Genomic DNA, 283,392 nt, shown 5'->3' on the forward strand with positions numbered 1-283,392 from the left:
AGACGCATGCTAAATTAAGTGTTCTGCTTGCCCAATTATATGCCAATGCAATGTACGCTAAAAAATAAATATGTGAGATGATTTTTTTATAATTTTTATGCAAAAAATAGATTAGTCAAAATTTAGGCGTCAATGTTTGCCCCTCTTTGAGTGGAGGCTCGTAGAGGTTCCGCTCAAAGACAAAATTGAACCCTAAATTTTGACAGTGCAAATGATGAATGAACTTTTTGGCGGGAGTTTTAATCCCATTTTTTATGTAATGAAGTGATGCATGATATGCAAGACTGTAAATAACATGTGTCATAATTCCTCTTTTCCATGTTAGAGAAACACGCACATGGATCGCATACAAGAATACCTGTTTTACCAAATTTCTCGTAAGCTAATGGTTCTCTTAATTTCCAAGTTTCTTTTTGCGGATGCAAGGATTTTAAGGTATCGGTGCCTTATACGTTACCGCAGGCTTCTTTTCGGTGCGAGACAGCGCAAAATATGTGTGTCGTTTGAGATCACAAGAGCTACGTCGTTGTGAGTCGAAAGAAGTGGAATCAAGTTCACAAGAGCTACATCGTTGTGAGTTGATTAAATGTTGAAATCGCCAGTGCATATGTCTTCACGATTCGACAAAGGGGAAACAAAATCATAAGAGCTACGTCATTATGATTTGGTTTGGATCAAAACCATGGGTGCTTATGTCTTCATGATTTGATAAACGAGCCGAAAATCATAGGAGCTATGCCATTATGATTTGATAAGATGTCAAGATCGCCAGTGCATACGTCTTCACGACCTGATAGAAGAGGCATATTGCCCGAATTGAACAATATTTGATAGGAGCACCATCGAATAGAATTGATAAGTACAAAATGGACATATTGCTCGAATTGAATCATAACAACTATCATCAGAAGAGTTGTTAATTTGAAAAGGGGTTTAGAAAACTTACCCGGGTTCTCCAAACGATTAATCAAGGAACAAAACAGATTGCTCGTATCGCACCTGGTAGGCATTTGCCAGCAAAACTTACTCATTCAATAATCCTTGGATGAATTTCGAGACCTTGGGAGGGAACTCGAACATCGGGAATGTATTACCTATCATAGAATGTCAGAGGTAACACACACAAAAATGCAATCACTCATACTATGGTTCATGCATAACCATTACGTCAAGTTTGCATTACCAATTTTGTCCAGGGAGGTTCTCACATGACGAATACCTCGAATGTGAGCTGAATGGGGGACTTCGATCCGAAAGGGCTTTCACTCACTCTCGAGAAAAGCTTTTTATCCTGTTTGCGTGGATTCAAAAGAAATCACTCAATCTTTCCAGCTTCGCATTCGATAAGGATCCGAGTAATCTCGCAATTGATACAACCGAGCCGATCTGGAGGTCTTGATTAGGACCGTAATGAGAGCTAGGTCAAAGGTTTACAAAGGGGACTCTAGTTGAGTCAAGGCTGCTGAAATGAATTTCTTCATCATCTGCTCCGGATTTACAAGTCAAGAGCCCCGCAAAAATGAGAGAAATAATCTTGCTCGAACTTCTTCGAGTGATGCTTAAAATCATTTAACTCTACGTTAACTCAAATGCCCTAATTAGAAGAGACTTTGGAGGGTTATAACGTAGGCTAGGATTGGGGACCGAGGAACGAAAAGGCTCGTTTTGGCTCGGAAATTAAATGAGAAGGGGCTTGACGTTGGTGATCATCATCGACTAGTCACCGATCTTGGTCTTCTGGAAATGTCTTCAGAAAGAATACCATCATTGAATGAGGGATGGTGGTTTTCTACTGAAAATTGCACTTTGCAAACTGATTTCTTGGGGAGTCTTCTTCACAACAAGTGTCTGTCAAGGATTTGCAAGAGACACAATGCAAACATGTACATGGAATTTACAACTTAACGTGCAAAAATGTACATTCAAAATTCAGAAGTACTTTACAAATGAATGTGCATTGGCCTTACTTTTGGTAGGCACTTTGCTTTTCCTATGCTTGAAATTTTCATATGAGATCGATCTTTGCTTTTCTTACTCCCGACTCTCATTTTTCTTTTTTTCTTTTTTCTCTTTTTTTCGAGAAGAGATTTCTTTTCCTTTTTCTTTGAGAGCTCTTCGACATCTCTTTATTTTGCTTTTTTTTTTTTTTTTTTTTTCGAGAGCGGGCCCTTTTCCTTTAAGCTGAGTTTGCCTCTCCTTTTTTTTTTTTTTTTACAATCCCATGATTTTGAACCAGGAATTACAACAAACATAAACATTTACAAAGAAAAATTATGTAAACATAAAAAATCTAGCATACAAGAAATGAGTCCATTCGGGAATTCTCTGTTGACCCGACCATCTCCAATTCTAATCCTTGGGAAAATGCTATCTTCGTCTTTGGAATGAGCAAATGATCACCAACAGGGGTTTAAGAAATGAATTTGCAGGCCCAAGTGGGCTATGCAAAGAATGAAGTGTATAGGATAGAGAAATGAATGCTCTTTATCATCCTAAGGCACTTGAATTAAAATTCGAGTATAAATGCAAAGAAACACCCGAAGATTAATGTTAGTCCGAGCAAGAAAATTTCTAACCATTTACCTCGTGTTGCTGCTGGAATTAACTCTTCCGGACCCCGATGTGGGGTGGTTCTTGACAGGGGTAAAGAAATGAAACCACCGCTCAAAAGGGGTAATCAATGGATCACCCGTAGTGTTTGGGATAGAGAACTGAATGCCTCTGTCATTTCGGCTATCGTACCTTTTGCGAGAAAACCTTTTACCTTGTGAAATGCGGAACTTAGCCACCGTTCAACTCTCCTGAAAAAATGGGACGTGTTTGGAAAAAGATTGCCTTTCATCATCCTGTCCCGCCCCATTCCATACATTCGATGTATCTTATGTAGTTCATGTTCCTTATTCGGAGTTGGTAAATTAAACATGAGGAACAGTCATGCGCAAACTATGCAATATATGAGTGTTTTTGAGCATATAAAATGCAGCAACTTTTTATCTTGGTGGACAAAATTCGCAAGCACATAAGAAACTTCTTAGGGGCGTGGATCGGGAGTTGCCCCCGCTCATGCAAATGAGTTGCAAAACTTCATTATCCGGTTCGAGACATGAGATTGTCAAAGGCTCCAAGAATTTTTCATTTCATTAATTTTAGGGAGAAGGGATACTTCCCTATCCGGAAAGGCAGTGATCCCCGTAACAAATTAAAAGGGAAAGCATCAATGTACGTTCTCATGTTCTAAATGAGTTGAAACGATACCGCTTTACCCTTGTACAAATTTCTTGTGAACTTTGAATTGAAAAGATCAACTCATCCGGATCGAATTGTATGTCCGGGATGTTATCTCTCCAGGTCCTGTAACCATCCGGGGCCAAAACTTCAACCGGTGCTGGATCGCCAAGCAAAAAAAAATTTTATTAGTCTTTGTACATTGATGCCAAATCCCGGGATCGAACCCGGAATGCCTCGGACCACTGTCATTCCCCCAACCACTAGGCTGTGGTGATGTTGGCGTCCACGGTTGGTTCGCTTTTTGTTATATTGTTCTCAAAACAGTTGGCAATCCCCTGTCGAGAATAAAATAAGCATAATTTAGAGTTTGAAATGACTGAGAGCCAATTGGGACGATACGGAGTTACCCATTTTTGAGTCCGCTTGGCCTTTTACTCGTATTCTCCCAAGTAAGGCTATTCGGAATCTCACTTTACGGGCGTTCAGGGGCGTCGTCCACAAATTGATTTGCTACGGGCCTAGCTTAGTAAGGAACTTACGCATTTGACAAGAGAGGAGAAAATTCGTCCTTTAACTCTGGGCAAATTCTAGACAGTTAGAAAGTAAAAAAAAATATCCCACGTAGGGGAATTATACATGGAATTAAAGGAGTATTCATGCGAGATTGGTTCCACCTCTCTTTCTGGCCACTTCAACGATCAATCGATTCTGTCTTGGACTAAACACCAACAATCGTTGTTTGAAGACCCATAATAACTTGCTTCGAATCACAGCTCGGAGGTCCTTCATTTCCAAATAGGCTCATCAAGGTAGCAAGCTCATCATCAAAGTAATCTTCTGATTTTTCGAGCAATTGATATTCGAATTGGGCATTGTTACTTGCTAACAACGGTGACAGATTGCTATGAGCGATCTGACTCCTTAAGCTTGAGCCTCCGTCGTTGTTCGGGAACTTGTAGGGATGATCAACTCGTCTGCTACTAGAACCACCAGCGGAAGGTTGGTATGACCTGTATTCTTGATTGGGAAGTGGCCGGGTACCTTTTGCTCGGTAGGTTTTCCCGGAATTGATCTTCCAGCCAACTCTGGTCCGGTCGCCTTGGTCCCAAGCTGCATCGTGCTTCCTCGCCTTATCTCTAACCCTTTGAAGGTGATTTGTGACACTTTGCATGGTGAGTCTGTCTATATTCATCATTTTGTGTACAGCCGGTGGTCGTGCTAAATTGATTCCTAGCTGTCGAACCGCCTCAATGAATATAGAATGAAGCTTGGCGGACCAAAGGGGCCTTTTCTTTTGGACAAAATCGTCGTCGTCGCCTTGGTCGTGGTTTTTTTGTACGAGTAATTGCTTCCTTACAGCATGCTGCCAAATGTTTTGGAGCACTTGAACGCAGATCGGCTTCTGTAGGACGTCTCGAGCACCATGCGATATGGCCCTCGTTATGAACTGGTGATCATTACTTGTTGATACTACGATGACCTGTATGTCCAACTCGGAATCAATGATCTTTAAGAGACTGAAACCATCCATGTCGATCCCTACGACGGCCGTGACGACGATGTCAAAATCATATTTGTACTGCCTCAGCACTTCTAAGGCATCTGTTGCCTTCGCATAAGCAAAAACCCTATACATGCAACTTCTCAGCATAGCAACGAGGATTGAGAGGGAAACGGGGTTGCCATCAATGGCCATGACTCGCAGATCCTCGGGATAGGAAGGTTCCCATACTTCCGCTTGGAACGAACGTGTTTTTCTTTTAAAACCTTCCATATGTAGACCGAAAATGGCTGTTTCGACTAGAGAACGAGCTTTAGATGTTCTCGGACTTGCAAAACAATTTGCCCGAACATCACAAAGTGATGGTGGTCTTTCGTGACGAGTTCTGGTGATCATTAGGTGCATGGAGACTTTATAAACTTTTCTGATCTGTTAGTCTCGCATATAGGTTCACGTTTTTTCTACGAAAGATGACAGCTTTTTCTCTCCTTTCCGGTCTTAGTGCCTTGGATCCATTTCGTAATAACTCTTACCTCTCACTCAATCTGTCATCTTTTTCTTTTCTGATATGGAGGAGCCCTCAAATCTTTTCGCTTTCTCTACGAACGAGGCGGTTATTTCCCTCCTCAAATCTTTTCGCTCCCTCCTACGGAAGAGGCGGTTATTTCCCTCTTCAAATCTTTCCGCTTTTTCCTACGAACGAGGCGGCTATTTTTTCTCAAATCCTTTTGCATCTACCTGTGTGAAGGCTTTTAATGCTTCTCCTTTCGGCGTTCGATCAAATCTGACAAGGAATTCACGCATTTAAGCATGATAACATTCGCGAATAGTACTGTTCTTTGCCCCTTGATTAACTCTAGGCGTAAAAAGAAGAATATCTCACATGGGGACTTTGTAACAAACAGTACATTCATTCATGCATGTCTCTACTTTTCTTGAGGATTCGTAAGGGTTGGCTAGTAATGCTCAAAAGAGCGACATTTCGAGAGCCCCTAATAAAAAAACTCAAGCTTCATGTAGATTCAGAGTTTCATCGGTGTTGAATTGGCTGATTGTGACACTAGGGAAACTCCAATTGTAGTGATGCATGTCTCTTCCCTCGAAGGGCATCGGTTCTGTCTCCGCAAAACCGACTTTCTGGGATGCATCCCCAACGAAATTTAATTGTGTGAGAACTCGCTCTGGGGGATGAATTGACAAATGAGCATTTTCAATGCTCGGATGTGGCTCATCAAGGAACATGTCACCAAAGGTTATGGGGCTGCTACAAACATGGCAAACAGCGGTGTTAAGAGCATCCATATACCTCTTGTTCTCTGCTCGAAGCTTTTTGTTTTCATCCCTCAGAAACGCAAGTTCATGATTTTCACTTTGAACCTTCAATCGGGCTCGCTTGTTTTGAAACCAAAACTTGACCTTCAAGGGCTCCATTCCTAGCTTCCGGCTCAATTCATTTTTTCGTTTCCCGTTCACGTAAGGGCACTCCTTGAAGGCAGCTTCGAGCTCTCTGATTTGATGTTTTCTTTCCTGGGGTTGACTGCGGCTGCTGCTACCTTTGTTGCGGTCGAGATCTTGAATTTCACCGCCAAGGGAGTTGGGTTTTACCGCTTCAATACCGGATCCGGCCTCGAAATCCAGCAGTTCGCTCTCGGGGATGTCTAGGTTGGTTCCCCCGGTAAGTGCTGGTAGCCTCTAAACATGTTGGATTGAAATACCTCTTACTGCCTTTTGTTCACTCTACTCTCTGCTGTATGCTTACTCTCTCCAAATTCTTTTGAGTAAACATGTATGTTCCAGAGCATCCCTTTTAACGTGGATGAAAACCACTAAGCCAGTGCTTCTCCCAAGATTTTGTGTTTCCCGCTCTATCTTCTTCATTTCCTTCTGACATGGTGGGACCCTCAAATCTTTTCTGCAGTATGCTTGTCCATCTTTTAATATGGCGGAACCTTTAAGTCATTTCACAACTTTTTCGAATTCGTGAGCCTCGAGATGGTAGATCCGTGATTCACGGACGAAACGTCCGTAGTTTTACCTAGATAATTAACTTGGCCCCCACAATAATTATTGCTATGACTTTTTCTGCCCTTTAAATTAGGATTTAACGTCGAGATGATCATCGCTTTCATATCTTCATCTCCAACCTTCTAAGCACTCTTTCGCATCCATTCTTTTTCGGTTGCTTCAACAACAATGGCCTCCCTCCCCGCACACGTCTTCTCGGCTGAGGTTTTAGCCAAATGGGAGAAACTTTATAATCTCCTAGGCCAGGGTTACTCTTATATAGCCAATCATCCAGAGGTCGAAATTGAAATTCGTCTTATGTTTAGGGATATGGACACTACTTCTATTCAAGGTACCAAGTTAGAAGAGGAATATAGGATCTTCCCTACCCTCTTCACTAACTTCCTGGAGGCTTACAATCATGCTCATCAAGATATTACTTTGGCCTATCTTGTGAGGGCACGCTATCAGGATCGGACAGATAACTTGGTGTTGGCCGATCTTGTAGCCGACAATTATAAGAAGGCCCTTGACTTCAGTAATGATCAAGTCTCCTTGCTGGTTCGTGAGAGGAGAAACTTGGTGGAACGTTTGGCCATGTCTCGGACCATCTTTGAGCGTGATCCGCTCAATATTGTTTTGAAATTCCAATGCACATGGCTGGAAGAAAAGATGGACGATCTGACCCTGGATATAGCCCGCGGGAGAATGCTGATCCATGACTTGGAATCTGCTGTCGAGTATCACGAGGACAAGGTAGCCGAGCTTAAAGAGAAATATGAGCTCCTCCTCTTTAAGCTGGCGGATCTTGATTCTCGAAGCGATCGGTGTAGGCGGAGCATCAATTGTATGGAGGACCGGTTAAGCTCCTTTGTGATGCTCATTAGGGCTCAGTTTGGCTTTACGTTCCCACCCCGATGATCTATTTGTAAGGCTTTCTGATGGATGAAATGAATGCAAGTTTTTACTGATTTCATCTTGGTCGTCATATTTTTTCGCAAGATAACCCCTTTTACTCTGTGAATATGTAAATCTCACGCTAACGATGGCTGATTTAATTGGGCCGGAGAGACCCCCCATTCGAAACGATCTCTCAGCAAAAATTGGTAGCGATGAAACAAACGAATGCCCAAATGTGAACAACTTGTGAATCAGTATTAATATTATAACTCGATTATGAAAACATCGAGTAAATCAAGTATAATATTTCTTTACGTAGTCGAATTCACCGGGTTGGTAAATACACGACCATCCATCTCGGCCGTAATCAAAGCACCACCAGGGAGCACCTTCTTTACTATATATGGACCACCATAGTTTGGAGCAAACTTCCCTTCCGGGAGTGGGACTATTGGCAACAATTTTCGCAAGACCAGGTCATTGATCCGAAAATATCGAGGTCGAACTTTTTTGTTGAATGAATTAGCAACCCTCTGCTAATAACACCGGCCATGACATATAGCCTTAATTCTCTTTTCATCGATCAGATTCAATTGGCTTGCCCTCGCTGGATCCATTCGGCTTCTGTCAAGATAGCTTGAGACAATATACGTAAGGAAGGAATTTCCACTTCAACTGGTAGAACAGCCTCCATTCCATATACAAGAGAATACGGGGTTGCCCTAGTAGATGTTCGGATTGAGGTCCGATATGCCATAAGTGCAAATGGCAACCTCTCATGCCAATCGCGATAATTTTCAGCCGTCTTCGCCAAGATTTTCTTAATGTTCTTATTGGCGGCTTCTACCGCTCCATTCATCTGAGGACGATATGGGGAAGAGTTCGGATGCTTGATCTTGAATTCCTTAAACAATTCGTCCATTAGTTTGTTGTTTAAGTTCGAGCCATTGTCGGTGATTATGGCTTCGGGTGAACCGTATCGAGCAATGATGTCTCGACGGATAAATTTCACGATATTTCGTGCCGTGACCGCTAAATAGGATGCGGCTTCGATCCATTTGGAGAAATAGTCAATCGCCACCAAGATGAATCGATGTCCATTGGATGCTTTAGGGTTGATAGGGCCGATAACATCAATGCCCCACATAGAAAACGGCCATGGTTCGGATAATCGATGCAACTCATTTGGAGGGATATTAATTTTGTCACCATGAATCGACATTTGTGACTGCTCCGGACATCTTGAATACAATCTCTTTCGAGCGTGAGCCAATAATAACCCAATCTCATAATCTTCTTAGCTAACAAGTGGCCGTTCATGTGTGGACCACAGATCCCTTCATGTACTTCCATCATCAGACGAACTGCCTCGGTTGAGTCGACGCATCTTAGCGGGACAGAATCGAATGACCGTTTGTACAAATTTTCTCCATTCAAGAAGAACTTCGAGGCCATCTTCCTTATGTACTTTTGGTCGGATACGGTACTTTTTTTAGGGAACTCCCGCTTCTGAATATAAGTCTTGATGTCATGGTACCACGGCTTACCATCGGGTTCATCGATTACGGCCATACAATATGCTGGCTTTTTAAATACCTCGATCTTCGGTGGGTCAACCTCAAGTCCATTGGCGACTTGTAACATTGAAGACAAGGTAGCCAATGCATCGGCGAATCGATTATGAGTCCTGGACAGATACTCAAATGAGATATCCTCAAATTCCTCCACCAGTTCATCCAGATACTCATGGTAGGGCAGCAATTTAGCATCTCTTGTCTTCCACTTTCCAACAGTTTGAAGGATAATCAAAGCGGAATCTCCGAACACCTTGAGTCCGGCTATCCCCATTTCAATCGCAGCCCGCAAACCGAGGATGCATGCCTCATATTCTGCTGTGTTATTTGTGCAAGGGAATACCAATTTTGCTGCCACGGGATAATGTTGACCACTTGGAGATATCAGAACCGCGCCCGTGCCCGATCCCGATAAATTGACAGCTCCGTCAAAATACATAGTCCAGATGTAATCCTCCACCGACATGATTCGATCTTCAGAATGATAGGCATCATCATCTCGCCCCGGATTTTCAGCTAGGACATCTGCTATAGCTCGTCCCTTGATTGACTTTTGGGACAAATATTGAACATCAAACTCGGAGATGAGGTTTTGCCATTTGGCAAGTCTACCAATCAAGGCGGGTTGATTTAGCAAGTATTTGATAGGATCGCACTCTGTCACCAGAAGCACCTGGTAATGCAAGGTATATTGCCGAAGCCTGTGCAGTACCCGGACTAACGCCGCACATGTTTTTCCCGCTTCGGAGTATTTCATTTCCGAAGCTGTGAATTTCTTGCTCAGATAATAAATGGCTCGTTCTTTTCCATCCTCTTCCCTCTCTTGGGCTAACATAGCACCTAAGGACTCACTAAGGATTGTGAGGTAGAAGATTAGAGGTTGCCCCGGTGTTTGAGGAACAAGCACCGGTGGATTCATGAGATGCTGCGTCGGTTTCCCAAAAGCTTCTTCACATTCGCTATCCCATTGAACTAGCGCATTCTTCTTTAACAGCTTGAGGAATGGCTTAGCGGTTTCTGATAACCGAGAGATGAATCGAGCAATATAGTTTAGCCTACCCATCAAACTTCGAACTTCTTTAACCGTCGTCGGCGGCATAAGCTCACGAATAGCCTTGACTTTAGAAGGGTCGACTTCGATGCCCTTGCTGCTTACCACGAATCCGAGCAACTTGCCCGAGCTGGTCCCAAAGACACACTTAGCGGGGTTGAGGCGTAACTTGTACTTTCGGAGTCCGTCGAACAATTTCTTCAGCGTTTCGACGTGATCTTCTCCATGCCTTGTTTTTGCTATCATGTCATCGACGTAAACCTCAATCTCATTATGCATCATGTCGTGGAAAAGGGCAACCATGGCTCGTTGGTAAGTAGCTCCAGCGTTTCTGAGACCGAACGGCATCACCCGGTAATGGAACATTCCCTATGGTGTGGTGAAAGTGGTTTTCAACTTGTCATTGACATTCATCAAGATCTGATTGTACCCGGAGAAACCATCCATGAATGAAAACAATTTAAACCTCGCAAGATCGTCAACAAGTATGTCGATATGCGGGAGGGGAAAATCATCTTTAGGATCGGCCTTATTCAAATCTCGATAATCGACACGTGACCCGAATACGCCCATCCTTCTTCATGATTGGGACTATATTGGCAACCCAATCGAATATTCTCGTAGTCTCAAGGAATCCGACGTCAAGCGCCTTCATGACCTCCTCTTTGATCTTCTAGACCATTGCGGTCCGGCCCTCCTTGACTTTTGCACCACCGGCTTAGCCGAAGGATCTATCGGCAAACAATGTTCGACAATGGAACGGTCAAGACCGGGCATATCCGCATAGGACCAGCGAAAATATCCCTGGTAATCCTTCGAGAGCTTAGTCAAGCGCTCGATCATCTCTTTGGAAAGGTTTGCCCCGATCTTAACTTCTTTAGGGTTTTCTACATCGCCTAGGTTGACCGAGACAGTTTGTTCACCGGTCAAGGGCTTGATCTCCTCATGTCGTTTGAAATCCCGACGAATTTCCTCATAATCTGGATCGCACTCATCTAGGTCGTATACTTCTGAATCCACTAGATTTCCCTCCTCATGTATCCCCCCGAAACATAAAGTAACAAAATCAGAAAAACAAACAAGGTTTAATTGCGGTGTTTTTTTTTTTTTTTTTTTTTGAAGAACTTTATTTATTTATTTTTTATTTTTCAAAACCGTGGGACATGAATTCTTGAAGAAGCCCAACCCTCGGTTCTTACCATGATGACAAACTTGTTGGTCGTTGGTTATCGTCAACGGGTTAGTTTGGGATACTTCAACAAGATTCGAAAAATGGTGCAATTTTATTGATATGAAATTACATCTTCTAGGAAAGAAAATCCAAGAGTGCAAGACAGAATAGAAATCCAAATGCGATCCAAAACCTAAAGGAAACAGAAAATGTCCCACGTAGGGGATTGCATAAACATAAAGATGTTACTCTGAATCTAAACCCTCCAGTGGATCATCACACATGGCGTTAATGAATGATTTGGAAGGTTTAGGCGCCAAGTAAGGTTCCTCTTTATGCGCTCCGTCTTCGGATATAGCAGCAATGGTTACATCATCAAAACAACCGGCGATATCGAAGACTCCTTCATCCTTACTAGCACCAACCTGTCGATTCCCGGCCCGAATACAAGATTAACTTTACCGAATGATCCGGCAAAGGATTATTCTGGACATTTGGCTGTTTGTTGCCTTGGAATGAGAATGCCTTAGAATTAAGAAGATCTTGAATCCGATGCTTCAACACGAAACAGCTGTCGGTGTCATGTCCAGGCTCCCCACAGTGGTAATCACATTTCTTTGATGGATCATATTTTGGCGAGCTCGTGTTACCGGATCGTAGAGGCTCAGAAGTCAGTAAACCTCTCTTACGTAGAACCGCGAGTACTGGTGACGGGGTTCCCGGTAGAGGAGTAAACCGCCGAGGGGGCCGTTGATTCCCTCTTTGTCGTTGTGCGCCGAAATTAGCCTGTCGCTGATTAGGAATCTGCACAACCGGCATCCGGGTCATGGGTTTCGGGCTGTAGGTCATGTTAACCTGTGGAGCCGGTTCCTTATCTTTCCTTACCGCAAACCTCTTAGTCGTCGTGGTGACATCATCGTACCGACCTTTCTTCATACCGTTCTCGATTTCTTCAGCCATTGCGATGAGATGGCTGAATAACGTAGTGACGGATCCGCGAGTCGGGTTTTCATAATTCGCGCGCAGTGGAAACAAACAACTTCATGAGCTCCCTTTCCGGAGGGACGGTTTCAATTGAAATGCCACATTCCTCCACCTGGTGGCATACTTTTGATTGTTTCTCCTTTCTTCATCTCAAGCTGTTCAAGATCTTCTCTGGTGGTGAGCACGTCCAAGTTAAAGCTGAAATGTTTGATGAAAGCATTAGCTGCCTTCTCCCAATCATCCATCCGATAGATCTCGTAGTCCGTATACCACCTCATGGCAGCTTCTTTTAAACTAGCCTGGAAAGTCTGGACCATTAGGGGGCCGTTGGTCGCGTGCTTATTCATTCTTGCCTGGTACATCCGGACGTGCTGAACCGGGTTAGAAGTCCCATCATACTTCTCGAAGTCGGGCATTTTGAACTTCTCTCGCACTGTGACCTTTGAAAAGACAGACAAGTCAATCTGGGGTATGTTGTGAGTCCCCTCGACCTCTCGGATCCTCTGTTCCATTTGGGCCAACCGCTTGGCCGTATCACCATTCAACCCGGGGGCCACAGGGCTGGCTTGGGGGATTGGGACTACGGGCGGCGTGCTCGAGCTCACGCATGTGAAGATCACGTCTTCTAGCGGCATTGCTCGATAGGGAGCAGTTTCCGGGGCTTTACCGGAGTTGTCCATAGGAGGAATTGGAGCGGGAATGGTTAGCGGCGGGCTGGTGGTGGATGATTGAAGTTTGGCGGCGAAGGCAGCCATCATTTCTTCCATCTTTCGGGACATCATCCCTTCGAAGCGCTCGGTCAAGGAGCCAAGTTTCTCGTCTAGGGCAGCACCGACGGTGGCGTTGATGTCGGCCATCTTCCTTGCGATCGATCGAGTAATATGTGGAGGATCCGTGATAAATTACCTATACGTAGTAACAAACGCAAAATGAGTACAGAGAGCAAGAATATCGAGCCGGTCCATGGCATCCCTCTAGACTCAAACGAACAAAGTGATTATAGCCAAAGGATTGAAACATGTAATTTTCAGTTTATCCGCTTTTAAAAAAAATCCGTATTAATTCACACGTTGACTGAAATTCGTCCAAATTTTACGAGCTTGTAGTTGAGAAGATGGTGAACAACTTTCATGTTGGCCAATCGGACTAGAAATGAGCGGATCAAATCAGTTTAATGTGTCTTTCCGAAAAATCGCATTCAGAAAACTGTTATAACCGCAGGTAGTTGAAAAAACGAAAGGCCATCTTAAATTATGAATTTAATTCTGAAATTTTGTAGGATATTAGTTGAAACATAGGTCTACAACTTTCATGTTTGGCACTTACTCAAAACTCGATCGTAGAATTTAGTAAAAATCGCACAACAAGAACAAGCCAAATTAGAATGGAGGACAAGCGATGAAATTGTAAAAGCTACGGAAGCAAAGTGCGAAATTGGAAATAAGACAACGATACTCCTAAACCATGGACCAGCTCAAAATAAAAATGAGATAATAGGATAAAAGAGACAAGAAATTACCGTTCATATGAAGAAAATGTCAATCACAAAGACATGCGCATGAATTGTGAGTTTAAATCTTATTCTATCTATCCAAAAGGCTTTTGCAAAGTGAAATGATGAACGAGCGACATGTCGCAGCCTCGCGCGCAATCATCATGACTAGTCGCAGCCTCGCGTACAATAGTCATGACTAGTCGGGTTCAATCACTTCGGCTTTGTTCGGTCGACAAGGGCAATTCTCATGCATCGTAGCCTCACGTGCATAAGAACGACCCTTGAGCCATTTTTTGAAAAAATTTTCGGGATCCGGATGGGATAACCTTTAGCGAAGCCTTACCGCCAAGGTTAAAGGACCATCTAAATACCATCTTAAAACTATTAGTGTGACCCGGGTTCGGTCACGGGTTATGTGCAGTGTAGTGCAAAGACGATAAATCATGCACAACAATTAAAAGCAAACACCGCTTCAATGATTCAAAAGTTAAATCACAATTCCAATTCACCAAGCTCGCAAAACAAAGGGTTAGCCAATCACTCCTCCCCTTATAACTCCCAATCTGCAAAAACATTTAACACCTAAGAATGAGAATTCAACCAAAGTTTGCCAAATCAAGTGATTCCTTTTTCATGAAATTATCTGGCCTAAGTCCTCTTAAAGTCCCCAGCGGAGTCGCTAAGCTGTCGCGACCTAAAAAATAAACAAGTTAATTTTCGGGCTAATGGATTATCAGGTTAATTAATTAACTAACCTAACTCGGACTCTCCCAAGTCCATACCAAATCGCAACTTAAGGTTCAAATAATTAACATGCAATGTGTTTTGAATTTGGAGTCGCCACTAATCATTTTCGGTAGGTTGATTAGAAACCTAAATAAAATAGCGGGAGAAGACTATCTTATTTCCGCGAACCGGAGATTTTGAATTCGGGGATTTGGTTACGCTAGATTACTCTAACGCCCTTTCGGTACCATTTTCATGAAAAATATTTGATTTGGCAATTTTGATGGATTTTACTTGAAATTCAAAGATGCAATTTTTTGATTTTTTCTTCTTTTTTATGGGGATGTAAAACATTGAACTTTGTACGATATACACCATGGGTGATTTAGAAAGAAAGAAAATGCAGCCAATCACGAGTATTTACAAAAATAAATTAACATGTAAAAATGCTAAATTTTGGGACACGTGACATGTCTAAAATAAACAAACAAATGTTCACACCAAACGATTACATTTTTGTAGATCGAGATGGAAAGGGTTACCTTCTATTACACAAAATCTTACTCACGTACACGTTATGGCTTCCTTCAAGATCTCGGAGTTGGAAGAACGTGGCTATCGTCGAAAAAAGGCAAGCAGTGGCGTTGTTGGATGGCGAGAGGCGAAGTACGTGCCGGGACTCGTCGAAGATGATGCTCGACTAAAACTCTTTTCTTCACTCTCAAATTTTCTCTTACGATTTTTCTCAAGAACTCTCTTTTTTCCTCTCTAAAGAATTTCTCTCACAAATTCTCTCAATTCTCTTCCACTCTAAAACTCTCTCAATTCTCTTTCCCTCTCCCCCTAAAACTCTTCTCAAGAGCTCTCTTTTATAGGCAAAGTTCTCCATCCTTCATTCTTCATCTTCACTTCTTCACCTTCCATTTTCATCTTCTCTTCTTCATCTTCATTTCTTCACCTTCCATTTTCATCTTCCCTTCTTCATATTCATCTTCTCTTCTTCATCTTCCCTTCACCATCTTCCTTTCATTATCTTCTCTTCTTTATCTTCTCTTCACCATCTTCCTTTCATTATCTTCTCTTCACCATCTTCCTTTCTCCATCTTCTTTTGGTATTTGCAATGCAGTCCCTGAAGTTTCAAGTATTTGCAATACAGTCCCTGAAGTTTTAAGTATTTGCAATACAGTCCCTGAAGTTTCAAATCTTCTCGGTGTATTTTTCCATCCCGTGCCTAGTCTAGACGCATGCTAAATTAAGTGTTCTGCTTGCCCAATTATATGCCAATGCAATGTACGCTAAAAAATAAATATGTGAGATGATTTTTTTATAATTTTTATGCAAAAAATAGATTAGTCAAAATTTAGGCGTCAACACAAGGTAGACCGAGACTACCTTCCTAATGTAGTTTAGACAATCAACATTTTCTTGTGCTATAGACTAACAAAACACAAGCATCCGAACTTCAGAATTTCGCAGAGAACGGAATAAAAACGAATGGGTCCATCATACGGCGTGACCGTGCATTTGCGCATACAGTCATATGCTACAAAGGCATGTGATGAAAGTCCCATATTAAGTACTAATTGCAATGTTCGCAGAATTCACTACATTTTATTAGACTATCTATCGAGATAAACTGTCGAGAAGAACTACTCAACAAACTTCTACAGTAGTTTTGCAATGTCGAGGAATGTTCTAACATCGCGGCATCATGTACACCAACATGCGGTTGTTAGAGCGGAGATGAATTTCCATGTTTCAGAGTGAGTCTTTGGAGTGGGTGTTTGATTATTGCAGCAGACATTACGACCAACCCCGTGAACTGCAAATTAGATACGGAGGTCATTAGAATAAGAGCAATCTTGGCCACACCCGAAATGTTCGTGCTCACGTAGGATGTGCTGTTTTCCTATCATTTGATATAACTTTCATCCGAATATATATAGGGGGCGGCATGCGGGGGGTGGGCGGCGGGTGAGTGGTGGCTGGGGGCGGGCCACGATTCCGGCAGTCGGGTGCGGGCGTTGGCCGAACGGGCAGCGGCGGCGGGAGGGTGGCAAGTGAGCGGGCGGCGGTGGCGAACGAATGACAAAGGCCGGGGACGACCGCATGCGGGCAGTATGTTCCAAAAAAAAAAAAGGTTCATAATTGGAATATACAAATATATATATATATATATATATATATATATATTGTGTGTGTCCATAATTTATAATGAAAATTCTCACCAACGGTATGTTCCAAGAAATATCACGGGAATCCAAACATTTATATATCCATCCACAAGTTAAATCGGTTGCTACTCCTCCGAACAAAAAAAATAATTTGTGGTTGAAAGTGAAATAAGAGTAAAATCTAGCCGATTACCCGCTTGAGGAAAAACGATCTGCTCCACTCTTTGAAATGAAGCAGCGACTGAAGATGGAGTTGCCCAAAGGAGACAGGCAATCACTATTAACACAAGCCATGAACATCCAATCCCAAAGCTCTCTCTCTCTCTCTCTCTCTCTCTCTCTCTCTCTCTCTCTCTCTCTCTCTCTCTCTCTCTCTCTCTCTCTCTCTCTCTCTCTCTATGGGTTTCTATACTTAGAACCGAACCGCAACTTAGTACTTCAACTCTATATTACCGAGAATGCGTGAATAAATGGGTAATCTGAAATATCCAGTTGCTCATAAACTAAGTCTAGGTCATAAGAGCATTTTTAAAGACTATGTTGCGTCAACTATTGATCTCTGAAGAAAGAGATTATTTTGTTTTGACAGCTTTTAAAGTGCCAACTGTGCGTGCATTTGGAGTAAATTAGAGGGGACGAAATGTGAAGGCAGATTAATTATAAGGCAAGCCACACCGACCGAACGAACAAGTCGCATGACTCGGTCATTGAACATGCATTATTGTTTATTTCTTTGGTAATAAAGAGCTGCATTGATCGGACATTAATGGGTACAGATTAAGATTTGACAATAATGACTTACTGGAGATATAAAATTACTTTAGATTAATCCCTAGTTCAATCAACCAGTAATATTGATGGTCAGGTGGCTAAGTTATGGCTAACGAATTAGTTGATGTAGGTAACTTTTCCTTTTCCAAAAGAGGTATGTCTATAAACACTGCATTAATTGCGCAGCCAGCAAATTGCATCACTAATTGAACCGCTTGGATCGCATATAATGAATAATTGGATCTCATGTTTGATGCAGAGACAAAGATATTGTTGTCGTATGTACAAAGTAACGCAACTAGGGAGGCTTATTGATATTAGAAAATTGATTATATTACTGTATGTTTTGGTTCACAAAAAATAAATAACGATTAATTGAAAATTATTGTGAAGTCTACTCTTTTAAGAATTTGTGACTCACAACATGCTTACTCTCAAAATTACTAAAGGACTGTTATGCTAGCAAAGTCCTTGATATTATGCCAACTAAGGAAAGGAAAGAGTGCCGCGTCAGATTTTTTCAGTTGTATTCAGTTTTTTCATCTTCAAAATCGTTAATTAATCCTAACCTAATCACTCATAAATAATTGGCTCTCTTGAACAAAAAAAAAAAGTCTCTTTACTTTTAGGAGTAATAAAATTCCTTGAACAATTGAACTCTTTATTACATTGGAGGATGTAAAGACTATGTTTTCTTCCTTACCCAAAAAAAAAAAGACTATGTTTTGTTTTTTAAAGATACAATGTTTGAGTACCGTCATTTCATAATTAAGTTTCTCACGTACAATATCCCGCTGGATTTTCCTACAGAAAACATTAACAAGTATCCACCTATATTTATGCTTTCCAAAGAAGAGAGATTAGGATACCGCAACAATAATGTTGCGCTTAACTTAAAATTTGTTCATCCTAATGTCTGTGTCCACGCGGGAGAGAAATCTAATCCTTTGAATTTTTACCATTTCAAACCCCCACAAAAAGGAGTTACACACTCCATGATCAGCTCATGATTCAACTAAATCTATTGAGTCAATCATGAGGCGAGTAAGAAGTAAATTTCTCCGAGTGTGAACCTCCCGACCATGATGAAGTCAAGAACCATGTGAATACATACATTCCATTCCATGTTCATATTTGCGCAGAAGTCAACCCCATCTTGTCAAATTCACAAATTAATTAAGTTTTGATCGGGCAATTTAATCATTCACAGGCTCCGGCAATACACCATGCACTATTAGATACTTTTAGTGATGGAGTGTGATCCTATCAAATATTTGCTCAACCAACCTTCTTTGGTTGGAAAATTAGCGAAATGACAAATTCTTATTTCAGAATTTGATGTTCAATTTTCATCCCAAAAATCAGCCAAAGGATGAGCAATTGCCGATGTCCTGGCTGAGAGCCCCGGGGCAAATGAAGATATGGATTCACTAGAAGACCGGATCATGCCCATTGATGATTATGAATGGACCATGTATTTTGATGACGCTATAAACTTGTCAAGATCGGGCATTGGGGCGATCTTAATATCACCAAGTGGCCAACATTATCCTGTGGCTGTGAAATTGATATTCCCATGCACTAATGATATCGATGAGTATGAAGCGTGCATTCTCGGGTTGTAAGCCACAATCGAGATGGGAGTAACCTGGTTCAACATATTCAGAGATTGAGCTTTGATCATTCTTCCTACCGATGGCAAATCGGAGATGCCTATCACGCCTATTTGGAAGAGGTGGTGGAAGAGTTTGGGGACATTTCCTTTGAATACTTGTCAAGGACTCAATACCCATTCGTTGATGCATTAGCCACCCTCTCGGCAATGTTCCAAGTCACAAGTGGATTAGAGGTTGAGCATTTAATTTCAACTCTTGATAGGAGAGAAATCTGATCTTTTGACTTTTTACCGCTTGAAACCTCCGCAAAAAGGAGTTACACACTTCATGACCAACTCATGATTCGAGGACGAATTATGCCGAATCCATATTAACAATTTGCTATGAAAGTTCACGGGAAACGACATCATCGCATGTAAAGAACCTTCTAAAAAATTATTTCCTTGAAGTAGAAGCTAGGGCTGACGCATATCTTAAAGAGTAATTAAGATGCTCATACATTCACCAAAGAATCGTGAGCTATTAATTATCTAGATAGTTACGGAGTAATAAAGAAACTTTGCACATAGTTATTCTACCCGTAACTGTCGGTACAAGACAGTGACAGAAAGCAACACACAACATATCACTGAGAATGGTTTCAGTTTTGCTGCACAACGCTGATCAGCCTGGCATCCCGTAGCCCCGCATTCCTTCGTATTCCCTCGACGACCGTCGTCGCATCGATCGAGGCGGCAATCACCTCCAACACGCCGCCGCCGTCTCCAACAAACTGCACTGATCTTAACCCTGGTTCGATGTCAAATAAATATACAAGTGTGTGAATTCTATGTCCATGATAAGGGCAGATGATGTAGGAGATTAGGGTTTTCTTTGAAATATAGATACTGGAAGAAGAGATGGAGGATATTGAAGGTTAATGCGTGAAATCATTTCGAAAAAATTTGTGTATACAAAGATTCGGAAGATAATGGTAGGAACTGTTACCATTTGCTGCAGTCACTGCGATCGTACGAGCCGCGGTCCTGCGTCTCTGGTCGTTTGTCATAAGATCGATCTGAACCCTCACCTGGATGTGGCAGACGAACCGGCAGGAGATATTAGCGCGCGAAAGAGAAGACAAGTATAAAAAGAAGACAGACGAGGAGACGACTATCGATGTAGGAAATTAAACCAGACAAAACAAGGAAATCAACCACACAAGAAAATTCAGATGGGTGATAGTAGGTACAGACCGCCATTTTTGCCTCTGAGACCAATCTGTTCTCTCTAGTCAAGCTGAGCCCCCCTCTCTCTCTCTCTCTCTCTCTCTCTCTCGCTCTCTCTCTCTCTCTCTCTCTCTAGACACGAAGAGCTTAGTTTGATGGATGATGAAGAAGGTTAACCACGACTGGGGCTTTTATAGCGATGCTTTGAACATGACCAAGTCGTACCCAACCTTACGCAAATCACCCATGCATGATTGGCTCATTGTTGGAAACTTCGATCCAGTTGCCGGGAAACTGAGTCCCAAGCTAAACCGTGTTGTATTTTTAAGATGTGCTCATCTCTTCTTCGAAACCCCAATTGGGAAATTATGACCCATCTTCATGGAACTTTCTATATTTTGCTAGAGAGATCAAATGGATCTGAAATCCTTCCCTACAAGTGCCCTCAATCAACAAGTAAAATCCCGTGCCATATCGTATATTCACTGTCCTTTTTAGTTTTTTGGTCGAAATTGCATATTCATTGTCATTTGTCACAGTCATTTCATTTCTCGTATCACTCTTCTTATCCACCATATTATGTTATATTTGAGTTACCAATGCCATGTATTCTTCAGTTTCTCGTACTTTTTATTTTGAATATGCCGTGTCATATTACATTCAAATTTTCATGTCAAGTTTTTTATTTCGAATGTATCATGTCGTGTCGCATCCAAATTTTCTTATCCTACAGTTTTTATGCTTTGTTCGAATTGATTTTATCATGGCATGAACAAAGGTGATCGGTTCCAAGGTAAGACGGTTCCCAATTGAAAACTTAAAACCTAATCAATCAAGGTCTTGGATGCAATTTTTCAAATCAAGATCCGAATTGGGATACTTTCCAACCGGCCTGAAATCGAACTTCCCATGGGAATCGGTGCCTTTCTGTGAGCAATTACTACAATCTTGTGGGCTTTTTTCGAGATGGACTTAGGATTTGGGTAGCAAGTTTTTTTTATTTTTAAGAAATATTAAATTCTTTTTTGGCATAAGTAGAACAAAAGCTTGCAAAATGGTTTGAGCACTTCAAGGCATTTTTAGCCATCCAGGATCGAATTTCCTTCGTTGCAACTTTTATAAAGTAAGATCAAAACTAATTGAAATTCGGATCTTCCCTAAAACCCCGTTCGGATAGATCGGTTCTTCCTAGGAACGGAACCAACCACGGTCACTTCTCGGGAATTTTACCCATGAACCTACCCTACTCATTGAGAACCAGCCGATTCAAGCGTGTTCTCGAGGCTGGTTTGCGGCTGGTGCTCGGCCCTAGTCATGAACATGACCATGTTTGAGTTTGACCCAGCATTTCGATCCGCTTTGCATTTGAATTGAGATTTCATTTGCATATCATTTCTATAATCTAAATATCATCATTATTATTGGTCTTGGTAAGTCAACCCAAAATCTAGGTCATAGGAAAATCGAAACCGCGTCCAACACACGCGGTTGGGACATTGCAGCGATATTACCATGGCTGTTCCGATCACTTGCCACTTCATTTCATATCTTAACACTTGACATGCACACACGGTTCTCATAGTCCACACGACACGCCTTGTTTGGCGTGCACATTCATACATACATAATACATCGAGATGACTAGTTTGGGACTTTCGCCTTCGCACTTAAGAAATTTCACAAATCTATTTGAGTATTTATTAGCAAATTATATTGCCAAAAGTCAATCTTAGTTCGTGGTGAATTTCTTGGAAAGAACATCGAAGCGTAGGCTTCGTTTGTTTCGTGGAAAATATTTTTTGGGAAAACATTTTTATTATTTTCCAGCATTTAGTTCACTTAGAAAAATGAGTCAACGAGAATTGTTTTCCTAGTCAATAAGAAACCTATGCTTGAATTCAAGAAAATAATTTCCTCTATAAGAATCAAAAATCATTTTTCAAAATATGACTAGGTATTAACACTTGACCCGAAACTCTATACTTAAGCATAGAAACCCCAATTCTAGTTCCGGCATCCAAGACTAGGTCTCTAACGCCCGTGCCCTAGTCCATCGAGGTCGGGCCTAGAACCTTGAGGCCCATACCCAAGCCCCCGACTCACATGATCGGGTACATCGAGGCCGGGCTCGAAGCCGCCATGCCTTTGCCCAATGCCGTGGCACCCGGGCTCTAGTCCACAAAGGTCGTGCCCGGGCCCATCGAGGCTAGGCCAAGGAACCCATTGCCTGAGCTTGGGTTCATCAAGGCTAGGCCCGAGACCCATGTACATGTGCCTCGATCCTCGGTGCCTTGGTCAGAGACCATCGAGGTCAGACTCGGGACTCAAGTGCTCATACCATGTCCTCCGGCTGCCCATGCACAAGTTACTAACGCCATAATAGTGTATGTTTGTTTAGGAAAATCAAATTTTCCATACCAAACAATGGAATGTATTTTTCAGTTTATTTTCAGATTTAACCAAATATTGAAAAATATTGCCATTTTTCTAGAATGTGACATTTTTGGAAAGTAATATTTTCAAAAAATGTTACATTTTCCGCTGAACAACAGAGTTGTAATGTACATGACGAGGGTTTGTGCGTGCTAGAGAGCTAATAGGTTATGCGTCGGCACGGACCTTTTGAGCTTATGACCTTGTTCATAACTTACATCAAGGCTACACATCAGAAGCTCTTTGTGTTCGGAGAGGCCCAACGTGATCGGAGGGAAAAGAAAACATATCATTCTTAGAGAGGCAATATGTTGGTCCTAAAGTGCCGTGGAGAACCACAAAAGTCCACAAACTCCCTAATTGACACCGACGAGTAAAATTTCCTTGTGCTTTAGGACCCCATAGTAACAACAAAGAATGTGCTAAACTATTAGCAGGAGCTATGGGCCCCGATATTACTACCAGGATCTAGAACCCACATGCTAATGCTCACAATTTTCTTTTTTGGGCGAAACAAAGGATATCTCAATCAGGGGCTCAACGGGAAGAGGATTGTATCATGAGAGAAGGAAAAATGAATCACACTTTTACTACTAAACTATACCTGCTACAATTGGACATACCAATGATGAACTTGTTCATGCGTGGTTTACGCATCGAAAGCTGGTTCTCTTCTTCTTGCTTTGGATTTTTCCTCTTCCTTTTGCAAGCTAATATATGAATTTTCCGCGGCTTCGTCCCTGATTTTCCAGAAAAAAAAAATAAACAAAAAGGGTTTGTGATCAATACGTTGGTTAACTCAATATCAAAAGGTTCATATAACAGCCATGGCTTTCTTGTCTTTCCTTACCTTTTTAGCTCGCATATTGACATCGAAGGAGGAGGCAAAGTCCTCACCCATCCTTTTCGAGAACTACTAGTCTTTACTGATTGTTTGTGGAAGCTTTAATGGTAGATCCTTAGCATGAATTCTAGCCAAACACTCCTTGGGAAGGTCTTGGTCCTCTTTTCATAATCTAAGATAAGGTCTTTGTTCCGTTTGTAAACGGAGAATCTACCTAATTCGTTGTTGGGTCCATGTAATACAAAGATCTGCCAACAACTAAACATAGTAAAGAACGAGCTCGCGAACGTTCCAACAAGGGTACTTCCATATTCTTTACAATCGGATCAACCTTGAACATATACACTGCCTTTTTTAATGAATATTCCCAGGCATTAATGACATTTCTTGATAGCAAAATCGCCCTAGGATGACTATATTTCGATCCAAGCCCCAAGGCCATGAAATGCTCTAGTTATATGCCAGTTTGAAATAGGTGTCTTGAGATTTAAGTACATTACAAGTGCCAAAACTTGTGTACAGTACTCGCTTTAGTGCCAAAACTTTCAAAATGATAACTTAAGTGCCAATTTTTTTTAAAAAAAAAATGCTAACTTCAGTGCCAACTCCAATTTGAGCCGACGTAACTCGTTGAAATCCGATATGACTTATTTTCTATTAATATTTGAGCTAACGTGGCTCACCGGAGTTGGCATTGAAGTTAGCATTTTTTTTTAAAAAAAAAATTGGGACTTAAGTTATCATTTTGAAAGTTTTTGCACTGAAGTAATTGTTTTTCAGAAAATTTTATACTTAAGTGATCGTTTTGAAAACTTTTGCACTAAAGTGAGCGCCGTACACAAATTTTGACACTTGTAGTGTACTTAAACCGACGTCTTGGTAAAGAAATCAGATCCTGTCACCCCGTATTGTAAAGACTTGAGCAATAATTATTGTCCGAAAACTTCCCAAATGTAGCATCAGAACATTCTAAGAGATACGTGGTGTTTAGTGCGGATCCATTGATCATGTATTCAAATTGTTTAGAGCATCTTTCGTCTCAGAATCGAAACGGGATGGTTTGCATATTGCTGAACAAAAGGTTCGACACATGCCAGCCTTTAGGACAATTTGTTAGATAGACAAAATTATAAAGTCAAATTGGATTGTCAACCCACTAAAAAAAAAAATCGGGGTCGAAGTCAACCTTCGCTTGGACGGCCATTTTCTCTTGTTTATGTTTTTCCTATTATTATTTCTTCTCTTTTCAATTTTTCTCCTTTAAAGCATGTCGTAAAGAGTAATTAAGATGATAATATATGTCCACCAAAAAATTGTCAGCTTCTGAAAAATAGTGAAAAAAGTTGACAGGTACGTAGGAAAAGGATTTTCGCGGTTTTACACTTAATGAAAGTCAAACTTGGAACAAATTACAAGAAATAAAGAGCCGAAAACGAACGTCACGCTAAACAAACCCTAGTTATTATCCCTTACAATTAACCAAACATGACTCTTACAACTAACAGGTAGCCGACCACCTATCTTTTAAAGAACAAGTTGGGGAGAGTAGAAAGCATCGGACATTGTATAAACTTCTCAAGACAATTATAAGAAAGCAACGCATAAGAAATCAACTTTATTGACTCCAAATGCCCAACCACTAATACACGGAAGAAAAAAGAGCTCGAGTAACGCCCATGAACAAAACCTAGAGGAAAAACACACGTAAACCACACCAGCAACCGGTGCGCTCCAATATCATTAGGTCTTCAGTTTTGAATCTTAACGCCCTTCAACTCGGCAGCCGGCATCCCGGCCCTCCTTATCTTTAGGACAGCCGTCGTCTCGTCGATCTTCTCGGCGATCACCACCAACAAATCTCCGTGTTCTTTATTGTAGCCCGCGTATTTCAACCCTGTTTCAATCCCAAGAACATAAACAGGACAGGATGATAAGAAGAGCAGGGTTTTCTTCAAATAGCAAACTAAATCTAGCCATTATAGATGTGTATGAAACGTGTTCTAGGAATTTGTTACCAGTTGCTTCGTCGGTCGCGATCGTACGTGCCGTGGCCCTTTGTCTCTCGTCCCTGGACTTGATATCAATCAGTACCTTTTTCTGGAGATGATGGACAAACCGGCAAGAGATATTAGCGCCCGAAAGAAAAAGGGGAAGTGGAAGAAGAAGAAGAAGAAAAGGAAGGGGAGACAACTGCCGATGTACAAACATAAAGCAAATCAAAACGAGGAAAAGAAACAAACACAAGGAAATCAAAGATGAGTGATGGGTGTAAGAGCAGACCTCCATATTGCCTCTGAGACCGATATGCTCTCTCTCTCTCTCTCTCTCTCTCTCTCTCTCTCTCTCTCTCTCTCTCTCTAGATACGAAGTGCTTGGTTTGGTGAATTCTGAAGAGACTAAGCTCGATGGAGGCGGTATTTATAAACAAATCCTCACCAACTTGAGGCAATTTACCAGGAAAGATAGGCTTCGTTTGTTGGAAGCTTTGATCCAGCTGTCGGGAAATTGAGTCTCTAGCTAAACCGTGTTATATCTTCAAAATGTTATTATCTTTTCTTCGGAACCCCAATCCAGCTGTCGCAAAAATATGATACGTCTTCACGAAATTTTCTAGAAACCGGAGAGATTAGGCTTCGTATAGTAACGTTTCTGTTCTCGGAACAACTTTTACAATAGAAACATTTTTTTCTATTTCTATTCCCAGCAACAATTTTTGGGAACAAAAACGTGTTTGGTAACTGCAAAAAAAATATGTTCCCGGAATAAAAAAAGAACAGAAACACGTTTGGTAACTGCATAAAATTTATGTTCTGGAACAAAAAAGAAGAAGAAAAGAAATGCATTTGGTAACTGCAAAAAAATTGTCCCTAATTTTTTTCATTTAATTAAGGGGACTATATATATTAAAATTAAAATGTCTTTATCTTTTTAACTTACTAAATCAAATTAAATCGCATTTGTTCAATTTACTAAATCAAATTGGACCAATATATGTATAAGTAATTTATGCACGATTTATCAAATGATGATATGGACGAGATCAACTATAAAAAAAAAAAACTAAAAGAGAAGACGAATTGGAATTAGACAACGAGAACATCAAATATGTTTTCTATAGATAGGCAAAATTACAATTATGAGTTACACGTAAATGTTCCCAAGTAGTTAAAAATATGATTATCTTTAAACGGGAACCCTAGAAAAATATTAATTACACTTTAAGTGAAATCGGGGACTAAAATGAAAAAATTTGTGCATTTAGGTCCTTTTAGTCCAATTGTGCAATTTTTCCAAACATGAGGACTGAAATGAGATGCAAGGTATCAAAATCTCATGTCATAACTCTAAAAGTAAAAATTTTGGCTAAAATGATTTAAAATGAATTTTTTTAGTCAATTTAGGATTATGTTCAATGAAGACGCATGTGGTCCCAAACTGATTTTTTTTAAATTTAAGAGACCAAAATGAAAATGGAATTAAAATAAGAATATGGACTATTTTTGTACATTTTTTTGAACACAAATACTATTTTTCCTTATTTTTGGCTATTTTTATAATTAAAATAAATCGGCAAAATGTCAAATATTACCAAAAAAAAATTTCGAAATTGGTTGCTACGGCTAGGCGAAAGCTTCCAAGGTTAATTTTGTAATTTTATGAATTTTTTCATATTTTAATTTATTTTTTAAAATAAAATGATCAAAAATAAAGTGTTAACATCATGCATGAACAAAAGAGAAAAAAGTGTGTTCAAAAATAAAATTGTTCCCAATTGTTTCTAAAAAATGTTCCAAATGTGTTTCTAAAAAGTGTTCCACGAACACATAAACAAGTTTTTCTTGTTTCTTGTTTCTGTTACAAAAGTGTTTCTGTTTCTCAAAAGTGTTCTCGGAACACTTTGGGAACACTTTTTACCATACACATTTCTGTTCTCAAAATGTTCCGAAAATACTTTGGGAATAAAAACACTTTTTATGGAATGTTACCATACGGACCCAAAGTAGGATCCGAAATTCTTCTCTGCAATTACATTCAATCAACATATACAATCCAGTCTATCAAAAAAAAAAAAAAAACAAGTACAATCCAATGCCGTGTCGCATTCGAATTGTCACGTTATGTCGTATTCCATGTCGCGTTTTTCATTTTGAAGTCACCATATCATGTTACCTTTTGAACTGCCAATGCCATGTAATTTTCAGTTTGTCATAATTCTTCATTTTGAATTTACCATGTAGTATTGCATTCTAACTATCATGGCATTTTGCAAATATGACTTTATCTTGTAATGAATAGAGAGCGCTCGATTCCAGGATAAGTCAATATTGCATTGGAAACTTGAAATTATTCAATCAGGATCGGCTGTAGGTTTTTGGATTTGATAATTGAGCTGAGATCCTTCATAACAGACCTGGAACCGAGCATCCCATGGGAATTGGCGCCTTTCAGGGAGCAGCTACTACAATCTTGTGGGCCGACTTTAGGGTAGACTCGAGAATTGGGAAGTGAGTATTTTTTTTTTTTTTCCTCCTTAAGAAAAATTAAATTCATTTTTGGCATAAGTAGAACATTGGCTTTCCTTGGCAAAATGGTCGAAGGGCTTCAAAGATTTTTAAGCCATCTAGGATCCAATTTCCTTTTGTGCAACTTTCAAATTTTCTTGTGAAAATAAGATTCAAACCGGTTAAAAGTTGGTTCCACACCAAAACCGGCTTAGGTAGACCAGTGTTTCCCAGGAACCGAACTGACCTCTATCAATTCCCAGCAATTTTACTCATCAATTTGGGACCGTTGCTCACCCCTAGCCATGAACATGTTCATGATTGACACAGCTATCATTTGAATTAAGACTTCATTGTGCATGTCATTTTTCTATAATGATAGTTATTATTGTTCTTGGTCTTGGTCGTGGTCATACGAAAATTGAAACCGCGCCATATACACGGAGTCGATGCACGGGAATGACATTACCATGACTTTTCCGATCGCTTGCCACCTTCATTTCTCAGCAACTTTCACTTGAAATATTTGGCATGCTCACGGTTCTCGTCGTCCACACGACACGCCTTGTTTGGGGTGGAAAGTCATACATAAAACATATCTTAGCAATTTCACAAATCTGTTACGAATAATTTATCAGCAGATTATATTGCCAAAGTCAACCGTAGTTGGTGGCGAATCTCTTGGAAAGAACCTCGATGAGTTAGAAGGTTACGCGTCAGCGAGAAGGACCCTTCATATCTTGTCGCTTCTATTGCATGTACTCGTTAAAAGAAATGTTTTTGAAGGCTAAGTCAGGTCAAGTGTCGACCTCTGTTAAAATAGATTATATGTTTCGTTAACAGCTTTTAAAGACTACATTAGCTCAACTAATTACGCACTTATGCATTCATTTGCAGAAAATTTCGTGGGGACAACATGGGAACGAGTCTCGCATGACTAGTCATTGATCATGCATCATTTGTTATTTCTTATTGATTCGACATTTAATGACTTTTCATTTATTCAACGTTTACTTAAAGGATGACCTGATCTTACTTCACATAGGAGATACAAGATTTACCTAACATGAACTACTAGCTCAATCAACTAGTATTTAATAGTAAACCAGCTGAGCCGTGTCGAGTCGGATCATGTATCTAACTTTCCTTTTCAACAAAAAAAAAAAAAGAGAAAATTTATCAATTTTATCATAAACGTACTATACAGATATCTATTCAGTCTTATACTTTTTAATATTGCCAATGTAATACTAAACCTTTGCGCTAAATACTAATATTGTCCTTCTCACCAATTGCTACCGAAAATGGATGACATGACGTCCAATCATAGCCGACCAACCTACGTAGCACGCCGACGTGGCCAACTTGTGGATTGCCTCGTCAGCAATATCCGGTGATAAGTATATATAGGAATTTCGCGCAAAAAGTTAAAATTGCATTGGCACGGTTTAAGAATAAATTGAAAATCATACAATAGGTTTATGACTAAATGCATAATTTTTCCTCCGAAAAAGGATATGTCATATAATAAATCATCCAGTCTGAGCTATTGAACCAGTTGAACCACTTAAATCGTGTGATATTGAATAATACAGCTTCGTGTCCGATAAAGCAGTTGAGATATTATTGCAACTAGCCATTGCTTCATCAAGTGCTTTAGGGTAATTCGAGAAGTCTAGCTACCAAACTTTAACAAGTCCATCGTATGTCCACACATAAAGTTAGGTAAGTGGAGAGGCAAATTGAGATTATGCCAACAAAGTAAAGGAAAGAATGCAACATCAAAAATAAGGAGTGAAATGTAAAACTCCTACTCATTAAACACAACCCTAGTAATCTTCCTTTAACATTTAACCTATCTTCTTAAAAAAAAAAAACCAAGCTGGAGACGGAAGAAAGCCACGGATGTTGTTCAGGCTATCTTACATTAATGTTATATTGGGTCAAAGTCAAGGCTCTGACTCTATATCGCCTGTAAATCTCGGCACAAGACACTGACACGAAGCTCCGCAACAAACATCAATGGCGATTCGGTAACGCCCCTGAACAGAAGCAAGAAGAAAACCGGTCAAAAGTAATTTATACCCTGAAACTAGTTTAGGTAGAACAATTCTTCCTAGAAACAAAACCGACCTTGGTCAGTTCCCAGAAAATTTACTCATGAACCTACCGAGAAAATCACCAAAAAATTAATAAATCTATTACACTTATGTCAGTTCACTCATAAACATTTCAATTATGTCAATTCAGTTATGAAAATTTCGAAGATTGTCCAATTCAGTCTCAAGCCTTTCAATTGTGCGAATTTAGTCCGAAAACTTTTGACGATTTATCAATTTAGTCCTTCCGGCCAATTTTGGCCCATAATCGCCGATGTCACAATCTAGTCAAAACTAGCCGTCCTATGTGCCTCCGGTGCTAATGTTGACAAATTGGTAAATTGGCCTGGATGACTAAATTGGCTAATCATCAAAGGTTTAGGACTAAATTATCAAATCATTAAAACTTTTAGGACTAAATTAGCACAATTGAAAGGCGTAGGATTTGATTGGCAAAATCATCAAAAGATTTAGGACTAAATTGATCAAATTAAAACATTTAAGATCGCATTGGCACAAGAGTGCAATAAGTTTAGGAATTTTTTTTGTAATTTTCCCTGAACCTATCTAGTTCATTGAGGCTGGTTCAGGTAGGTTCTCGACGCCGGTGCTCACCCCTAGTCATGAACGTGATCACGTTCGACACAAAAAATCGATTTGGTATCATTTGGATTGAGATTTTATTTTGCGTGTCATTTCTATGTCATTATTGTTATTATTGTCCTATTGGTCTTGGTAAGACAACCCTAAACCTTGGTCATACAAAATCGAAGCCGCGCTATATACACACAATCGGTGCACTGGAATGACATTACCATGACTTTCCCAATCACTTGCCTTCGTGTCTCGAGAAGTTTCACTTGAAATACGTGACATGCACACGTTTCTCATACTCCATACGACATGCCTTGTTTGGACTAGAAAGTCATACATAGCACATTGAGATTGACTAGTGTAGGACTTTCGCCTCCGCACCTAAGCAATTTATAGGTTTTGCAACAAGAAGGACCCTTTGAGCTCATGATCTTCTTCATCAGCCACATAAACACCGTGTACCGAACGCTCTTCGTGTCTAGAGAGGTCCACCTGCTAGGAACACGAAATGTTAAAGAGAAGAAATGGAGAAAGAGAAGAAGCGTGAATTTTTACGTGAAAAACCATTTCGGAATCCAAAAAAGGGAAAAATGGCGGGGTCAGCACCAATCTCGGGTTCGAGTTATAATTACAAGAGAGATTGCCTCAATATATAGAGAAGTCTAAGGTATACAAAGCTATATAACCTTAGTAGCAGTACTTTCCTTTTCTCTGCTTTAGCGATACTTTTCTCTATCAAAGTCCTCAATTCCAGTAGTCTCCCAATTGGAGGCGGATCTTCAAAAAGTGGCAATAGTCTCACAACCTCCTTATCTCTAAAAGTAGTGGCCAACCAAGACAATGCACAGCTTCGGTTTCTCAATTATGACAACCTTGATTAACACATTTCGTGGATTCTTTGCATCGGGGGATCTTCTTCGTCCCATCATCTATCAGGTGACATGTATCATGATACGTCGATTCAATGTGTTTTGCCCTTAAGTGAAATACCAAATTCTTTGCAAGACAAACGAGACCGTGGCTATCACCGACAAAAACTAGGTTGACGATGATCGCCGATGGAGTCGATCCAGTGATGGTCGCCAACAAAACAACAAAGCTAGTCCGGGAGGCCAAGTTGTTCAGCGTTTAGGACCAAATTATCATAATGTTTTCGAAGTTTTTGTATAGATTCGACCACATTGCCTCTTGTATTTCTTTCTGTAGTCCACCGTGGATACTTCTTTCAACCGTATCCTATTCTTGTGCCCAAGAGATATCAACATCTTTTATTTCTACAACCATGAAACAGTCTTGAATAAAAGATAACACCGATTTTGATAAGATCAAAATCCAATCAAGATTTCCCTTGAGGATTTAATTATCTTTATAATGCTGATCACGTTTCAAATACCATTCAAACTAGAGACATAATATAACAGAATACTTGTCAAGGACTCAATACCAGTTTGTTGATGCATTAACCACCCTCTCAGCAATGTTACAAGTCACAAGTAGGTTAGAGGTTGAGCATTTATTTTTTTTTTTTTTTTTTTTTTTTTTTGATGACCCGGGGAACCCCCGCACGGCCGGCAGCCGGGGGGTAAACCCCGGGGGCAACACGTGCTAGCCACCACACACGTGCCACCGGGTAAGTCACCCCGCGACGCCTCCGGGTTTTGAACACTCGACCTTTTGCGAGAGGAAGAGTGCGCAAGCCTACTGCGCCACCCAGGTGGGTGGTGGTTGAGCATTTAATTTCAACTCTTGATGGGAGAGAAATCTAGTCCTTTCACTTTTTACTGCTTGAAACCTCCGCAAAAAGGAGTTACACACTCCATGACCACCTCATGATTCGAGGATGAATTATGCCGAATCCAGATTAACAATTTGCTATGAAAGTTCATGGGAAAGGACATCATCGCATGTAAAGAAGTTCTAAAAAATTATTTCCTTGAAGTAGAAGCTAGGGCTGACGCATATCTTAAAGAGTAATTGAGATGCTCATACATTCACCAAAGGATCATCAGCTATTAATTATCTAGATAGTTACAGAGTAATAAAGAAACTTTGCACATAGTTATTCTACCCGTAAATTTCGGTACAAGACAGTGACAGAAAGCAACACACAACATATCACTGAAAATGGTTTCAGTTTTGCTGCACAACGCTGATCAGCGTGGCATCCCGTAGCCCGGCATTCCTTCGTATTCCCTCAACGACCGTCGTCGCATCGATCGAGGCGGCAATCACCTCCAACACGCCACCGCCATCTCCAACAAACTGCACTGATCTTAACCCTGGTTCGATGTCAAATAAATATACAAGCGTGTGAATTCTATGTCCATGATAAGAGCAGATGATGTAGGAGATTAGGGTTTTCTTTGAAATATAGATACCGGAAGAAGAGATGGAGGATATTGAAGCTTAATGCGTGAAATCATTTCGAAAAAATTGTGTATACAAAGATTCGGAAGATAATGGTAGGAACTGTTACTATTTGCTGCGGTCACTGCGATCGTACGAGCCGTGGTCCTGCGTCTCTGGTCGTTCGTCTTGAGATCGATCTGTACCCGCACCTGGATGTGGCAGACGAACCGGCAAGAGATATTAGCACGCGAAAGAGAAGGCAAGTATAAGAAAAAGACAGACGAGGAGACGTCTATCGATGTAGGAAATTAAACCAGACCAAACAAGGAAATCAACCAAACACAAGAAAATTCAGATGAGTGATAGTAGGTACAGACCGCCGCCATTTTTGCCTCTGAGACCAATCTGTGCTCTCTAGTCGAGCTAAGCCCCCCCCCTCTCTCTCTCTCTCTCTCTCTCTAGACACGAAGAGCTTAGTTTGATGGATGATGAAGAAGGTTAACCACGACCGGGGATTTTATAGCGATGCTTTGAACATGACCAAGTCGTACCCAACCTTAGGCAAATCACCCATGCATGATAGGCTCCATGTTGGAAACTTCGACCCAGTTGCCGGGAGACTGAGTCCCAAGCTAAACCGTGTTGTATTTTTAAGATGTGCTCATCTCTTCTTCGAAACCCCAATTGGGAAATTATGACCCATCTTCATGGAACTTTCTATATTTTACTAGAGAGATCAAATGGATCTGAGATCCTTCCCTACAAGTGCCCTCAATCAACAAGTAAAATCCCGTGCCATATCGTATGTTCATTGTCCTTATTTTGTGTTTTGGTCGAAATTGCATATTCATCGTCATTTGTCACTGTCATTTCATTTCTTGTATCACTCTTCTAATCCACCATATTATGTTATAATTGAGTTACCAATGCCATATAATCTTCAGTGTCTCGTACTTTTTATTTTGAATATGTCGTGTCATATTGCATTCGAATTTTCATGTCAAGTTTTTTTTTTTTCGAATTTATCATGTCATGTCGCATCCAAATTTTCTTATCATACCGTATATATGCTTTGTTCAAATTGATCAATTTCAGGGTAAGACGGTTCCAAATTGAAAACTTAAAACCTAATCAATCGGGGTCTCGAATGCAATTTTTCGAATCAAGATCCGAATTGGGATACTTTCCAACCGGCCTGAAACCGAACTTCCCATGGGAATCGGTGCCTTTCTATGAGCAATTACTACAATCTTGTGGGCTTTTTTCGATATAGACTGGGGATTTGGGTAGCAAGTGTTTTTCATTGTTAAGAAATATCAAAAAAAAAATTGGCATAAGTAGAACATTAGCTTGCAAAATTGTTTGAGCACTTCAAGGCATTTCTAGCGATTCAGGATCGAATTTCCTTCGTTGCAACTTTTAAAAAGTAAGATCAAAACGAATTGAAATTCGGATCTACCCTAAAACCCTGCTTAGATAGATCGGTTCTTCCTAGGAACGGAACCAACCATGGTCACTTCTCGAGAATTTTACCCAGGAACCTACCCTACTTATCAAGAACCAGCCAATTCAAGCGTGTTCTCAAGGCTGGTTTGCAACCGGTGCTTGGCCCTAGTCATGAACATGACCATGTTTGAGTTTGACCCAGCATTTCAATTTGCTTTGCATTTGAATTGAGATTTCATTTTGCATATCATTTCTATAATCTAAATATCATCATTATTATGGGTCTTGGTAAGTCAACCCAAAATCTAGGTCATAGGAAAATCGAAACCGCGTCCAACACACGCGGTTGGGACATTGCAGCGATATAACCATGGCTGTTCCGATCACTTGCCACTTCATTTCATATCTCAACACTTGACATGCACACACGGTTCTCATAGTCCACACGACACGCCTTGTTTGGGGTGGAAAGTCATAAATAAAACATATCTCAGCAATTTCACAAATCTGTTCCGAGTAATTTATCAGCAGATTATACTGCCAAAGTCAACCGTAGTTGGTGGCGAATCTCTTGGAAAGAACCTCGATGAGTTAGAAGGTTACGCGTCAGCGAGAAGGACCCTTCATATCTTGTCGCTTCTATTGCATGTACTCGTTAAAAGAAATGTTTTTGAAGGCTAAGTCAGGTCAAGTGTCGACCTCTGTTAAAATAGATTATATGTTTCGTTAACAGCTTTTAAAGACTACATTAGCTCAACTAATTACGCACTTATGCATTCATTTGCAGAAAATTTCGTGGGGACAACATGGGAACGAGTCTCGCGTGACTAGTCATTGATCATGCATCATTTGTTATTTCTTATTGGTTCGACCTTTAAAGACTTTTTATTTATTCAACGTTTGCTTAAAGGATGACCTGGTCTTACTTCACATAGGAGATACAAGATTTATCTAACGTTAACTACTAGCTCAATCAACTAGTATTTAATAGTAAACCAGCTGAGCTGTGTCAAGCCAAATCATGTATCTTAACTTTCCTTTTCAAGAAAAAATAAAACAGATAAAATTTATCAATTTAGTCAAAAGCATACTATATAGATATCTATTCAATCTTATACTTTTCAATTTTTTCAATACAGTACTAAACCTTTGCACGAAATACTAATATAGTCATTCTCGCCAATTGCTGTCAGAAATGGCTGACATGACGTCCAATCATCGCCGGCCAACCTATGTGGCGCGCTAACATGAACAACTTGTGTATTGTCGCGTTAGCAATATCCGGTGATAAGTATATATAGGAATTTCACGCAAATATTTAGAATTGCATTAGCATAGTTTAAGAATAAATTGGAAACCATACAATAGGTTTATGACTGAATGCATAATTTTTCCTCTGAAAAAGATATGTCATATAATAAATCATCCATCTCGATCTTCTCAACCGGTTGATCTACTTAAATTGTGTGATATTGAATAATACAGCTTCGTGTCCGATACAGCGTTTGAGATACTGTTGCAACTAGCCATTGCTTCATCAAGTGCTTTGGGGTAATTTGAGAAGTCTAGCTACCAAACTTTAACAAGTCCATCGTATGTCCACACATAAAGTTAGGTAAGTGGAGAGGCAAATTGAGATTGTGCCAACAAAGCAAAGGAAAGAATGCAACATAAAAAATAAGGAGTGAAAAGTAGAACTCCTACTAATTAAACACAACCCTAGTAATCTTCCTTTAACATTTAACCTATCTTCTTAAAAAAAAAAAACCAAGCTGGAGACGGAAGAAAGCCACGGATGTTGTTCAGGCTATCTTACATTAATGTTATATTGGGTCAAAGTCAAGGCTCTGACTCTATATCGCCTGTAAATCTCGGCACAAGACACTGACACGAAGCTCCGCAACAAACATCAATGGCGATTCGGTAACGCCCCTGAACAGAAGCAAGAAGAAAACCGGTCAAAAGTAATTTATACCCTGAAACTAGTTTAGGTAGAACAATTCTTCCTAGAAACAAAACCGACCTTGGTCAGTTCCCAGAAAATTTACTCATGAACCTACCGAGAAAATCACCAAAAAATTAATAAATCTATTACACTTATGTCGGTTCACTCATAAACATTTCAATTATGTCAATTCAGTTATGAAAATTTCGAAGATTGTCCAATTCAGTCTCAAGCCTTTCAATTGTGCGAATTTAGTCCGAAAACTTTTGACGATTTATCAATTTAGTCCTTCCGGCCAATTTTGGCCCATAATCGCTGATGTCACAGTCTAGTCAAAACTAGCCATCCTACGTGCCTCCGGTGCTAATGTTGACAAATTGGTAAATTGGCCTGGATGACTAAATTGGCTAATCATCAAAGGTTTAGGACTAAATTATCAAATCATTAAAACTTTTAGGACTAAATTAGCACAATTGAAAGGCGTAGGATTTGATTGGCAAAATTATCAAAAGATTTAGGACTAAATTGATCAAATTGAAACATGTAGGATCGCATTGGCACAAGTGTGCAATAAGTTTAGGAATTTTTTTTGTAATTTTCCCCGAACCTATCTAGTTCATTGAGGTTGGTTCGGGTAGGTTCTCGACGCCGGTGCTCACCCCTAGTCATGAACGTGATCACGTTCGACACAAAAAATCGATTTTGATATCATTTGGATTGAGATTTTATTTTGCGTGTCATTTCTATGTCATTATTGTTATTATTATCCTATTGGTCTTGGTAAGACAACCCTAAATCTTGGTCATACGAAAATCGAAGCCGCGCTATATATACAGTCGGTGCACTGGAACGACAATACCATGACTTTCCCAATCGCTTGCCGCCTTCATTTCTCAACAAGTTTCACTTGAAATACGTGACATGCACACGTTTCTCGTACTCCACACGACACGCCTTGTTTAGACTAGAAAGTCATACATAGCACATTGAGATTGACTAGTGTAGGACTTTCGCCTCCACACCTAAGCAATTAATAGGTTATGCAACAAGAAGGACCCTTTGAGCTCATGATCTTCTTCATCAGCCACATAAACACCGTGTACCGGACGCTCTTCGTGTCTAGAGAGGTCCAACTGTTAGGAACGCGAAATGTTAAAGAGAAGAAACGGAGAAGAAGAAGCGTGAATTTTTACGTGAAAAATCATTTCGGAATCCAAAAAAGGGAAAAATGGTGGGGTCAGCATCAATCTCGGGTTCGAGTTATAATTACAAGAGAGATTGCCTCAATATATAGAGAAGTCTAAGGTATACAAAGCTATATAACCTTAGTAGCAGTACTTTCCTTTTCTCTGCTTTAGCGATACTTTCCTCTATCAAAGTCCTCAATTCCAGCAGTCTCCCACTTGGAGGCCGATCTTCAAAAAGCGGCAATAGTCTCACAACCTCCTTATCTCTAAATGTAAAGGCCAACCAAGGCAATGCATAGCTTCAATTTCTCAATGATGACAACCTTGATTAACACAATTGTTGGATTCTTTGCATCAAGGGATCTTCTTCGTCCCATCATCTATCAGCTGACATATATCATGATACATCGACTCAATGTGTTTTGCCCTTAAGTAAAATACCAAATTCTTTGCACGACAAATGAGACTCTGGCTATCACCGACAAAAGCAAGGTCGTCGATGATCGCTAATGGAGTCGATCAAGTGATGGTCGTCGACAAAATAAGACAGCTAGTCCGGGTGGCCAAGTTGATCGTTGTTTAGGACCAAATTATCATAACGTTTTCGAAGTTTTTGCATAGATTCAACCACATTGTCCTTTTAATTTTCGTGTGTCCTTTTCTACGGAAGCGGGTGGTGGTGGACTGTTGTGGGCAATATTGGGCGGCGACGGGCAGCAGCAGAATTCCAAAACAGATTTTACTTTTTTTAATTTTTTTCATTCTTTTACTTATATAATATAATTTAGGCCCATTTATAAGTTATGCTTGGGAAAATGAGGCCATGGGCCAAAAATAGGTTAATTTAAAACCCATATTTGAATAGGCTTTATAAACATAAACACATATTTAACCCGTTTTAAACTCATATGTGACCCAAGTGAATAAAAATGAATTAAAAAAGGGATCAAAGACTCATATTGACACCTCTATCTATATCACACATTCAATGACACCGACGTAAGAGGCAAAGTTCTCAACCATCCTATTCAAGAAATAATAGTCTTTGCTGATTCTTTGTGGAAGATTTGATGGCAATTCCTTAGAATGATTCACAGTTACAGGGTTCATTTACTACACGAAAATGGGACATTGTCAGAAAAATGTTTATCAAGGTAGACCGAGACTACCTTCCTAATGTAGTTTAGACAATCAGCATTTTCTTGTGCTATAGACTAACAAAACACAAGCATCCGAACTTCAGAATTTCGCAGAGAACAGAATAAAAACGAATGGGTCCATCATATGGTGTGACCGTGCATTTGCGCATACGGTCATATGCTACACCGGATGATAGGAGCATGTCGCTCTGTAAATCGATTTCATGATCGGACTGACAGCACGATAGACACAAGATACAGCGACCGCTAACTCAACCTCACAAAATGGATCTCCTAAATACAATCTTATGAATCCATTTCACATTCCAGCACTACCAAATGGTCAACTTTACAGAGAAAAGGTCATTGTCGATTAAGAAAGGAGTCGAATAACAAACAATAATCATAAAGAAACAAAGAATTCCTTGGCACGATCCTCAACTCAATGCAGATCCAAAACTCAGGTATCATCAACTTGGGAGTGAAACACAAAACTTGGGAATGTAGTTGTGATGTCTCTGCCCAATATAAAAAGCGTAACATTAATACCCCATGTTAAAAAACTGATTCTTGCACAAATGATAGAGAAGATCGGCATCATATTTTCACAAGTCCAACCAATTTCCCACCCCACTTGGGTCCCAGTGAGATTGCACAGGATCTATCAAGACTCAAGGACAGTGAGATCCGACTATGGAAGACCAATCTACTTGTGTCTTCACAACTCATTTGCACATTAATGTTAATCCAGCTTGTATCAGCCATAAAATTTCTTAGCATTTAGAAGTTACCTTGGTAGTCCAGGTGTCACGTAACTATGGCGGCATGCTACATTTACATACTATATCCAACCAGCAGAAGCTTATAATCAGCGGAGTGCATGAGGCTCATTTTAGATTATTGTCTTTCAGATAATTGACATTCCAATTTTTATCAAATCACAAGCTTAATTCAAGCTTCCAAAGAACTCCATGACATCTCGATGCAAAGCAAATGTTCCATGTGAAACCGTCCAGCTGATACAGTTTCAGAAGAAATTTTTGGCATCATTTACTTGAAAATTAAATAGAGTATATAGTGGCAACTTACTTTAGATATTGGAGTGTCATGTTTTTCAGAAGGGATGGATGTCTCAAAACAAGGCTCCGCCATTCTTCCTTGTCGATCTTGCCATCATGTTTAGTATCAGCTTCCTCAAAAGTCTAAGTTGAATAGGCAAAGTAACCATTTAGTGGAAGTTAATATCACATGAAAAACTATGTGTTTCAGTCATTTGGTCATGGAAGCACCTTGTCAATGATACTTTCTATGACATCATCCGAGAGATTCATACCAGATTCAGCAAGGGTAGCAACTACCATTTGCTTTACCTATCAATCGGAAAATTATGAGTCACAGTACTCTTCAAGATGACAATGTCACAAAAATATTAGCAGAGGTCAGCATATAAGCAAACTGAAACTGCATTTGTTATGATTCGTCTAAGAGGCGCATTAGGTAATTAAACATGACCAAATGGAAAAAGAATTCAATGGCCAAGAAACAATAATGCTTAAGTCTCTCAAACTTACATGTGGAAAAAAAAATAAAAAATAAAAAAACAGAAACATGCCAAGTTGGGTAGAGTCATGAACTCACTAGTCATCCCAGTCAAAGTACAGTGCAGATAAGAGAGGCCGATGAGCAACCAAAAGGACAAGGAGAGAATCAGCTGGTCTAGAGATGGTTTGGTCATAGGTTATTTGGGTAGCACAAAACTTGGATTGATCATCGAGTAAAGGCATATAGAGCTCATTGCAGCAATACACAAATCAATTAAAGCAGATTTAGAACTTAAAAAAATAGAAAGAACAGATGCATCAGATCTTTATATCTTTCAAACCGAGAATATTTACCTCCTGCCTCTCTATAAAACCTTGTTGTTTGAGGTCATAAAGTTGGAAGGAAACTGTGAAAGGAAATTTGAGCATAAGTTAGAGACCTTGATGATAGGTATGAATACCAAGTACTGACCACAGATATGCACATTTACCGAAAATCAAAATCTCCCCCTCTTTCCCATTCCCTCGAATGTACTCAAATAGATAGTGTCACCTCAAGTTGCAATCTTTTCACCATTATATGAACATAGAAATTCAAATTCAGTGGCCTAAACATACAGTTCAGAGAAACAGTGAATCTCAGTCAAGGAAAGCAATGGAGTCAATACATTTAAACAAACTGTAGCAGAATAAGCTACAGTTGGTGAAACTTTCGTCAAACAGACATGCTAAAACATCAAAAAAGGAGACACTATATAAACCCAACATTTGCAGCAAGACATTCAATTAGTTTTATCAATATCCAACAAGTATCAAAGAACATTCAGCTGAAGGCTGAGTAGACTTTCAATTTATTGCAAGCCTTTTAGTTCAGAGAAAATGTTAACATAAATCTATATGAAAAGAAAATGATGAGGAGATGTTTTTGCTATATAAAAGTTTCTATTCCATACAAAAGATTTACTTCAGAAGACCATTATAAACTTTCCAGTTTCCCTCCATCTCTTACCACAAAAAAGCAGCACTTACATTCAATCTTATCTTCAATCGGTGCATTGGGGTGAAAGACAGATAGAGCTCTAGCAAATTCCTCAAAATCTAGTATTCCGTTGTGCTTAGTGTCGAACAAGTCAAACACCTGCATCTTTCAAGAACAGACAATAATCAGTGACATTGAAACTTCAAACACCCTCCGAACGAAATGCACTTCATCAAAAAATTACCTTTTCAATAGTAGACCCAAATTAAACATCATTTGTTTTCCAAAATACCAAATTAGGTTGACCACCAATTGGTCCTTTTATAAATTGATCCCATCTACAAGGGAGTCTCAAAGGAATGCAGAAATAAGAGACAGATGGTACTCTTCCGCAAGATGGAGAAGATACTGTAAAGCAATGCTGAATGCACAGGGCAAACGCCAATAATAAGGATAAAGTTGACAAAGGAAGAAGAGCTATGCCACCAAGTCCCACATTAAGCCTTGAAGTACATATAGGTCATACATTTGCATCTGGCTTATTGTGCAAGATGTTTTTCCTCTATCGCAGTTTAAAATATACATTCAAGAATGTTCAAACATAATGCCCTTGTGATGAAGGAGGAAGAAAACCAAGGCAAGCAGGAAATTAAATCAAGAGAAGCTTAAACAAATAAAGTTACCCTATCAGCAAACAGGCTCTCCTTTTTATTTGTCTTAAAGAGTGCTAATTGAAATTCCTCCTGCAGAACAAATCAAAAGCAGAAGTTAGAGAGCATCAAATTGCAAACAAAGAAGCTCCCAACAAAATGTTCATATTATATGTACAGGCAGCTCGTCAGCAGTCTGATTGGATGAAATAAAAGTGCACATCCCCTTTAAAGTCGCCCATTATACAGTTAAAGCAACAAAGACCTGGACATGATTGGAGTCTTTCTGAAACAGGTCAGAAATAGATGCATCATTACCTTGTTGATCAGTCCGTCATCAACTACAGCACTGCTGATCTTCTTGAAAAGTTCATATAATGCTTCTATTTCACTCACGCTAACTGTAATTGAGAATGAAAGAACTCATTTCCAGGATCAACAATAAGATCTACTATTGAGCAGTTGATTGGGAAACAAGGCAAGCATTTGAATGGAGAGTAACCATTTTGATCCATCAGTGTTTATATTCTAGGTGAAAGACACACACATATCTGTTGGTATAGATATATATATATATATATATATATATAGAGAGAGAGAGAGAGAGAGAGAGAGAGAGAGAGAGCACAAGAAGAAACAAATATATAGGATGTGGATCTTATTAAAGCCGTAATTACATTGATTTCAAGGAGGGATTAGCATACTCCTCTATCAGTGTGAGAGAGAGATGGCACAAGAAGAAACATATTTCTAGGGTGTGGATCTTACTTAAGCTGCAATCACATTGATTCAAGGAGGGATTAGCATACTCCTCTACAAATTGCAGCATACATAAAAGTAGATCAATAAATCATGGATGAAAAATGGGTCATACGTGCATCTTCAATTTCAGAACATTCATAATTTTTCAATAATAATATGCTGAATGCATCTTCTTTCAAATGAACGACAAGAACCCAGCCAAATACAAAAAGGCACACAGAAACATGGGATAAGAGAGAGACAAAGAGGTAACTTTATCAAGACCACGCTCCCAAATTGCAAAAGCAAATGAATACAAAATCAAAGAACTGGCCCATTAATCAGCTTTTCAGAAAGATAGCTGCAATGATCCTTCGCAAGTTCACCTACGGAAACCTTGTTACCACTTCTCCTTCCTCTAAACCATAAGGTTCAATGGACTTCTCATGACGTTATCAGTGGACTAGGCCACAAGAAGTCCAGTGAACTATACAGACTAAATTCAAACAATTACGACTTGAATGCAGCACAACAAACAGAGCTTCCAGATGCAATCATTGAGGTATACAGAAGAAAAACTTGAAAGGAAGCATGAACACTACAGGAGGAGTAACCATTAGCTACTTCATCGTAACACAATGTACATACTGCCCAAGTTGCACTGTTATTTGATTCTCTCTAGATTATGGACATTGCTGAACAAAGCTAAAGAATTGTTAATTAATAACGATAGACCAGCTAGGAAGGGCATCATAATCTTAAGGAGAATTGATTCTGTAATTTATTAGCTTTCGAAGTCGAAGGACATACAGACTGTCTCCCTTGCCAGAGTTTCTGGATTTTCCAGACCTCTAGGTTGCTTTTCTGCATCACAACAAGTTGCAACAGCGACACAAAAATGCTTGATTCCGTCTAGGCACTGCACCATGATCTTGTACAGTCATCAAACCACCCCATACCTGCGAAAAGAGAAACCACCATTAATAGAATCGACATGTCCAGCTACCCCAGACTACCCATGAATGTAAAAGATGGTTAACCTAGACTAACCCCTTCAAGATGAACTTCTGAAAGGTTATCTTCCGAGCAGAGAAGACATGTTGTTCATTCGTATAATATATAAGAATGTATGTGCTGACATGGTAATGAATAGAAAGAAACAGGCAAATAAAACATAAGCGAAAACACTAAACCCTCAATATGCATCCATCAATATGGGTATGCTCCGGCATTGGCATCTACCAAGAGACCCCATCATCAAAGCTCAACCTAAATAAACAAATCCCGAAGCTTACGATATCCGCCAGAAATTAGCTTTGCAGACTCCTAAGTAGAAAAATTTCGACGACATATCAGCAGCTAAATGGTTCGCCACTACAACACGCGATCAATATTGTTGACATAACAACGTCAGCCGCCTTCATGGTATATGCACATAAATGACACAAATTGCAAATTAAGCTCACATCGCTACAACATACCCATCATATGACAACAATACCCAGGATGAAATTTATGGATTTAGCTTCTGAGACTCCCACACGTCGAAAACGTTCGATGGGGTGTCGCAGGAGATGCCGAACTACCAAACTAACACGTGCTCAGAATAGCGAGGTGGGAAATGCAAAACTGCGCAAGGGTGAGCAATAATGGGCAACAAATGTCGATCAAACCGGCATTTACAAATCGACCCACGAACAAAAAAAAAATTAGGGCTTCCGACAAAATCAATCCACCGGAACCGGGACGGGACAAAGTTCGAACCTTTAAGCACAAGGAGCGGGAAAGAAGAGGGAATTCTCTCGTCTCACCTCTTCAGAAGATCAGCAAGAGGAGAGAAGGCGAAGGCGAACGGTGAAGATTTGGGGACATTGTCTGTGACAGATACTGCTCCTGGAGATGGGGTTGGCTTTATTGTTCCTGTTGTTTTCTCTTCTTTTTTTATCTTTTTGGGTGGAAGCACGTCTATCTGATGATGGCGACTGAATAAATTATTGAAGTAAATCGACAAGGCATTTTTCTAAGGAGGGCTCTCTGCAAAGCAAGAACGCCAAGCCAAGCCCAGAGAGGCAGAGAGGAAAGGAAAGAAGCTGGAGGAAAAAAAAGGAAAACTTTGGGGGGGTTTTTCCTTCTTTTCAAATGAACCCAGAGAGAACAAAACAGATTGAATGGGATGGAAGGCTGGAAATGGAGAGAGAGAGAGAGAGAGAAACGCAGTGAAAGGGAATTGACAGACCAGAGCAGGTGATGATTGGCTGTTGCCATTTTAATTCTCTTGCTTCTATTCTTTTTTGTTTTTTTTTTAATTTATTTGTAAAAATTGCACTTTTAAGTGGGAAATTTTCAATTTTGATTAATTACATGTGCAGGTTTTACAGTTAAGGACCCTAGACATGGCTTCATTTTCACAGAATCCAGCCTTTAACTGTGAGAACTGTAGATTCCCGCTTTAGCAGGAGAGAGAGAGAGAGAGAGAGAGAGAATTGTAGTTTTCATTGTGTAATTTCTGTTCTTGCCTTGTGATGTCTTGGTTTGGACAGCTATGGTAAAAGGTTGTATCTGATGATGCTGTTTTCTTATCATCTGCAGAGGAGGCATGTTAAAGGAGCCTAGTCATCAAATCTAATTATGCCTTTGCTCTTCCATAATAGCTTAGCAACGAAAGATAAACCGTGATTTAATCCTCACAAGTACATGTAAATCATTCGGTCCCCGCACATTAAACAAGACTTCTATCGTAAGGGCATGTCTATAAATAAATAAAAAAAATTCACTTTTCAATAAAGAATTGGAACTTATGAAAGAAAAATTATATTGTGTATTTTAACTATTCTGAAATAATATCTGGAGTTTTCGCAAAAAATTCTAAGTAAAATTCGAATTAAGCATAAAACGAAGAGCAAAATATCATTCTAAACAATCTTAAAATAACTTAAGGCTCCATTTATTTCGCGAAAATGACTAATTTGGAAAACATTTCTCAGAAAATGCATCGCCTATATCGACGACAAAAATAAATAAACGGAAAAAAAATTCCATCTTTTACGCAATATTTAGACACAAATTATTGTTGATAATGGAAATATTTTTCATCAACTAATTATTTCAAGCGATATATATAATCATTTTTTCAAAAAAAAATCTAAATCACTCGTTTTACACAAAACAAACAAAACCTAAAAATAAGTGATTTGTAAAATATTTTTTAAAAAATGATCGAATTTATCGCTTTAAACAATCAATTAGGTTCTATTTTTGTCATGAAAATGATGTCATAGAATGATTATTGACACAGCTCAACGACAGGAGTGATTCCTTTTGACTTTGAGGAACTCGATTGATATGGCTCCTCTCTTTAGATTGGGGAGAGGGAGTCTGCTTGATCTCAATACTAGAATTTCGAACCCCAGAATAATTGAGAGAACTCATTTCCAGGCTCCATCTGCTTCTTGAAAAAAAAAAGTAATTTAAAAAATGCTTTTCAAAGATATGATCTACGCATATGTTTACACACAAATTGTTATCATATTCCTCCATTGTCAGCTCTCTTATAGATAGATTATCATGCACCACGATTCCGTCCTAAACTGTTCCCCATTTTCAGCAATTATATATTAGCTTTCTTCAATTACTCGCGGCTCCACGGGCAATTTCAGCATCTTCACTCTCAGAACACTATCCATGAAATTTGTCATGTCATTCGGAGCTCATCCTAGACAGTCATCCTTGCTTTGAGGTTCAAATTCTGTGACGGAAAGGAGTCCATGCTTTCCCTTTCGATCGAAATCAGGATTTTGCTATTTCACGATGAAAACAGGCATGCCCAAATAAGTTTTCCATGGCATCAAAAGAAGGAAAGAAATCCGCGCAACAAGCATCCCCTCTGTCTTTATCGGATCACATGTTTGATCCGAAATGTCATGAATGAGAAAACACGAAACATGGCGATTAAAAAGAAGGTAAGGGAAACGAATGCTTGTACCTGTCAGTTTAACATGTCCTAGAAGTATGATCTCAAATATCAAGAAGTTGTCAAAATATAGTACCACTGAAAGATTTTACCCCTTGGCGACATAGTTTGATGCACACTTCTCCTCGACATCTCAATGGGCTAGGAGATTTAGAAAACACAACGCATCACTATAGAGTACAACAAAATCCCTGGCCCATACCAGAAAAGAAATACCCCATGAAGTTAAACATGTTTTTTCTTCTTTCTTTTTTTTTTTTTTTTTCATGATGAAGCATTCGATGCACAAGAACTCATACCAGCCTGCATGCATGGCTTCTTCTCTGGTATTCCTATAAGCGCCAGATTAATTTCCTCCACATGGCTTAGAATAATTACTCACCAAATAAATCCTCGTCGTTCTCATCATCTACGTGGCTTGAATCGGATGATGCACTGACAGGCTTTTCCTGGTGATCCTTGGTTGTGGAAGCAGGGACACTACCACTTGAGGAAGAATTTGCCCAAGAAGACCCCACTTTACCAGAAAAAGATTCGCCGTAGAGGTCATCATACATCCCAACCTTCTGAGGCTTCCTAACCTTGTCCAAGGCTTGTTTAAGTCTGTCAGTCACACCTTTCTGGGCATTGTCTTCTTTTGTGGAAGACTGTTCCTTTCCTTTTGGAATTATGACTGTCTGTACAAGGGATTCATACTTCCCCACAAGACTTCCTTCTTTAACACCAATTGGACCCGGTTCAGTTTCCACATCAACACCATCGGATATCCCAACTACTTCGACCAGCTCTCCTCCAGCTTGATCCCTAAATGCCACTCGCATATTCCTACCTTTCTTAGCAGCTCTCTCTGATTGATCTCTGTCCTTTCCATCCGATGATAATCTGGAGGCACTAGATTGAGCTGCCCTGTTCGACTTACCAAGACCATAACGATTTATAAGGGTATTATAAGCCACAACAGCTTCTTCATCTGAAGGATCAGGAGGAGGTGGTAAATTTATCTCTGCGGGTAGTGGAGTTGGGGGGAAGAGAGCTGCATTGTTCTTTCTTAAAATGTAGCTCCTTGTTGATGCAGCGAACCTCAAAGACTGCCCCACTTCAAGCTCAACAGGGGTATCTTTGATCAGCCGCTCATTCGCAACGAAAGTTCCGTGTGCAGATCCCAGATCAATAACATATACGCTGTCAAACAACAAGAATTTCAGTCCTCATGGTTCAAAGTTGATAAAATCAAGAACCAGCCATCCGCAATTTCTATTTCTTTCTAGAGATACATATATAAGGCATGGCTTTAGCAAAATGACGTCAGCCATCCAGTCATGTCAAATGACATAGGATTACCGAGATAATGAAGGCAGACTAGTCAAAAACTCGGAGGTAAACCTCGAATTGCTAACACTTCAAGTGAATGAATTGATATAAAAAGAGCCCAGCCCCAGCTCTACATTTGAAAGCAATATGAACTAAGCATATATCACTATATCCAGATCTTTATCCCTCATTTACGTGTAATCTTCAAGCACTTCCTTCCACATACACTTTTCAGAGTTCTTCGCACATTATTTTACTCTCCTTCAAGCGCATTGGTTGATGTCAACTGTGTAGACATTGGAAACAGGAATTACCAAGCCTCCTTTTCTAAATGCAAGCCCAGACATTTCAAAACATTTCTCAAGGCTAATTTTCCATTACCAGTTTCCACAGCAAACCATAGGTATGAAATTTCAAACTCTTTAGTAGAAGAGCCCCAACAAAAGAAGATCAAACTACTTGATATCTTATCCCCTGCATTCTTGTGCAGTGTGCAAAATCAGATATTGTCAGATTTATGCGTCAAAAGAAAACGAACTACAAAAAAGGCATGCAAGGGTGACAAAAGATTGCCACCATACGTCACCACCATGTTCACATGACTTAGTGTACAGCAATCATTCTACCATATTACCAACACAATGCTCTCATCATAAAACAACGTTTAAACTGACATAGAAACTGCCGTACGGCTGCAAGGCCATATCTCCAGAGAGATTAAGAAGTCTACCTTCCATTTTTGTGAGGAACAACTGCAGCATGCTGGCGTGAAACAGACTGGTGGTCTAGCACGAAATCACAAGTCTGAAACTGCCTCCCAAAGATGTGCTTCCGCTTGTCCAAATTAATTCTATCAAGAACCTCACCATCCTTCAAAACCTCGAGATAGTGTACACCTGGTCGTGGCTCAATTGCCCAATCAGGTGGCTGCCAAGTTGACTGACCCCCTCCTACCTGAGTCACCTGCTGAGGCTGGCCCACCAATGGCGCAGCCTCCGGTGCAACAGCTCTTTGAGAGACATGGGATTGGCTCTGAAACTGGTTTAGTTTATTGGAGGCTTGAGATTGAGTGTATTGCACAGAAGAATGATTAGGCACTTTTGAGCTGGAATGGTTAGCGGTACTGGCAGCAGAATTAGCAGTGACCGAAAATGGTTCCAAGGACTGAGCTTTCTTAAATCGATCCAGACCCGATCTCCCATACATTATTCACTTCATACGATCAGCTCCCGCTCGGTATGAACTTCACTTACATAAGATGCACCAAATTGTACAACTGCACCTTATCAAATCTTCATCTCACCTAGCAAAACGCACCCAAGTTAAATCTACACAGCCACTCCCCTCAAAAACCCTACGCTTCCCGTGAACACAAGGGAATCCTCCACAAAAGCCTTGTCCAGCTGCAAAACAACAAACGGAAAAGCAACATGCGGAATGAATTAGTACGAAGGAACTCTTATTTTACCCCCCAAGAAACACAATAACGAGCCGACGCATTACGAATTTGCAGTAATCAACCATTTAAAACACATAGGCAACAATTCTTTCACCATTCAACTCATCAAATTCTTCACCCTTTTTTTCTTCAAATTTGCCACTATTTACACGCTTAAATCAACAAGCGCAGGCAGACCCATAGCTAATTCAGCTGCAATATTCACGGCGAGTGCTCCACAGACACTGGACCACGCACCCAGTCAAGGAAACGGAGGCGGGTCTCCGGAAAAGAAAAGAAAAAGAAAGAAACGAGCATCAATCCAGTTTCAGCGGATCCGATTCGGGACAGAGCGAAGCAGAATCATCCGGAGGAGAGCCGAATCGAAGTCGGCGACTTGGGGTCAAGAAGGAAGGAAGACGATGGAAGCAAAGGGAACTCGCGCTGACCTTTAGGGTTTCTCAACTGGCGCTGAGCTCGGAAGTGGCTTCTCCCGTTGGCGAGAGAACGGCGGATGCGTTGGTCGGCGTCTGCAATTCTGTGCTGACCTCACCGCAGGCAAAAAGCCATATAACCAAATACAGAAATGGAATATTTACGTTTTTATTCAATTTTCAGAATATCCCATAATTATTGAACTTATTCAGTTTTGCCAATCATAAATTAGAAAAAATTGTGCAGAAAAAAAAAATTATGTAACCAGAAGATTAGTCTAATGCCGTAGGGTTTACTCCCAAGTGATTCGAACTCCTCGTTCATCGGATCCGAATCCTCAATCGCTCTTGGGTATTGGGAAGCCTTGGTTTGTATGCGACGCAAGTTAGGCCACGCCATGACGTGTGATGATCCCGACTAGACATGGCCGGTTCCGTAGAACCACCGGTTCTAGTTCAAGAACCGGCGGTTCCGATTCCTAAAAAAGGTGAAACCGGAACCGGCCCTTGGAATTGCCGGTTCCGGGCCATTTCCGATTCGGAACCGCCGGTTTCTAGACCCAATGATTCTTTTTCTCCGGGCCTCCTCCCTTTTAAAAAAAAAAATCGGGTCAGAGCCGTAGACCCGGTCAATGGGCCGGTTTCGGGCCCCTGTTCATTTTGACCATGTCTAATCCCGACTTTGCTCCCATTGACATCGCAAAGCGAGCAGTAATTATAATTCTAAGTTGAATGTTATATAGCAAGTGTCCTATGACAGCGCTCAAGAGGTCACCATCGCCCCATCTCACTCTTTTCACTTGTAGAGTGAGAGAGAAAGGAGAAGAGAATGTGCTTATTTCGTCGAAAAATTCATGACAAAAGAAAATATTTTTTTATGAAAATCAATTTCAAAAAAATGATTATTTTTTATTTGTTTTGTTAAGGAAAGTGAATTCTTTCTTGCCAGGATAAGTAGTCATTTTCCTCAATCCGAACTTGATATTTTCCGTCAACAAAAATCCTTTTTTTTTGTAAAACGATTAGTCTTCTGTCATCAAAATATCAAAAGTGTGAAAAAAAAAAAAACAATCACCCAAAATGTGATGTCTTGTGTCAACTTCTCTCTCTCATAGGTGCAAAGATGAGACAACTCAGTACAAATGGGACATAAATATGTAAAAACACCCATGCTCAAAAGCAGAAAATTAGACAACTTCTAAGCTCATGTCCCTCACTTAATCAAACGGCAAGCAAAATTGAGCTAGACCTAGAGGGATTTGTGAGGAACAACTCTCCCTTCACACCTTAGCCTAAAGCTTTAGCAGCAAATCTCACAGACCACCATTAGTAATACAACCCAAAATGGCAAAATCATGATGCTAGAGACAGTGTATGATCTATGCCATGGTGGTTTAATTTGGAACTCATAATCACATTTCCACAAATGGAATTTATTTTTAACCCATCTTTGTTTTATACCATTTCCTACAAAAGTTACAAAAATACATAAATAAATCAATTGTTTGGGATGCACCTTTATCATTCACCATTCCCTTATACACAGAGCACAAACCAGTGTGAACAACCACAACTAGACTTGCAGTGGCATGGAAAGAAAGAACAAAAGATCAGCAACATGAACGCGCCAGCCAAGCCCAATCCTACTCGAAACGGTGGACGGCGATATGCATCCTTTTATGTGTTATCGAGCTCGAATCTGTAACAAGTGTCGTGTGAGATTGAGCAAGGAGTCTACCAACAAGAAAGCGACTACCAAGTCGATTGTAGTCACAAGTTCCAGATGGAAATTGTTCTGTTTTTTGCACACTATGCACAGGTTGACAGAGAACTCGACAGAATGTTGCTCCAATGCATAGAGAGAGATGCAAATCCTTTTGCTCTTACACTTCCGAACGTTTCAAACGTCTCCGATAAATGTTGACCCAATACCGCACTCCATATTGGCCATCGGCGAAGCCAACTGCCACACTGAAAGATTGCAACTACAAGTAACACCTTCCCACGATACAATCGGATTTTATATACAGTTCAATTTTCCTTCTTCTGCTCAAATAGGAAAATGAGGCAGCTTTCTCGGATTCCCCACAGTTTACAAACTCCTCAAGCAAATGAGTACAAAGCCAACACTACGTTTCAAGTGCATATCTAGGCATAGTCATTGCCATTCACAAAGAAGAATCCATCGGTCGTCAACTCGCACTTGGACGTCATGGATAATCCTAGATGAAAGTGAGTCTCAACTAGCTCATGAGTGTCCTTATCTGCCGCTTCTATCACGAATTATGGTCTACACAAGCATGTGGATGACTCAAAGAATGCTCACGCTAAATTTGTCGTCAAGAGGAGTGTCATAGACCCCTCAATGCTGTTTCCTTCACATCTCGGGAATACCTGATGCCTTGCCTAACAGGATAACAGAACCGAAGCAAACGAGGTGATTCACAGAGGAGTATCAGCCTCGTCTCAGTTGAGCTAGAGGTTATAACGCCACGATATTGCAAAGATCTCTATACTATCTCGAGGTGAATTCCTTCTCAATGGCCCCGAACATTACCTTCAGGCGATCTTGCAGATTCAAGAGAATGTTCTTCGTAATCCTCTTCTGATGCCTAGTACTTTTCAGCCACGCAACCCCAAAAGAAACCTTTATGTTGCACTCCTTAGGTCGTGAAGGCACATCTTCAATCTGGTACCTGAGGTGAAGCTGAAAGCACAGTAATACTTAGGAAGCTAGATAATTTACAGATTCAAAAGAAAACAAAAGGAAAATGGGAAAATATAGTGAAATATGAGGTAGAATTGATACATTGAAATAGTCACCAAGTGGGACCGCATGGAGAGTCATAACCTCTTCAACAAGCCAACCATCTCTATCCAGAAGAGCAGATTTTTGCTGAGTACTTGTGACCTCCCCTCTATAGCGAGAAATATGCTTATCGAATCTGTAATATATTTGTCTCTCATAGACATCTGGCTTCTCCGACTCCCATGGGGTATAAGAATAATTAAGACAACCAGTCTTCTCCATCACCTTTCGCTCCAAATCCTCACCGCCGAAAACTTCCATGAAGAAGGTGGTCTGACATGGTCAAAGGAGTTATGGGACAATTTTTCATTCTTTTATGATCAAAAAGCCCATCTTAATTAGTAAATCCAGGGCTAGTAATGCTATAACCATAACTGACAGCAAAAGAAGACTGTTTTAAAATCCATTTTCTAGCACACGTTTGAAAAGCTGATAAGGATTGGGTAACTTACGGGAACAGGGAGGACGGAAGAATAGACTTCAGACAAGCTAACATCCTCAAGGCCCAAGAAGGACCCGCTCTCTTCCGTTATGAGGCTTTTAGCTTCAGATTCTTCTTCGACGAGTTGAACCTTCTGCTCTGGACTCAAAGACCTAGCCTTCCAAAGAGCCATGATTGTCCTGGACATAGTACGCATGTTTTAGTCTTTCCATAAGCCTAATAATTTGATTGCTTCTCTGATTTTTTTTTTTTTTTTTTTGGGTTGGTCTGAATGCCTTCTCTGATTCTCCTATGCCATTTTCTGGCAATTAAGCAGAAACCCGCCGACAATCACGCCTAGGTCTTATGGTAAGAGATCACCACCAGACCAAAGAATGCTTAACAACTTCAAGCATTCACAGAAAGCTTCAAAAGGAATATTAAATCACTGATTACCTGTGTGCAACATTGAAAGAAACAAAAGACTGAAAGTGGAACTTCAGCCTGCCTTCCGCATCCTGCGTCTTTGCCCCATGTCTTGCTTCAATACCTTTGCCTTGCCGAAGAGTCATGACCACAATCGGACTGCCCATTGACGAAAGAGTAGGAGACAAGATTTGAATATCTTCTATGTCCTCCCAGAGGAAAAAGAATTTGGTCTTCTGCCCAAACAGATTTGCGTGGAACCCAATAATCCGTGCCGATAAAAAAAGGCGGCCCTGTGGAAGAGCAACCTCAAAGATGAGATGCAAGCACCAATATGACTAAAACCCTCAATAATGTTCTCAAGATAATAATTCATTCTTTACTTTTTGGCTATGTGAGCGAACAGCATTGAAATGGCTGAAACTGGACAGTATATAAAATACAGTCGGTGCGAATGTATTAACATCGAATGGTAAAATAGCTTAACAAGCACCTGGAGAGGCATTTTGCGTTTCAAGTGACAAGTGAAATCATTGATGAGAAATTCCTCAGGTGGAAGACCAAAAAGCTTCTGAAAAGCGGAATTTGTTTGCGGAGACCTTATATTTATCTGCATCACTCATAATCACAATAATTATGTTGTTAGTACGGACTATAGGATACAGAGACAAATAAGAACCATATAATGATTGTCCCAAGAGAAGTAGGAAAACTAGTGATTTACCTTCTTGCCAACCTCTTTCTCCATCTTAGATATATACTCTTTCGCCACATTGCTACCTCTTGTATTGTCTAAGAAGATCCTCAAGTGCAGCTTAGACTGGCATGCCTGAGCTAGCTTTCCTTGAAGAGGAACCCACACATCAGCTAGGTCTGATATGTTGTTCCTCACAAAATTGATCTCGGCATGTCCTAAAGAAGTAGCTTCATCAAAAGGTCCATCAAAATCGAAAACCTCCACATCTAGCACGGAAGGAGGATCGTCCATGGCATCAAATTCGAATATTTCTGCAATCACCAGAGGGCCAAAGCAAGATTAATGAAATTGAGATTGGTGTCAAGCAAAAAGTACGAAAATTAATCTGTAATTTAGCAAATATGCACAATGAAGCTAATAGCTCTACTGAAGATGCTCATTCAGTGAACGCAAGGGATTCCACGAAATTCACCATTCCACAGAGGATCAGTTTTCTGAAACTTTATTGAACTCGTTCTGGTCTTGCCATTACAGGTAAAGACCACATATGGGTCAGAGAAACCACTCGAGTCAACAGCCGCTATGCTACTTCCTTCAATCAAAGCAGCGGTTAACAACCATCCATCACCTTGAGCTTTGACTCCATGATCGGTACCTAGAGTTGAAAGGGTAACAGAGAATTTAGATTTCGTGCGGGAGTTCATTGATAGCAAGGAATACCAAGCATTCAGTTTCTAGAACAGAATACATAAGCAATCATCTCAACCATGTCTTTTTAAGAGTCAAACAAAAAGCTAGCATAGAGCGATACAGGAAGATCAACAAAGTAACAATATGAATCTTGGGGCACCATTTCAAATACTTGACTTGAGAATTCCATTAACCACAAACTAGAAGACCGCAGTTACATGGAAGGGGATGCTACATACACTTAGCTACAGGCACAAAGAGTAAATCACCTTTAACTATTACCTTTTTGCATTCTGGCCTGCATGAAGCGCGAAATCAACCCCAAGACTCTCTCAGCTTGGAGAACCAGTATACCGCACACAATGACTTCACCAAGAGAATCTGGCAGATCAAGCCCAACAAACTCCAGCCCGTGAATTGCACTTGGTGTGGCAAGACATAGGTGAACAAGCACATACAATCCCATGACAAAAGTTGATAGCACAGTTAAATTGGCAAAGTATTGCACAGCGAGCTTCCAATCTGATTGAGGCTCTACCTGCAAAGAGGCCAAAATCTGTTCCTTGTTGGACCCGATATCCTTTGAATCCACCGGCTTAACAGTCTGATTAAGCAGGCTAGCATACTGCTCGAAACTGTCCTTGAGACCCTGTCGAGCTCCATTTTCTATCATACCTCTCATCATCGTACTCTGCAGAAAATTCATCCGCCAGGATATCACCAATCGTGAGGATTGTTCTCCTGATGGTAGCTCAGGCCCAGGAGTAATGCAATAGAGCAACTCGGTTTTGAAGTTACTCCCATACGGGACATCCGGAGTGCTTACAATTGCCAGAACAGCATACACCTTTCCATCAGCCTTCAAGTAAATTTGCTCCTCAGTGCCTTTGACAGCCTTGATCAATTTCGTTGCTGCCTTAATGTAAGTAACTACCCTCTTCAAGGTCTCTCCACCATTCTCAAACTTCCACTGCCCAAGTTGCAGTTCTGTTGTTCCTTGAAGATCAGCCACATCTCTTGGAAAAGAGGAATCAGGTGAAAAAAGCGATTTATTCAGGTCAGATGGTGCAATGACGTATAGCTGGTCCAAAAGTACTCCTCCTGGTAAATTGCTCGGAGTTTCGCCTTCTTGCTCTCTAGACTCCATTGTTTTAATCACCTCTTCAAAAGAACCAGAAGAAAACAGGTCATCATCTTGGCTGTCAGAAGATTCAGGCCCAGAAGCTTCAGGTAGTTCCGACAAGTCAGTACTCCTGTTCGAGGCAGCTGACGATGTGTCTGCACTCTTGTTAAACATCTGCGCAAGACGACCGGCAAGAGTTTTCTGAGAACAGGACTTCTCTTCCTTCGAGGATGAAAACTCATCTCGCATGGGTGAGGCTGTTGGTGAGCCACCAAGGGATCCTGCAGGCGATTCAACCATTAAGTCTGCATGCTTTTTCAAGACAGGAACAACTTCTCCTTCATTGCCATTCACCTCTGAGAATGCACTGCTTTCTGAGAAATATATAGCTAGCTGTATTTCACCTGCCAGGGAAGAAAAGGAGGAGACACAAAGAGGTGAGCCCCAATTCTTTTTCTCAATATTCAGATGAATTTACAAATTTTGTCCAGTGAAACATGCAATAAATATCCCCACAAATGCTTCTATAACCATGGTTTCTAAATCACTTTTCTAAGTAAGATTTAAAATCAGATCGTCAAATTGGATCTTTAAATCGTAAGATGTCATAATCTTTGAAATGGTACTTAAAAAATAAAAGCTCTAACATCCTTACGTAACTTGTACAAGAACACAATGAACAAAAATTTCATAATACCATGATCGTCATTCAAGGTCCAGCAGAACAATTATAGGTATAGTGACCTTGCAAAGACATGTAATAATTCATATTAAGTTACCACTGAGACAAGCAAAAGCATCACACTCTAACACTAAAGAAAACAATCTGAAAATGAGCCCTCTAAAGTTTGATACAATTTGAAAATTGGTATGCAAAGTGCATGCCAAGTATCAGCCAACCAAACTGAAGAAAAAAAGAACAATGTGACATACTTGTTCAGCCAAGCTTGCAACTCTTTTCACATGAGAGGGAGAGAAAGGCATTCATTCCATGATTAAGTTGTGAAAGAACAGGTGTGCCACCTTGTAGATGCTAGTTAGAATTGTAACTGACACATCATATCATGATCTCATTGGGCTTGTAGAATGAGAAAATGGGCTAAAGCACCTGGACAAGATTTCATTGATAGTTGATACTCGGAATCTGTCAATATTGTGTTAGCATTACAATGGCTACTTTTATTCCACAAAAAATATCTTGCACTGTCGGCAACCTACAAACTAGAATCAGTTGAATTGTTCAAAAATTATGTCAAGTTCACGATCTGACAAGCAAGCCCACACAGATCCCAATGCAAATTTACGATTTTTAAGGGCTTTGTGCAGTTAGCATTGCAAACTGGCACAAGTTTATGCATATTTGATAACATTGTCTATAACCAAATACAAGGCATAACCAATATAGTCAAGAAACTAGACCAAGTTTGTCAGAAGCTCAAATACGAAGATGCATAACAGAGTGACAGCCAACCTTAGGCAGTAAACTATCTCTAAGGCTTGATAGGAACCGCACAACTTAAACTCTAATTAGAACCTGATAATGTTCACTCACCTAACCCATAGACAGCAACATATATTGAGCATATTCAAAAAGTGCCACGATTAACATCTGAACTGATGATCAAAGAGGTAGTGTCTCTTCACAAGAGGCCCAAAATGCCAAGCTCCGACCATTAACTATGGGGCAGATCCCATCAAATAAGCTACAATCAACATCAAACATTCTAGTGAAACTCAATGATACGTACCGCATTCCTTATTCTTGGACTTCTTATTCTTCGGCTGCAAATTATACCAAGCGGTGCCAAGAGAGCCATTATCAGCATCGAAAACACGTGAAACCGGGATCTTCAGTTGCCCGATGAAATCGTCATTGAAGTACTTGTCCTCATCCAGAACAGTGAGCACAAGCTCATCCTGCAAATCCTCAACCTTGAAGCTAAATTCCTCTCCCCAGCTTGGGTTCAAGCTCTTCTTCACTACTTTTGTCCTGAACCTGTGCCTTCCTAGCTGAAGCCGAACGTACGGATCACTGAACCCGTTCAGATCCATCGCCGGTATGTTCCTAGCTTCAATCACCCGCGCATAGAGCTTCATAGCTGATATCCAACACGAATTTTACTCGTGACCCCGAATTGTTCCGGACCCAAACCAGCAAGCTCCCTCGACACTCAGAAAGAACCAAGAAGGAAAAAAGGGAAACTTTTCTCTACCCAAATACTCGATACGAACGAGTGATCCACCAGAAATAATCAAGTCAACAAATGGCGAAGACCCACGTAAGTTACACGGGATTGAGTCATGGAAATGACAACAACTTTACATCACCGGAACGAGCTCAAGAAAGGGACAGCAACCTCAGAAGAAAACCGACCCAAAATGGACGCCGACGATTAACACGCAATGCTGCAGAACCGAGACATGGTCAGAGACGGCTCAATTCACCCACAAAAACCATCACACAGATTCACAGGGCGAGAAAAAGAGAGAAGACGCGGGAGAGATCACCAAGAAAATGGGAGATCACAGACAATTTGGCTGCAGCAAGAAACCCAAATGGAAATAAACAAATGAATTCAAGAATTCGAGTTGCGGGAGCAGACAAATCAAGGAGGAATTCAATAATGAGGATACCCAGAAACGGAAAAATGGGAGTTTGGACTCGGGAAGCAAAAGGAAGAGGGTTGTTTGGGGGGGGGAGAGGAGACTTTTCAATCCTCCTGCCCCACGTTTCGTTTTCAATTCGAAACTGCGCGTGATTTGGTGGACTTTTTGACTTTTGTTAAACTGGTTTTTTAAGACAGCTGAAGATAAAAATAACAGATAAAATAAGTAGCTCACCATTATTGGCCACGTTCATTCACACACACTGTAGGAAGACACCCTCCCCTTTCTGACGTTTGACCATCATCCACTTAATTTAAAATTTTGGAGCGTGATTCACACACCTCATTCATAAAAATGCATGGGGTTTCCATTTCTCGATTCGGGAGGCTACCCGACAGAGATTGCAAGGGTAGCGCCTCCAGACACAGGAGGGCATTTTTTATAGTTTTAACCGTATTTTATTGATAGTTTGGTTTAAATTAATGAAGAGTTACTGTTGCATATAATCTCTTTCTATTATAATTGGGAGCCGTAACAGAGAAGTGAGAAGTGATAATCATAGCGGAATCATTTACTGAATATAGCCATTTTCTCTTTCTCACATTTACTCTCTATTTCGTTTTGTTTGAGCGCCTATTCCTACCGTGAAAATGGAAGTGCACTTGGAGTGCCACTAATTTTTTTGAGTTTTAACGCATTTCAATTGTGAAAATTACCCCGAAAAAGTCATAAATTTATTGCAATTGTGTCAATTCAGTCATAAACCGTTTTTTATTGCTAGTTAATTCCTAAACTTTTTGGAGTCGTGCCAAATCAATCCAATTTGACTACCAACGCCGACGCGAACAATTTTTTTGATAATATTTTAATATTCTTTCTTTTACTTTTCCTTTTTCTCTCTCTTACTTTTCTTTTCTTTTTCCATTTTAGTGTAGCCAACAAGGGCTTCGCGGCCCCAGCGAGCCTCGCCAACCGCGAACGAAGGCGGCCTAGCCAACCGCGGGCAAGGCTATGGCCAACTTCGCCCTAAGCCGATGAGGCCCTAGCAAGGCCATGGCGAGGTTGCCCTCTCCCCGTGATCGGCAAGCTCGCCGACCTTCGTTGGCCACAAGTAGGAAGAGAAGAAAAAATATAAAAAATAATAAAATGAAAAATATTATTAAAAATTATCCACATCTGTCGAGGTTTAGGACTCGATTAGCAAAAATAACTTTAGGGCTGAATTAGTACAATTATAATAAGTTTAGGATTTTTTTGGTAATTTTTTTTTTATTTTGATTTGTGTTGATCAAGCATGAACCCAATGAACAAGGTAACTTTTCAAGAGTCATTCGCACTGGACACAACCCATTCAAGTCGTGATTGGATTTGGTTTTGTGGAGGTCAATTTAGAAAGATGCAAAGAATGCTATGCATATCTTTCTCGAAGATCCGTGAAGTGGGGATTGTGGCACCTGCCTAAAAACTGACTGGGAGGTGCTCTTGATAAGGTCATTGAAACTTTAGATCAAATACTATGCTCATATGGTAACTTGAGGTACTAGACATCCAAGCTAAACAAGAATTGCAATCAGTAAATAAGGGTAAGTGTGCGAGAACACTTAGGATTTGTTGCGAAAGTACGATTTTTAAGACTTTCAAAAGGTGTAATTAAGTCCTAAAAACTTATCACTAAAGTATAATCAAGTCTTAAAATTTTCAAAAAGTGCAATCAAGTCGTAAAACTTGTTAGCATTTTTTGTTTGTCAAGCTGGATGGAGTTGATAAAAGGACTTGATGTCTATCAAGTTAGACGGAATTAATGGAAATGGTTAATTGCACCAACTTGACAATTTTTAAAACTTGATTCAATTACACTTTTGTAATAAGTTTTAGGACTTGTTTACATTCTCTAAAAGTTTAAGAATTTAATTATACTTTCGTGACAGTTTTAGGACTTTCGGTGCACTTATCCTATAATAATGTGATTTGCTACTACGTGAAAGTTGCGATTAAAACCTTATGCAGCGACCCAAAATCATCACGTTTAGTTATGCGAATCACAATTCATAAAGTAGAAGAATTGATGCACCTTGTTTCGGATTCATCGTTTTTTATGCGAAATTTGCGATAATCCGATACTCAAGAGTTTCTCCTCTATGAACCCCTTTATGAGTGGCTTCAATTAGACGGCCCCACACGTATAGCTTCCGACGACTCTTTACGTGAGATATGTGGACATTAGGGTTTAAATGAGAGATTTGAGCTTTATTTAGAGATTTGAACCTATCTCCTTATGATAGATAAGGTTTATCTCGATCCACACTATCAAGCTTCATATTAGACTAAATAGGAAACTATATATCTTTTCTTTATTAGACCAATTAATAATTACAATAATAATTAATAAAGCCCATATAAATATATATTCTATTATTCTCCCACTTGGGCTATATTAGTTGAAATTGTACTATAAATACTCTTATTTATATTGGTCTAGAGATAATTGCTGATAGTTAATCCGAACCCATACAATTTTTAGCACCGAATCATAGTAGTAACAGCATCAAAAGACACAGAGTCATCCATGGTTACAAATACTCTTAACTTTACCGATATGGATTTAATATGATAGTGTGGCAAATGGATAACATCTCAAATAATAGAGAAACCTTATATGTTATCCTCGTTGTCAATCACAATTCTCTTACTTTAAGTGTTACGAAACCCGATGTGCCACAAGAGAATATCCTTATGGTTCCAATGAACCCACATATATCGTACATTTATAGTTAACTGTACTTTATGTGTAACAAAACATGTATATGGCTAAAAAAAAAATGCCCCAGCCATCACTCAAGGTTTACACTATACCTTGAGATTTTTAATAGATATGTATTCAGTATCAAAATAACACGTTCATAAACACTTCATTAAATGTAAAAGAGTCAATACATATCAAAACTGTTACTAAAAGTAATAAAATACATATGTAAACTTTATTAGAACAAAAACTAAAGAGCTCTCACTAAACAATGGCATCCCACGACGCTTCAAAGCCCATGTTAATGACATATCGTTCAAACACACAAGGAAATAGACCTTTAGTCAATGGATCAGCAATCATATCATTTGTAGAAATATGTTCTACTTCTGCGTCACCATTCTATACCGATTCCTTCATATGCTTAGACCCCTTGAAACCTCCGTTGTTGTTAATGAACAACACTGCAGAATTATTGTAACAATATAAACTATATGGACCTATCGACAAACTCAAATACGGTCAACTCCATAATGAGATTCCAAAACCAAATGGCTTGAGTAGCAGCCGAAAAACATGCTATCAACTCTGCTTGCATGGTAGATGATGATACCGTTTTCGGCAAAAGGACACTTGGAGTGTCAATATTTATATATGACGCTCACTTTAATAATAATTTTTTTTATCACTTTAGTGTCAATTTCTTTTTAAAAAGGTCATTTCGGCGCCAACTCTGGTGACCATCGCCGAAAAGCATACGTGGCATCTACTTGGCCTATCGGACGATCCTAGTCAACAAAAAAAATTAAAAGACAATAAAAAAAATCCACGTAATATTAAAAAAATTTAAAAATAAACTAAAAAACTAAAAATAAACAAAAAAAAAATTAAAGATGCAACCCACCATCGCCGGCCAGCCATGGGTGGAGGAGTTCCCACCCCCGCCGCGGCCTCGCGGACCCACGGTGAGGTCGAGCCTCATCGTAGCCGGGTGATGCCGAAATTGCCTAACCACAGGTTGGCATGGTCGTCGCCGGGTGATTCCAGGCTCGGCAACCCCCTTGGAAACTCTCCCACACATCGTTGGCGGGCAAAGTGATGGAGGCAAGGGCTCACGGCCCTCGCCATTGCAACCGCAGATGCTATTTTTTTATTTTTTAAGTTATTTTCTACTTAATTTTTACTTTAAAAGTTCACGTGGATTGACTTTTTAAAAAAAAATCCACATAGTATTAAGAAATTAATGAAAAATGCCATGTGTACTGCTTGGCCGGAATTGTCACTCAAATGATCATTTTTGTCGAAATTGGCACTCAAGTGATTTTTTTCTTCGATTTGACATTTAAGTGATCCAAAAAAATATTTGCATTAAAGTGAGCACCGTACACAAATATTGACATTCAGATGTCCTTTTGCCTACTGTTTTCTATTTCTCACTTTTCCATTATATTGCACAACCCGCCAACATGAAAATATATCATGTTGTTGATCGCTTGTCATCCCGACAACCAACATAATCTAAATCTGAATACCCTACTAACTATAGGTTTTGAACATATCTATAAATCAGCATACAGTCTTTAGTCCTTTTTAAGTACCTCAAAACCTTCTTAGTAGCAACCTAGTGATCGTGTCTTGAATTTGACTAATATCTGCCTAAAAGTCCTGTTGCAAAAGCAATGTTTGGCCTAGTATAAACTTGAGCATATATGATGTTATCAAGTGCGCTAGCATAAGGTACATTCTTTATTTATGCTTTCTCAATATCTGAATGAGAACATTGTGAAAGACTCTTTTATCACCTTTGCAAATAGGAGGAATTCCTGGTTTGCATTGTTGCATATTGAATTTCTCCAAAATATGATCAATATACACGTTTTGAGATAATCCCAATATGCGAGGAGAACAATCCTTATGAATCTCAATGCCAAGAACAAAAGATGCCTCACCTATAACCTTTATGTCAAAGTTCTATGACAACATTCGCTTTGTCTCATGCAGTAATTCAATATCATTTCTAAAAAAACATGATATCGTCAACATAAGGAACGAGAAAAATAAATTTCCTCCAACCGATCTTACAATATATATATATACCGATCTAGCTTGTTCTCAATACACCCAAAATAAATAACATCACTATGAAATTTTAAGTACCATTATCTAGAAACTTATTTCAAATCATAGATAGACTTTTTCAATCTACAAACCTGATCATTTGTATCATCTACTGCAAAACCTTCGGGTTGTGCCATATAAAACTGTTCATCAATATCTTCATTTAGAAAAGTGGTTTTAACATCTATCTAGTGAAGTTCCATATCAAAATGATCTACTAAAACCATGACTACTCTAAAAGAGACTTTAGAAGAAGCCGGAGAAAAAGTTCTTTCATAGTCTACTCCTTTCCTCTAAGTGAATCCTTGAGCTACCAGTCTAGCTTTAATTTCTCAATCTTTTCTTTAAAGTCCCTCTTGTTCTTAAACACTCATTTACAATCAACAAATTTATAACCTTTAGGCAATTCAACAAGCTCCCAAATATCATTATGTTTCATAGACAATATCTCATCTTTCATCGCATCTAACTGTAAATCAGATTGAGAATAAGAAACTGCTTCCGTATAAGTTAGCGGATCAACAACAAAGTCGATATTATAATCTTGCTCTCCTAGATAGACTATATAGTTTGGTGGTATAGCTGATTGTCTCTGCCTAACGGATCTCCTTAGAGAAGCATCTCCAACCTCATTCCGTTCTTGAGAAACTTCATTAGGAACTGCTTCAATAATCGGTTCCCGAACCTCAACGGGTTCGATCTGTAGTATAGGGACATCCACAATTGCCTGTATAGGTAGAGAAAACAATATAGAAGTACCCACCGCACTGTTATCCTCAATAGATCGTGACAATCACCTTTTTCAGCTACATCAAGCTCCAAAAACTTCACTATATGTGAATCCACAATTCTTATACCTCTGTTAGGATTATAAAATCGATATCCGTTTGAATAATCTCTATAAGACACGAAATAACATCGAGTGATTTTGGAATCCAACTTGCTCAAAGTTAGATTATATAATTTTACTTTTGCGGGGCATCCTTGAACCTTCGGATGATTTAAGCTAGGTCGTCCAGTCCATAATTCAAAAAAGTAAGTGGCGCAGATTTCGTAGGAACACGATTTAGAATATAAAGCATCGTTTTCAAAACTTCATCTCACAAAAAATCAAGTAAATTAATTCTGCTAACCATACTCTTCACCATATCCATAAGAGTACGATTACGCTAGGTGGCCAAATGGACCCATGGGCCCGGAACCGCTGGGTTCGGGCGGGTTCGAACCCGATTTTTTTTTTTTTTTTTTTAAAAAGGAAAGAGGCCGGGTGAAAAGAGCAATTGGGCCTTGGAACCGATGGTTCCAAACCGAAACCAGAACCGGCCCCGAACCGCCGGTTCCACCTTTTTTAGGAACCGGAACCGCCAATTTCTGAACCGGAACCGGCAGTTCCGTGGAACCGGCCACCTATAGATTACGCCTTTCGGCTACACCGTTCTGTTCGTAACTACCGAGCATAGTAAACCGACCTACAATCCCATAATTCTCTAAGTACTTGGCGAATGACCCTTTAAGCTATCCAATATCGCCATGTCAACCATAATACTCACCACCGCGGTCAAATCTAACAATTTTATAATTTTTCCTAGCTATTTCTCGACTTGAGTCCTGAAAATCTTGAACTTATTAAGAGATTCAGACTTTTCCTTAATCAAATACATATAATCATATCGAGAATAATCATCAATAATTGTAATGAAATAAAAAAAAAATCTACACAACGTAGCTGTATAAGGTCCACTTATATTTGTATGGATGATCTCTAACAAGTAAGAACTATGGACTGCAGTTTTCTTCTTCATTTTAGTCATCTTACCTCTATAGTAGTCTTCGCATGTATCTAGTTCACTTTTAAGAGTGGGTAGAATGTCTACCTTTATCAGTCATTCCACTCTTTTTTTAGAGATGTAACCAAGACACTTATGCCATAATGCGTAAGATTGTTCCTAAGATCGAGGTCTTTTTGGAAATAACTTTTTCAACTGTATAAGCGATATATATTTTGTTGGGAGATAAACATAATCTGTACAATCCATTGGACATAATGTAATACCCAACTTTATTTGAATTAAAAGTAATAGAAATTGCATTGTTTGAAATCTCAAAAGAGTATCCACATATATCCAAACTTGATATGGAAATTAAATTCCGTCTAAAACAAGGTACATAAAATGTATTTTCTTAACATCAAATTAAAACTGAAATCTAGAATTGTAATGACATTTCTCACAAACTAGACGTTAGCTTTATTGTTGTTCCTACGGTGAGTTTTGATTCTTCCTTATTTGGCTTCCTCTAATTTATGAATCCATGTATGGTAAACGCATATGATTAGTTGCACCGCTATCTAGCCATCACGAACAAGATGGAGCTTCTGATATATTAGATTCACAAACCAATGCCAAAGAATCATTACCTTTAGGCTCACGCTTAGACAATCAATTTTTATATTTAGCACAATCTTTCTTTATGTGTCCTCCCTTCTTATAGAAGAAATAGAGATCATCATTGCCTACGTTGCTGTCCTTTTTAAAGGTTGTTTCTTTGGACTCAAGTTGTTAGACGAACCAACGGATGAGTGAGTTACTTTATAAGTACGATTTTTGTGCGCCTTACCCTTCTTAACACCAGAACTAGAAGCAATACACATAGCAATATGCACTTTACCTTTCTTCGACTTCATCTCCTCTGACACCACCCTTGCAATCAAGTCATTGATGGTCAATGTCCGATCGTCGATATTATATTGTGTTTGGATAATTCCAAATTCAGGCGAAAGAGAGTTAAGTGTAAGATACACAATACAAGCATCAAGGATATTAACATCAAGCGCCATGAGCTTTGTTTGCAAGTTCATCATCCTTAGGACATAATCCCTAACTCCAGTAGAACCATCATACTTCAAGTTGAATAACCCCGACGGATGTGTCCCAACTTCAGTATTAGGAGAGTCATGATTCCTTGCCACCAAGGCCTCCATCATCCGCTTAGCGGTGATATCAGCTGCGAAATCACTTCTAAGATGTTCCTATATAGATCGCTTAATAGACAGTAAGCAAATCTTATTGCTCTGTTCCTAAACAGCATAGTGTGCTTTCTGGGCTTCTATACTAGCCTAAGTGAGAGCTGTCAATTTATCCTCATTAAGAGCAATATGAACATCCGCTAGTTCCATACCAAACAGAAAATCCTCCCTCTACTTCTTAAAATTAGAACCAGTAACAATCTCAATAGGTTTGGAGTTGTCGTTCATAGAAAAGGTGACTGAAAAATAATCAATGTTTATAATTAGCATAATGCGAAAATTTATCTTGAGAGTTACATACATCATCACATAATCACCTTTGAGCAAAAAATATAATATGTAGTTGTATACTCTCTACATTACAACGGCTATAAGAATTTATTTTAATCTTCGTTAATCACCACCTTTTGGTGTATGAAAACACTTGGACTAGTCAATTCTCATCCATATGTGCAACCCTCCATACAATGTTACGCAATTACGTCCTTTGAAAGTATAACATGCATTAAAACAGGAGACATTCCAATACTTTATAAACCGTTACCAAGTGTGCCACTTTGGCGGTCATAACCCAATTGAATTTTTCTGAAATTGAGATATAAACTTTATATTTCACATTTATCGTATGTATGTAATTTTAGAAATTATGGGCAGTTATCCACAAAAAATTACATGCTATGCTAATCCACATTAATACACTCAACAATACATGTTAAATCATATACATGTAATTAATAAATTATACTCCACATACTTGTATGTGGTACTTATATGTAAGCTTACACTTGTGTTTCATGAAACCATAGAGAAATATATATAAATACCCCCAAACAGTACACATATTTGGGGTTCCATATGTATTTTCATTCCATAAAAGCATCAAACATGTAAAATAAATATACCACCCGGTACAACATAAGCATACGACCACGCCAGTTCCTGAAATACCTCGAAAGGATCACTCATGCCCCCTCACGCATACCTCTCTCTGCGCGTGGCCCCCACACGTTGACACGTGCTGCACACATGTTCGGTCTCTGCTAGTGCTGAAAATCAATCGGACCGGTTTATCTTGGTCCAACCGCTCCCCTTGACCGAACCGGCGAACTAGGTCATGCGAACTCGATCAAACCAAGTCAACAGTCAACCAATTCGAGTCAAGGGTCACGGGTCGAGTCACTTGGGCTGATGTGACGTCATATGATGTTAGCCCTGGATGTGCCGCTCACGTGCGGGGTTGGGTCGAGCGCATGGGGGAGCTGCTGGAGCGTGGCCGCACGTGGCGGCATGTCCGGCCTCCTACGGCGTCGATCTTGACATGGTTTTGCTTATCTCGACGAGTACTTTCAGAATATATAATTATTTTTTACTTTTGTCGAAAATAAAATTTCAAAAAACACCAAGAACATGATTTGAGATGTAATACGCGTTGGCTTTGATACCACATCTAAGCTGCGATTAAAATCCTTATGTAACAACTCAAAATCATCATGTTTAGATATGCGAATCACGGTTTCATAAAGTAGAAAAATTGACGCACCTTATTTCGAATCCATCATTCTTGATGCGAAATTTGCAATGATTCGATGCTCAAGAGCTTCTCTTCTGTGAACCCCCTTTATGCACTGGCTTCAATGAGACAACCCTTCGGGCATCGCTTCCGACAACTCTTTAAGTGAGGTATGTGGACATTAAGGTTTAGATGAGGAATTTGAGCTCTATTTATAGATATTTGAACCTATCCCCTTATTATAGATGAGGCTTATCTCAGCCCACACTATCCAGCTCTATATTAGACTAAATAGGAAACTGTATATCTTTTCTTTATTAGACCAATTAATAATTACAATAACAACTAATAAAGCCCATACAAATATATATTCTAGCACTACGCTCTTGAGAATGATTTATGTAAAAAAAAAGACAAGCCATTAGTTCCACAACTCCATACACCACACAAGCTATCCGTGACCACGAAAGTCCTTATCTTAGTCACGAGACTCATGACACAAGGCAAAACGCGAATAATGCAGTGAAAAGGAAATTGGAATACGTACATGACATGAAATGCTTCATCCGGATAGCGAGTTTTCGCTGTCGTTCCGCATTTTGGCTTTTGCTTAGTACCAATTGCCCCGAGCCACAATGCCGATCGGCACGAACTACGGGAGCACGATTATGATATATACTCGATGCGAAAATGGCAAAATTTAGAGAGCTGCAAAGTGCTTTGGAAAATAAAATCAAAGAGTAGAAATCAAACCAACAGCGCATTGGCCAAGTCAACAGAACTCTGGAAATGGAATATGGGCTCTCAAGGGCTTCTTATCTTTTTGAGTCAAGTCAACAGAAGCATAACATACGCCACGGGATCCAACCACAGGACAGGACAGATGAGGACCACCGCCATCAAGTGGAGACATGATTCATAATGGAATGGAAGGCAACCCCACTTTGTGATAAAAAGTCATTACAACGGTTGTCCCAAGTTGCTCGGAACCTTCCCATCATCATCTGCCTCAGGCCCTTTTCTCGAGGAAGCTGATATGGCGAAAAGTCATTACAACGGTTCGTTAAATTCTAGCATCAAATTGTTAAATTGTATGATACGTGACAATTATAAGATGCATTAGTGTAAGATTTATACTCTCTATCTGTCACAAGTATAACAGTTTGAGAGATTTCGTGATATTAATCCAATTTAAGGAAAACTAACGGAGAGTATATTGATCACAAGTATACAAGTTTGTATAGTCAAAAAATTAATTTTTAAATAAATTTATCACATGTGTATCAATTTGGAATTTTTCATAATATTAATACTTTCTCAAAACTCAAAGCAATATGATATGACAATAAATTTGGATAAGCGTACTTTTGATAGAATGGAAATCGGATGCTTCCCTCTAATGTGGGTGACTATGAGATGATCACCAATCTTCAAGCTTAGGGACTCCGGAAAACATACCGTTGCGACCGTTACAAATGCACGGGGTCGGATCTACTCTAGCTTATAGAAATTGGCTAATCGGTAAAGATCCCATCCATCGAATTAACTTTTTCAAAGAGGACGAGACAGAGTAACCAATAATATCAAAGTATACCGTTGTCCTACTTAAGACCGATAAATCCAGGAGAAATTGCTAGTAATGATCAATGCACGTGGAAAGTTATGGCCTCATAACAAAACGACAGAAAGAAACGATAACCATTTTAAATGACGAGTTCGAGGTAGATGATCTATCATACGACGTTGCCGGGCCAGTCATGCTAATGCAAGTCGAGGTCGTTAGGCGTCACTGTCCGTGTAGAGTAATTAAGCGATGGAATAATTGAGTTCAAGCCTAAGACGTTGATGCAGATTGATGCTCACTTTTCCATTGGAAAGGCAGCACCTTTAGTAATTAAAAAAGTTGGGTTCCGCTTCTCTTTCCCCCTCTTTTCTTGCCTGTCGATTCGGAAAGTTAGTCGTTTGCTTTTCCCTTTGCCTGATCATCCAAAGCCAGACGAACAATCTGTCTTTTGGTTTCAACTTTTTGAAGCATGTTCGGCTGATTCATGCAATAAGAAAACCCTTTGCAAGATCCCGGAATGTCCGAAATTCGGTGCCGGAGAGGAGGGAAGATTTACCGAGTCGAGACTCCGAGCGTGCTGAAGGTTTCTGGTTTCGTTCGAGATCGACATCGCTGCCCTTGGCCTGCTCTTGGGTATGACAAAGGCCTATAAATGTACAGCTTTTTTGTACTTACGACTATGTCTTGGACTCTCAATATCTTCCTTTGTAACTGCCAAAGAGAGTCATAACATCCAAGGCTCAAATTCCATGTTCGCTTGCGAGCAACAATTACAATCAAAACTCAGGATTTTTATTTAAATGCCAAAGGTTCATCATCGTGAAAGTGTTACAAGAATGGGATACAGGAAGACGTGTCTTCTCACAATTACAATAACACAAACTAAAATTCCCAGTCGACTTGGAGTAGGAGAATGCTAGCAACGTCAGACTTATATTTGATAGCCTGAAAAGGATTTCTCTATTTCTGCCTCTTGTAGATTTTACCCAAGAAAGACTTGAGCACTGCTTGCACTGCTTTGCTCGGATGTGCTTCAATGGCGGTCGTCAGCTTTTCATAACTTTTGCTCTCATACTCCGCGAAGACCCCCTATTGAATTGGCATGGCAGGTAGGAGTAGAAAGAAATCAAAGAGAAGTTCCGAAAGAATTAAGAGAACAGGAAGGAGATCACACAGATACAGTAAGGCATATCTTTGCACAAATATCAGAGAAGCATAGGAAAGAGAAAAGGCTGACAGTTTCTCATATGACAGCAATGAGTTGGTCCATGCTTGTTATACCAATTAAAATGAAAAAAAGTAAATAAGAAGAAAACCTGAAGATTGATCTCGTGGTAGAGGGCTTTTACTTTCGCGACATTTGATGGATCTGGTTTCCCATAGTTCTCCTGTTCATCATCGAACAACAATAAGAGAAAAGTTTGCAGGCTGAAAAGAAAAAATCAAATAAGTTGGATCTCTGATCTTACTTCCAACACTTTCTTCTGCTCCCCGTTGCAGATTTCGAGCGCTTTAACAACCAGCCATGAGCACTTAAAATCTTCTATGTCCGTTCCGATCTGTAACCAGAGAAGTAAATGGTAAACCCATGAACAAAAGAATGAGAAACAACCTTAATCCATTTGCATCATGAGAGATCAGATACCCGTAACTATGGAACTCACCTTACCAATAGTCTCGGGATTACCGAAGCAATCCAAATAATCATCCTACAATAGCAAAAATAATAATCATCAATAAAGACACGATACTTTGAATAGAAAGAACATTTGTTAAAAGACTACCTAGCACCCCGTTGGAGAGGTAATTTAATCATACAAGAGTCAGAAAAACAGACTGCAATTGTAGAGTTCCGATCGTGGTTCCATCACATGTTTCACCGACAGAAGAAGCTAACTCAAGAACTTCCTCTAGATCCACATCACGGAGATTTTTTGAATCGAACAACAACCGTAACGGATGTCGGTCATTTCAGGGCAAGTGGATTATTTATCATGAAAAGGAGGAGCTTCAATGTTATACATACCACTTTTATAAGCAATCCCATTTAGATAAAGAAAAGTTTCCTAGAGAAAGCTGCAATCAATAGGATTTTCCTAATCTTCCCTTCCCGAAAGGAAGGAAGTAACCAATTAGGTTTATGACGAAACCTAGAAATCGATCACCGATCCAATTTGGATACCTCTACGGGATAGACTAGAAGGAATAAGCGGAGAAATTTTATGTTTTAAATGGTAATCTGCCGATGCTTATTCTCTAGATACCGTCATTGCTTCTTCTCCGTTTTAACTAGAAGGTCCACAATTCGAGTCCGTATAGCATAGATACAGAGCCAATTCCAACAGACTTATTGTAGGGTTCCAGTAAGCCCACCTCAAGATGAGTGCTCTCCTCTTCTGACTTGCCCTCACGATCTACCTTTACTGAGAAGGGTGAATGGAAATTTTTAAGCATATTAAAAAGAAATTACCTGGACTTGGAAGTAAGTCCCCATCTCAACAAGAACGTGCTTTACATCAACATGCTTCTCCAAGTCCTCACCAGCCATCAGCAATGCACAGGCAACCTAAGGAATTTGGCAGGAACAAAAGGTGATTTAACAAAGAAGACTCGAGAGACAAGATGTCCCCAAATAAGAAAAAACTCAAACAGGGCAGTTTAAGGAAAAGAAAAATCTGGCCATCAGGGCAACACATCAATGTTCAATGCTTGCTTAAAGTATCAGACAGAAAACATAGCCAAGGCCATAAGAAATCAACCGTAAGAAGGCTTTTTTACTCACTGGAAGATAGAATGAATAATAGGCAGTCTTGTACTGAACAATACGCCGATGGCTGCACAACACAAAAATATATACATCAGAAAAGAAACAACAAAGCAAAGACTGCACGGATGGTGAAGGGCTGCAGAGAAGAAATTAAAGAGAAAAAAGAGAGAAGAACATGCATTTTGTAATATTAGAGAGACATTCCCGAGTAAATATCATCTTAAACCGTGTGTATCAGAGAAGGATGAGCCTACAGCATGCAGTACATAGGTTTAGTCCACTAATTATAAATCCAAAGGCATCATTGGATGTTCATCCTATCCATGAGTTCTTGATTATAGGCCAGAAAAACAGAAGCATCTTGAACAGACCCTCTATTTATCTCCAGTCAAACAATTTAAATGCTATATTAATCTTGGAAAAGAAATGCCAAATTCCCTACATTATCAGATTTTTTTCTTCCGTGAAGAAAACAGCTCCATTATCTTCTCGATGTGTTTGAATTATTGAAAAATGGTTCACTCACAGTGATAATGTGTATTTAGATAAATCCTTTTCTCCCTGGAGAGTGGTAATCAGGTCTATCATTTGGCCTGATGCTGTCTGAAACTCCACCTGGTTATAAAAATAAAAATCACAGATGAGTTTACCAAATCTCTGCTATCCAAGTATCTCATCCAACGTAACTGAAGGAGTAAAATGGTACCTCATTGAACAAATCCAGCAGATCTACGTAGTAAGGCTTCCCACGGAAGTGATTCTTAAGGATTCGAGGAATATGATTGCGCAGTAGAACCCCGTCATTTACTGCGATCAATCCAACCTACAGTAAATTTCCTAACAAGTTAACTGCATTATCTACAGCGGTAACCATAATGTTCAGTCCAGGAAATCTGTTAAGACCAACCTTGGGCAATCTAAACCAGCAAGGTTGTCCACGTCGGGTATGAGAGCTGTCCATGATGTCATCAAGAACAAGAAAGTATGCCTGAAGCTGTACATGATAATCACAGAGATATCAAATTGGAGTTTTACTAGGCAGTCAATAGACCTTGTGGACAAATCATGAATATGGTGCCTGTGCTAGGTGCTGTGAAACTGGAACAACTTGGAAGGATGTATAGAATCGGAATGCAAAAAAAAAAAAAAAAATTACTATGGCCATACCCATTCAATACACCAACCCAGAGCACTTGCGAGAAAAATTTCTTCCTCAGTCAATTCCTTCCCTTCTTTTAACAATTTGTAGCTATCAATTACAGAGAGGCCCCTGTTCAATTTACCTGAAAGAAACCAGTTACATGTCAGAAAAAAATCCCCGTCAACAGGATATTCTGGACACCAACACAATCCATGAAGCCAGTACTAGAAAATATTTGACCGATGATAAATATCATTGCAGTCAAACAGTGAATGATATTTGCTCACCTCCAGGCACGTTGTAGTCCAGCATCTGAAATGACAAGCACAGAAAGAAAAACTTAAGTTGGGAAAAGAAAGGCAAATAACATGATCTCAATCCAATCTTATAGAGTGAAATAGAAAGAAAGAAATTATTTGCACAAATATTTGTGGTTGGACCTTTAGTCAGCACATTATTATGAGCTTCTTCTTTGAAATTAACAAGACATTCTAATAGCCCGAAAAAGGGAAAAAAAAAAATAGCTATCCAGGTTCCAGATCAGAAGATAATCATACACATCCGTTTGCTTAGTTCATGACAAGGTTTGAATAGGAGGGTGCCTGGGTTGTTGCAAACTGCCAGAGAAGCAACATGGCGATGCACCTGATTAAATTTTTAAAATTGGACACAATTTACCAGAATGCTTGTATCTGAATCTATTGCACCATGATGAGTGAGAAAATTCAAGTACATGAAGCTTCATCAAATACTTTCTATAAAAACCATACATGAGATTAGATCCTCTTAAATGGGTTTGAGTTGGGTGACAAAGCATGGTTACATTACCAATATGTTCCTAAGATCCCTGACTGAAAACCTATAGCAAGTTATTAGAAATGTACATATATTGCCTAATATAACACTTCATCGAGAGAGAGGAAGTTAGCAGTTTTGATTTTGGATAAGTAAAAGGTAGTGAATTAATCTACTCCACAAAATCAACAAACAACACATCCTTACATTTGCACTTGCAATGAGAACATCTGCGCACAAGAGACCTTTTTCTATCCTGATATCGACACATGATCAACACGATGGCTTGTAAAATTATCCTTGTAACTTTAGATTGAAGACACAAGGAAGAAGTCAGACATACTCTTGCAGAAATGAAACGATGCCAGAAACAGCACAGCTTTAAAAAAAGGGCATAGTTTCCGCTGATTAGTTCAGCCTTTAGCTCATTAAATCAGTTGAAGGACCCAATCTGTAAAACCACACAATCCTCCGCTTTCATATTGTCGAAAGTTATACATATAAACGTCATCTTTCTATCGATAAACCATTCATCTTTAGTTAACGTGGGGGTCACAGATCCAAGTCCCCCCATCCCCACCAACACAGCTCAAGATGCGAACACTAATTCAGCTCCTTGAGGCTCAGCTGAATCGGATTCATATCTAAATCCTTCTCACCACCGCTTTTTTAGTTCGGATGCTACCCATAATACACATCCAGGCGAAGAACAAGTCTCGTGTCTGACAAACTAGGATCGAGCATCGCAAAAGAGCACGGCATTACCACGGCAACCGATCCACACCAAAGTAACTGACGATCCGGTCACCATCAGCAACAACAAGAACTAAGCAAACACGGTTATAAGATTTACCAATTACGCACCCTCGACAAGCAACAGAAAGGAAACTCGGGCAAGTTGGGATTTTGAGACGCACCCGGTCGACCCACTGAAGCGAATCGTCGGCGAACTCGAACGCCGGATCCTCCAGCAGCTCCGATTTCAGGACCGCGTACACTTGCAAGAACTTGGCCTTCAGATCCGCCATTGACGCGAGGAACCGAGCTCTCTGCCTCTCGCTCTCGCTCTCCGGCACCGAAGAAGCCTCAAACAGAGCGAAGCAATCAGAGAGAGAGAGAGAGAGAGAGAGAGAGAGAGGGAACGAGCTCAAGTGTCGTCGCTTGCTCGGCCCGGGCTTTTGTACAGGAGAGAGCTCCTCCCCAAATGTCCAACAGTCCTCAAATCTATCCCGAGAAACAAGGCAGGGATTTCCGCTAAATTACGGGGCTGCCACTGGTTCTCTCTCTCTCTCTCTCCCCCTTCCACGTTCATAATATGCGGTTTTTTGTCCTGATTGCTTGTGCGTATTGGAGCGTGATTGGCCCCATGTGAGTGATTAATTTTTATCTCCCAAAATTGTCGATTTCTGCTGATTTTCCATGATTGAAATAAATATGATCAATATCACGAAAAATCTCAAACCGATATACTTATGATAAATTTATCCCGAACTGATTTTTTGACCGTAAAAAATCCCAAATCGGTACACATGTTAGAAATTTATCCTCTGTTAGATGTCGTTAAATTGAGTTAATTCTACAAAAAATTTCAAACCGGTACACCTTTGATAAACGGAGGATAAGACTCCAAACCGGTATATCCGTCAATTGTCACGTGTCATCAAACTTAGCAAATCGACGATAACATTTAACGGAAACTAACGGAGGATAAATTTGTCACAGGCATACCAATTTTTTTATTTATTGTAATTTTAGTTCAATTTATCACAAGTGTACCGATTTGGAGTTATTCGAGATATTTATCCAGACAAATATAATGTCAAGACATTAATAGTCAATTCTTAAAAAATATATTTTCGAGCATTTGAACGTTTGAACCTGATCCGTTTACTGAAATGCCCGTCACGGTTTGTCAGGCCGTTTAACAAATCAATCTCGTAACCAACTATAGAATATTTGTAATTGCACGCGAGATTAAACAATTGAAATAGATCTGAGATTTCCTTTTTTTTTTTTTTGAAGCACTTTCTCCATGCTCGACGGATTCCAATAAAGTAGATCTGACCTTTAATCAGCATATTAATATTTGTGTGTGTGTGTGTTGAGAGGCTGATTTGTATCATTCCGCTTAAAGTTCATCAAGAAGTGGCCGCTTTCCCCAAAAGTAACCGGACACTTCCAACATATAATATGATAGTGATGCCTAAAAATGAAAAAGGGCAGTATGATTTGAGATTAGTTGAGACTTGATCAACTTGCGTTGGTAGAGATCTCTTTTTTTTTTTTTAATTGCGGGCTAATTGTGGCTTGATTTAGAAAGGAGCTAGGTGAAAACATCGAAACGGCATATCCGCTGAACGGAACGGGAAAAAAGGCGATTTGCAATAGCTCGAACCTCGCTCAGAATTCTATTACATGAGAATCTAAACTTTAAGAGGACGGGACGTAACAACAGCTCAACTCTTTGGAGAATCGAATCAATGTACTCCGAGGAGGCTTAGGTCGGGTGAAGCTTTAGATGAGGCCACAATCTCGTTAACGGGTGCATTCGCAATAAATAGTTGTTGGGCTAGGAAAGAAAGTTGGCAAGTCACTTTTGTAACTTTAACCTACGTAATTACTAAATCAATATCAACTTAACTTAATGCGCGATTCCTTCCTAGGATCCTTCTTTTTCATTTGTAACGTCATAAATTTGGGTCAAAAGGAAGTTTAGACCACCAAGTTTTAAAACGGGACGCTGCTGTTTTGGAGGAGGTGTGTTGGTAGGCAACCTTTGACCAGTCTTTTTGTTGCTCATTGGCTTCTTGCATGGCAAATCTTGAATTGTCACTCTTTGACCTTTGAAATTGACTGAGTGGCATTTACAATGTGACTATGAAGATTGACCAGATTTTTTTTTAGGGTTAGTGAGAGGAGCTATCATCTGAGTTTGTGACCACCAAAAAAAAAAAAAAAAAAAGAGGAGTTATCTCAAGCGGGTGTGAGAGCATGAGTCAACATAAGTTTGCTGCTCAAATCATTCATAACAAAATGTCACGAATCAAATTAGGGAATTAAAAAGGGATAAAGACGTTTTTTAGCGAATTTTCTCTGCATTAGCCCAATTTTTCGAAGGAAAACAAATGATACAGTCTGTTGTTCTATGTTGCCCCATGTCCCTTGACCCTCGTTTATTAACATTGTATACAATCGTGAATCGGTTCGGTTTCATTGTATTTTAATGCAACGTTTTGTAAATTGCGAATGATCGACTCATTTGTCTATCTGTTTGCTTTATAGTAAATGAACGTGAATTGTCATAATCTATAATCCTTTTATATTGAACTATGTCAAGTAAATTGATTTACGATGGTTTACACTTTGATAGCATAGTAGATGTGATCAATTTTTGGGTGAGCAGGTTCCATATCAAGAAGCTAGAACTTACCTTGTCAGATTCTTCTTGATTTTTGGAATCGGGGAAAGAACCGGTTCCCTTCGGCATGGATTAAGGGTCAACTGAGGTTTGATTTGGTCAAGGTTGAATTTTCCATATTTTTACCCGGAAACCTACCCGATCCCCGTGTGAACCGACCAGTAACCGGTCGGGTAAAGCCGGTTTGAATCGGTTTCCGAATGGAATCGGTCCGATTGCTCACCCTCAAGGCATGGTATCTGCCCGCCACCATCGACGTGCCAAAATAAGCTTAGTAATTTAAAGTGATTGCGACGTTGGCCTTTAAAGAGTCGCCTTTTTGGCTTTCGTCTTTTGTGAAATGAGAACCGCCTTTTGCTCTTTGTTCCTCAAATGTCAAACAATGATTCTTCTCCCCCAAAAAAAAGAAAAAAAATTCCGATAAAAGCGAGGGGGGAATGCAAGGAATAATTCCACGAGAAAACATATTCTCCTCTCTTTGTGGAGAAGCATACATTTCGCATAACCCACACATAAAATCGAATATGTCGGCCCCAAAATTGTAAAAACATCGGATAACATACGTCGACAATTGTTTTTTTTTCAAGAGCAGTGGCAGTGTCGTAATTTCGAGGGGAAATCGGGGTCTATGAGTTTCCGGCTTCCGGCTCTTCAGGACCGGATCAGCGGGCGGGCTTCGTATTCGCGACACGTGGCTTTACGTGATTGCTCCCTGGACTAAGAATTTCTTTTTTCCTTTTTTTTTTGAATTTTTTTAAAAAATCTACCTGAGCTCAGAAATGGACCAACCTGCCTTCAAACGGAGAAATTATTGGATGCGGTTGGCGTACGAGTGTTACATCAATAAACCCTCCTACCGCAACTAAAAATTTAATTAAGCGATCAACATGTTGTCCTTTCCTTTAAAAGGGGGGAGATTAGTATAATTAGATCATCAGCATGACTAATAAAGATTGGTGGATAACAACTGTCGATGCAAACAGTTGTTTCCGGCTTTTTCTTTCGAAACGGACAGCAAGACAAGCTCCTGATAAATGTGGGGGCCTAATTCTCTAAAAATCTTTAACGTAACACTCAATGTCAATTCTACCCGAAATCTTTTTTTTGTCTCGTAAAATATCATCAATTTTCAATCTAGTCCCCAATCCACCCGTATGTCAAAAAAATCGTCATTGCTTTCTTAAAATCATCGATATCGGAACCGGTTGGGAGTTCGTTCTCAGAATCCACTTTTTCATCAACATCCTCACCCCGTAAGGAACGATAGCAACGTCCTTTTGTTGACGATACGAAAGAAATTAGTGGCGAGTTTCTGGACATATGATCGGATTTGGGGCTACATTGAAAGTTGTGGATTTTTTAGGAGATGAAAAAAAAAATTCATGATAGAATTGAAAGTTGGATCTAAAGTTGATGACTTTTTTTTGTAAGGAAATTAGCCCAATAATAGCGACATTCCACAATTTCTCGATCGGACTTCAATACACGAATGGCCGAACCACGTCTCTAGAAGCATATTGCAATATAGCCGCAAATAAAAAATATCGAACGAATCGATGGGGCTGATCATGCGATAGTCCTAAAACTCTCAAAGATCATATCCGTCGGATAATTTGGCTCCGACAAATCGTACCCGATGGATGCATATGCTTTTTTTTTTCCTAGACTGTGCTTGAATTAAGTAAGGGTAGCTTGAATTAGGGGCATGCCGTGAAAAAGAAAATCTGATGTCTCGATGTTTCGTAAAATTAGTCAAAATCCTAACGGATAATTTAGAGGCATTGATGAGCTCTCGGTAATAACTTTGATAACGTCGAAAATGATTTAGTATATAAAAAAAGAATGATATTAGGTATGTTAAAATCGGTCTAAATAAGTCATCCTGAGTAACAAAGCGGGTAGTGAGCTTGCATACATATTCAACATTCACGAAGAAAAATGGCGGACAAAACATATTTATTTGGGCAAATAGGCCTATTTAAAAAAAAAATTCCGTATAGTTCTCGAGTGCGAGGAAGTGGGGCTAAAAGTGACGTCATCATGTCATTTTCGGACCAAAGCTGCAAAAACCACGCTTCGCACGTGCGAAGTTCGGGGTTGACCGAAAAGACATCGCGGAATATCTTTTCCCTCCTTCATTCTCAATTTTTCCTCCCTTTTTTTCTGTTGGTGGGCCCCCTCCTTCCTCTTCTCGTGAAAATAAATGAAAACTAAATTCACCTGTCAAAAAACTGAGCCCCCCACGTCTTCAGTAGCGAATCTCGAGCGTCCGATCCTCCGAGCACCGAATCACGAGCCGTCCGATCTGGCGATCAGACTCCCAGGGTCAAGTTCCGACCCCGTAAATCCCACCAACTTTGGCGGGCTGCACCGATTTCGTAATTTAACAACTGTCGAGGGTAGGTGTGAGATTTACCAGATTTTAGCCTTTTTTTTCATATTTTTTAATGGAGTAATTCAGGCGGCCATCCATTCTTGAATTTGGAAAAAGGAAAAGACTATTTTAATAATATTTAAGGAATTATTTATTATAGTCAATTTTGGATGACTGAGGAGTGATGGGTAAGGGAGCACTACTAGCCGTCGGATGAGAACATACAAGTCCAGATGAGCAAATGCCTGATTGGTTTCACATCGTTTTCTTCGCCGTAGTTTGTTTGGCAGGATGTGATGTCTGCCTCGAGCTCTGACTTATTAGACTTATCGAGCGTTTCGAGCAAAGTCGGATTGAAATCCATGATACTTGACTTTTAGAGCATAGTAATTCCTACAACGATCCAACCTGATGTCGAGAGCGAGCCATTTCCCATCCTGAAATCAAGAATCGGACTAGACGGCACGATTTCCAATTTATAAAATCGAGAACCGGCCCATCTGGTCCCGAGGTCACTCTGGAACCGGACCGATAGGTTCGGTGCGGTTCCCGTGGTGGATTAAACACCGGATACGGCTTTGTTGCGTTGATTTACGCTTCTGTCTCGAGCCTATGTGTCGGGCTATCCTTGAACTCCACTGCGGCCTCGAGAATGTAGCGGCAATAAAATCAATGCGTCGGTCGAGACAACAGATTTCGTCCATGCATAAAATGTTGGTGGCGAGGTTTTAGATAAACCAACCAAGTGTGGAGCTTTGAAGCTATCGAGCTGCAAAGTACAAGACCGTGATCCCGAGCGAGAGGCAGCCGTGAACGTCATGAGCGAGGCCGCGAAAGGCACAACTAAGAATCCGAGAGTTAGCGTCATGAGGCTATAGAGAGAGTGTGTGCGCGCGCGCGTGAAGAAATAAGAAAGAGGCAATTGGGGTTTTCACTTTTGCAATTAGCAAATAGTATTTTTAGTGTTCTAATAATAAGAATATATTACAAATATCGATCCGGTCCAGGTGGTCCGGATGGATGGATGGATCCACACGTGAAATCGGGAACCAAACCGATGCTCCCCGGGCCCAATATTTAGGAATCAAGAACTAAACCGATTCTAGCAAGAACTACCTAGAATTGGCAGGTTCAATCTTGTTCTTTTGCTCGCCCCAAGTGCCGACAATGGACTACTAGGAAAAAAAAAACAGTGTTTGGAGCCCTATCCAACTCTTGCTTTTGTTGAATTGAGAAATAGATTAGATTGTTCATAGTGAAATTCCCTGTTGGGTAAGTTTTGGTCCGCATGTTCCGTACATTCACTCTTGTTACACTAGAATCAATGATTCGATAAGTAATTTGATTGAATTACCGATTTTATCAATATTTCTTCCCATCTTTTTATATTTCTCTAAGGAAAGAAAATATGAACGCGGTATGTCGTTACAATTTAACAAAGCTTTGAAAACTTGACTACGTAAATCTCTATCCACTCGATCCAGTTAAGTGGATTCCAGTTAAAGCCTTTCGGATGCTTTGATGATTCGAGCCTCGGTTTGATTTGGGCAACGACATATTCTCGAACGGTCGGAATTCGAACACCGGACCTTTGATCAATTAAGCTTCGAGTGCCTCGAGATAGCTCGATCGAGGGAACTTCTAACACGAAACAAATCCGCCATCGCTCGCTTGTGTTTCCTTCTTACGGATAACCTCTTCTAATTAGTTGGACATTTCGATTGTCAAAACGGTGCCGTTGGACATTTCAATTCTATATATACATGTTGTCTTCCGGTTCCGACACAAACCACGTGGGTTATAAGGCAAGTACAACTCATATATTTCCGGGTTGGTTTCACACTCTTCAATCCAAGCACGTGACTTCTGATCCGGAATGAAAAAATCCAGGCACGTGATTCTCTAGCTAAAAGGATTACGACACCAATTCAACATTGCCTTGCGGGGTTCGGAACGGGAATATAGATTCTCGTCGTCTCGTTTAAAACTCCACCTTAAAATTGAAATGATCTAAATGGGCGGGTCGGGCCCGAGGAGGAATTAAACTTGCCCACATCCAGTCGGGGCTGGGTCGGGTCGATTCGGCTCCGGCAAGCCTGGCCAGGATCACCTCTGCTCATCAGGAGCTCGCAAACGAAGAAGCCGTTGGATATTGGGGCCCGTAATAGGCCTCATAGCAAAGGGCCCTCGTGTTGGGCCTACTTTCGTGGGCCGTATCGTATGATACAGAACTAAGCTGGAGAAAGGATGAAAAGCTAATTTACTGTTTACGAAACTAAAGCATCTCGTCCGTTAATATTGTCGCGAATTTAAGTTTCGTTACGAGGGATGATTGGTTTTAAGACGGGTAGGTTTCGGATTCTCGATCTTTTAACTTCATCAGAGTCAGAATTTTCGAAACTTGGAACCGAACCGATTCTAGGGTCGGTCAAGAAATTGGGCGTATATTTCAATAAACATTATAATTTAGGGAAATAAACGATGTAAACAATTTGTAGCGTGGTGGTTAAGGTAGAAAATATTTGGTGGTTGCAAAGCGTCACGTCAATTGCACCACACGTTTTTTTTGTTTGCCATACTTGTGCCCAATGATAGATTGACACGTGTCGGCAGAGGTAGAATGAAACTACAACCGTCCAAAATTTATGGAACATAAAGAGGGTAAAAAAAGAGAGATGAATAACCAATGCAAATAGAAGTGTAGGTGCATTGTTTATGGTTTAATAATGCTTGGCCTTGTTAAGTGGGGATAATAGTCTTTTAATCTCCTTATTACTCATACTCTTAACACGACTACGGGACAGGACTCGAAAGCTTAAGTAGGAATGAACCTACTTAATCAAAGAGTCGAAACACGATTAGGTACCGACGTTGCGAAAGGCTCATCAATGCCTAACGCCCATTCCCCGTTTCACTTTGGTCCCTCTGTCCTATATACGCACTACACATGTCCAAAAGAAAAGAAAATATTTATTTATTTTTTATTCCACCTCAGAGATTGACGTGGCGCTTTGCAACCACTGAATATTTTCTCGTGGTTAAAGCATTTATTTACTCTTTAACTTTCCCAAGTTTGAAACTCGTTTCCAACACATAGTAACAGAGGAAAAAGAAGTTAAAAATCGACCTTGACGGGTCACGGTATAAAATTGGAAACCGAACCGTCAATGTTGGTGCCCCAAATAATTTACCGGGGAAACTATTTAGTCCTCGCACGAACCAATCCGTACCCCCATTAGGTAAAGATCGGTTAAGTTCTATAGTTGGATTGAACTGATTCGACTGCACATCGTATTCATAACTGATGATTTCCTACAGACAATAGGGACATCATACTACATGACTATATCTTTGAAATTGGTGACATGACATCAGTGATCGGTCAACTATGGCTATTGCGATTCTCAATTCAACTATGAATTTGGTCTAGGACTTTCGCATCTTTTGCACCGCCCGCGAGTCTGGAGATGCCTTTTAACGACGTTTGACTCTAACACACACAAAAACAAAAAAAAAAGAGTGCACGCTATTAAAAATGTCATACTAGTATCCTATGATTCATCTATCATTAAACTATTTTCCATTTTATGAAAAAAATATTCCTAAATTGGTATTTTTATTATACACTTTACCTCAAATTAATTTTTTCTCACGAGAAGCTCCAAATTGGTTCTCCTAACTAAAATGGAAAATTACTAAAAAAAGTTATAAACTTATTGTACGGATGTCAATTCGTCTTAAATATTTTTATTTGGCTAATTTAATCCTGAATACCTTTTAACAATTCATCAATTTAGTCCGTTCGGCCATTTTTGGCTCGAAATTGTTGATATGGAGTTAGCCATCATACGTAGCATGACCGTCGTTGACGTTGACAATTTTTATAAATTTTTTTTACCATTTTTTTCTTTGTTATTGTGTCTGTCGAGGGCCTACAATCCCTTGTTGACCGTTGGCGAGGGTCAAGGTCCTTGCTAGATCTAGGCGAGATAGGTGGCAAAGTCCTCATTAGGGCCTTCACGGCCTCATCGACCGTAGGCGAGGCGGTCGGCGAGGGCCTCGATTTTTCATCGGCCATAATGAAAAATAAAAAGGACAAAATATAAAAAAATAATTTCAGTAATTGTCCACGCTAATACCAATCGTACTTTCGCCATGTGTCCTATGTGGCACGACAGGCGTGCATGTCGATGATATCTGATAAAAATTGACAAATTGTTAAAATATTTATGATTAATTTGGCTAAACTAGGAGGATTAAGGCTGAATTGACATCCATACAATATGCTTAATGCTTCTTTTTTTAATTGTCTCTAACTAAAATCTATCCTCCTCGTTATATTCCAAAGCGCTAAGGAAGGGCATATTTGGATGAGGGCCACAGTTTCAGAATTTTTTTTTTGTGAGGTGAAAATTAATCATGGAAAATTGTCTCTATCAGTTTGAGAATTTTGTTTGACGGAAATTTTGTCAGTTGAAGGCTTCGTTTGTTTCTCGAAAAATGAACGATGTGGAAAATCTTTTTCTAAACACGATCTCTTTTATTATTTAAGAAAAATAAACGAACAAAAATATTTTCACCATGCACAAAAATATTTAAATGTAAATAATTATTTATAACGAACACATTTTCAATCATATAATAAAATATAATTTAAATAATTTATTTTCCTCAAAATAAACCTAAGTCTCGTCAAAACACCGAGAATATGCCCCTTGGTCTCACTCCACATATCGCGCACAAGCAGGGTATCGAATTTCGCCACGTGTCGTCGTTGTCGGACCCCTCCTGCTGATTCGGAGACTTCTCAGGCTCTCTGCGACTTCCGAACCTCGAGGGAGGAGAAAAGAGAAATGGAAGTCGAGAGCTCGACGGCCGGAGCGATGCAGCTGCTCTCTCCTCGCAACTTCCCCGGCGTCTTCGATTCCGTCGACGCCTTCCTCTTCGATTGCGACGGTCCGGCTCCAACGGTTCTCTCGAGTCCGCGTCCCATCTCGGTTCGTGATACCCTTTTGGTTCTTGAATTGGCTGACGGATTGTGTGGTCATCAGGTGTCATCTGGAAGGGGGACACTCTCATCGACGGCGTTTCTCGGACTCTGGACTTGCTCCGATCCAAAGTAACCGTCGTGTTTCGTCTGTTTCATGTCTCATTCCGTCATTAGGGTGTGCCGGTGTGCGTGTGTTGTTGTTGTCTGAATCCGAGATTGTTGACGACGTGTGGAATTCAGGGGAAGAAGCTGGTCTTCGTGACGAACAACTCGACGAAGTCGAGGAGGCAGAACGCCAAGAAATTCCATTCTCTCGGGATTTCTGTGAGCGAGGTTCGCTTTCGATTGCTGTCCTCTGCTTCTTGTTCATTTTACCGTTGGTTCTCGATCAAATGCGAGCGCAATCCGGAGTGGCTTTCTCGCAGGATGAGATCTTCTCGTCCTCGTTCGCGGCCGCGATGTATCTGAAGGTCAATGATTTTCCTCAGGACAAGAAGGTGAGTGGCGTCGTCGCGTGCTTATCCTCTCTGAAAGCACAATGCATTGTACTAAGGCGTATTAATCTCGAAGCGCTGGGCTCAATGTTTAGAAGGAAACAGTTGAAGCGACGTCGGGAAGAGAATTCGAAAACTTTTGATTGCACTCCTGATAGGATGCATGATACTGCTAGTAGTTAGATGATGCAGGAAATTTTGCAATCTTTAATCGAGCATGTTGGCCTAAATAGACCTAACATGAAGCATTCGGAATGCAGGTGCGGCATAAAGACATCTTAGAATGACAATGGTTAGTGAGAATAGTGAATTATAGGGCAATACCAAAAGAAGTAGTGAAGTACCAAAGACGTCGCACTTGATTCTTTAAGGTTCTTCGAAAGTAATGTGACTTAGTGGAAGCACTTTTCAAAGAAATGTGACTTTGTGGAAGTTGCTTGGAGCAAACAGACCGAAGCTTGGTCCTAGAAAAATACTGTTTTTTAGGAGAATATGGGGCATTAGGAGAGCTTGATCACATGAGAAGATCAATGTTATTGATCCCACGTCATGTCAAAGGGTTAACTATTCTGTTCATCAGTGTGTGTTGTGGAAAATGGAAGTTTTCAGTCAACACTATCTTGCCTTGCTCTTCTGTTTACTGACAAGAAAAGGAAGGAATTTCGCTCCGGTCCTCCTGATACAAGTCGTCCGTTGTGCTAACAGTTAATTTATAACATGCTGTTCAGGTTTATGTGATCGGTGGCGAAGGCATTATAGAGGAACTCCAGCTTGCTGGATATACTGGCCTTGGAGGTCCGGTGAGAACTTTTTTCAACTAGATGATGTTTTCAGTGAAAAGGAGACCATGTCATTACCTGAATGTGCTTCTGAACTATCCGTTATTGCTTTTATACATCAAGAAATCAAATAGCAAAGTAATGGGAAAAAAGGGCTCTCTCACAATACTAACTAGCGACGTTGACGACTTCATTTGCAGGAAGATGGCAAAAAGACAGCGGAGTGGACATCAAATTGCCTTTTTGAACATGATAAGAGTGTAATAGCTATTCAGGTTCTGTATGTTTTCTCTTTTGGGTTTGCTGCTCTAAGGAGCATGCAACTTCTTTTTTCAGGTTGGAGCAGTCGTGGTTGGGCTTGACCCCTTCATCAACTACTACAAGCTTCAGTGAGAAACTCTAAATCTTTTGTTCTTGTCACCTTTCACATTGTCTGCACTGGTCTTTCAAACTTCTCGAAAGTTTTCCAGGGTTTGTAGTACTAGCAACAGAAAATGCTGAAAAGTTCTTATTGTAATTTGTAATCAATACCAATGAAGCTATATGATGAATTGCTTCTGTCGTTTATGTTGACGTATGTATTGTGAAGACCTTATGTGGTGGAAAGTGGCTGTGTTCCAGAACTCTTTTTCAGTCCTGCTGAAAGTCATTTCGAAAGTTTGACTGTAAGTGTCCCAGGTTTTGTCGTACACCAGTTTTTGTCCATCTTGTAATCCTCGTAATTGGACGAGAAAGAGGCTGGGACAGCTTGTCCTGATTCACATGATGCAGTGAAATGTGATCTTTGAAACATATCATGATGCTCTGAGTTTCAAATTTGTACTTGGTTTTCCCTTTTGTTCTGAAGTAATAGATAATCATATGGTAGGTACGGAACTCTCTGCATCCGTGAGAATCCAGGATGCCTTTTTATTGCGACGAATCGAGATGCAGTAGGACACATGACTGACTTACAAGAATGGCCTGGTATTCATCTCTGTTTGCTATTGATAGATGGCGGGAAAGTATCCTGGACATTGAGAGCTAACTCATATTTGGCTTTCAGGTGCGGGTTGTATGGTTGCAGCCATCTGCGGTTCAACTCAGAAGGAGCCTATAGTGGTCGGGAAGCCATCAACCTTCATGATGGAGTTCTTACTAAAGAAGTAAGGAAAAATGCTCAGACAGAACTCTTTTCTTTCTTTCACATGATTGGATCCTTATCTCTTCTTGTTGTCCTATCCACATAATTTTAGATATGTGAAGCATGTTGTAACGGTACAAACTAAGGAGTCCGCTAATGCTAGGTTATGGAATGTCAAATTCAATTTTATCCATTGTATAGGAACTTTTGAAATGGTAGCGGAGCGTGAGTAATCGTTAAGACGTTGAATGCGAAGTCTTTCCTAGTGCAGGTTCCAAATTGATTGTTCCAGGATGTGCATGGTGGGTGATCGATTGGACACCGATATCTTATTCGGGCAGAATGCTGGCTGCAAGACTCTGCTTGTTCTTTCGGGTAAGGACATCATCTTTTGGAGGCGGGAAAGTCTTATTACCAGAACTCCCTTTTCTTGTCAAAGGCAGCACTAATCTCTTCTTCTTTTTTTGTGGTTTTCGGTCTTCAATGAACTTGCTAAACACACTCATGTTCAGTGCATATCCTGATTTCTCCTTCTGCTTCTGCAGGCGTGACAACTCTATCTGCTCTTCAAGACCCGACAAACAATATTCAGCCGGATTACTACTCAAACAAGGTGTCCGACTTTCTCGATCTATTAGAAGCGTGACCCTATAGGGCATGGCACGCCAGACTTTCTTTGCCTGATTTTTCAAGTCCTTCCTTTTCCAATGGGGAAACACAGAAGATTGGCATGAACAGCTTTCAGCTGTGGTTTTTTTTTTCTCCCCCTTTTCTTCAATCACTAAGTCGGAAACAAACCAGGTGAACTGAGATAAACCGGGTGTACATTGTGAAGCCCGATTCGTAAGGCGAACGGCTTCAATTCGTGCCTGTGAATTTGTTGCAAACTGCCTATTCTTTTGTTGACCGTATGTGGAAAAGGAGTTCCTTCTCCAAAAAGCATATTGCTTGACCCAAGCTATGAGAGCTTGTTCAGCTGAGGTTACATCATGAGTTTTGCCAGGTAATATTGTATGTCCTTTTGAAATAGGAAGATAAATTTATGACTGAGGAGCTAGTTAGACCAATCGCTTATGCACATTACTGCAGAACGCGCAACCAACCATAGCTACTAGAATCAATTCACCATTCCTACCTTACGATTTACTTCGATTCGAGATCAAGACGATATACATCGATTTGCAATTAATTCGCCATTGAATGTATCAACGGATTCAACCGAAAGTGATGGAGTTCTGTCGTACTTTACAATGTACGTTATAGTTTTAACAAAAAAACAAAACCTCATACTTTGCAATACGGCTGAACTTCGTATGTTTAAAACACGATCCTCGTGCTTAATAAAACATCGGGCCGCAATATCTTTCCATACATAGAAGTCTTGTCCTACACTTAGAAATATCCTTTTAACTTTCACGGGCGTGGCACAAAAATTGTACGTTTCGCCGAACTCCGTGATTCGATTCGATTCTCGGTTCAAGACTCACAAATTTAGCATTACGACTCCGGAGTTAGTCGCAGTAGCACTGTGTCAGGGTACTAGAATCAACAAAGTAATGTCAACGTTCAGGTAAAAGAATTTCAAACACCGCAAGATCTCTCGTGATCTCAGACTTCACACGAAAATCATTCTTTGCCGCGACTCTTCCGATGCTCCGTGCGGATGACTTGAAGAAGGTCCCAGAGGCTAAGATCGAGCTCAAACCAAGCCGGGTCCAATCTAACTGCAAAACCATCCTCGCTAGACCCATGGCCAGCGCGACCCCTCTCGCCATTGGGAGTGGCAGCTGGCACGGGAGCGTCGAGCGAGCTCGGCACCAGCGAAGCGAAGAATTCTTCGTCGGAGGGTAGATTGTACAGCTCTCGAGAAGGGCTAGAGCTGTTGGCCATTGGAATTGGAAGGGTGATTGTGGTTTGTGAACTCTTCTTATCTTCTATTTAAGCAGTCCCTCCGTTAATCCTAGCTTCACTAGGTTTCGAACAGATTAATGTTGTAAGAAGAGGAAAGCAAATATACGACTAGGATTAGGAGTAATACTAAGTAGATCCCTTTCTCAATTTAGATCTCTTCCCGGATTATTTCCTAAACTATAACTCTCACGATCACATCGTCCCTGAAAATTGCCCTATCATTCCGCTTTCTGATCCCAATTCCTGACATCAAATTATCACAAACAATCAAGTTGTTTGCAACAAAATTAAAAGAGGGTCCAGCATATGCATGCGTTGTTCAAGATTCATAAGAAAGAGGTTGAATTTCGAAATCGATCCAAGAGCCGAAGCAGAACCGAAAGGTCGAAAACGGAAACGAGGTACCGAGCAACACGACCGCGTTATTTCCCCGTTCTGGTATCTTTCACGGGGCGTTTACGAATCGTATGAAGGACTTTCCGTTCAAGCCATGCAATTATGTAAATTGGAACACACGTGGAAGCCTACTCCATCCGACTTTGCAATTAATATTTTTTCGGGTTAATACTACAAAAAATCTCAAACCGATACACTCATGACAAATTTACCCAAAGCTATTTTTTTGACCATTAAAAATCCTAAATCGGTACGTATGTAATGAATTTATCCTAAACTAATTTTTTTTTATCACGAAAAATCCTAAACTAGTACATCTGTGATAAATTTAACATTCCTTAAATTGGATTAATATCACGAAAAATCTCCAATTGATACACTTGTAACAAACAACGGATAAAATCCCTAAACCGGCATACTCGTCAACTGCTATGTGTCATCCAATTTAGGAATTTGACTACTGGATTAAACGAAAACTAATGGAGCATAATTTTGTTACTGATGTACTAGTTTGGGATAAATTTATCACAAATGTACCAATTTAAAATTTTTTGTGGTAAAAAAATAATTTGGGGTAAATTTATCACAAGTATACTAGTTTGGGGTTTTTCGTGGTATTAACTTTATTTTTTTTCTTATTGCTCACATCACAAAACAAAAACAAAAAAAAACCGCAAGCTGGTATACCCAACCCAAACAAGTTTTCAAAAATCCGCTAAAATTCCTAATTTTGCCCCAATTTGCTTTGAAATTTTGGTAAATTTGTCACGTGTATACTAGTTTGAATTTTTTTTTTTTGCGACACAAAAATTAATTTAGAGGAAATGGAAGACAAATGAGTCGGTTTACGATTTTTTATGATATTAACCCTTAGCTTTACGAGCGGCGTATATTTCAACATGTGGGTATGCTCATCTCTTTCGAGGTCCAAAAAACTTTTACCCAACACAATGATTTTAATTTCTTATACTTTTAGCCTTTTTGGGATTTTTATTCTCCCAAAATCTTTTGCGTTGTCTAAGGGCGTGTGATTCGGATCATTGTTCTTTGCTACGTCCCAATGAAAATTTTGAAAAACTTCAAACTCCTGCTTTCTTCCTCTCTTCTCTCATTTAAATTTAAGTCTGCTAATGGACATCAATGCTATGGTCACCCTATGAGCTCTTCCGTGGAAGGGGGATTCTATTATAATTAACATGTGATTTATTATTATAAAACGAAATGAAAGAAGGATCCCCACTAGCGTGAAATTTGATGCACTTTAAAATTGTGAAAAATTACTTTATCAGTCATAAACTTATTATACGGATGTTAATTTAGTCTTAAGCTTTTGCCCGAAATCCCGATGTAGGTTCTCAGTCGATTTTTGCTGGAAAACGAACGCTATCCTGGAGGGCCAACCATCATCGGCTGTCCTATGTGGCATGCCGCCACATGAGGGGTTTCTAGTAAAAGTTGATCGGAAACGACTACATTTGAATTGTGCGCAAGGTTTAGTGCGAAATCGATAAAATTGGAAAGTTTAAGATTAAATTGATATCTTTACAATATGGCTAAAATTGATCGGACAATTTTCCCTTTTAAAATTGACTTAAGATAAAAAAAAAAGAAGACAATTGTTATTAATTTATACTTGGACTAGATTGGTGATCATGCTTAGTGATCTTGACTCTTTGCCGGACGAGTCTTGCAACATGAGTGAGCATCCGAAGAGCATCTTCTGTCGTTATTATCCAAATCAAAGCTTTGATAAGAACATAATCGCACATGAATATATTGCGATTTCTCATGATCTATCCCCAGATCAGTAAGGACCACTCCTTGACCGCAGGCTCATAATTTTCTACGAAAAATCATGGAGATGCATGTGGAGCTCGCAACTCCATGCATAGAGTTATTACATAAAATAATACATATATCTGTTGTTTTTTGAAAAGAAAAATTAGAATGATAATTTCGTTTACTGTGCACTGCACATCATCGATTCTGAATTGACTTTGAAACTAGAGAAAAAGAACAAGAGTGCATGTGGAAGTATGCTCAAGAGCTTGCTTTTGATTGGTTTTGTCTGTAGACAAAGCACGCAGGAATTAATAAAGCCTGCAAGAGGAAGATAGATTAATGTTCATGTAATCCCTCTTACATCATGGTTAATATTAAGAGGGATTGCTTGTATTTTAGTGCAGAAGTGGGTGAAACTAGGGTTACCAAACACTGATCATTCCACCGGACCATTTATCACGGGTCCTGATTTCCGGCCGCCACGGCTTCTGAAGTCGAGCGAGCGAGCAAGCAAGCAACGGTTCATCCTGCAAATAAGCGAATGACCCGGATTGGATCTATACTAGAACGGAATCTGTAAATGGATATTTCGTCGTTAGGCATGCATCTTACATAATCCCTCTCATAATATGGTTTATTAAGAGGGTTTGCTTGTATTTTAGTGCAGAAGTGGGAGAAACTAGGGTTACCAAACATTGATCATTCCACCGTACCACTACCACCGGTCTTGATTTCCGACCGCCACGGCTTTTGAAGTTGAGCGAGCAACGGTTCATCCTACAAAGAGGGAGAACGACACCGGATTGGACCTATACTCGAATAGGATCTATAAAAGGATATTTTGTTGTCAAGCATGCGACAAAGCGACTGGAGGACATCTCGAACCAAGTTCGTTTGAACATTCGCTTCAGCCACAGCATGTTGCAGGACACGGTAAGGCAACAAAAATCCGACTCGGCGAGTTGGAAAAGCAATTCGATGTGTGTGGAGGATGTTGATCGCGTCCTAAACCTAGAGAAAAAGCAAATTTGATATACAGGAGAGCTTTATAAAAAGGATGTGTATAGACTACATCTTTTCTGTCCAGACAGCTATGAAGAAAGCAGTTCTTGTCGTTCTTGGCCGTGTTGGTCCGCTCATGTTGACGAGGGCGGCGTGCACGTTGAATTCTGCTCGTTGGAATTGTCATGACCAGAGAGAAACGAAAGGTAGCAAACAAAAGGAGGGTGGCTAGGTGAACCCCATGAAAAGAGAGTGGCATCTTTCAGGCCATTGCAGACACTTATCTTTTCTTCTCTTTTCGATTTATAGAAAGACCATGTCTCGCATGAATAGAACTTTACAATGCAGTTGACTCAACAAAACAAGCGAGAACGATTTTAAATCGGCCTAGTACCATAAAGAAACACTAATTCCATAATGGGTGCAACTGTACCATATTTATCTCGAATTAATATCCACGTCATAAAAAATACAAAACTAGCACAGCTGTGCTACATTTACCCAAAAAATCCCAAATTTACCCGAAATGTAGCACGAATATAAGGGTTTTGGGTAAACGTGACATTGGTATACCGGTTTGAGATTTTTTGTGATACAAAAAATGGGTTGAGATAAATGTGGCACGGAGTATATGTGGTTGAGAGTTTTTGTGACACAAAAATTTGTTTAGGGTAATCGTGGCACTAGTGTTTATGTTTGGATTTTTTCAAAAATGAAAGTTGAATATTAAGCCTTAATTGTTTTGGAATGATTGGATAAATAGTTTCCTAAAAATGACAACTTGTATTGCTTGATGTATTTAATAGATGAAAAACGTTTTCGTTATCAACAAGATTTTCGAGAACAATGAAAATATTTGTTGTTAATTTATTCTTGTAAACAAAACAGACCATCATTTTAGGAAAATATTTTTCGGATCATTTATTTTCTGTGAAAAAAAAAACACCCTAAGTGACATGAAACCGGGAGTCAAGAGTCAATCAAAGTTAATGAGATGGTGCATGCTCATAATTGTAACCAGAGCAAGAGAGCTATTGAATTCATGGATATAAAGAGGATGTAATTCCTTTCTAATTACTTAATGGGAGTTGCTATCCTGACAGTTTGATAGTATCGTCATTATTTTTGACCCCACAAATTTTCAATTAATGAGTGCTGTATAAAAAACACACAGTGATGGTGTGTGGATCTACGATCGGAAATAACTGAATCCCGCCCACATCAGGAATGAAAATTACCAAATTCTATCATTGTTGGTTAATATTCAAATTTCTTTGGCAGGTTTTACTGTTGTGGGCCATTATGTAAAATTCAGCTTTCACAGGCACTGTTGTATCCAAGGAACGCTTAAGCTTAGCAATGAAAGAAAGGTTTCGTCTTGCATTTAGATAAGAGATGTCAAGTATTCATTCTTCATCATAAACAGTTGCTTGTTGTCTTGATGACTTGATGTCATGCTGATAATTGGCCTAGATGGCAAAAGAATTCATTCCTTTCCTTGTGATCTTGGATTCGAGCCTTGTTGAGAGCACTTCGGACGTGAAATCTCGAATGCACTAGGCCACCGTAGGGGGGTGCGCCTCTAGAATCCCACGGGATGGGAACCGAATAACCGAATTTCTTTTTTGGGGGTTCTAAAACATACTTCTTTCAATGTGGGCCGATTCTTTTTGGTCATATCAGTAGTTAGCTCATACCATGTTGTGTGCATGGTGCTCTCTTGGGGTTTGAAACCCCAACCTCTCGGCCCCACCCCCTCAAGCCCTGGTCAGCCGGAGCGGGTGCCGGTTGGTGATGTGGATCGGTTAAGGCGGGCGAAAATTGGTTTGGACACTGCCTGACCCCGAAAAGAGAGAGAGAAATGAATAGTATGCCTTGTAGGCTCTACCTTATCCCGGATTCGATGGAACAAATACATGGATCCATAAAGTCCTAAAGGCTAAAACTAAGGATATATTTAGAAGTATACATGCACATCTCTCTCTCTCTCTCTCTCTCTCTCTCTCTCTCTCTCTAAAAGAGACAGAAGCATGTTGGGTGATGCAAGCGAGCTGCCTTGTCCAGTCAGAACGATACATAGCATTTAAATTTTGGGCCCTGCCTTGCCTTTAACATGCAGCTTCACATTAATATTCACGAAACTAAGATTAGCTTTCGTTAGGGCACAAAACAAAAAAAAGAAAGAAAAATCCTTTTACCATATAGTCCTTAAATGCATCAATCCCCCATCTCTCAATTAGAACATTGAATGCCAATTTGGTTTGTAAGATGGACCACTCACATAACGCGATTGGGACATATTATTACTCCTCATAACGCAACGTTTGTATTTAAATGACTTCGCACTTTTTCGTTCTGATTTCCCCCCTCCTAAACAAAACGACTTGTCGATTTAAAAGATCACACAGTTCTTTTTCATTTTGTTCGAATTCTAGTTCATGCGAGTTCTATATCAATGTTCTCCTAAGGACAAATCGGCAGAACTTTGATACCCATCACTTGCAATTAGGAAAAGTGATAAATGGTGGGACATTCTCATAACCACATCAACAAAGATGAAGCATGACCACCATGCTACTAAATATGATAGATTGAGAGAGAGATATTTTGATGATAGGGTATGAAAGGATTGGATAGGTTAAAATCGGAATGAGTTAGTTTTAATGATGTGGTTTCTCTTTTCATGATGTGCCACGTAGGACCGTTGGTATTCGCTTCGCCGATTTCCGGCAAAAATTAGCATGATGGACTGAGTTGACATAAATTCAAAAAATTTTGGACTAAATTGGCAAAAATAGTTTTGGACTGAATTGACATAATTGTAATAAGGTTTGGGCCATTTTTGATGATTATCCCCTAATTTGGGATGATGTGCTATTTCTAGCCCTTTAATAAATGACACAAAAATTGTATCTACACTTCCTATGTTGGGGGTAGTAAATTAGTAAAAATGTTTTTTTTTTCACTCCCTTGGAAAATCAAGTTTCCTCACCGTATTGTGAGCAAGTATCAGAATAAAAACCGAGATTAGTGTCGTAATTCTATGTCGATCCTTTGTTCCTTCTAACCAAAACTTGAAGTTGCTAATGTTGCGCGCCACTGATGATACGACACAAGCGTAAAACAAAGGCAGAGTTATACAGGGCAATGAGAAAATTTAAATATTGTATAATACAATTGTTTGTGAAATACAAAGACAAAAATGATAATGACATAAATAATTCCTGAATTTTGATCTAAGATATAACGCGGTCGCTAAATTTTTAATCTGCTCAATTTGGCCACCGAATTTTAGTCCATTGTGCAATGTATTCATTAAATTTTAGTATATGTTCAATATAATCCTTTGACTCTATGAAAATATTTAATATTGTTATACAACTCATTGATTATATGTACTCAACACTATCAAGATCGAACGACACTTGGAGACGAAGATGGTGGAAGTGGAACAACCAAAAGGGCGATGGAGGGAAAACACACAAGGGCATTCTGGTAATTTCGTGGAGGGGGGGAGGGGCCCCCACTCGTCAAAAGGGCCGCATGCATGACGGACAGGTGAGACACCGCAGACCCTGTTTGGTGATTTGGACCCCTTCAGTTTCGGGACACAACCCACCAATCCTGAATTATTGATCTTCGCACAGACATGAAAAGAAAGCGAAAATGCAATAGAAAAACCATGAAAAAAGCTTCTCACTTTAAGCTTCTTTCTTGCTTTGACCCCCCTCTCTCTCTCTCTCTCTTTGTGCTTGATAATCCACCTGAAGCGGAGGCCACCCCCTCCAGTTCTCCAGTTTTAATTCAGTGTCAAGCTGTATCTCTATTCTCTCGAAGCAAGCTGTTGGCAGCAACCGCTTGCTTCTCTTCATCTTCACTGCCGAAGGAAAAAGCCGAAGCCCCTGAAGTTTGTGATCCTTGAAGGAATTTGGTATTTCTTTTCTTGCCCATTACCTTCTCTGTTCTTACCCTTTTGTTCGCTTGGTCGTGGCTTTATTGGGTTGGCTTCTCTTTGATGCCAAGTCCAGCTTTTGGCATCTGGGTCTCTATCAGGCTTTGGATCTGAGCTTGGGTTTCGGATAAAGCTTTATGCTTGGGGTCGAGAGAGATCTGTGTTGTTCTAATCTTGCCCCCCCTTTTTTTTTTGCCTTTTTCAATTCAGTTGAAATTATTGATCTTTAATTATGTTTTGTGATGTTAGATATCTTTGTGATGACCAAAATTTATTTGGGGTTGATTTAATAGTATCCGACGGGGGGCATCTTCAGGAAGCAGCCGACTGTTTGCTGATACTTTCCTTTGTTGTGGTCCTTGAAGCCTTTCATACGTTTTCTGCTTCCTTGGATCCCCCCCTCCCTCCCCTTTTGTATCTGGAAGTATACCAAATAATTACAAGTTAGTTTCAAAACTCTCTATAGCTTCTAATCCGACTTTGCATGCAACTCTGTGAATGACAAGCCCTTTCTTACGACTTATGATTTTGGGCTGCAAATTGATCTTAGTGGTGAGCTCTTTCTGGTTGCTGAAAACTTTTTAATATGGCTCGTGTTAGCCGAAGTTGTTTGTCAGTGCTCAAGAAGTGTCTTTCGTCATTGTTCTGTGTTATATTCTGCAACTAGATTGCTTGCTGCTCTCTAGTGGTATAGGCATGGTATGTAGTATTCATCATGTTAAGGGTGGCTAGTTTTAGAACAAAGAATGTTTGCCTCTTTGATAAATTGATTGCTTGCTGTTTGAGTTGAAAAGTTTGGTTGTCATTGAGAGTCATGTATTTTCTCCATACATCTGGGGGGATGACGAGGCTTTGAAATCTGAATGCACCAAAACTGATTGGTATGCAGTTTGTCCAAGACTATATTGTGGACGGAATAGTCCTTGGGATTGCCAGAGTTGGATGAGAAATGATCTGGGTCTGCTTATGAAAGATATACTGCTTTGGAGAATGGGTTCTGGACTGTGGAAAGCTTCTGGCTGATCTTTTGAGAACTGTTTGGTTTGTATCATGGCCTCGAAAGCTGCCTCTAGAGCATCCTCTGAACCGCAGCAGAAAACAGCTGGTGCTCTTAAAGTAGAGAGAAGTGATCAGAGCCCTTTGTCTTTGCAAATTTCTAAGGAAAGCAAAACCCAGCTGGCTAATCCTGAACAGCATTCGAAATTTCCCCAGAACAACTCGAAGCAAGTTTTAGTTGAATCAACTGGTAATAAAAAATCGGCCAATCTTGCTCACGGGGGTTCTCTTGATTCTCTAGTCAACAAGACCTATCCACTTTCTACATCTTCTTCATCTGTTTCAGGAAAATCATCAGAGCTGGATTCTTCTGTTGTTGAAAGTAGAAGCTCCATAGAAGGTTCTGTTGATCAGGAAAAGAAGACATCAACATATGAAAGCGTCAAAAGCAGTTCAGTGTCTGGAAAGGTTAGTGACGGTACTGGAAGTATTGCCAAAACCAGCGGAAGTGCTAAAATTAGTGATCGCGTCGATTTTGTTGAGAGTGGGAAGAGTAGTATGTGTAGAGGGAGCACGAGTAGTGATGTGAGTGATGAGAGCAGTTGCAGTAGTTTTAGTACCAGTATAAGCAAGCCGCATAATGGAAATGACTCGAGATGGGAAGCCATCCAAGCGATTAGGGCAAAAGATGGCGTCTTGGGTTTGAGCCATTTCAGGCTACTGAAACGCTTGGGTTGTGGGGATATTGGAAGTGTATACTTATCAGAGCTTAGTGGAACAAAATGTTACTTTGCAATGAAGGTTATGGACAAGTCTTCTTTAGCGAGTCGAAAGAAGCTGCTCCGGGCTCAGACAGAGAGAGAGATTCTGCAATCTCTGGACCATCCCTTCCTTCCGACACTTTACACGCACTTTGAAACGGATAAATTCTCTTGTTTGGTGATGGAGTTCTGCCCTGGAGGAGACTTGCATACACTTAGGCAGAGACAACCAGGAAAACATTTCCCTGAGCAGGCTGTAAAGTACGATCACTAAACTTCTATGTGATATGTATAGTTTTCATGTACGCATGTTCTTACCAATCGATTTCAGATGCCCTCATTGATCATGTTTTAGTCACATGTCTAGCCTTTCCGAATTTATGCCCTTCTTATGCTGCTGGAATTTGTCGAATTTTTTGTTAGCACAGTGTATTTATCAAATGAACACTCATGACATGCATGCTGAACTAGAAAGATCGTTCTTTTACATCGTTGGCACATGCTTAAGATTCGACATACGCCATCATTTTAGTGCATGTTGTGCAAACTTTACTTTCTTTGACAAGAGAAAGTTGGCGTGTTGTGTTAAATTAAACATCATGGTTCTGAATTTCTTATCAATCTGCATGAAAGTCTGCTAGAACTGCAACAAAGTTTGCTGGTTCCAGCGGTTACAATATTTGATGCTTTACTTATTTTGAGGGATTAGGACAGTAGAGTTACTATTTCCTGGGGTTGTGTTTTTGATTTTTATTCATCTGTGCACCTCCTTGGATCATATATGTTCAAAAAGCGTCAAGAGTTACCCAGTTTGATGTATGCATCTTATCGTCAATTTCGTTTGTAGGGATAGGAACTCTTCCATCATTCCATTGCTGCCTTCATGGTCATTTGAGCTAATTATGCATGCATTCTGTCTTTCCTACCTCACTATCAGCTGTTTGGAAGGATAAATCGTCCTTGGTATACTCACATGGACAAATAAGTGTATGAAAGCTGTTGTTAATGTACTTGCTGGTAAACATATCATCAGGCTTGACTCATATGGCTTAAACTTCTTTGTACCTTTCTTTTCCTGGACAAAGTTAAGGTATTAAGCTATTGAGATAGGCTTGTACATTTGATCAAGTTTGGAACCGGACGCATTCTTCTCATGCACTCTTTTTGTGAACTTTTAATTTGTAAAAGATAGAAAAATAACCTTTTTCTAACCTGTGGTCTCATAGTTTAGTACATATGAGTGGAGGAATTAGTAAAAATTGTCTTTGTTTTAATTCACATGCTTTTTATTGCTCAAGGGATTGCTCCTCTGTTTTTACCTGAGTAGGTTTTTGTTTCATCCGATCCATAAAATTGGCATGCACACTTAAATGCCTTTTTCTTTTACTTTTCGAATGCCGAATTCTTCTTTTCATGACCCCGTCACAACAATCACTAGTAAGGGAATTGTATTGAGCGCCCGCTTAATAATAGTCCGCACTCTGAAATGAGTTGGTTTTACTTTCCATAACATTGGGTGTGATAGTAAATATAGTCAGCCCAAGCTCTGCAAAAGGAACATAATCTACTGATTTATAACTATCCACATTAGATGGCAAATTTGAATAGAGACATGGATACTTGCTATTCCTGCATCTCTGCTGTTATGTCTTACCTTCATTTTTTCTGCTTAAGCTGAAAGGTTACAATTAAGGGACTTACAAATTCAATGCTTTCTTGAATTGACCTTAGGATTGTAACCTGCAGGTTTTATGTGGCGGAGGTCCTCTTGGCTCTGGAGTACCTGCACATGCTCGGGATCATTTACCGCGATCTCAAGCCTGAAAATGTTCTAGTAAGGGCCGATGGACATATAATGCTATCTGATTTTGACCTCTCCCTCCGCTGCACTGTTAGTCCGACACTCGTGAAATGCTCATCCATGGATGCTGAGTCCCTCAAGAAGAACCCCGTTTACTGCGTTCAGCCAGCTTGCATTGAACCTTCATGCATCCAGCCTTCCTGTGTACTCCCAACAACATGCTTTTCGCCCCGCCTCTTTTCTAGCAGGTCTAAGAAGGAAAGGAAATCTAGGAACAATGAAATGGGAAACCAAGTGAGACCCTTGCCTGAGCTCGTCGCGGAGCCAACAGATGCTCGGTCTATGTCGTTTGTGGGAACCCACGAATATCTCGCACCCGAGATTATCAAGGGAGAAGGCCATGGAAGCGCTGTTGATTGGTGGACTTTTGGAATCTTCTTATATGAATTGTTGTTTGGGAGAACGCCTTTCAAGGGATCTGGAAACCGGGCCACGCTGTTCAATGTCGTGGGCCAGCCTCTACGGTTCCCCGAATCCCCCATCGTCAGCTTTGCTGCTAGAGATTTAATACGAGGGCTGCTTGTGAAAGAACCGCAGAACAGATTGGCATATAAACGAGGGGCGACGGAGATCAAACAACATCCGTTCTTCGATGGGGTGAACTGGGCATTGGTCCGGTGTGCGACTCCTCCAGAGATCCCTAAACCGGTTGAGATCGTGCGCGTACCTGCATCTACGATCAACGAAAAGGCCACTGCTGCAATGGCTGCTCCCAACCAGAAAGGTTCCGATAATTATCTAGAGTTTGATTTCTTTTAGTGACCGTTGATATCGGTTCCAAATTCTAGCGAGTAGAGAAATCTGTTCTTTGTGCTCCTGGGGTCGCCTAGCGATGACTGTGATGAAAAGGTCCTCGGTCGATATATTGACGAGGGAAGTGTATGTGCATGTTAACAATCTCTACTCATCTGTATTTGTTATTGCATGTGTTTCTGCTCTCGGATTAAAGGTTCAGAAGACACACTAGGGTCAGTCAGTTCCACTCAAAGAAATAACTCCAAAGGATCTCGTGCATGTGCAGAAAGTTTTGAAGATGAACCGTTGTATACAGTTTACTCCCAGCATCATATGACTGCGCACGTAGGGAGAAAATGGTCAAGACGACCATGAGTCCCATTTTACAATTAGGGGGCCTTCATGTCATGCGTGTATCATGAATGAGTACAACATGGCTGGAAATCAATGTACGTGCTGATTGCGCTCGATTCACAGACCCTTCGCAGCCGAACTCGATCTTCACCTCATCAAGCGGCCTTCCGTTTGAAACACATGCACGAGAAATAGTCCGCCCGCTGATTCCCTTCCTGCATCGGCTTGGGCAGGTCGGGATTCCCCCGTGAAGGGGTGGGTGGCTTGCTGTGCGAAGGCGGGGACTGCGACTCCATCGCGGTCTGCTCGAGTATCGCCTCCTTTCCTTCGCATATGACTTTGACCTCACATGTCTCAGGTGCTTTCTGAAGTATCTGATCAGCAATCCCGTTTCCCTTCCTTAATTTCAACCTCCTAACACCCAAAAAAAAAAAAAGAAGAAGAGCCATTTCAAAATTCAGAACTTTGCAACTGAAGCTGTGAACAGGTTCAGCAAAGAGGAAGAGGATACCTCGAATTGGATTTGGCTGTGCCGACCACCAACTTGGTCATGTTGAGGACAGGAATGAGCTCCAGGATGGCCTTGGCAACCATGTCGCTCTCAATGAGAATGGTGTCCACCTTAACCTGTTTCATCATCCTTTCCTTAATGCAAATCACAACAGGCTTAATAAAAAAAAAAAGCATATAACCTCGGATTTTTACATATGATGTTGTGAACTGTTGTACCTTTGAGGAAATGCAAGTGTTGAGGTACTTCTGCAGAAGTTGGCTCCTCTTGCCTCTTTCTTGCTCCTTGAACGTCTCTGCTTGCTCTTCACTCACCCCAGATATGGGTAGATTTCCTACTGATGACAAATATCAGCTCATCGACTGACGTCGAATCGAATTGTCGATGGCGGGAGAAGCAGAAGCATAAATAAGCATTTGGTCGTTTTTATCAGTCTTCTAACGGCTTTGAGCTTTTAGCGCGCCATGGATTCTTCGATTGTCTAATCTCGGTTTGGTACAAACCGTTTTTCCGCAAACGTCCTGCATTAGCCTACCGTTTATACTTTTTCTTTTAGACCATTGTGGGGATTTGTTGAGAGATCATATCCTACTGTTAAGATTGGTGCTCGTAGTAATTTTCTCGAATTTACATATTTCAAAGCAGTCGAAAGAATCAAGACGGCTAGACAGCCCCCTTGATCACATGCCAAGAACCGTAGATCCTACCAATGTATATTATGATTGATTGGTTCCAGTCATCACATAGAGATAAAAGACGGAATGTGATATTGTTTATATCTCATTTACTATTTTAACGGGAAAATTATCAAAAAAAAATTAAATTTATTGTTTTTGTATCAATTTCGTTTTGAACTTTTTGATTGTGTCAATTGAGTCCTAAATATTTTAATAATTTATCAATTTAATCTTTTAACCAATTTTGATCGAAAATTGCCGACTTGAATGCTAGCCGCCCTACTTGACACAGTCGATGCTTATATATATATTTTAATTTTTTTAATTTTTTATTTTTATGGGACGAGCAGAGGGCCGCCGTTAACATGACAATGCCTAGTGACCCCGTTGGCTACTGGACAAGGGCCATGAGTTGGGCTTCACGGCCCTTGTCGGCCACCAAGTGAGGGCTTTCGGTCCTCTCTCAAAGTTGGGCGAGCGAGCTTTATGACCCTCGCCCAATGGCTTTAAGGGGGGAGGGAGGGTCGCCGTCGGCCCCTAGTTAGCCCATAACAATATAAAAAAGAAAAGAACAAATAAAAGAAAAGAAAACAAGTGTAGGCCATGCCATGCAATTGAATGGACTACATCGATAAATCTTTATAAAATTAAAATAAGTTTAGAATTGAATTGATAAAAGTACTAAGATTTAGTTTATTTTTTTTTGGTTGTAATTTTGCCCTACTTTGACAAATGGAGTCACCAATTCAATTGCAGCCAAAGAAAAACAAGAGGGGATGAGAAAGGAAAAGAGTTAAAGACGGTTCTCCTCTCTTTGTCTCGGCTGCACATAACGACATTAATGGTGGTCAGGACCGGTTTCTTTTCCACGCAACCCAGCCCAGCTTCTCTCAAAATCAATCCACCGTCCTGACCGCAACCCACCCACCACCACCGCAACCACCACCGTGTGCGACCGAGAGAGAGAGAGAGAGAGAGAGAGAGAGAGAGAGAGGAGAGAGAGAGAGTTTTTCTTACATGGGCTCGGAATGAAGCGGGTCTCAGGGAAGACATGCACGAGGAATACGGTCGTGTGCGCCCGGTCGGCGACCGCGTTCTTCAGCGTCCACGTCAGCGCGCCCATGCTCGTCTCGCTCTTCGCTCCCACTGCCACGTACACACACTCCCCGCCGCCGCCTTCCCATGCGCTGCTGCTGCTGTCGCCGCCGCAGCCGTTGTGTATGTCGAACGAGAACAAGCTCATCCCTTCCGCCGTGTCCTCCCCGACCGCCGCCGTCCTCCCGCTGCCGATCTCGAAGAGCTCGCTCGAGTGCTCCTCCTCCTCGATCTCGCTCGTCCCTCCGGCGCCACTTCTGCAGTAGTAGTTCAGCATGTGGCTGTACTGATCATACTGATGATGACGACCGTGGCCTCCATCCGCTTCCGCAGCTTCTTGACTGCCATCCTGCAAATGCGCGGCTTCCGCCACCACCCGTGCCGACATCTTTATCGGCGCCGACGACGGCCACCGGATTCTCTTCAAGTGAACAGATTTTTTATAGGAAAACTTTTGACAATCTTCTTGAATTGTGTTTGCTTATGGGGGATGGTTTGTTCTTCAAGTGACTTTCACAGTTTGGCAAAGACCAAGTAGCGGGGAGAGAGAGAGAGAGAGAGAGAGAGATATTTCAAAGATGAACAACAATAATGTAGTGAGAGAAAAGGGGAGGTTGTTCTCTTGTACTTTGACTTTTCCTAAGGGGCAAGGCAAACCCCCACGAAACAACAAAAGGGACTCGGCTCTCAAAAGGTTCTCCTAGTTTGATGGTCACTCGACTCACTCCTCGTTTCTTATGCTAAGGATGTAATGACTTTGCCATCAAGCCCTTCCCTAGAGAATTAAGTAGTTGCAATCAAGCCCTTCAAGTCCCCCAGATTTGCACATCAAGTCCCCCCAGATTTGCACATTCATTGATCCTTTGGGAGTGGTTTTGTTGCCCTCTGTTAGAGATAATTATGACTTATTTTCTATGTTGGAGATATTTAATGGTTCTACTCATTTTATGTACCTCTCAAGAGATTACGTGTGTATCTTATTTTGATTGTGCGTATCTTGATTCACATATATCGCCTCAAATAATAATGTCATAAAGGGTATATATAAGCTGATGTAATCTTCATTATGATGCATCCGTATATATCGAAAACACGCAATTCCCATCTTTTGCATCATATTATCAAGTACCCTCGATTCTTACACAAGGTACCTTCTCGAGACCGAATCGGGGGTAAATGCATGACTAGTCCGTCACGTCAATAGTATAAGAGGCGTGGATTTAGTTTGGTCGCGAAACTAATCTTAGGATCCTCGGCCTTGACACGCGTAGAACGGACTCCCGAAAACTTAGATCGTTAGGCGATAACCCTAGCTTATGATAATTTTATACGTTAACCGTGGCTTTGGGCGTCGATTAACGAAACCATTAAAGCCTGACGCAGCGCCTGATTTTGAGCAAGCTGGTCCTAAAAACCCTAGCTAGCGTTGCTTTCGGGGGGAAAATATTGAAGGAGACCTTGGGGTTAAGCGTTGACGAAAGAAGGTTTATTGACATTTAGCCTCGCCCACTTTTAGTGACCAAACCTTCTAGACGTGGCCGATTTCTTTGAACGTTGGGTTTGTTTCACGAAAAATTTAAAATTCGGCTTTTCACAAAAAAAACGCGACCTCGAGTTTCCAAGAAATGTAATAAAAGCTTTAATTATTGGAGGTTAACGCTGTCACGATTCAAATTATGAAGTACCATGTCACGTACGTGCCGTATTGTTTATGCAGCACTTGTGGAATATCCGTATTCGTAGAGGGAATCACGGCCATTTTCAAAGTCAAATGTACATAAGATATGCCATGTAGGGCTTGACGAGTCACAAATTTAGGGTCAAATTATCAAGAATTTGTGAAACGTTCAAGATTTGGGCCTTCCTGTAGAAAGAGAAAAGGAAAGATGTAAACCTTCGTATATCTAGTTCAGGAACCGGAGGTCGCTCATGCCAATCCACGTCAAGGTGTATGCAGGCTGCTCGGGTACAAGAGTCTCGACTTACTCTGCTCATGAGACTTACAGGGTGTTCTATGTGTCTCTAGGTAGCCGGATCTTCACGTTCGCGCTCTTAAATTACTGGAAATTTATGAGTTGGAATGTAGTTAGAGCTTAGGAATTTGTGTAAAATGGAATGTGCAGTTGTTGATATCTATGAAGCTTCCTATGCATGAAGAGCTCCATATGGCAAGTGAAATGAAAGGGGAACACATGGGAGAGCTTGACAAATTCCTAAAGAGGGAGAGCTTCAAAAGTAGCTATAAAGTTTTAAGTAGCTGCAATTGATTGAAGGGAAAAAAGATAGTCTTCCAAGATCTGTATTGCTTGAGGCGGTGAATTGGAACAGTTACGGCATGATAAGTTTTGCGGCAAAGTACAACGGGAGTTCTAATATTTATACAAGGTGCTCACTTTAATGTCAATATTTTTGAAAACAGTTATTTCAGTGCCATTTCCGGTGAGTATCACTGGAAAGCATACGTGGCATCTACGTCGCTCGCCGGAGCATCCCAATCGGCCAAAAAAATAATTAAAAAAATCCACGTAATATTAAAAAAGTAAAAATTAACTAAAAAACTGAAAATAAACTTAAAAAAAATTAACGTTGCAGCGATGAGGGCTCGCAGCCCTCCTCACCGCCGCCACCGAGGCCTTGCTAGGACCCCATGAGGAGGCCCGGCCGTGGCTAGCCGAGGCCTCGCGGACCCCACGGGGAGGCCGACCTCGCCCATGTATGGCCAAGGTCGAGCCTTGTCAGCAAGGGGCAAGGTTGGAAAAGCCCGGCCTTAGGCGAGGTCGGCCTCATCTTGGGGTCCGCGAGGCCTCGGCCGCCCACGGCCGGGCCTTGCCAGGAATTGCTCCCCTCGAGCACTCCCCCACCTATCGCCGGCGATGGTGGCGAGCGGCGGCAAGGGCCGACGGCTAGCTCTTGCCGTTGCAAATGCGAGTTTTTTCTTAAAGTTTTTTTTTTGTTTACATTTGATTTTAAAAAAAAAACTCAAATTTTAGATTAAAAATCCATGTGGACTGAATTTCAAAAGAAAAATTGCCACGTGGACGAACTTTTTTAAAAAAAATTCTACATAATATTAAGAAATTAATTAAAAAAATACCACATGTACTATTTGGCCGGAATTGACATTTAAGTAATGTTTTTTCTCCAATTTGGCACTAAAGCGATAAAAAAAAAATTGAAACTAAAGTGAGTGCCGTACACAATAATTGGCACTCTTGCTGTACTTTTGCCTAAGTTTTGCATTATGGCATTGTCAAACACTTATGAGCTTGTTTGTTCTTTCAAGTGCTCCTCCATCCACCATCCATCACACGTTTTATGATACATCTTACTTTGGTACCAGGCATGCATTGGTACATGGTATTCCACGGCCGAGTTTTTAAGGTCGAAAATTGCCCGGCGAAACATATAAGTTGAAATCTGGCTTGAGTTGCTTTATGTGTAGCATCTCATAAGATTAGTAAGTTTACAGAACATCCAATGGCAAAAGCTGTTGCAGAAGTCACAATTTGCAGACTTTTCACAGATTCACATGACTTGATTCTGCATAGAATCCATTGGCTGATTTCGCTTTTGTTCAGGCTGTGTTTGGTCATCGTATCCATGTCATTGAGTCCTGAAAGAGTCATCAACAATTCACCGATTAACTTCAATATTAAGACTTTCATTTCCTCGAAGCTATGCGCGAGTTGAGTTGCTAGGCGTATGTGTTGGGGTATGCAAGTGGTTCCTCCTCTTTCTCTCAGCGCGGGTTGGCCATTTCCGGAGCATCTCATGGATAGCTGGAGCCTATCTTAAGTAGTTCACTTGTGTTTTCAGAGATGTTATAGCAGAAACTGATGAGAGCTGCTGAATCTTGCTCATGTCCATCTTTGCTTGCTTCTCTGCACTCAGTTGTGAAACAGAAGATAAAACATTTAACTGCAGCACATCGTAGCAAAACAAGTTCGGTCGAGTCGAGACCTGCTGCATTGCACCCGAAGATCATGTCGATAATACGAACTTTGGAGGACAATTTGGATGCATAATGAGGTCGGTCCACATTGTTTTAAATTGTTTCTTTTCTGCACCTAATCAATGTGAAAAGAATTATCAATTGTATTTGCACAAAATGAGTTTTCTTAAGACATATATGTTCATGGCTTCCTCCACATGACAGCTTATTGATCATTTGAACTCGAACTCGACCGTGGAATGCGCCTTTTTTTTTCTCCTCCTCTGTCTCAGGAACTTTTTCCAGCCTGTAACAGAAGCTTCATTAGTTGTCTTGTTCTTGTTGATGCCGCTTTGTAAGCTCACCCTCTATGGCCTTCTTTGCCGCCTCGGCCATCTCCGCTTGCTTTAGGGCGAACTCCGTGGCCTCCTTTATCTCCTCAATCTCCTTCAGGATCACCTCCTTCCGCTTCTCCGCCTCGCTTTTCTTGGTGTTCATTGCTTCCATCTGAAACGCCGCCGCTGCCAACTTCATCTCCGCCAAATTTGCCGACTCCTCGACCTTCCTGCTCAAGGACTCAAACTCCTGCACAGACATTCTGATCCAGCCGCTGGCATCGGGGTCTGATGCGCTCACCACGTCTGTCTTAGCACTCAGGATCTTGATCTGATCGAGCGCGCTCTTCTCTGCTGCTTTAGCCACCTCTGCCTCTTTTAGTGCTGCCTCTAGCATCTTCTCCGCCTCCCCTTCCCCAACACGGTTCGCTCCGGCTTCACGCTTGAGCTCTTCGGCCGCTCTCCTCATCTCTTCCGCTTCCTGCATAGTCTTTTGAATCGCTAACGATATTGTCTTTTCGTCGGCAGCATCATCTATCTCCTTCTCTTCCCGAGAAGCCACATGGAGTTCCTGCTTTTGTTCGTCCAATTCGGCTTGAAGGGTCTTCACGGTGCACTCCAATTCTGCTTCCCGTGCTTCCAAACCGATGCGCTCCGCCTTTATGTCCTCCAATTCCTGCCTCAGAGAATTCACACGCTCTCTACAAAAGCTCTCTTCTTCTGCGACTTTTTGTAACGCCTTCGTGGCATTGTTAAGCTCCGTTGTGATGACCTTGACAGAATCCATGTCGGAAGCGTGGACCTTCTTCATCTCGTTCTGTAGAACCTCAATCTCTTCAGTTGTTTCCACGAGCTTCAGCTCAAGATTCGTCATCTGCTCAGGATCGAATTCTGTCTTCAAAGAAAGGAGCTTCTCTTCCGCTTCTTCTTTGGCAATCTTGCAATCTTTTAGGCGAGCCTCTTTCTCTTCCACGAACTTGGCCTGCTCCTTTTCGGCTTGAAGAGATGTCGCCTTTAGGTGATCGAGGGATTGGCGCATCGCCTGGATTTCCTTAGACAGTTCACTGGCTTTCTCCGAATTAACTTTGGCCGAGCGTTGAGCTTCGGCTGCTTGTTGGAAAGCGGCCAATTTGGCTTCTAGAGTTGCATCAAAGTCCTGCCTGATCTTGGTGAGCTCTTGCTTAGCGGTATTCAATTCGGCGGCGGCTCTCCTGTACTCATCCCTCGTGGTGCCTAATTCCTTTTTCCATGAACTGGTCCGCTCAAGGTTTTGGGATTTCACTCGCTCAAGGTGCTTAGCCTTGTGCTTCACGGTCTCGGTGGCTTCGATGGCTGCTTGTTTGGACTCAATTGCAGAGTTGAGCTTGGTGGTCAATTCCTGAACTGTTCTGTTCGCCTTTCCCAGGTCGGAAAGTGCTCGTGCCTTCGTGGTTTCTGCATTTTCCAACTGCTGTTTGATCCGGTTTAGTTCTTTCTGGGCCAGAAGAAGCTGCGTCTCTTTGTCCAGTACATTCTGGAAAAACAACTCGTTGGACAGATAACATCAGCACATTGTTCAAGTGATGCATTTACTTGCCGAAATTACAGTTAACGGAGAACGATGCACGGTTCGGTTTCATGCATATGGTCATAATTCAAGTCTTGAAATTGTACAATCGTTGACGGTTTTCTTCTTTACTTACCTCAGAAGAAGTTTTCGACCTCTTGATGGTCGGTTTCTTCTTGCTTGCTACTTCGCCAAATAGGCTCACAGCAGCCTTAACAGATTGGAATGGAGCTCGGGTGTCGATCTCGCCGACCTCGGCTCTTGGGGACTCCGCTGAGTTTTGGTTATCTTTGATGCGGATATTTACCATTTTTCGCCTTTGAAATCCTAATCTGACCTGCAAAATCAAGCAACATCACCGGCACGCATTGTGCACAACAAAAAGAACCAAACCATCTAATAGACCGGAACGTGCTATGCGCAGCATCCTCAGCGTGACATAATGTACGTTAACGTTACAATTTCCTAATTACTAATTAAGCAAATCTGCATTCGAGAAAGAAATGCCGTGCGATTTTGTGCTCGAAACTAATCAGAAGAAACCTTTATCTGTGATTCTAGATTATCTAGCCAAGCGACCTGGACAACCTCATGAAGGTACAGAAGCCACGCACCAAAGCCACGTGATTCTAACTCCGCATAAATTCCAGAAACTCATAATGTCGAGGCAATCGACTCATCATCACATCGACAATCGATCGGAAAAATTCAACCATTTTTTAACCAATTCCACTTCGAATGAGGATTTACAGGTGACAAAGGATGGATAAACTTGCCCACCGAAAAATCTTGTTCAGTTCTCCAATAGCACATGCATACGCAAAAGATTGAATCTTCTAATCTAGAATCGCCTAGAAAGAAGAAATCTTTGCAGCGTGGAAAAAGGAAAACGAACCCGAAACTATTTTTAACAGAATCAGCTTCAGGATTGTAATGGTGGGCAAATCAAGCGAAGCCGGGAGAACCAATCCCCGAAAAGCTTCGGTTTCGATCAAATTCTGGAATAAAAATGTACCTTGAATCCCAGGTTATCTGAGACGAGTTCGAATCAAGAAAGCCCTGAAAATGGCTGCGGCAACAACATCAATAAACCATTCATCGGCAACTCCCGGAAAAGAAATCGGGGTGATGATCTCGGCGGTATCTTCCCCAAGAAACGAAATTTCAAAAACAAGAAAAGGGTCAGAGAGAGAGAGAGAGAGAGAGAGAGAGAGGATTGCAGTTACCAGATTCTTGGAAAGAACTGGTTTTTCTCTTCTTTCGTCGGGTGTTTCTCTTGGAAGGCTTGGTTTTTCACGGGAGAGAAACCAGAGAAACAGGACAGGTAAAGTCCTCCTATTGAATGCCGAAAGAGGAGAGGATTTCGCGGGCTTTCAACGGTCAGCGCCAACCGCCAACCGCCAACATGTTTTTTCTGCTCTTCCTACATTTGTTGTTCCCAAACATAGGACCGCAGATTATAATTAGATGAAGAGGGCTAATCATAATTACCACTTGGATTTGTTTTTTCTTTTTTTTTTTTCCGATCCCCCGGCTTTTGCCTCGTTCGCAACAGGATCCAACAGACCTCGGCGGTGACCGGATCAAGAAATTTTTTGTAGTTCTTCTTTAGTATTGGCCTGGCCTATGTGACCTCTATTTGTCATATGAAAATGATCAATCTTGCTCGAAAAAAGAAAAAAAGGAATTTGGATGAGATTGAGACCTACCTCGTCGACAAAACATCAAGTGTCCACTGAACGAGCGCATCACCGCAACCCTACCACGTGCCGATGGCAACACCCGATGCCGGCGATACAATGAAACCCAAACCCGTCCTTCGCAGACTAACCGAGGTATCCCAAGATGAGAGACAGGCTCATTTGACTATCGGTTTGCAAACCAAGTCATGAATCACTCGACCTAATCACCCGGTCGGTCGAAAGCGATCATCTCGATTGTTCAATCTCGTGCAAATCAGTTTCCAATAAAAGGATCAATTAAATTCACGGATCCACTTGACATCCAAGGCAACGCCTTTGCTAAAACGTTTTGAACCGTCCGACCCGGCCGTACCAACCGATTCAGGTGCAGATGCGTGCTTCTCTTCGATCCCATATTCGAGTGCCAAGTTCGAATCCTCTTGCACGCGCTTCAATCATACGTGCTCGGTATCGGGGGGAACGCGCTTGTCCGGCTCCTCGTGAAGGGATTACCGGCCGCAACCACCGTGAGCAAGGACGACATGGGTTATCTTCACGTTCACACAATGGTCTAAAATGTAACTTAAGGGTATTAATGAACATGTCGATGATTATTCCAAAGGTTCAATTTTTTTTTCCTTGCCAAAATCGCTCTATAAAGAGATTTGGTAATATGACACCAAAGACATTCGGATCTGCTTGATTTTCAAGATAAACATGTTATAGTTGCAATGGTTAAAATTCTTTCACTGAAATCCATTTATAAATAGAGTTGGTCAATTTCAAGATGGATACTTGAATGGGTTCTGCCAAGATGACAATATGATTGTGAATTACTAGTCATAAGATCAAAGGAGGGTTCCACCATAATTGTTATATATTTTTTGCCATTCACAACATTTGTGATTGAGATTGCACTATTATACTATTACATTGTCAGCTTCTCAAATCCCTATTTGTATATGTAATATTCGTGAATAAGATCTTTCACTTCTTTACTTGCCAAATAAAGCTCTCTCTTTTAGGATTACTTAGTAAAATTCATGACGGCTAATATTTCTCCGGAGCCATCTGTTCACATACGCCATATAGTCAAGGCTATTTTCATCAGACGTGTTTTCTAGCTCTTCCTCTTTGATTTAACGAGATTGATAGAGCGAGAGGCTATTCTTATTGAGTCCTAAATCTTTTCTCATCTAATTGAGTACTCGAATTTATTAGTGCCGGAAATTGTTTTAAGTCGCAACTTCGATAAATTTGTCTTAGAAAGTCCAATTCAAAAACTTAAACTAATAGGTGCATGAGACCGCATGAACATAAAGAGTATCTAGGATCTGTTGTCAAGCCATGTGAGACAATATTTTAACTATTTTCCTCACCTATTCTTTGCCTCGTAAGACAATCTCGAGAGTTCTCCTTTCCATCTAGTTATGTTGAAATAGACTTGAAACACTTTTGATGCACGATGCCATGCTCTTTGTCATGACCCTAATTCCGACTAATCATGGACGATGAAAGTACGTGCGGTTGTTGCTCTAGTTTTGTTAGGCCATTCATTGATCCTATCGGTTGATGAAACCCTAGCCTAGTTAAGGGGTAAACGTATGTAAGCTTAGTATGTCTTGAGTTTGAACCTAAAATGAAACTTTCCTAATCTGACTATGTTTCCTAAAAATGGGTTTCTATATAGATATACCCCTCCCTTAGGATTTTTTTACCTTGGCTATATCTCTTTATATCCCCTTTTATCCTATCATGGACAGCTACCAAACATATGATATGATAAAACATATCATATCTTAGCTTATATCTTGACGATTAAACACAACCTTAGTGAATTATACACGAAGTGATTCGAGAATATTGAAGCCAATTAAATCTTGTGGGCAAGACTTTGTGTAATTCCTTTATGAAATTGAGAGATTATTTCGTGAGAAATTGTGGGGTTAGACACGGTGTGAATTATTGAGTGCAATTTGGGCGCTGGGAAAAATTAAAAGTGTTTGAGTGTGGTTATGATTTATGTTGTGTCGCTTGATCCGTAGTGAAATTTTGTGCTGTTCTCCCCTTGGACGTAAGTCATTTTGAGCGAATTGCGTAAATCTGGTGTCAAATTTGCTTTTTTTTTTTTCATCTATTAGTTCTATTGTTTGATTGCTTATTTCCGCAACGAGTTCACGACTCTAACAAAGGTCAACACATTTGTGAAAAGCGAGATTGGTTGTATCTGTTAGGATATGGTGCCCACAAACGAAGAAAATCATAAAAGCAAGAAAATAGAATCAAGATACAAGATTTATCATGGTTCACCCTTAAACTAGGGTTACAACTAGTAGATGATTTCAGTATAATTAACACGTCAACAATATCTAATATTTTCATTGGGTGACATTATCCTAGTGATCCCAAAGAACATAGTACAATGATTACTACCCTTTTTAGAGGGAAGCCTAGATGCGAATATCATAATATTGTTGGGCGACACTCATGTAATGAACGGTGAATCACACTCTAACAATATCTAATATTTTCATTGGGTGACGTTAACCTAATGCTCTTAAAGAACATAGTACAATGATCACTACCCTTTTTAGAGAGGAACCTAGATGCGAATATCATAATATTGTTGGGCGACACTCATACAATGAGCGGTGAATCACACTCTAACAATAACTAATATTTTTCATTGGGTGATGTTAACCTAGTGCTCCTAAAGAACATAGTACAATGATCACTACCCTTTTTAGAGAGGAACCTAGACGCGAATATCATAATATTGTCGAGCAACACTCATATAATGAGCGGGTGAATCACACTTCAACAATATCTAATATTTTCATCGGATGACATTAACCTAGTGATACTAAAGAACATAGTACAATGATCACTACCATTTTTAGAGGGGAGCCTAGACGTGAATATAATAATATTGTTGGGCGAAACTCATATAATGAACGTCACTCACATTCCAACAATATCTAATATTTTCATTGGGTGACGTTAACCTAGTGCTCCTAAAGGACATAATACAATGATCACTACCATTTTTAGAGGGGAGCCTAGACGTGAATATCATAATATTGTTGGGCGACACTCATATAATAAACGGTGAATCACACTCCAACAATATCGAATATTTTCATTGGGTGACGTTAACCTAGTGATACTAAAGAACATAGTACAATGATAACTACCGTTTTTAGAAGGGAGCCTAGACGTGAATATCATAATATTGTTGGGCGACACTCATATAATAAACGGTGAATCACACTCCAACAATATCTAATATTTTCATTGGGTGACGTTAACCTAGTGGTCCTAAAGAACATAGTACAGTGATCACTACCTTTTTTAGAGGGAAGCCTAAACGCGAATATTATAATATTGTTGGGCGACACTCATATAATGAATGATGACCATCCACTTTGACATGCTATATGGTGCTATTTTCATATGAACTTGCAAAAATTGTCGGTCTATTATTGCATGTTTCTTGTATATCATAAGGTACCAAGAAACGTTGTGAATTCTCAAGTTCAACCGATGGAGATGATTCCACATTCTGTACAAGTACTATGAAATACACGACAATTGAATTAGGGGTGATTCATTCCCGAGTTGGGCTGGTTCCACTCAAGAATTGGTAAGCGGACTAGATTGAAATGGTCGCTTCGATCCGGCTCCCGGTGGGACCGGTTTGGTTTAGAGTTTTGACAATTTCATTCTCTTTAATCTTTAGAAGAAAAGGAAAAACTAAAAGAGAAACATGTCGATCCGGTCCAATCCCAACGGTTTTGCACTTGGAATTAGGAACCGAGACCGACTATTCCTAGTTCCAAAAACTTGGAAGTGGGAACCAAACCGGATCCGGATTGGTTCGGTTCCATGCACACCCCCTAAAGAGAATGAAATTATTAGTTGTTGACTATCTAAAAACCCGTATGTCACGATTATAGATCTTCTACCGCTTTGATGTGTTCTGATTGTTGCGTATCTGAAATCTCGATGCACTTGCCGCTCTTAATTTGAGCATAGTTGCAAGCGTTGCTTTATTTAATAACGCAAGTCCCCAGCCTATGCATGTGGCGTAAAATTGAAACATCATCCGGAGATAGAGGATTTTCATTCAGATTTCTGCTGTCATTGGTTGAATCAACTCCAAGAAAATTTGACTTCACTGGAATTTGGTTGAATCACCGTCTAGAAAAATCTAAGTACATCGTATTTTTTGCATGGCACTAGATCCTCGTTTATTTGGTGGGAAATGAATGATTAGTCAATTAAAAATATTTTCATTATTGACAATAATTTATTTCTAAATATTTTCGTGGATAATGAAAATATATTTTATTCATTCAATTTTTGTAATAATATGAACGATTACTTTTAGGAAGTTATTTTTCCAATCATTCATTTTTTGCAAAATAAATGGAAGCTTGAAATAATTAATCAATGAAAAAATAATTTTCATTAGCAACGACACTTTATGCCTAAACATTTACATAAATAGCGATATAAACGATCTTTTTTTTTAAAATAGTTTGGGAAAAATCCAAAAAAGGGCCCGAAGTCATCTTGTTTTCTCAAATAAGGGCCTCAAATGGACCTTGTTTCAAATAAGGGCCCGAAGTGATATAATATGTTTCAATTAAGGGCCTGAAGTGGCTATAATATTTCAAAAAGGGTCTAGCCTGAAGGGTATTTTCGTCATTTTACTTTTAAATTTTTTATTCTTTTTTCTAGTTTTTCCTTTTTCTAATTAAAAAAAAAAAAAAAAAAGCCACACAAAGAGGGCGCCGTCTTCTTCTTCATCGCAACTCCTTGCAAGGAGTTCATCGTCTTCTTCTTCTTCGGGCTTCATCCGCCTCCTTGGGAGTTCATGGCCCTAACCAACGAGGGACGAGCTCGCATCTACTTTGTGCTCCCCAAGTCGAGGCTCTAGCACCCGAAGGCCTCGGACATGGCGGCCCTCGCCGTGAAGGCGAGCATCGTGTGCGAGGCGTTGAGGCGGATCTCGACCCGTTGGCCACGCTTGGGTGAGCCAAGGGCGGCCTCGACCTCGCCCGGCGGCCGAGGCCGGCGGCCGACGAGCCGCCCCTCGCCGCCCGGCGAGGCCGCTACCGCCTCGCCGGTGGCCGCCACGGTGAGCTAGGGCGAAATAAAAAGGAAAAAGAAAAAGAAAGGAAAAAAGAGAAAAGGAAAAAGTTTAAAAAAAAGGGAAAATGACTAAATCGCCCATACTGGGCCCTTTTGAAATAAAAGGGCACCGGCCCTTATTTGAACAACGTGTATTTGGCCCTTATTTGAAAAATCGAGAGGACTTCGGGCCCTTAAACGAAATTTTCCCAAATAGTTTTCAAGTTATTCATTTTTCGTGAAACAAACAGTACTTTATATTCAAATCGCCATCCTTCAAAGCGCAAACGTCTCACCTCTCGTAATTATCCCACGTTTGAGATGGAAGGGACAAAGGACATGAGGTCGAGACGCCTTAAAAAAATAATGTGACATTGGCGCTTGGATCCAAACTGCAAATTGAGGAGGAGAATCATTCTCTCTTTCATCTCACCTCTCATTTGTTCAATGTTTTCTTTTGCCCTTCTCTCTGCATCGATCTCTTGAGCAAGAAGACCAGCTTGTGGGCTTCCATGGCGTGTGTGAAGACTGAAGCAGCGGCTGGGGCTCGTTAGTCTTAGGATACACGTAACATGCATAGACAAATAAAACAAAAAATGCAGCGGAAATAAATGAAAGATCCATATATGTATCTCCAAAGGCGTAGTTCATGCGTTTCAATCGAAAATCATATTAACGAAGGGGGTTAAACGAATTACCTATCGAAGTGTGCTAAACGAAATGGTTCGGATGTTCTTCGATTTGAAGTCTCGCAAGTGTCGGACCTCTAGTTTTGACACACCACCAATCGCAACGTCGAACCGGAAGAACGAACTCGCGAGAATCACCACTTTAATTGCGCTAGTAATATTGTGAAATCAATTTTCCGAGCTCTCTCGTATTTTGATCACCGTAAGAATGAAATTGCCAGAGAAGTTTTCTGTTTTTTTTTTTTTTTTCTCTCGCGCACGCACGCTGAAGAGAGAAAAACTGGTTTTTTTTCGCTCAATTAGCACGATCTGCACGATCAGCAACCGTTTGCTGATCGTGCAAGTGTGCTGCACGGTCAACAACCGGCTGTTGACCGTGCAGAACACGCATAAGTAAATGCACACGGTCTGGCCGTGTGCATTAACCTTTAATTTTTTTAATTTTATAAATAATAGTAACAGTTATTATTATTATTATAAAAACAAAAAAAAAATACAACTTTAATATATGAGCATTATGAACATATAAACATACGTCCACTTTGAGTGTACGGGTGCATCATATGCATGTGCGACTATGACTAAAAATAAAAATAAAATTAAATCATATTTAATTTAATTTCAGCCCGACTTAATTCGGTAGCCATTATTGTAAACATATCTGTAATATCGTCCTCCACGATCAACGTCATTATGTATTGGTTAAGGTATGTGACATCCTTAGGGTCATCACCGAGTTGGTAGTAAGACATACACCGACACATTAGTGCTTTCAAGAAAATTGATTGTCCCGATCAATCTTCGTGTCCCGCAAGCCATGAGTGACGTTTAACAATATGTCATGGGTACCCAGACAGTATGAATGCTTGAAGAACATAATAAACCCGTCAGCTTTGGCTACATCATATCTGTTCATATTTTTAAAGATAGATCAAGAGTCATGTAATGAGCCTATAAAAAAGCGTGTCTTGTGATCATTTTGAAATAGGTAAAGCGATTGTGAATATAGAACATTGAAAAGTCATTTTCGATCTCAACTTTTGTCTGTGAATTGAATTGTGAGTGCTTGTTGAGAGCCCTACCATCGATTTATCCCATCAGAGTGGCCCCAAGATTTGAAGCTCCGATCGGGCATAACTCAAACAGCCATGGCTTCGGGCCGCCAGCTTTGACCTTGAACGGAGCGACCATCCACGAACTCGAGCTCCAAGAAGGTGATGATGGACTATTGGAAGAAAAAGGTGCGACTCTTTCTTGACATGTAAGAACAAAATACTGCGTCAGCACCTCTCTTTAAAAAGTGCCAGGTACGTGTCAAATGTCGGGAAAATTATCAAAAAAGTCCTAAAACTTTCACACTTTTACTAATTAAATCCTAAATTTTCACATTTGAAATCACTAATGTAGATGCCGGCTTTCCTACGTGGTATCGTCGGCGTTGACATGAATAGGTTTTAATAAATTTTTATTAATTTTTCAATTATTTTATTTCCTTTTTTTCCATCCAAAGGCTACCAGCCCCACTAGCCCTTGGGCTAGAGTTGGCAGAGCCCTGGGCGATGGTCAAATTAAACGGAGTTAATGGAGGGACAACTTATAGTAATTTGATAAGCTTTAAGACTTAATTGCATTATTAAAAAGTTTAAGATTTAATTGAACTTTCACGGCAAATTTTAAGACATCTAGTACACTTTATAAAAAAAAAAAAGACTAGACGCAGCCTTCTATATAAGTATTGTCTACATCCTTCACAATTGCAAGTTGCAATACCAGAAAGGAAGCAAAACAAGAAAAAGAATGGCAGAGAAGAGTAATCTTCCTCTCTTTGAAACAAAGTTTTTCAGGAACCGCTTCATCTTCAGATTATACACACTCTCCATCTTCATCAGCATATGTTTCATCTTCTACTTTAGAATCCATCACCTGCCAGAGTCCAAGACAGCTGAGAAATTGGCTTGGCTTGGAGGTTTCTTCTCTGAGCTCTGGTTCACTTTTTACTGGTTTATCACCATCGTCGTGAGATGGAACCCTTCGTACCGCCATACCTTCAAGGACAGGCTTTCTCAGAGGTGTTCTCTGTCTCTGTCTCTGTCTCTCTCTCTAATATGTCTGATGAACTGATGGAAGAAGTTTGTATTTTTCAATCTAAAAGATCTTGACCAGCTGGTGGTTACAAAAATAATGTGCCAGTCACTAATATATTTATAATTTTCTCTTAGGATCCACTCTTCGAACGAAATTTTGTTTTAATTTTCGGTATGGTTTAGTATTGGCTTCGATCTCGTTATACCATCACAAAAACGAAATCTAGAGCGCGAAAACCGACGCAACAAAGTCTTTCTCTTGAAGTCATTACGTGAGATTTGGATTTGATCAGCTTGTAACATTGTTTTCACCAACTTTGTTAGGTATGGAGAGGTTTTGCCAGGAATCGACATATTTGTGTGCACGGCGGATCCGGTGATAGAGCCACCGACCATGGTGGTCAACACCGTCTTATCAGTCATGGCATACAATTACCCGCCAGAGAAGATGAGCATCTATCTCTCCGACGACGGCGGTTCGGACCTAACTTTCTATGCGTTACTTGAGGCTTCTCGATTCTCCAAGAAGTGGCTTCCCTTTTGCCGGAAATTTAAGGTCGAACCAAGGTCGCCGGAGGCCTATTTTAGGAAAGCTGTTGAGCCTCTGAATGATGCTCTCTGGTCCAAGGAGTGGTCCTCCATGAAGGTAAGTACCTCTTTCTCTCTCTGTCTCTCTGACATTCACATAGGTTGTAATAACCACAGAAAGGTCAGAGATCTTTTTGGTGGCAATTTATTCCAAACCAGGTTGAGGCAAGTATGCTTCAGCTTCAAACCCTGGCATTTGAATATTGGAAAAACACCAGCAAAAACCCTAAGCTATTTTCACTGTAACACATTTATTTTAATTTTTTTTTTGTGATATCGAAAATTTCAAATTTGTATCCGTGTGACAACATTTTTTTATGACACAAAAAATTTCAAATTTATATTAATGTGATGCATTTACTTTAAATTATTTTTTTGTGACATAAAAAACCCCAAACTTGTAGGCTTGTGACATATTTACCTTATATTTTGAGGTAAATTTGTCATATGGATACAAGTATAGGATTTTTAGTGTCACAAAAAAATGTTTAGGATAAATATGTTACACTAGTATAAGTTTGGAGTAAATATGTCACATAGATAAAAGTTTGTGATTTTTTGTGACACAAAAAAAGATTTAAGGTAAATGTGTCACAATATATATAGTTTGGGATTTTTGATGGGCTTTTTTCCTTGAATATTTGAACAGATCTCCACCTAAAAGATTAGTTTGATGATTGTCGGATTTAGGGTCCGTCGTTCGTCCGTGGTAGAGGACAAAAATAAGTTCATTAAGTCCGCTATAGCTTACATATATTGCTAACACATCAATTACGCGCAACTCGTGCTCCATGCAACTTGTTGCTTGCCAAACAACTTAAATCTGCTAGGTCGCCGAGCTCCCATTTTTTTTTTTTTTTAAACCCTAAGCGGATGACTAGATCGCCTCAATGGATCTCTTGAACTTATCGAGCTAACTCGTCGGGAGCTGTAACTTTATGTTATTTCATGAGGTGCAGTAAGACACCGAAGACTATGGCCCTGTACTCTTCTTCTTTCATGATGAGACCGACAAAATTAATGGTTCAGATGATATTGATTTTGACGGTCCATAGACCATGCAATAACTTCTGTTTTAAAAATTATCGAACACATTGAACGGTAGGTGTAGAAAAGCCTTCGACTTCGCTATCCTACGATATTTTTTTCTCAGGATTTTTGTCGCGAGAGAGAGGCATTTCCGTATGGAGTTTTTCTACGATGTTTTTCGTCGAGAACGATGTTTGTGGCCTGTGATCTTCTACGTTAAATGAGGTTTTGTTCTTTTTGACAAAGTTCCACACTTCACTCCAACAACGGAGGACCATGATGCACCGGATTGTGGCGTCAAAATAGTCCACAAAAAAAGACAAAGAAAAAGACATCGGTCCATTTGGAGACCACCACTTGAAAAATAAGGAAGAAAATTATCTTTTTTGTCCCGAGACTTTCATGTTTCCTATAATCAAGTCCCCGTGTTTGACCCAAAAAAAAGTCCCCGTACTTTTTGTGTGTCTAATCAAGTCCTTATAACTTTATAAATTTTCTAATCGAATCTCTCGGATACCTAATCCAACCAAATTCAGCTTACATGGCTGGAGAATGACGCCAAAGTATGATGCAGAACGTATGAACGTGTATTAAAGATTTTAGCTGATAGAGACAACGTCAGAGCACGATGTAAATAAAAATTTAGACATATGGACACTCGTTACACAATAGTGTCTTTCGACTACCGTGTCATTTGAATCTAGAGTGATTCTATCAACTTGGTATTGGTTTATTTGCCATTGCCAATTTCAAACCAAGGTGACTCATTCCAACTTACACATAATTGTAAATGATACATATTTTTAGTTTTCTTTTTATAATGAAGGAACACATATGCTTTAAAAAATTATTGTGCCCTTTGGTTTTGCTCATGATAGAACTTATACGAGGACATGAAGAAACGCATCGACACGATAGCGGAGCTGGGACGGATTCCGGACGACATCCGTGAGCAACACAAAGGATTTCTTGAATGGGACACCGTCTCAAGCCGGAGAGATCATCAAACTATTCTTCAAGTACTATGAATCTCCAACAAAGAAGTTACTGTTCTAATCTTCATGCTACATCAATGACATGTTTCTGCTGATTCTTTTCTTCAGATAATGATCGATGGGAGGGACGCCATGGCCGCGGACGATGAAGGACAACCTCTCCCAACTCTGGTGTACTTGGCCAGAGAAAAGAGACCACAATACAACCACCATTTTAAAGGAGGAGCTATGAATGCACTAGTAAGTACCAGCATATGACGATCACTGCTGTTTCTTTATGCTCTGGGATCGATCGAGGGCTTAAAAGACGATCATGGTGCTAATCTTTCGGTTTTTTTTTTTTTTTTCTGGATCATATAGATTAGGGTCTCGTCGAGGATCAGCAACTCGCCCGTCATCCTCAACGTGGACTGCGACATGTACTCGAACAACTCGGACTCGGTGAGAGATGCGCTGTGCTTCTTGATGGACGAGGAGAATGGCGATGAGATCGGTTTTGTACAGTTCCCGCAGTGCTTCGATAACCTTACCAAGAATGATCTATACGGCAGTTCCTTGAACGTAATAATGCAGGTAAGCCACTTCAAGAGGATGTTGACCCGGCACTGTCCCTGAACTGTGGTGCGGTGTCTGATTCAGTCTCTATATGTTAAATGTGCTCAATGCACTCCCTTACTGTCTTATTCTATAAACTCTAAATTCTGTTTAGAATTTGTAAACTGGACTAAAATGGGTTACCACAACTCAATTAAACTCATGAATCGAGCTTGAAATCATTACAGCAAATTCTAACGTGTGGACTAAATTGTATTTAATCAAAAGGAGGCTGATAGACGCATTGAACGTATTAATTGAAGGGATAGGACAACTACATTGGATGAGTGAAGACATTACAATAAGTTTTAGCGCATTGTACGATGCTTGCAGGTGGAGATCCATGGAATGGACACCAATGGTGGACCTGGGTACATCGGCACTGGGTGCTTTCATCGGAGAGAGACACTGTGCGGGAGAAAGTATAGACGGGGAAATAAAAGCGAGTCCTTGAGGTGGGATCACCACCAGAGGATACAAGACAGTGCAAGTGTCCTAGAAGAAACATGCAAAACACTTGCCAACTGTGGTTATGAAGAGAACACTGAGTGGGGAAAGGAGGTCTCTCTCTTTCTCTCTCTTCTTCATTTGAATGTCCTAACATGCACATATACATCATAAGAGCGATTAAGTCTATGTCATTCTGAGTAAGTTCAAAGATTAAGGAACAAAAGCAATAAAGTCTCTTACATTATTCCGATTTTGATGAAACCAATTCTTGTCTGAATTGCAGATGGGTCTGAAGTATGGCTGCGCAGTCGAGGATGTCCTTACCGGTCTTGCGATACATTGCAGAGGTTGGAGATCGGTCTATTTCAACCCCGAAAGGAAAGGCTTTCTAGGAGTCGCCCCGACAACATTGTTGCAGTCCCTAGTTCAACATAAGAGATGGTCTGAAGGTGATTTACAAATCTTCCTATCACGGCACTGTCCCCTGCTGTATGGACATGGAAAAATCCCCCTGAAGCTCCAACTTTCTTATTGCGTCTGGTTGCTATGGGCGCCAAATTGCTTGGCTTCTCTGTACTATGTGACCATTCCATCACTCTGTCTTCTCAGAGGCATCTCCTTGTTCCCCAAGGTAAACTTAGATGACCTTTCTTGGGAGGATTAATTTTGATTTAGAACTTTCTACATGTATCTAAACAAGCAAGTCATTAAAAAAAAGAAAAATTCCGGCTACAACCGCTCTATTATAGTTTGTGCTAGCCATTTGATCAACCTTAATCTGGCTACTCCACAATATAACATACTTGGCTGTGATATAACCGAAGTGCAGGGGCATCCACATATATCTTTGATTCAAATGTCATTTGCTAGATCTAATTGTTTCTTAAATCAGGTATCAAGTCAGTGGAGCTTCCCATTCATCTACACCATTATAGCGACTAGTGCATACAGCGCCGGAGAATTCATATGGTGTGGAGGCACTCTCCTTGGTTGGTGGAATGACCAAAGAATGTGGGTCTATAAGAGAACGACTTCCTATGTCTTTGGCTTCTTGGACAACATTCTGAGGCTGCTGGGTATTACCAAGTCTGCCTTTGTCGTCACTGCGAAAGTGGCAGATGACGATGTCTCGAAGAGGTACGAGCAAGAGCTCATGGAGTTCGGTGCACCCTCTCCTATGTTCACTATCCTTACCACCCTTGCTTGGCTCAATGCATTGATCCTCATTGGAGTTTTACTGAAGTTAGCAATGCTCGGTGACACTCCAGACCAGCTGGCTATGCAGATCATGTTATGCGGCTTGCTAGTCTGTGTCAACCAGCCTCTATATGAAGGGATTTTCTTACGAAAAGACAAGGCAAGAATGCCCACCTCAGTGGCATATAAATCCGCACTCTTTGCTCTAGTAGCCTGTTCTTTAGTCTGGGTATAATCTACCATTGCACTGTATTATCGGCTAGAAGTCGCCGGAACTTCATAAATATTTGTATCATATGCTAGCCATGATACAAAGTTAAATGCCATCAGGACCTGATGAGAAAGACTTTCTGCTGCTTTAACTTTGCCCTAGTTTGTGGAGTCTTTTATCATTCCCATTATTGCCGACCTCAACGTTATTCGCCAGATATTTATTTTAATATAGGCCAGCCACGGAAGTAGCTGAAGCCACATAGTACAAGGCGATGGTTTAGCAGAGGTTTTGACAGACTAAGTGTAGGTGTGGAATCAAAAATCAGAACTTCTTGTTCTTGATATTCCCCTTTTATATAAAGGCACACATCACCGCCTCACTCTACAAATTATCTCTGCATGTCAAGAGAGATTTTTTTACTGTCATCCTTATCCACGCTATCCTAAATACTTCGACACTATTCTTAGTAATTTATTATGCATTCTAGACTCTTCGGCATATCCCATATGTCACTGGATCAATTATTTTAACACTTTTCCTGAATCCAAATTCTTTTGATACTCCAAGCATGTTTTGTCATCCAACTAATCCTGCCCGGTCGTCGTTAGTGTGACGATGAGTTTAGCCGTTGAACTTGGCCGTACCAAATGGCACAGTCTATTGCTCCTCGTAAGTATATGAGAATTTTCTTAGCAACTCCAAAGTGAATTTGACTCGGACGTTGCACAAACCGTGATAGCAGAATTGCTGCGTATGTGATGTCCGATCGTGCAGCAGTGAGATATAGCATACTACCAATTAAACTTCTGTAGAGAGAGGCACCTAAATTTTGATTATCCTTTATTATTAGTTTTTGCATAAAAAAATTAGTGCTAATTTTAATTATAAACAAAAAATAAATAAATAAATTCAAATCAATTTTCCATGCATGCATGCATTACATCAGCATTAATTTGGATCCACAGCAGAGGATTTGTCCTTGTTGCCCGGTGATCAGGACCTCTTTTGACGAGGAGAACAGGTGCCATGCCACTGATCCTTCTGCTTTGCCCGACGGTCCCATCCGCTGCTGCACCTGGCGACTATGCTTTCCTCATCTGCTGCGATTTCTGATTTGCTCCTTTGCTGTGGCGTTTTCTTGCTCCATAACCGTGGCCGCTGCTGGACCCGAAGCTGCTGCTGTTCTTCTTCTTCTTCTTCTTTTTTAAGGTCCAATCTACGTTGATTCCGTTAAAATATGTCTCGAATTTGAGCCCCGCAAATAAAGTCGGATGTGAAATTATCTATTATCCGTTGACGTCCGAATATTTTCAAGTTGAAGAAAGTTATTCTGATTTGTTTTGATATCAAATCGGCCAAGGAAAGGATAAGAAAGAAAAAAACAACAGAAAAGTCAAAAAGAGAAGTCCAATCTTGGACTCGTTGACCGACTCTCTTATCCATGTTAAAGTCTGCAACCTTATCTTCTCTTCACACACACACACACACATATATATATATAGAAAGCGTGGGTGGGTTTTTGGCAGAGTAATACTCAAGCCTTGAAGCACCGGTTTTGCGCAAGTGCTTGTGCCCAGAGTTGCAGAGGAGTTCTTTTTGCGAGATAATTGATTTCTCCGGAAGTTCCATGACGTTTGTGTTCTAGTCGATAAATTCTTGTGGTAAGAATTTATGTTTTAATTCCTTTGCAAGTTCGAGAGATTGTTTCGCTAAGAATTGGGGGCTAAATATTGTGTGCGTTCTTGGATGTAATTGGGGCTGGAAATGTTTGAGTGACTCGAGTGTGATCCGTAATCTCCGTGTATCGCTTGATCTATAGTGGAATTCGTTGTTGCTCTTCCCGCGGACATAAGTCTCTATGACCGAACCACGTACATTTGGTATCCGATTTATTTTCTTGTTCTATCTATTTTATTGTTCGATCGCTTGTTTCGCACAACTGATTCAAATCACCGAAGGTCTCTGTCATTGCTGCTGTTCACATTACATGTGGGCAGCATTGAAACCCGTCGATTCAAATCACCTTTGTCATTGCTGCTGTTCACATTACATGTGGGCACCATTGAAACGCGTCGAACGTGAGTCCCAACTGTTGGTCCCTCGTGCCAAAACTTGGTCTGTCAATTTAGGCGCAAATTCATACTTGGAAAGGCAATCTTTGGGAAAAATATTATTTTTTTCCCTATTTGAGATTATTGCATATCTTGTCATATCTTGCATTGCATAAATGTGGGTATCTTTTAAAATACAGATTGATTAGGAAAATTTTCTTTCCTAGTCCACAACTTTCCATGCGATCGATAATGTCCATCTTTTAGATTATTGATAGAATACTCAATTAGACAAAGATTTGGGTTCAAGCGTTAATCGTAGTATTGCGAATCAAAGATTGGATAAAATATTCACGAAATATTTCAAAACTTGATTGATATATCCACTTTCTCGATTAGCATTGATTGGCATATTCACTTTCCTGATTTGATTTGAATTTTTTGATTGTCATATTTTTTAGAATATATCCGCCGCATGATGTAATCCAAAAAATTCTAAAATATTTGCATTCATTCACTTTCCATATTTGAAAATTGCATATCTTTTCAACAATAGCATCACGTAGACAATTCCATCTAATCCTTTTTGTAAATAATTAGATTAGATTGCATTTTAGCATAGAAATTGCATGTTTAAATATTATTCTATGTCTAAAATAATCTATCTTTATATATTAGTGTTTAGGTCAATTTAAACTCTAAAATATGCAAGATAAATATTGTTTTGGCATAGTTCTATCTTAGGAAATTAATTCATCCAAAAATATGAAAAATCATTCATCCTTGCCATGTCATCCATGCCATGTCATCTTGGTCACGTCATTATTTCTTGCCATGTCAAATTAGGTTGCATTTTAGCTCAAATTGCATATTAGAATTGCATGTCTAGGTTTTAATTAATTTACACGTCACGTAGTTAATTTAATTAAACCATGGTCTCACTTGTACATTCATTTAATTTAATTTGCATGTCATCTAGTTTAGTATGGCATTTAATTCATGACATTGCATCATTTAGAATAGGTTCATTCATTCATATAAAAGATTGAAAATGAGAAAAAAAAATTATGTGGCACATGCTCCCTGGATTATATTGATTTCTGAATGTTTAATTAATTGATTATGCACATGCATGATAACTTTTGTTAGTAGCTTAGGTTAAAATCAATTAATGTTGCTTTTTCAAATGATTTTTCATGAAATAAAATGGTACCAAAAGCGCTTTAAAATAATCTAATATAATCAAGTCCCCGAACTCTTAATCTACGCTTCGTAAAAGTAATTTAGTTATCTCGCTAATTTACTTAGGTTTCTAATCGACCTACCAAAAAACGATTAATGGTGACTCTAATTTAAAAATCTTTGCATGTTAATTAATTTGAACCATAAGTTGCGATTTGGTATGGACTTGGGAGAGTCCGAGCTGAGTTAGTTAAATAATTAACATAATAATCTATTAGCCTGGAATTTTTCTAAATTTTATGTCGCGACAAGAGGTGTCATCTTTTTTTACTCCATCTTATTTTTGTAGTTTTTCATTTGTCACGAGCGGTGTTGCAATTGCTTTGCAGTAAGCAATCTTGAATTTCTTCAAAAGGTTTTCAACATATTTCTTCTATGGGATGAAAATTCCTCATTTTGGTTGACTTCAATGCCAAGGAAGTAGTCCATCAAGCCAAGGTCTGTTATCTCGAATGTCTTCATCACTACTTCTTTGAATTCTTGAATCATCTTCTCATTGTCCCATGTATACATGAGATCACCCACATATAGAGAGACAATAAGCATGTCAAATTTACCTTGGGTTTGATGTAGAGAGTTGGCTCATTCATTCTCCTCCCGAATCCTTATTGGGTGAAGCATTTTTCAATTCTGCTATACCACGAATGGTGTGCTTGTTTTAACCCATATAGAATCTTCTTGCGCTTTAGAACTTTTTCTTCTTGGCCTTTGATAATAAAGCCTTGAGGTTGTTCCACATATATCTCTTCTTGAAGATATCCATTTAGGAATGCTAACTTCACATCTAGTTGATGTATCTTCCATTCTTTTGTGTTGCTAGGACTATGAGCACTCAAATAGTATCTAGGCGAGCAATAGGAGCGAAGGTTTCAGTATATTTAATACTTGGTTGTTGTAATTAACCTTTCGCCATGAATCTTGGCTTATGCTTCTGAATAGATCCATCTACATTAAGCGTCGTCTTGTGGGCCCATTTGACGCCAATGATCCCTTTGGCTTCGTAGTGATCGACTAGCTCCCAAGTTTTATTTTTCTCTATCACTTTGATTCCTTCCTCCATGGCTTTTATCCAAACTTCCTCTTTGGATGCCTCTTCTTTAGATTTTGGAGTAGATTCTTTTTGTGTCATGCAAGGAGAGGATGGTGGTGTTACGTAGGGAGCTGTGGAATCCGATGCTTCATCTTCTCCTTGTGTTGTTGACTCCCCACGTGCTGGTGGTATGTCCGGTAAGGTGACATATTTCTTCTTGATCTTCTCTTCCTCCTACTTAGAGGGGGTACTCTCGTTAAACTCAATGTCTCGACTGTTCTTGAGCATCTTAGTTCTTAGGTTGTAGACGCAATAGCCTTTTGATTGGTTGTTGTAGCTGAGGAATATTCTGTCCTCTTCATGTTTCAACCGCAATTTTATTTTGGACGGCTTTAGTTGGTCACCTATTTAGATGTATACAGCAATGTAGACTACTTTTCTCGGAATGAGTTGGGAAGGCCTTTCTCTTTTGGCATGGACCTTGCTATCTCCATGACGGTCTTTCTCAAAGAAAGTAGACTCACATAGGGGTGAGCGGTTCCAGGTTCCTTACAAGTTCCACCCGGAACCCGGAACCTACCCGTCGGAACAGGTTCCTCATTTTTTGGAACCTAGAACCTACCCGTCACACCTTAGAACCCGGAACCTACCTCGTCACGGGTTCTAAGGGCGGTTCCACGGCACCCAAGAACCTATCAATTTCTTTTAATTTTTTATTGTTAGTTAAGCAAAATGAGAGTGAACACTACAACATCTAAGAAAAAGTAGATGTGAGTGATTTTAGGCTATGTACATGTTGCATTTAGAACCCGAAACCAATCCATTGGAACACGTTTATCTTTTTTTGGAACTTGAAACATAAAAAATTGTTTGGCTCCAAATTATACACTCATCATCGGATGCCATAGAACATTGTATGATTGTGCAAAAATATATACCAAAAAAAATATAAAAATTTATTTCAGAATCTAGGGTCCGGGTTCTAGGTAGTGGAATCTGGAACCTATCCGTTGGAACAGGTTCCTCAATTTTTAGAACCTGGAACCTACCCACATATCTTGGAACCTGGAACCAAAGCGAATCCTACGGGTTCCGGTTCCAAGTTCTCGGTTCTACCCTAGAACCATGCTCACCCCTAGACCCACATCATTCTTGTCTAGTCATCGATAAATAGGATGAATTACTATTCTAATGAATGTGGGAGTCCTCATTGGACCACACACATCCGTACGAACTAGCTCCAATTGCTTTTTAGCTCTCCTTGCATCTCCAGATGAGAAGGATTGCCTTTGTTGTTTTCCAAGGAGACAATCTTCACAAAAATATGAAATTTCTAAAATGGGTAGAAAGTCTCTCATCATCTTTTTTTTTTTTTTTTATGAAGAATTTTTAGCCCAGCAAAGGTGAAGTGATCAAATCTCCAGTGCGATAAACATGAATCATCTAGTTGAGCTTTCATTAGTATATCTCTACATATTCCCATCGAATAGGAAAATTCATGTTCTCCATCTTAACAGAGGCAGTGAAAATTTTCATGTTTATCATAGGTAATGTAGGCATCTCCTCTCAAGTATAGAGAATACCCACTTTATATCATTTGGCCTAGGTTCGGTAGATTTTGTGTAAGACTGGGGACGAGATATAAATAATGAATATATTTGGGATCTTTATTTGTTCCGATGACAATAATGTATTTTCCTTTCACATCGACTAATGCGTCGTTGCACAATTTCACTTGGGATTCCACTATCTGTATCGGTGAATATAGATTTGTCCCCTTGTCATATGATTGTTACACCACTATCAATGTACCATGTATCAGTTTTCTTATCATTTGCCTCTTGGTCCGCATAGAATGTGTTGTCTTTACTTTCTTTTTCTTCAATGTAGTTGGCTCAATAATTCCTTTTGTAGTGACAATCTTTTTCTACTTTGCCATATCTTTTACCAAAGCGGCATTGTGGTTTATTTCTTAACCAACAATCTTTTTCCAAATGATTAGCTTCCTTGCAAATATTTCCTTTTGAGTAGTTTCTCCTCCTCTTTTATTTTTCCATGAGCCTCTTCCATCATTTTTAGATTGATGAGACCATATATTTATTTTAGATTGGAAGGTACTGTCCATTGAATCTTCATTGTGTGCCATTATTCTTTTTTGTATGCTTCTAAAGAGCTAATTAATTCACTTACTACAAGGTTGTTGAATCCTTAGTTCCTTCTATAGTTGTGACAATAGGAGAGCATGGGTGGCTCTCGCTTGAGGCCAACGGAGGTTGAGGCCGGGTGAGGGAGGGAAAAAAGGAAAGGGAAAAAGAAATACCTAAAAAGAAAATAATTAAATAAAATATTGTAAAAAATATTTTAAAAAAAATGTCTAGGTCGGCGCCGGTGATGACACATAGGACAATCGACGTTTACGTTAGCAATTTTTTTTTTTTTTATCAATAGGACTGAATTGGTAAAATGTGAAAAAGTTTAAGACTGAATCTACAAATCTAAAAGTGTTAAATTTTTTTTGACAATTTTCCCAATTGTCCATGTAAAAGGACATGAAAAAAAAAAGAGAATTGCTAGCACAACAGTCTTTGGGCAGAGTAACAGCATCTAGTAAGCCACAAATTCTTGAAGAAGTGGACTCCACAATAATTTACAATTGATTATTATTTATTCTTTGCGGCCTACAATAGACATTTATTCTCAGAGTAGATTAAGGACACCCATTTCCTCATCCCTCAAAAAAAAAAAAAAAAAACTAGACACTGCCTTCTATATAACTGTTGCCTAATTGCTTCACTCGCTATAACAAAGAAAAAGAATGGCAGAGAAGAGTAATCTTCCTCTCTTTGAAACAAAATTTTTCAAGAACCGCTTCATCTTCAGATTATACACAATCTCCATCTTCATCAGCATCTGCTGCATCTTCTACTTTAGAATCCGTCACTTTCCAGAGTCCAAAGCAACTGAGAAATTGGCTTGGCTTGGAGCTTCCTTCTCCGAGCTCTGGTTCGCTTTCTACTGGTTTCTCACCATCGTCGTGAGATGGAACCCTTCCTATCGCCATACCTTCAAGGACAGGCTTTCTCAGAGGTGCGCTCTCTCTCTCTCTCTCTCTCTTTCTCTCTCTCTCTCTCTCTCGCATATGTCTGTTGACCAGCTGGTTGTGATAAATGTTATGTGCTAATCAACAACACCTTGATAATGTTTTCTTGGGATGCACTCTTTGAAAATATTGTTGAAATTTTCGGTATGGTCGAGTTTTGGCCTTCATCTCATATTTGCCATCACAAGAACAGAACTTAGCCTGCAAAAACTGGTACGAGAAACTCTGTCCTTATAAAAGGGGACGTGGAAAGGAATTGTCTGAATTCCATCCCTACCGTGAGGTTGTTTGAATGAACTGTTTCAGGTACGGCGAGGTTCTGCCGGGAATAGACATATTTGTGTGCACGGCAGATCCTGCGATAGAGCCACCGACCATGGTGGTCAGCACCGTCTTATCAGTCATGGCGTACAATTACCCGCCGGAGAAGATGAGCATCTATCTCTCCGACGACGGCGGTTCGGACCTTACTTTCTATGCGTTACTCGAGGCTTCTCGATTCTCCAAGAAATGGCTTCCCTTTTGCCGGAAGTTCGACGTCGAGCCAAGATCACCGGAGGCCTATTTTAGAAAGGATATCGAGCCGCTGAATGATTCTCTGTGGTCCAAGGAGCGGTCCTCTATGAAAGTAAGCGCCGGTCTCTTTCTCTCTTAGTGTACCATCTTTTTTCAGAACCGGACAAGAGCCTTATCCTAATTAACTACAACAACCAGTACCTTGAACCACGAGAGTGTTGAAAGCGTAGCAGAAACTCGATACCTTTACTCGGAAAGATCTTTGAGAGGGAGCTCAATCCTTCAACATATCTAGTTAGACCCACCTTTACTCAAAAGTTTAAGCCAATGATTTATAAATTAGCTAAATATATTAATTACTTAATACCACATAAATTTTTTGATGTGTGATTTCTCTAACATAACTCATACGTGTATCTTAATATAAAGTTGGTTTATAGTTTTTTAAACCAGGAACTGAACAGGTCGACTTCGAAATTGACTTCGAATCAAAACGGTCAACCAAATTTTTTTTTTTTCTTTTTTCTTTATTTAGCAAATCAAGCAAATTCATTTTATATTTGTGATGTATAATATTTCCCATAAAAAATAAAAAAAAAAACCGTAAGACCGATAACTAGAAATGAAAGCAAAATGTACTTAAGAGATTTAGGGTGGGTTCTCGAGTAAGACCAAAGGTTCCTAGTGTAGAACCGGGAACCGAACCAATCAAGGCTGGTTTCCAAATTTTCCACGTTGGACTGAAATGATCCTCGTGTGAATCGGCCTGAAACCTGTCCGATAAGACTTTTGGTTCGGTTCTCGGATGGAACCAGCCTGATTGCTCGTATCAACATGTACTCTTAACCTACACAAAGCTCTCTCGCATTTTATATGATCGTAAAACTTAAATAATTGAGATCTTTTTTGTGGCAGTTTACTCCAAACCAGGTATGCCTCAGTTTCAAAGCCAAGCATTTGAATATTTGAACACGTCTCCACCTAAAAGATTATTTTGACGATTCGTGAGAGTTTAGGGTATGTCGATACGTCAATGGCAGAAAACATCACATACGCTCAACACGTGCTTCATGTAGTTTTGTTAAAGCTCCCATTTTTAAATCCCAAGTGAAGGCAAAAAAAAATGGGAGAATTACTAAAGAAGCTAAACCTATTGTAATTGTACCAATTCAATCCTAAAATTTTTTTGATCGATTCAGTCTTAAACTTTTTGCAATTGTACAAATTCAATCCATCCAATCAATTTTAGTTGCCCGACGTTAACATGAAAGCCGGCCGACGCCGATCGTCCAACAACAAAACATTTTAATTTTTTTAAATTCTTTTTCTTCCCTCTTCTCCAGCCTAGTAGCCACCGACGACCGGCCAGAGGCAATGGCTGGCCACTAGCGAGGTCGGCCTCATTAGGGATCGGCGAGGATGATCTTGCCCAGCCATAGCGAGGCTTGACCTTGCCATTGTTGGCCGAGGCCGGGCGAGGCACGACCGACCTCACCCGGTGATGGCCTCTCCAAATCTAGGCTAGTGAGGCTTAGCCTCGCGCAACCATGGCGGGGTGAGACTCATCCAACATCGGCTAGAGTCCATATTAGCGCCGACCAGTCAAAATTGGACTAGATGGATTGAATTGGCACAATTTGCAAAATATTTAAGACCGAATCGACCAAAAAAATAGTTTAAGATTGAATTGTCACAATTGCAATAATTTTTGAGTGTTTTATGGTAATTTTTCCGATGAGAAAATTATGGATGATATGCAAAGTTATCTAGATCGGATCTACCTACATAGCTGATGAAATTAATGGCTCATATGACATCGGTTGACGTGGTCCATAAATCATGGAGAAAATTGTCCAAAAAGTAATAAACATATTGCATTTTTGTCAATTCAATCTTAAATCTATTAATTTTGTCAATTGAATTTTAATCATTTTCACATTTTGTCAATTGAGACTGTCCGGCTAATTTTTGCCCGAAATGGCTGACGTGAACCCCGGTTGTCTTACATGGCATGGCCGACATTGACATTGACAACTTTCTATAATTTCTATAAATTTTTAAATTTTTCTGTTTTTCCTTCTACTTGTTTTCTTTTCCCCTTTTTCCCTCCGTCAGGCCACCACCGGGCATTGTCAATGGCCCGCGGTCTCAGGCAAGGGACGCTCGGGCCTGAGCTGGCAGTGGCGGGGGTTGCCCTTTCTTTATGGAGATCTCGTCTTCTCAATTATCCAAAACGTTGAATGGTAGATATAGGAAAAAGCCTTTTTTTTTCTTCTCCGTCGTTCGATTCTTTTACAAGATTTGTCGAGAAATTGAGAGAGAGAAAAGCATTCCTTTTGCAGTTTCTCTTCGACGTTTTCACTGAGAACGATGTTTATGGTCCACTGTCTCCTACGTGAAACGAGGTTTTGTTCTTTTGACAAGTTCCACACTTCACTACAAAATGATGGTCGCACAGAATCTTTCGACCATTTCAGTCCATCCAGTTATCACCACTTAAATCAAGAATACCTTTCGTTTCAGTACTTTCACGTTTTTTTTTTCTAATCAAAACCTTCTACTTCCATAAATTTTCTATTAAGTCCCTCAGACTCTAAATCCTACTAAGATTCAGCTAATATGGATGGAGGACGATACCAAAATAGGACGCCGCTAAAAGATTGATGTTGACAAATTTAGCCTGAGAAGTATGGTGCGAATAAAATTTAGCCAATACAGAAGTCCCCAATGGAAAAAAAATTGTCCGTGTCGAAGCATAACGCCATCGAACAGTCACGTTACAACTGGATTTGGCAAGATTTAGTGTCCGACCCAGCTTCATTAGAAGAATTGTGGAAGCAAGAGGACTTGATTAGAAGAACAAAAGTCGAATTTCGAATATTTGAAATAGGAGAGAGATAATTGGCAACGATGAATGATCGAATTATAGGGACGGGAATTTTCAAATTAATGTCACTATGCGTGGTTCTATCAACTTGGTAACGTATTGCTCAGCATAGCCAATTTCAAGCCAAGGTGACTCGTTCCACCTTCCACGTAATTGTATGATATGAATGATATATAGCAAAACTTAAAAAGAACTTTGCCCTTTGGTTATGCTTATGACAGAACTCATACGAGGACATGAAGAAACGAATCAAAGAGGTAGCGGAGTTGGGACGGATTCCAGATGACATTTGTGAGCAACACAAGGGATTTCTCGAATGGGACACCGTCTCGAGCCAGAGAGATCATCAAACAATTCTTCAGGTACCATACATCTAGATTAATGTTCTAATCTTTCTGCCCCATCAATGGCATGTTTCTCCTGATTCTTCAGATAATAATTGATGGGAGGGATCCCATGGCCGTGGACAGTGAAGGACAGCCTCTACCAACTCTGGTGTACTTGGCAAGAGAAAAGAGACCACAATACAACCACCATTTTAAAGCAGGAGCTATGAATGCTCTGGTAATCCTCAACATACAGTATTCATACACATGATTCACCCAAAGCACACATTTTTCATATGAAAGAGAAGTGAAGAACATCAACTTGTACAGATTTCTCTATGTATGTAAGCCAGGATCTTGCTCTTGGATCGATTGAGGGCTTGAAATACGATCTTGGTGCTAATCTCTATGTTTTTTCATGGATCAAATAGATTAGGGTCTCATCAAGGATCAGCAATGCGCCCATCATCCTTAATGTGGACTGCTACATGTACTCAAACAACTTTGACTCGGTGAGAGATGTGCTGTGCTTCTTCATGGACGAAGAGAATAGTGATCGGATTGGTTTTGTACAGTTCCCGCAGAACTTCGATAACCTCACAACCAATGACCTGTACAGCAGTTCCTTGAACGTAATAAACAAGGTAAGCCACTTCAAAGGGATGTCGACACAACACTGTCCCTAAACTTTTCTGTGATAACCCATTCAGCCTCTATATGTCAAATGTGCTCAATGCGCTCATTTAGCTGTTCTAGTCAATCGTTTCTACAGTTCTGTGAGAATATGCACACCAATGACTCATATTTGCTTAACTGCACTAAAATGTGTAACCACAACTCAAATTGAACTCGTGAAGTGAACTTGAAATCACAAGTCCCAAGTCAGCACATATCCATTGGCAACTCAGCAAATTCTAAAGGGTGAAGTAACATGAAGCTAATTAAAAGGAGGCCGATAGACTCTACCAGACAAATTAAATTGAAGGGACAGGACAAGTACACTGGGTGACTGAAGATATCATAATGACTTTAGTACACTCTATGATGATTGCAGGTGGAGCTCCATGGAATGGACACTAATGGTGGAGCTCCGTACATCGGCACTGGATGCTTTCATAGGAGAGAGGCACTGTGCGGGAGAAAGTATAGACGAGGAAGTAAAAGTGAGTCCTTGAGGTGGGATCACCACCAGAGGATACAGGACAGTGCAAGTGTCTTAGAAGAAACATGTAAAACTCTAGCCAGCTGTGGTTACGAAGAGAACACTGAGTGGGGGAAGGAGGTTTCTCTCTCTGTCTCTCTACATTTGACTATCCTAACATGCACATATACATCATGAGAGCATATACGCACGAGTACACATGCATAAGCTTGAGTCATCCTCATGACTAATTAAATCCAAGACCTTGGCTTGCTCAAAAACTAGTCAAAACATGTTAACCATATGGAGGTTTCACCTGCATTTTCGAGCCTTTTGAGTATTTTTCAAAATTATCTCTAGAGAAACTTAGTCAAAGAACGGAAATCGGGGAAGAAATCAGAGAAGGTTAAGCATTCTGCACCATATTCAGTGGATTACAAGGGAGCAGTGCTTTCTATAGTCTACAACTAACAAGCGAGAAGCAGTTTATAAGTTCATGTAAACCGAGCTTAGATGATAAACCTCTCATCTAAGACTCTCTATGTCGTTTTGATTAAGTGCAAAGAATAAAGAACAAAAGCAATTGAGTCTCCTATATCACTCCGGAGTTTGATGCAACCAAAGCTCCGCTTATATCATATTATTCAAAGACTGCACTGGGAAATTCAGCCGTTGGAACTGAAATAGACCACACAGAGCATGCTTTCGAGCAGTACAAATATGTTAACATACACATGCAAAAGCATCCGTGAAACAAGTCTTCTCTGTATTGCAGATGGGTCTAAAGTATGGATGCCCAGTGGAAGATGTCATTACCGGTTTTGCAATCCAATGCAGAGGTTGGAGATCGATCTATTTCAACCCTGAACTGAAAGGCTTTCTAGGAGTTGCTCCCACAACATTGTTGCAGTCCCTAGTTCAACATAAGAGATGGACTGAAGGTGACCTCCAAATCTTCCTGTCACAGTACTGTCCTCTGCTGTATGGACATGGCAAAATCCCCCTGAAGCTGCAACTCTCGTATTGTGTCTACTTGCTATGGGCAGCAAATTGCTTGGCTTCTCTGTACTATGTGACTATTCCATCTCTCTGTCTACTCAGAGGCATCTCCTTGTTCCCCAAGGTAATTAATTAGATGAGCCTTTTTTGGGAGAAAACTAAATTCGATGCCTCAACTTTCCACATGTATGAATATACACGTAAGGTTGGTCCTGGTGCTAAAATCTCAAAACACTCAAGTCATAAAACATTAGATAAATTCCAGCTATACGCCCTCCATTATAGCAGTATTAAACTGAAAAAGTGTCAAAATCAAGCCCTAATAACTTGTGCTAGCCATTTGATCAACCCTGATTTGGCTACATGACAGTACAACCACTGGGCTATGATATAACATAGTACAGGGGCATCCACATCAAAATGTCATTTCCTAGAGCTAATAGTTTCTTGAACCATCAGGTTTCAAGCCAGTGGAGCTTCCCATTCATCTTTATCGTTATCACGACTAGTGCATACAGTGCTGGAGAATTCATATGGTGTGGAGGCACTCTTTGTGGTTGGTGGAATGACCAAAGAATGTGGGTCTATAAGAGAACAACTTCCTATTTCTTTGGCTTCTTGGACAACATTCTGAGGCTGCTGGGTATTACCAAGTCCGCCTTTGTCGTAACTACAAAAGTGGCAGACGACGATGTATCAAAGAGGTACGAGCAAGAGCTCATGGAGTTTGGTGCACCCTCTCCTATGTTCACAATCCTCACAACCCTTGCTTGGCTCAATGCATTAAGCTTCATTGGAGTTTTACTGAAGTTAGCAATGCAGGGTGAGTCTGTAGACCAGCTGGCTATGCAGATCATTTTGTGCAGTTTGCTAGTCTATGTCAACCAGCCTCTATATGAAGGGATGTTCTTTCGAAAAGACGAGGCGAGAATGCCTACCTTGGTGACATATAAATCCGCAGTCTTTGCTCTAGTAGCTTGTTCTTTAGCCTGTGTATAATCTTCCATTCCACTGTATTGGCTAGAAGTGGCTGTAGCTTCATCAATATTTGAACCATACACTGGACATCACACAAAGTACGATGCCATCAGGACCTGATGAGAAAAACTTTCTGCTGCTGTTGCTGTATCCTATTTTGTGCAGTCTTTACATTCCTATTTTTGCTGATCTCAATGTTATTTGTTGTACGGTTCAACAAAAGCGAAAACGTTGAGACCTCATTCTTTTTACCTAACCAAACATGTATTACTTCGCCAGATACCATTCCTAGAAAAAAATAGACCAGTCACAGAAGTACCAGAATCCATAAACTGCAAGGGGATGGTTTAACAGAGGTATTGACAGACTAAATATAGCTATGGAATGAAAAATCACCTCTTTAAGTTATTGATATTACCGAAAGGGAAAAAGAGCAACCTAATTCAATTTTAACACCTTTAGGTTGACATTATAAACACATGCTGCTCTGGTTCCACTTCCTTCACACTTTGACATATATAGAAGCAGCTGCCATAGACAGTTGCTTTCTCAAAACTTGTTGACAGCAAACCCAACATAACTAACAGCAGCAGAGAAAAATGATTTATGTGCTTGGTGGCAGAGCTATGGCAGGACACGCCTGAAGGTGAGATTGATTCGAATAGACATCGGTTTTGCTCGCTTTGGCACTGAGTGAAGCCAATCCCGCTGAGTGTAGCCTCTCATTACAAGCAGCGAACCATGTTTTAGGACGAAAGAGTGCTGATCGGGATCATGGCTCTTCCTTAGTCGCTTGCTCTTAGGCTCATCATTAGATGCTTAAACCCGAAAAGGATTTTTTATTAAGGAAAAACAGAAGAAAGAAAGAAAAAGAAACCAGTCAACTTCCAAATCAACAATCATTGAACAGAGCAAAACCAATATACAAACAGAAGTACAATTTTAAAATGAATATTTAGCATTTCCCACAAAATGAAGAAGTCGGCGTAGTTTGAGTGTTTTGAGTGTGACTAATTGCATAAACCAATGATGTGCTAGATTTATACCTGGAGACATTTTACTAGGTTTTTTCCTTAGCAAGAATTCTCGTTCGCATCCAAAGGTAACTGAGGCAATTTCTGGGGTCAGTCCATAAAGCACCTCGTCATCGGAATGCCAAGACACATAGTCATTGTTACCATCATAGCGGTTTAGGACCAAGCTATTGAATCTACTTCCAGGAAGAGCTTTATGGACCTTTAAAAGAAATCGATCAAGCGAAATAACATCGACCATGTCAAGAAATGGGAAGATACTGGAATAGACTTAAAAGCAGAATCACCCAGCTAAGGAGCATTACGAACTGAAAGGACTCTTACTGTATCCAAGATGTCCTTGAGCGGAGGAAAATCATCCCAAGAATAAGCACGAGGTGTGTGTCCGTTATAACTAATCGCCGGCAATCCATCGGCCGCAATATAACACGAATCTCTGGGCTGCAAAGTGCAAGCAAAGGACCCCATATATTCAGAACAAAAAAAAGATATGAACATGGAACAATGGTTGTATGAGAGTGTCAAGACAATCACTGCAGCGACAAAGAACATGGGAAATCCATCAAAGCTATGACCTCTTGCAGTTGAGACAAATCCAGCAAATCACGACTGGTAGCCCGAAAACGACCACAAAATTATTTCACTTAGGTGTCTGCAGGCAATTCAAGTATTATGACACTGCTACATTCACACTTTTCCGACCACATCATCGGAAGCTACCACCACCACCACACACACACACACACAGAGCTACAAACAGAGAGAAGAAAGACCTGGACGAGATGGCGACCGAAGATGCGCAGAGTGGGTCTGGACCAAGGAATGTGCTTGTTGATGTAATCGAACCATGCCCACGACCGGTCCGCTGGTAAGAAGCGAGGCACGTGAAAGACCTCGCTTCCATGTCCAAGATCGAAGCTTTTTCCTTTCTTCGCGCTCTCGCACGGGTCAAACTCGAAAGGCTTCGAAGTTGATGGCTCGGGGCCGGACTTCGCCTTCAGCTTCAGTCTCAAGCTGTTCATATCTCGTCACCAAGCTTCTCCGTCGCCGCAAAAGTTCACGAAACTCGGAGAAAGTCGAGCTCTTTAGCCGGGGAATCAACAGCGAGACCCCGCCGAACGCCAATTCGCTTCACCGTGAAACCGCCATTGCCATTTCTTATTCTTGGGAAAATGCCCCATTTTCTTAAATAAGAATTTGAATTTTATTTTAAATAATAACTTAAAGTGACATCATTATCTAAAAAAAAGATCAAAAGTTACTATAATTATTTGAGAAAATTTCATTTAAGGGCCCGAAATGCTCTCGATTTTTCAAATAAGGGCTCGAAGTAGACGTTATTTTAAATAAGGGCCTGGATATGGGTATTTTAATCATTTTCCCTTTTTTTAAACTTTTTCCTTTCTTTTTTTCTTTTTTCCTTTATTTTCGCCCTAGCTCACCATGGTCGGCCACCGGTGAGGGAGGTAGCGGCCCCGCTCGGGCGAGCCGAGGGCGACCCTCGCCGAGGCGAGCAGAGGGCGGCCCTCGTCGGCTTCGCTTGGCCTCGACTCGCCAGAGCGAGGTCAAGGTCAGCCCTTGGCTCACCCGGGCGTGGCCAACGGGGGTGAGATCCGCCTCAACGCCTTCTTCATCGCGATGCTCGCATTCACGGCAAGGGCCGCCATGTTCAAGGCCGTTAGGCGGTGCTAGAGCCTCGACTTGGGGAGCACGAAGTAGATTTGGTTTTGCATGAGCTCGTCCTCGTTGGCTAGGGCGGGATGAACTCCTCACAAGGAGTTGCGGATGAAGCCCGAAGAAGAAGACGTGGACAATGTGCTCTCGGATTTGAAATTTTCGTGAGGGCTAGAGGCCCTAGCTAATGGCCGGCGGGGTCGCAGCCCTTGCCGCCCCTGCCTAACCTCCCACCAATGGTAGGCCAATGACCACAAGCGGGAGAGGTTGCCCTCTCGTTGTGTGGCTTTTTTTTTCCTTTTTTTTTAAATTAGAAAAAAAGGAAAAAATGAATAAAAATTTAAAAGTGAAATGACGAAAATACCTTTCAGGCTAGACACTTTTTTGAAATATTATAGCAACTTTAGGCCCTTAATTGAAACATATTATGTCATTTCGGGCCTTTATTTGAAACAAGGTCCACTTAGGGCCCTTATTTGAAAAAACAAGAGGACTTCAAGCCATTTTTTGGATTTTTCCCTAGTTATTTTAAATAAGGGCCTCACCTTGCCGACCAATCAGCCAAATTTTTCAGCTAATAAAGGGCATTTTTTTAAAAAGTATAAATTAATATGATTTGTTGTTAAATTAAATTAAAAGAAAAAATAAAAACAAAAATTTTTTTTAAAAAAAGGAAAAAACATAGGTGGGAGGATTGACCCCTCGCTTGTGGTCGCCATCCCTCCCGTGGCCGTCGAGGTTGCCGACGACTGGGCGAGGGCTGGCGGCCCCGCCGACCAGGGGTGAGCGCCCGCTCCCCGGCCCTCTCTTTAGGTCGATGGGGTTGCTAGCTCTCATCGAGTTGTCTACTACCCCAATGGCTATAGCCGCCGTCCGCCTATGCGTTTATTTGTTTTTTTTTTTTTACTTTTTTTTAAATCTCTAAAACAAAAAGAAAAAGGAAAAAGTAAGTTAAAAATAGTAAATTACCAAAATGCCCCTTATAGGCACTCCATGCCCTTATTTGAAGCAATATGTACTTTGGGCCTTTTTTGACACAATGAGGGCATTTTTTTTTAACACAATGAGGGCATTTCATGCCATTATTTGAGAAAACGAAGGCACTTGGGGCCCTTTGTTGGAATTTTTGTCTTTTTTTTTTTTTTATAACCGAGATGTCCGGGTTAGCTTGCATGCACCTCGACTATTCCTCGAGGCGGACCAAGCACAGAACCCACCGCCATGGCCCCCTACTTAAATCACAAGTGCTCTGTTGGAGAATCGAACCTGGAACCAGTGCCCCTAACCACACAATCCCAAGTGCGTCATAACCAACCGAGCCACCCATGGGTGGGTTCTTATTCTTTTATCTCTTTCTTTTCTAAAGTCTTTATTTTTCTACATAGAATAAGTGCACCAAAAATCTTGAAACTTGTCGCGAAAGTGTAATCGGAGTCTTAAAAATCAATCGAGTGCTAAAACTTATCACTAAAGTACAATAGAGTTCTAAAATTTTCAAAAATGCAATTAAATCCTAAAACTTGTCATGAAAATATAATCGAATCTTGAAATTTTCAAGAAGTGCAATCACTAAAAGGACTCGATTTCCTCAATTTGACAAGTTTTATGACTTGATTACACTTTTTGAAAGTTTTAGTACTTAATTGCACTTTCTGACAAGTTTTAACATTTGATTGTACATTTTGAAAGTTTTAGAGCTCGATTACATTTACGTAATAAATTTTAGGACTTTCAAGACATTTATCTCTTATTTTTCTATGTTGCGGTTGAAAAAAATCTTTAGAATTTTTGCTTTGAGGGCATGAAATATGTTTGAAGCGATTTTCATTTCCATGCATAGGACATAAGAAAATTACTTATCGCTTTTACTTTTTCTAATGGTTTTTTCCTCCCTAGAGAATTTAAAAATGCAAAAATTATTTCGATATTTTATACTATATATATATGTGATTCTGAATGTCATCATTTAGATATTAAATGTTAATTGTGCATTATTTAGTGAGTCGATGAGCGCCAAACTTGTGCATAAGCCAAGGTTTGCTACAGTTGCTTTGCTAATGCTATAAATACAGCCTTATTCCTTCCGACATCGTTGCCACCAAATACAATAGAAAGAAGATTTGAAGAAGAATTAAGACCAGATGGTAGGGAAGAGTCCTGCTCCTTTGTTTGAAACAAAGCCAGCCAAGAACCTCTTCATCTTCAGATTGTCTGCAGTGTCCGTCTTCGCCGGCATCATCGTCATCTTCTACTACCGAGTTCATCACTCGCCGGAGCCAAACACAGCTGCGAAGTGGGCTTGGCTCGGAGCTCTCTTCTCCGAACTCTGGTTCACTTTTTACTGGTTCGTCACTGTCGTCGTGAGATGGAACCCCGTGCATCGCCACACCTTCAAGGACAGGCTTTCTCAGAGGTGTGCTGTCCTGGTCTTTTCTCTAATATTTCGCTCGACACTTTGCGCCTGTTGTCGCAAAATTGAACAAGAAATAGTATTTCCATGGAAGTCATTGCACGCGACCATTCTGATCACATGGTGACATTGTTTTCTTGATGTTTCAGATACGAGAAGGTTTAGCCTGGGGTAGACATATTCGTCTGCATGGCGTACAACTATCCGCTGGAGAAGATGAGCATCTATCTCTCCGATGACGGCTGTCTTGACCTTACTTTCTACGCATTGCTCGAAGCTTCTCAGTTCGCCAAGAAATGGCTTCACTTCTGCAGGAAGTTTAATGTCGAACTAAGGTCACCGGAGGCCTATTTCAAAACCGCCGCCGAATCTCTAGCTAAGTCTGTCAAGCACCAGGAGTGGCTGTCGGCTAAGGTAAGCCTCTCTCTCTCTCTCTCTCTCTCTCTCTCTCTCTCTCTCTCTCTCTCACGTCCCGACTCTCGAGCTCGCGACATTCCTACCTTACTCGCCTTAGGTCATGAATGATAGTGTCCCAGTTAGGCTATCGACCTATGAATTTACGGTGCAAGCGGAACGTGCAATTCTCCGGACAATCGATAACAACGGGATAGTACAGCAGGAAAATCAACATAGTCAATTTAACAAAAAAAAATTCATTAAATAGCCAGAGTATATGAAATTTAACCCTACCGAGCTACGGTAATTATATACAACCCCATATTAACCCTCTTGAGCTACGGTAATTATATACAACCCCATTCTTCGGGGAGGCTCACTAGGATCTCAAAAAGATACAAGGTTGGGTAAGGTTAAACCTTCATCTACTCCCAAAAATCCTACAACAATACTCCGGGTTCAACGTCCATGGCCTCCATCACTGCCCGGAAATTGTTAACCACGACGTGATGAGAAATTAATCTCGGTGAGCCAACGCCTAAGCCCGGTTAGGACGTTGATTCGCTCGAACATCCTAAAAAGGCAATCACCTCAACACGGAACAAATATTCCAAACACATGCAAACTTACTCTTCAGACCACACATAATGCAATGCGGACTCGACTCAACAGTCAACCAACCAAACCAATTCAACCCACTGCAAAGCATCACAACACTTGCATGCACATGACACCACACGTAGTCCATTTATTATCGGAATCGACATGTAGGTCCAGCACACTAGTCGGTTAGTGCTCTATTGGCGGGACCGGGCATCGTCCCTTACTTCCAAGAACGGCTTCTGATAGTCCATGTGACTCCACTCGACCAACCAAAAGACAATGATTGTCGACATGACATGGCACTAACGTAAATCCTTAAAAAGCTTTGGCCCATCACAAGTCGCGACCGGTAAACGAACAACCGTAAGACAATAGTTGATGCGCATCCAAGAACCGGAAGACAATGATTTCCAGAACCAATCGACCAGAAGACAATGATTATCGGAATTATCCCATTATGTGACCACTCAAGCACTTCGACAACCACCCAGTTCATTTCTTGGAATTAGGTCGAATGTTCATACTTGCATGTTCAAATACTTGGCCCAAGGTTGTTTACGTGCAAAACTATGCAATTTTATCTTATACATAGTCACATGAATGCGCAATTATATCGACTAACGGACCAATCAATTTGGGGCGATTAACCTCTAATCGAACCCCCACGGCAATCAACAGTCAAATTGGCATTCACAACCAACAATTCATAAATCCATTAATCAATTGCGGCCAATCGATTATTAATTCCAATTGATAGCCAATTGCACATTCGTCTCTAACCTATCGCTCACTCGTGATCAATCAACGTAATCAATCAAATCAACCAATTCTACTCACCAATTAGCCACGGATAACCTAGCTAATTGACTAATCTTAACTAATTACGGTCATTTAGCTTGAACCATATTTCTATCTAGCCCGACCGTAATTAATCTACCTAAACACCCTAATTAGCTAATTAATCTAATCCGAACGCAATTAGCGTCCTAACCAAGAGTTAGGGGCTAACTCACAATTTAACTAGCTCGGGCGGTCTCAACTCGAGCGGCGGCGACACAAACTCGGCCCAACTCGACGACGATGACAACTCGCGCCCCAAAACAAACTTCGGGCTTCCAACTTGGTCAAAGGCAGTCCAAAGACTTGGCGACACCTCGAGACAGCGGCACGAGGCTCGGGGGTGGCGGTCGGTGGCCGGAGCCGGCCGGAACAGTCACGGCCGACGGTGAACAGTAAATCACAGAACAGGGGCGCGGCTGGAAACAGGGGAAAAGGGGTTGATCGGAGGGGATTCGGGTGCTCCAAGGCTAGGGAAAAGCCCGGAGGTTGGGTGGTGTCCGGGGTGGTAGCAGGTGGGGGCGATGGCGCCAGCAGACGACCGGAGGCTGCGGTTCAAAGCTGCACAGAACCAGCACAGCAAAACAGGTGCGCGGGAGCAGAATAGGGGAGGTCCGGCGGGGGGTAATCGAGCTCCACAGACTTCAATCGGCCTCCGGTGACCTTGGGGAACGGTGAGGGATCGAAGGCCATCGCTGGGGGTGGTCTGGGGTGGCCGGAGTTGGGCGGAGGAGGTCGAAACAGATGTAAGACAATGGCTCAGCGAAAACAGAGCAGGTGGACTGAAGGGGCTGTTCCCGGGCTGATCGGCAGCTTTGAGGAGGCGCACCACGGTGGGTCGAAGTTTGGTAGTCAAAGGGAAGACGACAAGGTGGCTGGTGGCGGTCGGAAGGGGTGCGGGGGCGGCCGGGCAGCACACAAAGCCCACTGGACCCGAAACAGAGTAGGGGACGGGCGGGGCTGATTCCGAGGTCCGGCAGCGGCGAATGAAGACCGGGACGGTGGCGTCAAGGTGGCAGCAAGGCGGCAGTGTGGTGGTGATATCGCTCAAGGTTGGTGTCACACAAAGAGGGCCGGAGAAGGAGGAAAGTGCTCGGTTGGGGGGGTGTCCTTCGCGCGCGGAACAAAGGAGGAAGAAGACCAGCGGGAGAGAGAGAGAGAGAGAGAGAGAGAGAGAGAGAGAGAGAGTTGACTGACTTTGACTGGGGTGGGCCGAAGATTTGACCAAAAGTGGGGCCCACGGGGCTCTTCCAATTAATGGTTTTCGTCCCACATGCATAATATCCAAAGGTGAAACGGTCTTTTGATAATTCGGGACTGATTGGATTTTTGACTCAACCGATTGGGAATAAAATTTGGATTTTCACGGGCTAAGTTCGGTCTGGAAAAAGTCTAGGCGCAAGGATTAAAATCCTAAGTCACGGTGACTACGACTTCGAGACTCAATCGAAATCGAACAACAAATCGGGAACCATCCAAAATTAGTCACTTTCGTCCTTGCGATCCGAAATTTGCAATGACTGAAATTCAATTTTCTTTCTTTTTATTAAATTCGGGCAAATTACAAAATTCGAATTTCCCGGGCGTCACACTCTCTCAATTGAACATCCTTGCCAAACCTCAACAAATTAATCTATGAATGAGTGATTTGATGGTTTTGACTTTTGTTGTTGGCTTATAGCTAACTGAGGAACCTGTTGGGACTTTGGTTTCAAAGTCCCATAAGAAGTTGAATGAGAAATGAAGGATGGAAAGTCTCACATGGAAAAAAGAGTAGCTAGAAGATGGGTTTAAATATTGGAACCTTACAAATAGGTTTGGGCCCCAAGGAGCACTCCACTTTTGTGGAAGGAAGAGAACCTACGCAAAGCTAGGTCGGCCCACATGCGCGTGCGCCGCCGCCGCCGCCCGTCGGCTCGGTTCGGTTCGGGCCGGGCCCGGGTTCGCATTCCTATTTTTTTTATCTATCTATCTGTTTTATTTATTCTATTCTTTTTAAACCGAATGGACATGTTCGAACGGGTATGTTCAGAAATTTTTTTATTTGAACGAACATGTTTGTTTGTTTGAATAAAGAGAGCTGTTCGGTTCGTGTTCTTTCATGAAGGTTCGTAACTCTTCATCAGAGCTGTTCGGTTCGTGTTCCTTCACGAAGGTTCGTAACCTTTCATCAACCGTATAGATTTGTGACTCTTCGTCGACGTTCTCAACATTTCGTTCATGACTATTCGCATCATTGTCTATAAATAGAGCATTGACCGTCGCATTAGAAATAACTATCATTTTTCGTCATTCATACTTCATTATTCATCAATTGTGCGATTATTCTACAAAGTGCGTTCGAAGGTTTCCTCCGAAGAAGTATCGCTTTGGAGGAAAAGGCAATCCATTCTATCCTGGGAGGCAATTGTCCAAGAACCTTGGGTACCAATTGAGGGAACAAATTTATCTTAAGGACACAACGTCATTTCGTTGGGCTCGGATCATTTCTCTACATTCGGATTACTCATTTCTATTTGAATTCAGGTTTGTCGATTAACGTTATTCTATATATACAAACATCTATAGGCGACAACAGAACAAAGGGAGGCTCTTTATGCCTACTTGATTTTCGATGCTAACTTATGAACAAACTAATTATTAAGGTTTTAAATCTCTCATTCTCGTGCTTGGGTAGTTATCTATATTGCCTCCCGAATTTAAATATCCCTGCTCCTTATAGCATGGTTAATGTCCAGGAATGCAACATAAATAAGACAAAAGAAATCGATAATAATAGCCGTCGGCGTTTCGATGGAGAAACAACTGATTGGCAAACGACGACTGTCCAAGAAACTGACGTGCATGGCATCAACTAGGGTTTTAGCGACATCTACAAGATGACAAAGGCGTAAATCCCATCGTGATGCATGGAAGGATAACCTTGCTGTTTCTACGGCGGAACTAGTAAAACCCGTTTCGATGTCGGTAATAACGAAAATAGCCATTGAATAAGTAGAATACTGGACATTGTAAGACCTTGGCGAGAACACAGACTAAAAGCTAGAGGAAGAAGTAATCACATGAATTGCATGCAGAAACATAGATTTGATGCGAGCCGATGATGTTTTGTTTACCATCTGCCAGTTTGAACATTCTGTGATTCATTCAACTTAAAGATTTGCATGAAAGATCTGGCATATGAATAATTCACTGGCTCTTCAGTTTGTAAGAAATTGCATCTCTCAGAAGGTTTCATGTTCTTTGGTTCGTGGTAGAACATATACAAAGACATGAAGCGGCGCATCGAAGCAACGGCAGATCTGGGACATGTTCCGGACGACGTTCGGAAGCAACATAAAGGATTTCCCGAATGGGACTTCGTCTCTAGCCGAAGAGATCATCAAACAATTCTTCAAGTACTACATACATGTACATATCTGCAGTGCTCTCTACAATTTCTACCAAAGTTATGATTCTCGAGCTTTTGCATCTATCCGAAATATTTTCACGCGATTTTCCAGATACTAATTGACAGGATGGACCCTACGGCTGTGGACGATGAAGGACAACCTCTTCCGACTCTCGTGTACCTAGCAAGAGAGAAGAGACCCCAATACCACCACAATTTCAAAGCAGGAGCGATGAATGCACTGGTAATATTATTATCAGCACATAAGAGTATATGTATTAGCCCTAATTGCATTTCGACTCACTACCATTCTGAAAACTTGAAACATCTCCATCATGTTTAACTGAAAATCAACGTGTTCTGATCATAAGAAAAAAAATGAAGTACATGGGATGAGATTTTACTAATGTTCAAGATCATATTTCCTTTTTTTCATTCTTTTTCTTCTGGTTTGATAGATTAGGGTCTCGTCGAAGATCAGCGATGCGCCCATCATCCTTAACGTGGACTGTGACATGTACTCGAACAACTCGGACTCGGTGAGAGACGCGCTTTGCTTCTTCCTGGACCAAGAGAACGGCCATGACTTTGCTTACATACAGTATCCACAGAACTTCGATAACCTCACGGCGAATGACTTATACAGCAGTTCCTTGGGGCTGATCAATCACGTACGCAACTCAAGAACATTGAATTTAGACTCCAAAGTGTGAAATGCAAATTGACCGAGTTTTTGCTACAATTTTTGTGACCGTTAGGTGGAGTTTCATGGACTCGACGGCAATGGTGGACCTATGTACATTGGCACTGGCTGCTTTCACCGCAGAGAGGCACTGTCCGGGGGAAAGTACACGCTGGAAGGCAAGACGGATTCCTCAATTAGGGACATATGCAACCAGATACGAGACAGTGCTCGTGTTTTAGAGGAAACGTGCAAAAGACTGGCTGATTGTGAATATGATGTCAACACTGATTGGGGAAAGGGAGGTCTCCCTCTCTTTCTCTCTTCCATATTTACTTCCATCATAATGGTTACTCGTTTACCGGTATGGGCACCGCAGAAATTTTAGTTATATTGTAAAATTGCAGATGGGTTTGAAGTATGGATGCACGGTGGAAGATGTGCTTACCGGTTTATCAATGCAGTGCCGAGGTTGGAGATCGGTCTATTTCAAACCGGAAAGGAAGGGCTTCCTGGGAGTCGCTCCCACGACTTTGTTACAGTCCCTAGTGCAACTTAAGCGAAGGTCCGAGGGTGATTTCCAGATCACCCTGTCGAGGCACTGTCCTTTCATGTATGGACTCGACAAGATCCCTCTGAAGCTTCAACTTTGCTACTGCAACTACATGCTGTGGGCTGCGAATTCCTTGCCGAGTCTGTACTATGTGACCGTCCCGTCGCTCTGTCTCCTCCGAGGCATCTCCTTGTTCCCCAAGGTAATTTAGTTGAGAAACAATTCTGTGCACTGTAACATCTCCAGAAATTGAGGGAATCATATACTTATAGTATGTGATCACTCAAACATGTTAGTTCAAACTGGATATCCTGTCATGCTACTTGACAATTAACCGCTGCATCAGGTGTCGAGCCTTTGGGGTTTGCCTTTCATGTATGTCGTCGCAGCGACTGTGGTGTACAGCGCCGGAGAATTCATGTGGACGTGCCAAAGCACGCTACGGGGATGGTGGAATGGCCTAAGAATGGGGTTGTACCGGAGAACGACTTCCCATCTCTTTGGCTTCTTGGACAACATCCTGGGGCTGCTTGGTGTCACCAAGTCCGCCTTCGTCATCACGGAGAAAGTGGCGGGCGACGACGTCTCGAAGAGTTACGAGCAAGAGCTCATGGAGTTCGGCACACCCTCATCCATGGTCACAATTCTAACGACCATCGCCCTGATCAACGCATCGTGCTTAATCAGCACAGCACTAAGGTTAGTGATGCACGGCCAGGCTCTAGACCGGCTCGCCATGCAGATTGGCTGGTGCGGTTCGCTGGTCTTGATAAACCTGCCTCTGCACAATGGGCTTTTCTTCCGAGAAGTCGAGGGGAGAATGCCCGCCGCGGTGACGTATAAGTCCGCCATATTTGCTCTACTAGCTTTTGCCCTAGCCTTGGTGTGATCTACCATTTCATTATGCTGGCTCGGGGCTACTGTAACTTCAGGAATAATTAGATCACGTCTTAGTACGTGAAATTAGTAATGAGGATCTATTACTCCCATGCTCACCACCACATTTGACTCATTAGCTTGATTTTAAAAAGACAAAACAAAGATTTGAAGAAAACTAATTGCGCGGGAAAGAATTGCTCGAGCCGAAACTTTAAATATCTTGTTTGCTGATGATTCGGAATAAGAGCAGATATCCCATGAGCAGTGAGCACCCAAGCTGATCCACCGACAGTGATCTGATCGTCCATCTATGTCTAGATGAATATGTTATAACAGAGTATTCCTAAAGAATCACCTCTTACGGTGAAGGTTTACCTTATGCTCCTGCAGATTGGCTACTAGGATAAGCTTTTATGGGTTATTCATGATGCTTATGAAAGCACCCTTTTTATGCACTTTGGATTTGATGGAAGATGATGCCCTGGTTCGGATCAGGGTTTGTCCGAGGATCAAACAAGGGCTGAAATGTGGAGCGAGAGTCGGGAACCATGGTTGTCTTCCCTCGCTATAACTGTCTTTCAGTCGAAATTTTGAGGCACAACTATCTCAGTTTGGTGTTGACAAGTTGTGGAAGCCACAGGCCCGCATGGACTTTGATAGGTCCTGGCTGTGTGTTTCTTCATTATGAAGGTGAGGCCAACTTCGCCACCCCATCGCACGCATATGAGCTCAAAGCAACCTTATACACTATAGAGAGATTTCTACAGGATCCACACACATGGGGACTGAATTTCACTTCTTCCACTAAGTAGTTAGGAGTCTAGGCCTTATCTCGTGCCCGCAACCGGAGTTTCTATCAGTTTCATCTTCAGTTGAATTTCTCCCGACTCGACCCCACAAAGCCTCAACCAAGCAACTTGTACGACCTCACCATCAACACAGGCAATGGAGCTTTCTCCAACAAGGCAGTTCTCGCTGTCGGGCACAACCTTTCTTAGCGTCGTCTCGCCAGAAGAAACCTTTAGGACCTTCCTCAATCTAGCAGCGGAGACCAATGGGTGGAGGCTGAAGTGGGCATGTCCCATTCTGTCATCAGTCTTGAAATAGTCCTTGTCAAACACTTCCTGCAGAAAGCACCACAAGTTCTTTCGAAGTTACTAGATCTCGCCGACAGAGCAGCAATTGAAAACTTTCTTTTTTTGTTTTGGTCGAACACTTGAAAACTCAACGACAGTGGAAAGAGATCGCTTTTCAGCACACTTGTTGATCTCAAATCTAACTGCAAAGATTGACCGACTGCAGATATAGTTGAAATCTATAATGCAAGGAAGAAAGCGTAGTTTAGTTTGCTTATGTTTAAAGAGAATATTGGTCTGCTTCCAGTCTGCTGAAGATCAAAGGAAAAGTCCAAACAAAAATAGTAGGAAATAGAAAGGTGGAAATTGTGGAAGTTTTCCTGACGTGGTTGAGGCAAATGAACACAGTTCAAGACAATCATGTTCGACATGGTTATAGTCATGAAAGCCATTACAAATTCTTTCACTTGAAATGTTGGAAGAATCCAATTTGCCATTCACAAACTAGGAAAAAGGAACATTCGCTGCCAAAGGCCCCGCACGGCTTGTGGCATAGTCAGATGAGCAGCAGATGGCATAACATTTCATTAGCAAAATGAGGCACCGTATAAGGGGCAGAAATCAGAAGCTTACCAAATTTAGAACTCCGACAGGTTCGGAGAGTGAAAAACATAGCTCTTCGTTCCAAACAGGATTGAGGCAACTGTTTATGACCTTGGTCTTTGCCACCTAGTGCAATTTAGTTTGGATGATGTCGACACAGAGGGTTAATTAAGTAACGTGAAACTCTGTAGACTCAGGAGCTAAAAATATCAGCATAAAGAGGATTTTGTATGGATGAGTATGGACTTAGGAAAGATTAAAAAGCGAGCGGGAAAGGACACGGAAGAAAGGAGATGAACGTTCGCATTTTACGACCATTCCGGAGGACGGTCATACATAAACCGACTGTACAATTTGTGCACTGATTGACATTAGTTTTGATGTGGAAACCATGCCAATCAATGGCCCATATAAAACATTCGCATCGCCGCCTCTGTTTCTTAGCATTGCATGTCCAGAGTCACATCCCAATGCTTCAATGATCCAATTCAATGAGGAATGGGGAGGCCTTGAGATCACTTGCAACTTGTTCAAGACCCATTTGATAGTTTTGTGCTCTAGGTTTTGGCTAACGAAGCATATCCATTGGATAGAGCATATGCTCTGCTATCAAGAAGTAGATCTAAGTTGTTGGGCCAGTACAAATTGTCAGTAGAGGTTAATCTAAATGAGCGTGTGCTTGATGTGTGATTAACTTGATATCAAGTGAGAAAAACTATCTATCCCAGATAAGTTAAAACTCAGATAGCAATAGAGACCCAAATTTCATCATCTAAAGAACAGAGCTCAACCCAGCCTCCCACCCTAAAGACATAAGTCCGTGCGGACATGCACAAGAATAGAAGGTCAAATTCGTCTACTCCTAGGAGTGGCAATGGCAAAACTACATGAATAGTGAACATGGCTTCAACAAAGCGACAATACGAGAGAAATCACCGACCTAAACTCAAATTTAACATGAAACAAACATGATTAGCTCGTTGGTATGTTTCAATGACTCCTTGAAATCCAATTCTGCCTATAAAGCTATTTGAGCAATGACCCAAACTAGCCAAATACATAAACACATCAACACCCCATGAGTGGTCACCCTTATGTCTCTTTTTTTCTGCACTGTAAGAACACCGAAAAAGGGAACTACACATGAACATGTGAGGAGTCATCAGAAAGCACAAATTACCTGACTGCCTAATTTGACAACAACATAAGGGTCACTGCTCTTGAAATCCCGGATCACCAATCTTTTCCCACGCACCACCGTCACCTTGAGCTGCCCCAAGTTTTCCCCCATTTGCTCACTCCTACACTTCCTTTCCACTTGAAGAAATAAGAAAACCTCACAGAACCCAGACTCATCAACACAAACTCGGAGGAAAGGACCATAAGATGTTCTTGAATGAACTACAATTGATTATACAGGGAAAAGGGAATAGAAACATCTTTGACATTCTAATATCATCTTGGACCAGGTGACAGTAAATTTCATGCTGGAAGAAGTCGACAAAAAACGATTTTGCTCAACGTCAGAGAGAGAACCAACCTGCTTGGGGCGTGGGCGAAGAAGGACGACGAGGAGCAAAGCTTCAACGGGACAATTTTGGGTTAAGAAGACGATATTGGAATTACCCAAAAAGCATGGTCATACTTCAAATCTACCGACATCAGGAAAAAGGATGTCTTTTTCATATTGAAAAGAGGCGCATGCAAACAAAGAGACGTGAACAATTCAGAAACAGAAAAGAGACAACGCGGGGTCAAAGCACTAAGGAGCAAGCGTCCCATCAGACAAAAACCTTTCTGTTGTTTGGTAATGAAGCGTCAGACAAACTCATGAGCACCCTCCCCCCTGGGAAGGGTCAATGTTTGTGCAAAATTAAGCAATAGGACAAGTGATTTGCCTGTGCTGTTGGGCTCTGCCTGATGCTTAGCTCGGCTGCCCCTGTATGTTTCTCTCTCCTCTTTCTTGTTTTTCATCAACCATCATCTACTCTCTCTTCTCCTTTTCTTGTTTGCACTCTTTTGATTTGGGCCATCATGGTTCATGCATGGAGCGCGGAGAGTAACCCTCACGCATGACCACGAGTCGTTTTGGTATGGTGGGTCAAAGTTGGCAGACATAAATTCCAGTCAATGTTTGGTTGTTTTAAGACTTCTTAATGGGTTCCCATTCCAGTCAAAAAGTCCATATCTTGAACAAGTTAGGTCATTACAGACTAAAAAATGACATTCTCCTGAAGTAATCGATTTAGTAAAAGATCTCATTTAACTATTTTCCTTCCTCCTTCGTCTGAATCCTCAAATACTCAAGAAACCGGTTCACTCTATCAGTATCAATTCAGATTGAATTGAATGTTGAATAGAACCTCCTGTTTTCCTATGAGATTAACATTAATGGTTCCAAATCAAACCAAATCATCGATTCAGGTTTCGGTGAAGTTATCAATAACACGTGAGCTGCACTCGGGTTGAGAAAGTTGGGTTGGTTTGAACACGGCTATTTACAAACACCATGATGTTCTATCTGAAAGAAAGACACATTTGGAAAGATCGTCTTTATAGTATAACGTGCCTTTTGTCCATCTCCTAGCAGAACGAATTGGCAGTGGATGATCCCCAGAGAGAAATAGAAATCAAGACTGAGGTCCTCATAGATGATGCTCAACCAGGGAGCATTGATTGGCATGAGTGGACCTCCAGGGCAGTAGTACCATGCAACCTGTTGGCCATTGCATCTGCGGCTCTGTGGCTACTATTCGCTGCCTCGAGATTCTACTTGAACTGCCACTTGCTTTTGACGGCCGTCGCGTCGGCAAAGGTATCTCATGCAACTCTTGTGATCTATGTTCATATCATACAAACATCTACGTTGGATTTTTGCGCTCCCCCCCACATTGCAGCCATTCATTGTGAACGCGTAGAGATTCCCAGTTCTATGGTTGTGAATTGATTTGCAATTTCTGGTCCGAAGTTTGGAATTAGCTGTCAAATAATCCGTGGATATTAGTCGTTAGAGATAATTAGGATATTTTATTCTTCTGGATGAAGAAGTGTTACAATGAGTAAAACATCAATAACAATGGCCAACTAAAGTATAGAACCTAATTGTTTGCTATAACATATAAATATACAATTTCAATGGAGTACTGGGTTTTCTCGAGGAAACACGTAAGAAAAAAAACACATCATTCATCTATTTTTATTTCCCTATTGCGTCCCATCGAATCAATGTAAAACAGGCCACTGAAATCCGAAACGAAGCTAAGGAAACCTCGAGAAAGCTACACTCATGAAAACGAGCTGTGTCATTGAAAAAGTTCCTCTAATGTATACTTATCATGTACAACTATCAAAATACACCATATGACCTAAAGAAGAATAGTAGATATGGGACCTAACAAGCGTCGGCGAGCAGTAGTATCTGTCGGCGCTGTAGCGATTCAAACAATAAATCCACTATCATAAACATCTTCTGTACAAGAGACTAGCATTTGAACAATCCCTAACTGCTAAGACAGCTTCTTCCACAAACACATGAATCATTGGTGAACATCCTATTGCTACAAGTATAGAGCATCAGTTGTATGATCATCTGTTAACGTGGGAACGTCAGCAAGGGATATTCTACAGGTGCTCCGGTCTATCAAATCTTGCCGACGGAGTTGGATTCCATTCCCTCCCCTTTGTTGGTTGTGCTAGTTCCAATAGAGGCTTTATGATTTTGACACCTACAACTGCATAAAATTCTACAAAAGACTAGATGAAGCAAGAAAACTGAATCAGCCTACCCTCCTCGAGCTTGATTTCCCTACTCGACTCTTCCACAGTTTCTGCAATGTATCAGAAGATCGTATCAGAGGCCAAAAAGATTACCAAGGTCTCACGGAAATCTAAAATGATCAGCAAAGCAAAGAAAGTACAAGAGGCTCATCATCGGGAATTTCCATCTGTGCAACCATGGATGCTTTTAAGGATTTACTATCCGATTTCTTTTTGCTTTTAGATTTGCTGCCAGCAGACTTCGTTTCCAAATCGTTCCCTTTACGAACTCTTTTAGCTGGAGGACCCTCTTCTTCATCAGATTCCTGATCATCTGCTCGGAAACTGTCCATATCGCTGTGTTCCTCCTCTTCATCACGAGCTTCAGCACTACTGGGGCTATTCTCCATTTCTTTAACCCATTTCCGTTTAGAAAATGAACGCATCTCTGTGTCAGATTCATCCCCCTGTATTTGTTTCCCATCAACTTCTTCGGCATCTGGATCTTCCGAGTTACCTAGAATACAATACATAATTCTTCATGTCCAAATACAGTTTAATAGATCATCCTAATTTCCTCCCCAGACCTACTTAACCTAATTAATAGTTTACTGCACTAGGTGGAGTCTGCAACATGACTGAGCACTCACTAAACAGAAGCATTATACTCCAATTACATTTAACTATAATGACCATAGCAATAGATCGTCACTGCAGTACACTCTCAGAAGAAAATCAAGAATCTTTTAAATCCATAGACAACAAATCCATGTAATACAAGAGAATATTTGTTAATTGAGAAGTGACATATTCTTGTTAGAGAGTTCTACGTATAACAATTAGAAAGGATGTAGAAAGGAAAATCGTAGCGTGTTGTATTATTATTCAATGAAATCAAATATTATACAAAATATGCCCTAAAGCTCCGGAGACTATTTTACCCTTACGATACTTCGAACAAATATATAGCAAAGGTTGAGGATACTCTTTGAACCATGGGAACATAACTAAAAAACAGCTCTCAAACGGATCACATGGAGCTCCCACAGCAAATATGCATGCAAGAGCAAGTACAGTGACTAATGGGCAAAGGAGAACTAGAATATTTACCACATACTGCATTGCATCAACAAGATGACACTATCTCACCTGATTCAACATAATCTTTAGAAGTTGTGGGATCAGCATCTGATAGATCAGAGACCCCCTTTCCCTCAGCATCACCAAAGACAGTTTCTGATGTACTTCGAGGGTTAGGCTTTTTCTTTGGAGTTCTTTTTCCTTTCACTCTACAAATGAAGAATTTTTTATTTAAATTTTGAAGAAAAAAGACATCTAATTGCTGAACAGTCTAGTAAAATCCACTTACATCTTCACCGATTCTTTAATCCCCTTAGAACTGCCCGTAACCTTTTCTTTCTGACCAGTTGAACTGCAAAGAATACAAGGGATCATTATTCGCAGCACATGCCAAAAAGAAAAGAAGGCTTCCGACAGTTTGCTTGCACTTGTATAAGTCCAGATACATAATAATTTTATGAAGTAGACTTCTAGGGAGACGGGACAAGGAAGACAAACTTCTAATCAAATGGTAACAGAAAGGACAAGGGGATAAACTTTATGCACATGGAGATAGATGCTTACACTTTCTTCGCAGAAGAGCCCTTCAACGATTTTAACTTCTGTTAGAGAGATTCAGAGAGAGAGTTAAACCTAAACTGGTTTGTAGAGAAAACAATGAATGCATTGGTAAAGCATCGTAAGACAACTAGAAACATGGTACCCTGACCTTTGCAGGTTTACGCCCCTTGTCCATGAGTTCCCATCGCTCCTTTTCCAAGTTGAGTATTTCAACATCTCCATCATCATAAAGAACCTTGTCATGAAACATCCAGCAGTTTCGAATAAGAATGCACAATGAAACTAAAACTTAAGACTGTCCTGATAATTAAATATAAAAGCTTGAGGAAAGGTATTTTTCACTCACAACATGCTTCTTTTTTTCGGTGTCATATGACTTGATAGTACCTTGATAGAACCTGTTTGACCAACAGCATATATCATGTAAAAAAGGCATGACTCAGTCGGAACAGGGAAAGCTCAGCAAAAAGAGCTGGATGAGAGGTGAGTTACAACGGAACTGACATGCAAATGAAGAGGAAAAACGAAATTAATTTAAGAGAAAATGGTAGATAAAGGGATAACAAAGATCATGTCATTTGCCCCTATCTGCAAAAAAACTGACAATGTACATAAATTATTTAAAGAAATACCATAACATCTGTTACCTACACTTCTAGAATTTGGCATCGTCAAAAGCAACTGACTGGATATTGTATCGAACAACCTATATCCTAATTCCAGAATATTGTATTGACTTTAAGAGTTACCAGCACATAATCAGATAATTAGTCACTCACTTCTTATCCATTGGCCACCAAACTTTTATCTTGCATCCGATTAGGTCTTCAAGATCTCCAATATCCTTCAATGTGCACTGAAAGATAACAGCAACATAGGGAGTAACAGATTAAAAAACACAAATTGCAGCTACTGAATGGCAGGTTAAGCTAGACAGAGTCATCCACAAAGGCAAATGACAATCATGTTGAGGATTGAACAACATAACATCAACATATAACATAACTGTTATTCCATATGATCAATGAACATAATGAAAAAAAGGCACAACTCATGAAACCCACTTATGCCAGTAGTCAATAAAATCATCACCGACTAATCTTTACTACTTCAGAAGAACTGAAAATGAATAATGTCTTAGGAACTGAAAGCCCTTAGCATCCTGATCCTTGAAGCAACATTACACGTTTCACACACTATTAACAAGGGTTAAATATGTGTCAAGTAAAAAGAAAGAAGTTACCCTCGCCAACCCAGCAATGCTTTTTCGTTTCCTCTTCTTGGATGAACCCCCAGGGGACTTTACATCATTTGTACTAGCCTTATCAGCCTCCAACTGAGAAAGAGAGGGATGGTGATGACGATGATTTTAATGAAAGAGAAAAGTACACACAAAATGGAAAATCATCTAACGTGAAGGTATATCACCTTCAGATCATTGTCAAGAACTTCTCGACCTTCATGTGCCTCATCAGTATGACCTCTATCAGACCCTTTGACAGAGTGCCCCATAGGGGAACTTCTTTTCTTGCGAAAGCTTGATACTAATAAGTCAGAATCAATCAAAGATGCTTTACTTTCCGACTCCTTAGCATTCTCTGCACTCATGAGAATAACTTCAATTAGTAACAATACTTGAAACTGAACAATAAAATGGACCTGATGAAGGGGATCTAGTTACATACTATTAGGTGATTTTACAGCACCATGTGCAGATGAAGACCTCTTGCGCTTAGGTATGGGACTTGCCGTAGCATCACTGCCTTCGCTTTTTTCACCATTTTGATATCTTAGTTGAGATTTTGTACCTTTCGTGTGACGATGTTCATGACCATTAACAGAATCCAACTTGGCAGACATGTCCATAGTGTCCAAATTTATTTGTCTAACCATATTCAAGACATCAATATCGTTTTCAGGCTTTCTTATTTCACTAGTCTTGCTTTTTGTCGCTTTTCTGCCCTTCTTTCCACGAGATTTCATATGTTTTGCAATTTTCTTTAGTGGGAGTTCGTTTCCATCTTGTTCATCAACCTTAGAATCCTCTTCCTCTGGATTTTCTGAAAGAACCTGATGTGCCCCAAAAAGAAACAGTAAGAAATAATGTAAAGCAAAAAGCAAGTCAATTTAAATTCACAGAAAACTGAAAATGCTATTCAGAACATACATTGCTAAATGTTTCCAATTTCAGTGACTCAAAGTGTGTCAAGATACTCTCATCAGCCAACCAAGTCTTTCCTTCATTTGCCTATCAGAGAAGTGAACGAATACACAAGTCAACATGATATGCTTTATATGGGCAACAAAACATGATAACCTTTTAATTTGGAAACATTAGAGGGCAAACAAATACAACAAATACATATAAGAGCATCTTGCATCAATCTTCAAACAGAATATGCCTGTTTTACGGAAACAAGTGGAAGAAGCCAAATAAAAGCTGCACGTCTTTAAAGGCTTCATCTGATTCTATCGTCTCTTTATCCTGACTGCATGGACTTGCCGTTTGACCAAAAGATCCTATTCTCCTACTCACCTTCTCTTAGCTGATGGGGGGAGAAACTATTACTTTTTTAAAGAAACATATTAATACCATGAAAAACAGGCCAGACTAGCTTCTTAATACATGCTTACAGAAAATCCTATCGCTCACATTTAATTGCCAATGTTTCCTTTGTAGCTTAACTCTTTGAGATTACACTATTCTCTCAGAATCAACAATCAGAACTTGGGTTCCCATATTAATCCTGTCCCCACAATCATAGCAGAAAGAGCCCGGTAGCAAATTACTATTTAGTAAATCAACATATAGCTCTCTCAAAACTGTTCAACAAACTTAGTATATACCCAATCTATCCACAATAAGTTTCTCACTTTTACCTGTAGGTATACGTCAATTTTATTTTCAATCAGCAAATGAGATATGACCCTTTTAGGACAGAAAGCATGAAGAGCTATCGATAGGATTGCTATCAAATACAACGATAGAATGTAACAAGCCATAATACTACCATGCAAGGGCATGCATGAATTCCTTAGCGAAAGTGCCATAAATTTCCAGATCATGTAGGGACTTATTAACAGATATACAATAGAATCAAGCCTGTCGAGCAAAAAATTACATATAAATCAAGCCTATGCATGAGCTGTGATCCAAATTTTTCACATAATTAGACAGAATATTCCAGTCATAGAATGAGGCCTATTGCAAATATTAAGATTGCAAATGCCTGTCAATAGAAATAAGGTTAGTCGTTGATCTTCAGACACTTGCCTCAGAGTTATCCCCTTCTTTAGTTTCATATGATTTGTAAAGCATCAGAGGGAGAGAAACTGATGGAGGCGTCACTTGCAAGCTGCTATCTGCTTGAGTCAACCTCTTCATAATTGACAGTCCAAGGTCACATATAGCATGTGCATTCTGATAATTACAAAGATGGAACAGATAAGATCATAACAATTAATTGTGAGTGTCTGATTGTAAAGTCTTACAAATAAACTACTGCAGTTTTTACTATAGTGTCCTTAATTAGGCAACCATCAAGGTTTTCCATTTCTTTGTCCTTGCTAATGCTTCAAAAGGGAAAATAAGCCACAATAAACTATTGTAGGAGGTAAAACCAGAAAAGAACGGGATAGATCTTTTACAACCTTTGTCTTTGCTGAATCAACAGCATCTTCTGAGCACTTGATATTCTGCAATATAGAAATTACCACAGGAACACTCTCCTTATCCTTTTTTGGGCCCGCTTCTGATTTGCCATCATCCTCTCCATTTACTAGAGTCGAAAGAAAAAAGTACAACAGCCTGAAACACAAAGACAATATCATGTGCCATAAGTACAGTCTGTTGTTAGCAACATGACAAATGTCCATAGCACCTTCACAAACAAACTCATGGTAAACACAAGCTCTAAGGATAAAACATTGCGTAAATTCAAGCTCTTAGCCACAAGGAAGTTCTTATGTATCAATTGCATAAACTTCAGAATCAACTGTATGAGCTAATATTGGCCCCCTACATAGGTTTTCAGCATCAACACCCCAAACCAAAGTCAGCATGAGTTCAATCCTAATGCATCATTTCATATGCATAAGGATTCAAGATGCTTCATAAAAAAATGTAGCAAATATGGGAGCAACCCATTGGTAAGACTTTCTATGCAGGCAGTCTATCAATAGCAAGTGGCATACACGTTAACACAATTAAGAAAAAAAATTATGACAAGAAAAGAGAAGTAGAGGCAAATATGACTGCGGAAGAATTCACATCTAGCATTAGCTCCTGGATTAGCACATTCTTAAATAGTCATGAGGATATTTTTTTTCTTTTGTTTGCATGTGTGTGGATTATATAAGCCTACTACCACGATCATGCAAATTTAGGACTAATACATTGACAACAGCCAAAGAAAGAACGCTACATGGGCCAAGCATTTAAAAGCAGAAATAAACAGAAAATACTAGAATCTATCCTGAATAACCCTTTCATGACAAGATGATTTACCTATATATATCTTCATAGGCTTTAATGTCCTTGCAATCGTCAATGTTAGGACACGAATGATGAGCCAGAGCATGCACCAGGTATGTGAGAATGTACTCCGGATAAGCAGTAACAGAGTTTGTATCACTTTGCATAGCTAGTTGCCTTGCCTTTAATTGATATTGAGTCTGTATGATATCAGCTAGATTCTGTTTTTCCTGTATATGTGAGCAAGACAATAATTATGCATCTTATCAAGATTTGGTTTCCATGTGGTAGGCATTATTTAGAGGAACATCATTTCATTTCAAACAAGGCATCGTTAATCACCTCTTCAAACTCTGAGGTCTTCAAGCCAACTATCCCAAACAGGAAGGCACAAGCATATTTTGCATCAAGTACACGATCCTTTATATATTGATGGATTTTGCTCAGGAATGTTTTCCTGGCTTTAGGGAAACCAATCTACAAATTTGAAAGTAATGAATATGGTCATCATTTACCACCACATAAACACCAGTAATAGCATAAATACTTTAGGTTTGTACCACTCCAGTAAGGCAAGGAAATACAAGATAAAAACAATGTAATTAAATAAAAATATCAACCTCTGACAACGCCCTTAGAGTCAAGTGGAATATGTCCACCGGGATCTTTTCGTCCCACTGTTTTGCCAGACGGATAATTGCCTTTGCAGCAGCCAGCTTCATATGAGCCTTATCAACTGAACTGTGAGAGTCCAAAAAGCAAAGTCCTCGTAAAAAAATAAAAGGTAAAAACTTTAAGACACCAAAAGTGAGACAGGCATGTTTTACCTTGATTTGACATCTTCTGCCATTTCTCCAAACAAAAGAACGTTTTTAAGAGTTGCCAAGAGGCCGTCAATTCCAGGACGAAGATGAGCATCTTTGGCGGGCAAATAACTCTTGACCAGTGTCTTGATTCCATATATCTGCAAATGCAGAAATATGAGCACGGAAGACGGTTGCACTTGATATTCATCAAAGACACAAAATAAACAACGTGAGCAGCATGCATCCATATATCGTATCATTCCTAAAAAAGGAAAGGCCTTGCTTCTTCCAAATCTACTAACCTTCATCATACAAAGTTCACTTCTATCACCCCAGCTTGACTCTGTATTTTCATCCGCCTCCTGCAACAGTTGACAGATACTTTAGGAAACACAAATTGCCAAAATTCTATAAGGGATGTAAGCCCACAAGTAAAAATCCAGCAGACATACGTCACTGCACATCAGAATCTTGCTTTTTATGAACTCTGTAATTTCATCTTCCCTAGTCTCAAAAACTGGCATTGCAGTTTGAGCTATGCATCCTAGAGATTGGAGAACAGCCGGTAACTGCGTCTTATCCTCCAGCATATCCACCAGCCTCTGTACACAAATGAGAAAAATAGATGATTACACCTTAATCGTAAGCTGGGAGAACATGATCCTCTAATTGAAGGGTAGTGAACAAACCTTATACAATACAGATAGTGACTTCAGGCCGTCATCCTTTGTTATTGCTGCTAAAGCATGTACAGCATACTTAGCCTGTCTTCGACTACCTTGTAAGCATAACCTCTCCAATATAAGGTCCACCGAGCTGCAAAGTTAAACACAAACAAAATCAGTCAGACACCAGAATGTACTTGAGTAGATCCAAACTAAACAAAAAAAAAAAGGGAGATCTTACAACTATACCTTGAGGAAGTCGCAAGCTGTTCTCTTACGATACCACCAGCCTTCGCTAGAATGTGAAGGGCCCCCTCCTTAATTGTATCATTGTCTTCCTTGATAAAATTCACTAGTTCTTCCTCAACCCCAACGAGCAGCGAGGGGCTGTACCGTGCAAGAAGCTGCAAAACAGAGAGCAAAGAGAATTCAGAAGCAAATATCCAGTTGGAGAGAAAAACCACAGCCCACGTACAAGGAAGAGTAAAAAAGCAAAGCAACAGCGTCCGCGTAGAAAGAAAGGAAGAGGATAATACAAGAACATCGGAAGAGGCCATTTGAGTGTGATGCCATTGCCATAAATAACAGAGGGGAAAACTAAAAATTCACATTTAGACAAAACAGAGGCAATATTCCATGAAAATAGAACTGTCAACACAAAAATAAGCCACTGAGATAGCAACTGGATAAAATGTGCAACAGCACGTCAAGCTACAAATGCAGGGAAAGGGTCAACCATGATCCCCGTAAAAGTACAGGCTTCTCAACTGACTGAATTGTCCAACACATGCAAAACATGTGAAGGGAAATTAATAAAGCAGTCAAACAACATGTACCTAAAACAATGGTCAAACAAGTTTCTTTACCACTAAAGTATTCATGCAAGATGATATGAGAGGAGTATTTCCAGCACTTTTCTGAGTAGACACTTCGAGAATAATCTCCTTCACATGCTCCTTGCTGAACAGCAGATAAGAACACTTCACTGATAATGTGCCAAGAAATTCATAAAGTCGGTGTTTTTCACCAAGAATCTTCAGCAAATTATCCTGCAAATTAGAAAATAAAGCTATTGAAATATAATCGTGTAAAAACTCTCTCAAATTTTTTCCTTTCCTTGAGAGAGATTCATTGCTAGTTTTAGTGCAAACCTGATATAAACGAGACTCATCAAAACTAGTATCTGGATCTAGGAGACCCGCCAAAATCTTCCAGACATTAGTGTCCTTTAACTGATCGAGAATCTGAAAATTCTCCTCTGCTTTTGCTGGGTCGGGAAAGAACCGAGACATAATTTTGAAGCAGAATTGCACCTTCTTCTGGATTTCTGGAGCATCATCATTCTGCAGTTGGAGAAATCACTTGCTCAGGTTGCCATTTTCCTGTGTGTTTCTTGAAACCGATAAATATTCAGAGTTTGCAAACCTGATACGTCTGCCTTAAAGATAGATACCTCTGCATCTCCTGTTGTAACCTGAAATTATGAATAATGGCAAATATAGCAAATTCCGTCAATAAATTACGAATAATTAATTCAAGATGACATGTAGTTTTGTGACAAACCTTTGCTTCTGCTCAAGCATCCGTTCAAGAGCTTTTACCTCAACCTTATCGAACGCCAAGAAGAATCTTACCCAATATTTGACTTTTTCTCTTATCGACGTCTCACTTGGATAAAGTGATTCATACAGGAAAGATTCGATTGTGTCAGATCTGTTCAGGTCGAAGTAAAACAATAAGAATTTTGCCTTTATTAAGACAGATACATAAATAATTTAGAGTAGTAGTTACAGCTCCTGAATTGCAGCAAATTTGTGTTTAGCATGCCCATTATCCTCACCACAATGACTTCATCTATAGAGAGAACCAGAAATTCTGAAAGCTGGGCTTTTGAAATGCACGCCCCAGTCACAATCAAACATTCAAGCAATTAAAGAGTGAATGCAGAAGCTCTCAAGCATTTCAAATTCACTTTCATATATGGTCCAATTCAATAACAAACCAGCCAGAGCATGCAAAGGCATCCATGAAGAAATCCTATTAGAGATTGACAACAATAAATTTACCAGTTATATAAAATTCATACTATCTAAATACTATCTAATGCAACTGGATGAAAGATGGTAGAAAGAATGTTATAAGATACTTCAGAAGCAGTCATCACATTATAACCTAAACTATATGAAAAGAAGTTATTCTGACGAAAAGGCAAACAAGTTCATGATCTTTTTAGTAGACCAAACCAACCTTTAGACCAAACAAAGATCAATCAGAAAGAGTTACATCATTTTTCTACCCCAGGCAACCTATTGTTAGCATCTTCTCTTTTATCTTGAGTTGGTTTGACATAATTTCATGAAAAAGAGAATGCATGCCAATCTAGATTAGCAAAGAAACCATACAGACAGCAAATTGAACACCAGTAGCATTTTCTATGAAAGCAAAATGTTCCTCCCTTTCAATGATTAGTAGAGAAAACGAAATATTATCTAGCCTGAACATGACATGGCCTCCCACTTGAAATAAGAGTTTAAAGGGCAAGCAGAATCGCTTTCATAAGGAAAGAATACTGAAAAACATTGAGGTAAGGGTACATGACAAAGTAAGATGCAATGTTATTGCAGAATGGGTTCATGGATTTCGGCTTCCAAGATGTTAGAGATCCAGAAACGTCTTAAAGAAATGCAAAATGAGCTTTGTTGATACTAATTAATCCCAGAGCAAGGCAGTATAAATGATTTTGCTGACAGTCCACAAAATGGGTGATATTGATTTCAGTGTCTTTCAAGACACCCAAAGAGGTTGCAAAAAACTACAGAATGAGTTTCAGTGGAACATCCAGAGTGCAGTCCCCAAAACACGAGAGGAAAAAAAGAGAATGGTAAAACTTAAGGTTATGTGGTTAGGAATAATTCACCATGTAAGTTTAAACAGACTTCATGGTCGCCTATGCATGCCTACTGCCACTATTCTATAAGTAATTCAGCTTCAAAATACATCTGAAACGAGAACCCACTGAAACTCTGCATCAAAAGCTATGCAAACCAAAAATTTGGCTCTCCTTTCCTATAATGTAATTGACTAGTAGAAAGCATAAATAAGCAGTCCATTTTAGTTAAAAGCATCTCACCGAAAATCTCTGTCATAGAAGCATCTCAAGATCTTTCCTGGTATCCAGTCAAATTCATTCCCACCAACTGACACGTCAGAGTTCGTGCAATGAATCTTAAATATGTCAGCTAGCTTCTCCATGGTGTATTTCTTGACCAGTGGCTGGGAGTTTGAGAAACAAGTATTAAAATTCATGCCATAGCACAGAATCTGGCAAACAATATCATATGCACAATGCAGCAGTAGGATAGGTAAATTACTGATTTATCTCGAAGACGATCTGCCACAAGTTTTATAGCGTCAGCTGGAACGGAGTTTGGAGAATTAGACGCGACATCACAAATAACAGTGACAACTTGCTTTCGCACGTTCTCGTCATAGTCCAGCAGTCGGTCACATAAGGCAGCTAACAATCAAATGAAAACATGTCAACAAATTTTAAACACAGATTGTCGTCTAAAATGCACCAGTCTCCGCTTACCAATTATTTGAGGAGATTCAGCTCTAGAAGGATTTGACAGAAGGAAGTTCTTGACATGCTCAAGGACAGACATTCTTATCTCAACCGCTCTATCAGTAAGCCTCTTCAAGAACTCTGAAAAGACTGGCTGGAAAGGCTCAGTAATAGCATGGCCTGGAATGGAAAACAAGTCTCCAACTAGACTCACTGCTTTCAAACGAACTTCTAGCTGATCCGTCTGCATATAAGAATGTTACAAACTGAGAAATGATCCTCAATTTCCCATAAGGCTAAACCTCCTGAGTCCAGAATATAATACATAGTACCACTCTTAAATGAAAATCATGCAAATAATGTTAGTCTACCGATAGTTCTTTTTTAAGCTGTCGAACAGAGTGTGCAGGTTCCTCTATAGGTGCAACGGATCCAAACATTCCAAAAGCATAGTGAAAAGTGACTACTTGAGCAGGTATCACAGGCAATGGAACACTTGAATGAATTGATACGTGTACAGCAGGTTTCTAGCCAAAAAACCAGTATGTAAAGCACACAAACAAGCAAAAAGTCTTGCATTACCAGAAGCTCTCCAGTTAGATATGGGATGACTCCTGACAATATTTGAGGAGCACATTGATATACATCACATATAACCTCGTGGTAGTCAATTTGATTATTCAAAGGCTTGCTATCTCCAGACATCAATGAAACAAGAAGCTGCTTTATAGTTGGTTCAAGTTTTGCTTCACAGCTCTCTATAACCTTCATCGCAAGCTTCCTAGCAGCTCCGGAGACATCCTGACATTGGAAATTGCAAAAAAATCAATTCTCCCCAAAATAGACATGCTAGGAAGATGAAATGCAACAAGATGCTAAACAGCAATACAGTCAGCTGCAGGTACTCACATTTCTGTTTCGACCTAACACAGACAGTAAAATCAGCACAAGATCCTCGTTGATATCCTCACTCTCTTCCAAAAGAACGGTCATGATTGTCTGCATTGATGTCAGAACACTTTCTGGATGCTCATCACTGCATGTATCATTGTTCCAATTGAGTGAGTTTCTCCTTACTGAAGAAAGGTTATAGTAGCATCAAGTACAGTAAAACCTGACCCCCGGCCAGGCATCTCAGAAAACATTCAATCTCATCGTTAAGGCTATAAGCATAGAAAAAACAAAGGTTCGTCAAATGCAGATGACATGAATAATATAAACAATTAGTAGATTACACAAATAGTTTAACTGCCCTGGCAATTCGCATGCACCGTTATTTTAATTGTTTCTCTTGAATCAACCAAAGTGAAGAATATCCGAAGTGCTTTGGCCTAAACACACAGGAAAAAACGAGAACTGCACATGTATCATTCTCAAAATGTGCTCAGATTGTGTACACAGTCCACAAAGGAGGGAGGAGGACAGAGAGTAGAAAAGGCAATTTCTTAGGTACTTGTTGAACTTTCGAGACAAGCCTCTCCTGCATTTCTGTCCCGCATAATCACGTGCATTGGAACTATTTTATGTGGCAAAAGAAACTTTGAGAAAATTAGCAATCATTCATGTCCAGTTCCTGCATATGTCGATCAGAATACCAACTGACCATCTTCAGATGAAGCTGAAAATCCTAATCCAACCACTGATAGCATGGAAAATATGGCCAGCGCAGGAAGCTGGTAAATAACAGCTGAAAGTTCTAATCTAACCACACATACCATGGAACAAATTTGCCAGTGCAGAAAGCAGTTACGCAATATTGCATGAGAGCTAGTGTATAACAACAGCCTGCAAGAAAATAACAATGAAACTCACCTGGCAACAGCAAAGAATGTACTGAACATCTCATTCACCAGATCATCACATTCTAGATCCAGCATCACAACACATGACCTATATTTGGCAACAGTCTCTAATATGACAACTCTTCTTCCAAATGATGGACCACTAGCATCTTTTAATCCACTGAAAGTGCTTACGATCAACTGGAATATGTCCTGCAAAAAAAAATTTACGCAAAGGCTTGTAATAAAATACACAACCTTCAATCAAGATACCTATTTAACAATCATTAACTTCAGCGGGAGTAACAAAAACCTTTAAAACATCATCATCGTAGGGGGCATTAGGAGCAGTGATTCGAGTTATCTCACAAACACAGGCTGCTACAAGAAGCTTGACATCTCTGTCTGGATGTTTTAGCAATTCTGGCTTGACAATTGCTTTGAAAAAAGGATCTAAAGATTCCAAAGTTGAAGCCGATGGCGATTGGTCCAGCTCCGATAGACATGTTGTAGCTTGCTGTAATGTTAATGAACGTTTTATAATCAGCATTTAATCATAACTCAAGAACTTACTAAGCACACCATATGCTTCAAAGAATGGACCCCAGATATCATCAATGGGAAGTAAAGTCATTGACTATGTTCGGACCAGCAGAATCTGAAACTTTCCCACATAGCATGCACATAGAGAACAAATAAGAAACAGTAAACTGCTTGGCAGTTCAAAAGTTTTGCACTAAGAAATCATCCCTAGATTGAAGAACGAAGAATTGCTGGTAACAGGAAATCAGGGCTTGGTGTTCAGAACTTATTAGAAGGACAAGGTTTAATAACATCCATACCCAAGACAAGCCAATTGACACCAACATTGTCAAAACCAGAACTCTACTCTGGATCAATAGGGTGTTTTAAAGATTGAATTCACGATAACAACATCCTTGAAATTCCCCCCATAAACTTGTGTGCAAACAACTAATCATGATTTTGGCAAGACCAACTGAAGGAAGTGATATTATAAAGACCAATGTGATAACTCAAACCTAAAATCACAAAACAAGACAGAGAAATTCCAACTCTGAACTTGAATTGGTTGGGTTGGCAGAATCACAACTATCCTAATAATTTATCGATCAGGATTGGAACTCTTTATTAGATCCTAACAAACTACGAGACAACTCCTTGTCCAGACTATTCTTTCAGTTGTTGGATCCTAGAATCACAAGATTTTAAGATCTGGACAGGGTTCTCAACAACCATGCTTCAACCACAAGCTCAAAATTTTAGGGTTTCAAAACAGTTATAGGCCAGTCCATTCTCCACTATTACCTTCCGTTCATACATTTAAGCCAAGGCCTCGCGACTAACCATAACAACATGAAAGTTAAGCAAAAAACAGATGACATAGAAGACATCCTCAAGTCAACTATAAGTTTCAGATGTAAGACAATTTCAATTGATTGCTCATCATTAACATCCAGCCTGAGGGTTGTCACAGCTGCTGCTTCTTCAGCTCATACATAAAAAAGTCTCGTCCTACCTCAAAAACGTTGATCATAAGATTGTCAATGCAACTAATATTTTCAACCATAAAGGAAATTAATTCAACCCAATGACAAAAAATCTTAAGAAAATATCATAAAGCAGCTATCCATGCTGCTAGTTCAACATACTAAATGTAGTTGATTGCCACAGCATTCTGAGGCAGTTAAAATACTAAGTGCAGCCACTGAAAGAAGTACACCTCAGCAACACACCACACCTGATTCTAAGGAAATTAACTCTTGGGAGAATTAGCATCTCTCATGGCATTCTCCTTCTTCGACAGCTTTTTATGCCCACACTCAAATGCAACAAGTTGGTTTGAACATTTTTCCCTATTCTCTTTCTTCAGAAGCGCTGCAATTCCCATCGTCCTATCCTTTGGCATCAAACCATCCATCAAATGCCCTCAAACGCAATTCATCACGTGAAACCTTCCCAATGCCACATTCACACTTCCACTACTTCTGCCTTGTCACAGGCTGGCAACCAGATAAGGAACATTGTCTAGTTGTGAACAAATAAGCCCACTGATATTGGTCTTTTGTGGGTCCACCATGTACCTCCTACCTTCCTAATCCTATCATCATGTCAAAATATACATCCGAGCAGACTGTTGCTAAAACTCAGTTTAAGAGTGCGATTTCACAACACGACTTGACCATGAACTGACTTTTTCACCAAAGCACCCAGCGAAAAACTATAGATGACAAAATCTGGAGAGTGAATACAAAAAGGAGACCCAGAAACATATCGCATTAAAACTTTTATTGTCAATGAACGGCCTCGAGAACAAAATCGCAAAGCTCAATGCCATGGTCCTGGCTACTTGATTCTCACACTTTCAAGACTCAACGTGAAACCATGTGGGATCTGAATTCAAATGACACAGACATATGCATCACATTTTCAGCCCGAACAATCCAATAAAACTCTACTTCAAGAAATATGATTACCGGCCATAACTTGAAAATTCCTAGACAGCACAATTCAACTTATAATAGTGTAGACAAGAGAAATATTGTCATCAGTATCCTTCCTCGCCACACCCAAGCTAGTGTCTAAATTTCCATCCAATCACTTAAACACTTTACTGATAACCACTCAGAATGTATACAGAAGCTGCATCTGTGGATACTGATATAAAGAAGGTCTATATACTCTCCTGGTGGTTTCTCTCAAATGAGAATTTACCGTCAGTTCAGAAAGTTTCAGGACACATGACAAGGACAATTGTAAAGATTATGGACAATTGACACGGTGGAAATCATTGATTCATTCTTTTGTTAATAAGACACAAAAGCAAACCCCTACTAAGAGGAATATGTGTAACAGCCAGCAATTTATGATAATGTTAATATGTTCATCACCAAACCCGAAAAACCTACATGCATGAGATTCTTGCTTCACTTTCATCTTCCAAGAAGCGAGAAATTCAATCCTAGATCACCACCTACACAAATCTATCTGCATAAAGGCAAGGCACCCTCAGATGGCTGTTCACGGCTACTCAGTCCTAATTATGATAACCTCGCCAAGATTAGTCCTTGAACATTATTCACATCATAAGTTAGAGAGATTATCCTAGTTAAGGGATGCCACTCCTAGGCCAACCATATCGATTTTGCTAAACAATCCATTTACTCTCAGCAAAGGTGCAGAATTTAAAAACCCAAACTTCAAAACCACAAGGCGTCTAACCCTAACCAGAACAGGACAACCTGTACCACCAACCTTGTGGTTAATCTCCACGCTTCCTCACACCCCAAAATCGAGTCCCGCGAGCCCACAACCTCTCAAACGGAACCACACTACAAAATTCGCCACCACTATCTCCCTCCCCTCCCTCGGCAACCAAACAGGAGCTAACCGAAATAACTACCCCAGACGGAAGGACGACAAAGCAAATCCCTTTACGCACAATTCGAAAGAATGCAGACCTTCAAGAGCTTGGCGAGCGCGTCCTTAGAGGGAGCATGAGACTCGAGCTTGGATCCGAGCTCCTTCAGCTGCTGCTCGAGCTTCTGACCCATTTTTCTCCGCCCGCAAATAGAAACGAGTGGCGGTCCGTCGTCCTAGGGCTTCGCGAGCTGGAGCTGGTTCATGGGGTTCTGAGCAAGAACGAGAAGTGAAACAACTGAAGGGAGAGCGCTCGCAGTCGTTAGTTGTCGTGTGCTCGTGTCCGAGGGCGTGACTCTCTCTCTCTCTCTCTCTAGGTGATTTTCGAACAGGGATGCGAAATGAGCTCGAGATGCAAGTGAAATTGAAAATCGCACGCATGTTTATCTCGGGGACTTTCCGATTCCCGTTTCTTGATGATTTGCTTAAGCGCCCCTCTATTTCCGCTAATTACCCTTGTGTCCCCGAAAATTTCTCTCCTTTCTCACTTATGTCCCTACCCAGTACCCATTTGACAAGTTGTTTTTGGCTCCGAGACTATTCATTTATATGTTAAATATTAAATAATCAGCATTCAATACCTATAGATGAGCAACCTAGATTGGTAATGCGGTTCGTACAAAAGAAGATATCAAATCAACCTCTACTTTGGCGAATTGAATATCCAATTTGAGCAAATTCATGTACCGGAAAGTTAATAATAGCTAGCATCTAATAAATAATGTCGCATGGTAAATGGAAAGTTCTCCTCGCCTACTTCGGCGAATCGAAATTTGAAGTTTTGACTTATGTAGCTTTAACTTGTATCTCTTAAAAAAAATCCTGAAATTGCAAAGGAAGCTAGTTTCCTATTTATTCGTGAATTGTTGAACCCTTTGAGATAACGTAGCTAGCTGGTGCATTCGAGAAATTCTGGCCTCAGGGAGTCACCCTTTCAAATCTCATTAAATAAACCAAAATATGTATAGTTGAACTAATTCTCAGGCGATGTGTTCGAAAACCTTTTTTGAACGTGATAATAGACATCAAATGGAGCACAAGTTAATTGATGGCTATTCAATTTGCTTGCTTTCAACAGAAAATTCACAAATATGCGAAATAGATGAAAGTTGCAATAATCTAGGCCTAATTCCCAAAAAAATTTCCAACTTTAGGTCAAGCCTCAAATTTGCCGTGAACTTTTTTTTGTCTAAGAAAAACATTCAACTTGAAGTTCAATCTCAAATCTTGCCCGAATTTTTTTGTCTTGAAAAAAATCGAAACTTTAGGTTCAGTCCCAAATCAACCCAAATTTTTTTTTCCTAAGAAAAAATCGTCAAGTTTTACTCTAGTATCAAATCTGCTCCATTAGCCATCTGTCCAAAAATCGCCTTTAGTCATTCCTAATTTTCATATCCTAGAGCGATTTCGGTTTGGAGAATTTCTTTATTGAGGTGAATTTAACATCCACGTGAAAATGCCACGTTGATCCATACTTATCACCCCATCACTTTGCTAATGTAGGTTTTTTTATCGACATGAAAATTTCATGTCAAATTGGGACTATACCATGGGGTAGATTTGAGAATATATTAAAAAATTTATGATTTTTCTAGACAAAAAAAGAGTTCAAAGATTTGAGACTATGCCTAAAGTTCAGGGTATTTTCGAAAATCAAAAAAAAGTTTGGGGTAAATTTGAAACTAAACGTAAAGTTTTGGATTTTTTAGGGAATTAGGCCCAATAATCTATATCTATATCTTCCTATTTCTATTTATCCAAAAGAACAAAAGGAGACTTTTGGAGAACACGTGTCACCCTCTCCCTCCCTTCCCTTTTTTTTTTTATCATCTCTCCTTTTTTTTCTCCTTTTTTTTTTATTGGTTTTTCCTCCTTAATTTATAAACTTTGCTTTTTTCCATTTTCTCAATTTTACTTTTAAGTGTCAAATTTTAGGGAAATTTTCAAAAAAGGGCCCCAAGTGCGTTGAGTTTCTCAAATAAGGGCTTGAAGTGGATCATGTTTCAAATAAGAGCCTGAAGTGTTCTATTTGTTTCAAAAAAGGGCCTAACCAAAGGTGTTTTTCGTCTTTTTATATTTTCTGACTTTTTCCTTCCCGTTTTCCCTTTTTTTTTCTCTTCCTCCCTGCTGTTTGCCTTCATGGTCGTCTTCTTCTTTTCTTCATCTTCTCTCTTCTTGAACCTTCAAACTTCCCTAAACCGTCTCTACCCCCTCGCTCCTCTAAAAATGACCATTGCCAGCCGGCCCCTTTGCCAGAAGCTGTCGAATTACAGTCGTGCCCCGACTAAGTGGCCGCCGATGATCACCCTCTTTACGGTGGCTCTAAACGAGCAGTTCGAGCTCACTTGAAGCCGTCCACCAAGTGCAGGTAGGTCTTGAGGTTATCCAGCTAGTTCACGTCTCGCTTCAACGGCACATAGCACAAAAGTTTTCGTGGGTTCAGAACCACGAGCTACTCGGTGCCCGGGCAGTTGTTCCCATATGTTGATGGAATGAGTGAAGCCATTGTAAAGGCACCTACAGTTGGTCAGAACTCAGAAGTAGAGTTGACTTCCTAGTTAAGCTATTTTTTCCCCTGTTCATACACGGATCTCACTGAGGTACAGCGAGTCCCAGCTGCTGAGCCTCAGCTCCCTCTCCTCCTTAGCAAACTCCCATTGTGTCCACCATGCGCCTCCGAATCCAGCTTGGCAAACGCAGCACCCGGATATCCCAGTCGCTGAGGACGCTGTCGCCGGCGTCGGCCCGGTCGATGACGTACTCGGGCGCTTTGTTTATCAGGTCATCTAAGTTGACGGTGCACAAAACCTTGATCGCTGCTCCTCAAGGCAACACCGAAAGCTTCAGTTGCCCATCCGTGGGGTCCCGAAGGAGGTGACAGTGACAAGTAGGGCCGCGCTCCCGAAGGCCGTCTTCAGGTATACGATGAGCACTGCCAGGGCCGCGCCCAAGCTGTGGCCAGCTCGTTGTCGTAGGACGGCAGGAGCCGCGAGGTCTCCTAGCACACCATCGCCGGTGAGCACGGGCAATTCGAGGCGTGCGACGTGCACAGGCTTTGGAACCCACTCTCCATCATGGGCGCTTCCAAGAGAGCGGGGATGGGAGCGAGCCGCTGGGTCGGAGGCGTGCTTTTTGTAATTCGACGACTTCCAGCGGGGGGCGGGTCGGCCATGGTCGTTTTTGTAAAGAGGAGCGAGGGGTAGAATGGAGTAACAGTTCAGAGAAGTCTGATGGTTCAAGAAAAGAAGGAAAGAAGAAGACAGCGATGATGGTAACCAGCGGGGAGGAAGAGAGAAAAAAAAAGGGAAAAGAATGAAAAAAAAAATCCCAAAATGTAAAAAGACGAAAACACCGTTGATTAGGCCCCTTTTTTGAAATAAAAATGGCACTTTAGGCCCTTATTTGAGAAAGTCAAGGTACTTGGGGTCCTTTTTTGAATTTTTCCCCAAATTTTATTGACCCTCCATTGTTTGGCATTTTATGTGTTGGCGAACTGAATTAAATAACATAGAAAAAATTTCAAATAAGGACCTAAAATGCTTTCATTTTTTTCAAATAGAGGTCTGAAGTGAATCTTATTTCAAATAAAGGCCTAAAATGCCTTATTTGTTTCAAATATGGCCTGATGAAGGGCGTTTTTGTCATTTTTCTTTATTAACTTTCTTTTTCCTTTTTTTTCCTTTGTTTGAGCCTTTGAGGGTTGCCGCCCTCGCCGGCCAATGGGTGAGGCTAGCAAGCTAACCGCTAGCAACCCTTGTGCAAATATGGCGAGGCATTCCTCATGGCCACAAGGGTCGCTTGTGGCCATTAAGACGAGCCTTTGCAGGTCATAGTCGAGGTCGGCCCCAAGTGATGCCTCGCCAGATCTAGGCGAGGGTCGCTAACGGCCAGCCAAGTGTAGCAAACCTCAACGGCCGAAATAAAGGACAAAAAAAAGAAGGGAGAAAAAAAAAAGAAAATGAAATGACGAAAATGCCATTAGTCGGACCTTTCCTTGTTGCAAAGAGCAAACTATTTAAAAGAAGACCCATTTCGGATCCTTATCTGAAAAAATTAGAGCACTCCAGGCCATTCTTTGTTGCAAAAAGTCAACTTCATGCTCTTATTCGAAACAATGTTCGCTTTAGACCTTTATTTGAGAAAATGAGATCATTTCAAGCCATTATTTTGAACTTTCCCAGTAACATATGGGATAATTATGATGTAATATGGATTATGCCTTCATTGACAAAGAAATTAAACGATCTTATTATTTTGGAACTTTTTTTTAATGTCAAATTAAATAAAATGTTAACACGATTTTCACGATAAAAGTTCATATCAATGAAGGGGAAGGCTGACATACTTTATAATAGTGTCTTTTTAGCTATAGTCCCCTGTCCAAATCAGTCGAAAGTGAATTCGGGCCTCAAAATGGCATGGGCCAAACTAGGGCCAGGGCCATTGAGTTCGTAATCAGGTCTACCGTACATATACTATTGAAAAGTTCATCTTCCTATAAGTTCAGCTATATATGATTTTTCTTACCAATCGAGCTTAAATGGTAATTAAATTTGGAAAGGCCAAATCGTAAAATTCAATCTGTTTTTTTTTTTTTTTTAACAAATGTCCTAAAGGCGCTCGTGAACGGTTTCCGAATAGACAATGGCAAATTTCACTTATCATATTCGATGCTATGACTATAATAGTTCGATCGAAACCTATTACTTGAAAGATGGCCAATGACGATGATGGCACGAAGGGTAGAGCGACTGGCTGCACATTAGTGTAGTGGGGAAAGAATTATGGAGGAGGAGGAAGACAAAGAAAAAGAAGAAGTTAAAAAAAGATTAATTTTTTTTAGCATTTCTTTATTCATAAAAAATGAATTTATATTTTTCCTTGTAATTAATTTTTTTTCAAATTACTGGTAAGTGTAAAAAAAAAAAAATGAATTGCTTATTAGGAATTGCTTGGTCCACCCAATTGTTTTGAAAGTTCAGATAACTAAGTCCCCGTTTGGTTCTCAAAAAATGAACAATTTGAAAAAAACTTTCACTTAAAGCGGTCCCTTGTATCGCTTATAAAAACAAATGAATGAAGAATACGTTCTTCATCCTTGAAAATATTGAGACATAAAATATTTAGTCGATAATAAAAATGTTTATAATTGACTAATTATTTTAATTGTTGTAAACTATCGTTTTTAGAAAAATACTTTTTAAAAGTATTTATTAGTTTTTTCGGCTAAGCACATGAAGGTAAGCAGGCAACTTTCTTACCAAGGCATTGGGCAACATAATTCGAGAACAACGGATCCGCGAAGATTCACAGTACGTCTGCACCCAAGCGGTCAGCCTCTCTCCGGCAATACGTCGAACACCTAGGCGGCGCGAGCCCGGGCAGCCACCCCAAGAGCGCCCCCATTTTCTGGGTCAGCTAAGTTCTTGCTTACTTTCCTTCTATCTATTGCTAATGAGCTTTTTCGATGTATCCCCTGAAAATTTTCAAAGAGTTGGTGTCCCGGGACTGGTGCTTTTGATCAATTCGTAAGGCGCATCTTTCTACTTTGTTTGTTCCCACCAGAGGGTCTCTTTTGTAACCTTGTGGTCGGTGCTGCAACCCCACATGCTTCCTGGGACTTTCTGTATCGAAACTTCCCAGAAATTTCGGTTCTTGTAGTTACGCAATATTTTGCCACGATGTTAGAATGTCGAATTCTACTGGCAGTGAATGAAGGGTCCTGTGCATTTCAAGGTTTCATATAGCTGCATTTTGACTCCGGAGAGCATACTTAGTGTAAAGTCTGTAGCTTCAAGTTGGAAGTGCTGGTTTTCACCCAAGTTTACACCCAATCATAGCCTGGGCGGTTGAGTTCTGTTCCTCTGTTCTGCTTCTTGGCAGATGGGTTTAAGGTGCATTCGAAAACGTCGCCCTCGGCGGACTTGTTTCGTCTACACTTGGTCCTTCTTCTCTTTTCTTTGGGTTGTTGATATGCATGACCTTATATTATCTTCGTGCTATTTAGATTCTTCGTCAAGGTTTTGATCGAATTGCGTTTGTTTCTCACATGCGATAGAATGAACTGCATAAAGCAGTCCGTCTTGAGGCATATCAGGTTTAGGGCCTCTGCCGGAACACGTGCTTTTGGTGCTGAGAATGGAAGCGTGATGAAGCAACTGACCCGGCTGCTCTGCACATCGGTGACTGATAGCCCGGATCAGATGGTTGATAGGGTGGTCAGACTTGTGAAGAAATTTGATAAGATTGATGCTAGTAAGGTTGTTATTTGTCTTTTTCATTCATTCTTTTTTGAGGTTTTTTGTTTCATTAGATAAGAGTGATTGCTCTTCAACTAGACTTTTTCGTGGATCACCAGGAAGCAGCACTGACTGAAGTGAAGATTTGGTCTTAATTGAAGTCCCCTCCCTTCAATTTGAGTTCATTTTGCTTTTTCGAGCTTGAATTTGTTAATACGATATTGTACAGGTCACTGAAACTGCCAATTTCCAGAAAGACTTGTCCCTGGATAGCTTAGACAAGGTGGAACTTGTTATGGCTCTCGAGCAGGAATTCTCCATCGAAATCCCTGAAGAGGAAGCAGACAAGCTCGCCTGCTGTGCCGATGTTGCTAGATTCATAGCTTCTGGTTCTGAAAAAGCTGCCGAGAACTTGTGAGTTCATTTTCTGTAATGTCGGCGGACGGGTGTTTCGCTGATCTCTCTGCTTTATTCAACTGAATCGAAATTCAAAGTTTTATTAGTCGTTCTGATTCGGAGGAAGATGGAGATTCTGTATGCAAGGATTGTGAATTGCTGTAGCAAGGAGAACTCCATTACCAGGTCTTGGTTCTGATTTATAATTTGCCTCAATGTTCAGCCTTTGTGTGACTTAGGTCACCTTGGACATAGACAAGAACCTCTTTTGCCATTAATATATCGATTTATGCACATGCATACACACACACCAACGCCATATTCACACTCCCTCTGTTTCTTTGGGCCATGCATCTTCTGCAATCTTTCTTCTGGATCATTTTGGTTCACTGAGGTGTATTTTACAAGTGACTCTGTGAAGTTTGAAAAATCACTAACTCAATACGTGACTGAAGCGCCATCGAATGAGCCATGTCCTTGGGTCTCGGTACTCTTAATTTACATAGCTTTCTCTGGGGCTGCTCGATATCTTCATGCATTCTTCTGTAGGCTTGGTTGCCGAATGCAGAAGTCTTATTGTCCCCGCCTCGTAAGTTCGTATCCCGTTCCCGACCGATGAAAGCCTCACTCTCTTGTGCTTTCTGATATGTGCCGGTCGGCAGAGCGAGTGCCTCGGCATTCGAACGAGGTTAACCAAACATCTCTTGTCCAAGTTGGGGATGGCATGGAGCTCCGAAGGAAGATCGATGAAGAAATCCCCATTTTCATCTGTCACGCCGTGAGTTCGGCTAGATTTGCTTTCTTTATCATCGGTATGGCAATTGACGGCCACCGAAGCACCTGCGCAGATATCAGTCAAATGTTTGTTATGTAAGTATTATAATGGCGGTGCTCTGTCCCAATTGGACTATAGATTGAGTGCTCAAAGACAGAATGAGATGTCTCTATGTTGTTGCGATTCTCATGATCTCTGTCTATTTCACGAAAAATTTTCTATCGGGAAACAGTGTCCTCATTTTCGGGTGTTTGGGAATCACTTAGGAAAATGAATCAATGATTTTTTTTCATTGTTAATGAAAAATCTTCGACGCTTAAATTTAAAAAAATAACTAAAATCTGAAATCACATTTCAAAATATGCCAAAATATTAGCAATTGGACCAGAGACATGGGTGCTTGGGCATGGGAACCTCGACGCCCTGCTTGGGTCGTCGACAAATAGGTTCGAGTCTCTTGAGGCAAGACAGCGACACCGGTGCCCGTGCTTGGTTCCTCGGCGGCCATGCCGGGTGTCCATGCCTTGAGCCCAAGTCCCCAACGCTCGGCCCAAATCTATTGGGGCCGGGTCCGATTCCTCGGCAGCTAGGCCTGGGTCCACAAATGATGGGCTCAGGTCCCTCGAGGCCGGGCCCAAGATCTCTGAGTCTGACCCAAGACCAGTTAAAGCCGAAGTCTTCGAAAGAAAAATAACTGAAGCATGAAGTGAATCTATCTGGGACTGCCTAAATCCATCAAGGCCAAGACAAGAACGAAACGTGCGATTCAATGTATAGAAAGCTATAGCTTTGTAGCAGATGGACGTACAAGCTAATGGGAAAGAAAAAACAACACCGATATGAAACTCTTTTCGTTTCTTTTTTTCCCCCCCGAAAAATTCTGAAACACATAGAAATCAATCAGATTTTTATTCTAAAGGTTCATTGTTGCCATTCCGAGGGCAAAATAATTTCTACGAGTGATACTTATTACAGCCGAGCTGAACTGATTCGCTTCGACTTATGTCTATGTGATATGAGATAGGCCCGATTTCGAATGATCCTTTTTTAGACACCTCGTTTCGAATCCCCTGTTCTTCATGAAGATTGGGTAAGTTCGGACATACTAAAAAGGTTTTTGTAAGAAAGATTGAACGACAGCAATGTGATCATAGCGTCTCACGAACCTGACAATGGCCATGCACGAAGCTCTGAGTCACCACGCAAGCAACCCTCGCAAAGAACCGACCCGGTGACGAGGACCGTGGAGAGCTTCTCCTCGCCGTAGCCCGCCATCTCCACCATCTCGTCCCTCCTCGCCCACAGCTCAAGCAAGGGATCCTCCTCCACCGCTGCCCGCGCAGCCGATGGATTCGCCGCCATCACGAGCACGATGAAGAAGTTGGTAAAGACGACAAGCGTCCTCGCAAGATTGTGGCGCCCGTGGAAGCAGCTCATCTTCTTTGCGCCTGGTTTTGGCTCAGGTTTGCTTAGTTTTTGATTGACGTGCGAAAGATGGATGGAGAGGAAGAAGGAAGCGGGGTCATGTAGAGAGGCTGGCTTGACGTTTGGTTTTTATAGTGCGAGGCTTTGGGATTTAAATATAGAGTTGGCCTCTTTCAATATGGAATTTACAATCCTGACCTTGGACCGTCTAAAATAACTTTAATCATTTGAGTCAATGTTGCGGAAGGAAAATGTTCAAAGAATGCCCTAAAATATAGCATTTTTCATTAAGGGAAATGCTTCCCTAATGGTACAATCTCAATTATAGATTCACACACTATTATTAAGTATTTTGTATAAAACACTCATTAATTAAGAAATCATGTAGTCAGAAATAATTAACAATATTGTCGGGCTAATAGCTTTCTTTCATTAATGCGAAGTTATGGAAAATTTAATGTTTATGCACTTTCACCGACCAACTTAGGGTTTTACAAGCAAATAAGTGTTAGAATTTAGCATGTAATTTTCGCAAGTGCCCCGAACTGAAACCACTAATTTTAGTTGTTCTTGCAGCGTAAATTTAATGATGTACATGAATTACGCTTGATTTCTACTGAAGAAGAACTATTCATGGATTATTCTTGTTAGAGCTTGGTGAAGTTCTTGAAGCGCAATACGATCGTTACATCACATTGTTTATAATAAAAAAGAACCCAAGTTGAGAATCGATAATTTGAACATACCCAATGAAGCGAACGGATAATCGATGACTTGATACGTGATAATAGGTCGATGGGACATTCGAAAATAACCGCGCAATCACTTTAATTCTTATGTAGTTTTGAACGTGGGTTTCACTACTTTGATTATAAGTAAGTTATTGTACCTAGACGTGCACGTCGATTGACGACGCTGCGCACCACATTATACTCAAATTTCTCTCTCAAGCTCGACGCGTAAAATGGATGTGGATTTTCTTGAATGTTTTTTTCGCGATATAGCCTCCATCAAGGGGCAATCTTGCCTTTCCATGTACATGTCTCGACAAGATCTTGAAATTGAGTTGAGACCGTGAAGTAAAAGGTAGGTAGGTTGCCTACTTGTGATGGCTACGTATGCTCTTTGTCCTTTCTATTCTGCGGACATTTTTAAGATCAGATCACCCGTTTACCAAGAAGCTCTTCTTCTTCCCATGCAATAAATCTCTCTCTTTCTCTTCTCTGTGTCTGATATATTCAAGCCTGCCCCAACTATATCCCTGTCTAAAACGATAGCTTTTGCGTTCTCTCAGACATCTACGTGGGTTGGTGAACTTGGGCAAGAATGTGAGACAGTGGACACTCAACGATGAGCGGACACTTGGAGCCACATGAATGTGGAAGAGTGAAGTGGCGATACCAAGGTTGACGTTCTGGACCCACTTTCCCAACGCAGTTAGTCTCCCAAATCTGATCATCTAATCAAACCCCCCATCTTGTACGAGAAGCCCACCAAATTATGTTGGTCAATATCTCTATGCTTTCTTAGCTGAATCGGTGGCTGAAGCTCCTACTGAAAGTAACCTCGAACGTCGAAGAAGGGTTCCCGTTATGTTCAGCATAAGCTCGATGCTGATAGAGACAAGGTTTAGAGAACTTACCGGGCTTCGCGAATAAGTGCGAATGCGAACGTGTTTGTACGCTTTTAGCCCGATTCATTTCGCCGAGGATGGTACATCCACTATGCTTGAGAGCTTTATGTTTATGTGATTTGGTCCTCCTCAACATCCACTATGATGATATGATCGTGCACCTGAATTAACTAGCACTTCGTTGAGGGAGGCTTTGTGGCTCCGGATTGTCTATTATTGTTCCATCGGCCAAAAAAGTCATGATGAGTTCTTAAGACATATATTTCTAGACCTTGAAGCACTCACCAAGGTCATGATCATTAGGGTTTCTTTAACTCCCTCCTAGGTTCCGTTTATTTCGAAAAAAATTGAATATTTTGAAATATATTTTCCTAAAAAAAAATCACTCATATTGTTTTAAATAATTAGCCGATGAAAAAAAAATTTCATTGTCGGCAATAATTTATATTTAAACATTTTCGTGAACTATGAAACCGTTTTTTGTCAATTCATTTTTCTAAACAATATAAGCGATCATTTTTTTGGAAAAAAAAAAAAGTTGTCTAAATCATTCACTTTCCATGAAACAAACGAAGCCTTAGTGAAGAAATCTATTTCTCTGTTCCTAGCAATCACAAGAGTAATTTCCTCTGTGAACATAAAATTGCAAGAGCCATATGTTGCCAAGTAGATGACATAACATGCATGCTCGGGCACAACCGCACGAGATAAACTATGCAAGTCTCGTGCCCGGAAATTATACGACGTCCCCGAATCAGGTCGGACTCCAAATAATAAGTTTTCCCATATTGTTTTCATACTGCGATTGGTTCTGTCCACCGCGATATGCATAAGATTAGTCTGTCTAACATATCTTTTTTTTTTTCTCTCTTTAGTTGCTAGGACTGCATCAACTATAATGAAAGTCATTAAGCTTTTTGATTGATCAAATGTGTGTAAGTAGGGGATTAGCACATCACCCAAAAAAAAAAAAAAAGAACAAAAACAGAGTCAAACATTAAAAATCTCCAGTTGTTTTCAAAGGGGCAGAGAAATGCTGGTAGTGTTCCACTTCAAGATGAAACTTGAAGTCAAGTCCCCAATTGCTTCATCATGATTGCCTAGAAAAGTTAGGTGCATTCACCATTCCATTTGCATATCATGCATTTTTCCTATTTAATAAAGCGGGAAGCGTGCAAAATGTTCCGAGTCTAGTCAAGATATTTAATTTGAGGTTGTATTTTGGTCTTGGTTCTTTCATTTCCCATCTTATTTAACCACGTAGGAAGTCCATTTTCCTAAATCGAAAGCTTTCACAAATCTCTCTATCTATATCTCTATATATATATATATATATAGTGAAAACCAACAAAAATCTCAAACTGGTGCATCTATAATAAATTTATCAAAAATTTATCTTAGATTAATTTTTGGGTTAATACCACGAAAAACCCCAAACTGGTACGCATGTGATAAATTTATCCTAAACTAATTTTTTTGACCACGAAAAACCCCAAACCGATATACCTGTGACAAATTCACCTTTCATTAAATTGGGTTAATGCCATGAAAAATCCCAAATTGATATACCTATGACAAGCAAATGGTAAAAATTCTAAAGTGGTAGACCCATGAATTGCCACGTGTCATCTAACTCAGCAATTTGATGGTTAATTTATCAAAAACTAAGCGATGATAAATTTGTCACTAGTGTACCAGTTTAGGGTAAATTTGTCATAGGTATATCAGTTTAAAATTTTTGGTGGTAAAAAAATAGTTTGGGGTAAATTTGTCACAAAGGTATCAATTTTTTAACAACCAAAAAGCTCAAAGTGGTACACATGTGACAAATTTACTCTCCGTTAGTTTTCGTTAAATTAGGTTAATATCACGAAAAATCCCAAACCCTCTCGTAACAAACGGAGGTTAAAAATTCTAAATGTGTATATCCGTCAATTGTCACGTGTCATCTAACTTAGTTATTTGATAGTGAAATCTAACGGAAGCTGACGCGGGATAAATTTGTCACGGATATACTAGTTTTGGATTTTTTGTAGTAAAAAAATAATTTAGGATAAATTTGTCACACATGTATACTAGTTTGGGGGTTTTTTTTAATGATATTAACCCTATATTATTACCAAACTTATGTCTCTCTAAAATCCCCAATTTATACCGTACTCAACTAATTACCAGGAAAATTACCAAAAACGTTATAAACTTATTGCATTTATGTCAATTTAGTCCTAAAATTTTAATTTGGCCAATTTAGTCCTCAACCTTTTAATAATTTGCCATTATAGCCCATTCGACCAATTTTGGCCTAAAATCACCTACGTGGACAATTTTTTGTTGTCCTATGTGATACCACCAACACTAACATGGATAATTTTACAGATTTTATTGCAAATTATGTATTTTCCTTGTTGCGGCCGGAGAGGGTTAGCCGCTAGCAAGGGCGGCCGCTACCCTCACCGATAGCGGGAAAGGAGACCCTTGCCCTTTCCTCTCCGAGCATCCCAACCATCTACAAAAGGGGGGGGGGGGCAAGGAAAAAAAAGGGGAGGGAAAACAAAGGAAAGATTTAGAAAAATTTCAAAAATTGTCCACGTTAACGACAATATGCCATATAGGACGGCCGATTTTGATTGGACCGCCACGTTAGCATTTTTCGATCGAAATTTGTCGTAATAACTACATTGGTAAATCCTTAAAAGGTTTGAGACCAAATTGGCATAATTAAAATATTTAAGATTGAATTATCATAAGTTCAACATATTTAGCACTTTTTGAGTACTTCTTCGACTAATTACATTCGATCAAGTTCCTTTATCCATTGCACACTACCTATATTCACTTACAAAACGATCGAAGCTTTCTAGACCATGCGAAAAACGAAAACATCGATTCAATGTGTGTCATTCTCTTGTGCTCGTTATGGTGGTGGGCAATCAAGCTCATTGAATCTTGAGCAACATCAAAATGAGAAAGCAAAAGGCATACCAAACCTCCGTGGCCACTACCAAATCAACATCGCGTCACTAAACAGTGGAATTAACCACTGATAAATCAAATCATGCCTATCGCCACCATCTTTTTTTCTGAGGGGGGAAGTGGTGCTTCCCCGCATGGAGAGCCCTAGGGCCAATCTTCTTGCGGTAATATATACACATATCTCTCCACGCTTCGACGGGCACCACTAAACTTGATTCTTGGGTCCCTCCAACTCCAATACGGTGGCGTGGTGGCCACTAAGTGCCCACGTGGCACGCCCTCCAAGGCTGACGTGGACCGACAAGGCCCCGTTCGACGAGGATCGTGGCCGTCCGATGTGGGCGATTCACAACCTAAGAACGTATTGACCGCTGAAGTCAAGGGTGGATCCATTTGTTGGTCCGAGAATGGAATGGTGTTTCCTAGCTCTCTCTCGACTATGTACTTATGACATGAGGACATCATGCATTGCACTAATACATAGAAAAAACAAAACAAATGTTATTCTTCAATTTTTTTTTTCCTTTTTCGCAATAATAAGTGAAGCAAGAAATGGCCACTTCATGAGGAAAAAAGAAAGATAAAGGGGATGGACAAATCATCCTTGTTTAATCTGCTGGCTTACTCTCTATTGGGATCGTCTTCTCTTGAACGCACGCTTTCGTCTTCTACGTCGAACCAAAGGCTCTCTTATTTTATGAAAAAAAAAAAATTATTTCACGTGAAAAGAGAAGAGAACTGAAAATATTATACGTCACATAATCTTATAGCAAATCTAATTTGCCCTTTGAAAAATTAGGAGTTGTACAACTGAAACATCGTAACAATGTTTTAATAGAATTTAGAAGGAGAAGCAACGCCAATGGCCCATTAGCCCAGTTGGCTAGAGCGTCGTGCTAATAACACGAAGGTCGCAGGTTCGAGACCTGCATGGGCCAACCTACGAGTTCTTTTTTTTCTCATTCTCTTCCTTCTTCCTTCCTTTTTCCCTTTTTTTTTTTTTTTTAATTTGGCGTTTAATTTCCTCTTTTTGCCCTTTTGGCTTGACATATATGATGTTTCTGGACTAGGGAAACACATGTCAGATCGATTCTGCTACGATCTCTGGGCTTTATCAGCTCATGTTCATGTTTACAGACTCTCACAAGGAACCAGATTTAGATTTTGCAGAGCAACCGAGATCAGCAGCAGCGAATTGCATATCCAGCACTGATTCAATGTGCACAAAGAGCAGCAGGAATCCACCTGCACCGAGGTAGGAGACGTGAGGAGAAGGCTTTCAGTCACAAAAAATCCGTAGAGGAGAAGGAAGGTCTTTGGATGGTCCAGTGAAAAGAATTTTGAGTCCCGCGTCACAGGCGTTATCGATGCTGCTGTCGGCCGCCTGCTCAGAGGCGCAATCCAATCGACGCTTCATGGTGTTATCGATGCCGCTGTCCGCCGCCTGCTCCGGATATGACACGAGGAGTTCGTTTGGTCAGGAAAGCTTGATGTTGTCGGTACTGGAGGGAATCTGGATTACTTCCTCTTCTTATTTGCCGGGCATATCGACTTTTTGGTTGAGTTACCGACCAAGGATGGCTAAGAACTGCTTTAGAGCGTATCCTTTTCCTGTTTGTAACGATGTATATAGACGTTAAACTCCATCAATTCTACTTTGTGCTCCAGAGTGGCGTGACTGCACTTGCCATCTCGTACCTTCTCGAACGAGCGAGCAAATCGTCTTCGACGTGTCCAAAGCTCCCATCTCTCGGCCTCCTCAAAATCACAATGCGGTTGGAGACGTGAAGATGAGGTTCAGTCATAAAGAAATCCGAAGGTTTCGGTAAGGCTTCGATATGCCCCCCCACAATGCAGCAGAGAGGAATTGCATCTTCAAATAACAAATTTTATCCATCAAGGGCTTCATCCTAACAAGAGACACTGTTATATTCTACATATTATTCCCGTACGAAACGCAGTTACAGAGTCTCTCTGCTCATAAAACAGAGCAGTTTCAATAGAATGAATCAAGTCATAGTAAGTGCCACCCATTCCGACATTGAATTGCGCCTATGAGTAAAAAAAAAAAAAATCTTTTTGAGGTATCAAATGCTACTACTTACTGCCTGCTCCCGAGATGGCTGTCCAAGTACAAGTAGCTCTTTTGGTCGGAGAAGCTCGTTGTTGTTGGTACTGGTGTGAATCCAGTATATTTCCCGTTCTTCTTCGCTGTGCACATCTCTATAATGTACTTGACAAGCTCGTTTTTTTGGCAGAATGGCTGCGCTGCATATTCTTCGAACGGCATCCACTGAGGGCAACGAGAGAATTATCATATCGGACTACATTACAGAATTAGTGCGGCGCTTGTCCTCTTAGTATGCTTTACCTAAAGTATAAGTTGTGCTTATCTTGCTATAATGTAGGATTTCGTATGCAGTTTCATCATTCATTTGCAGGATGCATTAAAAAATTCTTAGCTCGGAAAACCCCATTGTTTTGGTTGGATCGATAGTTAACAAAAATGTAAGCTTGGCAGGTCATACAGTATGGCAAAAGCACACAAGACAATGCATGAAAAGGATAATTAATCAGTCGAGCAGGGAGGTAGTTAACAAGGTACCAAGACGATAAAGAAGAACGAATCTGTGAAATAGCTATACCAGTAGTTCTATATCGGTTTACCTTAGCAACCTCTATCTCCACATCCTGCGTCTGGATATCAAAGGATATAGGTCGCACCAAGCAGACAAAAAATAAGTCCGACTTCTGAAAGAATGACTGATGACTTTGCCTGCGGATAGTCAGTCAAGAGTTAGGAAATTGGAGTATCTTGCTCAAAATCTGGTTAAAGACCCCGAAGTTTCAAGGATCTGACACACTCTTTACAAGATTAGCGACGTAATGTAACACACTTCTTTTTCCAGACAGGAACTAGAGGGTGATATGTGCAAATAACTAAATTTCAAGATGCCATTCAGCAATGGCCATGGTTTGGCTCCGACCCTCCACAAAAATGCAGGTCCAGTGTGTTATGTCTCGATATATAAAGTCTCACGGTTTCAAAGGAAGAAAGTTAGGAAGAAAAAGTAAGAATCTTATCCCAAGAATGTAAGCTTATGAGGTCTGAAACAAGGAGAAAAGGAGAAACGGACTTCATACCTAAATCCTAAAACTTCCACGAATTCAGCATCAATCTGCACGTGCAGAAACCACACAACATAAATCTTCATAGCATTTAAGCAGCTATTTGTATAATCACATAAATAGTACTCACTCCAGTCTCTTCTTTAACTTCTCTTACTGCAGCTGCACATATGTCTTCTCCCTGAAGATAGTGAAGCCAAAAGATGAATAATCAAGCAGAAGTTATGTTACTACATTTAAGTCTGCAGTGGAATCGTGACCTCATCAACAACACCTGTCGGGAACTTCCAAACACCAGTCCCTCTAAATATTCCAGTCTTCTCTTGAACAACAAGCACCTGCCAGAACATCAGTTGGGAATTACTTATAAGCAATAGTAGCAAAGTTCTAAAGTTATGATTATGCCTCCAGGAATTAAAACGAAACAATCACTCCAAACATCGATAGGACACTTGGAATGGGACACGAAAGGTATAAATTGAAGTCTAGCGGTGAGTCCCAAGCTCAGTTTTACCAAGCAATGTACACAGAAGATGACGATACATTTTCTAAAGGATCACAGAGCACATACATCATTAGGGCAGAGATATGATGATCGGAAACCACAGTGCTACTCTGGCAGATTAAATCTAAGATGGGATGGGGCTTCTTCTATTTGTGAAACCAGTTGCAGTACAATAAGGCAAAGGAAAATAAAACTCTTTCTCCATGTGGCAACTCAAAGGAATGATCCAGTGTCCTGCATGCTACTTGGAGTACACACCTGAATATGAACGCTGATCACCTAAAGGAAATTGTCTTAGCATGGCCGCCATGACTAAGGACTAACCAATTGGAATACTATTACATATTCAATTTTATATAATAGTCCTGGGGATGTTTATGGGGAACAATATGGAGTAAGAAAGTTCTCTGCAAAATTGACAGTAAGTAATTAAGCAGCAGGTGGGCCGAGTGAAAGCAAGGCTAGTGCTCAAAGTTTAAAAGCAGATCATCAGAACATCATCCGCAAAAAAAGAAACAGGCGCAATTCGCATACTTCCTCTTATCTTCATTATGTCGGTCACCGGACAAATACAATCAGTGGCTAGTCTGAATAGTCTATGTAAATTAAAAGTTCCAAAAGCCTCCATGGTCTAACTACTTGCTGGTCATTGGAGACTGGAAGATAAAGCTATTTTGGATCCATCATCATCACTATTCCCCAAAATTGCCTCCATCTCTTTGAGAAAATGGAGACAAGCTCACTAATGATGATTGTATGTAAAAGAATCGAATGACAAGATTCATGAAGGAATGTGATGGAAAGGCACAGAAAAGGCATGACGCACTTGATCGAGCAGGAAAACTGCTAATATAAGCAGTGGATATTTCATGACGGTGAATGAGAAACGGCAAGAAGATCAGAACCTACATGGACTGAGACCAACCCTACTCAATAAATAGCATTGCATCCAAATATTTAATCCAGGAGATTCTCCTGCCGTCTGGAGAATCTTTACTATTAGATTGACACTAAAGTTAAAAAAAGGTCTACTCAAGTAGGTCATTTCAGCTGTAGTTGCTACCACTGATCTTAAAAAAAAGGCCGCCTTAATGATTTGAAGCATAAATCTGCAAAAAGGGGCTCTTAATCATTCAACTAGAGAGACAATCTCGCACAGAAATTTAGATTGGGAGAAATACCTCGTCCTTCTTATTCATGACAACTACACCAACACCTACTCTATGCGTCGCATTTGCTGGAATGGTATGAGCACTTTGTGGAATCCAATACACAAGCATTAGATACTTCGGCTCTGCATGGTGATACCAAAATCCTTCCTGCCCAAAAGTAGATGATAATCACCACATCGAGCGGAAAACTTAAATCTAAAATTTATAATCGTCACAGCAAACATATAATCAAAGGCAATTTGCTCTTTTGCAGTCCCCAGAAAGAGCAAACCACATGACCTTCAGTTCAGCGACCAATCTGTGAAATTAATAGAACATGTACCGCGACAGCAGCTTCTACGAGATTCACGAGTTCAATAGGTAATTTGATCCACACACCCATCTTGCCCTGCAAAAAATGCTAGCACTTCAGCACTACAAAACAGTAACATGAACAAAAGACAACAGAAATTCATGAGTGAAGAACAGCAAGTCGACCAGGTTCGGCGTCATCCACATGCTCTACGCAATCCACCAGGATAAAGGAAGAACCAGTCTAGGACATCCAACTCAAATTCGATGCGAAAATCGATGGTCAAAGGCTAACGGAGAGGGCAACGAAAGAAAACCTGCTCTCTCCAGTGCGAAATCGAAGCTCTGAGCACGGAGACGAAGGTTGCGGAGTCCATAGCCTCCTTTATTTCCGCAATGACGCCTCCGTAATGGTCCTCCACAGAACTCAGCAATTTGGCTTCGTTCTCGATCGCAACAGCCTCCGCGGCGGCCGGAGAAGCGGAATCAACCGACCCCGACATCGATCCGATGGCCGCACTCCGGGTAGCCGCTCTGGGTCGAGCTTTAATTCCTGCAAAAAAAACCCGAAGAAGTTCAAATCGCACAATCGAGCTGCAAGTGGGTCCATCCGCCAAACAAGAACTGAAGATACCAAATGGGAGAGGTACTCTTCGAGCGAGAGAGAGAGCGGCGGAGCGATTTCGGGGAAGACGAGAGAGATTATTCGTGGCGAGGACGACGGTAAACGCGAAGCAGAGTGGGGAGAGTCTGGAGAGAGATCTCTGCATCGTTTATAGATTCTTCGTTGGGACAGAGAGGTAATCGTGGCCATCAATGCTCAGCTAGGCCGAGCTCGTTCGATTCCGCCACGATCGGCCGCCATTTTTAACCGCCTTCTAATCCACAACCACACGTTATGGAATTCGCCGGCATCGTCATCGTTTGAACAAAGGCTGTGATGGTGACAACAGGCCTGGTTCATAGGCGGGCCCAGGCAGATCAGGCCTGCCATCGGGCCTCCAACAGTTCTGGGAGCCTCGCGCCTTTGTACAGTCTCGCCGCCGCCGCCGCCGCCTGAAAGGCCAAGACCCAGGCCGCCAACATCCTTGTAGCAACGGCGGAGATTTCTTTGAGGAAGCCCAGTGTTCATGCAAGAATTTATAAGCCATGTTGCTTCATCACACAGCACCCTTCGTTCGATTATCTATCTCTTCGATGTGGGGAAAATTTGCCAAAAAAAAAAAAAAAAAAAGGTCATAATCTGTTATAAAGATATCGATTTAGTTATAGACCTTTTAACGATTGTCAATATAGTCCTTTCGACTAATTATGACAAAAAAAAAATCTGACATAAATATCGGTTGCTCTACGTGGCACGCCAAATGGCGACGTGGACAATATTTGCAATTTTTTGATTTTTTTTAAATTTTTATTTTTTAAAAATCGCAAAAGCTATCCATTTCGATGTCGGCCGTGCCAAGCAAAACGGTCAACGTTCATAGTAGCTATTTCCTGTCAAAAGTGGCCAATGGTTGAAAGGTTGAGGATCAAATTGGCAAAATTAAGAAATCTATGATTGAATTGGTATCAAATATAAAGATCACGAGATATTCCTTACAACGCCTTAAAGTAGATATGCTACTCCTTTTTTTTTTTTTTGGAGGGGGTCGGAATATGCCACTCCTTGATCGTGTTAGAAGAATGTAGCTTCTATTTTTAAGAGTGCGCATGGTAACATTTCTACTTCGGAAATCAACTTTTGACCATAAGTTGATTTTTCTAGTTCTAATCAGAAGCGGAGGTTGATTTTTCTACTTCTACTCCGTGAGTTGATTTACGATCGGAGAAATTTGTTTGGTAGTGGTTGAAAATTTCTACTTTTGAAACATTATTAGCACAAAATCTTCTATAAAAATTATTGTCGGCGCCCAAAAAATTTCTACTTCATTTTTACACTTTTTAAATTTCTTTAAAAATATTTTTTTATTATTAAAAAATATTATTTAATTTTCAAAAATAAAAAAATATTAATTATTTTCTACTATGGCGGCCGAAGACGGCAACGAATAGCGGCGGTGGTTGGAGACGGCCGACGGAGGTTGGCGGTAGATTGGGGCAGCGGGTGGGGTGGTGGTCAATGGTGGGCGGCGAGAGGGTGACGGTGGTTGGCGGTTGACGGTTGACGGTGGGGGCCGACGGTGGTTGGCAACGGAGGTGGTTGGCAGGTGGCTATGGGCGGGGGTTGGCGGCGAGGGGCGGTTGGCTGCGAGGGGCGGTCGGCGGGTAGTGGTGGTCACGAGCGGCGGTGGATGGTGGCGGTCACGAGCGGCGGTGGGTGGTGGCCGACGGAGGTTTGCGGTGGGAGATGGTTTGCGGTTGGCGGTGGTCTCAAGGCGTGACTAGCGGTGGTTGGTTGAGGGTGGCGGGTAGAGGTGGTTGCGGTCGGCGGGCGGTGGTCACTTGTGGGCAAAGGTGGAGGTCGGCGGGCGTGGTTGAAGAGAGGGTGATGGCGTAATGGAAAAAGGGTGATGTGAGAAATACTGCTTGAGTTGAGAATCAACTTTTTTTAACTTCTCAAATTGAAAGAAAAATAACTTCAGAAGTGAAAATTCTCTTCAAAAGTTGAAATTTCTTTCAAAAGTAAGAATTTTTAACAAACGATTTACGCTTCATAAGTTACATAACCAAATGGATTTCTGCTCCAAAAGCACTTCTTGAGTAGAAATCCACTTTTAGAATTGTTACCATGCGCACTCTAAGGCGATAGGAGCTTAATTGAAAATGTATGATAAAAACATTGGGCTTAATACCCTAAAAAAATCCTCCTACTTTAGCTTCGATCCTAATTTTATCCTAAATTTTTTGTTCATCTAGTAATAAATCTCAAAATTTTGATCCAGTTTCAATTTTGTTCTTTTTTTTTTTGTCTTGTAAAAAACATCAACTTTAGGTCTTTTGTCTCATGAAAAGCTATCAATTTTTTCTTGAGTTTCATATCTGTCTAAGTTTATTTTCAATCCAAAATTACCCTAAGCAATGTGACATTTTGATACCATTGCTCTAGTTTTTTTTCCCCAAATTTCATATCTAAGAAAAGAGCCTTTTGGAGATGAATTCCCATGTTAACCAAATGACTTCTTATTGGGGCTGAAATTTGGATAAAAACTAGAGCTGTTAGGGTTTGATTTTCGATTTTGTGCTCACTCTTCAATCTCTCGTGTGTCACGACCCGAACCCTTCAAGCTCACAAACATTCCCTCTGGCTACGCTTACGTACAGTTCTCCAGGATCCAAATGCCAACAAAAACAACACATGCGGAAGCGGAAACAAACCTCCATACAGAAACCAACAACACTACGATAACTTGGGATGGTAAAAACAAACTTATATACATATATACATAATTGTTACAACTCTCAAATCTAAGGTTTTAGAGGCCACTGTACAAGCCTGTAACCATCTATAACAAAAAGATTTCGTGGTTGAAGCCCACTACACTTCCAAAGTAAAACGCTCTACAAAAGTCAAGAGACCAACTACCCTAGGCCTCGTTCTCGTCCTCGCTATCGGGCACTATCTCGTCCATAGCTGCCAACTCGTCCTCGTCCAACTCCGGTGGCCGCTCCGCATCAGAAGGCTCCACAACTTCCCAATCTTCTCCTCGGTCTGTGACCTCGGGGTCGGGTTCCAAAACTTCGGGTCCAATATCGGGATTCACCACCACGCCATTTGGATGTGCAACATTCGCAGGATCCCATTCCCCAACACCATCGTAGGGAATATCGAAACCACTTAGCGGTCCCACTGTCAAATCCCGGTGACGGTACGTCTATGCCACGTACGTGTGGGGCTTCCGTAGAGCTCTCCTGTGTTCACCCAAACTGTTGCCGCGTGCCTATAATACACCTTGTCCTCCCCCTTTGGATAATCCGTTACTAACGTATCCATATCTTGAGAAATCCCGAACCTCGGGGGCGGAACACCCATGGTTGAGGAGGAGGGTCTGAAAAAAAAATGAGCCCACGACGGGGTGAGAATAAATCTCGGTGAGAAAGTCCTTAATTTTAGGTTAGGGCGCTAGTGCCTCCAGACACGTCCTAGGTGAGTAATTTCCAACAATTCTTCCCATAATAAAAAATTCCACAAATAAATTCCACCAATATTCCATTCTTTCTCCAAAAATTGCCACACTTTCACAAATATTCCACATTACTCCCATATCGGCGTTCCACGCCTCGGACTATCATAAAAATATTCCACATTGCTCCAAAGCCCGCGTTTAACGCCTCGGGCTAACATATAAAATTTCACGTTACTCAAATGCCCTTGTTTAACGCATCGGGCTATAATATAAATATTTCACGTGGATCCAAAGCCCGCATTTAACGCATCGGGCTATCATATAATTGGATAGACCCGTGTAATAACGCCTCAGGCCATTATATAGTCCAAACCCGCGTGATAATGCTCTCAGTCACTATAACCCGCATAATAACGCTTCAGGTTAATATCCCGCGTTTAATGCCTCAAGATAAAATAATGAGCACAACCCCACGTTTAACGCCTCATGGTAAAATAATAATAATCGAGCCCGCGTCATAACGCCTCAGGCTAAAATATTATCTTATAAAATACGAACCCCGCGTCATAACGCTTCGGGGTAAAATTTCACATTTCCTCTCAAATAATCATCATAAAGACCATATGACCACAATAATTCCTCGATCGCTCATCCGATATTACACGATCTCTTAATTCCTTCCGATCGATCAATCTTCGCCATGTGATCATGCTAAATTTCTTAATTAGCGGATCGAGACCACCCGATCTCACCAATTTTTCTCTAAATAAAGATCGGGACCACACGATCTTTCTAATTTTCCTCATTGCCCAATCGAGACCACTTGATTTAATTATACTGAATAAATACTCGATCATGACCACATGATTCACTCACGTTGAATAAATAATAAATCTGGACCATCCAATTAACTCACACTCAAGCCGATGGCCAATCGGGCCACACGATTAATTTATGCTATCACAAAAATTAATCTATGCCACACGATATTAATTATACCAACGTAGCAATTAATAATTACCGTACGATCAAAATTATACTAATGTACGTTTAATACGTACCATACAATTAAACTATACTAACGTGGCAATTAATTTGGGCCGTACGATTAAAATATCCCCACGTGCAATAAATCCCACCACTCGATTAATCTACCCTAAGCGGGAATTAATCTCAGCCGTTCGATCAATCTTCCTAAGCAAGATTCAGTATAAGCCGTTGGATTAAAACATGAAAGGCAAGATTAAATCCTAGCCATCCATTATCAATCATGCATATTCACTATTCATTCAAGAACACATCTTTTTCTCTCTCCTCCCTCATCAAATTCGGCCATGCTTGATCCAAGAGCAAATCCAACCAATTTTCCACCAAGTCTTCTCAACCTAATGTCTATTAACAACCTAGATTAACCAACTTACCACAAATCTAGCAAATTTTCTGGCGAGAAGTCAAGGGAAAATTTTTATCCCAACCCGGTGGCTTCGGCGATTCCTCTCGGTCGGCTTCAACCCAAGTTACTCCGGCGGTCCCGGGCGGTTCACGATGGAGGTTAAGCTCCGGCGGTTCAAGGTGACATCGGTGGAAGCATGGAAAATTTTCGGCAATGGAGGATGGTGAGAGGGGATTTTCGGCCAAGAGAGAGAGAGGTAGAGAGAGAAAGTGGTCTTGAAATAATGAAGAAGAAGGCCAAGAATATTGATGAATAAAAGGTTGGATAATAATAGGGCTAGATATTTTTGGGGTCTTCAAAGTCAAGAAGGGCAAAAAGGTAATTTTCCCCACAAAGACTAGTCAAATTTCGACCAAGGGGGTGATTTGCTGAAATACCCTCTCGGCTAAAGTGAAAAATTGAATATTCTCCAAGGGTAAATGGGTCTTTTCCCATATCCGGTCCAAATTTATTTTTCTTGAACCCTTTGGGACGAACCACGAATAAATTTTACATTGGATGAGAAAACGTCCAACATTTAATTATTGAAACCCCTGAAGGTCCGACGTCAAATTCTGAAGCTCGATTCACGATCAATTTCGATCAATTGAAATTTCGGCGTATCTCAAACTAACGGGGGGCTTTTAGAAGTTACACGTATCGACCCGTGATTAATATCACGTTTAAGAATTTTTCGAGCCATGGCGACTTTGGTTGTCATTCAATTGCGAGGGTCAATCACTAGTCCCGATGGACACGATCGTTAGAAAATAATTTAGGGACGTTCGGAATCCATACGAGGTCAAACAGAATAACCCATGATCCAAGCGTAGGGTATTATCCAAATCGTTCCTTCATTATTTTAGGATCGGCCTATATTGGTCTAAAATATTCCCTCGACAATTTTTATGGCCAAAGAGTCAGTCCAAAATCAAGTTCTTAGTCCACGTACTTGATTTTTCATAACTAGCCATTTTCATTTGGTTAGTCTGCTCCAAAATGGACCATTTCGAGTGAGATTAAAGCGAAATACATCAATGAGACTTTTCATTTATTCAAAGCTTCGAAAACGAGTCGGAATACAAGATGTCACATCTTGCTCAAAAGTCTTCCATCTCTCGCGATCGGAGAGTTCGCGCTTGAGACACTCGGCTCGGAATGCTTAAACAACTCGCGCTTGGGAGTTTTTCATCTCTCCGTTATCAAGAGAGATTCGAGACAGGTGGTTAACTGGGGCGGATATAGGACTCAATCACTAATGCTTGGATATGACCATCTTTTGATCACCACTATCGACAATGCTAATTTGGTAAATGTTTACTCCTTCTCGAATTGGACATATAACATTGATCACCACATATTTGGTATAGTCATAGTCATTATATTTTCTCTTAATGGACCTAGGGATCACGATATATTTGAATAGACATTGCTCCTCCATAAAATGGATATACATATCACCTATTGTGTTGAAAGTAAATATGCTTTCTATTGTAAATTGCAGATTATTAAACTGAAAGAATATATAGTATAGACATTGTATATAATCACTATGGTTGGGATGCAACCCAACTTCTGTGACCAACACCTTCCTTGGCAGCACTTTGTTTTATGTCTGCAGCTGGCCGCAAAAGATTGGCGGTGATCGAGTCCAATCGTGCATAGACATTGGTTCAAAACCGTCGCTTAATTTCGAAAGCACATGTTTGAGGCGGGACTGACTTCAATTGTGCATGGGTGTTACTTCAAAACCGTATCGCTGGAATTTGAAAGTACAAGTTTGCGGCATGACTGACTTCAATTGTGTATGGGAGTGCTCATTCTTAAAATATTTGACATAGACGTTATTGCTACTCACGTACGGATATATCGATCAACCATTGGATTCAAAATATGCGTTTTGTACTTTAATTCATCAAAAACTTAGTTGGAAATATACATAGTAAAAACATTGCAAGCCTCATAGGATATGACCAAACCTCTCTAGCCACCACCTTAATGGTGACTAGGCATGGCCATGGGCCGTGAACCGCCGGTTCCAATTTATGAACCGGCGGTTCCGATTCGTGGCCACTATGGAACCGGAACCGGCCCTTGAAGGGGTGGTTCCGCTTCCGGGGTGGGGCCCGGGGGGGTGGGAGGGAAAAAGCAATGGCTCTTTTCCTAATTTTTTGTTGGCCGGTTCCTAATTTTTTAAAATCGGAATTGGCCCGTGAGTGGCCGGGCGGTCCCGGTCAACGGGCCGGTTTCAGTTCTTTCACGGACCGGTTCTAGGCCCAAACCGGCCCGTGGCCATGTCTAATGGTGACTCTCTCTCTCTCTCTCTCTCTGAAATCATATAACGGCACGGCTGATTACAATTATGCCGAAGAGCGCCCCTTCTTAAAATAGACATATCTAGGTAACTTTTTCGAAATGTTTGTTATAGTGGTGATTCTTTCCCCAAAAATGGATATACAGATCCACCATTATGTTGAAAAGATAGGCGGTGATCAAGTTCAATCGTGTACATGCATTACTTCAAAGCCGTCGCTTTAATTTCGAAATTGCATGTCTTCGACGGGATTGACTTTAATTGTATATAGATGTTACTTCAAAACCGTCACTTTAATTTCGAAATTACGAGTTTGCAGCGCGACCGACTTCAATTATGCATGGGAGTGCTCATTCTTAAAATAGATAAATACGGTGACCCTTCCCAAAATATTTGACATAGACGATACTCCTTCTCATAAACGGATATACGGATCAATCATTGGATTCAAAATATGTGTTTTGTACTTTAAGCCATAAAAAGTTAATAAGGTGCAAATATACATAGTAAAAATATTGCAAGCCTCATAGGATATGACCAAACTTCTCTAGCCCCCACTTTGACCGTGTCCCTTAGGTATATATTGGCGACTCTAATTGCCTCTGAAACCACATAGCGGCACGACCGACTATAATTATGCAGAAGAGAGCCCCTCCTTAAAAGCGACATATGTAGGGATCTTTCTTGAAATGCTTGATTCCTTCCTGAAAAATGGATATACAAATTAGCCTATTGTGTCGAAAATTTGTGTCCTCTATCTTAAGCCGTCAAAAGACTAAGTCAGAAACTTATATATGGTAAGAACATCGTATTACCCTACCGGATACAACCAAATTTCTCCCGCCACCACCTCGGCCGCGTCGCTTCGGTATCTATTTGCTACTCCCCTGTCTCTCTCGTATGTATCAATCGAGCTAGTACATTTAGGAGAAGTGAATACTAAAGAGGGCCAAACTTACTCCTATGTAGAGAAGATCTCAATCCTCCCATCACCTTAACTAGTTAACTTCTCTCTCTCTCTCTCTCTCTCTCTCTCTCTCTCTCCATCGGATTTTCAGTACCAATGAACAAGTGGGATGGCCATCTGGAACCCATTCCTCATCTTGGGTTCTTACGTGCCCAATCTTCAAACCCCATTTCGCCCAAACAAGCCAGTTTCACCCTCGGAACAAGACAAAGAGAGCAAAGCGCAAAACAGCATCGCTCCTCGCTCGCGCGTGTTTTGGCCCCCACCCGGAAGCAAAATTTCAAATGTCCTCGACCGAAATGCCGCTTCAGCTTTTCCCAACTGCCTAATTCAGTATCGTGTTCTTCGTTCAGGTCGCCACCGCCACGTGTCGGCCGCTCCTTGACCTCTCTCCATCGTGTTGTATATCTTCCTCCTCCTCGTCCCCCCTCCCTCCTGCCCTTTGGTCTCCCAACACAGTCTTAAAGAGTTTTTCTTTGCTCTGTAGACTGTGAACAGATCATCACTGGAGAGAGAGAGAGAGGGGGGGTTGATTTGACTGTGCAAGGAGGGATGGAACGTGGCTTCCATGGCTATCGCAAGCTCCCCGGCAACGCCAGCCCTGGTACGTCACGTAGATTTTGAAGGCACTTTTTGCTGTTTGCGACATTCTTGAGTTGAGATCTTGCCATACGTGCAGCGACGCACGTAAGTATTGCTCGCATGTCTTACCTCTTATGGAACATGAGCCGCCTTCATTTTTAGCCCTTTTCAGCTATTTCTTAACCCTTTACATATCTGCATGCATGGTTCAATAATGCGCCATCGTATCTTTATCATGCATGCTTTCTTTCTTCATATGCGAAAGAGGATCGCCTCTGGTTAAGCACAGAGAGAGAGAGAGAGAGAGAGAGAGAGAGATTGTGAAGCTTCGAGTGAAGGAGTCCATCTGCATTTTGGCTTGCTTCATCAGCAGTTCATGTCCTTAAATTTTGATTTCTTTGAGGTTTATAGCCTGTCTGAAAGGACAGATGTACGGAAGAAATTTACAATCTTTGTGTGGGAATAGAACAGTGCAAGTGTCGATTCTGGTGCATGCAAAGTGGACCCGAGCAGGAGCACCATCCATCTGCCCCTTCATTTTCCTTTTTTCTTTTTGGGTTTTGTTTTCTGGAGCTGGGAAAAAAAATTTAAGCCATCACCGTTTACATACGTTACGAAATGCTGAAGTTAGCATCTCCAGGATTTGAATGCCTGCTTTCCGCGAATACGCAGAAAACAAAGCGAGGAAAATAAGGAAAAGATTCAAACAGCAATGTTGCTGCAACACATTGTGAATCGAACTTTCGTGTGCAGACCGAGCGAGCCGGCCCTTGGCTCGCTTGAGATTTCTTGCGCTGTGAAAGTATCATGTGATTATCAACCTAATATGGCGCACGCCATATGCCGAATAACATGTCGAGGGCATCTGAATTCTGTATCGATAAGTTCCTACGGTGATCTCTTTTCCCTCCATGATGAATGTAGTTTCTCTTGATTCTTGCGGAAGCGAAGTTCAGATTGCAGAACTAGCCAAGGCAAGAACCGTTCTGCATGCCCTTTTGGCCTTGTGTGCTTGTTGTTGAGAAGGGAGAGAGAGAGAGTGACGCTTTGCGTTTGGAGTTTTCAACGTATTGTTTCCAGCAAATCGCTAATGGCCACTTAATGCCGCACATTTACTGCTTAATCAATGCGTGGGGTCGAGATCCGGTTCAAAGTACAGTCGATCAGCCTGTTGCTGTTGTGACGTTTCGGGAGGGAAACCCGCATGACGTGTTTCTTACGGCTGCCTGACGTCACGCCCTGCGATAAAAACAAAAAAAGGACATCACTTCACTAATCTGCAACAGTTGAGAACCTTGTTTCTTACATGTAGGCGGACACTTTGGATCGTGTTTATGTCGATCTGCAAGTTGTCCAAATGGTTTTCTGTATCATGTTGACTAGTCCAGCTAGTTCAGCAAATTGACTCTTCCTTTTTTTGGGGGGCGATGGGAAATGCTCTCGCATTCTATCTCAGGACCCGAAATCAGCATGACGGTCGCCGACGGAAACCTCGCTGCTGCTGCTGCTGCTGCTGCAAATAGCAGCAACAACCATTCGAATGCGGATGAGAACAGTGAGTGCACCGTGAGGGAGCAGGACCGGTTCATGCCCATTGCGAACGTGATCAGGATCATGCGCAAGATCCTCCCCCCGCATGCGAAGATCTCGGACGACGCCAAGGAGACGATCCAGGAGTGCGTGTCCGAGTACATCAGCTTCATCACCGGGGAGGCCAACGACCGGTGCCAGCGCGAGCAGCGGAAGACCATCACAGCAGAGGACGTCCTTTGGGCCATGAGCAAGCTTGGCTTCGACGACTACATCGAGCCCCTGACTATCTACCTCCACCGATACCGTGACATGGAAGGCGACCGCGGGTCCCTGAGGGGCGAGCCCTTCATGAAGAGGGCGGTCGACTACGGCAACTTGGGGGTTCCTGCTACTTTCACTCGGGGATTCCCGATGGCCGGCCCGGCTGGCCCCCACCCTGCTTACTTTGGAGCTCCGCCGATGGGCGGGTAATTCAAAGATGGGAATGCTAGCCATGAGGGCTCTTCAAATGGGGCTATTGGAAATGGTGAGGCTCGTGGCCAGTTCGAATGATGCATCATGTTATCTTGAATGTAGGTGGACAGTAACCTAGCTGTTTGAATTCCCTTTTTTTTTTCCTTACCAATGAAAGAAAGGTAAGTAGCTTGTTAACGGAGGAGGCTGGAGTCTTATTGGAACTGAGTTTGGAGTGTAGATTGTGGGAAATAAAACAGTAACATCTTGTCATTTTCCTGACTTCAACTTGAAGCACAAGTACAAGAAAGACTTGTTTTGTTTTCTAGAGTACAACATCTTCCCTCCAATGCACTTGCACTTGTCAATTGAGCTTCCTCCTGAGTTGGCATTTAACCCTTTTTCTTGTGACTCATTCAACTATGTGGTCAGATGAAAAGGTGACCATGTTATGTATTCAAGGGCAGAAGTGCAAAAGAGCTCACTTTCCACATGATGACACTATTCCAAAAGCAGCATTTGCTGTGACCATCCAGAAGAAAGGCATATTAGAAGCCAGCATGCATTTAGAGAACCCATTGATGATAACAAAAGGTTATATATCTCCTCAAAGCCTCAAATCAGAGACGGATCACGAGGGCGACGGCAGGATACAAAAATGCTAAGCCAGAGCCAGATGATCATCAATGAACTTGTGATTGTTGGCTTTCCCAATTCACAATTGCAAGTAAGGAAATTAACCAAATATGAGTTACCGCTAATCTATATGTCAGTTAGGAGGAGGAACTTCGACACGCTCCTTGTTACTCTCAGACAGATCGTCCTCTGCATTGTCTTCCTCTTCAGCTTCGCCTTGAGGCTGGATTGAATCCGCTTCACATCGCTTTCTCTGAGGAATCACATGAAAGAAGGAATCCTTCCAATCCTTCGTCTCCAAGAACTTGAGGAGTATCTCCATGACTTGGTTCACAGTAAGGACCTGTGATCAAGAAATAAGACATTCTACCCTTAGACTTAGCAGCAGCATGTGCTGAAAGGTTCAAGCAAAGGAATCTTACAGAATTGTCAACAAACAAATTTTCACCAGACATTGACGTTTGTAGAGACAGTAAGGACCTGTGATCAAGAAATAAGACATTCTACCCTTAGACTTAGCAGCAGCATGTGCTGAAAGGTTCAAGCAAAGGAATCTTACAGAATTGTCAACAAACAAATTTTCACCAGACATTGACGTTTGTAGAGACAGAAAACACCCGATTCCAGATTTCAAAAGCACAGATGGGGCTATGTGATGAGAATTCTGTTCCAAAAGTTAGATCACACCAGTTCGCAAAGAGAATCAGCCATCAAAGCCAAAGGCTTACCAAGAAAAGAGAGAAAAACCACCAAAAACAAAGACTGATCTAGGGTCTCTGAAGACGGTAAAAGGTAGAAATGATCACCACCTTCTATGGCACAGAAGTCCAGCGGCACAACAGCATTATGAATTGTAACAGTACTTTGCATTCAAATGTTAGAGAGTACTGCTCAGCTTCATAGTGTGTGTTAGCAAGAGCTCCACCATTGAGCAATAACTGAGCTCAATAGACATACTCTCAACTCAAAAGTTACCTAACATACCAACCCATGACCAAGAAATTCAAGATTAGCAAGAGAAAGGACATTTTGTACCTGGGAGCTCGACATCTTCAAGTAATTCCCAATGGGCAACTTTGCAGTCTGTATCCCTTGCTCCTCTGCTTTCTTCATGGTCAGTCCTTTCCATCTGTTGCGATCCACCAACCCACCAATGATGTAAATCTTCTTCTGATCGAGTACATCGAGCACATTCGCCGAGTCAGCCGTCAGGTACACCAAATTCTCCTTCCAATCCTGCAATGCCTCGACATAAGATCGGTCTTCCTTCTCGACAAACCACTTGTCAAATCCTGGTATTCTCTGCAACTGGCTCCCCATTTCTCCTTCGCATCCAGTCAGCCATAAGTGACAGGGATACGCGCATCTCCCATTCACCGCGTAGCAGTACATAATCTGCATGACTTCATCAATGCGATCAACAACAAAGCGAAAGTATTATATCAATGAGAAGCAAACAGATTGATATAAATCACAGTGGCGAACCGAACCGGCCCGATACGAATAACTCTTTGATTGCTCTGCCAATTCATTTCTGGCTATCATTTGCAATCATGCTGACTAGAATACGAATTTGGTTACAACATTGACGTGCAAATGCATTTCAAAACAGAAGCATCTCATTTACAGCATCACTACACGTGTCAATTCCATCTTTCAGTTCTATGTGACCTCGTAATCAAGAAATGAAGCCGAACCACCGGATTCGTTCGATCCACAAAGCAAAGATCGAATCTTGGACAAACACGTTGACGTATTTACCTGTTGGCAGAGGCTGCTGATTTCGTTAGCCGACATGAGGTGAGCGAACTCGAGGTCGATCACGATCTTCTGCCCGCTCTCTCTCGCGCCCTCGAGCCTCCGGAGCTTCCCCTCCCGCTCCTCCGACCGCTTCTCCATCCGCTCCCGCCGGAGCTCCCTCCTCGACTCGATCAGCTTCGAGCGCTCCGCCTCGGTCGCGCTCTCGAGGGCCTCCTGCCATTCCTTGCGCTTCCGCTCGGCCTCCCGCTTCTTGTGCTCCTTCAATAGCGCCTTCTTCTCCGCCTTCTTCGCCTCGTACCGCTGCTGCTTCAGGAGCCTCTTCTGGGCGTTCTTGGAGAGCGGTCGCTGCTGCTGCTGCTCTGGGGCTTTGGGAGGGGGCGCGACGTCGGCTTGATCTTGAGCGAGAGCTTCCATTTAGCTTCGAGGTTCGACCATGGACGAGCTCTTCCAGGTCCGACGGGGGTTTAGGGCTTTGTCACGAGGACGAAACTGCCCCTCTCCCTTTCTCTCCATCGTAATATCATTAGAAAATCTCAAATCGACACATAGTTAATGTCCGAACCAAAATGTTGCCCTATGTAGATGCGCATATGTATGGAGCCATGTGGATTTTCCATGTCGAATGTGTTAGTCCCCGTGTCGGATTCGTCTTGCGGTCGTCCGCCACACACATCGACACACAAACAGAATATTAGCTTGGGATAAATATGCCGTAGAGGTACTAATTTGTATCATGGAGCAAAGGGTCGGAAATTTTTACGTGGTATCGACCATTCGTAGCTAGATTTTGTTTATTTCTCGAAAAACTTTTTCACCATTTTAAGGAATTTAAATCCCGTAGAAAAATAAATGGGTGGAAAAAGTTTTTCTAGTCAACAAAATATGTATACTTACCTTCAATAAAATGATTTTTCATTTACAAATTTGAAAATCATTTTCCAAAACATAATTATATAACGATCCCGGGATAAAAAAAAATTCTATGCTCGAGCAAAGAAACCCTAACGCTCATTCCCGGGTCCCTAGTGCTTGGGCCCATGTCCATCAATCACGAGCTCGGGACCCCAATGCTAGTACTCGAGTCTAAGGAGTGATCGGTTTCAAAATGAATTATTAGAAATCATCTACTAAGGATTGATTTCACAAAATGAGGACTAAGAACTGCCCAATGGCTATGGGAGCGCATGGTAACACTTCTTTACAAGAAATCAATTTCTGATCGGAAGTTGATTTCTTACTTCTCCTCAAAAGTAAAAGTTGATTTTTTTACTTCTGCGTCGGATTGACTTTTGATCGGAAAAATTCGTTTGGTAACGGTTGAAAATTTCTATTTTTTAAATATTATTAATAAAATCTTTGACGGCGATGGTCGGCGGCGGTGGTCGGCGGCGGCTGTGGCAGTGATGGCGACGGCGAGGGGGGCGTGGGCGGTAGTAGCGGCGGTAGGCGGCGACGGTGGTCGGCGGCGATGGTAGGTGGCGGAGGTGGTCGGCGGCGGGCGGGCGGTGGTCGGCGGCCGGCGGCCATGGGTGGGCAGTGGTCGGTGGCCGATGGCCGCAACGGCCGTGGTCGGTGGTCGCAACAATTGTGGTTGGCGAAAGCGGGTGTGGTCCAATAAATGATTCTAGAGGAGAGAAGTTAAAATTTTTTGCTTCTCAAAATTTGCCAAAAATCCTATTAGAAGTGAAAAATCTTACAAAAAGTCAATTTTTTTACCAAACGAATTTCTACTTCGATCAGATTTTTATCAAACACATTTCTCTGTCAAATGGACTTCTGATAGAGAAATACAATTTCTGAAGTGTTTTCATGCGGGCCCTATATGGACTCAACTGCGAACTAGACCGGACTGCCAACCAATTCTCGGGTGGGTCCATGAAACTTGCCATTTTGCTAGGCCATTGAAGAGAGAATGGGAAGGGTCGGGGGCACTGCCTCCCTTACTGTAATTGCCTAAGGAGGTCCCCTACTAGTTGAAGCTTGGGAATCGCTCGGTTCTACGACCCGATGTTTGAGTCTTTAAGTGGTCGGATTGACTAGACTAACTTAAAAATACGCATATATAGTACAATTTTAACTAATATATCTTTGATAAAGAAAAACTAATATATCCCAAGTGGGAGAATGTAAGAATATTTTCGTGCGGGTAAAATTAATTAATATTTGTAATTACCAATTGTGACAAAGAAAAAATATAAAGATTCTTAATTAGTCTAATATGAGGCTAGTTAGTGTAGGTCGAGTTGAGTTCGATCCGAGAAAAACTTTATAAATAGAGCTAAGTTTTTCTTTTAATCATAATACACCGATAACTCACATAAGTAGCTATCATATAATAGAGAAGAACCTTTTTAGCAGTAGTTCATCGGAATCTGAGCCTGCTTGCTCATGCATATTATCCTTGGGGGGTACTTCGATTGAATCTGAGCCTGCTCGCTCGTGCCCGGCCCGGTCGGCGATCTTGTCTCAATACTAGGGGTGATTGGTTCCTAATCCGATCCGGTTCCCCTCAAGAACCAAGAACCGGACCGGTGATCCTAGTTTTTAATTTTTCGGAATCGGGAACCGGACCACCAATCCTGTCCGATTCTAGAGCGGTTCCATTGGATTGGACACATGCCAAAAAAAAAAAATGTACCATTCCTGGACGGTCCCGGTCCAGCAAATATAGAGGTTGAACATAAAAAAATTTCGAGTTCATTTCCTGAAACGGATTTTTCAAGGCAAAGTTGAGAACTTTTTGCAAGATTGTTTCCAAAATGCACATGGGATTCAAGCATAAACGATCTCCCTTCGGGTCAAAACCGGTCCAGGAACCAACCGAGGCAAGATCAAGATAACTGCATGTGTATGGAGTTTTCTTGATCAAAATAAATTTTTTTTTTGATCGGTCTGGTCCTGACGGGCCCTAGAACTAGGAACCGAACCGCTCCCTCTAGAACCGGGAATCGGACGCTGGCGGTCCGGTAACAGATGAACATCTCGTTGAATTCCTGATTAAGAAACAGCGATCTTCCTTTGCCCCGACGTGAACCTGAATGCGGGTTGCGTTCGCTCCAGACGCGGTCGGGGCGATCACTTCCCATTGGCAGATCTTCCCAAATCTCCTCGTGGTAATACGAAATGAACCCTTGACAGGCGAGACGTTTTTGCAGCTTTTGACAAAGATGACGGAGTCATTCAAAAGCCAGGATTGTTCTGCGCGAATACCCAGTACTCGCATTTGGTTTTACAGTGAAAATAGATCTTCAAAGAACCAATTTTTTTTTTTTGCCAACGCATGGTCTCATCTCATTGTGATCAAAATGCGCCCCCTCTGTGACTCTTTGGAAGATTCACGGTCAATGCCCAGTTAACGTGGCATTACTGTTTTATTTTTATTTTTATCAGTTTCAAAGAGCTAAAGCCAGACGACAATGGCGGTGAAGATCAAGAAGCTGCACCAGAGCCAGACGAAATGGGTGACAATAAGAACAATGGCTATGAGAATGGAAAGCGAGATGTCGCAGTTCTTGCAGCGGCAGTGATGACAGAACTCACAGAACTCGACGACGACAATGGGGGTCGATGGGAAGGGGTCGACCTGGACCAACATCGTCCCCTTCGACGATGGACGAGGCAAATAAACCAGTAGCAACATCGCTCAAGTCAAGTAACTCATGTAGCAGAGGATTTCCCACTCCTACCCTCTTATTCGTTCTCATCAGTTGCCAGCAATGTGACCGCGAATTTGTCTTGGACTTCGCGAATTTGTGCTGCAAACATCCGTAGTATCACTGTCACATCTTATTCTGATCTGCTTCATTAGCAAATTTGTGTTGGACTTCGCGATGAAGGATTAGTTCCATTGAACTCCGTTTCCCAGCTTGACAAGGTTCCTCTTTGTCTGTGACCCTCTTTGGAATTCTGGGTGATTTTTGACTTCTCGATTACACCATCTTGATCCATTTCTAGGTATTTCTAATGTTGAACTCTCATTTCGTCCTTGACTCTCTAGCTTCGTATGACTAGACATAGTTAGAGAGATGCATTCTTTGTTTATGGGTAACAAGAAAAAGATTTGGACTCGTGTTAGACTATATAGCAATGTGGGTGATTATCAAAACTGATTGCTAAGGTATAGATTTTATGGCTAAGTAGTGGTTTCTGTCTGTGATTCCATCTGCACTGCGTTTGAATGAGAGAAATTGCCCTGGCGACTCTCAAGGGTTTGCATTGGTTGATGTAATTTATAGCCTTCAATCCTTATGAGCTTCCACTATTTGTGGAGCATTTACTGATTAACTAGTTCAAGTTAGCTTATCTCTTGAGAGCTGCATTTCTTTGGTACGTGGGTTTTCCAAGGTGAAAGATAGTCCACTCTGATGATTTATGGGTGTACCTGTAGATTGGTCGCAGGATGCTGTTATATTTTGTATGAGCTACTTGCTCATGATGGGGACTTGCACGGCACTCTGGATAAACAATAAATGACAATGCTTGTCTTCCGAACCATTGCAGGTACAGAGTCCATCCAAACAATTGTCAAGATGGAATACAGCGATATAGAACAAGTTCCGTATGAAACAGAGACGGTGCATGAAACTTCGCATGATGCAACACAGAAGTTCAGCGCTATTCTAAGCTCTCAGGTCGATCATCAAGATAGAGGAATTTCTGGAGATGAGAGATTTTTGGACTCGGCTTTGTTGTCTCCAAGAAAGCCATTTGAGGAGATGAATATGTATTCTAAGGAGAGTAAAGGAGTTGAAGAAGTCGCTCTGTTAGAACAACTTAATCCTGAAGAGACAGAATTGGATGTCGAGAAGGTGCTAGAGAAGCGAAATACTCACGATTTATACTGTCCCAATTGTCATTCTTGTATAACAAGAAGGGTAATCCCTCGGAGAAAGAAAAGGAAGGTGCGCACTGTGTGTTACAGAGCGAAGTATGACAAAGTTGAAAAAACAACTGCCTCTGAACTACATGTTCAACCTGTAACTGTGGTGGAGGGGGATCGCCGTGTTGATGCAATTACTAGCATCGATGAGGTTCCAACTCCTGCAGTCATAGATAGTCCAAGGCCTGAACTCAATGGTTACCATAATGAAAGAGAGTGAGAAGCTCTTAGATGTCTGTCATGTTTCAGTATTTTCATTCCCACAGGTATTTTTCTATTTCTCATCGCTATGGAAGCTCATCATATGTGCCGAATACCTATTTCTGTTAAGCACCTTCTAATTCTCTGTGTTGCTTACAACTTGGTTTGTCACAGATACGACTCTTTCTGTTGGTTAAGAACACATTAGGAATCTTTGAGTACATGCTTACTTAATACTTACCAAGAAAATCTTTTGTAAAAGATTGTACTTATCTGTTTGGAATCTATATCAACAGGTGCGATCCCACACAAGCCCAGTAAATGGCAAAGTTACCAAGAACTAAGACTTCAAGACTAAACAACTAACTGAGAGCATCATGTTGTCTGTCCATGTTGTGTTTAGTTTTCAATCATCTAGTGGGAACTGAACTACTACTTTTTTCTTAGCAGGAGACGGATTTAAATTGTTCCAACTTTTGGAGAGAGAAAAGAGGTTGAAAAAGTGCAAGATCCTTCAGAGGTACCCCGTGGCAAAAAGTAGTACATTCTTCTCTTTTTTTGCACCGAGGAAGGGGAAAACAGTTATTCAGCAAGGTAATATGTTGCCCTGCAGTCCATGATTGACCAATTCCATCATGAGCATTTGCCAGAAAAAGTTATGTCTTATAGTCTATAAGGAAAAAACAACTTTCTTACAACTTCACAGCTTTACATTCTGTAAAACAGCTTTGAAAATGTGCATGCCTATACGAGCTTTATTAAGGACCAACAGTCGCTGTCATTCTCATATTTGTATCCTTTTGACACTGCAAATTCCTTGCATGTAAGGCATAGAATTTATCATCCTTATTTAGTAAAAGCTCTTTGACGATAACGTGATATAGATTCTTTTGATATGCTTTTCAATATAAATAGGGACTGCATTGGTTGTCTTGGAAAGAGTCCTTTCAATCTACAAAAGAGAGAGATGGCGGTGTGCTCTTACGCTCGCTAGAAAAGTATGGCTGTGGTGTCTATCATTCGCTCAGTTTTTAAGGCATCATGAGATTGTAATTGTTCACATCAATTTTAGCAGAAGACATTGAGAATTCCCACTAGATGTTCTTAACATATTAATATGTTCGGTACACCATGCTATCTTATTTCTTCATTTTTCTGTAAGCATGTTAAATCAACAGCAACAGTCTAATGATGGAATGCGTTGCAAACATTATTCGGCCAATGTAAATTAATTTTATAGACTTCTTTCTTGATTTCGTTGCAGATAATGCTGTGACAGAGGCATTGCGGATGGATATAGAGCATGAAGATTCAACTGCAGTAATTGAGAAGTTGGCTAATCAGGATGCTTTTGTCTCATCAACTGAGGACACTTCTGTAACCATTGAAGCATCATTTAATATAGGGCTGCTTAATAACAAAGTCACTCAACCCAAGGAAGTTGAAAAGGAGACTGTGAGCCCGTTGAAAAATGTCACAAATGACTTGAAAAAGGAATCAAGCAACAATACATAACGAGATTCAACGGCAGCAATTGAGAAGTTATTGAAGCATCATCTGATATGGGGCTGCTGAATTACAAAGTCACTCAACCAAAGGAAGTTGAAAAGGAGACTCTCAGCCCTTTGAAAGATGTCACAAATGATTTGAAAAAGGAATCAAGCATCAATAAAGAACAAGATCCTGGTAAGTGGAAGTTCCTCTAGGTCATTTTTCTAAGAAAATCAGTATTTTGATTGAACATGCATTGAGAACAATACCTACGAACCTAACCACTTGCCTTTTCAGACATAATGCAGTAAGTATATATCCAACAAGAAAGAGAATTCGTCCGTTTTTTTTTATTTTGCCGTCATTAGATGTATGGATTTGGTGCATGATGAACCAGATAGAGACTACCTTGGTTGTCCTGGAAATCTTTTCCTCTTATCCTTGGGAGAAAGAAAGCGAACAACCATGAGAACAGTTCAATGGGACTTACAGCCAAGAGCATTAAGGTCTAAATTATGCTTCAATATAGCAATACGTGCAGTGCATGATTTTCTTGATAAATTGCTGCAAAGTAATGCTGTGTAGTATTACAGAATCTAGTTTAGTTTAGTCTAAGAAGTGAATCTCATTATGTCTTTTGCACGATGTGTTATTGAAATACTGGAGCTTTTGGTGCCATCAATTGCAGGTGAAACTCTGGCAGCTAGTGGACAATCTCTTGAAAATGCATAGACAAAACCTCAGACCGTTCAAGTGATGCCACCTTCAACACCCATTGCGTCAGTGGTAGGGCAAACTTTAATAGAGATTGACCAGAAATCCGTCAAGGAAACTGCAAAAGAATTACCTGCTGTTAGTGCTCTCTCTGCAATTACAGAGGTTATACCATCCCCAGCTCACCATCTCTAGCTGAATCGCAGAAAGTTGCGGACTCTGCAACCAAATTGAGGCAACGTATAAAAAATATCCAACAAGTGGTTAATGTTGGAAAGGAATTGAGAGATGCTGTCAAAAAGACCTCTGGTATGTGAAATCCATGCCTTCTTGGTCTCTGTAGCATGTAATTGGAGAATGCACACACAACCTAGTCCACACAATGCATGCACCCTTGGCACGTCTTCCTTCTCTCAGACTTATTATTGCTGGCCTAATCACTGTTCTATTCCATACATCATGCGTGCATGTTTGTCGGTATGCATCTCTTGTTGATAAGCTATGCACATGTTGGGTAATCATTCATTTTCCAAGAGTGCTGCTTAAGTATTGGGATACTTTCGCGGGTTCTACTGAATACCATTTGTAATTCGTTCAATTTCTCTGTAGCTGGAATCAGCATGAAGTTCTTGTTTAGGAGCTTCTATTCCTGAAAGGATAACTCCTGTAAACTTTTATGGTTCCTTCACTAACAGAGAAGGTTACATGCAACAGTAGTACATGTCATTGACAGAATATTCTTGCTTACTGCTCTTTAACCATACCAGAGGTGATTGCGTAAACTATTTTCCCAAAAGATTTTCATTTAAGGTGCAAGACAGTGAAGACACCACTCACCGACTTTTCTGGGTGTCTGCTCGCTCTCTCCTCTGAATATAGACTTCTTAGAGCGATGTTTCTGCACCTATTTATTGCTCATGTATCTAATTATGACTCTGTATGACCACAAATGCAGAAGATGACATAATAGTTGTCATTGAACGAGGGATGGCAGAAGCAGCAGCCGCCGAAACAACACCAACGATTGATGTTGAACTCAGACACTAGCCGAAGAGCCACAGGTTGCTCAAGTCCATCGACCTCGTGAATGGGATATTGTAAAGAGCATGGTCTATGGTGGCTTGATAGAATCAATAACAAGTCTAGGTGTTGTGTCATCTGCAGTGGGAGCTGGTGCTGCCACACGTATGTACCCAAATTTTGTCCTTTAAGTAATGTGCTCTAAACTGCTTATCCTTCATATGGATTCCAACTTTACACAAATCAGAAATAACATTTAGGTAGACCTTCAAAATTTGGCTTATTGAGTTCTATAAAAATTTCTAACATATGTAGTATGAAAAGCTGCATGCATATGATGCTTGATTTCACTGACGAAAATTACTGATTTGATTGCTTATTGCCCTACAAATTTTCTCTGTCCTTGTGTAAGTTTTTTGTTTGGTTCACATTACTTCCACCTATGTTTTTCATCCTTTGGTGCCTAACTGTACTGTTAGATGTCAATGACGTTGCCTTACTGAGTTTGTGTTACTTATCTTTTAAATAATTTCTGCTATGAATGCGTTTACTGCATTTCGGTTCCCAGGGTGTCTTTTTGTTCTCTAAAAGTTTTCATATACGAATGCAGTGAACACCTTAGGTTTGGGATTGGCTAATTTGTTTGGAGGTATTCTCGTCATTGCCGATACTTGTTAGCTCCGGCTAACTTTTGTCCTGCTCTTGTTGTAATAAACGTAAGTTTTTGCAGCTTAGAGAGTTGAAGAATGAGCAGCCCGGTCAAGGTACCAAGCAGGTAGACCGGTACCAAGAGGTACTAGGAAAGAGACGGCACTTTCCCCTGTAGGCAACAGTAGCCATTGTATCCTTCACAATCTTTGGCTGCGTGGCTCCGATCACTTATGCATTCTCATTTAGGGAGAGTGACAATAGGGATTACAAGTTCGCTGCCGTTGCGGGCGCTACTCTGTCTTGCATTTTCCTACTTGCCATAGGGAAAGCCCATGTCAGGAAGCCACCTAAAACTTACTTCAAGACAGTGCTATACTATGTCATTACGGGGTTCATGGCATCAGGACTCTCTTTCTTAGTCGGTGAACTGATTGACAAGCTTCTCACCAACTCAGCCGGTTCGATTTGACCACATCTCTGTCTGGGACCTGGCCTCTGGAGACTGAAACAATGCAGTCTGGATGGGCAACCTACTGAAGCCGTGGGATCTCGGAAGCATGTCTGGCCCACTTGGAGGACAGGGTAATTGCAGCCGGAGCCCATGAGCAGGCGGCCAACAGAAAGGCCGGCCCCCGCCAACAACGATCGAGTGGCAGCGGCTGATGCAGGCAGAGGTATGCCCCGCAATCAATGACGCGAAGCATGATAATGCGGTGAGGATCACCGTTGGGACCTCAACCGGCGTGTGCGAAATATTCATCTCTTTTCCATATATTATTGGACCGCTCATTAGTCCCACATCTACCATGGTTATAAAAATAAAAAAAGAGATCACAATGTCCCAAGAACCATATACAAGTGAATTTTTTTCCTCTGCAGTATAGCTGGATCTTTTGTTGCTTTCCTATCTATGCCTTGACAAATTATTAATGATGGACAATATAGATACACAATGATGTTATATGATCCAAGTAAGAGTTGCTTGGCATTTCCACTAAATAAGTGCTTGCTTGGTAAGTGAAGAGGAGATTTCTAAAGCACTTGTGTTATATGTGATCATTAATGCTTTGCAATTTTAGACTGATTTTCATTCCATTGACAACTCTCTAGAGAAAAGGGAAAGATTTTTATAAGCAAGAATTTTCATTTCTATGAAAACGTTAAAAACTAATATTTTTTTTAGGCTCGCGTTATTTCCACTCCTTTATTGGCTTTTGACATCCCCTTTTATATTGAATTGACTACATTATCCTTAATGAGCCCCCATTCTTGATTTTAAATTTTTTTCTTACCTTTTTTTCTTCCTTTCCTTTAGTTTCAATTTTGCAAGAGATGCAACTAATCATGTACCTCTCAAATGACATTTATTGAGGTTAAATTTGGAGTCCACTCTTGACTTAAGACTAATGCTTGCCTTCTTTTTTGATTTTTAGCTTTTCTTTCTCCATTTGGAGCAACATTGGTGTACCTCTTTTTTTTTTTTAAAAAAGTTTATTTGGTGGATAGCTCACTAATTATTGTGTTTCTAACCGAAAAAAAAAATAATTATTTCTTAATGAGTTGTATATTTTTTTACTAGGAAACTATTAACCAAAAAATAAGTTAGGGACAACTAAGAAGATAATCTTTGAGTAAATTGTGTATAATTCATTCATCAATCATAATATTCAATCTTTGAGTAAATTCTCGTAAATTTGTACCAAAAGTCGAAGTTGAAAAATTCACAACCATGAGGATAATCTAGCGAAAAAAAAAAAATAATTTGTAGATAAAATTGACATTTCTCTACTATGTTATAGGACTTGCTCACATTATAATAATGGAGAATGAGTTCAAAAAAAAGATAAACAATAAGGAAACATTAAAATGTAATGGGTATGGAAGAAATGACCGGATGAAAGTTGTTTGGAAGGGATGCGGATACTTTTTTTTTAAGTAAAATTCAGAAAAAAGAACAAGAAAAAAGGTAATAAATTGTTATGGCTAACGAGAAAATTGTAGCGAAATTAAAATCGAGAAGATAATGAGATATGATAAATTGATATTGACGAGTGTAATGGAATATTTGTATTATGAAATTAAGAGAGATGATAGAAATAAAGGCAGTTTTATGCATTAACCATATAAAAAAAGAAACAATAAATTGAAGACGGAGGATATTTTGATAAGTTAACAAGAAAAAATGAGTGTCCTGGCCAAAACATGAATAAAAATAGCATGACCCTTTTTTATATGTATTTTGCTTTTTCTGTTAATAAGGCTCCGTAGATAAGTAGCAAATCTAAGTTCTTTCTTTGCATGATCAATCGCTTAGAACCATCACCAAAAAAACTTACTCGGAATCGACAACTTTCAAAATAGAGGTTTCAACTTGTAAATAGGTGCTTTCGTGTCTTATGTGTATCAACATCTTAGTCAAAATACTGCAGTGGAGTAAGATAATTGGTGAATGTTGCATTGGGACTTTTAAGTATTCATTGCGTTGAGGCCGCTTGAACTCTAGGTTCCAAAAGGAATTTGTTTTGTGACTGACAAGGAGAAAAAGATTGATTCTTGCTGCGACCCTCCATCAAATTTGGGTGACTAGAAAGGGATATATTGCTGGAGATAGGGGCAAGCATGGGCTAGGCCAGGCAGGGTTTTGCCAAAATTGTGGCGGCCTAGCTTGAATACTCAGGTCCGAGACTTTTGGTAGAGGCCTTGGCCTAGCTTGGTTGCCCGACCAAATCCTAAGATATTGAATTCAATAGATCACTATTTCAAATGTTTTTAGCTCATGAGTTTATATATGCAAAAATATTGCAATGTCGGGTGATTAATTATAGCTTTCTAGGACCTCTATTATATATATAAGCTAAGCTTTCTCAAAAGTGTAAAATTTAGCATTTCTGGTTTCCTTGGATATATGCATTTTTTGGTCCTTTCTTACTAAGATTAACCGCTTGACCTGATTAAAGCTTTTTCGATAGTTTGAAGTAAAAATGGGAATTCAACCACACCAAGGCTTGAGGTAAGGAAGTGAGGTGTCATTGTTAAGACGTTTATTTTTAGTAATGAAAACTCTTTGAGAGAGAAATGGAAGGAAGAAAAGAACAGAAGGATAATTACTATTTTTAAACCTAATCCACACATTTTCATCTTGGTACATAACTTTTGGTAAAACAATGATCGAATAAAATACTACATAGATTGTCGGGTCAACAAAATCAACCAAAAGATAAGCACAATAACAACCTTCATCATCAATCCCTATTGTGATTAAAAGGGCAAGGGAGAGCTCTCGAGAAACGTTGCGACACGATTGCATCATCTTCAACCCTATTAATCCTTACATCTCAATCTCCCACACTGCAGACCTCCATTTGGTATAGTTACCAAAAAGCTTCCCTATCTCCTCCGGTGTTAATCCCCGTGTCTCTGACATTATCTCATAGAACAATACCCACATTATGCTTCACAAACGTTACGAACAAGAAGACGATCCTACCAAAGGTGATCTCCTTGCACAGCTATAAGAATATTGATGATGATACAAGACTCACCCCTTGGTTGATGGCAACACCGATTGCGCCTCCTTATTAATTTTGGTTCATTTCAATATGAACAAGGATTCAATGTATTCAATTGACTATAATATAACAAGTACAAAACAAAGGAATAGATTGCACCAAAGGAGTACAATCAGCATTGCCATCAACCAGGGGGTGAGTCTAGTATCATCATCAATAATCTTATAGCCGTGCAAGGAGATTAGCTTTGGTGGGATCGTCTTCTTGTTTGCAATGTTTGTGAAGCATAATATGGGTATTGTTCTACGAGATAATGCCGGAGACACGGGGATTAACACTAGAGGAGATAGGTAAGCTTTTTGGTAACTATACCAAATGGAGATCTGCAGCATGGGAGATTGAGATGTAAAGGATTAACAAGATTGACGATAACACAATCGTGTTGCGGCCTTCCTTGAGAGGTTTCTCATGCCCTTTCAATCGCAATGGGGGTTGATGATGAAGATTGTTGTTGTGTCTATCTTTTGGTTGATTTTGTTGACCCGACAATCTATAGTGTTTTATTCAGTCATTGTTTTGCCAATAGTTTTGTACCAAGATGAAAATGTGTGGAATAGGTTTAAAAATAGTAATTATCCTTCTGTTCTTTTCTCCATTCCATTTACCTCTCAAAGAGTTTACATTACTAAAAATAACCATCAACAATGAAACCTCACTTCTCTACCTCAAGACTTGGTGTGGTTGAATTCCCAAATTTACTTCGAACTATCAAAAAAGTTTTAATTAGGTCAAGCAGTTGATCTTAGTAAGAAAGGACCAAAAAATGCATTTATCCTAAGAAACCAAAAATGCTAAACTTTACACTTTTGAGAAAGCTTAGCCTATATATATGAAAGAGGTCCTGGAAGGCTAAAATTAATCAGTTGACATTGCAATATTTTTGCAGAAAACATTTATCATGAAAAATTTTCTTTTGAGCAAATAAACTGTAGAGCTAAAAACATTTGAAAATAGTAATCCGTCGAATTCAATATCTTAGGATTCGGTCATGCGACCGAGGCAGGCTAGGGCCTTCATCGAAAGTTTCAGACCTAAGTGTTTAGTCTGGGCCATACTTTTGGCAAAAGCCCACCTCGCCCAGCCTATGCTTGCCCCTATCTCCAGAAATATATCCCTTTCTAGTCACCTAAATTTGATAGAGGGGTAGCATTAAGTATCAATCTTTTTTCCTTGTCAGTCACAAAACAAATTTCTTTCGAGACCCTGAGTTCAAGAAGCCTCAACGCAATGGATACTTAAAAGTCCCAATGCTGCATTCACCAATTATCTCACTCCACCGTAGTATTCTGACCGAGATGTTTTTATACATAAAGCACGAAAGCACCTATTTACAAGTGGAAACCTTTGTTTTGAAAGTTGTCTGTTACGAGTAAGTTTTTTTGGCGATGGTTCCAAGTAGTTGATCATGCAAAGAAAGAAGTTAGATTTGCTACTTCTCTACATAGCCTTATTAACCGAAAAAGCAAAATACATATAAGAAAAATATAAGTGTTTAACGTCTTCATAGAAATGAAAATTCTTGCTTATGAAAATCTTTCTCTTTTATCAAGGGAGTCATCAATGGAATGAAAATGCAAAGCGTTAATTATCACATATAACGTGAGTGCTTTAGAAATCTCCTCTTCATTAATCTAGCAAGTACTTGTTTAGTGGAAATGCCAAGCAACTCTTACTTGGATCATACAACATCATTATGTATCTTTACTGTCCATCGTTAGTAATTTGTCAAGGCATATCAACATAGATAGATAAGCAACAAAAGATCCAGCTATTCTACATGAGAAAAACTTCATGACCAAACAACAAGTTTCGAATCTCTTGTTATACTCCTCTCTCTCAATCGCCAAAACATATAAAGTAGAAGGAGAGGTCTCAATGAAGAGAAGGCCAACAAAAATAGTGAGCTTGATGGTTCCATGGAGATATTCTAGTAGATCTTGGACAAGCACATGCTTGCCCAATTTATGTGATTAAAATGGTTCAAACCATCATTTGATTTTGATACTCTCATAGTGCTCTAACCTTTTCTTCTAAGGCCTCTATCAAATATTGTTGGCCCTAAACCATTTCAAATAGCCTAGATCCCAGTTTCGACGTTCTAGTCCCCTTATCACAATTACAAAACTTCATAGTATCCATAAAAGAGAAGGAAAGGCCACCATATCAAGGCTAGGCTACCATATCAAGGCTGTAACTAGGCAAATGAATAAAAAAAGATGGACACTACAGGCAAACAAGAACCAGCATTCCATAAAAAAAGATGGACACTACAGGTAAACAAGTCCTTTTGAAGTTCATAGCTTTTAAAGCAAACAATATGGGACTTATAGTAACAGTACGGGCAGTGAGCTTTAATGATCATATTGATGAAAACTGGTTGGATTATTCCTTATCTAAATCTTGCAAGCCAAACATGGTCTTCAAGTAGTTATTATACGAACCAAACTGTGGTATAGGCATTCCAGCGCTATTTATTCTCTATTCTTGTGGAATAGCTACTCTGGCCACTCTTATTATATACATACTCTCAGCTTTTGTGTTTCTACATATACATTTGACATTTCTAACTATTATCACCCTAGAAGCACCATCCAATATTTATGTTTCAGCACCTCAATATAGGAAAAAAAAAGTCTCAATCTAGTGATTGCCAATTTGATTGAGAATTCAAGGCTAGATCATGATGAATGACAAAGCCAAAGAGAGTCAGTTCATTTAGACATCATCCTTGAAGCTTTCTAGGAATGGCATAAAGGGTTTTTTTAAGCATCGCACAAAGAGGTCTGGATCACACAATTAAAAGCAAAGACGTGCTACATTCCAAGAATCGGTTAAATAAGAATAAATCGATAAATGAAGCACATAATTCAAAGAAGATCGCTGAAACCGAATATTCACAAACAGATGTACCAAGTCACGACCATAATGAGTTGATAGAGTAAAGGCGGCAGACAAACCAGAAGGAGATATTGACGCTTGCACCATCCATTCGGGTTATTCCCCCCTTTGGCAACAGCCATTGAACAACACCAGGATACATATGAAGCCGCAGCAGATACATGGGACAAAAACACAAGGAAAATTGGAGTTACTCTAGGCTAGACATTCTGAAATCACAAGAAACAAGACTGAAATGGATGAATCGAAATTGTCAATCATGATTTTAAACATGTTATGAACATTATACGTGACCGGATTTCGAGAAGGAATTCCTCAAGTGAGTATGACGCCGCCGATGCAAACAGAGGCGAATAGGATGATCCAACTCTATCGTGAGATTCCAGATTGTAGCTTGTGACGCTAACCTCGTTAGAAAGATGAGAAAGCAAGAACTGAAAACTGTTAGAGGAGAGAGAGACAAGAGAGATTGGTGGGTCAAAACTTAGCCAAAATTTAGGATCAAAATCCGGAAAATAGGAAGATAGCTCTATTCTTTAGCATTGCCGGTTGAATCTCCTTTAAAAATTTGAACTTTTGAAACTCTCAAGCTCAAAATTGAAAAAAAAAAAAAATCATAACCATGACAATTGTAAAGGACATCCATATAGGTTTCCATTTGTTCAAATTTCATTAAAATCGGAGTTAATTTCCTTAGCTCATTTAAAAAAGAAAAAACAATCAAATCTCAATTTAGTTACAGATTTTCGATATGACACTAGGATAATTTTCCTAAAAGAACGCACTGAAGATGATTGAATTTTGAAAAGTCATAAACTAATAAGTTTTAAAGGATATTTGATTTTCGAAACTGGAAGGTTTCATGTTAATTTGACATGTGAATTTGATTTCCCAAAATCGGTCTGGAATTCGAAAATAGTCTAACTGTTTGGGTAAAACGCGTAAACTATCATAGTTGGAAAAATATGAAAATTTGATAAATTTTGAAGTTGTAGAGCACATCTTAAAATTTTATACTGGAAATTTTAATGACATTTTGAGTTGATTTACTATGTTTTCCGAACTCTAGAAAAATTAGGTCTGTTTATGAGAAAAGTGGATATTAGGAGCTAAATTGCAAATTATGTTTTTTTAGGGGAAGAATTGCAAAAAGATAAAAAGTAGAGTTCCTAAAATCTTTGAGCGTGTGTGAAGCAACCCGTTTAAATGTCATTTGGTCAGTCTAAGTTCTAAAGTTAAATTAGATAGATTAGGGGTAAAACAGAGAAGTCAACTTAAAGTTGACTAATTGACTTTGACTTTTCTTGATTGATATGTTTGCCAATTGAAATATGCTGAACATGATTAGTTGTTTAATTACTCATTTGGTTGCTTATTATCGGCAGGTAATAAGGTTCAGTCATGGACTTAGCCTTTAATTGAAATAATTAGTTTAATATTACCTAGACGTAGGTTCAATTAATAATTTAGTCATCGTTCTCAATATATAACAAAGAAGAGGACACACAGTTTAGGCTACGAATTAACTCAAATAATTCTATATGCCATCTGAGGAGTGCCATAATTCAGGAGAGTCATGAAACGTATTGATGAGTTCTAATTATTATGAAGTGGGATTGGAACCTAGGACAGCAAGGCGCCGACATTATTTCTTACTTCCCCGAAGGGTTTTGAGCGCCCCGCATTGCCCATTTAAGATAGTATCAATCTTTAAAATCAAGCTTATGAGGTTTATGTCTCGAGGCTTATAACAAAACTTTGTACGTTCTTTGTCGGACATGTATCGGGTCAAGCTCACGAGGGATCACGTTTCGGGACTTGTAATACAGTCATGTACATTGTTTGCCCGGCATCGCCTTGGATTACTTTCTTTACTTACTAGCTTTTCAATCTTATTCTTGATATGCGGTTTTACCTCTTTACATAGTTTTCATTGTTTGTGTTCCTTTTTAGCTTAGTTTAATCGTCAGGCTGAAACTTACGATCATAATGAACGCAAAAAAAAAAAAAAAAAAACAGGGGATCATCATTTGGTGGACAAAACCTCTAAAACTCATGTATTGATAAAAGACCTCGTAGATATTTACAAAACAACTCAAATTAAGTTAGGTATCAAAAGGAACAACTAATGTAAAATGTTAAATAACGGTCTCATGACATTTAAAAAGTGCAAATGTCAATATACGTGGCATAACTTCTCATATTGTTGCCCGGACGAATAGCCAAGTTGGAAATTCTGCAAAGGAACCGTCCAAGGTTACAGATCTGGTGAACCCACCAAATGCAGAATAATTCCTTTCCCATCTTTCAGTGAAGCTCTTTTTATCCTTTCATTCCCAATCGTCTCAATAAAACTAAAAGACTACAAAGGATTAAAATTAAAGGCATGTCGAATTGTGATCTCCATATGGCGATGGTGCTGGAGACGCCGTAACCTAGGTGCGTACCACCTTTTTGGCAAAATCATAGCTATTAGAGAGGGATTTCTCGGCGTGTGCTCATCATTGATGCGAAATTCGGCGATCGGCCACCGTTTGTCAATGACAGATCCGTCTTTGTGGAATGGGCGAGATTCTGCAAGCTGTATCAAGTCGATTCACCTTTCAGATTTACTTGTTTTGCTCACTTTATGAGAATTGCATGTTTTTCTTGAAGCTATGTACCCCTTTTCACATGAAACGAAGATTTTCATTTCAGATTAAAAAAAAAAGAAAAAAAAGAAAAAGAAAAAAGAGCTGGATCACATAAGCAAAAGTTCCATACCTATTTGATTATAGTGGGATATTTGAGATTCAGAGACTGTCAACTTTGCTCGAAATTATATCCTTAAGCTTGGCCAGCTCTAGAGTACTATTAGTATAATTTAGGACTGCCACAGGAACAAAAGTCGTCAGTCTGCATCAATGACATGGAGAAATTAGAAGAACAGTTTCTAATTCATCTACAGTTGTGCATTGCCAACTGAACAGATTTTTAGATATACAGGACGATCGTAGTTTAAAAAGATCTTACTTGGCTGTAATCAAAATCAAACAGTTCGTTCTCCTAGCAATCTCCTGTATAAACTGCACAAGTCAGCGCCATCCTCCTCCTCGTTTCATATTTTGCTCGCTAGAAACACTTTCTGATCACGAGGAAGAAGGAGAAGAGGAAGCGCTTATCATTGAATCAGGGAGAGCTCGACATACACCGAAAGGAAGGCGGTTCTGAACCCGAATCGACTCGTGTCGAGAGCCCAATCAGGTCTCGATGACATCGAAGAGATCTTGCAATACAAGTTCAATAGTAAAAAAAATTGCTCCATGAAGCTCTCACTCATAATGCATTCGTGAACAAGACGTTGTTGCTACGAGACGTTGGAGTACGACGGCGACTCGGTGCTCAATTTGTTGTTTGCTAAGGAACTATACTTTCTACATCCGGACTTGGCACTCGGGTCCCTGACCCGGCTCCGAGCGGCCAACGTGGACACCGAGAAGCTCGCACACGTGGCGATCAAGCTCAGGTTGCATCGGTATGTGCAGCACAGGAAGTCTGTTTTTGAGGAACAAGTAAGTTTCATGTTTTTTTGAATTTTTCAAATTTAATTTCCTACTTCATTCCTATCTGTATGTAGATGGAATAATAAGGACTGTAATGAATATAAGAGGAGTTAGGTGATTATGCATATCCAAGAGTTTTGTAAGCACTATTAATTTATACCCTAACTGTCATGAAAATCAACTGTAGAAAAATCTCTTTCTCTTTCCATACGCAATTTCGAAAAGCTGCTGCGAGACGAGGGACTAACTTGTCTGGTCTTGCAGTGCTTGCTTCTTTTCATCTCTGTTTTCGAAATGATAACGATGACATGTGTAAAATATTTCAATGTTTGTTAATTACTAGAAAAATATTTTGACATTATGGTCGGTTTGGCTTATATGAGATGAATCTTGTCTAAGTAAATGAAAGACACGTGAATAACGGGGATTACAAAATATGCCAAAAATCAGGAGATTAATCAATGTAGTTAGGAAAAAAAATCCATGTAATCTTGACCGAATCTCCATTGATTTTCCGACCATGCACGTCACCTTGTTATGTTATGTTCTCCTCTCCATTGATCGTTTCTATCCATCGTATCTCTAGCCAGAAATATTGTAAATGGCGTTGAGAAATTTACTTTTGGGCCAAGTCAATAAATAGACTTATTCGACAGTTTGCAACAGTTTAATCTACAAGTAAACAAGTTGACCTTTTGTTTAACTCGTGCCTTTCTTTCTTGTTGATATTTTTGAAATCAGAAATCATAAGTCGGTTAATTTAATTCTATGGGCGTGTCCTAGATTCAATAATTCAAACTTACGATTCTAGATTACCCATTGCATTCATGTGGTCTAATTGACGTGCCCAAGTTTCCAATCGATCGGTCTTGTCTTCATTGATTGTAATTCCTCGGTGGATACTATATGGAAGGTAATAATACAAATTGCAATCTATCATAGTAATTTCATAATATCTTTCTCGAGTCGAAAACATTTGGCTCATGCTATTTGTTTCTAATATTTCGATTTACGATGACAATTGGATTTTACCTAAGTCTAATGTAGATAAGAACAGATACTGAACATTATCATGTCCTGGATGGGCTAGACCCAAATAGTTTACGTGAGTGGGCAGGCCTGTGCTATTCTAGAACTTTTGTGAAGTACAGTTTAGTTTTTGAATTTAGGAATATGTTTACTAGAAATTCTAAATTTCACAAAAGTGCAATTAAATCTACAAACTTGTCAAATTAATCGAGTCCTTCCGTTAACTCCGTCCGTTTTGGCTAAAGAAAATGTTGATGTAGTATTTTTTTTTTTTTTATATATTTTCTCTTCTACGTAGCAATGACGTGGCTAAAACGACGTCGTTTAGATCCAAATATGAGTTTTAATACAATTTTTAAATAAGCTAAAAATAATAATTAAAAAAACAAACAAACGCAGAAGTAGAATAGAGGTGAGGGCTTTGCCAGGAAGGGCCGGCGTTGGCTCAGCGACCACCACCGACCGAAGGCGAGGGCCGCCGGTGGCGAGGGTTGCCCGCCAGCCTCATACTCATGGTTAGATTCTGCAATGCCCGGTCGGAGAAGCGGCGAAAGCAGTTTTAGGGTTTAAGCAGCGGAGGGGAAAACGGCAATTTGCGAGCTTACATTGCCATTTGGTCCTCTTGAGTCTTCTTGACTTTACTGGAGCATGCTGAGTTTCACTCTCATAAGAGTGATATAAACAAGCTTTCAATTTGAAGCAATGGACAAAAATGCAAAGCTATGCTGGATAATCATCAACTTTCCACTCAACCAGTACAGGCGATGCCCCCATCTCTTCTTCCCTTCTCCTATTTGAATATATAAAAGCTACTCGTCCCAAATTGTCATGCAAAAACCGGGCATCCTTCGACGGCGATGCCCGGTTCGGTCGGACACGACGCCAGGGGACAATGGTCGAGCTCCGACCCCCACCACTTGAGGTTCTTGTCCTGGTTCTGCAAGGTGAAGAACAGGAGCACGGCCATGAACGCCGTCCCAGCATCTAGCGCCCCGGACAGGACGTAGTTGTACTTCTGCCACCACCGCTTGTGGTACTTGAATACGAAGTAGTTGAAGATCGTCCCCGTGATGAGCCAGCTCGCGATGTTGGTGGGAGTGGCGGGAGGCATCCCGGCGAATCCGTAGGATATGACGGGTATGTTTATCAGCGCAATCCATTTCTTCTCCGGGAAGATCTTGCTCAGCACCCAGATGGGCACGGGCAACACAGCTCCGATAAGGAACAACCAAACCAGGTTCCGGTATAAACCTCCGGGCCCGAAAAGGCGTCTCGGGCCTATCAGTCCCCAAATGACGGACGCGTCGAAGGTGACCCGGTACTTTGGGCAGGTCCACGGGCTGTTGGGGTGTGTCCCTTGGACATCGCAGATGTCGTCTATGCTCTCCAGCATCCACCACGCCACGGCGAGGTTGACTAAAGCGGCGACCACCGTGCCCACAAGCTGTAATGAACACGATAAAGAAACGGATGCAATCGTGCCGGGTTAGTATGCCTCATCAAATCAATCCACAGATACAGAACATGTTCGATATCAGATGCATAGGTTCTGGTTCTGTGTAAGAGACCTGTGCTGCGTACATGCAGCGCGGAGGAATCTTCATGTACTGCCCGAGTTTGAGGTCAGACAAGAAGGAGAGAGCGTGAACCGTGCTGATCCTCCCGTAGATTTTGAAAAGCAAGTTTGCGATGGGCTTTCCCGGCAGAACATATCCTATGATGAACTGCGCAATAATGTCGTATCCGGGTTGCTGAGAAGTAGCCAAAGAGAAACATCAGTATTCTCTGAACTAGTCTTACACGTCTGCAACACAGAGGAACTCTGAGATATTGAGGATTTAACCTGATTGGTAGTCGCTTGTATGACGCCGATCGGGAGGGTGACGATCCAGGCCAAGCCGAAGGCGAAAAGCATCCCCCACCACCGGAGCTGCACGTCTTCTTTCCAAATGAAGGACATCATCAAAGACAGGACGATGCTCCCGACCAGTAAAATGAGGAACCACCATTGAGGCACTTGTTTGTAACTTCTCATGAGCTTCGCATGGATGTCCAGCTTTGCGTTCGTCATCGCGGCTCGGCTCTGCCTCCAAATGTCTCTGCACGGTCGAAGCAATTACGAAGACGGTCAGTCAAGTAGACTAGTCTGGTTTTCCTTGTCATAATGGGAATCGATTCATGTTTCTTCACCTTCCATGAAAGAGTGCCACATGAGTGAGCGTGGCCGTGAATCTTGCAAATCCCGATCCTATCGAGAGAGCAAACAGAGGGCTCAAATAGAGCTTGCCGTAGTCGTCGTACGCAGGGACATTGAGTTCGAACTGCGGCGTCAATACCTTGGTGGTGTCGTATTTGTGCCCGTTGGACCTGAACAACTGATTGGAGAAGATGGGGAACTTCCGAGCGTCGAAGGTGTTGTACTTCCAGTAACACAGAGGAACGATTATGTAAATGAACATGATGAAGCCGACCCCGACATTCACTATGGAGGACCAGGGCGTCACGAGTGGGCTGCCATGGTACGCCGAGATGCCCGCCCAATCAAACGTGAAGGCCCCGACGCCAAGCCCGTGGTAGGCCGACCCGACTTGCTGGGCGGTCATGCTGTGCGGCCAAGCCCAGCACACCCACGAGAAGAACGTCAAGATCATGAAGAGGTAACCAGGGAGAGCGTAGTAGGCAAAGCTCGCGGCCATGGCAATGAGAAAGAATCGCATTCGGGTACACCCTTTTGTTTTGTGCTCCTTTTCATGAAGTGCTCTGCCACAGACAGAATACCAAATAAAACTCATGGTTCAGCACTGGAATCGTCCTCGACAAGAACATGCGAGGCGTTCGCTTTACGCCTGCCTTCAAATTCTTATGCAGCCATTGTCACAGATTCACAAAAGCAGAAAATAAAAGAAGTGCAGTTTACTCCCGCTTGAACATAGCTCTGTTGCAGAGAAGAACAAGTCCACCGTAAACGGTGAGTAAACATCGGGAATTTCTCTGGCACGGCACCCAGAAAACAGATTGATGCAATCCATGATTTCCAAATCTTATCCAAATACCAAGCATAGACTGAGCACAAAAGCACATCTGTTTCATCCCTTCGCACGATCAATCTACGTAGATTGTCGCTTGCAGATGCTAAAGTCGCAATCTTTTGTTTCAAGACTCTTTTTTTTTTCCCCCAATAAGAACTTTCTCTTTCATAATGAAGAATAAGATATAATGACATCTTGACTGGTTAAAAGCGGAAAAGTACGCCTGCGAGATGACGGGTTCGTCTCGGATCATGATTATCAAAGTAAAAAAGCTGAACTTTTTTATCTTGGTTTCAAGGGTTTGATTAAGTGGAGGCCTTGTTGATTCTTCTGTATGTACAGTAAATTGCACAGCAACGAAAAGAGCACAACCCAAAAGTTGTTCCCAGGGAAAAGAGAAAAAATACCTAGAAAGATCAATTCCCAGAGAGAGAGAGAGAGAGAGAGAGAGAGACCTGAACAGAGCAACCTGAGCAACATTCGACGGCCACCACATCTCAACAGGGTCTACCAGGTACTTCCTGAACAGCCCAGCCCAGCCATAACCTATTATCTGAATTACAAGAAGACAAGAAAAATGAGCGTTTAGCTGTTTATTGAGTTGTTCAGCTTTCACTGACAAAGAGCCGTTCAAACCATTTCAAAAATTTTCAGAATCTGAAGAAGCAACATTAATTATTCAGAAAAGGACAACAAGCTACTGATGGGTTACGTTCATCACACACCAGGAATCAAGACTTCTCACAGCCCACAAAAGCTTCCAGCACTCAACCCCCCTCTCTCTCTCTCTCTCTCTCTCTCTCTCTCTCTCTCTCCCTCCTGCTTAATTTCTCAGACCAGAGTCTTAACAGACCAAGAAAGAAAAAATATACACAGAAAAGAAGGAAAGAGATGTTATCCGGACCTGGGTAGTGAGAACAATGAGGAAGCCGCAGAGGAAGCTCAGGTTCTGCTTGTAATAAGTCTTCATGACGGTTATGGCGCCGATGGAGTAGGCATCGCCGCCGCCGGTGCTCACCCCGCAGTTGGCGAAAATGGTGATGACCACGTGCTCTTTTATGTTGAACGGCCCGGGGTTGAGGCTGAACCTGCGGCCCAGGAGCTCGTACTCCCGCGTCGGCAGAGCCCTGGCCATGAACCTGCCGATGGGCAGGACGGCGATCTGCATCAGGATGGCGGAGATGACCAGGGGCTGCGTGCGGTACGTGAAGAAGGTGTTGAGGAAGATGAGGACGACGCAGGCGGCCAGGCCGAGGGACCAGGCGCGGAAGGTCATGACGGGGAGGGAGGGGTCGTCGGTCTCCGGCACCACCAGCGCCACCTCCTCCACCGGGCACCGCTCCTCGGAGGGCTCGGCGGCGCCGTTCTGCTTCTCGGCGTCGGGGTGGTGGTGGTCTTCGTTTGCCATTGAAGGTGGTCAGCCACGAAAGAAGAATAAGACGACGACGACGACGGAGAGGTTGGTTTAGTGAGAGACCGCGAGTGTAGTGAAGTGTCCTGGGCAATTATTTATACATGAGAGGAGCAACGGAGAAATTTTGTGTTCAGGAAATGACGATACTGACCTTCCATTGGTTGGCTTTTCACATCTTCTCCATTCCTTATCCGGGTGATGGCACTGCCGACCTAATCGCTCGACCCTGGTCGATTTGACCGTAATACCCTCGTGAATGCACGTGATATGAGTCATTAGACACTCAAGAATGGGGTGAGCATCAGGTACGGTTCGACACATGAACCGGATCGAATCAAATTGAGTCGGCCGATTTTAGGGAGTACCCACCTCATTCTTGGTTTCAAAATCCCAAAATCAGTTGGTTCTCACCTCCAAATTTGTAATTGTCGGTTCTAATCGAGAATCGAATCCCATGGTGAATTTATTTTTTAAAATAGGAATATAATCTCTCGATCAATCTACGTTTTGGTAGATAAATGATGCAATATTTATATTTATTTTAATAATTTCAGTTTTTTGAACGGAAAAAAAAAATTAGAGGAGAAAGTACATGATCGGTTCTCAATTCTAGGTCGGAAATCGACCGACTCGATCGCCTCTGTCCACGTATCAATGTTTCTCGGTAACAGGTTATCCTTCATGTTGACATAAAGGTCATTTTGGTCAACGAGGGCGGAAATTCTCGTCAGAAGCCAATTGCGGCGCGTGAGTCGACCTTCTCCCGGCGCGTGTGAGCCTCACGTGCTACTTCGCACTCGACACGCTCTCTCGCGCTATGAGCGAAGCCGCTCCGCCAGCCCACGTGGTTTCCTGACACGTGGGACACTCCGCTGTCGGATTCCACGGGCCCCGCCGACACGTCGGCACCTAACGGCCCGTCCTGCTCCGTCCCTGGTCCCCGCGGCCGTTTGCGGCTGTTGCGCTACGAGCATCCACAGTCCCAGTCCGTCCATTGACGCCGTTAAATTCACCACGCCGTCTCGCCACGTAGGACCTCGAGCTCGTGCCCGGTCCAAGCCGCTGTCTTGTGAAGACAGGGGGAAGTGGGATCCACGTGGCGAAAAGACTGTGTTTCGCGCCATCCGAATGAAAAAGCTGCTTCTTATTTTATGTAACTTGATTTAATTTAGTACGAGAAGATATTTAATTATGTTCTTATTGCAAAATGATTACATAGGATCCTAGGGAAATGGTTGGACACTTGAGTACCTCTGAATACAAATTAAAAGATCAAAAAACGTATTTTTAATTCTCTAAGTTTTCGCGTATTTGCGACTTGACCAATCGATTTTTACTCTATGCAATCAAGTCCTCGACCGTTATTGATTCGTGCATTTTTATCCTGTAAGCTTTATTTTGTTCATTGGAGTCTTGCAACGTTTCTTGACTTGTGCAATCAAGCGTTTTACTCAACCATTATAACCGATATTATCAAGTTATGGTTTGTTATTTCTTCTTTTTGTATTTTATTTTTCGATGATCCGGCTCTACCTAAGCATAGCATGACATTTTCCTTTCACAATGATAATGCCACGTCATTGTTTGATGAGATGATTTAGTAAGAGCAATTAACCGGAGGATCGAATGCATAAAGTGCAAAAGTTAGAAGACTTTATTTGACAAATTTAGACTTTGAAGATCGAATTGCATAAATTAAGAAAGTCATAGTACTTGATGAAACGATATTATAGTCAAAGAACTTGATTGCACAAACGCTAAAAGTTAAGAAAATTGTCCAAAAAGTTATAAATCCTTTGCATTTTTGCCAATTCAATTCTAAACCTTTTAAGTTTGTCAATTCGGTCTCAAACCTTTTGCATTTGTGTCAATTCAATCCTTATGACCAATTCTAGTCGAAATTGCCTGACTTGACCAATTTTTAATACTACGTTAATATGTCTTTTTCTTTTCTTCTCTATAGTTTTCTATGTGGCGTGGCAACTCTTGCCTGTCATTGCCAAATAGAAAATTAAAGGAAAAATATTAAAAAATATTAAAATATTAATAAAAATTTGTCATGTCGGCGCTTGCCGCGCCATATTAGTGATTTCCAATCAAAATTGATTGAAATGAATGAATTAACACGGATGCAAAAATTTTAGAACTAAATTGACAAATTTAAAATGCTTAGGACTACTACCGATGTGCATGCGATTCGCATGCGTAGACAATTGATTAAATAATTTCCTACGCACTTAGACAATCATTCGAGTTTCATACTGTCCATCAATTATAAAGAGATCACGCGTCGTTGAGTGACGTAAATAATCGGTTGTCATTTTGTTTATGGACATGATCTGCCACGACTTGAAATAGAATCTACATTTGTCCTCTATAGACTAAGAGACATTTAAGACACATTCCACTCTTTAAGAAATTGCTTCATATCTTACACCAAGACAATATAATTTCCAATGATGCGATTGTGATTTCCCAACCAACGGTGAAATAGACAGAGATATTACGAGGCTGCTGTCGGAGCAACCCAAGAAAGCTGGTGATATTTGACCGTTCGTCGTGATTTCTTGGCGTGTGGACGATTCATTACGTATTGAATTGGAAGTAGTTAAAAGCTCAGCCATGTCTACTAGGGAGCTAGCTCGAACTCCGTTTGATGGTTACTCTCGAGACTAAAATTCTTGGTCGAGTTTCAGTTACTCGAGTGTCTTGTCGAGCCAAACTCAATTTCACATTCACTGTACTTGGGTCGATATAATTTCTTGACTAATCGAGCTTATGTTATTTTCTTTAAAAGAAGTGACATTTTTTTTAAATCGACATGAAAATCCGCTTGCAATATATATCCACAAATGTATCTAAAGGAGGGGACCGTAACTTTCGAACTTTTTAAGCTTGAGCTTGAGCCCGAATTTGATTTCTTTTATGATTAGATTGAGTGGAGTCTCGATCGGAAGCTCTAATGCTCCGATTGAGCGTCGAACATTCAGCATAGGTCCGAGTCGAACTCGAGCTCGGCACCGTGCCGGATCGACTCGGCTCGAATACACAGCTTGAAATTTTTCTTAAGGGTCCGGAAAAGAATGAAAATAGGGAAAAAAAAGAAGCCAAAAATCAGGAAAAGGAGGGATGGGATGGATTCACGCTTTCCCCCTGGGCCCGCACGTTAGGCTTGCGCGGACTTCGAAGAAAAAGATTGACGTGGACGATGGGAAGGCTGTGAGCCGTCCGTTTCGTTTCGTTGGGAGATAGTGGGTGGGGTCGCATGGTGGACTCGCCTGTACCCGAGCCTGGCCCAGCGTTGACCTTCGTCACCACACGACAACCGGACCGAACCAAGCCGAAGAGCATCGTCGTCCCTGTCCTTCCGTTCTGGTTCGATCCAAGTGCTGCCGCCCTGGAGTTGGAATGAGATTGCGAATCTGATTAAACTTGGCCAATGGTAGTTAATACAAACGATTAAGTTAATCGTGCGGATTCATCACATGGACATGTCACGTTTGCTTTTAGGAAAGTATGGTCATGCGGTGAATTATTCAGCATGTCGCATGTCGTGGCGGTACGTTCGTGGTACGTGAGCAGCCGTACTCCATGAGTTTTTCGATTGAACATGTGTACATGAATTTGGAGAAGTCAGGATGGTTGATTCGAACATGACGGGTTTTGTTCTGATAGATTCCCCGACGTCAGAAGCTACCGACATTCTTATTATATTCGAGTATTTGACCACGCTTTCGTTTAAAAGATTAGATTGCTTAAACTGTCGGCATTAGTATCACAAAATTCAATATCTTATTGAATTATGAGGTTTTGAGTTCAAATCTTTTTGACTTTAAGCATTTAGAACTTTGACAAAAAAAAAAAAAGTATTTAGAACATTTGGTAGGAATCTCACAAAATTTACTTTTATGAGGTACTCCGGCTCCGGTAGAGTGAAAGAATAGTTAGACAGGTACAAATACCGACACCTAAACGTTTTTTTTTTTGGCAACTTAATTTATTTCATGAGTAGACAAGACTTGATATCTACAGATCGCTCAAGTAAAAGATACTTTTCATCCGTGGCATACGTTATTTGAATCTGCGACATAAATGGATCGTGATTTAGAATGAACCCTTGTGAGTGAATAAATATATAAGTTTACCGATTTGTATTCAACACACAAAGCTCATTTGATATAGGTCCGGTTCAACTGTAACTATGTTGTGCTGTATCTGCGTCGTGAAGTGTCGTGAGGTGTATATGCTTTTAAGATGCAACATCTCAAACCCGAATGAGGCAGTTTCCCAAAAATTATTGTAAGCTGTTGTAAAGTGCTGAGCTTAATCCACGTTTGAATCATAAGCCAAAGACCGACTTCTCTATGCATAGAAAGCTAGCGCGTCTAGGCGCGTGCAAAGGTTTGTCCAACCTTGTTGACATGTCTGCAAAACTTAAGGACACCCTTAGGCGATTATGTTAAACTATTAATAGCCTAGGATTGGCCGAAACATAAAAAATGAATATATACACACACACACACACACACCTTTATGATAATAGCTGGGTTTTCCGGCACTTTGAAAGGTTGGTGGGATAATTATCTCACCGAGGACCAAAGAAACCAGATTCTCAATGCGATCAAGATCGATGAAAACGGTCAGACTGTATTTGATGATGAAGGACAAATGGTCCAAGATGCTGTTTCTACTTTGATTTATTCAATTTCTCAACATTTTATCGATGACCCTTCTATCATTCGCGACCATAACCAAGATCTTCTTTCAAACTTAAAATGTCGATCTCTTGGTGAGTTTCTTCCTTGACGAGGTCAAGAGGAGTGGCGCGTGAATAGTATATATATGTATATATATGAGTTTCCGTTTATTCCTATAGAAGCAAGAGATGTAGTGGCAAGCAGCTTCATGAGAGGCACTTCGGAGAATTGGTGTGGTGTAGAGCGATTTATATATCTTAATTAGTCCATAATTTATTGACTTAAGCTTTTGAGTGAATGTAAATCTAATTAGAAATATTAGCAAATATGGATTTGGGCTCCCTCTTGACCTCTCGGCGATCTCCTCATAAGAAAGCATGAGGCTTCTGCCGGCACCCTTACAAGGAGGTCATGGCTGGATGTGGGCAAGGACAGACAAAGAGAAAGGGAAGTTCCTTTTGAGGAAAGGTTCTCCATCAGAATTGGGTTCGCACGGCATGATTGATTCAGTTGCTGGAGACCCACTTCCATCATCAGCAATAAGTGCATTTTGTCCCTCTCATCTATGTCTTCCCTCGAGAATGATATTTACTTACTTACCTTATTGAACTAAGGTCACTTAATTATTATTATTTTTTTTTATGAATGACACAGGCATGGAGACTCTCATGCCTGGAAGCTCGGACCTAGAGCAGTCTGCAAACAGTTAATGAGATTCAAACGGGTGATCTCCTATTTCTAAGCTAAAAATCTACTAATGGCCCAACCGACTGTGCTAACCGAAGAGTTCACACACAAGTGTAATGCGATCCTCCCTTTAATGTTAATAAATCATCAGTCGGGGCAAACACATTTTCTCGAGAGGTAGTAGTTGCGTTTTGCTGAAATTTCTCCGCGACAAAATATCTTTCACCGAAATTCCTTTTTCGGCTTTTAAATATGATAAAGGGTCCTGTGTCAATTTCGAACTTGAGAGATCCAGATAGTCAGAAAATTCATCCACGGATTATGTAAAGATTTCAATATAATTACACAACGTAAACCCAATCCAGAGTTTGACTCAATGGGAAGGCTTCGAAAGTACCATTCTAGATAAATTGATACGTAAAAGCTTGGAAGAAACTACACAAATGCAAATCAAGCCGGAGTTTGACTCAACGGAATGGCTCAGAGAGTACAGTTTCTACCCAAAACAATGAACCAATGCACCCAACACTATCGGAGTTTGACTTGACAATAGGGCTTGAATATGCTTCAATACTACATCGGAGTTTGACTGAACATCGCAGAACCTAGGATAAAGATAAACGCTAGAATTTGACTCGACGGCGAGAATCTGAAAGTTATAGCTGATAAAAGTAAAGTGCAGTGCAAAAAGTAAAGATAAGATAAGTTTGTTGATTTGTTCGGGAGGCTCTTTGTTGATACTTAGTGGTATTTATAATGGTTGAGTAGACAACTGCCCTTTGATGATTATAGCTTTAGGCGTGCTAATGGCTACCACGTCCATTATCTCCCACGAGATCATTTGACTAGGTCTTCAAATAGTTGTTTTGGTCTTCATGAGGTTCTATGTAATGTCAGTGGTCTTTACATTGCCTGCATCGATTCAGGTTTCTTCTCCTTTTGCTCGTTCGTGCTGTTCCCACGTTTTTATCTTTTTAAGAACTTTCGATCACGTGTATTGACAAGCAGATTATTTTGGATGCCAACAAAGTTGTGTGGGCACACTTTCTCGAAAATTGTCATATTTGACTCCGAGGAGCAAGCAGTAAAAGGGATAGTTTCCTCTCTTAACTCTCTCTCTCTCTCATTTTTGGGCCTAAACAAGGCAATATACAGGTGAGATAGATATCGATAAGTACAAAGAGAATTCTTCTAGCACCACGCTCACGAGACCTCTCCAAGTTGGAGATTCCATCACGGTTCATTTTCGGCATTCTCATGAACACAAAAGAGAGAAGGGAGGAAAAAATGCTGCTCCGTCCACATCGAAGATGCAAAAGTGGTGGGGGGCTTTCCTAAGACAGCAAATCCCCAAGCGACTTTAGATTCCAAGAGATGGAAACGCCTCCACTCCATCTGCCTAGCCAAGCCAAATCTGTGGGGATAGATTGGAGATATCTAGAGCAATCGATTTTACTTTTCAGCTTCGAAAACACTCGCTTGCGATCGACTTGCTTGATCACGTCTTACCATCACGCGATGCAGCCGATGCAGAAAACACCTTTTCAAACTATCCAAGGAAAAATTACAAAAAGAGTTTTAAACCTATTGTAGTTGTGCCATTTCACTTCTAAGCTATTTTGCATTTATACCAATTCAGTCCATCCGGCCAAAGTTGGCCGGCCGGCGTTGACGCGGTAGTTTTTTTATAATATTCTAATATTTTCTCAAATTATCTTTTATTTTATTATTTTTTTCTTCTCCTCCTCCTCCTTCCTTTAGCCGATTGCCGATCCTAGGAGAGGGCTAGCGAGGTCGGCCTTGTGCTCGCCAGATCCGGACGAGGGCTAGCAACCGGCTGTAGGAATAAGGAGAATAAAAAAGAAAAAGAAAAAGAAAGAAAAAAGAAAAAATAAACAAAATGAAAATGTTTTTAAAAATTGTCACGTTAACACCGGTCTAGCGTTAACGTCGGCGCTGGAAGGCATGTCAAAATTGGTTAGATGGATTGAATTGACACAAATATAAAAGTTTTAGGACAGAATTGGTACAATTACAATATGTTTATAATTTTATCCAAACATCGAATACTCGTGTTCTGATATGCCATCACACCCGCCAAACAAAAGTAAACTAAACAAATCAAATGTTGCTTTGTTTCTAACATTACCCCCTAATAATGCCACTTGTCACTTAGACACACAGGCTTGGCCTTTTCTCTCCCCTCTCCCCTCTTAAATCTCTGAGATAATCTTTGCTTCCTCATCACTTTTTCCCCATGGCAAATCCACACTCCCATTAAGACCTTCAAAATGTGCATGATCACAAAGTTTCCACCACATGAATGGATCAGAACTTTTGTAAGGCATGATTAAGACTCCATTAGCATGGAACAACGCATAAATTAATGGGAAGAACACATGAAATCTAAACCTAATCACAGCAATAGAAAACTCTCGTAGAAGGCCCAAAAAAACCCTAATCTTCAAAAGGGAAAGAAGAATACCATATCAAACGGCCTATAGTAAGCCACGTGTATGGACAAACTTTAGTATTTGGTCCCTCGTTACAGCTGGGGCAAAATTATTTAAGCCTCCATCGATTTGCGACCAATGCCCACATTGTCTTTTGACCAGTTTTTCTTTCGGTGGTGGTGGAGCTGGGGATGATTGCATGTTTGATGCTGGGCTAGAAGACTGTCTCAGCATCAGACCACATAAGATTTCTACAAATGTGAATAGATTCGACGTCAGCACGCAGCATCATAAATATGTTGATAGTTTGTTTGTAAAACAAACGAAGAGGTGCCTTGTCCTACTTGACGGTTATTTTATTTGTTCAATTGACGAAATGACACGAGTGTATATCTATTCAATTGACAGTTATTTTTTGAGGCATTCTTACAACCTTTGGAAGGTCGTATTTATTCAATTGACGGTTATTTTCTAAGGTACTCTTATAACTTTTGGAGTGTTTGTATATATTCGAAAATAAATACCGATTCAGATATGAAAATATGTCATTGAATGTACAGTTTCGAACATGAAGAGATTAGACACGAAGAGTTGCAATTCTTTAAACAAAAACTGTTTTTGAACAATAAAAAGGTATATGAGAATTAACACCTTTTCGGACACGAAAATGTGTGTTCTTTCTCATTGTATATTCAACTATTTTGTTAATTGTTTACAACTTCTTCACTTTCAATTTTCGTTCTTGAAACACAAGAGAAATATAGTCTTCGTTTCCGACTGTTTGCTAGAGAGTTTTTGGAGAAATATTATTATTGCTATTTAATATTCTCGCTTAAGATTATGTTGTATCCTGGAGGCTTTTTGCGGTAACCATTAGCAACGTTGTGGGGTAAGTAATTCCTTAAAGAGATTGCTATCACGCATCAGGATCTGCTTCCTTTGTTCATCCAATTAAACCATATTTTACCAACAAAATACATTAAAATGTCACTTGAATCACGTGGTTTTCTTATCATTAATCTAAGCCACGTGTCCTCCTTCGTGCTGTGGCTCACCGTGGACTTCACAGGACCTACCCTATGGATGCAAAACCCTAGCTCGACAAGAGTTGACTTTGGAGCGAGGGAATCCTGCGTGCATTTCGATCTTCTCTGCATATCACTACCTCAAAATTGACTGGGTGTGCCCTTGGGGCACTTCGTGATAGTGATGATGGAGCTTGAAGCATTTCGCATTTCCGAAAACCGAGAGGATCTTGAAATTCTTTTTCCATCGAGGTTTTGTGTTCTAATGAGCAACCGTGTTGACGAGAAAGAAAACGAAAGCTCTGGGAGATTGCAGTAATTGGCTAGAATAGCCCTTAAGCACAACCAAACCAAAGAAAAGAAATAGAATTATCTATGTTAGTGCCGGTTGCGCCATGTAAGACGGCCGGTGTTCCCGTCAGCAATCACTAGCTATAAATTGGTCGGAAGGACTAGATTGATGAATCGTCAAAAGTTTTAAGACTAAATTTACCCCATAGAAAGGCATAGGACTAAATGGGCCACTGCACAATATGTTCGGGACTTTTTGGACAGTTTTCTCGACACATACGATTGAACACTAATGTCCTGCTTCCGAACATGACCATGCACACAAACAATGTGTTCTATAGTCTCTTTTCTAGCACGAATTGCAATTTGATGAATCTCATGCATCTTACCCTGCACTGGTAAGTTTATCCTTGTGTTAACCATTGGTGTTCACGCCATGCCCTCCCGTCTGGCGATGAAATCAACATTCTCTTACTCGCACTAAATCTCTCGAAACCAACGTGTTTCGCGTGCTCGTGGCGTGCACGCACTCCTTCCGTGGTCTTAACCCAAAGGTCCAGAAAAGCATCCGATCGAGAGCGATGCTGTCGGAGCAGCAATGCCTTTGATCCCTGCCGAGGAAAAAGAGGAGAGAAAGTGGCAAGGCGAATGGGATTTTACATTGATGAGACATGGGTGGCTCCTAAGAAAAGCTGCACTCCGTTCATTGTGTTCTAACCCATGTACTATCCAATAATGTTCCTTGGCCGAAGAACATCCACCCACACGCCAAAAGGCAACCAGGTTTCGAAAGACCACCTTTGGCTCATCGCCCACACAGGGCCACAGCCTGAACAGGAAAGCCATCTCCATCATCATTCTTCTCTCTTTTCTCTTTCTTTTTAGCAACTAGGAACTTGTTCACGTGTCTGTATGCACCTACACCGCCTATGATCTCCGATTTTTATTGAGAGAGAGGAAAAAATTGTACAAAAAGTTTTAAACCTATTGTACGGCAGTCAATTCAGATATAAAATTTCAATTTTGCCAATTTAATCCTAAACCTTTTGACAACTTGTCAACTTAGTCTTAAACCTTTCAATTGTGCTGATTTAATCCTAAATCTTTTGAAGACTCGTCACTCTAGTCTCAAACCTTTTAACGATTTGTCCATTTAATCTTTTCGATCTATTTTGGACAGAAATTGTTGACGTGACATTCTAGTCAATTTCGATCGTATAATAAGTTTAGGATTTTTTGGATAATTTTTCCAAGTATGAAACTTCAAGAGCTCGTTGTCATTTAAGCATGAGCTGTTTCTGTTTCCTTTACGGCCGTGGTGCCGTCCCACTTAGGCTTGCCCTCCGGGAGGATCGATGTGCCACTTGATTTGTTGAGGGTGGAGACTATGTACATCAATCTAACTGTGGAGCAACATTGCACGGTCTTCACTTGAAGACCCCATGATCATGACCACAGGTTCCTTGTCCTTTGCTCGTTAGGCTGTTCTTATCCTGATGTTGGCCTTTTGCGAGAGTCGATTTCATTTACCTGTGGAGGAGATGGTCTTCCATATATTCCTTTTATGTAGAACAACATTATCCTAAACATTGATCTTGCGGGTTTCATTGTAAGATCCACACCTTGATCGTCAGGATCTCCATATAGGTTGAAGCTATGTGAGATAAGCTGTCTTACGAATGGGAATAAAATGAATCAACACTGGCAAACCATAGTTCACAAAACATAAAATTTGTTGAAACTTGAACAGCAAAAACGAAGTCGGCAAGTAGTGTGCGTTGTTGGGATGTGGTTCATACTTCCCATCGATGGGAAAACACAATGGCTCATATTTTTCATGGGTATTTTGGATTTGGGTTTATGAATAGTTACTGTCATAGATACTCTTTTTCGTTTGTAATTGAGTAATGTAACAGAGAGGTGTGAGGTGCTAATTATAGTGAAATTCTCTGCCGGACGTAATCCTAGTTTAAGGATGAATTAGAATAAACCTTGTGTCAATTTTCTTTTCTCGTTTTTACGCTTTACTTTGCTTGTGGTTTGTGCATTGAATCCTAACATGAGTGGCCTGAGGTCTCTCATCTTGAGGGGGTTGTTCACATGGAGAAAGAGGAGTGAGAGAGGTGGAGGGAGATTGAGTTTGGTGAATACCATCCGGGTGGAATGTTCAAATGTACCAATCTTGAGGTATAATTATTTCGGGTCGACGAGGTAGACACCCAACAACTTTTCTTGGGAGAGGTCATCAAAAGAGAGCTCAAGTTCGATCTTAGTCGAACTCACATTCACTTAAAAGCTTAAATTAAGGAGGGTTGACCAACTAGAGTATATTAACTCCTTCGTATCACATCGCATCCATGTTGTGAGACTTCTTTCGCTCGACAACCTCATACGTGCATCTTAATGTCACGTGACAATAGTTCAATAGAGAGGATTAACGCGAAGCTCTGTAAGTTTAGACCCGCACAACTTTTCTGGAGTCGGTCGAATTTCAATGATCGACAATTGTCCGAAAACCCAAGGTCTAATTTAGTATTGACCCAAAAAAAAAAAAAAAATTTAAGCATGAAGTCGTGTATGAACAAGGGTTTCCATGATATCCACCCCTTCGGAAGAATTTAGACAGTATCTTTCTTTTTCGTGGTCCACACGTGTTTGAAGACGGCTCAAATCGGGTCCTTTTTTCCTAAGTGGCCGCACTGGCACTAGGCGCACCATGGGTGGTAATGCTAGCATTTACGTCCGATCCCCATATGTAAAGGACATAAAAACAAGGCCAACATCAACATCGGTTCCTAGGACCACTCGAACATTAAAGAAGGAGTTCACGAGAGCCCGACAGCTTGTCAAGATGTAAGGATTCGGAGAATCGCTTCGGCATCATAATCTCCGAGCTCGCGCCTTCCTCGCCCGCCTGTCATTTCTAGTTTGCCTTTCCCTGAACCCGTAAGGGCACTTAAAATCGCGAAGTTTTCGTCGGAAATTACTTTCTCGTGGCCTGGTCTCAAGAGGTCGCGTGTGAGCAGCTATCGAGCTCGAGACACGAAGTCGCGACCATTTTTGCTGCCCGTAGTGATTTTATTGGGAAAATTATCAAAAAAGTCATAAATCTATTGTAATTGTGCCAATTTAGTCATAAATCTTGCTTTTTTTTTACCGATTTAGTTCTAAATCTTTTGTAATTGGGCCATTTCAGTCCATCCGGTGAATTTTGACCGGCCAATGTTGACGTAAACGCGCGGTGGCCGGCGACCAAATATATTAATATTTTTTTGAATTTTTATAATTTTTTAATATATTTTTTTCTTTTTCTTTTCCTTTTTTTTCCTTTCCCCCTCCCCTCCCTACCTCCAGCCGATCACCAAAGTTCGCTTGACCGACCGGAGACGTGACCAAAGAGGCCAAGTCTCGCCCGGCCATGGCCGGGGTCGACCTTGGCATCGCCCGGCGAGATAGCCGTTGAGATAATAACATGGACAACGCCGACATATCCTGCAAATAAGTCAATAAGGAATCACCAGAGAAATTACGTGGAGCAATAAAGGATACCACATATTTACGTGGCTCAATCCGAATGTCGGTACCTACGTTCACGGAGAGAGTCGACAATATAATTCACCATAATCGGAGAATTAGATTTACAATCGCTCATGCACTCGAGTATTTTCCGCACCTAAATTAAGCCCAGCGCAAATCCACGAGTAACATCTCACAATCTCTCACGAAAATCTCGCTAAGGAAACTCACGGAGAGAAATTGATATTTTGTTGTTTGCTCCGTGCACGGCTCAAGCAGGAACGTCCTCTTTACCTTTCTTTCGCATCCAGCCTTTTCTTGTGGGCTTTAAGAAGTCAAAGGATTGATTCCTTTATACCGCTGCCCTTCTTTTATTTCCTTAGTGGGCTTTAAGAAGTCAAACGATTAATTCCTTTGTTGAGCGACCCCAATCACATCAGCAAACAGACGTCCAATTCTAATCCAATTAGAATTCTTGGATTTATTTCCCGTCACTTAACAAATTTGATGTATTCCATAAACGGTTCAACCTCGAGACATTAATTTAATAATAATGACGATGAGATCAAGCCCCACCGGAGCCCGGAAAGGCTCGGCCTCACAAGCCCTGATTTGAGCCGGCGAGGTCGAGCCTCAAGCGGCCATGGCGGGGCTCGACCTCGCCTGCTCAAATCCGGGCTTGCTAGACCGAGTCTCGCCTGGCCTGGCCTTGGCGGGGTTTCGACCTCTCTAGCTGGAGGTAGGGAGGTGAGGGGAGGAGGAAAAAAAAAGGAAAAAGAAAAAAGAAAAGAAAAATTGTAAAATTTTAAAAAAAATTAAAATAAGCTTAGGATTTTTTTTTTTTTGGTAATTTTTTCGATTTCATTCGCGAGGTTTTCTTGATCCAGTCCGAAAATGTCGTGCTCAACTATTATCGATCGACGAACATCGGGATTAAATTACTTCAAGGAGCCAAGATGGCGGGATTGTACAATGCGACATGACGAAGCATTTACAGATGAAATTGCCACCTCTCTTATGACTTTCTTTATGCGGTGTATCTGGCCCATGCCCAGCTTCAAACCTAGTCCTCGGCCTCTGTCTTTGGACAATGGACATAGTCTCTTGTATGGGCTTCCTTAAGGTAGTGCATTCTTGCTCTTCTCGTTACCCAACCCCCAAAAAAAAAAAAAATATTAGTTTATACGGCCCAAATAAGAGGTTCAGCTAAATCTTTACATTTTTCATAATTGATTTACCAAGTGATGCGAAAAAGAGGCTTGCGATTATCGAAACCAAGTGAGTCAAAATCTTCGAGTCCGAACCTCGTACTTGTGTAGGACCTCCAATTAGGTCCCGCTTCCGTAATTATTGAAACTCGACAATAATCATTTCCAAAATTTTTCTCTTCATATCAAAAACCCGCCTCGTGTTTCGAGATATATACAAAATACCATCTTTACTTAGTCATTGGATTTCAAGTTGCACCTCTCATCCATACATAATTTACAAAGTCACCACTGTTTCCCCGAACCACCAAAACCTCGACGATGGACTTCACTTATGGAGTTAGAATTCGGGCCGAACATGACAGGCGAATCGCAAGCTTTCAAATCGTGAGGAGGTATTTGAAAATCTCGAGGATGATTTTTTGTTTTTTTTGTTTTGCAGTTGTCTTGAATAAAATTTTATAAATCAATTCTTTTTTTTTTATATAAATAGAACTTTCCATTCATTCAATGTTATTAGCCTATCTTCAAATGCATAGATCGCCCCTATTCATGGGGTCCGTTCCTATTCAAAATTGATCGCCTTATTTCTTTGACTTTCTCAGCTGAAAATTAAGGAAGTGGACCGGCAATGCCTTCAGGAGAAAACGAACATCGAAGAAGATTCGCAAAGCAAAGCAATCCACCCAAGTCAAAGAAGGGGTTAGCTCATAGCTAGTGATGTGGGTTGATTTAACCAAGAGCCACCACCCCATTTCGAGCGTAAGTAAGGCTAAGCAAAAAAGTTGTTTCTGAGAAATTATTTTCAGGCTTTTCGATGTTTGGACGATGGAAAATTAACCAATCTGCAGAATTTTTTTTTCATGGATCGAAAATGACAAGTTTAAATTTGTGGAAATCACTTTTTTTAAATCACCAAATAAACGAAAACGAACCATTTTCCTCGAAATAATTTCGTGGAAACTATTTTCCTTCGTCATGAGGTTTTTAGTGAAATAAACGCACCTTAAGAGTAGAGCCTGTGAAAGCATTATTTGAGAGGTAAATATGGGTCTATAAAGATTGAAACATAAACCCTCCTGCTCACATAATGTGAAAGTTCAACTTGTTAAAAAAAGGCGGCGGTTTGTATCCGAATACTTTACTTGAATAACATTTTCAATTGAATCAAGAAGGTTGTTCCAAAATTCACACGTCTGAAAGGAGTTGTTCCAAAGTTTATTTTTTGTTTCACGATAAGCATCGACATCTTTACCCATCGTTCTGGAAATTAGTGAGGCTTGATCCCCCGGAGGTGAGAGACACCGAGGTCTCCATTTCTGATTCCTAATATAAATGGTGTCAATCTCTTGGAAAAACGAATCCTCCTCCCCACTCTAGGGAGCAGTCGCCGGCCGACCGTCGCTCGCCCGTGGCACGCCCTGATCGTAGGCGAGGGTTGCGGCCCTCACCTAGTGGCCGGCAATCCTTGCCGGCCCACAACGAAAAAAAGGAAACGAAAAGAGAAGAAAACATAACAAAATAACTTTACAAAATTCAAAAAATTTATGAAAAATTACAAATAATGTCCATGTCACCGCCGGTCGTGCCATATAGAGCGGTCATCCGAGGTCCACATCAGCAATATGCCGGCCCAAAATTGGCCAAAATGACTATACTAGCAAATCGTGGACATTTTCGAGATTAAATTCACCAAATTGAAAAATTTATGATTGAATTGACATCCGTACAATATCTTCGTGGCCTTTGTTTTCCTTATAACTTTCCCTATTCATAAGTGGGTATTTATATATTAGCATAGCAAAACTTTTGGCCTAACCCTAGGCTTGAGTTGAGCCCACCAAATTTGGCCACACATGCAAACTAGCTTGCGAATGAAGATGAGATAATGAGCATAGGTGGGTGGGAACGCCCTTTTATTCCTTCCTCAAATAAAACCAAGCCAAGAATCACGAGGAAGGCCCACTCTTCAGTAGGGGTGTCAAAACCGAACTAAAAACTGAACCAAAATCTGAACTGAACCGAACCGAGGAAAAATTTTGTGCATTTTAAGTTCAGTTCGGTTTTGGTTCGGTTAATAGTCAAAGAATATGGATAATTTAATAGATCGGTTCAGTGCATATCAATTCGGTTTAGTTCACGATTTTCTCTATCCTCTCTTACTGTTCACTACTCTGCGCTCTCTGTCACTCCCCCCATTTCTGCTTTTTCTCTCTTCCTCTGTCCGCGTGCGCTCTCTCTCTCTTCCCTCCTTTTTTTGCTTTATTCTCTCTCTTCTTCTATCTTCGTGCATTCTCTCTCTTCCCTCCTTTTTCTGCTTTATTCTCTCTCTTCTTTAATCTTCGTGCACTCTCTCTCTCTTCTCCCCCCCTTTCTACTTTATTCTCTCTCCTCTTCTTCTCTCTACCCTTTTCTTCTTCGTGCTCTCTCTCATCGGAGCAGTGAACGGCTTCTTGTTGCTGTTATTAACATTAGTCCGGGGTTTTGCTTTTTCACTTGCGTTTCCTGGTTCGCAATTTGTCGCGTCGACCGAGGCTTCGGGTCTGTCCGTTCCCTCTTCGCCCTTCTTGATCTCGCCTCGGGGGTCGCCATCATTGTCGTTGTCGAAGGGGACGATGTTGCCGCTCTCGCTGCCTAGGTTCTCCGTGCAGAGCTTCAAGCTCCGTGGGCTGAGCCTGAGCGAGGAAGCTCTCGCCAGAGAGTGGACGTAAACGAGTGATTTTTGGTCGGGTTTGGTGGGTTCTCGGCAGTTGGTGGTCGAGACGGCGTGCAAGAAGCTCCAACCACCACAACCCGGACCCATGTTGGGATTTGATTATGATGAGGGGATGGGATTACGATGTTGATGATAGTGAGGAGTACTTGGGGAGCTCAAATGAAGAAGAGAGGGAGCGAAGCTGTGGTGGTTGGCGGTGGTTTCGAGGGAGGCCAGCTTGAGCCTCGGGGTGGCCATTGGGTCATGCACAAGATGGGTGTCTTAACTAAAAACTGAACCGAACCGAACTGAGTTTTTCGGTTCGGTTCAATTTGGTTCAAGACAAATTTTGGTTCGGTTTAAGTATATTGACTAATGGTTCGGTTCGGTTCGGTTTTTCAAAAAACTGAACTAAACCGAACCATTGACACCCCTACTCTTCGGACATATTCGTACTCCCCCATGACCTCAACATTTGCATAAGCAAGCGCCCTCCTTTGGAGGCCACCTGTCTCCTGGCATGGACTTTCGACGAAAGCAAAATGATGGTGATCCAACATCGTTTGGTCGTTGTCGATGGTCCCCTTTTTTTGATGACTTTAATCAAAGATGAAACCCACCATGATTGCACCCTCTTAAGCTCAATTCAATGTCTAATCATGTGTCTTGATTAGCCTATTATGCCATTACATCTCGCTAAAGAATATGATTGACAAAGTCCGAAAAAAGAAGAAGAAGAAGTGAATGCAACAAGATAATGGGGCCAATCTGAAATGAATGGATCGAATCAAATTATATAAGATGAGGTTCTTGAGTACCGGTTTTCAGTTTTCGGTTCACAAGGGATGGATGAGTGAGAACAAAAAACATGGCCGAGGGAATTTGTAGTTTGAGGGTGTCACCAGGTCGGTTCGATTCGAGTCCGGACCGATGCCCGATCAGATTTGACCAAGATGTAAAGAGTATATGTTTTTTTGAGACCCGACCTAGGACCCAACTCCCATAGACCAATAATTGAAGAAAAAAACATTTGGGTTGAGTGGGGTTTTCGGGTTTTCTTTCATGAATGTGTTTAATAAATATTATTTAAGCTTCGTTTGTTTTGTGAAAAATGAATGGTATGAAGAATATTTTATAAAAATAATCGCTTATGTCTCTTGAAATAATTAGCATATAAGAAAATTTTCATTATCGACTACTATTTAAGTTTAAACATTTCCGTGAAGGATGAAAATATTTTTATTTTATTTACTTTTATAAGCGATATAAACGATCATTTTTTTTAGAATATTTTCCAAACCTTTCATTTTTTGCGAAACAAATATAGCCTTACTCTGTTTTGGTTTTGAAATAAGTCCATTATTGTGTCTTGGGACAACATAGTACCGTCATATACTCCAACTCCAAAAGAGCCGATTTTTTTTTTTTTCGCATCGGTTCAATTTAGGCGATTCTGTTTGACGCCGTTATTTCATTTTCGGTGAAGTTTCCACTTCGAATGTGTGGGAGTATTCTCCTTTTTTTTCGTCAAAAGAAAGATTACATTCATTGATTAAGATAATACTCGAGAGTTACATAGAATGCTTTCAAGCATAACAACTCCCAATAATTGCAGAAAAAAGTGAATGCTGGAAAGTAAATGACAAAGGATATTCTGTAACTAGAAGCACGCTCTCATCTTTCAAGAATAGATCCGTCACCGTAAAAGTTCGACGGTCGATCACCAAATTCAGAGATGAGCACATACCAAGAACTCCCACACCATTCGCAATTGCTTGAGGTGCACATCTAGGTTTAACGTCATCATCACCATCACCAAGCAAGAACATCAACATCAATATGTTTAAAGAACACATATCAAATACATGTAAAAAATATCTCAAATATATATCTAGATTTAGTTCGGAAGAGTAAAATTCTTGAATCTAGACCTAAATCCAAGTTAAGAGAGGAGAGTGGCATACTATCGGAGAGTTTATGGAGCCATGTCATGAGCATCCTCATCGGTGGTGGCTGTCGACTATACAAATGGACGAATTGGCCTCTACATTCACCCAAGATTAATTGCAAAAAATTATTCAAACTCACAAACTCCCAAAATAGAGTGGGAGAGAAAAGGAAAGGCAGCCCAAGCAAATAAAAAAGGCGTGAACTCTCATGAAAGATTTTTAAATGTTCAGCACTTGAATTCGCTCGAAATCAAATAGAAATCTTAAAGATGAGAGACAGAGATAGAGAATCGGGATTTGCCTGCGGCTGAAAAACCTAGGGATTGGGGAGGGCGAGGGGGAGGGGGAGAGGAAGAGAGAGGAATGTTGGGAGTAGTCATTGAGTCATAAAAGTTACTTTCACAAGGTCCCCTAAATTCATAGTTATGAGCTTTTGCCCGATCAAATGTATGTAATAAAAGGGATGATGGCTACTCCCCACATAATAATAACTTAATTTTAGCATATGTCATGTTTTTGCATTATTTTTGTCAAACAAGCATTTCACTCATATCCGAAAAAAAAAAAAAAAAGCAAAGTGAAACCTTGCAATCCTTTGAAATGGTATCAGAGCGGGACGTCTTGAGCTCAAATTTCAACTTAAACTTTTAGAGCAGTTGGCTGTGGTCTCATCAAATCCTTCAAAACTCTTCCGATTTCCTTTGAAATTGGACTTGTATGCTAACGAAATTCGAGAGAAATGAAATCCCGAAAACACACTTAAAAAAAAGCCTCCCGGAAACGAGAGAAGGAGGCTTTCGTAATTAGACTAGATCAGAATAAAAAGGCTCCATAAATGTGGAGAGAAAGTAAGGAAAAAAAAAAAAACTAAATCAATTAACGAAGAGAGGAGGGGAGGGAGAGATCTAGTTCTAATCCTTCCCTCCTCCATGGAGATAGAGAAAAACGAGTTGTGTGGAGATGAGAGGGAGAGAGAGGGAGAGAGAGGAAGGAGACCGGCGGCTAGGTTTTTTTATTTTTATTTTTTATTATTATTATTTATTTTACGCAAATAGTAACAAACTTTTTCAACCGCTAATCTACAATCTAAACGTGTAAAAGCTTCCTAAATGTAAAGACAAAATCGGGCCCCTCATAATTCAATTGTCCAACTCGATCCTTGCGTCACTGACAACCAAAATTTACAATTTATTATTTTGATGAATTATTTATTTGCTCACCGACACTCAAACTGCAAATGGTTAGGGCAAACGACTAGGAGGAGCCAACCAAAGCACGGGTGTTGATCCAAGATGCGCAGCACGATGTCTGGGGACACGTGGACGGTCGCCGTGTGGGGGGTGCATGGCCCATAATTACTCCTGGCCAAACTACGTGGAAGAACTCAAAACTCAAATTTAGGGTTTCGATTACCAGTCAAGTCTTTTGCAAACAGAGAGATGACGCCTTGGAACTCAAATTTAGGGTTCCGATAACTAGATAAGTCTTTGCAAAACGAGGGATGATACCTAACGTACATAAGGTAAATTGGTTTTAGGACAGATCGATTTCGGCCTAAAGAGGGAAGCGATATTGCGACTTTCGACTTCCCATACTTTGGAATCGAGAACCAACACCGATTGGTTCTCGTCTTAGAATCAAGAATCGAATCGGGTTCTAGGCTAGTTCCGGATTACAAATTTGAAAACTGAAGTGGTTCTCCTTGAACTAGCCTTGCACTGTTCTCGGGGTTAAGCTAGAATTAGTATTGGGATAGTTACTCAATCAGTCCAAAACCTTAAGGATGCTTATTTGGTCCTAAATCTTTTAATTTTGTTTATATAGTTAAAAAAAATTTGTGCGAAATTTCTATGCAATTTTTTAAGTTGATTGCCGCTTTAATTAATCGATGTAGTAACTTGTCAATTGTTCACGTCAGCATGCGGCGTAAGATGAACCGACAATAGTTGGACGCATGTCAGAGAGTTTCGACAATAATCAACCAAAGCGACTACATTAAAATTTCACGCAAAGATTTAGGACTGCATTGGGTTAATTAAATCAATCTACTGCTTTAAATAGTGAGACTTTAATTTCAATTTTTGTTAGGTGAGGTGTACCAATCAAATCGAGAGAATAATTCCAGGCCAGCACATGCGGACGTGAGCGAAGATTAAGAAGTCAGCAATCAGAACAGGGAAAAAATGATGAGTGTTCAATGCCGAACGTGCGATTCAAAAAGAGGGTGAAGAATTTCAGGTGCTGAATTCCATGCATGCCGGCGTTCTCCAAGTCGGGTCGGGTCGGGTCATCAAAGACCCAACCGGATCCTCTTTTGTCTGCTTTTGGAGTTTGTTTTTATCCGTGTATTTTCGTTTATGATATATGGTCAGGAGCCTGTTAGTGTTCAGGGTTGTTTTTTTAATAAAAAAAAAAAATATCAATACCATATTTTGTGTAAAAACCACAAATTCACTAGTTTAAATTCAGAAGGCAAAGCTCTATAAGAATCATTTTATGCTTTGTTTGTTTCGAGGAAATCGAATGACATAATAGATATCTTTCTAAGAAAATAGCTTATTTCGCTTACAAGAATGAATAAAGAAAAATATTTTTATTGTCCAAGAAAATGTATGACATTAAATTTTGTCGATAATAAAAAAAATATTTTCATTGACGAATTATTGTACTCGATTATTCTTTTGAAAATATTTTCGAATCATTCATTTTGCAAAATCTTAATTTAATACGGCTCGTTTTTAAGGTTGCTCGAGAATTATCTTTCACAATGCAACAAACTGTATCTAAGCGACGCGAGATGAAATAGACATGCTAGACTCGCCATTTCCACCCTAGCTTTGGTACAACTCAAGACAGACGGCCCCACTTGGCCGAAGCCCATCGTTAGCAGGGTGTTGTTTGTTGGTGTAGCGAACGTACTTTAATAGAGGATTATCTATGCAATAGGCACGAGTTTCCGAAAATTCATCAAGTACAAATGAGCTTAAGAAGGTAAAATTGCCTAAGTGCCTATTAGATCGATCAGCAAACTTTTTGGAGTGACACTTGGCTTGATTCTACTTAATATTTCAAGAACAACAACAACATAGGAAAAACAAAGGCATTTCAACATAGGATTAATTATGCAATAGGTCTCTCGAATGGGTGTTTTGATGTGATTTCATTCCTTTGAAAGTCCTCTTAGAAGCTTATTGACCTTCATTGGTATAGCCATTGGTTGCCCTTGATAGGTGATAGGCGCGGTGGGCAAGGCGAGCCCTCGCCTCGATAGTCCCAATAGAGGCGGCCTCACCCGGGCGGGGCGAGCCCATCCTCATGGTCGTCAAGGGGGTGGTGGCATCAAGGCGAGGCCCCCCTTGACGGCCGCGAGGCGAGCCCTCACTAGATCTAGGTGAGGGTTGCCCTCGCCTATTGTGCCCGGGAAGGGCAAGGTTGTCCCTCGCGATCGTCGAGGGCTGCCTTTCCTTGACGGCTCCAGGCGGCCTAAAACTAACGCTCCGTGTTAGTTTTAAAGCTCCACGAGATTTATATACCGATGGAACCCTCGAATCTATGCAATATGGAATCGGAAACAACTCAATGAGGAAAAAACTTATACGAAAATTCCAAAACACATTCACCACAGCTTCACCAGTTTTCACCAAAATTCCAAGTGATTCCATCAGAATGAGATAATCCACAGAATTGGACCGGAGCTCTCCATCCATTTGAGAAGGCAATCATCACGAGCACATGAAATTCAATGTCATCCTCACGTGTCCACATCCGATTGGTATTTAGCATTGCAAATTGCATATAAACGTATTTTTTTTTTAAAATTGAATATGCATAAAATCGTTCAATTAGATTTTTTTTTTTTGTTTGTCCTATTTATTACTCTTTTCTTACTAACTTTTGCTCTATCTACTTGTACAGCGCGGGAATCAAATCCCGCACCTATGATACTAAGGTCCCCCACCCTCCAATCCTTTTATCAGTACGATCGCATGCCTAATGGTACTCGCTCCACAGATAAAACTACTCGGGTTTCGTTTCGTCCGAACCCAAAAGACCCGAAATATAATTTGCCTTGATTGATTCCGATTTCACATCATTGTATTTCTTCAAATTGCTATTGAATTTTATAAGGGGGACCTTCCGCTATCTTCCCCGGACCGTTATCATTCTCCATCATTCATATTCATCCATCGCTAGCACCTCCCCACCATCATCACTCGCTCCTTCCTTCCACCACTTCCCATTCCACTCGTTCTCGAGCTCTCCAGATCTTGTCTCTTCCCGCAGCCATGGCAGCGAAGGTGAGCCCTCTCCTCCTCTTCCTCCTCTTTCCTTCTATCTCATCTCTCTCGATGCCCACCACTTCCGTCCCTCTTCCCTTCATCCTCAGAGCAATTGCCACTCTGTTTTTGGTTAATCTTTAGCCGGGTCCAATCTTTGTCATTCCTCTGTTTTTTTTTTTTTTTCGTTTCGCCCCTGATGCTTTCGTCTGCAGAAGTTTGGGAAAAGCATTCGTTTGATTCGCGTGGCTTTATTGAGTTTTGCGTTGTTCTTGTTTATTGCAGGTGACCAGAATGTTGATAAAGGTGGATCTGCAGTGCTGTCGCTGTCACAAGAAGATCAAGAAAGTACTCTGTAAATTTCCTCGTGACCTCTCTCTCTCTCTCTCTCTCTCTCTCTCTCTCTCTCTCTGTTTTCTTTTCTTTTTTTGCCCTCTTTTTAGCTTCAAATTGTTGTCATTTCTTTATGAGTGATTGCTGTTGAACTCGGTTGATTTGATTCGGCTGAGGTTGCTATGAATTAACTTGTGAACAAGAGAAATCCGAGACCAGATATACGATGAGAAGCAGAACGCGGTGTTGATCACCGTCGTGTGCTGCAGCCCGGAGAAGATCCGGCAGAAGATCATCTGCGAGGGCGGCGAGACGGTGCAGAGCGTGGAGATCCTGCCCGACAAGCCCAAGGAGCTGGAGAAGAAGCCGGAGAAGCCCAAGGAGCCGGAGAAGCCCGAGAAGAAAACCGAGAAGAAACCCGAGAAGCCAAAAAAGCCCGAGAAGAAGGAGCCAGAGAAGCCCAAAGAGCCTCCGAAAAAATCCGCCAAGCCACCGGCTCCAGCTCTGACTCCGGCTCCAGCTCCGGCACCTGCACCTGCACCTGTACTGCCCCTGAAACCGAAAGCCCCCGAACCAGCCCCACCGAAGCCTCCACAGCCATCTCCGCAGCCGCCGCCCCCGAAGGGGCCAAAGGCAGTGCCGGGCTACCCGCCGGTGCCAATGTATCCGATGGTGGGGGTCTGCTGGTGTCCATGCTATGAAGGGTATTGTGGGGGACCATGTTATATCACGGGCATGGGAGGCCAGCGCTGTGCTACGACGGATGCGGAAGCCCGGCTTACGAGTGCCAAGGTGGGAGCAGGGGTTACTACGTGAGCCGATGTGATTACTTTAGTGAAGAAAATCCGACTGGGTGCACCGTCATGTGATCGATCTCAAATTTTCTCGCGTCGATTATCTTATGTAGCAATTCGGTGAAAGATAGCATTATAACTCAATGTTTGAGGGCTATCTTGGGGTCTTTGTCTTTGTGGGTATAGAAAGATTGATAAGGTTGGTGGTCTGGTATAGTGTGTGGAGGTATATGTGGTCAAATAATTGTTCAACACATGACTCGTTACTTGTCGATTTCTCAATTCCAATAAAAACCTTAGTCCTTTTCATGTCTCGTCCCACGTTCGTGTCTTTGGCTCGCCCCCTGATGATGATTCATTCCGTGATAGAACAGGTCGATCGCACCATGGAATGGCCTTCACAAATTGAAATGAAATAAAGATGACGACGACGTCTTATCAATGACAAATTTATTCTATCATCATTTCTTTAGCCACATATTCATGATCTTGAAAAAGGGTTTATTTCGGCCACTAAAACGAAATGAAAAAGTGAATTGGGCATTATGATCAATCTGCCAGGAAAATTGTTATGATGTACGATTGGAGAATCAATGTGGTGTAGAGTAGTTAATCTATTTTAGTTAGCTCATAATTCATTGGCTTAAGTTTTTGAACGAACGTGGGTCTAATTGGATATATTGACAGGTACGTACTTCAGCTCCCTATTAGTGATTTCCTTGGGAGAATGTGTTTCAGATGCACGCTCCCCAACAAATTAGTATCGTAACCGATGATCCATTAAGTTGGGGGAGGCCTACAAGGTTGTTCAAAGAAGATCGAATTATGATGTGCCAATCAAAAAGAGAAGCTTCTAGTTCAGATGGTTGGGCAGGTTGATCTAGAGAAGAATGATGATGTCTTTGATATTCTCTTTTCAACCGAATGATGTCGATTAGGGCAATCGGGAGCTTTCGGCACAACTAGACAATAGGATCTCACAGAGATATGTATGTTCATCGCGTTACGGATAGAAACAGATTGATCAAATTGGTTATGCCTGTTCAATTGAAAGCTAGCAAGAACACGAAACACATTCTCCCATCGCGATGAAATTTGGAGAATTACCCAGGGCCGCCGACAGATGCGAAATCGATAACTTTGCACGTGAAGAATTGTCCTCCTTGATTTCACATCATGGTCGGTTTTGCCAAGGCCTAGTTGTTACTTGTGACTCTCTCTCTCTCTCTCTCTCTCTCTCTCTGCCCACAACTATACTGCTAAAAGACACATTTCGTGAGGACGGTCCAATGATTGTCTACTTTTGATTTTAGCCTTTTGTGCTTATCCTTTCTCTGTTAGCTGACAAGATTTTTTGATTTAAAAAAAATGGACCGGCAAGATTTAAAACACATAGCGGTCATAATTGAGTAATATAAAATGGTCGGAAGATATTTAATATCGGGTTGAAATCTTCTATCCCATACCGTATCTAATTTGATGTCTCATTAAATTTTAACCGTATACAAAATTTTTATTTTGATAAATCCATTATTTTGAGGCTCGGGCGGAATTGTAGTTGCCATCTTAAAGATGTCCTTAATGTATTGATCACCAACTTCTTTCACGGAAATTCTGGTTGATATCTCAAGGTAAAATGTCATGTTAGCCCATTCAAAAAAGATTGGAAGATAAATAATACTCCGTTTGTTTCGCGATAAAATGACTGATTTGACAAATATTTTCTTAAAATTGATCGAGTGTATGGCTTGTGATAATTAGTTAACTTTGAAATGTTCTAATTATCGATAAATATTTATGTCCAATTATTTTTGTGGGCGGCGATAATATTTTTCGTTTATTCATTTTCGTAAGCGTCATAAGCGATCATTTTTAGGTAAATATTTTCAAATCACTTACTTTCCGTTAAACAAAAGGAGTCTAAATGTGAACAGTCCGAGGTTACATTGTTTACATTTATGAGTGCTTAGAGAGAATGGGGCCCCAATGTTGTGCATTCATGAGAAGCAATTTCTCTTCTTTTCGGGAAAAGTACCTGAAAAGACCTAAACCTACTGATTGGTTTTAACGTAGTTCTAAATCTTTTCACATTGGTATCAATTGAGTCCATTTGGCCAATTAATACCGTAAATTGCTGCACGGATGCCATCCGTCATGTTGACATGAATATTTTTAACAAATTTTAATATTCATATTTTTTCGTTGTTTTCTTTCTTTTCTTTCATGGCCTGCCATGGTTGGTATGGGTGAGCACCAGCCATGTTACGTAGGACGGTCGACGTTTACATCAATAATTATTGGAATAAATTAGCCGAATGAACTGAATTGATACTAATGTAAAAAAGGTTTATGACTAAATTGATCCACTTGAAAGGTTTAGAACTAAATGAGTACCAATGCAATATATTAAAAACTTTTTTGGTACTGTTCTCATTCTTTCCTATGTACAAGCCCTCAAGAACCCGCTACAAATCAAAGACCATATCGCATAATCCTGCTACTAATTACAACTGTTGATCAATTCTTGGTCTGGGCCCAGAAGAGTTCATTGGAAATCCCACGATACCAAGAGGGGTCAACTTGCTTTTGTGCCATCTTGGGAGGTTGTGGTAATGCCATTAACAAGAATTCACAGTGCGCGGGTATCACTTAACGACTATATTTTGATGAGGTTCCCTAAACTAGTGTCAGTGAAAGTATGTCTAGCTCTTCATACAAGAGCAGCATCAACACTTAATACGACAAAAGCAAGGAAAATGCCCTAAAATTTGTTTCAACGTGCAATATGATCTTTAAATTTTTAATTTGCTTAATATGGTCGCTGAACTTTAGTTCAATGTACAATGTGGTCCTTGAGCTTTTAATTTATTTATTTTTTCAACTTTTAATTTGTTCAGCCTTTGTACTTTTAGTACATGATTAATGTAGACCATGGATCGTATGAAAATATTCAATGTTGTCTTTGATCTTGAATTAATGAAAAATAATATTTAATATTTTCATATTAAAATTTCAAGGACTACTTGAATACGTAGCAAAAGTTCAGGAAGCATATTGAACAAATTAAAATTTCATGGAGCATATTGAACATTATGCTAAAGATTAAGGACCACGTTAAACAAAATTAAATGTTCGGGGATCACATTGCATATTTGGCCAAATTTGACGGACTAATTATGCCATTATCCCGTAACAGTTTGGTTTGTTCCTCTAGACAAGCTGAAGAACTCCGGTTGCGGTCGCTTGTGCCCAAGAATCATGAGCCACGGAGTTCTTGTCCTCGTGCTGTACTCCTCTTTCGAAGCGACGGGCCGCCATGAGGTGCATGCTCCACCGGAGGCTATGAACTCTAGTTCAAGACATCTTCAGTCGATGTGGACTACTAGGACGGGGAATTAGATGCCATGCCTCTTTTTAGAGTGCGCATTCGAGTGAAGATAAAACTTTGCACTTACGAATGAGTATTGCTCTGCAAAGGTGGCGTACAACCTCCTTTCAATGCCAAATTTATCTCATTGGAGTAGGTTTCGTCGCCTTCGCGAGCAAGGAAATTTCGACCCAACACCACAACATGACCTCTTACCAATATATGTTGGTTGCATGGAGGCAGAGAGAGATCAATTTAGTTATGTCAGCTTAATTTACGACTAAGCATGAATGCGAAACTAACGTCGTTACGAGACCCCTCTTCCTTGCTCGCGAAGCATTATCCCCCGAATCCCGTTTCGCTGCTGGCCTTGACTCTTATGATTCGACGACGAATCATCATATAACTTTCTAGATATTAGGTATACAAAGTCACGGCACAGCTCATCCTCGCTGTAAGTGTTGTAAAGATAAGGAAAACTAGTCAACAGAGTCCAAATGTAGCAGGAGGTCGGGCTCGAATCAGCAAAGAAGGAAATAACAATTGTGTTTTCCTTTTCCACATATATTCATGTTTATCTCCGTAAATGCATTCCATCCTATTTAAGGATAATAAAAAAACTCCCAAGGTGATACGATGAATCGAGGATTTCTCTTAGGATTCTCTTCTTGGTCAACTGAACCGCGTTAAATCTTGTTCCGATCGTTCATCTCTCTCTCTCTCCAAGACTCCAACTAGTGTTAAAGACAATTGGGGACGCGTTTCCAATGGCGTTTCTACTTTAGATCTTAGGCTTATCCTTATCCTTATCTCTGTTGTAATAGTCAACAATCAATAAGAAAGTTCATAATTGTAGTTACCATCTAAAGAAGTTTTGCATGTCGCTGCAAATTGCCAAATATATCGATCGGTGACGTCCACCAATTTATTGAATTCAAATCCTGGTCGATATCTCAAGGCGAATTGCCACGTTAGTCAATTTCAGGAGATTGGAAAAGAAATATAGAAAATTGCCGAAGTAATGCTGGTTGATATCTCAAAGCCAATTGCCATATTGGTTGATTCAAGGAAACAGGAAGTGTAATTTCATGTTCCTGTTGTAGTTCGGACTATGAGCCAGTGTAATTGGAAGGTAAAACCCGTGCATGATCATCTATTTATTGTAAAAATTTGGCACACAACCACAATGAAACAGAGCGTGAATGCGAGAAAGAGAAATTGAGATGTAATATTTATCATAGTTCATCCTTAAATCGGGACTACATCTAGAAAATGATTTCACTATAATTAGCATATTCCATCTCTCTATTACAACTTTCAATTTATAAACGAAGTATGTTATATAAAAGTAGTAGATATTCATGAGACAAAGTTCAAATTACAGATAAAATATAAGCTTAATATTAAAAAAAAAATACCTCTAGCGTCGAAGTGTGCATTGCTCCCTTCAGACCCTGAGGGCAACTCTTCCGAACCCCAACCCACTCACAAGGAGCGGGATCTGTATTTTCCTATCGAATGGAGAGTGTGAACCACACCATAGCACTCATAAACCCATCATGCTGCCAAGTGAAAGCCCAATAATGCGAGGGACCTAGTGATGTAATGCTATGGACGTCATGAGCTCAACGCATGCTCTTTCTCGTAATCAACACGAAAATGACAGCAGAACTAACGTAGGAACCCTTCACGTTTCGCTATTTAGAGCAGGCGAACCTGTGCAAGGAAGCGGCAGTTCATCTTCTCAGAGCTCAAGAAACATGGCGGAGCAGGTGCAAAAGCCGCCTTCACTTCAGCTCGCCTCTCCATCTCATCGACCTTCTCTTCTCGATCTCCTGTTTCGATCCTCTTCCTGTTCTTCTCATCTGGATTTTCAAAACTGGCTTCTTGACCATACTTTCCCAATGTTTTAGCTCATTTTGTTGCGCCTGCTTTCAATGCTGTAGGAGACGAAGATGGTGATCAAAGTGGATCTTCAGTGCCGTCGCTGCTACAAGAAGATCAAGAAAATCCTGTGCGAGATCCCTCGTGAGTCCCTCGCCTTTGCCTCAATTGATTAATCTGCGCGCTTATCGATTACTCTCAACGCACGATGAATCACAGATGTGTGCGTCTGTTCTTTTTATTCCCTTTCCTCCTTCTCAAAAGTTATTCATGATGAGTAACAAGAAATGTTCGTAATACGTTGAGCTGATAGAGCTTTGCGAACGCAGAAGTGAAAGATCGAATCTTCGACGAGAAACAAAACACGGTGACCATCACAGTGGTGTGTTGCAGTCCCGAGAAGGTCCGGCAAAAGATTTGTTGCAAGGGAGGATGTTGCATTTTATGCATCGACATTATACCGTGCAAGCCACTTACAAAGGATAAATCCACTCAAACTGAGAAACCAGATACAAAGGATAAATCCACTCAAACTACAGAAACATGTCCTCCCAGAAAACAGTGTCCTCCTCCACCGGTACTAGGTTACCCGCCGGTGTATGTGATGGGGCTGGTGTACGTTTGTCCCCCATGTCACAATCGAGGTTGCGGTTGGTTCTGTCCGTGCAGCTGCCACTGCAGGAGGCCACCAATGTGCGACGGTGGATGTGGGAGGCCACCGATGTGCCGTGATGGTTGTGGGTGGCCGGCCCACGAGTGCCGATGCCAGAGACCTCTTTACTCGAGGTGCTACGATTGATGCGACGACAATGGAAATGCCTCTTCGTCATGGACCCTGCACAGTCGTGACGGTGGAAGGCCACCGGTGTGCACCAATGCCGGCTGCGAGTGCGAAGCTTTCTGGTCCCTTGTGTAAGGAGAGCTCCGTGGTATTTATGCGAAACCGAGGTTTTCATTCCCTCGAGCCGGTGTTTTCACGACATCGAGAGGGGCATGCTATACAGTATCTTCCATTAGATATACGTCGCCGTTGTCGGATCTTGATTATGTCTACGCATAAGGATCCGTTGAATTATGCTTTACCCTAGGTTTTCAACTTCTATTGTACTTTGCATTACCTTTCACCTACTTTGGTCTTCAATGTTGTTGCTGATTCAGTACTACGGTTATGTTAGCATTATTCAACGAATAATGGAGTCAATCTCTGAAAATCGAATCCTCTGAAAATCGAATCCTCCTCCCCGCTCTAGAGAGCGATCGCCGGCCGACTATCGCTCACCCGTGCCACGCCCTGACTATAGGCGAGGGTTGCAGCCCTCACCTAGTGGCTGGCAATCCTCGCCGGCCCACAGTGAAAAAAAGGAAACGAAAAGAGAAGAAAACATAGCAAAATAACTTTACAAAATTCAAAAAATTTATGAAAAATTACAAATAATGTCCATGTTACTGTCGGTCGTGCCACACAAAGCGGCCATCCGAGGTCCACATCAACGATATGCCGGCCAAAAATTAGCCAAAATGACTATATTAGCAAATCGTGGAAATATTCGGGATTAAATTCACCAAATTGAAAAGTTTATGACTGAATTGATATCCGTACAATATGTTTGTGACTTTTTTTTTTATAAGTTCCCCTATTCATACGTGGGTATTTATATATTAGCAGAGCAAAACTTTTGGCCTAACCCTAGGCTTGAGTTGAGCCCACCAAATTTGGCCAAACATGCGAACTTGCTTGCGAATGAAGATGAGATAATGAGCATAGGTGGGTGGGAACCCCCTTTTATTCCTTCCTCAAATAAAACCAAGCCAAGAATCACAGGGAAGGCCCACTCTTCAGACATATTCGTACTCCCCCATGACCTCAACATTTGCATAAGCAACCGGCCTCCTTTGGAAGGCACTTGTGTCCTGGCATGGACTTTCGACGAAAGCAAAATGATGGTGATCCAACATCGTTAGGTCGTTGTCGATGGTGCCAGTTTTTTTATGACTTTAATCGAAGATGAAACCACCATGATTGCACCTCTTAAGCTCAATTCAATGTCTAATCATGTGTCTTGATTAGCCTATTATACCATTACATCTCGCTAAAGAATATGATTGACAATGTCCGAAAAAAGAAGAAGAAGAAGTGAAGGCAACAAGATAATGGGGCCAATCTGAAATGAATGGATCGAATCAAATTATATAAGATGAGGTTCTTGAGTACTGGTTTTTAGTTTTCAGTTCACAAGGGATGAATGAGTGAGAACAGAAAACATGGCTGAAGGAATTTGTACTTTGGGGGTGTCACCAGGTCGGTTCGATTCGGGTCCGTACCGATGCCCGATCAAATTTGACCAAGACGTAAAGAGTATATGTTTTTTGAGACCCGACCTAGGACCCAACTCCCATAGACCAATAATTGAAGACAAAAAAACATTTGGGTTGAGTGGGGTTTTCGGGTTTTCTTTCATGAATGTGTTTAATAAATATTATTTAAGCTCCGTTTGTTTCGTAAAAAATGAATGGTATGAAGAATATTTTATAAAAAATAATCGCTTATATCTCTTGAAATAATTAATATATAAGAAATATTTTCATTATCGACAACATTTTAAGTCTAAGTATTTCCGTGAAGGATGAAAATATTCTTATTTTATTTACTTTTATAAGCGATATAAGCTATCATTTTTTTGAAGAATATTTTCCAAACCTTTCATTTTCCGCGAAACAAATGGAGCCTTACTCTGTTTTGGTTTTGAAATAAGTCCATTATTGTGTCTTGGGACAACATAGTACCGTCATATACTCCAACTCGAAAAGACCCGATTTTTTTTTTTTTTTTTTGCATAGGTTCGGTTTAGGTGATTCTGTTTGACGTTGTTATTTCATATTCGGTGAAGTTTCTACTTCGAATGTGTGGGAGTATTCTCTTTTTTTCATCGAAAGCAACATTACATTCATTAATTAAGATAATACTCCAGAGTTACATAGAATGCTTTCAAGCATAACAACTCCCAATAATTGTAGAAAAAAGTGAATGCCGGAAAGTAAATGACAAAGGATATTTTGCAGCTAGAAGCACGCTCTCATCTTTCAAGAATAGATCCGTCGCCGTAAAAGTTTGGCGGTTGATCACCGATTCGAGAGATGGGCACATACCGAGAACTCCCACACCATTCGCAATTGCTTGAGGTGCACATCTAGGTTTAATGTCATCATTACCATCGTCAAGCAAGAACATCAACATCAATATGTTTAAAGAACACATATCAAATACATGTAAAAAAACTCCCAGATATATATTTAGATTTAGCTCGGAAGAGTAAAATTCTTGAATCTAGACCTAAATCCAAATTAAGAGAGGAGAATGGCTTACTATCGGAGAGTTTATGGAGCCATGTCATGAACATCCTCATCGGTGGTGGTCATCGACTATACGAATGGCCGAATTGGCCTCTACATTCACCCAAGATTAATTGCAAAAAATTATTCAAACTCACAAACTCCCAAAATAGAGTGGGAGAGAAAACGAAAGGCAGCCCAAGCAAATAAAAAGAAGGCTTGAACTCTCATGAAAGATTTTTAAGTGTTGAGCACTTGAATTCGCTCGAAATCAAATAGAAATCTTAAAGATGAGAGACAAAGAGATAGAGAATCGGGATTTGCTGGCGGCTGAAAACCCTAAGGATTGGGGAGGCCGAAGGGGAGAGGGAGAGAGAGGAATGTTGGGTGTATTCACTGAGTCATAAAAGTTACTTTCACAAGGTCGCCTAAATTCATAGTTATGAGCTTTTGCCTGATCAAATGCATGTAATAAAAGAGATTATGACTACTCCCCACATAATAATAACTTAATTTTAGCATCTGTCCTGTTTTTGCATTATTTTTATCAAAGTAACATTTCACTCATATCCACACACAAAAAAAAAAAAAAAAAAACAAAGTGAAACATCGCAATTCAATTGCTACAACTTTAAAACAAAACAAGCTCACCGAATCTATCTTTAGTAATGAGCACACTTCGAGATCTTCATTTGTCGTTATAGCTTAACCTTTTCTGCAGTGCGTGTCTAGATTCGGCGTCCTCAACATCATCGCCATATAGAATAAAAATGTTGAGTGAATACAGATATGATAGTAAGAGTGAAACCTTTACGAAACTCCTCCAATCTCCTTTGAAATTGAACTTGTAGGCTAACGAAATTCGAGAAAAATGAAATCCCGAAAACACACACTAAAAAAAACTCTCTGAGACGAGAGAAAGAAGCTTTCAGAGTTAGATTAGAACGAAGGGGGAAGGGAAGGGGGTCTAGTTCTAATCCTTCCCTCCATAGAGATAAAGGAAAAAGAGTTGTGTTAAGATGAGTGGGAGAGAGGGGAAGGAGACTGGCGGCTAGGGTTTTTTTTATTTATTTATTATACGCAAATAGTAACAAACTTTTTCAACCGCTAATCTACGATCTAAACGTGTAAAAGCTTCCTACTTTTACTAGACACCCCAAAAAGAAAAAAGTACATGTAAGGACAAAATTGGGCCTCTCATAATTCAATTGTCCCACTCGCCCCTCACGTCACTGACAACCAAAATTGACAATTTATTATTTTGATGAATTATTTATTTGCTCACCGACACTCAAAACTGCAATAGGTTAGGGCAACGACTAGGAGTCTAGGAGGAGCCAACCAAAGCACGGGTGTTGATCCAAGATGCGCAGCACCATGTCTAGGGACACGTGGACGGTCGCCATGTGGGGGTGCATGGCCCATAATTACTCCCGACCGAACTACGTTGAAGAACTCAAAACTCAAATTTAGGGTTTCGGTAACTAGTCAAGTCTTTTGCAAACGAGAGATGACACCTTGGAACTCAAATTTAGGGTTCCGATAACTAGATAAGTCTTTGCAAAACGAGGGATGATACCTAACGTACATAAGGCAATTGGTTTTGGGACAAATCGACTTCGGCCTAAAGAGGGAAGCGACATTGCGACTTTCGACTTCCCATACTTTGAAATCGAGAACCAACACCGATTGGTTCTGGTCTTAGATTCAAGAATCGAATCGGGTTCTAGGCTAGTTCTAGATTACAAATTTGAAAACCGAAGTGGTTCTCCTTGAACTAGCCTTGCACTATTCTCGGGGTTGAGCTAGAATCAGTATTGGGATAGTTATTCAATCAGTCCAAAATCTTAAGGATGCTAATTTGGTCCTAAACCTTTTAATTTTGTCTATATAGTTAAAAAAATTTGTGCGAAATTTCTATGCAATTTTTTCAATTGATTCTTCGCGTAATTTCTTGATGTAGTAACCTGTCAATTGTCCACGTCGGTATGCGACGTAAGATGAACCGGCAATAGTTGGACCTATGTCAGAGAGTTTCGACAATAATCAACCGAAGTGACTACATTAAAATTTCACGTAAAGATTTAGAATTGCATTGGGTTAATTAAATCAATCTACTGCATTAAATCGTGAGACTTTAATTTCAATTTTTGTTAGGTGAGGTGTACCAATCAAGTGGAGAAAATAATTCCAGGCCAGCACATGCGGACGTGAGCGAAGATTAAGAAGTCAGCAATCAGAAAAGGCCAAAAAATGATGAATATTCAATCCCGAACGTGCGATTCAAAAAGAGGGTGAAGGATTCGAGGTGCTGAATTCCATGCATGCCGGCGTTCTCCAAGTTGGGTCGGGTCGACCCGACCCGATCCTCTTTTGTCTGCTTTTGGAGTTTGTTTTTGTCCGTGTATTTTCGTTTATGATATATGGTCAGGAGCTTGTTAGTGTTGAGGGTTGTTTTTTTTTTTTTTTTAATATCAATACCATATTTTGGGAAAAACCCACAAATTCACTAGTTTAAATTCAGAAGGCTTTGGACCAAAAAAAAAAAAAAATTTCAGAAGGCAAAGCTCTATAAGAATCACTTTATGTTTTGTTTGTTTCATGGAAATCGAATGATCTAATAGATAATTTTTTAAGAAAATAGCTTATTTCGCTTATAAGAATGAATGAAAGAAAACTATTTTTATTGTCTAAGAAAATGTATGACAATAAATTTTGTTTCGATAACAAAAAATATTTTCATTGACGAATTATTGTACTCGATTATTCTTTTGAAAGTATTTTCGAATCATTTATTTTGAAAAATCTTAATTTAATACGGCTTGTTTTTAAGGTTGCTCGAGAATTATCTTTCATGATGCATCGTCCCGTATCTAAGCGACGCGAGATGAAATAGACATGTTAGACTTGCCATTTCCACCCTAGCTTTGGTACAACTCAAGACAGACGGCCCCACTTGGCCGAAGCCCATCGTTAGCAGGGTGTTGTTTGCTGGTGTAGCAAATGTACTTTAACAGAGGATTATTTATGCAATAGGCACGAGTTTCCGACAATTCTTCAAGTAGAAATGAGCATAAGAAGGTAAAATTTCCTAAGTAACTATTAGATCGCTGCCGAAACTTTTTGGGGTGGCACTTGGTTTGATTCTACTTAATATTTCAAGAACAACAACAACATAGGAAAAACGAATGCATTTCAATAGAGGATTAATTATGCAATAGGTCTCTCGAATGGGTGTTTTGATGTGATTTCATTCCTTTGAAAGTCCTCTCGGAGGCCTATTGACCTTAATTGGTATAGCCATTGGTTGCCCTTGATAGGTGATAGGCACGGTGGGCAAGGCGAGCCCTCGCCTCGACGGTCCCAAGAGAGGCGACCTCACCCGGGCGTGGCGAGCCCATCCTCATGGTCGTCAAGGGGGTGGTGGCATCGAGGCGAGGCCCCTCTCGACGGCCGCGAGGCGAGCCCTCACTAGATCTAGGTGAGGGTTCCCCTCGCCTATTGTGCTTGGGAAGGGCAAGGTTGTCCCTCGCGATCGTCGAGGGCTGCCTTTCCTTGACGGCCCTAGGCGGCCTAAAACTAACGCTCCGTGTTAGTTTTAAAGCTCCACGAGATTTATATACTGATGGAACCCTCGAATCTATGCAATATGGAATCGGAAACAACTCAATGAGGAAAAAACTTATACGAAAATTCCAAAACACATTCACCACAGCTTCACGAGTTTTCACCAAAATTCCAAGTGATTCCATCAGAATGAGATAATCCACAGAATTGGACCGGAGCCCCTCCATCCATTTGAGAAGGCAATCATCACGAGCACATGAAATTCAATGTCATCCTCACGTGTCCACATCCGATTGGTATTTAGCATTGCAAATTGCATATAAACGTATTTTTTTTTTAAATTGAATATGCATAAAATCGTTCAATAAGATTTTTTTTTGTTTGTCCTATCTATTACTCTTTTCTTACTAACTTTTGCTCTATCTACTTGCACAGCGGGAATCAAATCCCGAACCTATGATACTAAGGTCCCCAACCCTCCAATCCTTTTATCAGTATGGTCGCATGCCTAATGGTACTCGCTCCACGGATAAAACTACTCGGGTTTCGTCTCGTCCGAACCCAAAAGACCCGAAATATAAATTTGCCTTGATTGATTCCGATTTCACATCATTGTATTTCTTCAAATTGCAATTGAATTTTATAAGGGGGACCTTCCGCTATCTTCCCCGGACCGTTATCATTCTCCATCATTCATATTCATCCATCGCTAGCACCTCCCCACCATCATCACTCGCTCCTTCCTTCCACCACTTCCCACTCCCCATTCCACTCGTTCTCGAGCTCTCCAGATCTTGTCTCTTCCCGCAGCCATGGCAGAGAAGGTGAGCCCTCTCCTCCTCTTCCTCCTCTTTCCTTCTATCTCATCTCTCTCGATGCCCACCACTTCCGTCCCTCTTCCCTTCATCCTCAGAGCAATTGCCACTCTGTTTTTGATTAATCTTTAGCCGGGTCCAATCTTTGTCATTCCTCTGTTTTTTTTTTTCGTTTCGCCCCTGATGCTTTCGTCTGCAGAAGTTTGGGAAAAGCATTCGTTTGATTCGCGTGGCTTTATTGAGTTTTGCGTTGTTCTTGTTTGTTGCAGGTGACCAGAATGTTGATAAAGGTGGATCTGCAGTGCTGTCGCTGCTACAAGAAGATCAAGAAAATACTCTGTAAATTTCCTCGTGAGCTCTCTCTCTCTCTCTCTCTCTCTCTCTCTCTCTCTCTCTCTCTCTGTTTTCTTTTCTTTTTTTTCCCTCTTTTTAGCTTCAAATTGTTGTCATTTCTTTATGAGTGATTGCTGTTGAACTCGGTTGATTTGATTCGGCTGAGCTTGTTATGAATTAACTTGTGAACAAGAGAAATCCGAGACCAGATATACGATGAGAAGCAGAACGCGGTGTTGATCACCGTCGTGTGCTGCAGCCCGGAGAAGATCCGGCAGAAGATCATCTGCAAGGGCGGCGAGACGGTGCAGAGCGTGGAGATCCTGCCCGACAAGAAGCCAGAGAAGCCCAAGGAGCCGGAGAAGAAGCCCGACAAGCCGAAGGAGCCGGAGAAGCCCAAGGAGTCCGAGAAGAAACCCGAGAAGCCAAAGGAGCAAGAGAAGCCCAAAGAGCCTCCGAAAGAACCCGCTAAGCCACCGGCTCCGGCTCCGGCTCCGGCTCCGGCTCCGGCTCCGGCTCCGGCTCCAGCCCCGGCACCTGCACCTGCACCTGCACCGGCCCCACCAAAGCCTCCACAGCCGGCTCCAAAGCCGCCGCCCCCGAAGGGGCCAGAGCCAGTGCCGGGCTACCCGCCGGGGCCAATGTATCCGATGGTGGGGTTCTGCTGGTGTCCATGCTATGAAGGGTATGGTGGGGGACCATGTTATTGTCACGGGCATGGGAGGCCGGCACTGTGCTACGACGGATGCGGAAGGCCGGCTTACGAGTGCCATGGTGGGAGCAGGGGTTATTACGTGAGCCGATGTGATTACTTTAGTGAAGAAAATCCGACCGGGTGCACTGTCATGTGATCGATCTCAAATTTTCTCGCGTCGGCTATCTTATGTGGCAATTCGGTGAAAGATAACATTATAAGTCAATTTTTGAGGGCTATCTTTGGAGTCTCTGTCTTTGTGGGTATAGAAAGATTGTTGAGGTTGGTGGTCTGGTATAGTGTGTGGAGGTATATGTGGTCAAATAATTGTTCAACACATGACTCGTTACTTGTCGATTTCTCAATTCCAATAAAAACCTTAGTCCTTTTCATGTCTCGTCCCACGTTCGTGTCTTTGGCTCGCCCCCTGATGATGATTCATTCCGTGATAGAACAGGTCGATCGCACCATGGAATGGCCTTCACAAATTGAAATGAAATAAAGATGATGATGACGTCTTATCAATGACAAATTTATTCTATCATGATTTCTTTAGCCACATATTCGTGATCTTGAAAAAGGGTTCATTTTTGCCACTAAAACGAAATGAAAAAGTGAATTGGGCTTTGTGATCAATCTGCCAAGAAAATTGTTATGATACACGATTGGAAAATCAATGTGGTGTAAAGTAGTTAATCTATTTTAGTTAGCTCATAATTTATTGGCTTAAATTTTTGAGCGAACGTGGGTTTAATTGGATATATTGACAGGTTCGAACTTCAACTCCCTATTAGTGTTTTCCCTGGGAGAACGTGTTTCGGACGCACGCTCCCTAACAAATTGGCATCAGAACCGATGATCCATTAAATGGGTGGAGGCCTAGAAGGTTGTTCAAAGAAGATCCAATTGTGATGTGCCATTCAAAAAGAGAAGCTTCTAGTTCAGGTGGTTGGGCAGGTGGATCTAGAGAAGAATGATGATGTCTTTGACATTCTCTTTTTAACCGAATGATGTCGAATAGGGCTACCGGGAGCTTTCGGCACAACTAGACAATAGGATCTCACGGAGATATGTATGTTCATTGCGTTGCGGATAGAAACAGATTGATCAAATTGGTTATGTCTGTTCAATTGAAAGCTAGCAAGAACACGAAATACATTCTCCCATCTGGATGAAATTTGGAGAATTACCCAAGGCCGCCGACAGATGCGAAATCAATAACTTTGCAAGTGAAGAATTGTTCTCCTTGATTTCACATCATAGTCGGTTTTGATATCCTCAAAATCATAGGATGACTTTTTAAGACATACATACATACGGTAGAATTTTATCTTTGAGGAAAAAAGATAATTGCAAAATTATCCTCGACTTTGTTCTCCATATCGTATAATCTCCTCAAATCTTAAAAACCTACATTTTACATCGCCTCAACCTAAAAATTCCACTTGTCACATCGGTACAAATTTGGGTTTTTTGTGTCACAATTTTTTTTTGAAGTAAATGTGTCGCAGTGAACATAATTTATGATCTTTGGTAATTTTTTCTTGAAAAAAAGAAAAGAAAAGAAAAGACCTTGAAGTCACCATTAGAATGCGAAGTCATGGCACAACTCATCCTCACTTTAAAGGACTCATACATGATGGAAAGTGAAACTCAAGCCAAATAATGGAAACTCCTTTTCAAATGGCAACACTCGCAGGGCAAACGCAAAGTGCAACTTTGATTGAACGACAGCGACTGCGATCTAGTTGGAACGCTTTGGTTTGGTAGGCCTAACTTTAAAGCAAATCGCCCCCTAAACCGCATTTAACATCATCCTTCAAGTTCACTTCATGTGCTCATTCTGTTTTAGTAGTTGCTACAAAGAAAGTTTCCTTCGATTTGGTGTGGATGGAGAATGGATTTGGCTTACCTAATGTTGGGTTATACCACGTGGGGCCGTGGAAGTGGCTGATGGCATGATAGTTAGTTTATAAGTGTAAGAGAAAATCTCACAATTTGAGCTAAGCTTTTGAGATGAAAGAAATCTAAAACCACCAAATACTGGTATAAGAGCCCATGTTATCAACAAGTCCGGATTCGATAGTTACACTGAAAATACATGTTGTTGCTGTTCCGACTCGTGGCCCGATTTTTGAAGAGAAGATTGTTGGGGTTATCCAACATTGGTTGTGGAAGGGGCGTAATCAGGTCACAAATGTGGTGGAAGACCATCTAACATGGGGTTGCCACTTTGTAGGGCCCAGCTAACACCTAAAATGTGATCGGGATTATCTCTAAATATTATTTCGAACTAGAGAAGACTGCTATCGACGTGAACTTGTAAATCGAATGGGAGTTGATGCTGCTCTCTTGATGAGGCCATAGTAGGCTGAAATCGCTTGTTGTATTTAAAGGTTTCGTACGTCACACTTGAAGGACTATATGCTCGAGTTAACCCGGGCGTAATACAATTAGATATGCGAATTTGATTCGCTGTATTGTTCTTAGGAACAACTAAAGAAGGAAGGCCTGGCTCGACATTCTCGAATCACGAGGCGCTGCATGGGCTATTCTGTAGTCAAGAATCTGCAGGCCTGTGAAAAATGGAATGATTCCATTTTTCACAGGCCTGCAGATTATTCGCCACGGAATAACTCATGTGGCCCCTGCTTCAGTAGATTCTATGCTTTCCCAAATATGAGTTATAATGTTATATAACTTCAGTATTATCGTGGTATCAATGTGGAGAATGACAAAATACCATAACTCATAATACGAACATTTTTGCCAAGGACTAGTTGTTACTTGTGACTCTCTCTCTCTCTGCCCACAACTATATCGCTAAAAGACACATTTCGTGAGGCCGATCCAATGAATCTCTACTTTTGATTTTAGCCTTTTGTGCTTATCCTTTCTCTGTTAGCTGACAATATTTTTTGATTTAAAAAAAAAAAAGAACCGACAAGATTTAAAACACATAGCGGTCATAATTGAGTATTATAAAATGGTCCGAAGATATTTAATATCGGGTCGAAATCTTCTATCCCATACCGTATTTAATTTGATGTCTCATTAAATTTTAACCGTATACAAAATTTTTATTTTGATAAATCCATGATTGGGATTTATTCAAACACCAGTTAAATTACTATACGGGAAAAAAAGATTGAGGCTCGGGCGGAATTGTAGTTGCCATCTTAAAGAGTTTCTTAATGTATTGATCACCAACTTCTTTCACGGAAATTCTGGTTGATATCTCAAGGTAAAATGTCATGTTAGTCAATTCAAAAAAGATTGGAAGATAAATAATACTCCGTTTGTTTCGCGATAAAATGAGTGATTTGAAAAATATTTTCTTTAAATTGATTGAGTGTATCGTTTGTGATAATTAGTTAACTTTGAAATGTTCTAATTATCGATAAATATTTATGTCCAATTATTTTCGTAGACGGCGATAATATTTTTCGTTTATTTATTTTCATAAGTGTCGTAAGCGATCATTTTTAGGTAAATATTTTCAAATCACTTACTTTCCGTTAAACAAAATGAGTCTAAATGTGAACAGTTTGAGGTTATATTGTTTACATTTATGAATGGTTAGAGAGAATGGGGCCCCAATGTTGTGCATTCATGAGAAGCAATTTCTCTTCTTTTCGGGAAAAGTACTTGGAAAGACCTAAACCTACTGATTGGTTTTAACTTAGTTCTAAATCTTTTCATTTTAGTATCAATTGAGTCCAACTGACCAATTAATACCGAAATTGCTGCATGGATGCCATCTGTCATGTTGACATGAATATTTTTAACAAATTTTAATATACATATTTTTTCATTATTTTCTTTCTTTTCTTTCATGGCTTGCCATGGCTAGCATGGGCGAGCACCAGCCATGTTACGTAGGACGGTCGACATTTACGTCAATAATTTTCGGAATAAATTGGCCGGATGAATGGAATTGATACTAATGTAAAAAAGGTTTAGGACTAAATTGATCCAATTGAAAGGTTTAGGACCGAATGGGTACTAATGCAATATATTAAAGACTTTTTTGGTACTGTTCTCATTCTTTCCTATGTACAAGCCCTCAAGAACCCGCTACAAATCAAAAGACCATATCGCATAATCCTGCTACTAATTACAACTATTGATCAATTCTTGGTCTGGGCTCAGAAGAGTTCATTGGAAATCCCCTGATACCAAGAGGGGCCGACTTGCTTTTGTGCCATCTTGGGAGGTTGTGGTAATGCCCTGAACAAGAATTCACAGTGCACAGGTATCACTTAACGACTATATTTTGATGAGGTTCCCTAAACTAGTGTCACTGAAAGTATGTCTACCTCTTGATACAAGAGCAACATCAACAGTTAATACGACAAAAGCAAGGAAAATGCCCTAAAATTTGTTTCAATGTGCAATATGGTCTTTAAATTTTTAATTTGCTTAATATGATCGCTGAACTTTAGTTCAATGTGGTCCTTGAGCTTTTAATTAATTTATTTTTTGAGCTTTTAATTTGTTCAGTCTTTGTACTTTTAATACGTGTTTAATGTAGATCATGGACTGTATGAGAATATTCAATGTTGTCTTTGATCTTGAATTAATGAAAAATAATATTTAATATTTTCATATAGCTCAAGGACTACTTGAATACGTAGCAAAAGTTCAGGAAGCATATTGAACGAATTAAAATTTTGTGGAGCATATTGAACATTATGCTAAAGATTAATGACACGTTAAATAAAATTAAACGTTCGGGGCTCACATTGCATGTTGGGTCAAATTTGAAGGACTAATTATGCCATTATCCCGTAACAGTTTGGTTTGTTCCTCTAGACAAGCTGAAGAACTCTGGTTGCGGTCACTTGTGCTCAAGAATCAGGAGCCACGGAGCTCTTGTCCTCGTGCTGTACTCCTCTTTCGAAGCGACGGGCCGCCATGAGGTGCATGCTCCACCAGAGGCTATGAAGTCTCCTATGGCTAGCCGTCAAGTGATGAGCTGTGGCGGCTCTTGCCGGAGTTCGGCCTCAATCTGCCATTAGCCCGCCTTCGTTTCGTTAGGTTCCCACGAGAAAGAGCCTTTGCTGTACTGGTAATGTATGTGATGATGGGTATACCGTATAGGAATAGGGGAAAAACAATCTTTTAGGGCTTTTTTTTTTTTTTTTTTTTCTGGCCAATCTTTTTATGATGTTATTTTTGGACCTTCACACATATTTATGTGCAACAGGTTAACCACGACTTGGGTAGATGAGAAGTGCCATTGATAGATCCAACTGAAGATTCTACCCCTTCTATGCAAGAAATAACACACATTTTGGTCATGCCTTTATGTATTGTGTGCAGCATTCCAGTGAAGAAACTTTTGCACTTCTGATTGAGTTTTGCTTTTTGAAAAAGATGACCACTATACTTGACTAGAGGAAAAAGTGCCAAAAAAGTCATAAACCTATTGCATTGGTGCTAATTCAATCAACTTGAAAATTGTGTCAATTATGTCCTAAACGTTTTGCATTTGTGCCAATTAGAGGCAATTCGGCCAATTTTAGTTAGAAATAATTGACGTGGATGTAGGCCATCCTATATGGTGTGATTGGTTCTGACACTGAAAATTTTAATAATTTTTTAAAAATAAAAATTTAAATAATTTTAAATAATTTTTTCATTTTTTCTTTCTTTTTTTCTTCTTTCATTCCTCGCTGCCTCACCCATTATTGTAAAAGAAATTATTGAAAAATGTCTACGTCAGCCCGGGTCCCGCCACGTAGGACAAACGATGTCCATGTCCACGATTTTTCAGTCAAAATTGACCGAATGGACTAAATTGACCCGAATACAAAGAGTTTAGGACTAAATTGACATAATCGAAAGGTTTATGATTGAATTGACACAAATGCAATAAGTTTAGGTCTCTTTTGGTATTTTCCCATTGACCGGAGGGAAACTATGGTATAAGAAACTTGCAAAATAGGGTGGGCCTGCAATAGATATGCCCTTCTATCCGGAACAAGATGGAGAAATAGAGGCCTATATGGTGATGGTTGTCCAGAGAGGAACCAGTTGTGGTTGCCATTCAGAAAGAGAAGCTTCCAGGTTAAGGTATGGCTGGGGAGGTGGGTCTAGAGCAGAAAGCTAATGTCCTCGACCTTCTCCTTTTAACTAGATCTTGTTCATGAAAGTAACCTAAACTTTTGACACGACACGACAACAGAATCTCCCGCGAAAGAAGTGTTTATCGCATATCTATGTCAGCTTAATTCACGACTAAGCTTAAATGCGACATCAATGGCGTATTAATATTAATATTATGGACCGGATGAGCCGGGGAGCCAAAACCCTAGTAGATGGCCCGACCGCGTGGAATTTTATTTTTCGAGGATGAGCTCTCTTCCTTTTGTTTGTCATCGACTCTATGATATGGCCAACTCGTAATTTGCTAGATATGGGTTATGATAACATAAACATGATCGAGCTGTCTAATTGTACAATGGCAGATATGAGGGATTATAAAGACATGGGTGATGCCTTTCCCAATGGGTTTCTGCATTCAGTTTCAACTTTGTGCCATCTAAACAAGTTTGCCCCTGCAAATTGCCAAATGTACTGATCAATTGAGTCCACAAATTCATTTCAGTAAGGATCTGGTTAATGTCTTAGAGCATATTGCCATGTTGGTCAATTTCAGGAAATTGGAAAAGAGATAAAGTAAGTTTGCATGGCACCACAAATAGTCAATGTATTGATCAATTACGTCCACCAATTTATTTCCCTATACTAGTAGTGGATATCTCAAACCAAATTGCCATGTTAGTCAATTTAAGGAAATTGGAAGAGACATAAGTTCGAAAAATGCTAAATCCTCTTAATAGTTACATTTGTGAAGCTAGAAAGAACATGGTGAACAAAGGTTGTGAAAAATTCATGGAGATGTTCTAATTTGTTCAGTTCACTCGTTTTGTTCACGGATTTTAAATTTTGCAAAGCATGCATGGATTAATAAATTAATATGGGATCAATGAATATTTCAAGCTTATGACCGAAAAGAGTTAATTCCACAATCTTCAATGAGAATTGATCACAGGTCACAACAACGTGATCTTTTCGTACGTAGACTCTTCTAAAAATGCTCACAAGTTTTTTCATTGCGCACGGTTCAGGAGCTGCATTAGAGGATTTTGATAATAATTAAATGGACTTATCTGCCATCCCTTACCCCAGCTCCATCTGTGCTGTACCAGCAAGCATCTTTTTATAGCTCAAAGGTGATGGCTTACCCGATCTTTTGTGCGTGAAAATTATGAGTATTTGTTGACGCCTAAATTTTGACTAATCTATTTTTTGCATAAAAATTATAAAAAAATCATCTCACATATTTATTTTTAGCGTACATTGCATTGGCATATAATTTGGGCAAGCAGAACACTTAATTTAGCATGCGTCTAGACTAGGCACGGGATGGAAAAATACACCGAGAAGATTTGAAACTTCAGGGACTGTATTGCAAATACTTAAAACTTCGTGGACCGTATTGCAAATACTTGAAACTTCGGGGACTGCATTGCAAATACCAAAAGAAGATGAAGAAAGGAAGATGGTGAAGAGAAGATAATGAAAGGAAGATGGTGAAGAGAAGATAAAGAAGAGAAGATAATGAAAGGAAGATGGTGAAGGGAAGATGAAGAAGAGAAGATGAATATGAAGAAGGGAAGATGAAAATGGAAGGTGAAGAAATGAAGATGAAGAAGAGAAGATGAAAATGGAAGGTGAAGAAGTGAAGATGAAGAATGAAGGATGGAGAACTTTGCCTATAAAAGAGAGCTCTTGAGAAGAGTTTTAGGGGGAAGTGGAAGAGAATTGAGAGAGAGAGTAGAGGAGAATTGAGAGAGTTTTTTAGGAAGAGTGGAAGAGAATTGAGAGAGTTTTGAGAGAGTTTTTGAGAGGAATTTTTAGAGAGGAAAAAGAGAGTTCTTGAGAAAAATCGGAAGAGAAAATTCGAGAGTAAAGAAAAGTGTTTTAGTCGAGCATCATCTTCGACGAGTCCCGACACATATTTCGCCCCTCGCAACCCAACAACGCCATTGCTTGCCATTTTCGACGACAGCCACGTTCTTCCAACTCCGAGATCTTGAAGGGAACTATAACGTGTATGTGAGTAAGGTTTTGTGTAATAGAAGGTAATCCTTTCCATCTCGATCTACAAAAATGTAATCGTTTGGTGTGAACATTCGTTTGTTTATTTTAGACATGCCACGTGTTCCAAATTTTAGCATTATTACATGTTAATTTATTTTGTAAATACTCGTGATTGGCTGCGTTTTCTTTCTTTCTAAATCACCCATGGTGTATATCGTACAAAGTTCAATGTTTTACATCCCCATAAAAAAGAAGAAAAACCAAAAAATTGCATCTTTGAATTTCAAGTAAAATCCATTAAAATTGCCAAATCAAATATTTTTCATGAAAATGGTACCGAAAGGGCGTTAGAGAAATCGACGTAATCAAATCCCCGAATTCAAAATCTCCGGTTCGCGGAAATAAGATAGTTTTCTCCCGCTATTTTATTTAGGTTTCTAATCAACCTACCGAAAATGATTAGTGGCGACTCCAAATTCAAAACACGTTGCATGTTAATTATTTGAACCTTAAGTTGCGATTTGGTATGGACTTGGGAGGGTCCGAGTTAGGTTAGTTAATTAATTAACCCGATAATCCATTAGCCCGAAATTTAACTCGTTTATTTTTTAGGTCGCGACAGCTTGGCGACTCCACTGGGGAATTTAAGAGGACTTAGGCCAGATAATTTCATGAAAAAGGAATCACTTGATTTGGCAAACTTTGGTTGAATTCTCATTCTTAGGTGTTAAATGCTTTTGCAGATTGGGAGTTATAAGGGGAGGAGTGATTGGCTAACCCTTTGTTTTGCAGGCTTGGTGAATTGGAATTGTGATTTAACTTTTGAATCATTGAAGTGGTGTTTGCTTTTAATTGTTGTGCATGATTTATCGTCTTTGCACTACATCGCACACAACCCGTGACCGGACCCGAGTCACACTAATAGTTTTAAGATGGTATTTAGATGGTCCTTTAACCTTGGCGGTAAGGCTTCGCTAAAGGTTATCCCATCCGGATCCCGAAAATTTTTTCAAAAAATGGCTCAAGGGTCGTTCTTATGCACGTGAGGCTACGATGCATGAGAATTGCCCTTGTCGACCGAACCAAGCCGAAGTGATTGAACTCGACTAGTCATGACTATTGTACGCGAGGCTGCGACTAGTCATGATGATTGCGCGCGAGGCTGCGACATGTCGTTTCGTTCATCATTTCACTTTGCAAAAGCCTTTTGGATAGATAGAATAAGATTTAAACTCACAATTCATGCGCATGTCTTTGTGATTGACATTTTCTTCCTATGAGAGGTAATTTCTTGTCTTTTGTACCCTGTTATCTCATTTTTATTTTGGGCCGGTCCATGGTTTAGGTTGATTGTTTAGAAATTTCATTGTCTTATTTCTAATTTCGCACTTTGCTTCCATAGCTTTTACAATTTCATCAGCTGTCCTCAATTCTGATTTAGCTTATTCCTGTTGTGCGATTTTTACTAAATTCTACGATCGAGCTTTGAGTAAGTGCCAAACATGAAAGTTGTAGACCTATATTTCAACTAATATCTTGCAAAATTTCAGAATTAAATTCATAATTTAAGATGGCCCTTCGTTTTTTCAACAACATGCGGTTATAACAGTTTTCTGAACGTGATTTTTTTGGAAAGACACATTAAACTGATTTGATCCGTGCATTTCTAGTCTGATTGGCCAACATAAAAGTTGTTCATCACCTTCTCAACTACAAGATCGTAAAATTTGGACAAGTTTTGATCAACGTGTGAATTAATAAGAATTTTTTCGTAAAAGCGGACAAACTGAAAATTACATGTTTCAATCCTTTGGTCATAATCACTTTGTTCGTTTGAGTCTAGAGAGATGCCATGGACCGGCTCGCTATTCTTGCTCCCTGTACTCATTTTGGGTTTGTTACTGCGTATAGGTAATTTATCACGGATCCTCCACATATTACTCGATCGGCCGCGAAGAGGATGACCGACATTAACACCGCCGTTAGTGCTGCCCTAGACGAGAAACTTGGCTCCTTGACCGAGCGCTTTGAAGGGATGATGTCCCGAAAGATGGAAGAAATGATGGCCACCTTCACCGCCAAACTTCAATCATCCGTCGCCAGCCCGCCGCTTCCTGCTCTAGTTCCTCCTACGGACAACTTCGGTAAAACCCGGGAAGCTACTCCCTATCCGACAATGCTGTTAAAGGATGTGATCATCACGGGCGTGAGCTCGAGCACGCCGCCCGTAGTCCCGATCCCTCAAGCCAGCCCCGCGGCCCCCGGATTGAATGGTGATACGGCCAAGCTGTTGGCCCAAATGGAACAGAGGATCCGAGAGGTTGAGGGGACTCACAACATACCCCTGATTGACCTATCTATCTTTTCAAAGGTCACAAGTGCCAGAGAAGTTCAAGATGCCCGACTTCGAGAAGTATGATGGGACTTCCAACCCGGTTCAGCATGTCCGGAGTTGTCACAAATGTCAGATTCATGGTGACAAGATTAATGTCCTTCCGAACGAGTTGCATCGCTTATCTAAACCATGGCCGTTTTCTATGTGGGGCATTGATGTTATCGGCCCTATCAATCCTAAAGCATCCAATGGGCATCGATTCATCTTGGTAGCAATTGACTATTTCTCTAAATGGATCGAAGCCGCATCCTATTTAGCGATCACAGCACGAAATATCGTGAAATTTATCCGTCGGGATATCATTGCTCGATACGGTTCACCCGAAGCCATAATCACCGACAATGGCTCAAACTTGAACAACAAGCTAATGGACGAATTGTTCAAGGAATTCAAGATCAAGTGTCCGAACTCTTCCCCATATCGTCCTCGGATGAATGGAGCAAGAGAAGCCGCCAATAAGAACATTAAGAAAATCTTAGCGAAGACAACTGAAAATTATCACGATTGGCATGAGAGGTTGCCATTTGCACTTATGGCGTATCGAACCTCGATCCGGACATCTACCGGGGCGACCCCGTATTCTCTTGTATATGGAATGGAGGCTATTCTACCGGTTGAAGTGGAAATTCCTTGCTTACGTATACTGTCTCAAGCTATGCCGACGGAAGCCGAATGGATCCAGCAGAGGGCGAGCCAATTGAATCCGATCGATGAAAAGAGACTTAAGGTTATATGTCATGGCCAGTGTTATCAGCAGAGGGTTGCTAATTCATTCAACAAAAAAGTTCGGCCTCGATATTTTCAGATCAATGACCTGGTCTTGCGAAAATTGTTGCCAATAGTCCCACTCCCGTAAGGGAAGTTTGCTCCAAACTATGGTGGTCCATATATAGTAAAGAAGGTGCTCCCCGGTGGTGCTTTGATTCTCGCCGAGATGGATGGTCGTGTATTTACCAACCCAGTGAATTCCGACTCCGTAAAGAAATATTATACTTGATTTACTCTGATGTTTTCATAATCGAGTTATAATATTAATACAGATTCACAAGTTGTTCACATTTGGGCATTCGTTTGTTTCATCGCTACCAATTTTTGCCGAGAGATCGTTTCGAATGGGGGGTCTCTCTGGCCCAATTGAATCAGCCATCAGTAGCGTGAGATTTACATATTCACAGAGTAAAAGGGGTTATCTTGCGAAAAAATATGATGACCAAGATGAAATCAGTAAAAACTTGCATTCATTTCATCCATCAGAAAGCCTTACAAATAGATCATCGAGGTGGGAACGAAAAGCCAAACCGAGCCCTAATGAGCATCACAAAGGAGCTTAACCGGTCCTCCATACAATTGATGCTCCGCCTACACCGATCGCTTCGAGAATCAAGATCCGCCAGCTTAAAGAGGAGGAGCTCACATTTCTCTTTAAGCTCGGCTACCTTGTCCTCGTGATACTCGACAGCAGATTCCAAGTCATGGATCAGCATTCTCCCGCGGGCTATATCTAGGGTCAGATCATCCAGCCTTTCTTCCAGCCATGTGCATTGGAATTTCAAAACAATATTGAGCGGATCGCGCTCAAAGATGGTCGGGGACATGGCCAAACGTTCCACCAAGTTCCCCCTCTCACGAATCAGCAGTGAGACTTGATCATTACCGTAGTCAAGGGCCTTCTTATAATTGTCGCCTACAAGACCGGCCAACACCAAGTTATCCGACCGATCCCGATAGCGTGCCCTCACAAGATGGGCCAAAGTAACATCTTGATGAGCATGATTGTAAGCCTCCAGGAAGTTAGTGAAGAGGGTAGGGAAGATCCTATATTCCTCTTCTAGCTTGGTACCTTTAATAGAAGCAGTGTCCATATCCGTAAACATAAGACGGATTTCAGCTTCGGTCTCCGGATGGTTGGCTATATAAGAGTAGCCCTGGCCTAGGAGATTATAAAGTTTCTCCCATTTGGCCAAAACCTCGGCCGAGAAGACGTGTGCGGGGAGGGAGGCCATTGTTGCTGAAGTCGCTAAAAAGAGTGGATGCGAAAGAGTGCTTAGAAGGTTGGAGATGAAGATATGAAAGCGATGATCATCTCGGTGTTAAATCCTAATTTAAAGGGCAGGAAAAGTCATAGCAATAATTATTGTGGGGGCCGAGTTAATTATCCGGGTAAAACTACAGACGTTTCGTCCGTGAATCACGGATCTACCATCTCGAGGCTCACGAATTCGAAAAAGTTGCGAAATGACTTAAAGGTCTTGCCATATTAAAAGAGGGACAAGCATACCGCAGAAAAGATTTGAGGGTCCCATCATGTCAGAAGGAAATGAAGAAGACAGAGCGGGAAACACGAAATCTTGGGAGAAGCACCGGCTTAGTGGTTTTCATCCACGTTAAAAGGGAGGCTCTGGAACATACATGTTTACTCAAAAGAATTTGGAGAGAGTAAGCATACAGCGGAGAGTAGAGTGAACAAAAAGAAGTAAGAGGTATTTCAATCCAACATGTTTAGAGGCTACCAGCACTTATTGGAGGCGACCGACTTAGACATCTCCGAGAGTGAACTGCTGAGAGGCATTAAAGATTTCGAGGCCGAATCCAGTGCTGAAGCCGTAAAACCCAATCCCCTTGGCGATGAAGTTCAAGATCTCTACAAAGAACAACAACAGCAACAAAGAATAGCTCGTAGCCAACCCCGTAAAAGAAAACAAAGCACCACGCTTGGAGGCAAATAAGAGAGCTCGAAGCTTCCTTCGAGGAGTGCCCTTACCTTGACAAGAAACAAAGAAATGAATTGAGCCGGAAGCTAGGAATGGAACCCTTGAAGGTCAAGTTTTGGTTTCAAAACAAGCGGGCCCAATTGAAAACCCAATTGAAGGATCAACATAAAAGTCATGAACTCGCGTTTCTAAAGGAGGAAAATGAAAAACTTCGAGCAGAGAACAAGAGGTATAGAGATGCTCTTAACACCGCCGCTTGCCTTGACCGTAGCGGTCCCATCGCCCTTGGTGAAATGTTCCTCGATGAGCCACATTTGAGCGTTGAAAATGCTCATTTATCACCTCACTCCTCGGAGCAATTTCTGGCACAATCAGATTTTGTTGGGGATTCATCCCAAAAAATCGATCTTACGAAGACAAACCCCTTCGACGGGGGGGACATGCATCACTACGATGGGAGTTTACTTGATGACGAGCTTATCACAGTCGGCCAATTCAACGATGATGAAACTCCGAATCAGTAGCCTACATGAAGCTTGAGTTTTTTATTATGGGCTCTCAAAATGTCGCTCTTTTGAGCATTACTAGCCAGCCCTTACGAATCCTCAAGAAGAGTAGAGACATGCGTGAATGAATGTACTGTTTGTTACAAAGTCCCCATGTGAGATATTCTTATTTTTACGCCTAGAGTTAATCAAGGGGCAAAGAACAGTACTATTCGCGAATGTTATCATGCTTAAATGCGTGAATTCCTTGTTAGATTTGACTGAACGCCGAAAGGAAAAGCATTAAAAGCCTTCACATAGGTAAATGCGAAAAGATTTGAGGAGGGAAATAACCGCCTCGTTCGTAGGAGAAAGCGGAAAGATTTGAAGAGGGAAATAACCGCCTTTTCCGTAGGAGGGAGCAAAAAGATTTGAGGAGGGAAATAATCGCCTCGTTCGTAGAGAAAGCGAAAAGATTTGAGGGCTCCTCCATATCAGAAAAGAAAAAGATGACAGATTGAGTGAGAGGTAAGAGTTATTATGAAATGGATCCAAGGCACTAAGATCGGAAAGGAGAGAAAAAGCTGTCATCTTTCGTAGAAAAAGCGAGAACCTATATGCGAGACTAATAAAGGAACGAAAAGTTTATATAAGTCTCCATGCACCTAATGACCACCGGAACTCGTCACGAAAGACCACCATCACTTTGTGATTTTCGGGCAAATTGTTTTGCAAGTCCGAGAACATCTAAAGCTCAGTCTCTAGTCGAAACAGCCATTTTCGGTCTACATATGGAAGGTTTTAAAAGAAAAACACGTTCATTCCAAGCAGAAGTATGGGAACCTTCCTATCCCGAGGATCTGCGAGTCATGGCCATTGATGGCAACCCCGTTTCCCTCTCAATCCTCGTTGCTATGCCGAGAAGTTGCATGTACGGGGTTTTTGCTTATGCGAAGGCAACGGATGCCTTAGAAGTGCCGAGGCGACAAAGAGGAGTTTGACATCGTCGTCACGGCCGTGGTAGGGATCGATATGGACGGCTTCAGTCTCTTAAAGATCATTGATTCCGAGTTGGACATACAAAGTCATCGTAGTATCGCAAGTAATGATCAGCCGGTTCATAACGAGGGCCATATCGCATGGTGCTCGAGACGTCCTGCGGCCGGTCTGCGTTCAAGTGCTCCAAAACATTTGGCAGCATGCTGTAAGGAAGCAATTACTTGTACAAAAAAACCACGACCAAGCCGATGACGACGATTTTGTCCAAAAGAAAAGGCCCCTTTGGTCCGCCAAGCTTCATTCTATATTCATTGAGGCGGTTCGACAGCCTAGGAATCAATTCAAAGACGACCAATGGCTGTACATAAAATGATGAATATAGACGGACTCACCATGCAAAGTGTCACAAATCACCTTCAAAGGGTTAGAGATAAGCCGAGGAAGCACGATGCAGCTTGGGACCAAGGCGACCGGACCAAAGTTGATTGGAAGATCAATTCCGGGAAAATCTACCGAGCAAAAGGTACCCGGCCACTTCCCAATCAAGAATACATGTCATACCAACCTTCCGCTGGTGGTTCTAGTAGCGGACCGGTTGATCATCCCTACAAGTTCCCGAGCAACGACGGAGGCTCAAGCTTAAGGAGTCGATCGTGCACAAGGGAATCTGTCACCAGTGTTAGCAAGTAACAATGCCCAATTCGAGTATCAATTGCTCGAAAAATCGGAAGATTACTTTGATGATGAGCTTGCTACCTTGATGAGCCCGTTTGGAAATGAAGGACCTCCAGAGTTGTGATCCGAAGCAAGTTATTATGGGTCTTCAAACAACGATTGTTGGTGTTTAGTCCAAGACAAAATCGTTGATCGTTGAAGTGGCCAAGAAGAGAGGTGGAACCAATCTCGCATGAAAACTCCTTTAATTCCATGTATAGTTCCCTTACGTGGGATATTTTTTTACTTTCTAGCTGTCTAGAATTTGCCTAGAGTTAAAGGACGAATTTTCTCCTCTCTTGTCAAATGCGTAAGTTCCTTACTAAGCTAGGCCTGTAGCAAATCAATTTGTGGACGACGCCCCTGAACATCCGTAAAGAGAGATTCCGAATAGCCTTACTTGGGAGAATACGAGTAAAAGACCAAGCGGACTCAAAGATGGGTAACTCCGTATCGTCCCAATTGGCTCTTAGTCGTTTCAAACTCTAATTTAATTTTATTTCATTCTCAACGTGGGATTGCCAACTGTTTTGAGAACAATATAGCAAAAAACGAACCAACCATGGACGCCAACATCACCACAGCCTAGTGGTTGGGGGAATGACAGTGGTCCGAGGCATCCCGGGTTCGATCCTGGGATTTGGCATCAATGTACAAAGATTAATAAAAACTTTTTTGCTTCGCAGT

At 40.7% G+C, this 283,392-nt stretch overlaps 23 protein-coding genes, 1 long non-coding RNA gene, 1 other non-coding gene and 3 pseudogenes across 38 annotated transcripts; 14 read left to right on the plus strand and 14 right to left on the minus strand.

The window, feature by feature from the left end:
- Positions 1–39,241: 39,241 nt before the first annotated feature.
- Positions 39,242–45,030, minus strand: LOC115726944 (calcineurin B-like protein 3). 2 transcript variants are annotated; one of them, XM_030657039.2, is made up of 9 exons: positions 44,665–45,030; positions 43,664–43,812; positions 42,431–42,513; positions 42,146–42,205; positions 41,513–41,627; positions 40,838–40,890; positions 40,232–40,312; positions 40,032–40,144; positions 39,242–39,460 (listed from the first exon to the last, which is right to left on the minus strand). In XM_030657039.2, the coding sequence occupies exons 2-9, from the start codon at positions 43,779–43,781 to the stop codon at positions 39,403–39,405; spliced, it is 681 nt and encodes a 226-aa protein (XP_030512899.1). In that variant the 5' UTR covers positions 43,782–43,812; positions 44,665–45,030; the 3' UTR covers positions 39,242–39,402. The 2 variants fall into 2 exon arrangements, with proteins under 2 accessions (XP_030512899.1, XP_030512902.1); XM_030657042.2 differs by having other exon boundaries at positions 41,513–41,621; positions 44,665–45,026.
- A 1,854-nt stretch (positions 45,031–46,884) lies between these two features.
- LOC115726943 (protein phosphatase 1 regulatory inhibitor subunit PPP1R8 homolog) lies at positions 46,885–49,539 on the minus strand. Of its 3 annotated transcripts, none has more exons than XM_030657038.2 (3): positions 48,865–49,539; positions 47,327–48,005; positions 46,885–47,296 (listed from the first exon to the last, which is right to left on the minus strand). In XM_030657038.2, exons 1-3 carry the CDS (start codon positions 49,338–49,340, stop codon positions 47,198–47,200), a joined length of 1,254 nt encoding a protein of 417 aa, XP_030512898.1. In that variant the 5' UTR covers positions 49,341–49,539; the 3' UTR covers positions 46,885–47,197. The 3 variants fall into 3 exon arrangements, with proteins under 3 accessions (XP_030512898.1, XP_030512897.1, XP_030512896.1); XM_030657037.2 differs by having other exon boundaries at positions 46,885–47,133; positions 47,168–48,005; XM_030657036.2 differs by having other exon boundaries at positions 46,885–48,005.
- Positions 49,540–51,486: 1,947 nt separating this feature from the next.
- On the minus strand, positions 51,487–58,871 carry LOC115726941 (C2 and GRAM domain-containing protein At1g03370). Of its 2 annotated transcripts, XM_048275911.1 has the most exons (10): positions 58,807–58,871; positions 57,921–58,342; positions 55,332–56,576; positions 54,832–55,014; positions 54,387–54,670; positions 54,156–54,272; positions 53,693–53,955; positions 53,268–53,436; positions 52,816–53,088; positions 51,487–52,713 (listed from the first exon to the last, which is right to left on the minus strand). In XM_048275911.1, exons 2-10 carry the CDS (start codon positions 58,267–58,269, stop codon positions 52,522–52,524), a joined length of 3,075 nt encoding a protein of 1,024 aa, XP_048131868.1. In that variant the 5' UTR covers positions 58,270–58,342; positions 58,807–58,871; the 3' UTR covers positions 51,487–52,521. The 2 variants fall into 2 exon arrangements, with proteins under 2 accessions (XP_048131868.1, XP_048131867.1); XM_048275910.1 differs by lacking the exon at positions 58,807–58,871 and having other exon boundaries at positions 57,921–58,596.
- An 11,638-nt stretch (positions 58,872–70,509) lies between these two features.
- Positions 70,510–75,596, minus strand: LOC115726935 (farnesyl pyrophosphate synthase 1). The gene is made up of 12 exons (XM_030657025.2): positions 75,360–75,596; positions 73,935–73,959; positions 73,674–73,789; positions 73,414–73,500; positions 73,213–73,329; positions 73,033–73,121; positions 72,522–72,573; positions 72,210–72,305; positions 71,404–71,448; positions 71,209–71,298; positions 71,056–71,127; positions 70,510–70,828 (listed from the first exon to the last, which is right to left on the minus strand). The coding sequence occupies exons 1-12, from the start codon at positions 75,468–75,470 to the stop codon at positions 70,700–70,702; spliced, it is 1,029 nt and encodes a 342-aa protein (XP_030512885.1). The 5' UTR covers positions 75,471–75,596; the 3' UTR covers positions 70,510–70,699.
- A 9,379-nt stretch (positions 75,597–84,975) lies between these two features.
- LOC115726937 (phosphoglycolate phosphatase 2) lies at positions 84,976–88,708 on the plus strand. Its single transcript, XM_030657031.2, has 11 exons — positions 84,976–85,190; positions 85,286–85,353; positions 85,465–85,557; positions 85,650–85,721; positions 86,447–86,518; positions 86,698–86,757; positions 86,834–86,886; positions 87,366–87,463; positions 87,543–87,642; positions 87,892–87,995; positions 88,166–88,708. Exons 1-11 carry the CDS (start codon positions 85,088–85,090, stop codon positions 88,264–88,266), a joined length of 924 nt encoding a protein of 307 aa, XP_030512891.1. The 5' UTR covers positions 84,976–85,087; the 3' UTR covers positions 88,267–88,708.
- Positions 88,709–96,393: 7,685 nt separating this feature from the next.
- LOC115726923 (serine/threonine-protein kinase D6PKL2) lies at positions 96,394–101,229 on the plus strand. 2 transcript variants are annotated; one of them, XM_030657005.2, is made up of 4 exons: positions 96,396–96,642; positions 97,553–97,909; positions 98,006–98,681; positions 100,167–101,229. In XM_030657005.2, the coding sequence occupies exons 2-4, from the start codon at positions 97,714–97,716 to the stop codon at positions 101,038–101,040; spliced, it is 1,746 nt and encodes a 581-aa protein (XP_030512865.1). In that variant the 5' UTR covers positions 96,396–96,642; positions 97,553–97,713; the 3' UTR covers positions 101,041–101,229. The 2 variants fall into 2 exon arrangements, with proteins under 2 accessions (XP_030512864.1, XP_030512865.1); XM_030657004.2 differs by having other exon boundaries at positions 96,394–96,642; positions 97,553–98,681.
- Positions 101,230–101,341: 112 nt separating this feature from the next.
- LOC115726925 (U-box domain-containing protein 35) lies at positions 101,342–104,259 on the minus strand. The gene is made up of 4 exons (XM_030657008.2): positions 103,576–104,259; positions 102,100–102,218; positions 101,882–101,997; positions 101,342–101,784 (listed from the first exon to the last, which is right to left on the minus strand). Exons 1-4 carry the CDS (start codon positions 104,039–104,041, stop codon positions 101,526–101,528), a joined length of 960 nt encoding a protein of 319 aa, XP_030512868.1. The 5' UTR covers positions 104,042–104,259; the 3' UTR covers positions 101,342–101,525.
- Positions 104,260–107,688: 3,429 nt separating this feature from the next.
- LOC115726924 (WEB family protein At1g12150) lies at positions 107,689–110,833 on the minus strand. 2 transcript variants are annotated; one of them, XM_048275784.1, is made up of 4 exons: positions 110,692–110,833; positions 110,481–110,524; positions 109,602–109,802; positions 107,689–109,432 (listed from the first exon to the last, which is right to left on the minus strand). In XM_048275784.1, exons 3-4 carry the CDS (start codon positions 109,773–109,775, stop codon positions 107,909–107,911), a joined length of 1,698 nt encoding a protein of 565 aa, XP_048131741.1. In that variant the 5' UTR covers positions 109,776–109,802; positions 110,481–110,524; positions 110,692–110,833; the 3' UTR covers positions 107,689–107,908. The 2 variants fall into 2 exon arrangements, with proteins under 2 accessions (XP_048131741.1, XP_048131742.1); XM_048275785.1 differs by lacking the exons at positions 110,481–110,524; positions 110,692–110,833 and adding an exon at positions 110,361–110,448.
- Positions 110,834–118,723: 7,890 nt separating this feature from the next.
- LOC115726919 (cellulose synthase-like protein E6) lies at positions 118,724–124,266 on the plus strand. Its single transcript, XM_030657002.2, is given in 9 exon segments — positions 118,724–119,041; positions 119,381–119,702; positions 121,552–121,692; positions 121,777–121,908; positions 122,029–122,241; positions 122,596–122,823; positions 122,996–123,343; positions 123,605–124,046; positions 124,049–124,266. Coding segments are annotated over 9 exon segments (2,148 nt in total). The 5' UTR covers positions 118,724–118,769; the 3' UTR covers positions 124,099–124,266.
- Positions 124,267–131,257: 6,991 nt separating this feature from the next.
- LOC115726920 lies at positions 131,258–138,644 on the plus strand (annotated as a pseudogene).
- Positions 138,645–138,780: 136 nt separating this feature from the next.
- On the minus strand, positions 138,781–140,565 carry LOC115726926 (DNA oxidative demethylase ALKBH2-like). The gene is made up of 4 exons (XM_030657009.2): positions 140,201–140,565; positions 139,752–139,868; positions 139,440–139,629; positions 138,781–139,211 (listed from the first exon to the last, which is right to left on the minus strand). Exons 1-4 carry the CDS (start codon positions 140,447–140,449, stop codon positions 139,018–139,020), a joined length of 750 nt encoding a protein of 249 aa, XP_030512869.1. The 5' UTR covers positions 140,450–140,565; the 3' UTR covers positions 138,781–139,017.
- Positions 140,566–143,180: 2,615 nt separating this feature from the next.
- Positions 143,181–150,943, plus strand: LOC115726921 (annotated as a pseudogene).
- A 534-nt stretch (positions 150,944–151,477) lies between these two features.
- On the minus strand, positions 151,478–154,542 carry LOC115726928 (protein C2-DOMAIN ABA-RELATED 11). 4 transcript variants are annotated; one of them, XM_030657015.2, is made up of 5 exons: positions 154,430–154,542; positions 154,072–154,112; positions 153,712–153,837; positions 152,562–152,657; positions 151,478–151,976 (listed from the first exon to the last, which is right to left on the minus strand). In XM_030657015.2, exons 1-5 carry the CDS (start codon positions 154,503–154,505, stop codon positions 151,680–151,682), a joined length of 636 nt encoding a protein of 211 aa, XP_030512875.2. In that variant the 5' UTR covers positions 154,506–154,542; the 3' UTR covers positions 151,478–151,679. The 4 variants fall into 4 exon arrangements, with proteins under 4 accessions (XP_030512875.2, XP_030512872.1, XP_030512874.1 ...); XM_030657012.2 differs by lacking the exon at positions 154,430–154,542 and having other exon boundaries at positions 153,712–153,832; positions 154,072–154,225; XM_030657014.2 differs by lacking the exon at positions 154,430–154,542 and having other exon boundaries at positions 153,712–153,848; positions 154,072–154,199.
- A 1,273-nt stretch (positions 154,543–155,815) lies between these two features.
- LOC115726918 (sister chromatid cohesion protein PDS5 homolog A) lies at positions 155,816–172,998 on the minus strand. Its single transcript, XM_030657001.2, has 34 exons — positions 172,699–172,998; positions 169,533–169,736; positions 169,251–169,432; positions 168,348–168,474; positions 168,021–168,239; positions 167,466–167,682; positions 167,245–167,390; positions 167,004–167,146; positions 165,437–165,586; positions 165,299–165,347; positions 165,025–165,216; positions 164,740–164,922; positions 164,123–164,277; positions 163,898–164,024; positions 163,661–163,810; positions 163,511–163,570; positions 163,230–163,366; positions 163,023–163,143; positions 162,745–162,879; positions 162,436–162,632; positions 161,580–161,736; positions 161,203–161,349; positions 160,096–160,176; positions 159,614–159,998; positions 159,357–159,526; positions 159,172–159,264; positions 158,708–158,784; positions 158,275–158,326; positions 158,077–158,163; positions 157,932–157,969; positions 157,657–157,719; positions 157,437–157,576; positions 156,449–156,804; positions 155,816–156,358 (listed from the first exon to the last, which is right to left on the minus strand). Exons 1-34 carry the CDS (start codon positions 172,789–172,791, stop codon positions 156,308–156,310), a joined length of 4,884 nt encoding a protein of 1,627 aa, XP_030512861.2. The 5' UTR covers positions 172,792–172,998; the 3' UTR covers positions 155,816–156,307.
- A 4,920-nt stretch (positions 172,999–177,918) lies between these two features.
- LOC115726930 (acyl carrier protein 3, mitochondrial) lies at positions 177,919–179,570 on the plus strand. 3 transcript variants are annotated; one of them, XM_030657021.2, is made up of 3 exons: positions 177,919–178,079; positions 178,716–178,917; positions 179,126–179,570. In XM_030657021.2, the coding sequence occupies exons 2-3, from the start codon at positions 178,717–178,719 to the stop codon at positions 179,312–179,314; spliced, it is 390 nt and encodes a 129-aa protein (XP_030512881.2). In that variant the 5' UTR covers positions 177,919–178,079; position 178,716; the 3' UTR covers positions 179,315–179,570. The 3 variants fall into 3 exon arrangements, with proteins under 3 accessions (XP_030512881.2, XP_030512879.2, XP_030512883.2); XM_030657019.2 differs by lacking the exon at positions 177,919–178,079 and adding an exon at positions 178,120–178,551; XM_030657023.2 differs by lacking the exon at positions 177,919–178,079 and adding an exon at positions 178,122–178,599.
- On the minus strand, positions 179,547–181,607 carry LOC115726927. The gene is made up of 2 exons (XM_030657011.2): positions 181,234–181,607; positions 179,547–180,132 (listed from the first exon to the last, which is right to left on the minus strand). The coding sequence occupies exons 1-2, from the start codon at positions 181,502–181,504 to the stop codon at positions 179,786–179,788; spliced, it is 618 nt and encodes a 205-aa protein (XP_030512871.1). The 5' UTR covers positions 181,505–181,607; the 3' UTR covers positions 179,547–179,785.
- A 5,355-nt stretch (positions 181,608–186,962) lies between these two features.
- Positions 186,963–187,036, plus strand: TRNAI-AAU. Its single transcript has one exon. It is a non-coding gene; the product is annotated as a tRNA-Ile (tRNA).
- A 934-nt stretch (positions 187,037–187,970) lies between these two features.
- Positions 187,971–192,179, minus strand: LOC115726936 (nudix hydrolase 2). Its single transcript, XM_030657029.2, is given in 10 exon segments — positions 187,971–188,223; positions 188,225–188,391; positions 188,766–188,874; positions 189,243–189,277; positions 189,358–189,408; positions 189,488–189,565; positions 190,914–191,051; positions 191,227–191,292; positions 191,513–191,748; positions 191,830–192,179. Coding segments are annotated over 10 exon segments (1,044 nt in total). The 5' UTR covers positions 191,966–192,179; the 3' UTR covers positions 187,971–188,195.
- An 8,283-nt stretch (positions 192,180–200,462) lies between these two features.
- Positions 200,463–202,881, plus strand: LOC115726939 (nuclear transcription factor Y subunit B-6). The gene is made up of 2 exons (XM_030657033.2): positions 200,463–200,576; positions 202,011–202,881. Exons 1-2 carry the CDS (start codon positions 200,525–200,527, stop codon positions 202,556–202,558), a joined length of 600 nt encoding a protein of 199 aa, XP_030512893.2. The 5' UTR covers positions 200,463–200,524; the 3' UTR covers positions 202,559–202,881.
- A 90-nt stretch (positions 202,882–202,971) lies between these two features.
- On the minus strand, positions 202,972–205,448 carry LOC115726938 (tRNA (guanine(9)-N1)-methyltransferase). 2 transcript variants are annotated; one of them, XM_030657032.2, is made up of 3 exons: positions 204,938–205,445; positions 204,212–204,571; positions 202,972–203,519 (listed from the first exon to the last, which is right to left on the minus strand). In XM_030657032.2, exons 1-3 carry the CDS (start codon positions 205,349–205,351, stop codon positions 203,310–203,312), a joined length of 984 nt encoding a protein of 327 aa, XP_030512892.1. In that variant the 5' UTR covers positions 205,352–205,445; the 3' UTR covers positions 202,972–203,309. The 2 variants fall into 2 exon arrangements, with proteins under 2 accessions (XP_030512892.1, XP_048132345.1); XM_048276388.1 differs by lacking the exon at positions 202,972–203,519 and adding an exon at positions 203,732–204,114 and having other exon boundaries at positions 204,938–205,448.
- A 2,527-nt stretch (positions 205,449–207,975) lies between these two features.
- On the plus strand, positions 207,976–211,532 carry LOC115726934 (annotated as a pseudogene).
- Positions 211,533–211,561: 29 nt separating this feature from the next.
- LOC115726932 lies at positions 211,562–213,989 on the plus strand. Its single transcript, XR_004013625.2, has 4 exons — positions 211,562–211,703; positions 212,197–212,531; positions 213,178–213,407; positions 213,973–213,989. It is a non-coding gene; the product is annotated as an uncharacterized LOC115726932 (long non-coding RNA).
- A 3,704-nt stretch (positions 213,990–217,693) lies between these two features.
- On the plus strand, positions 217,694–225,046 carry LOC115726940 (ribonuclease 3-like protein 3). Its single transcript, XM_048276228.1, has 4 exons — positions 217,694–217,752; positions 223,698–223,922; positions 224,755–224,815; positions 224,993–225,046. The coding sequence occupies exons 1-4, from the start codon at positions 217,694–217,696 to the stop codon at positions 225,044–225,046; spliced, it is 399 nt and encodes a 132-aa protein (XP_048132185.1).
- Positions 225,047–225,604: 558 nt separating this feature from the next.
- LOC115726931 (oligopeptide transporter 3-like) lies at positions 225,605–229,461 on the minus strand. 2 transcript variants are annotated; one of them, XM_048276145.1, is made up of 7 exons: positions 228,865–229,461; positions 228,416–228,513; positions 227,122–227,691; positions 226,949–227,030; positions 226,775–226,861; positions 226,500–226,682; positions 225,605–226,375 (listed from the first exon to the last, which is right to left on the minus strand). In XM_048276145.1, the coding sequence occupies exons 1-7, from the start codon at positions 229,366–229,368 to the stop codon at positions 225,758–225,760; spliced, it is 2,142 nt and encodes a 713-aa protein (XP_048132102.1). In that variant the 5' UTR covers positions 229,369–229,461; the 3' UTR covers positions 225,605–225,757. The 2 variants fall into 2 exon arrangements, with proteins under 2 accessions (XP_048132102.1, XP_030512884.1); XM_030657024.2 differs by having other exon boundaries at positions 226,775–227,030.
- A 16,164-nt stretch (positions 229,462–245,625) lies between these two features.
- LOC125314280 (protein FANTASTIC FOUR 2-like) lies at positions 245,626–246,054 on the minus strand. Its single transcript, XM_048276229.1, has one exon. The coding sequence runs from the start codon at positions 246,052–246,054 to the stop codon at positions 245,626–245,628; it is 429 nt and encodes a 142-aa protein (XP_048132186.1).
- A 6,112-nt stretch (positions 246,055–252,166) lies between these two features.
- On the plus strand, positions 252,167–253,608 carry LOC125314326 (protein PYRICULARIA ORYZAE RESISTANCE 21-like). The gene is given in 5 exon segments (XM_048276333.1): positions 252,167–252,193; positions 252,458–252,539; positions 252,711–252,974; positions 253,083–253,232; positions 253,235–253,608. Coding segments are annotated over 5 exon segments (648 nt in total). The 5' UTR covers positions 252,167–252,181; the 3' UTR covers positions 253,375–253,608.
- Positions 253,609–258,280: 4,672 nt separating this feature from the next.
- On the plus strand, positions 258,281–259,705 carry LOC125314324 (protein PYRICULARIA ORYZAE RESISTANCE 21-like). Its single transcript, XM_048276332.1, has 3 exons — positions 258,281–258,438; positions 258,613–258,694; positions 258,880–259,705. The coding sequence occupies exons 1-3, from the start codon at positions 258,286–258,288 to the stop codon at positions 259,347–259,349; spliced, it is 705 nt and encodes a 234-aa protein (XP_048132289.1). The 5' UTR covers positions 258,281–258,285; the 3' UTR covers positions 259,350–259,705.
- A 6,376-nt stretch (positions 259,706–266,081) lies between these two features.
- Positions 266,082–267,748, plus strand: LOC115733994 (protein PYRICULARIA ORYZAE RESISTANCE 21-like). The gene is made up of 4 exons (XM_048276230.1): positions 266,082–266,271; positions 266,532–266,613; positions 266,791–267,086; positions 267,174–267,748. Exons 1-4 carry the CDS (start codon positions 266,260–266,262, stop codon positions 267,444–267,446), a joined length of 663 nt encoding a protein of 220 aa, XP_048132187.1. The 5' UTR covers positions 266,082–266,259; the 3' UTR covers positions 267,447–267,748.
- Positions 267,749–283,392: the final 15,644 nt, after the last annotated feature.

Source organism: Rhodamnia argentea, chromosome 3 (genome assembly GCF_020921035.1).
Source record: "Rhodamnia argentea isolate NSW1041297 chromosome 3, ASM2092103v1, whole genome shotgun sequence".
Taxonomy (NCBI): Eukaryota; Viridiplantae; Streptophyta; class Magnoliopsida; order Myrtales; family Myrtaceae; genus Rhodamnia; species Rhodamnia argentea.

Excerpts from the sequence above, each read along its gene's own strand:
- LOC125314280 (XM_048276229.1), bottom strand. The coding sequence starts at position 246,054 with ATGGGTCCGGGTTGTGGTGGTTGGAGCTTCTTGCACGCCGTCTCGACC.
- LOC115726931 (XM_030657024.2), bottom strand. The coding sequence starts at position 229,368 with ATGGCAAACGAAGACCACCACCACCCCGACGCCGAGAAGCAGAACGGC. Across the intron at positions 227,692-228,415 it reads GCTCAGGTTGCTCTGTTCAG|AGCACTTCATGAAAAGGAGC; the intron begins GTCTCTCTCTCT and ends TGTCTGTGGCAG. Across the intron at positions 226,376-226,499 it reads GCTGCATGTACGCAGCACAG|CTTGTGGGCACGGTGGTCGC; the intron begins GTCTCTTACACA and ends TGTTCATTACAG.
- LOC115726927 (XM_030657011.2), bottom strand. The coding sequence starts at position 181,504 with ATGAGCTGCTTCCACGGGCGCCACAATCTTGCGAGGACGCTTGTCGTC. Across the intron at positions 180,133-181,233 it reads TCGTGCATGGCCATTGTCAG|GTGCTTCGGTGGCCGTCAAT; the intron begins GTTCGTGAGACG and ends ATATCTGCGCAG.
- LOC115726928 (XM_030657015.2), bottom strand. The coding sequence starts at position 154,505 with ATGAAAAACAAGAAAGAGGAGAGAGAAACATACAGGGGCAGCCGAGCT. Across the intron at positions 153,838-154,071 it reads TTCGCCCACGCCCCAAGCAG|TGTAGGAGTGAGCAAATGGG; the intron begins GTTGGTTCTCTC and ends GTGGAAAGGAAG. Across the intron at positions 152,658-153,711 it reads TTGTCAAATTAGGCAGTCAG|GTGGCAAAGACCAAGGTCAT; the intron begins GTAATTTGTGCT and ends AAATTGCACTAG.
- LOC115726941 (XM_048275911.1), bottom strand. The coding sequence starts at position 58,269 with ATGAAGCTCTATGCGCGGGTGATTGAAGCTAGGAACATACCGGCGATG. Across the intron at positions 54,273-54,386 it reads AGAAAGAGGTTGGCAAGAAG|ATAAATATAAGGTCTCCGCA; the intron begins GTAAATCACTAG and ends TGAGTGATGCAG. Across the intron at positions 53,956-54,155 it reads AACGCAAAATGCCTCTCCAG|GGCCGCCTTTTTTTATCGGC; the intron begins GTGCTTGTTAAG and ends GCTCTTCCACAG.
- LOC115726925 (XM_030657008.2), bottom strand. The coding sequence starts at position 104,041 with ATGTCGGCACGGGTGGTGGCGGAAGCCGCGCATTTGCAGGATGGCAGT. Across the intron at positions 102,219-103,575 it reads CCGCTTCATTCCGAGCCCAT|TAGGAAATCTACCCATATCT; the intron begins GTAAGAAAAACT and ends ATTTGTCATCAG. Across the intron at positions 101,998-102,099 it reads ACACTTGCATTTCCTCAAAG|GTTAAGGTGGACACCATTCT; the intron begins GTACAACAGTTC and ends ATGATGAAACAG.
- LOC115726930 (XM_030657019.2), top strand. Across the intron at positions 178,918-179,125 it reads ATAAGATTGATGCTAGTAAG|GTCACTGAAACTGCCAATTT; the intron begins GTTGTTATTTGT and ends GATATTGTACAG.
- LOC115726939 (XM_030657033.2), top strand. The coding sequence starts at position 200,525 with ATGGAACGTGGCTTCCATGGCTATCGCAAGCTCCCCGGCAACGCCAGC. Across the intron at positions 200,577-202,010 it reads CCCCGGCAACGCCAGCCCTG|GACCCGAAATCAGCATGACG; the intron begins GTACGTCACGTA and ends ATTCTATCTCAG.
- LOC115726938 (XM_030657032.2), bottom strand. The coding sequence starts at position 205,351 with ATGGAAGCTCTCGCTCAAGATCAAGCCGACGTCGCGCCCCCTCCCAAA. Across the intron at positions 204,572-204,937 it reads TCAGCAGCCTCTGCCAACAG|ATTATGTACTGCTACGCGGT; the intron begins GTAAATACGTCA and ends GAAGTCATGCAG. Across the intron at positions 203,520-204,211 it reads TGAAGATGTCGAGCTCCCAG|GTCCTTACTGTGAACCAAGT; the intron begins GTACAAAATGTC and ends TCTTGATCACAG.
- LOC115726943 (XM_030657037.2), bottom strand. The coding sequence starts at position 49,340 with ATGTATGGGAGATCGGGTCTGGATCGATTTAAGAAAGCTCAGTCCTTG. Across the intron at positions 48,006-48,864 it reads GTTCCTCACAAAAATGGAAG|CGTATATGTTATTGATCTGG; the intron begins GTAGACTTCTTA and ends GTTGTTTGACAG.
- LOC115726944 (XM_030657039.2), bottom strand. The coding sequence starts at position 43,781 with ATGGTGCAGTGCCTAGACGGAATCAAGCATTTTTGTGTCGCTGTTGCA. Across the intron at positions 42,206-42,430 it reads ATGACGGACTGATCAACAAG|GAGGAATTTCAATTAGCACT; the intron begins GTAATGATGCAT and ends TTTGTTCTGCAG. Across the intron at positions 40,145-40,231 it reads TAGAAAGTATCATTGACAAG|ACTTTTGAGGAAGCTGATAC; the intron begins GTGCTTCCATGA and ends TATTCAACTTAG.
- LOC115733994 (XM_048276230.1), top strand. Across the intron at positions 266,614-266,790 it reads AATACTCTGTAAATTTCCTC|AAATCCGAGACCAGATATAC; the intron begins GTGAGCTCTCTC and ends TGTGAACAAGAG. Across the intron at positions 267,087-267,173 it reads AGCCACCGGCTCCGGCTCCG|CCGGCTCCAAAGCCGCCGCC; the intron begins GCTCCGGCTCCG and ends AAGCCTCCACAG.
- LOC125314324 (XM_048276332.1), top strand. The coding sequence starts at position 258,286 with ATGAGCTCAACGCATGCTCTTTCTCGTAATCAACACGAAAATGACAGC. Across the intron at positions 258,439-258,612 it reads CAAGAAACATGGCGGAGCAG|GAGACGAAGATGGTGATCAA; the intron begins GTGCAAAAGCCG and ends TCAATGCTGTAG. Across the intron at positions 258,695-258,879 it reads AATCCTGTGCGAGATCCCTC|AAGTGAAAGATCGAATCTTC; the intron begins GTGAGTCCCTCG and ends TTGCGAACGCAG.
- LOC115726918 (XM_030657001.2), bottom strand. The coding sequence starts at position 172,791 with ATGGGTCAGAAGCTCGAGCAGCAGCTGAAGGAGCTCGGATCCAAGCTC. Across the intron at positions 168,475-169,250 it reads ACATTCTTTGCTGTTGCCAG|TGATGAGCATCCAGAAAGTG; the intron begins GTGAGTTTCATT and ends TGATACATGCAG. Across the intron at positions 157,577-157,656 it reads ATTAAAGAATCGGTGAAGAT|AGTGAAAGGAAAAAGAACTC; the intron begins GTAAGTGGATTT and ends CTTCATTTGTAG.
- LOC115726926 (XM_030657009.2), bottom strand. The coding sequence starts at position 140,449 with ATGAACAGCTTGAGACTGAAGCTGAAGGCGAAGTCCGGCCCCGAGCCA. Across the intron at positions 139,869-140,200 it reads TCGGTCGCCATCTCGTCCAG|CCCAGAGATTCGTGTTATAT; the intron begins GTCTTTCTTCTC and ends TGCACTTTGCAG. Across the intron at positions 139,212-139,439 it reads ACCTAGTAAAATGTCTCCAG|CATCTAATGATGAGCCTAAG; the intron begins GTATAAATCTAG and ends TTCGGGTTTAAG.
- LOC115726923 (XM_030657004.2), top strand. The coding sequence starts at position 97,714 with ATGGCCTCGAAAGCTGCCTCTAGAGCATCCTCTGAACCGCAGCAGAAA. Across the intron at positions 98,682-100,166 it reads TTCCCTGAGCAGGCTGTAAA|GTTTTATGTGGCGGAGGTCC; the intron begins GTACGATCACTA and ends TGTAACCTGCAG.
- LOC115726924 (XM_048275784.1), bottom strand. The coding sequence starts at position 109,775 with ATGGTAAATATCCGCATCAAAGATAACCAAAACTCAGCGGAGTCCCCA. Across the intron at positions 109,433-109,601 it reads GGTCGAAAACTTCTTCTGAG|AATGTACTGGACAAAGAGAC; the intron begins GTAAGTAAAGAA and ends TTGTTTTTCCAG.
- LOC115726940 (XM_048276228.1), top strand. The coding sequence starts at position 217,694 with ATGGGTATTGTTCTACGAGATAATGCCGGAGACACGGGGATTAACACT. Across the intron at positions 223,923-224,754 it reads GAGGAACAAGTAAGTTTCAT|TTTCCAATCGATCGGTCTTG; the intron begins GTTTTTTTGAAT and ends GACGTGCCCAAG. Across the intron at positions 224,816-224,992 it reads CGGTGGATACTATATGGAAG|ACCCAAATAGTTTACGTGAG; the intron begins GTAATAATACAA and ends TGGATGGGCTAG.
- LOC115726937 (XM_030657031.2), top strand. The coding sequence starts at position 85,088 with ATGGAAGTCGAGAGCTCGACGGCCGGAGCGATGCAGCTGCTCTCTCCT. Across the intron at positions 85,558-85,649 it reads TCGGGATTTCTGTGAGCGAG|GATGAGATCTTCTCGTCCTC; the intron begins GTTCGCTTTCGA and ends GCTTTCTCGCAG. Across the intron at positions 86,758-86,833 it reads TTTTTGAACATGATAAGAGT|GTTGGAGCAGTCGTGGTTGG; the intron begins GTAATAGCTATT and ends TTCTTTTTTCAG.
- LOC115726935 (XM_030657025.2), bottom strand. The coding sequence starts at position 75,470 with ATGGCGGATCTGAAGGCCAAGTTCTTGCAAGTGTACGCGGTCCTGAAA. Across the intron at positions 73,122-73,212 it reads TGCTGGATTTGTTCAATGAG|GTGGAGTTTCAGACAGCATC; the intron begins GTACCATTTTAC and ends TTTTATAACCAG. Across the intron at positions 72,574-73,032 it reads TCTAAATACACATTATCACT|CCATCGGCGTATTGTTCAGT; the intron begins GTGAGTGAACCA and ends TGTGTTGTGCAG.